The 288,358-nt window shown below is 42.6% G+C and overlaps 5 protein-coding genes, 3 long non-coding RNA genes and 1 pseudogene across 41 annotated transcripts in view; 6 read left to right on the forward strand and 3 right to left on the reverse strand.

Annotated features, from left to right (window-relative positions):
* Positions 1-7,249: 7,249 nt before the first annotated feature.
* On the reverse strand, positions 7,250-38,571 carry SLC6A12 (solute carrier family 6 member 12). Of its 11 annotated transcripts, none has more exons than XM_072799365.1 (17): positions 38,141-38,571; positions 34,379-34,803; positions 31,887-31,971; positions 29,593-29,868; positions 23,675-23,809; positions 20,540-20,680; positions 19,668-19,755; positions 18,456-18,588; positions 17,134-17,268; positions 15,622-15,725; positions 15,183-15,307; positions 14,647-14,759; positions 14,012-14,149; positions 12,971-13,073; positions 10,408-10,508; positions 9,760-9,930; positions 7,250-8,344 (listed from the first exon to the last, which is right to left on the reverse strand). In XM_072799365.1, exons 4-17 carry the CDS (start codon positions 29,804-29,806, stop codon positions 8,201-8,203), a joined length of 1,845 nt encoding a protein of 614 aa, XP_072655466.1. In that variant the 5' UTR covers positions 29,807-29,868; positions 31,887-31,971; positions 34,379-34,803; positions 38,141-38,571; the 3' UTR covers positions 7,250-8,200. The 11 variants fall into 11 exon arrangements, with proteins under 11 accessions (XP_072655466.1, XP_072655464.1, XP_072655463.1 ...); XM_072799363.1 differs by lacking the exons at positions 34,379-34,803; positions 38,141-38,571 and adding exons at positions 32,872-32,943; positions 33,828-34,195 and having other exon boundaries at positions 29,593-29,865; XM_072799362.1 differs by lacking the exons at positions 34,379-34,803; positions 38,141-38,571 and adding exons at positions 32,872-32,943; positions 33,828-34,195.
* Positions 15,027-18,783, forward strand: LOC140617650 (uncharacterized). Its single transcript, XR_012017837.1, has 3 exons — positions 15,027-15,314; positions 17,717-17,844; positions 18,484-18,783. It is a non-coding gene; the product is annotated as an uncharacterized lncRNA (long non-coding RNA).
* A 951-nt stretch (positions 38,572-39,522) lies between the features above and the next one.
* Positions 39,523-75,617, reverse strand: SLC6A13 (solute carrier family 6 member 13). Of its 11 annotated transcripts, XM_072799382.1 has the most exons (16): positions 71,489-71,639; positions 70,847-70,981; positions 60,890-61,024; positions 59,109-59,178; positions 57,914-58,054; positions 54,344-54,428; positions 53,552-53,684; positions 52,526-52,660; positions 46,314-46,417; positions 45,290-45,414; positions 42,967-43,079; positions 42,497-42,634; positions 41,616-41,718; positions 41,043-41,143; positions 39,973-40,143; positions 39,523-39,668 (listed from the first exon to the last, which is right to left on the reverse strand). In XM_072799382.1, exons 5-16 carry the CDS (start codon positions 58,032-58,034, stop codon positions 39,546-39,548), a joined length of 1,452 nt encoding a protein of 483 aa, XP_072655483.1. In that variant the 5' UTR covers positions 58,035-58,054; positions 59,109-59,178; positions 60,890-61,024; positions 70,847-70,981; positions 71,489-71,639; the 3' UTR covers positions 39,523-39,545. The 11 variants fall into 11 exon arrangements, 10 of the variants coding, with proteins under 10 accessions (XP_072655483.1, XP_072655476.1, XP_072655477.1 ...); XM_072799375.1 differs by lacking the exons at positions 59,109-59,178; positions 70,847-70,981; positions 71,489-71,639 and adding exons at positions 72,948-73,154; positions 75,485-75,617; XM_072799376.1 differs by lacking the exon at positions 59,109-59,178 and having other exon boundaries at positions 71,489-71,640.
* An 18,688-nt stretch (positions 75,618-94,305) lies between these two features.
* LOC140617654 (uncharacterized) lies at positions 94,306-119,427 on the forward strand. Of its 9 annotated transcripts, none has more exons than XR_012017842.1 (8): positions 94,306-94,483; positions 94,649-94,762; positions 96,832-96,917; positions 97,259-97,337; positions 97,961-98,124; positions 98,556-98,645; positions 98,880-103,520; positions 114,122-114,387. It is a non-coding gene; the product is annotated as an uncharacterized lncRNA (long non-coding RNA). The 9 variants fall into 9 exon arrangements; XR_012017843.1 differs by having other exon boundaries at positions 100,733-103,520; positions 114,122-114,369; XR_012017847.1 differs by lacking the exon at positions 97,259-97,337 and having other exon boundaries at positions 114,122-114,390.
* KDM5A (lysine demethylase 5A) lies at positions 96,994-184,611 on the reverse strand. 3 transcript variants are annotated; one of them, XM_072799372.1, is made up of 28 exons: positions 183,950-184,611; positions 181,204-181,281; positions 178,978-179,100; positions 171,522-171,692; positions 169,422-169,556; positions 163,476-163,581; positions 161,860-161,951; positions 161,105-161,263; positions 159,704-159,823; positions 158,869-159,027; positions 150,733-150,914; positions 148,868-149,030; positions 146,704-146,823; positions 142,268-142,462; positions 134,993-135,174; positions 134,497-134,621; positions 133,867-134,017; positions 132,068-132,182; positions 130,243-130,598; positions 126,414-126,552; positions 123,228-123,407; positions 122,472-122,633; positions 119,970-120,521; positions 119,480-119,623; positions 114,157-114,316; positions 112,858-113,078; positions 108,445-108,855; positions 96,994-101,699 (listed from the first exon to the last, which is right to left on the reverse strand). In XM_072799372.1, exons 1-28 carry the CDS (start codon positions 184,112-184,114, stop codon positions 101,493-101,495), a joined length of 5,073 nt encoding a protein of 1,690 aa, XP_072655473.1. In that variant the 5' UTR covers positions 184,115-184,611; the 3' UTR covers positions 96,994-101,492. The 3 variants fall into 3 exon arrangements, with proteins under 3 accessions (XP_072655473.1, XP_072655474.1, XP_072655475.1); XM_072799373.1 differs by lacking the exon at positions 96,994-101,699 and adding an exon at positions 103,252-105,303; XM_072799374.1 differs by lacking the exon at positions 96,994-101,699 and adding an exon at positions 107,366-107,567.
* On the forward strand, positions 109,156-109,749 carry LOC140617653 (ran guanine nucleotide release factor pseudogene; annotated as a pseudogene).
* On the forward strand, positions 183,931-188,925 carry LOC140617655 (uncharacterized). The gene is made up of 2 exons (XR_012017848.1): positions 183,931-185,098; positions 187,210-188,925. It is a non-coding gene; the product is annotated as an uncharacterized lncRNA (long non-coding RNA).
* A 9,366-nt stretch (positions 188,926-198,291) lies between these two features.
* CCDC77 (coiled-coil domain containing 77) lies at positions 198,292-231,124 on the forward strand. 2 transcript variants are annotated; one of them, XM_072799464.1, is made up of 13 exons: positions 198,292-198,369; positions 201,454-201,508; positions 205,201-205,254; positions 208,975-209,218; positions 212,843-212,985; positions 217,471-217,570; positions 218,666-218,741; positions 220,253-220,344; positions 221,314-221,462; positions 226,597-226,816; positions 228,719-228,844; positions 228,946-229,098; positions 229,911-231,124. In XM_072799464.1, exons 3-13 carry the CDS (start codon positions 205,217-205,219, stop codon positions 230,055-230,057), a joined length of 1,488 nt encoding a protein of 495 aa, XP_072655565.1. In that variant the 5' UTR covers positions 198,292-198,369; positions 201,454-201,508; positions 205,201-205,216; the 3' UTR covers positions 230,058-231,124. The 2 variants fall into 2 exon arrangements, with proteins under 2 accessions (XP_072655565.1, XP_072655564.1); XM_072799463.1 differs by lacking the exon at positions 198,292-198,369 and adding an exon at positions 199,239-199,257.
* A 12,964-nt stretch (positions 231,125-244,088) lies between these two features.
* B4GALNT3 (beta-1,4-N-acetyl-galactosaminyltransferase 3) overlaps positions 244,089-288,358 on the forward strand; it is a 132,824-nt gene continuing 88,554 nt past the window's right edge. For 2 of the 3 annotated variants that reach the window (XM_072799467.1, XM_072799465.1), the window contains exon 1: positions 244,089-244,302. In XM_072799467.1, the coding sequence (XP_072655568.1) occupies positions 244,134-244,302 (169 nt within the window). In that variant the 5' untranslated portion in view covers positions 244,089-244,133. The remainder of the gene's footprint in view (positions 244,303-288,358) is intronic. The other variant, XM_072799466.1, reaches the window with a different exon arrangement.

The raw sequence follows: 288,358 nt of genomic DNA on the forward strand, positions 1-288,358 counted from the left end.
CCTGTCCTTTCCCAGGAAGGAGCCAGGCCCAGGGATAGGCCCCATGTTGTCCCAGACTGGAGTCAGAACTGTCAGAACTGGTCCCCCTGGGAAAGTTCCATTCTGGAAGAGGCTGGAGGATTAAGGAACAGGGCTCAGGAGATGAGGAGGCCTCCGTGCTCCCACCCTCCTGCAGGTCTGGGTGGCTCCTTTCCCTAGAGAACCCGGCGCCCTAGCCCCACTAGCTAGCCCTGGGTACCTCTGTGCTTCCTGCTTCCATGACCCTAAAGAACCTTGAGGCAGGCTGTGGAAAAGTTGTGGGAACTAGCTGCAGGAAGGCAGGAAGTCACCAGGAGAGCTGGCTCTTATTCCCACATTCCCAACTTCCCTCCCCCAAGAACCCCCAATCGTTCTTCCTCCTAAGAGATCTGGGCTGGGAAGAGGCCCAGCCCCTGTAACCCCCCACCCTCCCCAGGCTTGAGGGAGCCTTGTCCACCATAGCAAGGAGGCACAGAGTCCCTGAACATCACACCTGGAAGCAGGCAGGGCAGCCCAACAGCTTCTTCTTATGGATAAGGGGACTGTTTCCCTTAAGAAGTTAAATTAAAGCCTCCAAAAGAACAACCAGATAATCCCACAGGCAGTAGGAGAGAGGAAATAATGAAAACAAAAGCAGAAACAGTGAAATAGAAAAGACATACATGATGGAAAAGATTAACAAAACCAGAAGTCAGTTCCAAGAAACGACTAATAAAATGGACAAACATCCGATCAGACTGATCACAAGAACAAGAGTGGGCACAGGTAAAGAAGTTGAGGTAATGAGAAGCACATAGCTACCAAGACTGCAGGAATGTTTTCCTCCGTAGAGAGAAGGCTACAAATCCACTATAAATGAACTGCCCACTTAGGACAACACGGTGGCAAATCATCACGGGACGAAAACGGTCTTAGAAAATTACCTTCCCCAAACTCCCTCGAGTACATGTAGAGAATGTGAGATGAACGATCATTAAAGAAATTCTAACGTGTGTTAAAAATCTCTTTGCCACCTCCCTCCACGAGGACAACGACACAGAACCAGGCCAAGGGATTTTACACAATTCCCATACATGGGAGGAATAGATAGTTCCAATCTTCTATTAACTCTTTCAGAGAGGGGGAAAAAGAAAGAAAATTCTCAAACTGTTTTTTAGGAAGCTAGAGTCATCTTAAAAACAAAAGCTGAACCAGACCAGGCAATACAAGAAAGGGAAACTAGAGAGCACTCTTGCTCCTGGGCATAAACATATCAATTCCAAGCAAAATATCAACACTCTGGAGCTGGCAGTGAATAACAAAGAATATGATAAACCACCACTGAGTTAGATTGGTCCCAGGAATTAAAGATGGTTAACTATGAGAAATATCCATTAATAGAGGTGCCTGGGTGGCTCAGTCAGTTGAGCATCTGATTCTTTTTTTTTTTTTTTAAGATTTTATTTATTTATTCACGAGAGACACAGAGAAACAGACACAGGTGGAGGGAGAGGCAGGCTCCATGCAGGGAGCCTGAGGTGGGACTCGACCCCGGGACCCCAGGATCATGCCCTGGGCCAAAGGCGGTGCTAAACCACCGCAGCTGCCCAAGCATCTGATTCTTGGTTTTAGCTCAGGTTGTGATCTCGGGGTCCTGGGACCAAATCCTGCATTGGGATCCCCGCAGGGAGCCTGCTTCTCCCTCTGCCTGTGTCCCTGCCTCTCTCTCTCTCTGTGTGCTCTCATGAATAAATAAATAAAATCTTTAAAAAACAGAAAAATCTATTATTATAATTCACTACATTAACAGATAAAAAGAGAAAACCATATCATTTCGATTGATGCAGAAAAAGCAATCGATAGAATTCAGCGTGTTCTTTTTTTTTTTTTTTCCTTGAAAACTATAAAGGATTAGGTGACTGTGCATCGTGGAAAGAGAAAGTTAGATCCTCTTGCTCCAAAGAAATAATTTAGCAATCTAATTTGCACAAAACCTCATGCTTCGGGATCCCTGGGTGGCGCAGTGGTTTGGCACCTGCCTTTGGCCCAGGGCACGATCCTGGAGACCCAGGATCGAATCCCACGTCGGGCTCCCGGTGCATGGAGCCTGCTTCCCCTTCTGCCTATATCTCTGCCTCTCTCTCTCTCTCTCTCTGCGTGACTATCATAAATAAATAAAAAGTAAAAAAACAAACAAACAAACAAACTTCATGCTTCAATCACCCCTACAGAAAACAAAGGTCCTGTCTCCAAGTCAAAGGTCTTGATTTAAAGAAACCAGCAACCTTGGGATAGATGAAAAGTCATAGCCACGAGGCTATGTCCCTCTCATGGGGACCCTCCTTTCATCAAAAGACCCCATTCCAACTGCGCTTGCTGAAGACGGGCTGGATAGGTGCAGGTTACCCTCATGTACTCCCATGGGTTGGGAGTTGAGTGGGGATGAGGTCACTGAGGCTTCCTGGGAGTGGGCCGTTGAGTGGAGGGGACTTGCCACTGCCCCCAACCTCACTGCTGATGTGGATGGACCCTGGGAGCTCTAGCCTCGAGCCCAGGCCCTTCGCTCCCACTGTGGCTGTCCTCAGCAGGTCGGTGAGGTGGTGTGGACAGAGAGAGCCTGGGAACGTGATCCTATGGAGAGTTCCAGCCTTCCAAGCTGGAACTTGGCCTTGGCAGACAGCGAGCCCTCCTCAGTCTCTGTGGCATGACCTGAGCTCACCTCCCCAGACCACACACACACACACACACACACACACACGCAAGCAAGCTGCCCACGTTGGTGGTTATGCTGGAAGCAGAGAGTGTTGCAGTGCAGGATGCCAGGGCCCAAGGGCACCAACCCACCTCAGCCCCAAGTGACGGCCGGGCCTGGTCCGCATCAGCCCTCTGCTGCTGGATGGGTGGTTAACAAGCTTTTCCTCCCTCAGATCCAATCAGCCCATGCTACCTTCCTGAGCAGCCAAACCCACAGGGAAGCTATGCTCCCTGGGTCAACCAGGAGGGGACATTTGAGGGCCAGGGTAGCAGGTGGGCCTCACCTGCTTCAGAATAAGGGGAAGAGGGCAAGGAGGGCTTTGGAGGGCCAGAGGGCGTGAGGATGTGGGCGAAAGGCATAGGGCTCAGACAGGAGGAACTCCAACGCGACCTCCTCTCCCCCTAGTGCTGAAGGACGCCTCCGATGGGGAGCCACACCTGACCCTCAGAGGGGGATTTCTGTATGTGGGGAAGCCAAGGGCCTATACCCGCTGGTGCAGGCCACCTGGCTGGACATTCCCAGCTCAGGGCCCCTTGCAGGGTTACAGTCAGCGCCAGCCAGGCCTGCAGTCATCAGAAGGCTTGTGTGGAGCTGCGGGAGCCACTTCCCCGGTGGCTCATTCAACTGGCTGACGCGTCAGTGACGGCTCATGGCCCTTGGCTGGAGGCCTTAGCTCTTCCAGTGGGCCTCTCTACTGGGGTCCTCAAGGGTCCACATGGCATGGCAACTGGCTCCCCTGAGTGAATGACCCAAGAGGTCAAGGCAGAAGAAGTCACTTGCCACCATTCCGTCATATACACTGTTATCCAACGGTTTGGATGCTAGAAGATGGGGATCACTAAAGGCCATCTTGGAGGCTGGCTACCAGGGCCCTTAGGGGAAAAGAAGGTAAGAGGTGGACCAAAAGGTTTATCCAGAGAGCTCTTTCTGTGTCTCTGGCTATTTAAAGACAGGTGCTGGCCATTCCAGTGAGCTGAGCTCAAGCCCTGTGATGATGATATCTCCTCAGGAACCCTAGTCCTGGCTCCTTCCTCCAAAATCTCACTGCTGTCCTCCAGAGCTTGCTGTCTATGTCCCTCTGCCCCACTCCCTTCCCCTACCATCTGCTTCTACTTCTCTGTCATGCCCCAGACCCCACTCCCATTACCCAGTCCCCTCATGCCCACAGCTAAAAGCTTATCAGGCTGACAGGTTGGGGGAGCTTACATTCTCTCTCTCTCTCTCTCTCTGTCTGACAGGGCTGGGGAAGGTCTGACCTGAGACTCATGAGCCCACTTCCCTAGAATGGGACAGAAGAGCACAGCCATGTTTCCTGCCTACAGGGACACAGAGACGAGAGATCCAACCAGGAGTCAAGGATCTGTCACAAGGTGACCTGTAGCTGAAGGGTGGCTTTGGGAGGTGAGCTGGAGGTATGGCCCAGATAATTCCTGGAGGCCCCAAACCAGAGCCCACTACCGTCTTATGGGGCTCTGCATGGAGCAGGGTGGGAGAGGGTATAAGAGTAGGATGCCAGGCCAGGCAGGGGAGCAGTTTCCCCAGGAAAGTCACCCTTCTGCCCTAACACATGCAGACTACAGCCTGCCAGTGGGAAGTCTGCTCACCAGGGCTCAGAGGCTCCAGGGTCAGCCGGCTCAGGGGGATGGAGTGGAGGGGACAGCACACACCTGAGCCCACTCCTCAACTCCTGCACAGGGCAGCATCCTGGACTCTCAGGTGAGAGGGGAAGGGAGAGTCCAAGCCCCGGCCAGCACCAAGGCCCGGCCAAACCAGGGGGACAGACAGAGAAGCTAAAGCGAGTGGCTGGAGACAGCCATCCCTGAGACAGAGAGACAGCAGCCGCTTTGGAGGGTTGGCTCCATGGGAAGTCAGCCTGGGGGTGGGGAGGGGACTCCCAGGCAGAGCTCAGGGTCCAAGAAAGCAGAGACAGGGACTCCTGGGTGGCTTAGCGGTTGAGCATCTGCCTTCAGCTCAGGTTCCTGATCCTGGGGTCCTGTGATCGAGTCCCGCATCAGGCTCCCTGCATGGAGTCTACTTCTCCCTCTGCCTGTGTCTCGGCCTCTGTGTGTGTGTGTGTGTCTCATGAATAAATGAATAAAGTCTTTAAAAAAAGAAAGCAGAGACACTCTTAGCCTCACAATATAGTGAAGTGCCAGTCAGATAAAAATGCTTTTGCCTAACCTAAAGGAAAGGGGAGGATGATTTCCCAGCACATCTGGATGCCCTGGCGGGGTCAGGAAGCAGAAGAGATCCCAAACTTTAGAAAGTGCAGCCACGTTGTCTTTGGTTTGGGGGCCCACTCTGCCATGGGGGCTGCTGCACCCGGACCCTTTAGATCTAGGTTTGCAATTAACCCAGCCACTACCCTTCTCTGGGAAAGGGAAGAGCCGGGGGCGGGGGGCAGGGAGAGCTGACCCAGGATTAATAAGTTGTGTCAGAGGCTCTAGGGAGTGGAAAGTCTGCACACGAACAATCCATGCCCCCTCCCCCCGACCCCCCCCCCCCCCGCCGCCTTTCCAGGCGCTGGGACTCCTGAGACCACTTGCCTTTGGGCACCCATTCCGGTGCCCACCCTCCCACAGAGGTCTCAGTTCTTTCCCTAGGGCACCGGTTGTGAACGCAAATGCATTTAAGCACGAATGTGTGAAAAGGTCAGGTCTGAGTAATAGGACTGGGAGAGCCTGTGGCAAACCAGAGAGGGCCTAGAGCCATTCCCCTCGAAAAAAAAGTTGTTCTTTAAATATCATACTGGCCAAATGAATCATGGTGGCCAGATCAGGCCACCAGTTTAAAACTCAAACAGCCTAGATGAGATGAAACAGACCCCAAGTTTATAACCCTACAACCCATATAGGCATAGCTATGCTCTTTACACATTCATGTACGTGAACACACACACACGCTCACATACCCCTGAAGTAGTGCTCTGGACACTTTAAAGAGTCAAATTGGTGCTCATAGCCCGGGTGATTTCCCATGAGCTGTGGAGTTAGCCTGAAGTCCATTTCTCTTAATGTTCCCTCTGGCCCCACCCCACCCCACCCAGGTCCCTCTCTGGTCCTCTCATGGACCACAGAGGCTCTGTACTGGGTGCTAGAATGGAAGAGGCAGTCAGAGAAGAACAGTTGTAGACATGCTGCCTCCAGGGGACCCTGTGCCAGAGCAGAGACTTTCCTGGGCAGACTGTGAGCTAATAGCCGGGGGATCTGGAGCAGCCAAGAGTCCTGCTGAGTTTATGTGGAGGGAGGAATCGATGGGAGAGGGCTATGGGGGTCTGCAGCCTGCAGAGATGAAGCCTGACACTAAGGGCTCAGGGAGCTGGGGAAAGCTGGTGCCCAGCGAGTGTGCACAACAGGGCACTTGCCTACAACAGAACGTGCCACTTTTCAGGCTGAAAGGTCACACTACAAAGTACTCTGGATGGACGGGGGGGTGGTAGCAGGGGGCTGAGAAGTCTGGCTGGCCTCAGCCCCCCATGCCCTTGCAGCTGGGCTCCCCCAAAGCAAGCCCACCATCCTGGGGAGCCCCACTGAGGCCACAGGAGGAGGATGTGAGAAGTATTTAGTTTCTAGGGGAGAAGAGCATACACAGGAGTGAATGCTCAGCCAGCCAGCCAGCAAGAGCAAGCGTGAGAGCACCTTCATCCTGCTCCTAATGGGAGCGCCAGCGCCAGGGAAGGCGGCACTGCTCCCATCTGCCACCAGGCGGCAGCAGAAAGCGCCACACCTGCCCGACAGGTCCCCCAGGGTCACACAGGAGAGCAATCTGGCTGAAGCAGTTTCTCCCTATCCCTGTCTCGCCCGCCCCCTTCTCCACCCACCAGCTAGTGTAACCAAAGTGAGCACAAGAGTGCAGAACAGTCTGAGTGAGGCAGAATCCAGGGGTCTGGACGTCTGCTTGTGCCCAGTGTGCCATCGTACTTGTTCTCACAAGCCCTGACCGAGCTGGGTGAAGGACGCTGGGTGCTCTAAGACTGGAACTCACCCTCGCTGGGCTATAGATGTTTGCTTTGGCCACTGGGCAGTGGCTCTGCGTGACATCTATCTATGCATCACTGCAGGTGGTTATCTACAGATACACAGGCGTATACAGGTGGCTTCCCTTCTTCCAGCTCCCAGGTCCTGCCCCTGCAACTGTCCTGAAGTGGCCTATCCCACCCCTACTCCTTCTCCTCCCTTGCCTTTGGGAGGGCCTGGCATCAATTGGTAGGGACACGAAAAGAGGAGCATCCCACACGCAACCCCTCTCTCTCCATGGGAGACCAACAGGCTTTCACACACTCTGAGCCATCTCTAGAGGGAGTGGAGATGGAAAGTGGCAAGAACAAAAGGACCCAGAGAGGAAATCTGGTCAGATGAATATGGGCTGGCAGAGAAGATGCCAATCTAGGGAAAGCTGCTCACCCCTCTATAGAGGGGATACTCTCCCTCCCACCCCAAGACAGTGGAACTAAACAGAAACAGGGTGAGGCAGAGAAGACTAGCACACGGTAGCAGGTAATCTGTACTTGCTTGTTAACCAAGGCAGGAGGGCATAATGGAAAGAACCATGGCCTGAGAACAAGGAGGCCAGGTTTTAGGCATAGCTATGTGAACTTGAAAAAGTCACTCTCTCTTTAGTCCTCAGTCTCCTCACCCACAAAGTCCAGAGGTTGGACCAAAGTGGGGTGGCCAATGGAGCTGCCTAGAGCACTATATTTGGAAGGCCTGTGAGGTGGGAGAGACTCTGTCATCGATTAGTGATGTCTGCCTGGGCATAGTACAGACACCCTAAGCTGTTCAAAGCTGTTCAAAGAACAGCCTAGGGATCACCTCTGAGTCCCTTCCATCCAGTGCTCCGTGAGTGGAGGACAACATTGCAAGAGGCGTGTGGGACTAGGGACACCTCAAGAAGCCTCCAGGAAAACTCAAGACAATGATGGCTCATGAAGGCTTTTTGTTTCTCTAGTTCCTTCCCCACGGACTCCAGAACACTAAGCCTCATGAAGGAACCCCTCTAAGGGAATGTCAGAATCCAATATGGTGCGTTCAGTTGTCACTTCCAACATGTTGTGTTCCATCGGGATCTCCGAGTCAATGTGTGATATGTACTCCCGTCAGGGCTACCCTCCCAACACATAAGTATAGGAAGCTGGAATGTCCCTGCAGTGGGAGCTCCCACACAGTGTAATGTGTTAGATCAGATGGTGGACTCAAAAAAGACCACCCTTCTTTATAAATAAGAAGGTGTGTTCCAACAGGATGGCGTATTGCAGCAGGACCACATCTCGCCCACCAGAAGAGCTGCCCTGCTGAGGAGAGAGCAGCCTGGCCTCTGGCTGAGGACACACACAGACATTGCAGAGGTTCATAGCTGGACTGGGTAAGGGGCAGAGGTAAAGGCTGTCACTGCAGTGGCCCTGACAGAGGAGGTTCTTGGCTCAATAGCCACCTGGCTGCTGGCCACATCCTACAAGTGGGTCTCCTTCTCCCCAACTATTAGTCCCTCCTTTGTTGGGGAAGGCCCGCAGTCCTGGCTGGTACCACCATCCAGATACAGGTGTTGCTTGGGCTGTGGCAGGCTGGGGTCAGGGGTGGTAAGCTGTCGTAGGCGCTGTGGAGAAAAGAGAGAATGAATGGATGCTACTGATGAGAAAGGCACAGATGTTTCGTCTCGTTTATATCCCCAGGGCCCAGCACAGAGCCAGGCACATGGGGGCAGTCAATAGAATCTGGGTGAATACATGAACAAAAAGTTTGAGAAGAGAGGAGAGACAATAACATGGTGACCAAGAGCATGGACTGGCTGAGTTCCAGGCCTGGCTCTCTTACTAACTACTTGTGCAATTTTACGCAACCCATTTAACCCCTCTGTGCCTTATCTATAATGAAGATAACCATAGTACACAGCTCATAGAATAGTGCCTGGCACAGGGTAAGTTGGTCAAAAAGTACCCATTTTTTGTTCCTCTCGCTATTGCTTTTATAATGTGATCAATAAGTCCCTATTACTTCTTATGAGTATTAGTACTACTATTTTTACTGGTATTGGTGTCATCTCTTCCCTCTCCTTATTGCCTTGAAAGCAGATGTGATGACTGGAAACAAGGCAACCATATTGTGACCATGAGGTGGTGAGCATCATGATGAAGACCTGCTCAGGATGGAAGTGCAGAAATACAGGAGGACTTTGGTCCCTAATGACCTCTTTAGGTGGTTGAACCAATGCCAACAGCACCCATCTCTGGTCTTCTTGATGTAAAAAGAAAGTAAGCCTATTTGCTTACTGTAGGTTGGGTTTTCCGTTACTTGCAAGCCGGATAGATTTCTTTTTTTTTTTAAAGATTTATTTATTTATTTATGATAGACATAGAGAGAAAGAGAGGCAGAGATACAGGAGGAGGGAGAAGCAGGCTCCATGCACCGGGAGCCTGAAGCAGGACTCGATTCCGGGACTCCAGGATCGCGCCCTGGGCCAAAGGCAGGCGCCAAACCGCTGAGCCACCCAGGGATCCCCCACCAGATAGATTTCTACACGTGTAAGGTCTTTGTGGGACATGCTCTATTCCCTGCCAGGTAGGCATGCCTTAAACTCTAAACAGGGAGCCTTTTGCATGTGGTTCCCAGGCAGAATTAAGATAAGAAAGAAGCCAGGAGCTTGGGTATGAAATGAACTGTGAGGGCTGGTTATTAGTTTCCTGGCAGCAAGGACTTTGTGCTCTTTAAATCTCTGGGCATCTTTAAGTTCTTGTTGTGACTCTATTTCCTTCTTAAGCCTTTGACAGTTTACCTTTGGTAACCTGCCCACATGATCTGCTGGAGATAGGATTCTGAAGGTCTAGGACTCAAGGACTTTTGAATGTTTCTGCAAATGAAGCCATTGGACTGGTCTTCAAAGACAATTCTCTTTAAGATTCCATCAGACTGAAGGGTGCCCCACACTCAGAGCTGGGCCCCAGCCATGGTGTCCTGCCTACAACCTCTCTCAGCAAACCCCTCCTGCAGTGTATCACTTCCCCCAGCCCCTACCTTCTTGAAGGAACCCCGGGTCTTCAGAAGAGTGATGATGACAAAGAGTGGGACGCAGATCATGGAGGAGAGAGCCAAGAACCAGCCGATGGAGTAGCCCCAGGGAGGGTACACGTAGATGTTGTTGTATTTGAGAGGTGTGTACTGGCTCAAGGAGAAGAGGAAGGTGGCCTGGAAGGAGAGGGAGGGATGGATGCAGATAAGACAGAGAGCCTTTGAAGTCCTCTCCTCACCTGCTTCAATATCCAGGGACAGAGGACGAATTCACGCACTGTGGTGTATCGCTGAGGTAAAATAGTAAAAGGCATCATGAGCTGTGGGCCAAGGTGCTAAGGACTGAGACAGGAGGAGCTCTGAGGAAGGGGGTAGGGGTGGAGGAGCCCTAAGCAGGAAGAGAGAAGGAGACCACCAACTGGGAAGTTGGGCAGTGGATGGAAACGCTGTGAGAAAGGAATGAAACAGGAACTGGAATGAGAGTAATGATGGTAAAGCCGCTGAGACAACCCCAGAAAGGAAGGGCAGGAGAACCAACCCAGAAGGGGAAAGGGACTGGCCTCCCCAGGTCACTGGACAGGCAGGTAACCCAGGCATGCTGTTCCTTGTCCCCAAGTCTTCTGGAGGCAGGAGGGTAGCTGGGTGGGCACATACCAGGCAGAGTCCAGGGGTCAGAAAGAGCCAGGAAATCTTCACCAAGGGCCATGGCCGGTAGCCAATCATGTCTTCAATGTTGTCATAGAAACGATCAGCCCCTGCTCAGGCAAAGAGGGAGAAAAGTGTGAGAACAAGAGGAAGGAGACAGTTTGTTCGTATCTGGGGAGGACTCGCCTGGCTTTGCCCTCTTCCCGCCACCCTGTGAGGGGAAACTGGATCAGGGCACAAGAATGAGATGGGTCTCTGGCACCCCAGCCACAAGGCGGGGAACAAAGAGGGAGAAGGGGCTGCCACCCTAAAGCTGGGTGCCCTCGAGGGCGCAATCCTCTGTCCCCTTGTCTAGGAGCAAAGACCCTAAACTCCTAACCACAGAGGGGGATGTGAGCCTAAAATGGCATAATGGTGATGCAAATGCTCATTTATCCATGCTGCAGAGATGAATCCAGTTTCAATTCAAAACACCAAAACAGCAAAGGTCCCACTGTGCAAGCACAACATGCTAAACTCACAGAGGGCCAGAAGCCAACAGAAAAGGAACGACAGTCTAGATTCTGGAGGCTGGAGGAACCACTCTGCTTTCTCAAGAAAGATGGCAAGAGGCTGGATTTGTGTTTGTGAAAGCACTGACTTTTTTTTTTTTTTAACTAATTTATTTATTTTTTTTTTAATGATTTATTTATTTATTTATGATAGAGATAGACACAGAGAGAGAGAGGGAGGCAGAGACACAGGAGGAGGGAGAAGCAGGCTCCATGCTGGGAGCCTGATGTGGGAATCGATCCAGGGACTCCAGGATCACGCCCTGGGCCAAAGGCAAGCGCTAAACCGCTGAGCCACCCAGGGATCCCTTTTTTTTTTTTTTTTTTTTTTGACTGTCCTTTCCTTTCCATGTTTGCTCCAGATCCAGGCCCAGCCCATCCTCTAAAAAGAGAGCCACTGATTGGGAAAGACCTTTGGATGGCCTATCTTCCTTCCTCAGCCAAAAAAAAAATCACTTCCCACTGATTACTAGTGTGCATGAAATGCCCCCATTAGGGAGTCATTCCTTTGGCTTCCAAATTTCTCCCCCAGTTAACAACCAGATATTGCTGGGAAGGTGTAAAATATTAAGGTTCCTCAGCTCTTTAGGCCTCACTGTGTTGGAATTTATCAGATCCTCTGAGAACAAGTTCTGAGAAGCAATAGAGGAAAATCAGAAAGACATCAGATGCTTGAAGTGAGAAGATAAGAAACAGGTCCAAGAAGAGGAAGGCCACCAGATAGGAAGGCTTAGGTAGCAAAATAAAAACCTTCCTACTCCTGGCTTTCCTACTCATGCCCACTACATGGCACCCACCCACCCTCTCTGCCCCGCGCCTTGTTACATTAGCAGTGCATCCCCCTAACCTGGCGCAGTGGAGCCAGATGGTCCTGGAGTATGATGATGCCTCCTCCACTTACCAGCTGTGGGAGCTTAGGCAAGAGACCTACCTCTCTGAGCCTCACCTCCCCTGCCAAGGGCTGTTGTGTGGCTTGCGAGACAATGTATGCCACAATCAGCACATTGCTTGGCATTCAGCCGTGCATCGACTGAATGCACAAAAGTTTCTCTGCTACTGTCATCAGGCATAGTAATGGCATGGATGTGGGATGCCTGGGTGGCTCAGTGGTTGAGCGTCTGCCTTTGGCTCAGGTCATGATCCCAAGGTCCCGGGATCGAGTCCCACATCGGGCTCCCTGCATGGAGCCTGCTTCACCCTCTGCCTGTGTCTCTGCCTCTCTCTCGCTCTGTGTCTCTCATCAATAAATAAATAAAATCTTTAAAAAACAATAATGGCATGGATGTTATAGCATTCAGCACCACTGGCTAGTTACCTCCCACATGGAGGAGGGGTAGGGCCAGTGGTGGAAGTCAATGGAAGGCAGAATTCACTTCAGTATAAGAAAAAAAAATGTGTAACAGCCACAACAAGAAAAGCTACCTTGCAAACACGGGAATGAGTTTTCTGTTCGTGGAAGTATTCAAGCAAAGTCTGGGTGCTAACCTGGAAAGGGAACGTGGGGATGTGTGGAGGCTCAGACTAAGTGGCTCTAAAAAGTCTCTTCTGGCTAGGACTCCTACTGGCAAGGGCCTCCAGCAGCTTCTGTATCAAGAAAAGTGTTCCCTGCTGTTTCTGATTCCTCTCACAACTGCGGGAAATGGGTTTGTCTTTGCCCCAGCTCTATCTGCCATAATGAGAAATGGGGTGCCCGTGGTGGATGGACTTGCCAGTGAGAAGAACCAGGGCAGCAATCCAAGACTCGTAGAAAGCAGAGGGCCAGCGCACCCATCTCTCATCCTGGGCAGATCGTGCCCTTCCGGGGATCACGCCCTGGGCCAAAGGCAAGCGCTAAACCGCTGAGCCACCCAGGGATCCTTTTTTTTTTTTGACTGTCCTTTCCTTTCCATGTTTGCTCCAGATCCAGGCCCAGCCCATCCTCTAAAAAGAGAGCCACTGATTGGGAAAGACCTTTGGATGGCCTATCTTCCTTCCTCAGTGTCCACCCCAGAGGCTCCCGCTCCCGCTCCCCCTGCACTTACCGTACACCCAGCTGATGCAGATCACTTCGAACATCGCCAGGAAGAGCAGGCATATGCCACTGGAGGCATAATAATCAAACAGCTGGAAGATATACATCCCGCCCTGCGGCAAAGTGAGGGAGCTAGGGCCTTGGCCAGGGCAGGCGGGGACCCGCTCCAGCATCCGGGCACCCATCCTGCCCAGTCCCTGGGAAGCCATTCCTTGCAACTCAAAGGAGTTTGCCTTGACTGCCCCTGCCCCCAGAGCCCTGATTTAACATCAGGACAACAAGCCGTGACAGCTGCAAAGACCTTGGGAACATGGGACACACACGGTTTCATCCCCAGCATCATGTCTCGTAGGAGTTGCCACCACCTCACTCTGCGCGCACTCCTCTCCCTGCTCCAGGCCTGAAGAGGAGTCAGGGCTGGGCACTTAGCGTGTTCTTAGGAAAAGGTCCCTCTCCTTCCTCTGGGCTTGGGTGGGTGGTGGAAGGTAAACCTGAAGCTGTGCCAGCATTCTTTTTTTTTTTTTTTTTTTTTATTTATTTATGATAGTCACAGAGAGAGAGACAGAGAGAGAGAGAGAGAGAGAGAGAGAGGCAGAGACACAGGCAGAGGGAGAAGCAGGCTCCATGCACCGGGAGCCTGATGTGGGATTCGATCCCGGGTCTCCAGGATCGCACCCTGGGCCAAAGGCAGGCACCAAACCGCTACGCCACCCAGGGATCCCCCTGTGCCAGCATTCTTTAATATCAGGAGGGAAATCTGGCTAAGAATGGCATTCCTGATAATGTCCTTAGAGCAGCTGGATCCAACCACGCCTGAAACCAAGATCTCTCTTGACTTTTCAGTTCCCTGCCCTCCCCCCAAAACTCCCTTTTCTGCGTAAGCCAGCTGGCATTTGGTTTCTGTCACCTGACACCAAAAGAGCTAACTTGAACGTGGCGCGCTGTGATGAAGCAGAGCAAGTGTCAACACCCCCTTTCAGCAGATGAAGAAGGTGTGCCCCCTGGCTCCCTCACCCGGAGTCCAGCCTGCAGGCCGCACACTGCTGCTCACCTCCGTGACCAGAAAAAGCCCCGCCAGGTAGCAGAAGACAGCAATGGCAAGGATGAGGAGCTCCCGCCGCCCACTCTTCCGGAGCTGACTGGGGAACATGTCCATGGAGGCTGTCACCAGGCACTCCACACAGACAAACTGCGGGTGGGAGGGGAGCTGGGGTGAGAGGCACCGCCTGCCCTTGGGCCTTCCCCAGCATGGCTTTGCCCTAGCCACCTCTCACCCCACTCACCCCACTCACCCAGGCTGACACACAGGAGCACGGGAGGGACTCAGGGCAGAAATGGGGTGACTGGCCCTGCCTTTGGCTGTGTCTCTACAACAGACGGTCCCAGCCTTGGGTTTGGAGGGGGAGACATGTTTTCTGTCCCCAAGGCTGGGGGGGGGCAGGGCTGGGCAGCTTGAACTGATTGGCTGGAAGGAGGCTAGAGGGACTTTCGGGGGGTACCTGTGCTTGGGGAAGGGTCAGTCCTGGGGGGAAAAGGCAGGTGGCCCCCTCAAGGTCAGGGGTCACCCAACCAACTGCAAGGACAAGCCCTGAAAAGAGGAGGGGGACTTGGAATATATGGTCAGGGAAAAGGGAGATGGGGAGAAGGCAAAAAGGTCACTAGGGCAGGGTGGGTGGGGTGACAAACCTGGCTGTCCAGCCCAAGGAAGATGAGCATGATGAAGAAAAGGCAGGACCACAGCTGAGATAAGGGCATCATTGTCACAGCCTTGGGGAACGCGATGAAGGCTAGACCAGGACCTGTTGGGCACACAGCACTGTCAGGGTCCAGAGAGCTCTGCCCTCGGGGAAGAGCCTTCTCCCAAGGCACTGTGTGAGTGTGTGTGAGTGTGAGAGAGAGTGTGTGTGCTCACATGTGAGAGAGAGAGAGTGTGTGTGTGCAGAGGAGAGGCTCAAGAGGGCAAGGGAGTTTCATCCTGGTTCTGGGGCGCTGGCTGTGCACCAGTTCCTCCACTTACCCACCCACACACACAGCTGCAGGCCTGCCCCCCCCACCCTTGTCCCCTCTCCCGCCTCCCTCCCACAAGTAAGAAGGCAAAGCAGTGTCCCCAGATGCTGAGAAGGTTCACATCAGCCAGCTCCTGAAGCCCTGCCTGGGACCCTGTAGGGGAAGTCTGTGTTCTCCTCCTTCCCCTCAGGGTCCGACAGCAAAGCAGTACCTACCGGACTCGGCCACCTCAGAGATGGGCAGCCCCTGCTCTTGGGCCATGAAGCCCAGGATGGAGAAGACCACGAAGCCAGCCGCGAAGCTGGTGGCACTGTTCAGGAAGCAGAGGGCGATGCTGTCCCTGTGAGGTAGGAAGGGGAGGGGAGGGAGGCAGAGGAGCCAGGAGGGGGAGAGAGAGCAAGGAACCCCTCAGGAGGGGGTGTGGGGGAGGAGATATCCACAGACAGTAAGGGGGAGCAGGGAGTGGCCAAGATGCAAGAGGAGAGGGATGGAGGAGAGAATGGGGGAAGGACAAAGATCAGGTATGGGCAGGTGAGAGGGAAACGGGAGGGAGAAAGAAATTCAGTCTGGAACAGAAGCTGTGGTTCCCTGGCTACACTCCAGGAAGCCTCTTCCCTCCACCGCCCCCACCCCCACCCCCACCCTCAACCCTACCTGTAGCAGTTGTTGTGATACTTGTTGTAGCTGCCCAGGGCAGTCAGGCACCCCTGGCAGATGGCGAAGGAGAAGAAGATCTGGGTGCCCGCGTCCATCCATACCTGCGGGAGACCACAAGAGAGTGGCAGGGGAGCGGAGGGTGCCACCCTGTCACCCCTCAGACCCAGCTGGGCCCCTGGGTGTTTAGATTTGGCTCTGGGGGCATTCAGTAGGCGCCACTACTTGGGTTTCCTAGGAGGAGTGGCAGTGCCCTTCAGGGTTGAACTGAGAGCATCTGGCTCACTCCACAAGCACTAAGGGCCTCAGGCAGCCACAAGAGGGGCAAAGGGCCACTTCAAAATATAAAGAAAAACCCAGGACTCCTTAGGGGAGAGGGGGAGGGGCAAAGAATGTGCTCAGACAAGTCCTAGAGGTAGAAATAGAAATGCACAGTAAATCTGTCCTGGAAATGTCCAGCCCCGCAATAGTAAAAAAAATTAAATAAAAAAAGAGGGGTGCCTGGGTGGCTCAGTCAGTGAAACATTTGACTTCAGCTCAGGTCATGATCTCCAGGGTTCTGGGCCCTGTGTCCAGCTGGTATTGAGCCCTGCATCAGGGTCCATGCTCAGCCTCAAGTCTGTTTCTCCTTCTCCCTCTGCCCCTCCCCCCACTCATTTTCTCTCTCTCTCTCTCTCTAATAAATAAGATCTCTTTAAAAATTTAAAAAATAAGTCAACAATATGACACTATTTCAATCTCTCAAATTACCAAAGATGAAAGGTTAAAATGAATTATTATCAAATCTCTCATGGGCCCTGCAGAAAAAAAGGGTGCCCTCTCATACCGGTAGAGAAAATCTACATTTCTCTAAAGCCAGTATTAATGCTCATACTCTTTGAGGGAGTGATTCTAAGTCTGACTACTGTCAGGAAACAATCAGAGATGTGGTCAAAGATTTAAATACAAGGTGTCCACTGCAGCTGTATGTACTATCATAAAAAACTACGTGACCTAAATGTCCAAGAGTAGGAGAAGGTTGATGACGCTTGCCCTGGGTGTGAGTGCTCAGAAGACACAGAGCCTTGTCTGTTGTGCCCACTGCCCTACTCCATCGTTAGAGCACTAGCTGGCACTCAACAGGTCCTCAGCACATTTTGAGTGAATGAGTGACTGAATGGATGACAGATGGAGGATGTATTATGCAAGCGTTTAAAATGACATTAACAAATGAATTTAATAACATGGAAAATATAATTTAAATGTAAAAAGATCCATCTCTATATAATTATCTCAACTATGTTAAAACACAGACACACATACCAACTAGAAAAAGGGTTGGAAGGAAATATACTGAAATGTTCATAGAGATGATAGCTGAGTGGTGGGTTTACAAGAGATCTTTATCTAATTGTTCTATATAAAGAACAATTAGATAGCTATATTAGAGAAAAGCAACCAGAGATTTTCCAAAGTACCGCTCTGGTTTGGGGTGGGAAACAACAGAGATATGGTCCCCAGCACAGCTCCTACTTGGGGGTCCTTGAGGCGAAGCAAATCAGGCTTCAGGTAATAGATGACACCCTGGTAGGCTCCGGGAAGGGTGATGCCTCGGATCAGCAGGATGACCAGCATCAGGTAGGGAAACGTGGCTGTGAAATACACCACCTGGAGGGAAACAGGCCCAGGTCACTCCTGCTGGGACTCAGCTGCCCGGAGGTGCCAGGGAGCCTGTGGCAGTCCTCCTGCCACCCCTCCTCAGGAAGCACGACTAGCACTCAGCTCAGTGTCCAACACTTCCCTAGAGATGCCAAGAGGGTGTAAGCACCTGCAACTCCCCACACCTTCCTTTACACATTCCAGTGGGTCTCAGGCTCCACAGGCAGGTGGAGTGTGAGATACACATCAGCAGGGCAAGGAGGGAGAAAGGACAGGGAGGGGCACAAGCTTCCAGCCATAACATTTCAAAGACTATTTTAAAATCCAGAATGTGATCTCCTGGAATCCCTCATCCTGGCTGTTCTCCTCATGCCCCCTGGTGCGGTGGGTCCTGGGAGGGGGGTGGGGAGCAGACTGGCACAGTGACCTGTGGCCAAACGTAACTGTACTTTTCCAGGCATAAGCTTGGGGGAGCAGCGGTGGCCTGAGCTCTGGTCTATGGAGACACTCTGAGGGATCCAGTCTGCCCCTGACCAAGCTCAGCTCCTTACCCGAGGCTGCCCTTGGAACAGGCTCATCAGAAAGGTCAGTATCCTGTCTGTTCCTGGCTTTAAAAAGCATGAAGCACCAGCCTCAGAGTCCCTGGGTTGGAAATAATTGCTCAAATCTGAACTCTCTCCACACACAATAAGCCACTGTTATCCATTCTTAGCTTGAACCCCTTTGATGATTGGAAACTCACCACCTCAGAGACAGTTCTGTTTGCTGGCTCATACCACATATGACAAAAAGCAAGTCATAAAAGGGTATGGTCCTAATTGGATAATATGCACACATAATAGATACAGATACACACAAACATACATATATGGAAATCTGGAAGGCAACACAGCAACACATTAACGGGGGTTAGTAGATCCAAATGGCTACCATGCTGGCTCGTACAGTGATTAGGGGGACGTTTATATTCCTTATTTTGTTCTGTATGCTACTTCTGTAAACAGGTCTTTTATATTCATACTGAGAGAGAAAGTCTTTCCTCGTACAGAGCTAAACTCTTCCTACCTATCATATCCCCTGTTCTTACCATGCCTCTCCCTTAAACTACTCTTTCTTTCAGTCCTCTAGAGGGACTGTGAGTGTCCCCCTGGATTCTGGGGGCCACAGAGTGCTTATCCGGGGCCAGAACATCTCACCTTGCCTGTGGTCTTGACTCCCTTCCAGATGCAGAAGTAGCAGATAAGCCAGGCCAGCAGAAGGCACAGAGCTAGCTCCCAGCGCAGAGCCCCCAAATCATGGATGCCTGAGGTGATGCCCAAAACACGTCTCCTGAGGATGGAAAAAACAAAAAGCCAGGTGAAAGGCTAAAGGGGCAACTTGCCTTTGACTTCAAGTTTCTTGATTCTTAGAGCTGACCCCACAGATCTCATGTTCCAGGCTTCCCCTCCCCATCCCACTGCACCTCCCCCATGGCCATGCCATGTTCCCACCTGTGGTCTGTATGCCCCTGCTGTTAGAAGACCAAATCACGTAATCTCATAGGTATCTTTGTCTTTCTAAACATCCAGCTTTCTCTGTTGTACAGAGAGATAGAGAAAGAGAGAGAGAGTGAGGGTGGTAAGTAATGTGTGGATGAGTAGATGGAGAGTAGACACATACGCATGATGCACATGTAGATGGGGATCAAACAGAGGGGCTGGTATATTTTAGTATCTAAAGAACATAGGGACTGGTGGAAATGTGAGTGCATGAATGTTGGTGGACGTGTAAGGTTTGGGTGACATGAGGGCCTCCATGTGTGAGGGTGTAGGTAGACACATGTGAGTGTTGGTAAATACATGTGGTCTTTAGGTAAGTGTGAAGGTAGAGACAGACCTGTGTAAGAACAAAGGTGAGCACATGTGAACAGGGGCAGATATAAGTGCATAGTCATGTGGGAGGGTGGAGGCATGAGCAGGGTTTGCCAATTTCTGCAGTACAAATACTCTCACTTGGCCAATTCAAGCTAACAACATGACATCACTGAACACGAAGCTGGGCAGTCATGTGCACAATCTGCTCTCCTAAACTGGGGCAGACTATCGTTGTGCACCAGTGGACACGTGTGTGTAGGTGTGAAGCTGTAGGTAGATGTGTGGGGGTGTGTATGGGTGCAAGGATACAAGTCGACATGGATAAATGTGGAAGTCTAGGTGGACACAGGTGGACTCAGGAGTCATTGGGAGTATGTAGGTGGACAAGTATGGGTAGATGTGTTTCCCCAGATCTCTGATGCGTGAAGTGGTAGGTAGGTAAGTGCTGGAGAGCATGAGCAGAAAGGTTTAAACTTGCATTCCAAGCCCAGGCCTTAGACATCCAAATTTCCCACTTGGGGCCCCTGATATGTGGCATCCACGCCCAGCACCTACTCCCAGAATTCCATGACAGGTGAGGTGAAGTTCTCAGAGGAGGTCGCTGTGCGGGCTCCCGAGTGGTTAAGAAAGTCCATGCAATGCTCTGTTGGGAACAAAGGTGGCTGTGTGTTAGCTAGGGACCAGATGGGGAGAGATGCCCTGACACCCTGGTCCCTCCAGCCCTCTGACCCTACAGCCCGGCAGTCCCCATCATTCCCAGTCCCAAAAGCTTCCTTTGGATGCCATTTACCGGGAGTGGCTCATGGGACCAGCCTCCTTTGCCACGTGCCTCATACAGCTCTTGTTGTGAATCTGACTGTTTCTCTGGCCACCCTGCCAACCTACCTCTGACAGACTTCAGGTCCCCTCTGCCCCCATAACTTGCCCACTCTCTCTCCATTCAACACATGAATGGGCTGAGTCCCTGTGCCTGTGCTTCCCCCATACCGCATGCTGTTCACACGGTGAGTTCTTTCTCATCCTTCAGCCCTCAGCCAGCTCTTCCCTCCACTGTAACATACTTTCTGCAATTTCTTTCCCATCGCAATTTGTAATTATTTTATTAATTTGTCTGTTTCTATCACTAGACTGTAAGCTCAGGGAGGGCTGGGGCCGGTTGCTCATGCTCACCCCTGGATGTCTAGCACCTGGCACAGAGTGAGTGACGATCCCTTTGCAGTGGCAGAGAATGTTCACAGTCCTGCGGGGTTTTCCATCCTCTTAGGGGCTAGCATAGATTCCCACAGGCAGGCCAGCCAGCAGGACTGCACCAAAACCCTCATAGCTCGGCTTTGAGGCAAGTTCTGCCCTGGGTTCTGTCACTGTAGGCCATGGGCAGCCCAGCCCCCTAGGGGGAGGCGCCATCTCAGGGGCCCTAACCACGATACCTGTGTTCCAGGTGTTGGTACAGGTCGTCCAGGGCAGCTCAGAGGTAAAGGAGCTGAACAGGTAGAAGAGAGCCCAGGCGAGGATGATGATGTAGTAGATGTTCAGATAGGACTCAATGACCACAGACGCCAGACCGATGCCTTGGGGAGCAGGGGAGGCAATGGGGGAACAAAAACAAGAATCCAAGAGATTGATGTTAGCCCAACAGTCCAAGAGAGTCACACGGAAGCCCCCAGCCATGGCTAGAAGGATATCGGGTGCTACAGGATGAGAACCGCTGCTTTTGTTTATTGGCCTGAGAAGCCATGGACAGCATATTTTCCTAAATAAGAAGAACAGGTCGCAGAATGCTCTGGTTTGCATCCTTCCAGTCTTGCAATATATATTTGAATATATCTCTTCTTCTTCTTTTTTAATGAGATAAACTCCAAAAGTTAACTGTGGTTCTCTAGGGGATAGGATTTCAGTTCACTTTTTAAAGTTTTTTCCCCCTTTTTTCCATCTGCATTTTCTAGTTTTTCTATGACAATCACACGCGACTTGTAAGGTGGAAAGGGGTAGAAAGAGCAAAGGAGTAAGTAGGGAAATTTTGGTAAGAATCAGTCTCAAGAACAAAAGCAAAAGAAACCAGCAAGGAAAAAAGGGGGGGGGGGGCTGTAGAGAAACCTGGAGCCTGAGGGGGTCTCATGCCATCTCAGCGGGGAGTGAGGGGCGGAGTGTGGGCGGAGGAGACCTGCGCTTGATTCTGACACGCGGGAGGGAGCGGTTCGGAGGCTGGGAGGGAGCCCGGGCAGGGCAGTCACCAGCAGCCCGCCTCCCCACCCCCCTGCAAACCTCCCCTGCGCTTCCCTCCCCCCCACCCCTGCTCCTGCAAATGTGGGATCTTTTCCACGGTCATTTCAAAAGTAGCACGTTGCCAGGGCGGCTGCTAGGCCGGGGCGTGAAGGCGGGCGGAGGAGAGCGGGTCTGCGGGTGCGCGTCCGGTGCTCCAGGGCGACTCACGGACCGGCCGCGCCAGGGCGGACTGTGGACAAAAGCACCCCTTGGCCTTGGCCGGGCCCGCCGGGATCGTGCGCCCCGCGGGCCGGGCCGCCGGGGCCAGAGCCCCTCCCACCCCGTGTTTTCCTGCCGGGGTCTCCGCAAAGCCTTGCGCGGTGGGGGCGGGCGCCCAGAGCGACTGTGGCGGGGCGGCCCGGCCTGGGGAGGGGCGTGGAGGCGGGGCTGCTGGTGGCCAGGAGGGACCCCGGGGAGACCGGCCGGAATATTCAGGGCGCGCATACAGACACCCACACACCCAAACAAGGGGCCAGCGTGTGGCCCGCGCTGCCGCCGCCGGAAGGCGCTGTGCTCCCATCCATCGCCCCGTAAACACCCGCGGTGGGGGGGCACCTCTGCCAGGAGGGGTGATCTGGGGGAGGAAGCCTGTGCCTGGGTGTGAACTGAGCAAGGAGTGGGGGTGAGCACAGGGGGTGTTCTCTGTGTGCCCACGCATAGGCTCGCTGGGAGGGCCAACTGCCGGGTAGGTGCAGGTAGGCAGGGGGAAGGCAAGTGGTAAGCAGCCTGGACCCTCCCACCAACATAGGTGCCGGTGCCTTGATGAGCCTCTGTCCCTGAGACCCCAGGCCTTGGCTTCTCTGTCTCTTCAGCTTGGAAAAGAGGAAAGGAGCAGCAATCCCTTCCCCCAACCCCTAGGAGATGCTTAGTTTGCTCACCCTGTCAGTGAAGACCCTCCTGGAGTGTTAGTACAGAGACGCCAGCCCCTGTGTGTGCCATCCAAGAGCTCGCTTGGCCCCAGGGATAGAGCCTAACTGGGCAGGACATCAGGCTCCTGCTAGGGTCTAGAGCAGAGCACTGAGAAACTGTGCTCTGGCTGAGGCCATAGCTCTCCCTGAGGACCTAGACCTCCTAAGTAGACGTGTATGTGGGCCAAGCATCACCCTGCCTCAGTCCCTCACTGCTGCTCCTATAGGGGTCCATGAGGAATCATGGACATAATTCCAAGAGGAATCAGTACCAGACTGGCCTGGTCCCTGCAATCAGACCCTCAATCAGTGGTCAGATTCGCAGCCTGCCCAGGAGCCGGTGTTTCCCACCATGCCCACCTCTGTCCAGCCTATCAGGCTGGACACTAACCCCAAGTAGCCTAGCCCCTGAGGCTTCCTTAGAGACTGACATGAGGGAAACAGTCTTCCCCTCATTTCAAGTATGCAAAGAACCTCACAAAAACAAGGGTTGGTTTTCCCACTGGCCCCCAGGGGACTGGCACAGTCAACTAAAGATAGGGCGGGGATGGGACGCCTGGGTGGCTCAGTGGTTTAGCTCCTGCCTTCAGCCCAGGACATCATCCTGGAGACCTGGGATCGAGTCCCGCATCGGGCTCTCTCCATGGAGCCTGCTTATCCCTCTGCCTGTGTCTCTGCCTCTCTCTCTCTCTCTGTTTCTCATGAATAAGCAGATAAATAAATCTTAAAAAAAAAAAAAAAGATGGGATTGGGGGGGAAGGACACCCCAAGCTGCTCACATTAGTGCCAGCAAATCCATAGAGAGAACAGGAACTGCCCCTAACCTAATCCCTAACATAGGAAATAGCATGAATTTTCAGCTCAGGGAGACCTGGGTTCAAATCCTTAGTAAATGATCTCATTTTCTCATCTACCAATAACTAAGAGAATTCTTACTGGAGGATCCAATGAGGAAATTCAGGTAAAGGGCTTCCCTGAGCCCTAACACACAGCAGGGATAGTAGATGTTAGCCATAATCATCATCATCATCACTATGGTTATGTACCCCAGTGGCCCATCTGGGGCATTGCTGTAAACACGGGGATAGCTTTCCAGGAAGCTGGTGAAGATGAAACTCCAGTGTTCCTCACTCGCAAGCATCCCTTCCAAGTCTCTGCATCCAATTTTGCCCAGGTAATCTTGTATTGTCTTTCTTGAGGAGTGCCTTCCTCCCCAGGACCTATTACCTTTGGGTCCCACAAAGCCTGATGACACTTCCTACTTCCCCCACAGCACTGAGCACAGGACCCAGAGTAGATGAATAAGAAGGTGGTAGCCGGGAGAATGAGGAGGAGGGATGAAGGGGTGGGGAACTTGGTGGCCCTGGCAGGGGAGCAAAGGGTAGCACTCACCCTGAAGAAGGGGGCAGATCTTCCTCCAGGCTGTCACGCTGCCCTGGCTGGTGTACTGGCCCAACGCCACCTCCAGGAAGAACACCGGGATGCCGCAGGTGAAGAAGAAGATGAAGTAGGGGATGAAGAAGGCCCCTGTGGAAGGAGAAGATCGGCAGGGGCTGAGCCCTCCATCCTGTCCTCGGCCCATCCAGGAGACCTGCGTCCCACTGCTCGGCCTCCTCAGTCTTCCTCTCCACCCTCCCGGGGCCCCACATTGGCTTCTGATCTGCAAACAGAGGCAGGCAGAAATTTTCTAGTCTGAACCCCACTGGGGATAGGGAAGACCTTTGAAGAAGGAGTGAACGTTTAGGTGGAAATCCTAACAGATGCACTGCCTATTTTCTCGGTGTGCTTAACAAACTTAGTCCAATGATTATTTTTGGAACTGAAACTTGTGTTCTGTATAATTTGATATGCTTATTAAATTATCAAGTTTGCTACATTTTAGAGAAAAACAAACAAAAACACCTTGGAAAATTATTTTTCCTCTAATAGTTTTCAGATGGATTTTTTCCCCCTCTGCCAGGCTCTGATCCGAACTGGGGTCACAGCAGAGAAGTCCATTCCTCCACTCAGGCAGATTCTCGGGCACTGGGGTTTTGGCAGCCATGTGATTAGGCCTGACCTACGGGCCCACACAGGAGGCCAGGCTGAAAAGGCATCCAGCAAAGTAGGCAATTAGAAGACACCCTAAACTGCCAGTGCCTGCTTCAGTCACTAAGACATACATACATACCTCACCCCAGAAGTGTAACCAAGGGGGAATGGATTATTGTTTACTGCACCATAATAACACTTAGCACTTATGTGGTGTGTACCGTGTGCAAGGCATTCTTCTAAATGCTCCACCGACATCAGAATTCTCAAAGAACCACCTCCCATGGGGCAGGTTACCATCATTATCTCCATTTTACAGATGAAAAAACAGAGGCACAAAGCCAGGTGGTTGGATTCTGACTCTGTGCTCTTACCCACCCCATTATAATGCCTTGCAAATAATCCATGTTACTTTGTAGGAAAAAGTAGAAAGTACAAAGGGGGAAAAAAGGAAAGACACTTTGTATAGCCTTCCAATTTTCTTATAAACACACACACACATATATATAGTATTTTTTTGGCAAATATGAGAACCTAATATATGTTACTTGATAACCATTTAAAAGCATGTCACGAACCTATTATATCAATAAATATAGATGTCATCATTTTAATAGCCATATAGTATTCCACTATCCTAATTCATTTCATTGGTACCTCTACTGGCCTTTTTGGTTGTAATCCATTGTCAACATCCTTGTGCACTTGGCTGATTGCCTCCTTAGTATAAATTTCCAGTTGACGAATTGGTACATCAGAGGGTATGCATAATTTCTTTTTGCTTTTTTTGTGATAAAATATATATAACATAAATTTTCCTGTTTAACCGTTTTTAAGTGTATGGTTCAGTGGCATTAAGTATACTTACATCGTTATCCAACCACCACCACCATCAACTTCTAGAAACTTCTCATCCATCCCAATCTGAAACTCTGTAGCCATTAAACACTAACTCCCTATTCCCCACCTCTTCCCAGCCCCTAGTAACCACCATTCTGCTTTTTCTCTATGAATTGTTTTTCTAGACACCCCATGTAGGAGGAATTATACAGTACTTATGTTTCTGGTGCCTGGTTTATTTCACTCAGCATAATATCTCAAGGTTTATCCAAGCCATTTTGAGGCTGAATAATACTCCCTCATGTGTGTATACCACATTTTGTTTACTCATTTGTTCATTGATGGACATTTGGGTTGCTTCCACCTTTGGGGTTTGAACATTTTTTTAAGGTTCTCTGATGTGCATTTCCAAATCGCCCTCCCAGACTCTCATACAGATCTGAACTGCCAGTAGCAATTTGTGAAAGTGAGGGAGAAGGCTTTGTGTGTGAGTCTTCTGGGCCCTCCAGAGCCACAACAGCCAGTAATTCTCCAAGTCCTGAAGTCCTACTTACCCCCAGGTTTGCCGATACGTTCTGAGTACCACCAGAGCATTCCTAAACCCAGTGCCAGTAACACCATTGACTCCAGTTTACGTGGCTTCGGTGGCTACAGGGGTGAGGCTGAGAGGCAGTGTTTGGGAGAAGTGTTTGGGCTCAGGGGCTCTCCCAGAAGACACTTTACTGGAAGTCTACAGCGGCATGTGATCCATGGGCCCCTTCCTGCTGTGTGGAGATCCTTCCCTCTCCTGAAGGAGACAGCTTCAGCTCTACCCTTGGTGTGTAGACTTCTGCCCCGCAGAAGCCAGAGAGAGCTCAGGAGGCCTGGAGCCAGGCCACCCTCAGGCTGAGTCTGCCCTAGAAGGTCAGCGCTAGGCCTGGGCCTCAGCAGGCAGTGGGAGGAGGTTGGTTCTGGAGCGCCTACAGGAGCATCCTCCATCCTCGGCTTTCTTCCGGGGTTTTCAACACACTATCTCTGCAAATGTCTTCCCCCCACAATGAACTTGTGAGAATCCTCACTAGGAGAGACTGACCTGGCCCACAATCCTCTTGGCATCTGCCCAGGCTCTAGGCACAGACAGCCTGATGAGGCCCCTCAGGGATCTCAGGACTTGAGATGTGTTTATCATTTCCCTCCCTTTGTTCTCAGGTATGCCTTACTATCTCTGCCAAGTTCTCGCTCCTGAACCACTGACAATCTGGAAACTCTGGAGGATGATCTAGTTTAGTGATTCCTGCTTTTTTGAAACCAAAGACATTATTGCACCAATAACACCATTTTTTTCATTCCTCTTGAAAGATTTTTCCCTACTGAACTGTTTATTAACTAATAATTAATTATTAATTGATGAATGTATCAGTAAAAACATATTTAACTCCTTTTTAACTACTTTTTTTCTTTTTCTTTTCTTTTCTTTTTTTTTTTTTTTTTTTTAAGAAAGGCAGACTGCCACATGCAGTGCCTCATTTGGTTGTGTCTGAAGTCTTGGAAGCTTGACTACCCTTCATTCTCCTACCAATGGAACTGAAGAGTTCATTTGGACGTTCTAGCAGGGAGCACAGCTACTCCTATACTGTCCTCCCCTATCAAAGAAGGTCATCCTCTTAGCTGATTGCACAGCTTCAGGAGGAACACACATGGAGCAGTGCAGGAGGAAGGGGACACCCACCTAGCTGGCTGGATCAGCCGAATCAAACCTGGCAATCAGTGGGGTGACAGATGTTGCAGCCAGATTGCCTTCACATCCTAACTGACTAAAGATTTATGGTCAGCTTGAGATAAACCCTGTTATCACAGTGAGTTAGTACAATTCCAGCCTAGAGCAAAAAGTTGACATTTGAGTTAGTCAGTGAAGTCATAGATCCATTATTAAATTGTCTGATATAAGGAAACCTGCATCCCTACTTTCCTAGAGCCCCAAAGACCAGTGGCCTCAGATTGGGGCCCATGACCTTGGTTAGCTCCCTCACATAGGGGGAGATGAGGGAGACCCAGTAGAGGGGTGTCAGCATGTCTTCCCCAGGTATTTCGGTTGGGACAGAGCTAATGAGATGAACACAGACCCTGCCCAGTAACTGCCATCTGGCACTGCCTCTTCACAGATGACCCAGGCTCAGCCCAGTGTCACTGCACACTGTCACAGGGGCTTCTCTCCCCATGCCGCCCCATGACCAGCCACAGTGCAGCCACCAGGTGGGACGAGGTGGTATGGGCACTCAAACCCAAAAACCTATCTCCGGGACCCTCATTCTTTCTCCTTTTCAGATGGCAGGGTGAGAGATGTGGGAGCCAGTGAACCAGGCTTCCAGGGCTTGCAGCTACCAATTACTTCTGTGGTCTTGGGCAAGTCGCTAAACACTCCAAGGAGCTTCCGTGTGCTCTATGAAAGGAGGACTCAGCCTGGGTCATCTTCTGCTCCAGCACTAATGCCCTGTCCTGGCATAGGACAAAGAAACAAGTCACTGCCCCTATCACTTCTCCCTGTCGTCCCTAATCTCTGGCCAGCATTCACTCCCATTCCCCATCCTGCCTCCGTAGCCCTGACCTGCCAGGAAATCCCATTTCTATTTCTTTGGGGCTATAGGTTCAAGCAGTTGGGTGTAATAACTCTAAGTTTTGAAATAGAGCAAAATACACAGTAGATGCTCAGTAAATACCTGCCAAAGTAAATATGGGGGGCACCTGGGGGGCTCAGTCAATTAAGCATCCGACTCTTGATTTCAGCTCAGGTCATGATCTCAGGGTCGTGGGATTGAGCCCCGAGTCATGTTCCACACTCATCGGGGAGTCTGCTTGAAATTCCCTCCTCCCCCTCAGTTCCTCCCCCTCTGCCCTCTCTAAAATAAATAAAGAAATATTTTTTTAATTAAATATGAATAGTGTTTAGAAGGATTTTCTAAACAATGATTATTTTTAAATAGGAATATTTCTTCTTTTTTACCCTTCTGGAATGTTTCAGATTTCACAATAAATGTGTAAAATTTCCACAAAAAGAATAAAGGTATTTTCGAAAGGCAAAGATGAATCTGTCCAGTCACAAATAAATTCATATAAACAAATACTTCCATTTGTATGAAAATTCCAAATAGGTAAATCCATAGCCACAGAAAGTAGATTAATGGTTGCCAAGGGCTGTCAGGGAGAGGGAATAGAGTGACTACTAATGGCTTTGGGCCTTCCTTCCAGAATGATGAAAATGTTCTAAAATTGGGACACCTGCGTGGCTTAGTGGTTGAGTGTCTGCCTTCGGCCCAAGGCATGATCCTGGAGTCCCGGGATCGAGTCCCACATCGGGCTCCCTGTGTGAAGCCTGCTTCTCCCTTTGCCTGTGTCTCAGCCTCTCTCTGTGTCTCTCATGAATAAATAAATAAAACCTTAAAAAAAAAAAAGAAAATTTTCTAAAATCAAATGTGGTGATGGTTGCACAATTCTATAAATATACTAAAAGCATTTAATTGTACACATAAAAGGATTAATCTGGCCCCTTCCCAACATGCCCCTACTTATTCTATGGGTGCTGAAAAATAATAAAGTTATGTTTATTTAATTTTAAAAAAATCATAGACAACATAATATTTCTCTGCTCAAATTCAACAGTTCCCATCTCACTCAGATCAGAGCCTACAAGATGTGAGCCCTGTTACCTCTCTGATCTCTTCTGCAACTCTTCTCCCCATCTGTCACTGCCCTCTAGGCTGTTCTTCAAACATGCTGGGTGCACTTTCACCCCAGGACCTTTGCACTTGCTTTTCCCTCTGTTTGGAATGCCCATCTATAAAATTCACTCCTTTAGCTCCTTCAAGTCTTTTTCTGAAATGTCACCACCTCCACACAAGCTTTCCTGGTCACCTTATTCCACATTTCAAACCCTCCTCCCCTGCCCAACAATCCAGCATTCCCTACCCCTTTTATCTGCTTGGTTTCTCACCATTCCACTCCTCATCATTCAACATACCATGCATTTTACCTCTTGGTAATCTGTCACCCTGCACTGGAATATAACACACAGAATGTGTTCTGTGTTGCATCTAGAACAATGCCTGGCACATGACAGGCCCACAACAATACTGATTGAATGTATGAATCCTATCGGCACCCGACATTGTACAGAATCACAAAGGACTGTTGTTATTCATTATGATGATCATATCTTACTGGACCCTCAGATTCCTTGGTCCTGCCCATTACCTCAGTTATCCTTCTTGGTGGCCCTGGGAGGCATCATCCCATTTCATGGAGGAGGACTGGGAGGTGGAGCTAGAGCTCAGACCCAGGCCCTCCAACTCCATTGCACGCTCTTTCCATGTTACCACATCAGCAGGCAGGAGGTGCCCAGGTAGGCCCTGCCTGGCTGTCAAGGCACAGCTCGCCCCACCACGCCTACCTCAAAATGAACTCACCACCTCCATTTTTGTAGCAGAGATAGGGAAACCTCCAGACATTGCCCAGCCCAATGATCTCCCCGGCCACTGACAGCACAAACTCCATCTTGTTGGTCCATTGGCCCCGATCCTTCACCTGGTCCTCCCCTTCCTGGTCCAACTTCTCTCCCTCCTCAGGGAGCCAGGAGACAACGGGAGGCCCGTCCTCGGGGACTGCCACTTTTCTGTCCATAGCCACGTGACGGACTGGGAGGCCGCAGAGCGAGAGTGGGCAGGATGGTGAGACAGGACCTGCTGGGTGGGAGAAGTGATAAGCTGTATAACCCGATGGCATGCCCTCCACCCCTTCGTCCTCCAGCCTCGTCTTTTATTGTTGTTGGAATATTGCTGTCATATTTCATATTGTTGGAATCTTGGTTGATACTGTTGGGCTGTTGATTTTGTTCCCAAATTCCCAATGACTTTTACACCTCAAGTTAGGCTTTCCTCTCATGACTCAGAGAACAACTAGGGGGCCAGTCTTAGCTTGTCCATTTTGCAGAGGGGGAAATCCAGGCTTTGATGGATGAAGTGATTTGCCCACGACCACACAGGGGTAGATTGGGATGAAAAGGCTGGGGTCTTTCATTCCGAGTCCCTTTTCATATTTATAGCCAGCCAGCATCCCCGCTGGCCTGGCTGCCCAGCTCCACAGGGGCCAGTGAGTGGCGCCAGCGCAGCCTCTGGCTTCCAGGCCAGAAGGGATCAAAGCCTGCCAGGGGTGACAGAAGGTCAAAGGGCAGGTGTGGCCCAGGTGACTGCATGGTCTTCCCCCAGCCAGTTGTGTGCTCTTCCCCAATCCAGGCAATCGATCAACCCAGGGTAAACATGGGAGCCAGCTAGCTCTGGGCATCTGATTGGGAGGGAAGGAGAAGGTGGGGCCTCTGAGCAAGGCCAGATGAGACCCAGATTGGGGCCAGGACCAAGTATAGGCCTTCGAGGGAAACCTGGCTCTTTTTCTCTCACTTGTGTCTCTGTCCTGAGAACGAGCAAGGGGTTCTGGGGGTGGATCCCAGAACTGTAATCACTCGGGTGGTGGTCAACTCCAGGTCAAGGTGGTCCCACCAAGGGAGACCCAGATGAGGCTGTGCATGATAGCAGGTCACTGTCCTTCCTGGCTCCCTACTCTCCTAAAGAGTCCAAAGCGCCCTGGACTGCCAGAAATATGGCGTGGCCTCTCTGGGTTTTACTGTGTCCCTACCATTGTCCACTTGTTGACTTCCAGGAGATAAACGGTAGCACTGCGGCGTTGTACCTGGAGTTCTGGTTTGCCTTCCCCGCCCTCCCCACCCTCCCCCACATAGCCACCCTGAGGCTCCTGGTGAGCTGCCAGGAGGAGGTGTCGTGGCTACAGAGGCTACAGAGGGAAGCACCTACCCACCGCCCCTCACCTCCACCGGGTGCTGGGGGACTCAGGGTGACCAGAAGCTACCAAGTGCTCCACGCTCCCCCAGGCTCTAGAGAAACACAAGGGATTCTTTTTACTAAAAGAAGTGTCTGTGTTTATTTGTTGGTCCTTTTAACCCAGGCAACAGCCCAAGCCCTAGTCAGTTAGAAAGGCGTGGCAGGAGCCATTTGAGGTTATGGAAATTTTTGAAGGTGACTTGGAGGGTATAGGTTATCCCAGGAAGGGGAAAGCCTGTCAGGGTGAGATGGGTGTTGGGATCTATGCACAGTCTCCATGGCAAGTTCAGCCCAGGAAGAAGGATGAAGAGAGAAATACCTGATGGAAATCAGAGGTGTTCAGCCTCTGATGTCAGGGAGGAAGAGGAAAGGCTTCCAGGTTCAGAGGAGACTGTCAGACCCCAGGGGGAGGTTTTGAGAACCAGAGTATCAGGTTGAAAGAATGGCAGCCTGCCCCCAGGGGAAGAGTTTGTGCTACCTGAACCAACTGGAAATGTTGCTACAGAATTGGGGCTCAAGCACCCTGAGGAATGGCCCTGGAATCGTTATCAGACAAATGAATCGATGAATGAATGAATTAAAAAAAAACATTAATGGAAGAAGCACAGGACAGGAAACCTAAGATCTAGTCCAGATCTAGCCAATAATAATATTAATAAAAATTAACATTTGAGTAATCGTTGTGCCAAAAACCTACACTTCTTCACAGAGGTTATTAAATTTCATCTTCTTTAAAATCCTTGAAGTGGGTATTGCTATTAACTCCATTTTATCAATGAGGAAGTGAAGCTCAGAGAGACTAAGGAACAGAACTTGACACCCTACAGGTGTTCAGTAAAACTATTTTTGAATGATTTAAATGAACTTACCGATATAGTAAGTGATGGAACTGAGTCTCTAACTTGCTGTGTGACTTTAGGCAACTCACGCGTCCTCTTTGGGCTTTAAGTCTCCCTGGAAGAGAGAATGAGCCCTGTTCAACAGGGATGTTGGGAAGGTGGAGGATAAAAATAAGATCCATATAAGACAAGGAGAGATGTGTGCCTTTGCTAGCCAAACCATAGTGTAGCTCAGCTCAAGGTGAGCCCAAGCACAGAGGTCACCAGCAGGGTGGTCAGAGGACAAGCATTACTGTTCTCAGACCAGAAGCAGCTATGTGAGGACCACGCTAGCCTCAACAGTGGAAGGAGGGGAGACCTGCCGGGGCAAAGGAATAAGCCATGGGAAGAGCCGAGGGGAATGCAGGGTGGGGAAGCAAAGCTCAGAGCCCAGTTTGGGCACAGGGTTTGGCTTGTGTCAGGATAGGGAAGACAGAGAAGAGAACACACACTGATGAGCTGGTATGGATGTGACATATTTGGTTGATTTTTGTTTTGTTTTGTTTTGTTTTTAAGAAAAGGTTACTGGAAAGATCATAATTTGTAGATTAGAATGAAAAACTGGAATGGCAGAAAGAAAGCCAAGAGCATGTAGAAAAGAAAGCTGGCCCCGTGCCATGGTAAGTCAAGGGGAAACAGGCCTCCAGTGCAGCAAGAGGGATTCAAGTTAGACTCAGAGAAGAAATGTCCAGGAGGATGTCAGACATGAAAACAAGCTGTACAGAATTCTCCCGTGGGGCTGACTTTTAAAAGCCAAAAGGACGGCGTGCCTCCCTACCCTCTTGCCCTCCTCGCCCTGCTCCCCACTGTGCCCTTCTATCTCTGGCCTGTTTGCTGGGAATAAACAACAGTGTTATCCACAGTCAAGATGACTTCCAGAGAGCTCTTCCTCCCCAAGATCCTCCCCAGCCCCTAGCATCACCTTCCCACCCCAGCCACGCAGGAGCAGGGTACAGGGGCATGGATTGGAGCTCACCATATGACAGCGCCCTCCAGAAGCAAAGACACCTACACCCACACGGAGCTCAGGGCTGCCCATCAAGGAAACCTTCAAGAAGTTAGCAAGTCCAAAATTAACCGCTCTCAGGAGCTGGGCATGGGTCAGGGTCCAGCGGAGAAGCAGACAGGTGGAGAAGTGCCTGCAGTTCCCTGAGGGCTGCTAGGATCCCAGCTCGGCCCCATCACCCTGCCCGGCCAGCACAGGACCAGCCCAGCCCCGGCCCTGGGGGCACGGGATGCCCCAGCCCCTGCTTCAGCCCACACCCACATACCAGTTCCCGTTTCTGTACACACACTGGTGCCATTCCCGTCACGTCCCCTTGCACACACATACCTATGTGCACGGCACCAAAACCTCCCTCCGTCCAGTCCTTCACACTCTGTGGGCCGCTTGGCTCGGCTAGTGGCCACCCGCACCTCCTGGCGGCTCCCTTGTCACCCTTCCCTGGCACAAGCATGCCATGCCTCCCCACACCCTGAGCTGGGGCAGCTTCCTCCTTCTGGGAGACACCTGGCTCCCTGCTTGCCCTGCTCCACCCGGAGAGGGGGCGGGAACCCCTCGATTGCATGGCTAGTTGCAGGTCATGGGGCCTCAAGGGTTGTCCCGTCCTCTCTTCCTTCCCACCCCACCGGGCACTGTCTGCTTCCCCTCCTTCTCTCAGTCAGGTGATCACCCCTCTGTCACCCACTCCCTTGGGCCAGCGCCCCACCTCTGGACTTTCCCAGCCTTGTCCCTGAGCAACTGAGAAGCTGTGGGAGGCTTGGTGGGGTGGGGTGATGCCCCTCGTCCTCAGACTTTCTTCCCACCCTGGTCTTCTGTACCCAGACACACACAATTCTGTGAAGTCACCTCCCTGGACTCACCCCTGCAGCCCCTCAGAGGCCCCTCTAAAGGACCACAAAGACACAGCCCACCCTCTGCTTCCTGCTCACCTCAGTCCCCAGCTGGGCTCCTGTGCTCAGCTCAGCTCCATGCCTCAGGTGCCCCCCACCGTCCCGGGGAAGCCGCTTACAGGAAGCCCACACAGACCGGACCAGAGAGAGGAACTGGTCTCCACCTTTGCTCCTTCTCCTGTTCCTCCTCCCAGTTCAGAATCCCATCCAAGTCGTTGTCCTGGGACTCCCAGAGAGCAGCCGTGTGTGTGTGTGTGTGTGTGTGTGTGTGTGTGTGTGTGTGCTCACGCACACTAGTGTATTGGGAAGTGAAGGGACAGAGAAATACCAAAAGCAACAGGAGGGACTGAAGCCAAAAGTTTGTGCACTAGGATTACAACATCCAACCCCAGGAAGCCAAGTCCTCTGTCCCTAGTCCCCCACCCCCATCGCCCTCCTGCTGTGCCCACCCCCTGCTGCCGCCCCCGCTGCTGCCAGCCCTCCCGGTGAGTGCTGTCCCCAGACGACCCCTCCAGACCCTCCAAACCAGCTCAGACTCACATGTGACTTCATCCCTCTCCGTTTGTCCCTCCCGCCTTCCCCCTTCTCACCGTGCCCCTCTGGTCTGCCCCTCCAGTCTGGCTCCTTTGGAGGGAAGAGGAGGATGTATGGGGCAGGGTGCAGCCTCTCTCCCCAGAGCAGTAGGATGGGAGCCACCAACCCCCCAGGCTGGGAACTGAGAAACTCAGGAGGGGAGTTGGCCTCACCAACGAGGGCTCGGGAGGAGGGTGAATCACCAGCTGGACTTTTCCACCAAGTACCTGCCCTCTGTGGTTTCAAGGCAAGGCTCTGGACCTTCACAACTACCAACCACCCTGTGCCTTGGGATTTTCCTAGAGAAAGTGCCCAGAGCAAACCTCAAGGAGCCTATCTAGAAAGGATACAAGTTTACCGTCAGACAGACCTACATTTGAACCCCTCCTCTGTTTGACCGTCCACATCCACTGGGCAAGGCTCTGAGCCTCAGTTTTCCTATCTGTAAAAGGAACAAAACAATACCTATACCTACTTTTCACTGTTAAAGACAATATAGTAAATTGCTTAGGATATTGTAGGTGCTTAAGCGGGGCGGGCTGTGGGGGGGTGGTCACTGGTGTTTGCTGTGTGTCCTCTGACAGCAGAGGCTGGGATGGTGTGGTGTCTGGTCCCAGGCAGCGATAATTATGCTCCAGTGACCTCTCAGGACTCGAGGCACATAACTGGGACTTGTCTGATGGCTGGGCAGCCATCAGTGGTGAATGGATATTAATTGAGTAAATGTGTGTGCCCCCTGCTATGTGTCCAGTGAGCATGTCCAAGACAGGGTCTCATCATTGGTCCCACACGTGCTCCTGTGGTGCTGGGGACAGGACAGTCCCTGCTCACTCTTTCAGGACAGTCAGTGCCTCTGTGGAGGCAATGAAGGTGCTTTCTTCAGCCCCAGGTGGTGTGGAGAGGGGGGAAGTCGTGGGGTGAGAGGGAAATTCCCCTTCGCAGGAGCTTCCCCTCTGTACTTGAGAACTTCCCAGCAGGGCTGGGGTGTGAGGGGAGAGCCTCTGTCTGTACTTTTCCATCAAGCAGGCCCAGGCAGTGGCTCACAGGCCCCTCTCAGCATCTCTTGTGGGCTTCCTCAGCCAGAGGAAGCCAGGGCTGGTTTCGGCTCTCAGACTCCATGCTCCGTGGCGCCCGAAGGCGGGCAGCAGGTCGGCTCTGGCAGACCCACGTGCTGCGGTTACCCCTGTGCTCATCTGTCCCTGCGTGCTGGGTCCTCCAGGTGGCAGCCACAGGGCTTAGTGTGCAGGGGACACCACAGTCCACAAGGGACAGAACAGCAGCGGCAGCTATTCCAGAACAAGATGCCCAGCCTCTCCATGAAGGGGAGCGAGAAGAAAGAGAATCAGACTAGGCAGAGGGTACATTTCCGGACCCATTCATTCATTCAAAAATTTTATTTCATGCCTACAATGTGTCAGGCTTTCCATCAGGACCTGGGCTTGCACATGGGTCCCCACCTGCAGTCCTGCCGCCTCTCCTTCGCCTTGTAGGGGAACAGCTGCCTTGTTTGCCCTGGATTCCTTCTAACTTGGAGCCCCACCTTTGTTCAAGCCCACCCAGGCCCCCACAGCTTCCTACCCCCAGCAGGCATTCAGACCAATTGCTAAACTCCAGAAGGCCAGAGATCCCCATCCTTCCAAAAGGTAGGAATCCCTAAATTACCTGGAAAGCCTACCTAAGACTGTTTCTACACTGCGAAGGGCCTGACGACAAGATGGGATATGGTTAAGTGACTCAGTTATCTTACTGCAGTGAGACCCCAGAGCCCCATAAAATATTCTCCTCACCACATTCATTTAAGTCCATGCATGCTTTTAGAGAGCTTGGCATGGAACCTACTTCCTGAGCATCCAACTCTTGTTCTACTGTATTGTTTCCCAGACTAGAAATATCTACAGGGTGGGGAACACACGTTTCCTAATTCTTTGTCTCTACCTCCAGCATTTTGTACAGTGCTGGCACTTGATGTTTGTTGCATGGATGGAAGGATGGATGGAACTTGAGGGAAAAAGTTGATCCCAGCTTTCCATTTTCTGAAAAGGCACTGTTCTCCCAGAACCAGGGGATAGATTAGGACTTGGGGGAGGCAGATCCTCAGATTCTTGGACAATACTGCTGGCGCTAAGCAGGACCCTGGGGCCACAGGATGCAGAGTTATTCTGGGGCAACCTCTCCCTTGGCTCCTCCAGAAATGCCTCACTCAATGAACATAGCCTTTTTTCTGGGCCCAATGCAGCTTGCTGCCGGGGGCTAAGGAGGCCAGCAGACTGCAAAGATGTCTCTAACCTCTTCCCGGGCTTTTGTGTTTAATTGACAGCCCAATGTGGTGGGGCTGGAGCCGTGGGAAAGAAGCTGGATTTGCTTGAACATGTCCCCATGGCAGCTCTTCCTACACCCTCCGCTGGACTCCAACAACACACTGATCTAGGTCTTACTATTTCAGCTTTATAGAGGAGAAAATGAAGGTTCAGAAAGGTGAACTTGCCCAAGGTCACATAACTAGGAAATAAGAGGGCTCAGACCCCAGCCAGGACTGCAAGCCTCTGTAAAGGATCCTACTCGGCTGACAGTGGTATGTCTTGAGTTTGTGCACATTTATTTAAGGATAAAGAGGGACTGTGTGCCTGTGTGCACATGGATGGATGTGAGGCAGGTACAAGGTGTGAGGTATGTGATCCAAGGCTCCAAGGAAGCCTGATGGACTCAGTGCCTCATCGGTCACTTCCCTGTCTGCAAGGCCTCTGCTTGCAGCTCCGGTGAGCTGTGCCACTTCTCTCCATCCAGCCATCACTTGCCCAGGTGCCCTTGTGCCTGCCTTTTGTTTTTGTTTTTGTTTTTAAAGGTTTATTTATTTGAGAGAAGGGGGAGGGGCAGAGGGAGAGGGACAGAAAGCCTCAAGCAGACCCCACACTGAGCACCAAGCCAGACACAGTGGAACTCGATCCCAGGACCCGAGCTGAAACCAAGAGTCGGAAGCTGAACCAACCAAGCCACCAAGCCAACCTAATGCCTGCCTTTCTTCTCTAACAGTTGGGGCTTCTAGACAAGAAGGGTCCCCTTCCTTTTGTGTCTTCTTCCTCAAAGAACTGTGAGATCCAGGATCTGCCCTTCCAGGCAAAGAAAGCAAATGGGACAGACAGTAAGCCCTCCCCCACTATCCCCACTAAAGCCAAGTCCAGGTATTCCTGCCCCTGTTCCCAGACCCCGACGCTGACAAGCAGCTTTGCTCTCGTATCTTTGCCTGTCAGCCCCCTGGGTTATTAGAGCAGATACCCCTCATCCATCCCCCCAACTGGTTTAATGACCTCACACTGCTTGGCACTGAGGAACCAAAAGGGATCTCACATCCATGACCTCATTTGAGCCCTACAACAAGATTGTGTGTACGTGGGCGCACAGTAGTCCCTCCAAAAATGCAAAGACCTGAATTGCGTGTGACTTCCACAAAGACAGAGTTAGAAACAGGCCAGGGCGGGATGCCTCATCTCCTGAGGCTCAGGCCAGCGGATCCTTTTCACTCTATATTACTGGATCTCCTAACTAGGATTCAAATCACTATTACTGAACTGCAGGCAGGCATCCCTTCCCAGGCCTTACAAGTATTTGCAACTGTGCTCAGATGGATGGCTGGAGAGACAGCAGGCACACCCTCCGAAGGGCCTTCCCAGCCCACCCCACCTAAACCAGCAGCTTCCTACCCAGACCCAGTTACTCCTTCTCAGAGCACTTTGCTTTTCCTCCCTTTCGTTGGCCACAATTTGCTATTGAAGAAGTCGTACCTATTTTTGTACTGTCGTGTCTATTTCGTATCCATTTTGCATGCTTCGGGAGCACAGCACAGCACCACATAGTAGGTGTTCTGGAAATACGGTCAGTTGGATGAAGATGCCAGGTTTCCCTAGCGGATCTGTTTTTCCCGCCTTACGACTGTACTTGAGCCTGGCACACTTCGGGAATGCCCCGCCAGGCAGTCCAGGAAGAAGCAGCCAATGCCAATGAGCAGGAGGGTCTCCACCACTAACCTTACTAAATTCCCCAAACAGCAACAAAAAATCAAAAGCTGAAGACTGGCGAGGATCCCAGTGCGCTCTCCCCTCACGGGCGCCTCGGCGGTCCCGGCCGCTCCCCAGGCAGCCCCGGGAAGCCCCTCCCGTCTGAACACAGGCGGGTCACAGGCAGCCGCAGCCGCCACGCGTCCAGGGAGAAACGCGGCCGCGTGTGTTCAGGCGCAAACACACCGCACCCGCACGCGCACCCGCACCCGCACCCGCACGCACGCGAGGTAAGGGTGCCGCTCCTCCACGCGGGCTGCGGACACACCTGTGGGGCCCGGCCCGGCCCGGCCTCCCGGGGTACGACAGGCTCGGCCCTCCCACCGCACCCTCTGCGCGGCCGGGCCCGAGCCGCCCCGCACCGCTTGGGCCTGTTCGCCCCCTGGCGGCCACGCCTGGCGGTGCCGCCTCCGGCGTCCGTCCCGGGCGGGAGAGCGGCGGTCCTGGGCCGGGGTCCCCCTGCTGGCGCAGCGGGGTAGTGCTCGTCCCGCCGCCCCCCGGCCGCCGTGCCCCGGGCCTGTCCCGTCGCCCTGGCGCGGGCTCCGCGTCCGCAGGCGGGGTCGGGAGGGAGGCGGGAGGCGGGAGGCGGGAGGCGGGAGGGGGATGTGGGCGGAAAGAAGCCCAAGCACACCTTCCCTTCCTTCCTCGGGCGGGCGCCGGGTCCGGCCCGTCCCTCCCGCCGTCGCCGGCTCGCGGCTCGCTCCCGGGCCAAGGGGCGGCAGGGACAGGGTGCGCCGGTCCTCTCCGGAGCGAGTGCGTGGGGGCGGAGGGTCTCCGCGGGGCCCCCTGCTCGGCACCACGGTCCCCTCGGCTCACTGCCCAGGGGAGCTCAGCCAGGGAAGGGGAGACGCGGGGCGGGCGGGTGGAGGGCGCGGAGGCACGGCCCCGAGGCGAGGGCGCAGACACCAGGCGGGGCCCCCGTCGTGGCAGGAACGTGCGTTTAATGGGGTGAAGGGCGAGAAGCACAGGGCCGAGCCCACCCGCCAGCCCCGCGCGGCCCCCAGGCCGGCCTCAGAGCGGCGGAGGCGCCCCCCCACCCACCCCGCGGAGGCCCAGCCGCGCCGCCCGCCCCCCGCCCCGCCCCGCCGCCGGCCTCCCTCCCTCCCCCCCTCCCCCCAGCGGGCGTCCGGCCCTAGCAGCGCGACTCTAGCTCTGCGGGAATGAGAAGCGATGTCCTGGGCGTGGCAGGGGCAGAGGGCTCTGCTCCGCTCCATCCGGGCAGGTCCTCCGCCGGGCACCGGAGCTGGCGAATTCTCTGCAAGGGAAGGGGAGGCGGCTGTCATGAGCTGGGGTCGCACGGCTGCCGGCTTCCCCCATTCCCCCATCGCCCGGGTCTGCCTGCAGCGCCCGCCACACCCCCACCCGCCCACGCGGAGCCCACCCGCTCCTCACCACCCGGGCTCACGTCGTGGGCAGCAGCGTCTGTCCCTCCCCAGGGCCTCGCCAAGCTCAGTGGCACTCTCTCCTACCCCAGTGAGGCAGGTGTCCGTCTGTCCTCCTGGGGCCCCACACCAGCCAGTGGCTTGGGCTCCCGCCCTCCCTCCCCACCAGCCCCCTACCTCTTTGAGGGAGCCCTTGAGGGTGCCGAGTTTATAGAAGCTCCAGGCGGGAATGCAGACCATGGAGGACAGAGCCAGGAACCAGCCCAGGGCATCGCCCCACCACGGGTACGTGTACTTCTTGTTGTAGGTCAGCGGGGTGTACTTGATCAGGGAGAAGAGGAAGGTGGCCTGAGGAGGAGAGTAGAAGAGGAAGGGGCTGGGAGAGCAGGGCCCTTGTGCCCCCTGGGGGAGTTGGCAGAGACCTGTCACCCTGCGAGCCCCACCTGGCCTCCAGGCCCATTTGGATCAGTCAACCCCTAACCCCTAACCCCCATCCACATCCTGCTCCAAATCCACACTCCCAGTAGAACTTCCCTGGGCACCTCTGCACATGGCTGCTGGTGTTTCCCAGTGCTTAAGGCTCCAGGCCCATGGGGGGGAGGGGGTGCTGCGAGGACCTCAAGGGCAGAGGTTGTGCCTCCTTCCCCCTGGGCCTCACTTATGCCCTGCGTACAGTGGGTGCTTGGAGGAATTGCTGACACCTGAGATAAAGCCCCAGGAGGCAGCACTTAGTGGTATGTGGCTCAGACTCGAGCCAGGCCACTGGGCTTGAATCCCAGCTCACTGGCACTTTCTCACTCAGGTAAATTGCTTCCCGTCTCTGGCTTCAACTTCATCTGTAAAATGAATACAATGGTAATTCTTACTTCATGGGGCTTTTGCGCAGATTAAATGGGTTAAAATGTGCAAAGCACCTTATGCCTGGCACAAAGTGAGCCCTCTTAGTGGCGTTATTACTATCACTGTGATTAGTAGTATTATGAGCAGCCCAATGCACTTAGGTTGTGGCCCTGCCTGTGACATTTGACTCACATTGTGGTGTTAGTCAAACCATCCGGCAGCTCTGGACCTCAATTTAACCTTCTGTGGATTGGAAAGGAAGAATCTACCTTGCCAATCATTTTCTAGAATCCACCAGATTTTCAATCCCCGTGGGAGGCATCCCTTCTATGGCTAATAGCCTGGCTGGCCTCCTACCACCACCATCTCTCTTTGCCTTTGTGTAGCTTTATTGAAGGTTATCTTACTGTGCAGACAGCTGGGGTGAGGAACAGCCAGCAATATTTGATAAGAGGCCATGGCCTGTACCCAATCATGTCTTCAATGTTGTTGTAGAAGCGCCCGGCTCCTACCATGAAGAAGAGAAGGAAGGAACAGGGAGAAAGGACATTCTTTAGCATCCAAGGCATGGGCAGGATGGGCTAGGATCAATAAACAGAAGACACCATGGTAGTCTTTCAAATCATTGCTGGGAGAATCTCTTCCCTGGGATTCACAGGCATATGCAGCAGTGGGCAGAACTCGGCTTAGGCAAAGATAAGGACTTTCCGATCATAAAGTCATTAAGGGCTGAAGAGGTTTGGATAGGACAGGATATGGGCCCCCTTGGGGTGGTAGGGTGCGGCCATCACCAGGAGGGTGACAAAGCAATCTCTGGAGGGCATTTCCAGTGGTAGCAGTTTCGGATTCTTGAGATTTTTGAGGTTGAGTAGGGAAGGAGTCTCAGGAAAAGGTGGGAAAGAGCAGCGGATGACTCTTTTCTCAGGGCCCTGAGATGGTGGAGAGCACTGGGGTTAGGACCTGGGGGAAGAGTCACTCACCATAAACCCAAGCCACACAGAGGGACTCAAAGATGGCCACAAACAGGAGGCACATGCCACTGGCTGCATAGTAGTCAAAGAGCTGAAATACGTACATACCGCCCTGCCCGGGGAAGAGGGCAAAAACAGAACTGTACCCAGAGGAAACAGACATACTGTCCCCCATAACCCCCGGCCTCACACCCTCAAACACAGAGCAGACCTGGTGAGGATCAGAGGAGACGGATATTAAAACAGAATATAGTTTGTAAGGTGCAAGGCACTAAGCAGATATGAGACAGTAATTTTTTTTTTATTTTCAGCAGGAAGATAGATGAAACAGACAGCTATTGTTAGCTTATCCCTGAGAACATTTAGAGATTGACCCAGAAGCCTAAGACAAAGTATGTACTTCTTGGCAGAGGATCAGGATAAGGGCCGTCATCAGGACTGTGAAGCTGACAAACTCCAGCTCCTTCCTTCTCCCTCGGGACAAAACACAGAAGAGCACCCATCCCCAGGGCTCCCGCTCTCCCTTTGAAGTTCGTCCCCAGAACTTGGCTCAGTTGCCTGGTACATCATAGGAACTTGCCGGAGAGGCCATTTTTCCTAATCCAGGGCTTCCAGACCATCTTTTTCATACCTCTTAGCTGACCGTGGAGCCAAATCACCCCTCAGCCACACCCAAAGGTAGGTGGTTAATGTCCAAGGGCCAGAGGAAGGCCTCACCTACTCTATGCTTCCTATGGCCTGGAAAGGAAGGAGTCCCAGAGCCCTGAAGCCTAGAAGGCCAGCCCCAAGGCCTGAATCCATTGCACCTGCTCCACCTGCTCCATAGGACCCTGCCACCTTGGCCTCTCCTCCTCACCCAATCCCCACCTTCAAGCTTCCCGGGCCCTCACCTCTGTAAGCATGACCAGCCCGACAAAGAAGGAGGTGACAGACACGCCAAGAATGAGGAGCTCCCTCCGGTTCTTCTTGCGGAATATGTGGGGGTACATGTCCACCAGCGCTGTCACCAGGCTTTCTACGCACACAAACTGGATGAGAGGGCAAAAGAATTGGAGAGAAAGAGAGATCCCAAAATATGCTGCTGCATCAGCCAGCTCTGACTTCTTGCTCCGAGGCTTAGCCCGGCCCTGTCCCTGTCTCAAGTCCCCAGGGTCGTCCTTGCGTGCTTAGGTCTGGACCTACCCCTCAGAGCTCTTCTTAGCCCCTAGAAGGGCATCCACTTGTGAGATCTGCGCAGTCCCCATGTGCCTTAAGGGCCCTTGGGGCATCAGGCTCAGCCTCCTGTCCACTGCTCCGCCCCCACCCCCAGCCCGCACACAGCCACTTATCTCCCAGGCTCTGCATGACAGCTTCTTGATACCTGGCTGTCCAGTCCCAGGAGGACGACCATGAAGAAGAAGCAGCAGGCCCAGAGAGGAGAGAAGGGCAGCATCACCACGGCCCGGGGGTAGGCAATGAAAGCAAGGCCGGGGCCTACAGCAAGGAGCAGAAGAACATGGCCCAGTACCTGGGCTGGCTCCAGGCCCTGTGTGATCCCAAGGCTTCCCAGTATGGGTCATGGAAACACAGGAGCCAGAGGAAACCTCACCCCAAAGTTACCATCATCACCCCCAACCTCCCCCAGGAGAAGCCACTCGAACCTCCACCTGGTCCCCAAATCTCCAAGGCACGCCCACTGTGTTTTCACTGGCAGGAACAGAACCTAGAGGCTGCGGGTATAAGGGGCTTTGGAAGATGGAAAGGATGCATATCATCTGCATTTCTGCAAGCTCTATCCTCAGATCCTCAGGGCTCACTCTCAGGACCTATTGCCCCAAACCAGAGGTTTCAAACTGGTACATTTGTGCAGCTGACTCAGCATCAAATGAGCGCACGTAGGGCTTGATGAGACCCACCGCCATCATGACCCCACCAAGGCAATCACTGTGTTCCTTCTATAAGGAAAATACTTCCAAAGAAAATACCTCCAAGATTAGATTGAACCACTCTGCCACCTCTGTGCCCAGAGCCTTTTTTGTCACCCTACAATTTCAGAATACCGTTGGCACACGTCCTCTCAAACAAATTAATGTTCCTCTCAGCTGGCTCAAGTGACAGGAACAGATTCACATGCCAGCACCTGGGTCCATCCACTGGAAACTTCCTTTGAGAAACAGAGTATGACCGTGCAACCTTGGATGATCCTTTACCTCTTCCAACCGCACTTGGCACACTGGTGGAATGGGTACCCCCCACCATACCAGTCCCTGCCTCAGAGCTTCCCACCGCATGATGCAGGCAAAACGCTTCACACAGTGCCTGGCGTATACCAAACGTTTAATAAAAGTGAAATGCTATCATTTTTAATAAGGATCAGTGATGTCAGTTCCCACTGCTTGGCACTCTGTGAAACAGGGTGTGCTTGGGAAGGCGAGGATAAAACACTGTCTTGATGCAGAGTGCAAGAGGGTGGTCCTCAAGAGTAGGGGAAGGGCAAGCGGCATTTACGGCTTACCCAGGTAGGGGACTGATTCTTGGTTTTATTTAAAAGCAACACAGAGGATGCCTGGGTGGCTCAGTGGGTTGAGCCTCAGGCTCTTGATGTTGGCTCAATGCATGATCTCCGGGTCCTGCTGTGCGGGGGAGTCTGCTTCTCCCTCTCCCTCTACTTCTTTCTCCCTCTGCCCCTCTCCCTGCCCTTGCTCTGTCTCTCTCTCTCTCTCAAATAAATAGATAAAATCTTTTTTAAAAATAGAAATAAAGGGACTCCTGGGTGGCTCAGCAGCTGAGTTTCGCTCAGGATGTGATCCCAAGTCTGGGGATCACATCCCACATCAGGCTTCCTGCATGGAGCCTGCTTCTCCCTCTGCCTATGTCTCTGCCTCTCTCTCTGTGTCTCTCATGAATAAGTAAATAAAATCTTTTTAAAAATAGAAATAAAAATAAAAGCAACAACAGGGGCACCTGGGTGGCTCAGTCAGTTAAGCAACCAACCCTTGATTTCAGCTCAGGTCGTAATCTCAGGGTCCTGGGATCCAGCCCCGCATCAGCATGGAGTCTGCTTGAGATGCTCTCTCCCTTTCCCTCTGTCTTCTGTTCCTCCCCCTGCTCATGCTCTCTCTCCCTCTTTCTCTCCCCCTAAAATAAATAAATAAATCTCTAAAAAAGTAATAAAAAAATAAAAGCGACAACACTGAATGGTGTAAAGGAGGAAACTATGTGCCAACATAGACTTATCCTTTACGTTTTAAAGTGAGCAAAACAAGGCAAAGCACAGAACAGTGCATATAGTATATTATCAATTGGGTTTTTTAAAAGGGGAGTAAGAAATAGAAATAGTAATATGTGCTCTGTAGTATGAATGTTCATGTAAGTGTGTATATGTGTGTATCTGCACTATTTTTTTCATGGATGCCTAAAGTGTTTCTGGAAGGAGAAACATGAACCTGGTCACATGGCTTGCCTCTAGGGCAAGGGAGTGGAGGCCAGGTGTGGGAAATGCTCACTCTATACACCTCCACCCTTTGAAGCTGGAGTTAGTGTCGATGGACTCCCCCAGACCTTCCCAGGACATGTCCTCTCAAAGGTGACCGTGGTTCACCCCTAGTGTAGGTGACAATAGAAACGCATCTGGATCCCATTTGGCGAAGCTTCAAGCACAAGTCACAGAACCCACTCCTCACACCCGGCCCCACAACACTCACCAGACTCAGCCACCTCAGAGATGGGCACCCCCTGCTCCTGAGACATGAAGCCCAGGACAGAGAAGATGGCAAATCCGGCCACGAAGCTGGTACCGCTGTTGAGGAAGCAGAGGGCGATGCAGTCCCTATGGGACGGGCGGGGAGGCAGAGACAGGCCCGGTCAGCAAGAGGATGCTGACAGGAAGGCCCAGAGTGCTGCCCCTCAGACAGACAGACACTGGCCCCAGCCCTTCACACAGGCCAGAGGGGGGCTGCCCGGAAGGATTAAGATGAACATGCAAGGGGCTGGTTCTGTACCCACCCCCACTCCGTTAGCTCAGACTTGGAGTCAGTCAAAGTAGTCATAAAAGAATAAGGGCTCTAAGGAGCTAAAATATTCATGTAAAAATTATAAACTGCCACACAGCCTCCCCTCCCCACCATGTTGCCAGCATACCTCTTGGGCCACTACCACTTAGACACAATTCATTAGGCATGCTAATATAGAGGGTATGACAATCCCAAGCCACAAATAATTCTCATCCCCCAAATTTGATTTTGAAAGGCAATATGTGATATTTTTTAGCTAAAATTGAATTTGGCTGAGATGCTCTGATATGAACCGAGTAGGCTGGAGGGAACCCTGGAATGGGGAACATGAGATGGGGAGCAGTGAGGTAAAAATAGGTAAGGGTTAAGTGTTGGCTGGGGCAAAGGTACAAAGCAGGCCAGGCGGAGGTTCCTCTGCATGGCATGATGAATTACTTCTCAGGCCTGAGCCCACTAGCCTCTTGTTAGTCAGAGGGCTGGGCCCACGCTGTGGCTTCCCAGCCAACCACAACCATTCCAGCCTTTGGAAGCACTCCCTCTGCCCATGCTGCACTCAGCTCCTTTCAGCAACTGGTGGCCCTGGGGCATAGGAAAGTAGGGTGAAGATGGGGCAGAGGGGGCAAATCTGTGACCCTCCAAAGCAGCCCTGATCTAGCATGGAGGGGGGCAGGGGAGAGAAGTGGGTTGGCAGCCCAGGCCCTACTCAGCCAATCACCTGTAGCAGTTGTTGTGGTATTTGTTGTAGCTGCCCAGGGCAGTCAGGCACCCTAGGCAGATGGCGAAGGAAAAGAAGATCTGGGTGCCTGCGTCCATCCACACCTACACAGGGAAAAGGCAAGAATGCTGCACCCCAGGAAAGCCTGGCTGTCCATGCTCCATGGGAGCACACAGCCCCGTGGCCGAGCCAGGCACTGACTAGCAATGACGAGAACCCTCCTCCCAGCCTGCCACCCTGCTATCCCAGTGGGTCCTTGGATGGCATATCTCGGGCATTGTGGGATGGCGTGGGCATCAGGCACCGGGAGAGGCCTGAAGGACCTGTGGTAGAGGAGCCTGGGAGGGAGCTCTAGGTCTAAGCCAGGTCAGACACCAACTTTCTGCAACAGAAATAAGGCCCTGGTTCTGCCTCCACTTTTTCCCTTCCTGGGCCCTCCTCACAGTGTGACCAGTGTGACCAGTTTAGAAGGAATGCCAGGAGAGGATCTCTAGAGCTAGGTGTCCTACATATTGGTGCTGTAGCAAGAAAGATCGTTTTGCCCCCTCGCACCTCAAAATCTGCTGTCTGGAAAACAGGAAGAGTAATCCTCAGCTCACAAGGCCAAGAGGCTGAACGGAATGCATCTGTGAAGGCCTTTGTACTCCTTGGGGGGAAGAGCTCTGCAGCTAAACCTGGGCCACAGCTAGGACCATTATTGTCTCAGCTGGCCGAGCCGGCCCAGGCGTGTTATGATTTAGATTTCACAGCTACAATAACATCCCAGAGAGAGAGCACATCAAGGAGAACAGGACGAGGCAACCCTGCAGATCTGTGGGAGGTGTGGTCCCCAGGCCACAGACCCTCCCCAGGCACCTCCTGTCTTCAGGGGACGTGAACCCCACAAGGGCTCTGAGCTAAGCTACGGGCGCAGAAAACACCAGGCAGGTGGCCTAACCTCTCTGGGTTCCCCATTTCTTGTCTTTGCTGAGCCCTGCTCAGCTTTCCTTCCATTAGCATCAAGCTCCCAATGCCCACATCCACCAAAGCCTCAGCTTCTGCTCATCCAAAGCTCCTCAGTCCCTGGCCTGCCTCTCTCTGCTTCCCCGACCATCTTCCTGGCTCCCTAACCATCGCCCCCACCCTCCGACCTCCCTTGCTGTCTTGTCACACAGGCCTCTGCCAAAGTGCCCATTGGCCCCAGCGTTGGTGGTGGGTCTCAGGGACTCATTGCAAGCCCCAGTTGAGATACTGGATCTCTAGGACTTAAGAAAAACTCAGCAATCTGCATTCTTTTCAGAGCTTCCCGAATGATCCTAATATCAGCCAGATGTAGGAATCAACTGCCCCCCCAGGCCCTGAGAACTGGTGCCAGGGACCCACTCAGGGCACTCACTCCTCTCATTAAGTCCATTTCTTTGGGAAGTGGGGCAGAGTGGGAAAGACAATGAAGAGAAGGGGAGACCATCTCTAGCCTTCTGTTCTTCTGCTCACTGTGAACCCCATCCCCAAGCTATGCTGCAAGGCAGGAATGGCCACCAGAGAAAAGACATCAGCAGCAAGAAGCACAATGGAAGATCCAGAAGGGGCCAGGGCTAACAGGAACAGTGCGCAAAGATGGAAATACCAGGAAACCCTTTTTAAACCTGTGGGAAAATTATCATGGGGAAAGGAGAGGTGGTTTCAGGGTTTATATCAGAAGCTGAAGAAGGAAAGGGCAGGAATACAAGGAAAGAACCTGAGGCCCAGAAAGCTGCAGGGGGGTGCTTATGAAATCCCGTGTGAGGCCATGGACATTTGAGCGGGTGCCTGGGGTAATCTGTTGGCTCCTTCAAGATGTCCCAAAGATTTTCGTCTAAAACTGTCCCATGGAGACTGTGAGGAGTCACCTAGGGTAAAGTCAGTGACCGCAGGTCCCCCTGTTCTGTTTCATTCCTGCTCACTCCACAGCTTCCTGGCAGGGCCCTTCAGCCAGGAGCTCTGAGTTTGTGAAGAAAGAGGCCTGACCCAGGCCCAGAGACGGACAGCTGGGAGACACCCCTATCCGCCTGGGGGGCTCGTAGCCACCAGCCCAGGGATCTCTCCCCAACAGGCCATCCAGGAGATGGCCCAGGAGCCTGCCCAGCCTCACATCTTGGAGGTTTGCTTCCCGGGTCTGGCAGTGCCTAGGCTGTGGACTGACCCACGAGTTGCCAGGGAAACTATCCGATGCTCTCAGACATCCTGCGGCTGCCCACACGCAGGCAGGGGCCACAGATCCCATGGTGATGAAGTTTCACAAACTTGGACTTGGGAAGCAAAAATAAGAAAAACTGTGACTTGGCAGTTCACCCTAACTGCCCCCCGCCCCCTGCCCTGAGGGGGACAGACTAAGACTGAGTTGGGGGCAGAGGTTAATGAGAACAGAGGAGAATGCAGCAGGAGGGCCAAGGGTTCAGAGGGTGAGGGTCAGGGCCAGAGCCTCTGATAAAACCACCTCCTGGGGAGCTTGGCAAGGGACCCCCAGGCCCCTGCCCCCACCCCACTCTTGGCACAGCTGTGGCCTGACAAGCCTGCTGGGATGGAGAGAGGAATGGGGTCAGAGGAAGGGCTTCAAGAACAAGCAGAGCAAGCTGTTCTGTTCCCCACCACAGGCAACCTACTCCCTGACCATGCCAGCAGCCCTGGTCTCTAAAACAAAATCCCAATGTGTCTTTGGCTGTGACAAACGACTGTTCAAGAATAAAACAAGCATGAAAAACACCTGGTGGAGTGTGGGCAAAAAAAGAGGTCTTTGGGGGAGTAGAGGAAGGCAGAGACCTCTAGAAGATCCAGGAAAGGTGTTTTCAACTTTGAGTTTGATCTCAAGGATGATTATATTTACTGTTTTTAGGAAGGCAAGGGTGAGTAATGGAAAAAGCCTTGGCTTTGGAGTCACACTGAATTGGATTCAACTCTTAACTCTATTATAATCACTAGCTGTGTGATCTTGGGCAAATCACTTCACCTCTCTGAACCTCACTTTTCTCATCAGAAAAATGGGTATAATAACAAATAAAAATAATATATATGTGAAACACCTAACACATACTAAATATTAGTTCCCTGTCCCACCTCTTGGAATAATAAAAAGCAGCCCTTATATATCTCTCAAATTCATACTCTGTAGAAAATGTGTATCATGGTCATCAAGACAGCAGACTCCTAAAGACTACGTGGGATAAAACCCAAGCTCCTCCACATGCTAGTTTTGTGGATCGGGGGCAAATCTCGTAAGTGTCCTAAGCTCGAGTCTCTTCGTCTGCAAGATGAAGCTATAGGGAGCTCCTGCGGCTGTGCGGAGACTGCCCGGTGTTGTGCACTCAGTCAAGTGCCCAGCACACAGTGAGCGCATAATAGGTACGTTAACTCTTGTTGCTGTTTGTTGTTATTGTTACTTTTGAAAGGCAACTCACCTTTCAGTGATGTTCAGTGATAATGGGTCCCACAGATGCCAAAATAAAAAGACCCGTTCTAATCAATGTTCCAACTGCCACCCGAAACAAACCCTTCATGAGAAGCGCTTAACATAGAGCTTTCAAAGGTACTGCAAGGGCTTTTTGGACACCCTACCCCCAGCCAGCTGCTCTATCCCTCTACTGAACAAAGGCAAGCAGAACAAAGGACCAGGAAAGGGAAAGAAACAAGCTCCCAGGAGAGTCCTGAGTCTCCAGGGACCCCTCTCAAGTGGGAAAGAGACAAGCCCCAGGGGACAGTCAGTGGCCTGCCTGAGCACAGCAAGACTGACAGAAAGGGAGGAGGGAGCCAGATAAATCCAGCATTGTCTCTGCCTGCCTTCCAGCTTCCAGACTGAGAGCTTGGCAGAGAGAGATGTCTTTGGTCTTTGTGCTGGCTAGCAGGAATTTTGCACCTTTCTCAAAGTACCAGGCAAATGCCAGCTGGAATTCTCACACTTCCTAGGGAGTGCCAACTACATTCAATTAGGGCTCTGGTAGGAGCGTCACACCTGCAGGCTGCTGCTCTGTTCACCGACAACAAAGGCCTAGCTGCAGCCTGAGACCAAGACCCAGTGGCCAAGAAGGCTTCTGGGAAGCCCAGACCAAGCTCTGCTCATGAAACCTCTCCCTCGTCACTTCAGAGGACTTGGAAGACACATGCTCCCTGCATAACCTACAGCTGGCTGGAGTTGGAAGGTGGTATCCTGGAGAGCAGATGAAAAGAGGTTTTATTCCCTGCAGTAACCTGGACATGGAATCGTGGCCTTGGTAACGCTTGGAGTTGAAGGCTATCTGGTCTATCTTCTTCATGTTTGCTGGATGCTTCATCTAACCACCACTACACCTAGAACAGACCTGTCCCATAATAGATATTCAGTAAGATTTTTGCTGAATGAATGAGCTTTGAGAAAAACAAAGATGAGCAGATGGGGACTTTTCCTTCAAGAAATCATAAAGTCTCATAAATGGGACTTGTCCTCATTCAGACCCAGCTTCCAGTTGCAGATGTGAGGATGAAAAATTTGTGAAGCTCTCCAGGCCTCCATTTCCTATAGAATGAGGATACCTCACTGATCTGCTATGAGGATTAGCTGTAATGCTTCGTGTAACAATGACAAGGCCATCGTTAGCACTCTCAATAGTTGTTGACTATAAATAGCTGATCAGGACAAACAAGGCATTGATCACAGAAGCCCTAAATCCCTTCCAGAAATACCAGATTTCTCTTTCAGGCTGCCTGCCTGTCTCCCTGCCCAAACAGGGCTCCTCCTTCCCAGCCTGACCTCTAAACAAAGGCAGACTGTAGCTGGCCTCTGGTTCACACCTCTGTGGCTCTAGGACAACAGTGAAGCCCTCCTGCACAGGAGATCCAAGCCAGCCTCTACCCGCTGGCCTCCAAAGCTGTCCACCACAACCTCCTGCTTGCTACAGACTCTCTACCACAATACTCTGGTTCCAGAGAAGTCAAAGGGCTTATGAGCCACACAAAATAAAAGTACACTTTGTTTGGCCAGCTCCTTACTTGCTCTGTGACCTTGGGCCTTGTTTGCTAGATGACCTCGGGGCTCCTCCTAGCTTCAACAAGTACAGTTCTACGGTTTGCTCCAAAGCCTGACTACAGTCCCTGTGCCCTAGGTGGAGAAGAGGCAGCCGCAATCTGCACCTCCACTGTATCTAAGAAACGGGGGAGGGAACCGTAAGCCCGCATCCCACCAGGTCCTCACTCAGGGCAGCAGAACATAACTCTGCCAGGGGGACTGGGAGACGTGAGAAAAATTCAGCTGCTGGACCACCCCCAAGTTCTGAGCTACAGGGACCCTGCGCCTGTGCGTGGGCTGAGCTTCCAGCGGTGGAGGGAGGTGTGGGACTGTGTGCCAGTCCCCTTGCTCCCATTCCCGCTCAGCAACGTCAGGGAGCGCGCCGGTGCCCCGACGGTGCCCTGGTGCCCTGTCCGCAGAGCCCTCCAACCGCGGCGCCGCGTCTCCTCAGGGCCCCTCTCCAGACACACAGAGCTCCCCCAGCACCCGAAAGGAGGGCGGCCCCTGTGCCGGCTGGGGCGCCGAGCTGGGGCACGAGACCTGGGGGGCTCTGGGGTGCAGCTTACCCATGCTCCCCCCAGTCGACACCTCCTGGCTTTGCCAGCTTTCAAAACTACTGCCAAACCGGAGAAGATATGAGTGGGTCAGAGGCGGTGGCTTATTTGGGGCCCTGCTTTGCAAGGCCCTCGTGTGAGCAAGCACCCCCCCCCCCCCCCAGGCCAGAGGAAGCTGGCTGAGCAGAGGGGCAGAGGGGCGGAGCAAGGGCTGGAGCCGGAGGGGCCTCCTGACAACTGATGGGAAACTCGACACCACCGGCTGCCGCTGAGTGTGGGCCAGGGACCTGGGGCCTCGGGCCTCGGAATGGGCCACGCGGGCAGAGCCAGGGAACCAGAGGGCTGGTGGATGGCTAAGGAATAGAGAGGAAGTCGCCGTGACATACGATCAACTGGAGGAAGGATGGGAAAGGGGGACTAGGGTGGGTGGTGGGGAACAGGCCGCAGCCTGTGACTGAGGGATCTGCAGCCTCTCACAAACACTTCTGGGCCTCCGGGTAGCTGTGAACCAAGCGGGGGACCACAGACAGCTGCTGACACATGGCCGGAGACCCCCTACGCCACCATGGACACCTCAAGGTTGGGGCCAGGAGCGGGGTTTCCCGACAGCAGCACAGAGGGAAAGCCTCCAGAGCCACAGGACAGCCCCATCTGTGGCTTCTTACCTGGGGATCCCACAGACGTGTGAGGTTTGGGTACAGGTAAAACTGAATTCCTTGGGCTGCCCCAGGCAGTGTCACCCCTCGAATTAACAGGACCACCAGCATGAGGTAAGGGAATGTGGCTGTGAAGTACACCACCTGGCCAAAGGGCGGATGAAAGACAAGGAGGCTGTGAGTTTGGAAGGAAGGGCCCGGAGACCCAGTTGCAGAGGCAGGAGGCAGGAGCTCCCCCCACTCCACACACCCTCAGAACAGGCCAAGAGAGTTTCCCTCTGCCCCTCCCTCTCACCCTTGCAGCTGTTCCACTTAGTCTTCCCACTGCCTTAAGCCACAAGCTCCCATGTCCCTCTCCCATCCTCCTCCTGACACTTCCCTGTAATATTTGTGAAGTGACTGAATGAACGCAGGCATGCTCCCAACCAGTGTGTTTAGAATGATGGCAAGGGTTGTCAGGTATGAAAAGCTCTCTAACACATGATCCCTGTCCTCACAGAGCTTACAAGCTTAGCACACCCAGGCAGCCAGATTAGGAAGGAAGCCTTCTCAGAGGCCTCCAGGGCAAGAGTCCAGAAGAACTCAGAATGCCCTCTAACACTTCAGACACTCTATGGCCAAAGAGTCCCCCACCCACAAGTTCTCAGGGTGGTTACGAATCATTTTGAGATGAAACAGCCTCCATGGGATTCCTTTTCCAAAGAACCATTGAATACACCAGGGAGCCACAACCTGTATTCAATTTGCAATGTGCCCACACATGTGGTATATTGCAAGACCATTTTCCTTGGAAGTGTCCTTCCTGCCCGTCTCCCTCCCTTCTCCTTTCCATTCCACATCCCCACCTACCAGAGTGCACAGGACCGAATCAGGGAGAGCACAGAATCAAGGAAGGGAGCCATATGAAATCTTGACAGGCTCATTCCCTCCCATCCTGGACCAGGTTACAGCTCAGGGAGCTCCTGGGTGACCAGGCCCCCCGGGGAGGGCAGGGAGTCCTGGGCTGAGAGGGGCCAGGAGCTCTCCAACACAGACCTTGCCTGTGGACTTGACCCCCTTCCAGATGCAGAAATAGCAGATGACCCAGGCAACCAGGAGGCACAGGGCCAGCTCCCAGCGCAGGGCCCCCAGGTCGTGGATGCCATCAGAGATCTTCAGGACCCGCCTCCTGGGGAGAGAAGGTTGAGCGGGGCTCCACTTTTGCTGCCAGCCTCAGTTCTGTAGCCTGTGTGTCTCAGGCAGCAAAGACATGCCTCCAGGCTCTTGTCCAAAGGCTTGTCACCTGTTTTTGCTCAGATCCGTGAGGCTCTCCTTTGCCCAGAGGTGGGGGTAGATAGAAAGTGAGGCAAATATAAACTGTTCCCTGGTAAGTGTGCTCTGGGAGGCTGAGTATCAATTTAACCTAGAGAGGGAGGTGCAAACACACATCTTCTCAACCAGGGCTTCAGGATGTTTTGATACTAGGAATCATGTCCTAGGTGAACATCTATACGAGGGAGGGGGCGGCTAGGAGGCAGCACACAGGCAGCTGAAGGAAGGAGCGGACACAGGGGTATAGACACACATGCATGTGCGCTATCTAACGTGGGGGAGGGAAGGCAGGACCGGCTTGAGGGCAAAATTCTCATCTCTGAAACTAGTTCTGCATTAACCACAAATACAAGCCCAACAGAAAAAAAAAAAAAAAAAGCCACTTTAGGTGACAGGGCCACCAAAGAAGGAAACTACTACTCGCTGTCCACTGAGGGTCCGCACTGCACGAGCCTATCCCTGTGCCCTTCTTTCAAACACACAGCCACACTGGGATGGGGAGAGGGCCTCACTTACTCCCAGAACTCGATGACAGGAGAGGTGGCATTCTCAGAGGTCACATTCAGGGAGCCATTGGTCCTCTGGAACTCCACACAGTATTCTACCCGTGGGTCCCAAGGAAGGAAGCAAGAGAAAAATCTTTCAGCATTTGACACGGCCAGAGAGGGGGGCTGTGAAACTGTAGGAACGGTGGGAAGTAAGGTACCTGAAAGGAACCGGGCTGAAGTTGTCCATACAAAACATCCTCAAACACAAAATAACCTCCAAATGCTTACTTCACCTTCTCCACATGATTCTACATGTGGGTTTCTAAATGGGTACATGTTCTTGCTAAAGCATGATCAGATGGCATCAGGAAGAATGGTCTGCATGCCATCTACTTCAAAGTAGGCAAATATTTCTAGGTCACTGCCTTGTATAAAGTCATAATCTTTGAGGGATAGTAAATATGCTTTCTAGGGATGACATGTTGCAGAGTGGCTGAGAGCACAGAGACAAGGTCAGAAAGTTCTGGCTCAAATCCTGACTCTCTGGTTACTTGCTGCATGGTTCTCTGACTTCACTTACCTTGATTCTAGAATGTACACAGCGATCTCCAGTGGTGAGATGGACAGGGGACTAACTAAAAAGTGCCCAGTAAATAGTGGCTCTTAATTATCTGTATATGACCTTGGAGTTTCACAACAGGGGCTCAACATTCTTTTTTACATTGTGTTAGCATAATAATCCTAGAAAATATTAACACAGATGTGTTTTCCCCACTGTACACACGAAGAAAGGAATTTTCTTAGAAATGGCCTGTCACAGCTCATAAATGACTAAGTGAGAGCTAGAATCCAGCTCAGCAAATTGTATGTCTTACCTTCAAAATACCTGTAATCGGACCTTTCTTATTATGGCCACTACCAGCATCCTGGTCAAGATCCCCATCATTTTGTGGCTCCTTAACTAGTCTTCAGTTTCTTTCTTTTTTTTTAGTCTTCAGTTTCTACTCCTGTCTTCCTAGTCCAATTCCACACAGCAGCCAGAATGATTTTGTTAAAAATTTAAGTCACTCTATGTCATGTCTCAGTTTAAAAACTCTCCAGTTTGCTTCCCTGCCCATGCAGAGAAGAAGCCATAACCCCTATAATTGCCTCCAAGGCCCTTTTCAGTCTACTCCTGTCACCTTTGACCTCATCCCTCAGTGCTCCCTCACTCACCTGCTTCCTGGATACTATAAGCACAGGGCTGCCTCAGCACTTTTGCACTGGTTGCTCCTTGTACCTAGAGTCTGCCCCTGAAATCTCAGCCACTGACTCCCCCCACTCCTTCAGAGCATGACTCCTGTGTCATCTCAGGAAGGCCTTCTCTGAGGACTCTATTGAAAAATCACACCTCCATCCCTAAAATTCCCAATCCATCCTCCCTGCTTTATGTCTCTCCCTAGCACTTTTTCTGACATAATACATATTACACATTTATTTTATTTATGGTCTATGTATCACCACTAGAACAAAAACCTCATGAGGGTAAGGATCTTTGTTTGCATGCCTTATCATTACCCCAGCGCTTAGAACAGAGTCTGGCACAGGGTAGGAGCTTAATAAGTATCTGCTGAATGAATGCCAATCGAGCATTCTTTCCAGTATTCATTCTCTCTCTCTCTCTCTCCCCTTAAAGCTTCAGCTCACCCAGAAAAGCTTGTTTTCATCTTGACAGGACAGGATGTCTTATACTACGAAAGATGTTAGGCTCCGAGTAAAACCAGACTCACTAGGAGAAATGTCAAAAAATTCCAAGAAACAAAAGACACCGGTACAGAATTTGATCTTGGAATTGTCTCAGAGATCCCTCAGTCAACCCCAGTGCCCTGAAGCAAAAGTTCTAGGCCACAAAAAATTTGCAACATTTTTACAAAAGGAAGTTCCCTGAGATCTGGATCAAATCACCATCAGACAGGCTGGTTGTTGAGGGTGATTTCAGTGAACATAAAATGAAGGAGGGAAGGAGGAGAGAAGGGAGGAGGGAAGAAAAAAAAAAACCACGTAATTAAAAAAATATTAGAAGAAAACCAATTTTAAAACCAGACTCATCCAACAAAATATTTTTTTGAGCATTCATGATGTAGCCAGCCCTGTGCTAGGGGACAAAGGACACTCAGATAAAGATGACTTTGCTGACCTGTGGGAAAACCAGATCAACAGCCAGAGAGTAAGGTAAGAGCCAAGGCGGAGTGGGAATTCATTCAGTACAGGCACGCCCAGATACATTTAAGAAGAACCTAAGGAATCCTGGGCTGTCAGGGGAAGAACCTCCAAGATTTGATTTTTCACTTGCAGACATGTGGAAGGAAGGGGACAGAGATCAGAAACAGAACACCCAGAAAGGGATTGAGACTCGGAAGGCCAGAGGGGCCTTGCTAAATATTGCAAAATGTGCCTCCTTGTCAAATAAAGGACTCCAACTTCAGTTGAGAACTGGCTACCTCACCCGAACAACAAAGAAATGAATCATGGCACAGGTGGGGCCTCACTGACAAGCACTGAGGGATATTCGGGCAATGAGCACAAGAGGTTGTCCTGGATCCACATGGGACAGCTCTCTGCCTGTGCTGTCTGTAGGGTAGCCTCCATCCATGTGTGGCTAGTTACATTTAAATGACTTAAAATTAAACAAAAATTGAAAAATTCAGTTCTTCACACATCCTGGGAACATTTCAGGCACTCAATAGCTACATGTACCTAACAGCTACCATGTTGGAGAGTCCAAAGAACATTTTCCTCATCACAGAAAGTCCTCTTGGATGGAACTATCCTAGGGACTTTCAATTTTTGTTACTTTCAATCAAACCGACCCAGTAATAGTCCTATGGCCGTCTTCTAAGAGAGCTACATGCAGTATTATTAGCACAGGAGAAATCAAGTGTTATTATAAATTATAATGAAGACTCACAAAACAGTTTATTCCCTGGTTAAATTCAAATGGACTATGAGGTAGAAAGATCTAAAACTGGGGCACCTGGGTGGTTCAGTGGTTGAGCGTCTGCCTTCAGCTCAGGTTGTGATCCTGGGGTCCTGGGATCTAGTCCCACATCGGGCTCCACACAAAGACCCTGCTTCTGTGTGGACCTCTGCCTGTGTCTCTGTCTCTCTGTGTCTCTCATGAATAAATAAATAAATTCCTTAAAAAAAAGATCTAAAACAGTATCAGAAAGACGTGAGAAACAAAGGTAATGGACAAGTGATACATACATACACCAAAGTAATATTTCAAATTGAAATAAATAAATGGCTAAACTACATTAAAAAATCAGTTCTATTTGTATAATACATGAATTCATAATGTATGAATTGAATACATTAATTTTTTTTTAATTTGAGTACAGTTGACAATTTCTTTTTCTAAGTCTGTAGCATTTTGCCTGTGATGCTGGTGAATTCTCACACTGATCTTTGACACAAGATTTCAGTGACTTACTTGGTGGGTTTCTAGTATGTCCCAAGTTAAGTTTGGGATGGGGTGTCCAGGATGTAATGATAATCCCAGCCCTGGTCAATGTGGCAGAGTAGCGGGAGGAAATGGGGTCTCTAGGGATGACCTTACCTGTATTCCACTCATGGTGGCAGCTTCCCCAGGGAAGGTCAATGGTGAAGCTGCTAAAGAGGTAGAAGAGGGCCCAGGCCAGGACAATGATGTAGTAGATGTTGAGGAGGATGACAATCATCTGGGAGGCGTAGCCAATGCCTGGAGGGGAAAACTGCAGAATTGGGCTAGGGATGGTGGACAAACTTCTCACACGCCACCCATCCCAGTTTAAGAGGGGGTTTGTACTCATTCCACTGTCAAAGCCCTAAAACAGTTCTCCTATCATCCTCCCTGACAGGTAAGGAGAGGCTTTTCTCCCTGCCTTCCATTTCTCTACCCTGGCTTACTGTGCACTTTTACCTTTATCAGTTCTGAAAATTCACTGATTTAAAGTTATTTTTTAAATGTGTAAGACTAACTCAAAGACTCCATTAGTTAATGCTTCCTAGAATTAAGCTGATGTATTTCTGCAATATAAAAATACATGTTAAGAGCAGGAACAGGGGTGACTAGCTAGCTCAGTCTGTAGAGCAAGTGACTCTCAATCTCAGGGCTGTGAGTTCAAGCCTCACACTGGGTGTAGAGCCTACTTGGGAAAGAAAAGATCAGGAACAGACAACTCACATAGGAGAAAATACGACTAGCTCCTCCTTAATAACTGCAGGTGTGCAAAAGGAAACCGTGGTGAGGTACCATTCTGCACTGGCAGGCATAGTGAAAATTTTTTTTTTTTTTTTTTGCATAGTGAAATTTTTTACAAATGATACAACTCAGTGATTTCCAGATTTGTCCACGTATTAGAATTACCTGGGAATATTTTTAAAATTTCAAAACACAGACCAGACCCAAAGCTAATTAAATCACAATCTCTGGGTGTGGGACACAGGCTTCAGGATGTTTTGAAGGTCCCCAGGTGACTCCAATGTGCAGACAAGTTTGGGAACTGCAGGGGATCCCTGGGTCGCTCAGCAGTTTGGCGCCTGCCTTCAGCCTGGGGTGTGATCCTGGATTCCCGGGATCCAGTCCCATATCAGGCTCCCTGCATGGGGCCTGCTTCTCCCTCTGCCTGTGTCTCTGCCTCTCTCTGTGTGTCTCTCATAAATAAATAAATAAAATCTTTTTTAAAAAAAAAGGTTTGGGAACTGCAAATACCTCAGAGCTGTGAAAGATATGGAAGAAAGATAAGGACATGGCAAGTCAGTATAACACTTACATTGGACAATTTAATAAGGCAGATCAAGAGACATCACCATGATTGTCCATTTCATCCAGTGATCCTAATCCTGGAAAGTTATCCCAAAGAAATAATTCCCAAAAAAGAGGGTCAAAGTTATCTCAACAAATACACATGAGAGCAGAATATAACAATTTTATAAGTAATTGAAAAGAAGCAAAAAGCCCCAAACAGAGAACTGTGAATTAAATTATGATATATATACTCAATTGAAATTTATGCAATCATTAAATTATTGTTGCATAGAAAATGGAAAATAACACTAACTGGAAAGTGGAGACATAAACTGTGTATATCCCAGATCACTAGAAATGTAAGCTCTATACAAAGATAAATAAAGAATGAAATGAATCCCCAAAACTGGAAACAACACAAATGTTCTTCAGTATGTGATGGCTCAATGAACTGTGGTATATCTATACCATGGAATACTACTCAGCAATAAAGAAGATGAACTCTTTATACAAAAACCTGGATGGATCTCAAGGGCATCATGCTAACTAAAAAAGCTAATCTCAAAAGGTTATAGACTGTACAATTCCATTTATATAACATCCTCAAAATGACAAAATTGTAGAGATAGAGGACAAATTAATGGTTGGGAAGGGCTAGGGATGAGGAAAAAAGGAACAAGTGTAACTACAAAGGAGTAGTATAACAGAGGTCTTTGTGATAATGGGACAGTCTATATACTGATTGTGGTTATGGTTACATAAGTCTATACGTGTAATAAAATCACATAGAATTATACACATACACATATACACAAATGAGTGCATGGAAAACTAGGGAAATCTGAATAAGGTTGGTAGATAGTAACAATATCAATTTCCTGGTTCTGATATTTTGTTATAGTTAAGTAAAATGTTACCATCGAGGAAAACTGGGTGAAGGGTACATGTGACCTCTCTGTATGATTTTTGCAACTTTCTGTTAATATAACATAACGAAAATCCTATATATAGAGAAATATCGAAATGAAACATCCTAAAGTTTCAATCGCTATTATGTTAAGACAGTAGAATTATTAATTATATTTTTCATCATTTAAAATTCTCTTTTTGGGGCACCTGGGTGGCTCAGTGGTTAAGCATTTGCCTTTGGCTCAGGTCATGGTCCTGGTGTCCTGGGATCAAGTCCTACATCGGGCTCCCTGTGGGGAGCCTGGTTCTCACTCTGCCTCTCTCTGTGTGTCTCTCATGCATAAATGAATAAAATATTTAAAATAAAATAAAATTCTCTTTTAATTTTTTTATTTTTTAAAGATTTTATTTATTTATTCATGAGAGACCCAGAGAGACAGGCAGAGACACCGGTAGAGGAAGAAGCAGGCTCCATGAAGGGAGTCCGATGTGGGACTCGATCCTAGGACCCCAGGATCACACCCTGAACCAAAGGCAGATGCTCAACCACTGAGCCACCCAGGCATCCCTAAAATTCTCTTTGTAAAGGTGTCATAATCAGTTAATTGTTCTGAAAAATACGAAACCATTGTTATACATTTGTACAATATAAAATAGCTAAAATAGCTTTGCACTCTACTTACTTAATCTAAAGCCTTTTTCCCATCCTCATCCCTGTCTTCTCCATTCTCTGATAGATTGGGTGATCAGCTCAGCATTGGTCCCACAAGTAGAGGGTTTAACATAAAGACACAGAGTCTTATGTCAATCAGCACTGCTACGAAACCACCCAATCACCCCAAATAAGGTTTGTAACCATGTATGCAGATATCTGGAATCAGGCACCTGGCTACTCACCCTCAAAGATGGGGCAAATCTTCCTCCAGGCTGTGACGCCTCCCTGGCTAGTGTACTGGCCCAGTGCTGTCTCCAAGAGGAAGACAGGAATGCCACAGGTAAAGAGGAAGATGAGGTAGGGGATGAAAAAGGCACCTGTGGGTGGGAAAAATGCTTTACATTAGCTGGCACGAGCCTCCTCATGGTCCACATTTATCTTCTCCCATTACCACCCTGTACTGTCCATCAGAACCCCCAGGCATGTGGGACATGCAAAACTGTGAGGGACATCTCTACAGATATCTGGAACCATAGCAGAGATCAAGAGTGGCCACCAACCCCCTTTTTTTTTTTTTTCACTCTGAAAGTTTCAATCTATACCTACCAGGATTTGCTCCCCATCAAACCTCGATTACTAGCTCAATTACACATAACTGTAGCAATGACAGCTCCTTGAATAATGGACATCCAAGAGCATTAACATAGCCCACAGATTCTAATTCTTTTCAGGGAATGACTATTTTTAATGCTAGATAGAGACTTCTAGCAGACTGAAACCAGATTTCTCTTTAGTAGTAATCCTTTCTGCTCAGCTTTCTGCTGAGACAAGTGTACTGATGCTGGAAATGCTGGCATTTTCTCCACTGTGGACTTCTATCTGTTGCCAAGGTAGACAGAGAAGAGAGAATTGCACAGAGAGGGATATCCAAATATCTGCAGGGAGTCCCCTTCTAGCTTTCAACTGAATGCTGGTCAGCACATATATATGAGGAAACTTCCCAAAGTAAGGGAAAGAACCATTCAAAAAGATTGGGAGCAATGGTGCTCACACATGGCTGGGAAGAGTGCTGGCTCCCACCAGTGGTTGAGCATCTGCTTTGGCTCAGGTCATGGTCCTGAGGTCCTGGGATCAAGTCCTATATTGGGCTCCCTGCGGGGAGCCTGGTTCTCACTCTGCCTATGTCTCTGCCTTTCTCGGTGTGTCTCTCATGAATAAATGAATAAAATATTTAAAATAAAATAAAATTCTCTTTTTTTATCCAGTCAGACTGGATAGTCCCAGAATTCACAGGACATTGGGAAGAGAAGGCATTTCCTCAGAAGTGGGGAATAATTAGCCCTAGATTGAGCACAACTCTGGTTCTAAGAAATCTTAGAAGTAAAACCCAAAAGTATCAAATAACTTCACTGGTCCCAAACAAATCTCAAGAGTATTTATAGACATATAAAAATACTCAGCAACCAATAAAGCAAAAATCACTAGGCCTGGTGTCCAATCAAAAATTACCAGGAAAGGGGCGCCTGGGTGGCTCAGTTGGCTGAGCTTCCAACTCTTGATTTTGGCTCAGGTCATGATTACAGGGTCATGGGATTGATCACTATATTGGATTCCATACTCAGCACAGAGTCTGCTTGTCTCTCTCTCTCTCTCTCTCTCTCTCTCTCTCTCATACATACATACATACATACATACAATCTTTAAAAAAAAATTACCAGGAAAACAAAGAAGCAGAAAAACATTACTCATAATGAGTAGATAAATCAATCAATTGAAAAAAATCAATCAACTGAAATCAACGCTAGCTTACACTAATGTTAGAAAAAGTAGATATGGACACTAAAATGATTATTATAGGGGATCCCTGGGTGGCTCAGTGGTTTAGCGCCTGCCTTTGGCCCAGGGCACGATCCTGGAGTCCCAGGATCGAGTCCCATGTCGGGCTCCCGGCTTGGAGTCTGCTTCTCCCTCCTCCTGTGTCTCTACCTCTCTCTCTCTCTATGTCTATCATAAATAAATAAATAAATAAATAAATAAATAAATAAATAAATAACTTAAATAAATAAAAATAACTTAAAAAAATAAAATGATTATTATAACTGTGTCCTACATATTCAAAATGTTAGAGATGTGAAAGGTATTGAAAACACCCAAGTCAAATCTCTAGAGATGAAAACCACAGAGGCACCTGGCTGGCTCAGCCAATAGAGCATGTGACTCTCAATCTCAGGGTTATGAGTTGAAGCCTAATGTTGGGCATGGAGTCTACTTAAAAAAATTGAGATGAAAACCACAATGTGGGATCCCTGGGTGGCGCAGCGGTTTGGCGCCTGCCTTTGGCCCAGGGCGCGATCCTGGAGACCCGGGATCGAATCCCACATCGGGCTCCCGGTGCATGGAGCCTGCTTCTCCCTCTGCCTGTGTCTCTGCGCCTCTCTCTCTCTCTCTCTGTGACTATCATAAATAAATAAAAATTAAAAAAAAAAGAAAAAGAAAACCACAATGTCTGAGATGAAAAAATACATTGGATGGGATTAATGGCAGATTAACAGCAAAATAAAAGATTAGTGAACTTGAACCACAGAGCAGAAACTATCCAAAATAAAATAAAGAAAAGAAGTTTAAAAAAAAACGTCAGTGAGCTATGGGACAATTTCAAATAGTTTAATATACTAGTAAGTGGAGTTTCTAAAAGAGACAAAAGACTAGGGTGAGGGAGGGGGAGGGGTGCAGGCTCAGGAAAAAAAAATTGAAGAAATAATGGATGAAATTTTTCCAAGTTTGATGAAACTATAAATCTTCATATCCAAGAAGCTCTATGAGCCCCAATATAAGAAACATAAAAAACACTAGACCAAGGTTCATCATAATCAAATTATTTAAATCAGTGATGAAAAGTTTTTAAGAGGAAATCTTAAAAGCAACTAGAGGGGAAAAAAAGACATATATGTACAGAGAAACAAAGATCAGATGACATCAAATTTCTCATTGGAATCAATGCAAATGAGAAGACAGCAATAAGAAAGCACATTAGTTAGTACTGAAGGAAAAAAGAAACTGTTAGCTAGAATATTGGGATTCTGTTCAAAAATAAAAATGAAGTATGCTTCCTAAAACCTGAAAGAATCCATCACCAGAAGATCTGCACTATAATAAATGTTAATGAAAGACCTTTAGGCAGAGGGAAATAATGATGCCAGAGAGAAGTATGAATCTACACAAAGGAATAAAGAATGTTAGAAATGGTAACTACATACCTAGGTAAACATATAGGATTTTTCTTATCACCCAAATCTCTTTGAAAAATAATCAACTGGTTACACAGTATAAGGTGGAGTTTATAGCATGTGAATAAAGTAAAATGGGTAACAACAAGAGCACAAAAGTCAAGAGAAGAGAGATGGAAATGTATTATTGTAAGGTTCTTATAGGTAAAGTGGCATAATATCACGTGAAAATGAACTGTGATAAATTAAAGATGTATGCTACAAAACCTAAAACAATCATTCAACTAACATAACAAAGACTTGTGGCTAGTAACCCATCAAAAGAAGAAAGTCAACAATGAAATAATAAAAAATATGCAATTCATTAAAAAGAAAGGGAAGGATTGGAAAAGGAGAACAAAGAACTGATAGGATAAGTAGAACACAAATAGTAAGATAATTGATTTAAACTTCACTGTATAATTAATTGGATAATTGCTTTATTTTATTTATTTTTTCAAAGGTCCAAAGTTTTAATGTTTTGAATACATTCTCCAGCAGCCCCCCAACTTCCCTCCCCCCCATAATTGCTTTAAATGTAAATAGTCTAAATATCCCAAATAAAAGGCAGAGATTGTCATATTGGCTTCAAAATAAAAACTAGAAAGACTCAGCTCTATGTTGCTTAAAAGAAATGCACTTTAAATTTCAAGACACAAAAAGAAGGTAATCCTGCCTTTAGAGATAACATGGACAGATCTTGAGGACATTATGCTTTCAGAGAGAAAGAATAAAAAACAGTATGTTCAAGCACTGCAGCATTCCCCACCTGCTGGGCTGGATGGCAGGAAACCCTGGGTTCTCCTCCAGCTTTGGCCTCTAACTTCTTGGGGATCCTAAGCAAGTGTCCTTTCTCGTTCATGTTTCTCATTAGCAAAGTGAGGAGTAGAGTAGGAGTCCAGAAGGGACCTGACAGCCCAGCTTTACTGCCATCCAGGGTCCCTTTCCTAAGGTCCCAAACCCAGACCAGTAACCGCAGCTCAGAGCACCAGAGGTCTCATTTACTCAGTACTCTAGCAAATCCTGTATGTTGTCACTTATACGTGGGCTTTCAAAAAGCCAGATTTGGAGGGCACCTGGCTGGCTCAATCAGAAGAGCACGTGATTCAGAATACACAAACTTGCAGCTATAAAATGAATACGTTCTGGCAATCTAATGTTTACAGCATGGTGATGATAGTGAGTAAAACCATATTATATACTTGAAAATTGTTAACAGAATAGATCTTAAGTGTTATCAGGAAGAAAAGATAATTATGTGAAGGAACAGAAGCATCAAATAACCTTACTGTGGTAATCACTTCACAGTAGATATGTGTATCAAGTCATCACATTGCACACCTTAAACTTACCTATGTTATGTCAATATCTCAATAAAACTGGAAAGACATTTTTTAAAAAACAGGTCTGTGGTTACTCTCTGACAGGGTAGAAAAGGTAAGAGGTGGGAGAAAGGGACAGGAAGAAATTTGAGGGAGTAATGAATATGTTCATTATCTTTTTTTTTTTAAGATTTTATTTATTTATTCATGATAGTCATCACAGAGAGAGACAGAGAGGCAGAGACACAGGCAGAGGGAGAAGCAGGCTCCATGCACCGGGAGCCCGACGTGGGACTCGATCCCGGGTCTCCAGGATCGCGCCCTGGGCCAAAGGCAGGCGCCAAACCGCTACGCCACCCAGGGATCCCTGTTCATTATCTTAATTGAGGTTTCATGGGTGTGTATGTGTCAAAACTTACCAAATTGTACACTTTAAGTATGTACATGTCATTGTATGTCAGTCATATCTCAGTATAACTGCTTGAAATGAAAGTTAACAGGGAATAGCTTTTCTGGAGTTCTTCACCTTCCAAATCTCTGGCTCATAGTCTACACACCCGTAAGTCAGGGACTGAGGAAAGCATCTGATTACCACAAGGACAAAACAATAAAGATCATAAGCACCTCAGCCTAATAAGACCATAAATTAATCCAAGACTTGTTGAGCAGGAAGGGAAGATTAGGGAAGAGAGAACTCAGCTGATATGAACAGTTACTGCTTGGAGTTGGAAACATGGTAGACAGAGAGAACAGAGAGAGATGGAAAGACAGAATTTTCAGCCCAGCTCAAGCCCCTCCTCCCCATCTTTATGCTACCAGCTCTTTCCCAATCCACCAAGCCAATGTTTAACCATGGTGGGTTCCATGGTCAGCTCTGCTCCCCTCACCCTCTGCATCTTTGAGCACGTGGGTAGCTGGCCAAAAGGGGCAAGGTCCACACTCAACAAGTAGAGCCACTGGCCCTACAGGAGGGAGGGGTCAGGGGAGCAATGGCCCCCAGAGGCACCCAGGTGTAAATGGGGGAGTCCTCTGGGGCACTGCCTCTTTCCCCACCCAAGCCCCAGTCACCATGGAGCTAGTCCTAGAGCAGAAGATGGAGTTCAGTTACCTGCTCCCCTATTCCCACAGGTTAGTCTCCTTGCCCAAATTCTAAAATGTCCTGGCATATTTCTCCATAAGATGGGAGAGGCCACATCTCAACCTAGAAAGGAATCATTCTGCAGGCCACCCTTCTCAAAAGGAGCACATTCTGTGGTGTCATCTGTAATGTTCCAGCTAATCTAAAACATAAACTGGTGAGACGCCACAGGAGTAACACAGCAGAGAGCATACACGTACCGTTAGGTGCTGGAGTCAACAATTAATCTAACCACTACTGGGAGTTGAGTAATTAAGTAACAATGGTAAAAAGTCATCACATACTACTAAAATAACTATCATTCTTTTTTTTAAAAGATTTTATTTATTTATTTATTCATGACACACAGAGAGACAGAGACACAGGCAGAGGGAGAAGCAGGCTCCATGCAGGGAGCCCGAGACGTGGGACTCGATTCTGGGACCCCGGGGTCACGCCCTGGGCCAAAGGCAGCGCTAAACCACTGAGCCACTCGGGCTGCCCTCATTCTTTTTTTTTTTTCATTCTTTTTTTTAAGATTTTTTATTTATTTATTCATGAGAGACACAGAGAGAGAGAGAGGCAGAGACACAGGCAGAGGGAGAAGCAGGCTCCATGCAGGGAGCCTGACATGGGACTCGATCCTGGGTCTCCAGGATCACACCCTGGGCCAAAGGCGGTGCTAAACCATTGAGCCACCTACTGTCATTCTTATATAGAGAAAAAAGTGCTCTTTATTTCTCTTTGTTCTTTATACTAACAATCAACATCAAGGTGATCGGTTCTCCCTGAGGCCAGGTACCGTTTAATCCTCTCTGCACTGGTGTCCTGCTGGTCTCTCTCCCTATGGTCTGCAGCTGCCCTGCTCCCACAGCCTGCTCCTTTAAGATCCCTATTCCTAGAGATTTGGCTGGGGGACATTCTATTGTAGCCTCCTAGCCTCATGAGGGGTCTCCAGGCATTCTAGGTATTGAGGAACTCAGTTGGCCAGCAGCCAGGGTCCCGGGAGCTGGAGAGACCCCAGCTGAAGGCCCATGTTCTGATGCATTCAGGATCTAGGTGTGTGGGGACTGAAGATCAGTACAGGGAGGGCTTGGAGGAGGACAAGGAAAAAGGAAGCACCTGTCTTCACACAAGGTGTTCTATGACTAGCAAAAACCAATGATTCTTTCTTAGCACAGGTGACCTCTGCCCCTGGTTTTCAGCAACTTGGACTTAGAAATGAAGTAAGGGGGAAAAAAAAAAAAAGAAAAGAAATGAAGTACGGGGGCACCCGGCTGGCTCAGTTGGAGCAGCATGTGACTCTTGATCTCGGGGTCATGAGTTCAAGCCCCACGTCAGGTGTAGAGGTTACTTAAAAATAAAATCTTAAAAACAATACATAAATAAAATCTTAAAAAAAAAAAAAGAAATGAGGTATAGAGGGGATGACAGATGATGTGTTCTGATCTGGGCTGAGATTGGTGGGCAAGTAATTTAAATTCCCTCCTGGCAGATTTGAATCCTATTACCAAAGCCCTTTCCTACCACCTTCCCCCAACATCAGGCCTTTGGGGTTATCAAGAGCCTTTTCAAAGCTAGAGCTTTAGGGGTCAAGCCCCCGGGGAAGGTCATGTTTGCTATGCTTGCTTTTCCCTCCAGGGAGCTGAGGGTGGAGAGCTTGAGAAAGAGTTCACAGGTGCAGAGTCTTCGGCAGGAGCCCCATCCCCACCACCACCGGATGCACCACGGAGCACACTGTCACTACCATGCAGCACTCATTCTGGCTTCTTCCTAGCCCAGAGGGAGAACACAGAGCAGATGCGTACTTCACCCACTCCCGAGTTTTGCCCAAATAACCCATATTTCCTATTTCTGAGTCTTTTCCTCCCCATCATCTTGAACCAGCTACAAGCAGTCTTTGCCCTGGCATCCCGCTGCGACTGCTCCTGCAAGGTCACCAATGGCCTCCACACCACCCACACCAACACCCCACTCTCCCCTGTATCTTTCTACCCTACCTGCAGCATGTGTTGCCATTGTCTGTCCGGCCTCCCTGACATCATCTCTTTCCTTGCCTCCCAAAACACTTCACTGTCCTGGTTGTCACCCTTCTGTACTGGTTTCTTCTTCTATGTCTCCTGCTGGTCCCTCCTCTTCCCTCCACTCCTATGCTCTCTTCTCACCATGAAAATGCTAATCACTCTCAAATTTGTATCTCCTGTCCACATCTCTCTCATGGACTCTGGACTCACATGTTTTACTGCCTAGTCGACATCTCCACTTGGATACCTAATAGATATCTCAAGTCATTGCTCCCCAAACTCAACTCCTTCTTTTCTTCCTAAAACCTGCTCCTCTCATGACCATCCACATTGCAGTAAAGGGCAAGTCTTTCCTTCACAGCGATCAGGCTACAACCCTCAGACCACTAAGACCAGGCAGTAGCAGTGGAGGTGACAAGAAGTGTCAGATGCTGCAAACATCATGGGAGGTCTTTAGTCCCCACGTTAAGGAACTCAGTCCATTGGCAGCCAGGGTGCAGTGACCCTAGCTGAAGACTGATGTTCGGAAGCACTCAGAATCTGAGTATTTAGGTAGATCCAACAGTTTGGTGGGGCACAGGGTGTGAGGGTGGGAAGGAATCAAGGATGACTAAAATTTTCAGCCTTGTCACTGGTCTGCTTCTGCCCTGACTCTTGTACAATCAGTTCTCAACAGCAGCCAAAAAGATTATTTTAAAAGGTAAGATCATGCTGCTCCTGCTCAAAACCCTGCCCTGTCTCCCCATGTCACTAGAGCAAAAGCCAAAGTCTCACAATAACTGACAAGGACCTACATGATGTGCCACCCTCGTCCTATTTACTTCTCTGACCTCAGCTTCTATTTACTCCCCTCCTTGCAACTCCCCAAACAAGCCAGTCAGCCTCTTGCTCTATGACTCCTAAATCTTTTGTGTCCTCTGCTTGGAGCACTTTTACCTTCAATATCCACACAGCCAACTCTCTCACTCCTGGCAAACCTCTGCTCAAATGTTATTGGTGTCCACACCCTACACACCCCCTCCTGGTCCCTTTTACCCAGCTCCACTTGGTCTTTTTCCATAGTACTCATTAACTTCTGATACACTGTATAATTTTCTTATGCAGTTTGTTTATTGTACTGTCTCCCTCCTCTAGAATGTAAGCCCCACAAGGACAGGGAATCGTTCTGTTTTGTTTCTAGATATATCCCTACAACTTAAAAGAATTCTGGGCAAATGGTATGTACCCAGTAATTGCTGTTGAATGACACAGTCAGGGCAGGGGCTTGGTGGGCTGTGTGCTAGGGCAACTGGCAGAGATTGGAGACTCCAGAAAGCTTTTTCAGGGGTTGGATTGGCCACTAAGGTCCTGGACAGCAGGGAGAGCGCTCAACCAGGTGATGACTAAAGCAAGCATGGCTCACATTCATCTCCCTGAGAAGCCTGCTAGTTGCTTTTGATTTTAGATGGGCTTTCTTATATCCACTTTCTTAGCTTCTCTGGTTTTCAACCATAGTGTTTAACTGTTTACCTGCTTTTCTATCCTATTCTTGCATCAGCCCTTTCTCTGGTCTAGAACTCACTTCAAATTGGATCTAACAAATGTTAAAGCTGGAAGGAACCAAAGAAGACATCATTTGTATTTTAAGATGAGAAATAAAAGTATGTCTTGGGGACTTTTTCATCTCTGATTTCACCATTGAACAAATATTGATAATAAGGTGCCTGCTTTATCCTCTCGCCTTGCCCCAAGCACAGAAGTGGCTGTTAAGGCTAAGAGGTTGAAGAGAGGGCCCAGAAGCAGACCAATAGTGTCCATTACCTGAGCATGGTACACCCCAGAGTACCCAACATCCTTCTCCAGAACTTGCTCAAAACATTCCTCTCATCACCTGGGAGTCCAAGTTCCAGTTGGAGAACCATGGGTTTAAATAAGATCACTAAACCAGGAGGAAACAGGGTCAAATCAATGTAAGTGGTCTCCATTCTCCCTGCCTTCCTGCCCCCCATTGTAGTAAAGTGTCCTGTCAGAAAGAGGCACTGTTCCTTGATAGACAAGAAGGTGAGAAGAAGAAGCGTTGGGGGGCAGCCCCGGTGGCTCAGCGGTTTAGTGCCACCTTCAGCCCAGGGCGGGATCCTGGAGACCTGAGATCAAGTCCCACGTTGGGCTCCCTGCATGGAGCCTGCTTCTCCCTCTGCCTGTGTCTCTGCCTCTCTCTGTGTGTCTCTCATAAATAAATAAATAAATAAAATCTTGAAGAAGAAGAAGAAGAAGAAGAAGAAGAAGGAGGAGGAGGAGGAGGAGGAGGAGGAGGAGGAGGAGGAGGAGGAGAAGTAACAACGTTGGAGCCCATTCTCTGTAGGAGCTTACTTTTCTGGGAGGCAAGGAGAACTGGGTGAGGCCAGAAAGGTAAAATTGCTGGGAACACCAAAAACTGGGCATGTCTAGGTTCCTCTCATGACTACACATTTCCTCGGTTAGTCCCCCTTACCTTGGCAGAGGAGGCTTTCCATTAATTCACTCAGTGGCCCTGGGTGACTCATGGCCTTCAGAGCAAACCTGGGCATCAGCCTCTAGCTCCAAAGCTGTCATCCATCAAGGAAAAGAGGAGTCCTAAAGCCCTGCACTTGATCAAGGGAAGAGACTATGGGTGGTAGTGTTAGGGATTAAACAGAAAGTTTGACTGGGTCCAGGACCCCTAAAAACATTTCCATTCTCAGTCAGAATCAGCATGCTGAAAGGCAGGCTCCATCCAGGGAGGAAGCAGCCACAGGCCGCCACACCCATCTCTTCCCTCACAAAACCATGGCAAGAGCCAGGGGCCTGATACTCTTCCTGGGTCTGCATTTCCACCCAAGACGGTGTCACACACTTCTGGACCTGCACAAATTTACTACAGAGCCCTGAGGCAGAGCTCAGATCGATACAGACACTGCCTGACAAGCTCCCCTCAAAAGGGTGAGCCCACACCCCCCACCGCTCCTGATCACAGTTCCCTTTGCTTCCCCTTCCTCAGCCCACTGGTTTTGCGCCAAACCCACAAATCACTCCCTCCCACCTCTTCGTGCCCCTCGGGCTAATACCCAGGCCAACCTTTACCCAATTCCAGAGAGGCTTGGGGAAAGCTGCTCACCTCCTAATCTTCCTGCCATGTGAGGGGCTAAGCTGGTTACTAGGCTCCAGGTACAGAGTCCCAGTGTCGAGCATAGCCCCAGACTCCTCCTCTGCCCTGGACCAGCCTTGTCCCTCCAGCCAGTTCACTGAAGGGAAGCATGTGCAGTGTCTAATGCTAGGGTGGAAGTGGGAAGGCCTCCTTCCTTCCCTCATAGTGCACACGGGACAAAGTCCTGTGATTTCAGGCTGCTGGCCAGAAATCCTTGGGGAGAAAGGACATACCAGCCCATACCCACCCCTCTGGAAATATTCACATTAACTTCCAACTCCAAGGCCAGTCCTCCAATTGCCACAATCCTGAGAATAGGGCTCCAGGGCTTTAGAGCACCCCTGTCCCCACCCCCACCCAGCCTTCCCACCTCCACCACCCAAACCCACTGGGAGACAGAGCTCCATGTGTTTAGAGGCTCCTACTCCCCTGAAAAAGGGTAGGTGTTACATTAGGGTATCCTCCAATCCTTGCAGCCCACAAAATAACTACTGCCCTCAGCATTTTCCCATGTGATCTACCTCCGCATTTCCCCTTCCTTCACCCTAACTGCAGCCTCACTTCCAAACCAGATTTGGGATCCCCAACACCCATAAGCTTTACCCATGGACAAGCAAACCCATCCTAACCCACTCCTCAGCCAGAATGCCTCAGTATCTGAGAAATCCCTCCAAGCTCTCCCACAGAGGTCTGGGTTGCCCTGAAAGTGAGTTACTGGTGGGAAATTAACTCCATTACTGTGGGAGAGCAGAGTTACCCTGGGGGGCTGGAATGGGGTGGGGGGATTGAGAAGCCAGTAAAGACCTAGGAAAGAGTTAGAGGTAATACCACATAGACACACACGTTCAGTGGGAAATTTTTAAGGAAGAGCCACTAGTATCAAAGGTTATGACACCGGAGGGGTTGGGTAATGATTGGCTTACGGAACATCATGGTGCCTGGGGGAGAGCACAGGAAGACACAGATTAAGGAGTCTCATGACCACAGGACAGTTCAGTAGCAACGTCATCTTCCACATAGCTGCCATTTATTAAGCACTTTACATACATACCTCTAATCCTTATAACAACTTGAAAGGCAGGTACTACTATCTTAATTTACAGGAAGAGCAGTTGAGGCTCTAGGGGCTTAAAGAATTTGCCCAAGATTACACAGAGATTAGGCAGCAGAGCCAGAGTCCAAACTCTGATCCATCTGGTTCCAAACCTATGTTCATATTCTTATGATGCCATACCAGTCTAGAGAAACCCCTGGGAAAGTCAGGCAATCTGTCTAGATCTCAGCCTCCTGCAGTGTCCTGACTGACTTGGACTGGTCTTTCTGACTCCAGCATTCTATGTACCCCCAGCACTCCCCAGAGGGGCAGTAAGCGCAGGAGATGGAGACATCCTCCTTCCAGGGATGGGTGGGGTGGCGCAGTGGCTCTCACCTCCCCCATTTTTGTAGCAGAGATAGGGAAACCTCCAGACGTTGCCCAGGCCAATGATCTCCCCAGCCACTGACAGCACAAACTCCATCTTGTTGTTCCAGTGTCCCCGCTCCAGAGTGCCCTCTCCCTTTGCCTTTTCCATGACTGGGTACGCGGCCTTTGTCTCTCCATTACTGGTGGTGCTCGAGACCCTGCTATCCATCCCACCTGGAAAACAAGCAGCGGGCTCGGTTACTGCTTGGAACCCTGGGAAAAAAGCCTTCCCCTTCCGTCACCAGCAAATTCCCCAAGGGAATAAGTGCGCTGGAAGAAAAAAGATTCCAACCCCCTTGCCTGCAGACCCGTGTCCTCCTTAGTTAGCACCCCTTATTAGTAAAGGCTGAGTGAGAGCTGCCGAGAATGTATATTCCTTTCCTGTTCAGGAAGAAAGCATCGATACCAAGGTACAGACCCTGCTTCCCCTAGGCAGGTCGTCTCGGGTTGGGGCTTGTGGCTGTGGAAGAATTCACGTGGCCCCAGGTTGTCTAAGTTCTCCCTGCTGGCCAATGACTCGCTTTGCGTACATTAGTGTGTGCTTCAGTTTCAGTGTCCTGTATGCTGGGGACACTGAGGCCAGGAAAGGATCCTTGAGGCCAGCAATTTCCCTCATAGGAATTTACTCTAGGGAAATCACTGTGCCTGATTTGGCATTGAGGATGTTCATTGTGTACAACAGCAAAAAATGAGAATGTATATAAATGTTCCAAAATGGTAGATAGGTGAGTAAATTATGGCACGTGCATAGAGTGGACTATTCTACAATCATTAAAAATTGTGTTGCAGAAGAATGTGTAATGAAATGAAAGTGTTCACAAATATGTGAAGTGAGAAGTTATAAAATAGTATATATGATATGATTATGCTTGGGAAATATTTTGCAAAGTGTACACACTGAAAGATTGGGATATCCACCAAAATGTTTCTCTCTCCGTGGTTGGATTATAGAAATATTTTCCTTATTTCTATTTTCTACATTTTCATCAAAGAACATGATATATTTCGAAATATTAAAATAGAAGCAACTTTAAAAAAAAATCCTTCCAAAGGAATGAGAGAGGCTGAATGGGGCCCTGGAATTCTGAATAAGATAGGCTTATCTTTCCACTATCCTTCCATGTCTCTCTAAAGTCAACGTAAGAGAAAGATCTTTTTCTTTTTTGGTGATGATACATGTAGGAATCTATTATGGTAGAGAAGACAACATGAAATGAATAAAGAGCCATAGTTCCAAATGCTTCACTGCCCTATTCTAGACTCTTATTGGGATTGAAGAGAAGATTGGGTATTGTTCACACTTAGTGAGCAACTACTATTAAGTGCTTTACATATATTTGTTTCATTTATTCCACACAACCACCCTGAAAGGTAAGCAGTATTAATTCTGCTTTGTAAATAAGGAAGCTTCAGCTCAGAGAGGCTAAGTGACATGTCTGCTGCCATACAGCAAGTCAAAGGCATAGGCAGGACTTGAACCCACTCTGTCCCTGCTCTTTCAATTAAATCTCTCCATTACATTGGCTACCCAGGTTTATCAGCATGTCTCAATAAGCATCTTCTGATGACTCTCTCCTGATTTTATACAGTGGTCCCTTTTCTGGAGAAGGAGACACATGGACTTTTTCATATGCCTCAAGAAAAATTCATGCTAACAAACTTTCTCACTGCAAGCCCCATCTGGCCAGACTCTCCAATGGCTCTGCCTCTCCCAAGGGGCTACCTTAGGGATTTAAAAAGTCACAGAGAAAGTCAAGGAACAGTAGGAACCTTTGCTTATTTGGTACATTGGGGAATAGGCTCCAAAGATTGTGAGCTGAAAAGGAGAAAACCCAACCAGCTGGTCCCAAGAAGGTTCCTCAGCCCTTTCAAGAAGCTTGTCTACGTCTTATGCTGGTTCAGAGCTTCCCTTTACCATCTGATGGGTGTCTTCCTATGGTGGAAGGCCATTTTCCTCCACTCCTTCATCCTCAGGGTACTGCTTCTCAGAAACTGCAGTTAAAAGGTCATGAGCCATGCAGTCAGACAAACCGGGCACAGATCTTAGTTCTGTGCTGTACCACTCGCTGTCTGACTCCAGGGAAGTGAATTAACTACTCTGAGCCTCAGTTCACTCGTCTGTAAAAGTGAGAAGGACTAAGTGAGGCGATGTATATATAATAAAGCACTTAGTAGAACAACAGGCATTCAATTTTTTATTTTCTTTCAGTCTTGCCAAGAGTTGTTCATTGTCTCATCTCACAGAGAAGCAAGCCTTCCTTTCTTTCCTTTCAATCTGGGGTTTTCTTCCTCTAAATCACATGGTCCCTCAAGCCAACAGCCACTGAAGCTTCAGAAACCCCAAGAATATAGCATCTAGTCTTTGCATATGCACACATAAGTGGCAGAAAAATATTTTCTAGGAGGGTCAAAAAATCCTTTCGTTGTAAGTCCTATGATCTTGCCAACCTGTAGTCTGAGACCTAGAAACAGAAGAGAGAGAGAGAGAAGAAAATGTTACAAACCTTAGTGCAGTTGCTGCCAGAGGTCCAGTCAGGGGGAGAAGAATTATCTAAGGGGGAAGGGGAAGGTGCTGGCTATTTAAAGTGCGGTTCCAACTCCTCTGCCGCACTTGTAATTCTAAACTTGGCCCAGCCCACATTCCGCCTCCTGCCACCCCACCCCACTGTTCCCTCCCCTGAGCACCAGACAACTCACACGCGAGTGATTTCACAGCCTGGGGAGTGTGAGCACACCCTGGCAGGTCAGGCCAGTTGCTTGTGAGGCTGGGCAGCAAGCTGTCTTCCCCAGGGTTCACGAGCTCTTCCCTCTGGCAGCCTCAGGGTCTCCCTAGAAGGATCCCATCTTTCACCCTTTTTCCAGTTCCAGGTCTCCTATACTCCCATCAGGAATAGGTGCTCCTTTAGTTGGGTGCCATTTAGATTGAACACACATTTCTCTTATCCTTTTGCAGTTTACGATTTAGTGTGGACTGTGATTAAGAATAAAGATACGTGGGGGCACCTGAAACTAATGTCATGTTGTGAGTCAACTATACCTCAATAAAAAGATACATTAATGGAATGAAAGAATATCAATCATTTTTGCAGGTTGTACGTATTATCTTTTTTTTATTTTTTACTTTTTGTTTCACTGGCAAGATTATTATGCACAGAATTCAATAAAAGAAAACTTATGTCAGAAAAAAAAAGATACATAAATTACAGAAATCTGAGAAGTCAGAAAAACTTCCTAGGGCACACACATACACACACAAAATTTTTTTTTTCAGATTTTATTCATTTATTTGAGAGAGAGAGCACAAGTAGGGAGAGGAGAGAGGGAGAACCAGACTCCCCACTGAGCAGGGAGACTCGCCCTGGTGCAGGTGCAAAGCTAGGGCTTGATTTCATGACCCTGAGATCATGACCCACAACTGACCACGGCCCACAACCTTGAGATTATGACCTAAGCCCAAGTCAGAGGCTTAACTGACTGAGCCACCCAGATGCCCCACGCACACACATTTATATATATGCTGAAAACTTTGAAAAAATATTCACTAAACAATTAATACGCGTTCTATTTGGACCGTAGTGTTGGGGCCAGGAAGTAAAACGTGAAGTCAGGGACATTTTTCACTTCTGCTTTTGAAGCTTTGGGATTGTTTGGATTGTTAAATAATGTGCTAGAATTGATTTTTAAAAATAATTTTTTTAACCAATAGGGAAAAGAAAGTGTTAAGCTTTAAAACAAAGCAAAGCCCCAGACTCATCCTAAGTGAAAGAGCTGGCAGGATAGAGGCAGCAGCCCCGGTGGCTTTTCACTTTGTGACCTTTTTGCTCAAAAACATTGTTTTCAAGAAACCTATAAAAAAGGGGCACATACTCCTTTCCTCGCAGGGTTGAGTAAGATTTCAGGAGACGATAGGTATATGTGAAGGGCCTAACACATAGCAAGCCTTTGAATAATAGCTGGTATTTATCCTTAAAAAATCATTCACAGAGAGCAAAGATGAGATTGGGAGACCCCTGAGCAAAGCTGGGCGGAAACGGAGTCAGGGGATGGGGGCGAGGGTAGGGGTGGATGCATGTGCCTGAAAGGACGCAAAGGAGTGGAAAAGAAGGCAAATTCACTGATTCTAACAGTTTCTATCTCTCTCAGCCCTCATCCGCCTCCAGGGCAGGGAAGCACATCATGATAATACCCAGAGAGGGGCTCCTGGGGGGCTCAGTAGGTTAAGCCGCAGCTTGGATTCAACTCAGGTAAAGATCTGAGTCCTGGAGTACAGCCCTGCCTCTGGCTCCCAGCTCAGCTTGCCCTCTCTCTCCCTCTCTCTCTCTCTGAAATAAATAAATAAATCTTAACAACAAATAAACAAATTAAAAAGGCCACCCAGGGAGCCTCGCAGAGATTATTATTACTGTGTTTCAGCTTCCCCTTCTAGTCCCTCCATTTTATTTAATGATTAAACAAGAGACCAACAGCGTTCTCTGAGAAAGGTTACAAACTCAGTCAAAAAGTTTATTTTCAAAGGCAATGCTATTAATTTCTGTTTTTACTTACCATCAGGTGGCACTAATGACCTAGTAATTGACCTGTAAGCATTAGAAACTCTAGTGATTTTGCTCTGGAATGACCAGATAACTGGATTTACCAAGGCCTCAGATATCTGTATAGTATTCGAAGTTAGGACACCATCAAGCCTTTAGCTATGCTGCACAGCCCCTCCTCTGCCCTCTATGTGCAAAAATTGGGGTTCTCAGCTTCCATGGAAGACTCTCAGTGATCAGGGCATCGTCAGGAGCAGGCTGAGTTGGTTTAGACTTGTATTAGGGTTATTTAGAATTGCTGCCCTTGTATTAAGGAATGTTTGGTCTTGCTAGTTGATCTTATTGTTTTTACATAACCACCTACACATTACCTTTTTTTTTTTTTTTAAGATTTTATTTTCAAGTGATCTCTATACTCACCATGCGGTGGCTCAAACTTAACACCCCGAGATCAAGAGCCACACACTCCACTGACCAAGCCTGCCAGGGACCCCTACATATTACCATTTTGATTGCTATTTTATTCCTCTCCAAATCTTTGTTACCCCCAATCTCTTTCTCCGTAAAGTAGGATTTCATGCTGTAGGTCTTTTGCCATGTTTAGGTTGACCAAAGTTTTAAAAAGTTTGAGAACCACTGGTAAACGAGTGTTTATGACAATTCCTCACAACTCCCTGTCTGGGGTTTAGCACAACTCAGGCAGGACTAGCCTTGTTTCTACTTCACATCACCATCATCCTTCGGCCTCCTGGGTCAGGAAACCTGGGAATAGGTAACACTAGAATTAGAATTAATTCAAGAGTTTTCACTCAAAAGGCTGCATAAGTTTTAAGACTCACCTTAGACTGGTAGGATAACTGAAGGAGGCACTCCCCAAAAAGGATGTACGAAATAAAGTGAACCATGGAGAAAGCAGTCTGGTAGATCTTGGCTTCTATCCAATTGACCCCAGGCATATTTAGATGCCGATATGCCATGATATAATCCCCCCAGCAATTTTGTCTTTACTAGGGGTGGCACAGGGCAAATAAATATTAGGAGTGTGATTCATTTCGAAAAGAGTATTTCTGAGGAATACCAGTTTCAACACTGGAATGAGGTGATAAAGGAACTGGTGGAGATCTTCAAATTAATAGGCATAGGGGCACCTGGGTGGCTCAGTCAGTTAAGCATTTGCCTTCAGCTCAGGTCATGATCCCAGGGTCCCAGGATCAAGCCCCACATCAGGCTCCCTGCTCAGTGGGGAGCCTGCTTCTCTTCTGCCACTTCATCGCCTGCCCCCACCCTCACTCATGCTCTTGCTCACTCCCTCTTTCTCAAATAAATAAATAAAATCTTTTTAAAAACTAATAGGCATAGTTTTATTTAACCACAGGGGTGAGGAACCTATTGACTTTTTCTTTTTTTTTTCCTATTGACTTTTTCAGTTCTTTTCAAATATCACACTGAAAAGGAGGAAAGGAACAAGTAGAATAAACTAAAATTATGATTTGTAAAACTGGAACGATCTGAGCAACAAAATGAATAAGAATGATACCAGATTTCAACCCAAAGAATGAAATATATTCATAGGTCCGTGCTAATATAAATAAATAACCAATTAAGTAAATAAATGGGGGAGAAAGGACATTCACAATTAATAAAAGTAGAAGGAAAGCAAGAAATAGAAACTAACCATTAGACAAATACCACTGTAATGATTGTTGGAGACAAGATCCACCAATGAATGGTAAAATTAGTGTGTAGGAAGTTTACATAGTCTCAAAGTATCTCCCCCAAGATATTTATTAATTATAAAGAGATAGTAACTTCATGATGTAGACATCAGATAGAAACCACCATAGCCAAATGACCAAGGCTACCATCTCTAGTAATAAAATGTGTCACTGGGGTGCCTGGGTGGCTCAGTGGTTGAACGTCTGCCTTTGGCTCAGGGCATGATCCCAGGGTCCTGGGATAGAGTTCCGCATTGGACTCCCTGCAGGGAGCCTGCTTCTCCCTCTGCCTGTGTCTGTGTCTCTCTCTGTGTCTCTCATGAATAAATAAATAAAATATTTTTTAAAAATGACATATTACTATCCATATCATGAACCACAGGAGATGATATACTAAGAAAAACACAACCACATTTCTGCCAAAAAAGCAGTTCAGTCATGAAGAAATTTAAGACAAACCCGGACAAAATAACTGACTGCTATTCCTCAGAAACATCAAGGCCATGAAGGACAAGGAGGCAGGAACTGTTTTAGGCCACAGAAGACAGAGGGGAAATAATGCTCTCATGTACCCTGGGATCCTACCTAGGGTCCTAGACAGGATGCTAGAACAGAAAAGGGCCATTAGTGTAAAAGCTGGCACATGAAGAAAGCCTTTAGGTTGACGGCGCTATGTTATGTTCCTATTCTGACAACCATTCTATGACTAAGATGTTAACATTAGGAGTATAATGGAAACTGCGCTATTTTTGCAACATTTCCTCAAGTCTAAAATTAATTAAAATAAAAAGGGTTTTTTCAAAGATCATGATTTGCTCCCTGACTATTGTTGTCCATGTCCTTGACCCTGTTGGAAAAAGCACTGGGAACACAGGTGTCCTGAAAACACTGATGACTCTTCTCTTGTGCTGTGTTTGATAGCACAAGACCCACACTTGTGCTGGGTAGGATAGCCTAAATTCTACAATCCCAAGGTCTTAAAAGAAATACAACTTATGACAGAGAATATTAATCTCAGTCATCACCATTACTAATTTTATTGGGCACTTCCAACGTGCCATTCGCAATGTGCTAAGTATTATACATGCACCATCTCATTCTACCCTCAGAATAATCCTACGAAGTGGATGTAGAGGCCGCTTTGGGTCAACAGGCTTGAAAAATGGAAGCCTGAGTAAGGTAGAAGGGCCTAGAGTGACCCCAATCCCCTGGCTGAAGACAGGCCCATCAGGGGACCCACTCCAAAATCTCCATAAGTTCCCGCTGACCAATGGGTTACTGACACACGGACACAGGTACCAAAAAAGGAGAATGCCATACATTCCCATACCTCCTCACCCTTCCCTCTCAAATACAGCCCCCACCCACGACCTCTTCCCACACATCGTCTCCTCTGCTGGCCTGCCCCCAGCTCCCTTGCCCCATCTTTGGTCCTCATGAATCATCTATCTCCTTTGTTCTGCCTCGGATGAACTCTTTCACCTCATGCGATGCTGGCTTCCAACCAAGCAGGTTGCCCCACATTTGGGGGCCCCCATCCAATCGGGAGAGATACCACAACAGAGACTGCTGGTGTGACTACTCAAAAATGAGAAACTATAGACTTAGGGAGAAGCAAATGACTTTCTCAAGGTCACGTAAGTAGAAAATGGTAGAGGCAGAATTTGAACTCAGGCTTGTAAGAGTTCAAAGTCCACTACTTCCCAACTACCAGGCTACACTTTAACTCCAGGAAAAAAAAAAAAAGACAAGAAAAAGGCTACCAATCACAGCTTGTGTTTATTTGGGTGATTGCCAGCCCATGGGGTTAAACACAGCTTTCTTAGAAAAATGGTGAGTAATGAAATGACAAGAAAAAATTCTTCACCCAAAATTTCATCAGACCTGAAGAATATTTTTAACAATCTAATTAGAGGCAGTCTTCTATACAGATGTGTTTACAATCCTCCCCCACTACTCTGCCTTCCCTACCAAGGAAGGAAAAAATCCTAACCTTTCTCTTTCACCCCAGGAAATTGTTCTTTTCCAATTGTATCCAGTTTCTTCTGATCCCTGTTTCCCTGGTTTCTCATTTGATCCTCAGACTACACAGAGAGGGGAGTTTGCAACATTTATGTAACTAGTCTCAGCAGGAAACTCTAGGCTGATTAACAGGGAGGAATAAGGGGCTCTGAGTGAAAGGAGAAATTTTCCACATGGCTTCCACACCCTAATGCTACATACAGCCCAGAGCTATGGTGAGAGATTAGGGCAGAGTGACCATGTGTAAAATAAACTATTTCAACCTTTGGGCAGTCCTTTATGCTAAACATTATTGAATAGCACCACAGGAGTTTATTTTGACAGGCAAGAACATATATGGATGCACTGATCACTTAGCTGATGGATATGGAACTGGAGGCTGCACCCAGAATCTGGTCTCTCACTGCTGATGACTCTTTTCCTCGTCCAGAGGGAGAGGGGACCCCAAAGGGAGCATGATGGTACGGCTCTCCTCTGCCCTTGTCCCCCCAAACTAGGAAAGAGCGGGGCCCATTCAAACGGTATTGGTTCAAAGTCCACCAGCCAAAGACATCAGGACACACCTGTAGTTAAATAGGTCAACTACTCACCGCAGAAGGGGGAACACACTGTAGGAACTGTGGGAGGTCTCAGCAACAGGGTTAGGAAGGATTCGTTACAAAATGAATTCGTGTTGGGACACCTGGGTGGCTCAGTGGTTGAGCATCTGCCTTTGGCTCAGGCCATGACCCCGGGATCCTGGGATGGAGTCCCACATTAGGCTCTCCACAGGGAGCCTGCTTCTCCCTCTGCCTGTCTCTCTGCATCCCTCTCTGTGTCTCTCGTGAATAAATAAATTTTTAAAAAATGATTTTGTGTTAGGTGATTTTGAGGAGGGTCCAGGAAGCAGAGCTTTGCTCTGGATTGGGTGCTCTTAGGAAGCAGAGATAATTCTACAATCGGATCTCTTAATACATTTTATCTAGAAAGCAGGAAGAACGTGAAGCTGGAACTGGCCAGGAGGCGGCCGTGTGTTAGCCAGCACACAGGGGGGTGTGGTCGTTTCTTGTGATCTGGACACTGTTTGTGTCTTTGCCTCTTTTCCAACACGATCACAGAGCGTTTTTCCCTCAAAGTCCCCAGAGATGTCCTATCGTGCCCGCCTCGTGTGGTCTACTCTCCCTCATCCACACTTTCCCAATTCTACCTGTTCAAGGCCAGCTCAAATCCCACGCTTTCCATAAAGTGCTCATCAGAACTGGACTTCTGGGGCAGAACCATTTAAAGATTTATTTATTTGAGAGAGAGGGTGTGTGTGGGCAAGAGAGCACGAGTGGGAGGGGCAGGGGCAGAGGGAGAGAGAGAACCTCAAGCAGAGTCCCCACTGAGCACAGAGTCTAACACGGGGCTCCATCTCATGACCCTGAGATCATAACCTCAGCCGAAACAAGAATCGGATGCTTAACCGACTGCACCACACAAGCGCCTCAGCAGTCTATACCATTTCATTCAAGTTAGTCTCTTGTGTGTGTTTCCTAATCACTTCCAATGCAAGGGTTTGTGAACTCCTTAAAAGGAAAAAAAATCTCAGTTTTCTCTATTCTCAAAGAATACATAGTGTTAAAGAGAGAGAGAGAGAGAGAGAATACATAGTGTTAGACACATAGGATGTTCTTGGTGCATGTCTACTGATTGATTGCTTGCCAGGCTTCCACTTCAGGTTAACATGTGTGTTAACTGGGAAAGGAGGCAACCAGAAGTGAACATACATTTCTTCCCACGCACACAGCCCTGGGTGTTTTTCAAGGCAAAGTTAATGCCATCAAAATCTGCAATGTCTTACTCAGAGCAGATGTTAATGAGAGGTGCTGCTAAACTAGGAAATCAGGAGGTGTGATCCTTCCCTAGAAAGTGATTCCCAACATGGACTGTACATCAGAATTACCCATAGAGCTGTATAAATTTATAGATAGCTATATTTAACTATATATATATGTGTATATATAAAATACATAAATTTATAGTCTGGGTCCCACCTAAGAGATTTTGATTCAATCTTCTGGGGTGGGACCCAGAGATCTCTGTATTTTTAAAGCTCTACAATGTGATCTTGATTCTCACAAAGATAAACTTGATGCACAACCAGGGTTGAGAACTACTACATCTGAAGAAGGCTACCACATCAAACCCTATCTCTAAGGGATTTAGAGACAGACAGATGTAGATATAGACAGCTACCTGTACAGATGTAGCTGTCTATCTATCTACACCCCAAGAAGCTAAGGGCCTATTATATATTTAAAGCATTTCCAAGTAGGAAGACCACACCCTCCACTTAGGGTCCCCTCCCAAATCACATCACCCTTAGCAGGAAAGGAGCTTTTATCTTCACTCTTAGCCCACGTTCTTAACCTTGTTTTCCCATTGGGCTCACCTGGAAAACATCTTAAAAACTCCTGGGGCAGCCTGTGTGGCTCAGTGGTTTAGCGTTGCCTTCAGCCTGGGGCCTGATCCTGGAGACCCGGGGTTGAGTCCCGTGTGGGGCTCCCTACATGGAGCCTGCTTCTCCCTCTGCCTGTGTCTGTGCCTCTTTCTCTCTCTGTCTCCCATGAATAAATAGATAAAATCTTAAAAATAAAAAAAATTCCTAACGTTTGGCTCCCAACCCTAAAGATTCTGATTTCATTATTCTGAAGTGCCATTGGCTTCTCTTTTTTTTTTTTTTTTCCAGATTTTATTTATTTGAGAGAAGGAATGTACACACAAGCAGGTGGAGGGGCAGAGGGAGAGGGAGAAAGAGAAGCAGACTCCCCACTGAGCAGGGAGCCCCACATGGGCTCGTCTCAGGACCCCAGGATCATGACCTGAGCCAAAGGCAGACACTTCACTGAGCCACCCAGGTATCCCTTGGCCATAGACTTTTTTAAAAAGCTCCCCAGATGATTCTAATGGGCAGCGCACATTGAAGACCTCTGTAGCCAAAATCCTCTTCCTGCCATCATCTTCTCATTCTATTCTCAGGGAGGACGTACTACAACTGGCCTTATATTTGAAACTCTTTTTCATTTTTTACAAATTTTATTAATGAGAGACACAAGAGAGGCAGAGACACAGGCAGAGGGAGAAGCAGGCTCCATGCAGGGAGTCCGACATGGGACTCGATCCCAGGTCTCCAGGACCAGGCCCCGGGCTGAAGGCAGCACTAAACTGCTGAGCCTCGCCCGCCACCACCACCCACTCCCCCGCCACCCCCGCCACCCCCCACCCCTGCCGCCCTGAAACTCTTTTTCAAAGCCACGCTTAGCCTTTTCTTCTCCAAGATAAATAATCACAATTCCTTTTATCTTTTCTAAGAGTTCTCCTTTCTAACTCCACCCACTGTTTTTACTGCTGTCCTCTGGATGCTCTCCAGGCTCTTAACATCTCTGCAAGCCAGAGTGCCCAAAACTTCCTCCTGATTCCACCATGCCATATTGCCATTGACTGGTTCCAGTTGTTTGCTTCCATAGTGGCTCTGCATTGCTGACTCAATTCTTGGTTTCCACCAATCAAGGAATCCAGCAATTGAAGTGACTGTTAGGATTGGGTGGTTAAGTTTTTCCAGGTGACCAATGGTGGGTGTGCAGAGGAGGCAAAAGGAAAGGGCATAAATGCAGAATGAGGGAAGAACAAATTTCAGTGTGACGGAAAAAACGGATAACCTAGAACCAGAAGTCCAAGATCCTAGTCCTAGAAATGACTCTAATTAGCCACACAGCCTTGAAGGCTCTACTTCACCTTTCTAGGACTTAGTTGCTCATATGTGAACTCAGATGGTTAAGACTGGATCATCTCAAGGTTTCAATTCAGCTCTGAATCTTCCAGAGCTGACCTCAGGCTATAATAGAAAATAGAGAGCCAGGGATCCCTGGGTGGCGCAGCGGTTTGGCGCCTGCCTTTGGCCCAGGGCGCGATCCCGGAGATCCGGGATCGAATCCCACATCGGGTTCCCGGTGCATGGAGCCTGCTTCTCCCTCTGCCTGTGTCTCTGCCTCTCTCTCTCTCTCTGTGTGTGACTATCATAAATAAATAAAAATTAAAAAAAAAAAAAGAAAATAGAGAGCCAGTCTGATGATTCTTTTCTTTTCTTTCTTTTTTCTTTTCTTTTCTTTTCTTTTCTTTTTTTTCTTTTTTGTGATTCTCTATCCCATCTGCCCACAGTTCTTTCTCCTGGAAGCTCCAGTCATTCCAAGAGATATTATTTTCCCAATTCGGATGTCAATGATTACAGATTACAGTCTAGACCTAGCACCACTAGAAAGACAGCTTTTCTAAGACAATGCAGTGCCATCTCTTAAATATAGAAACAGTCTCAGTCAGCTCAGCAGATCCTTGAAACATTTAAATGAGTCAAAGACACACATACCTCTATCTTTAAGAATTAGAGCTCTAGGGACGCCTGGGTGGCTCAGCGGTTGAGCATCCACCTTCGGCTCAGGGAGTGATCCCAGAGTACCAGGATCGAGTCCCACATTGGGCTCCATGCGAGGAGCCTGCTTCTCCCTCTGCCTGTGTCTCTGCCTCTCTCTCTCTGTGTCTGTCATGAATAAAGTCTTTAAAAAAAATAGAGCTCTAAAACAAGAATGACCAGAATAATCAGTGTTCACCTCTTTATCAACAACTGTACCTGTCAAAACTTAGCACCACAACGTCATCAATATTAGCAATATTCGTCATCAACACTGTCATCAATAAGATACCTAGGAATAAACCTAACCAAGGAGGTAAAGGATCTATACCCTAAAAACTATAGAACACTTCTGAAAGAAATTGAAGAAGACACAAAGAGATGGAAAAATATTACATGCTCATGGATTGGAAGAATTAATATTGTGAAAATGTCAATGCTACCCAGGGCAATTTACATGTTCAGTGCAATCCCTATCAAAATACCATGGACTTTCTTCAGAGAGTTGGAACAAATCATCTTAAGATTTGTGTGGAATCAGAAAAGACCCCGAATAGCCAGGTGAATGTTGAAAAAGAAAACCAGAGCTGGGGACATCACAATGCCAGATTTCAGGTTGTACTACAAAGCTGTGGTCATCAAGACAGTGTGGTACTGGCACAAAAACAGACACATAGATCAGTGGAACAGAATAGAGAATCCAGAAGTGGACCCTCAACTTTTTTTTAAAATTTATTTATTTGTGAGAGATACAGAGAGAGAGAGAGAGAGAGAGAGAGAGAGAGAGAGGCAGAGACACGGGCGGAGGGGGAGGCAGGCTCCATGCAAGGAGCCCGACGTGGGACTTGATCCCAGGACTCCAGGATCAGGCTCTGGGCCCAAGGCGGTGCTGAACCGCTGAGCCACCCAGGGATCCCAACCCTCAACTAATGGTCAACTAATATTCGACAAAGCAGGAAAGACTATCCACTGGAAAAAGGACAGTCTCTTCAATAAATGGTGCTGGGAACATTGGACAGCCATGTGCAGAAGAAGGAAACTAGACCATTCTCTTACACCAGACACAAAGAGAAAGTCAAAATGGATGAAAGATCTAAATGTGAAACAAGATTACATCAAAATCCTAGAGAAGAACACAGGCAACACCCTTTTTGAACTTGGCCACAGCAACTTCTTACAAGATACATTCATGAAGGCAAGGGAAACAAAAGCAAAAATGAATTATTGGGACTTCATCAAGATAAGAAGCTTCTGCGCAGCAAAAGAAACAGTTAACAAAACTAAAATACAACCTACATAATGGGAGAAGATATTTGCAAATGATGTATCAGATGAAGGACTAGTATCCAAGATCTATAAAGAACTTATTAAACTCAACACCCAAGAAACAAACAATCCAATCATGAAATGGGCAAAAAACATGAACAGAAATCTCACAGAGGAAGACATAGACATGGCCAACAAGCACATGAGAAAATGCCCCGCATCACTGGCCATCAGGGAAATACAAGTCAAAACCACAATGAGATCCCACCTCACACCAGTGAGAATGGGGAACATTAACAAGACAGGAAACAACAAATGTTGGAGAGGATGTGGAGAAAGGGGAACCCTCTTGCACTGTTGGTGGGAATGTGAACTGGTGCAGCCACTCTGGAAAACTGTGGGGAGGTTCCTCAGAGTTAAAAAGATCTGCCCTACGACCCAGCAATTGCACTGCTGGGGATTTACCCCAAAGATACAGATGCAGTGAAACGGCAGGACACCTGCACCCCAGGGTTTCTAGCAGCAATGTCCACAGTAGCCAAACTGTGGAAGGAGCCTCGGTGCCCACTGACAGATGAATGGATAAAGAAGCTGTGGTCTATGTATACAATGGGATATTCCTCAGCCATTAGAAACGGTGAATACCCACCATTTGCTTCGAAGTGGATGGACCTGGAGGGTATTATGCTGAGTGAAGTCAGTCCATCAGAGAAGGACAATCATCACATGGTTTCACTCATACAGAATATAAGAAATAGTGAAAGGGATTAAAGGGGAAAGGAGGGAAAATGAGTGGGGAAAAATTAGAGAGGGAGACAAATCATGAGAGACTCCTAACTCTGGGAAACGAACAAGGGGTCGTGGAAGGGGAGGTGGGCGGGGGCGTGGGGTGACTAGGTGACGGGTACTGATGGGGGCACTTGACGGGATGAGCACTGGGTGTTATACCATATGTTGGCAAATTGAATTTAAAGAAAATATTTTAAAAATTAAAAGAGTCATAAAAAAGAATAAACTACAAGTGCTAGGGAAAAAAAACAAAACAAAAAAACCACTGTCATCAATATCAGCAGTTATAGCACTGAGCTAGGCACTTTAACATCTAGTCTCTTATATAGGCTGTACTGACAAACCAGAGATATTGGTATTATCCTCATTTTATAGGTAAGCCTCAGAGAGCTTCAGAGAGAAGTAAATGCCCAAGATTCCAAAGCTACTAAGTGACAGAGTTGGATTCGAGTTCGAGGCTCCCCCGGATCCTTCTGCCTCACCCAGCAGAGATAGATATACCATTAAATTAATGTTTCAGGGCCCCTCACTTGCATAGGTGCCTTTCAATCCTCTGTGCCCAGTTTTAAATCCTTAATCTTTCACTACTTTTCATAAAGAGGGCCTGCCACAATTGCCAAAACGTCAGGTCCTGCAAAACTTGCATCAACCCCTGAACACAGCTTCCCAAGTTAGCATAAACACTATCTTGTTTAGTAATTTCAATCTGAGAACATTTTTTAGACATGAATTCAAGAAGAATCTTTGCTGGCTTTCTGCTCTAGGAGGCTCTGATGCTACTTTAAAGATATAGCATATGGTTTCACCTTGTGCCCTGTGAACATGGATCACTCACTATTCTTCCACTTCTATTTTGTACTCACAGTGTCCTTCTCTTGTGACAGGCTGTGGATTTCCTCTCTCCCTGTGGTAGGCCTATTAGATTGAGTTTCAACCTGTAGTATGCACCCCTATACTGAGTTTCATAGATCTCTATTTGCACCTGAACCGTGATAATGACTCTGCTCTGCCCCTCCTGCCGCCTCTTTCAGTCTGCTCTCTGGACCAGAACCTACAGTTGCTTTGGCAATGGGCTTCAGTTCTTTTTGTAGCCAGAAAAGCAATGCTTCTTGTTTAGAAGGAGTACCTTAAAAAGAGGGGTGAGGGGGGAAGAGGGAGCATCTTATACCTTAGTTTCTGTTAGGTCCTAATGCCAGAGTTTTTCACATGTCATTCCAGCTTCTTCTATAAACACACCAAAATATTCTAACACTATTTTTATTTTAAAGATTTTATTTATTTATTTGAGACAGAGAAAAAGAGGGATACCTGGGTGGCTCAGTGGTTGAGCATCTGCCTTCAGCTCAGGGGGTGATACTGGAGTCCTGGGATTGAGTCCTATATTGGGCTCTTTGCATGGAGCCTGCTTCTCTTGTCTCTGCCTTTCTGTGTCTGTCATGAATAAATAAATAAAATCTTGGGAAAAAAAGAGATAGAGGAAAAGAGAGAGAGAGAGAGCATGAGTGGGGTGAAGGGAGAGAGGGAGAGGCAGGCTCTTCACTGAGCATCAGGGAGCCCCCATGCAGGACTCAAACCTAGGACCCTGAGATCATCCACATCAGGCTCCCTGCATGCTTCTCTCTCTGCCTATGTCTCTGCTTCTCTCTCATGAATAAATAAATAAAATCTTAAAAAAAAATCTGTTCTTTATCATGACCTTAGTTATCAAATCCCTGTTCTTTAATGAAAGCAATTGTTTTTCTCTTTCCTCTCCCCTTCCCTGCAAAGCAGAGAGGGTGCAGATACAACTATGGACAAACATAGCTTAACAGAGAACACCTTCAAACCCGGCAATATCATGTGAACTCACCATAGTATCTCCTCCCCTCACCTGTCCATTCATCATCTCCCACAGTCTCAACACATCCCACAAACCAGACAAAGCTTTGCTTGGTAAACAAATATTGACTGTACAATGATAGCTTAATTAGAAATATTAGAAAAAACAAGAGTGGAACTAGGCTATTTATACATAATATTTCCAGACACATTTTTCATGCAAGCATTAGCCATGTTTTAGAAATGATTTAGATGCTACTGTATTGGCAGGAGAAGCATAAAAAAGTTGACATTCGGATGCCTGGAAATGTTAGGGCTATGTTATTCTAAGACATGATTTAGGATATATGTATATATGTGCATACATATCTAGAACTTAAGGCAGAATATTAAATATTCCCCAGAAAAGAACTGCAAAACAACACACAGAGCCAGCACTGACTATGCCCTTGCTGAGGTATAAAAAGGTCTATAGGCAAGTAAATATATAGGAATCACCTATCAGTAGCAGATATGGAAATCTGACTACCTGGGGAAGGAATTACTATTAATTTACAAACTTGGGTGGGAAATTTTAAAATTCTGAATTCTGCTTCCAGTCCCTTGTCTCCTATCTTTTATTAACACATATCAAGAAATCAGTTTATAAAACTCCCAACTAAAGCATCCCTAAAAACAAAATAGAAACTCTCAGGATACACAGAAAAGACAAAAGTGCAAATTCAATGATGAGGGAAACCTCACATTCCCATATTTGTGAATGAAAATTAGAAATGGAAAGTACAGCAGTTTTTGCTGGCTAGCCTCCAAAAACATGAGGCTACAGAAGACAAGAAAATGTATGGAGAGGAAACAAATTTGCCAAGCCTCTTGGCTATGCATACTGTGAATCTTTTGAATTAGAAAATTCAAGGAAATTTGATTCCTCCCTCCAGAATTATAGTTTAAAGATTAAAAAGAATGTTTTGCATAGACATTAAAAAGGATATGAACAATTTGGAATGTGTTCAGAAAAGAATTACCAGTAGGGTCAAGGAACTTAGAACACATAGAAATAGATGTGATAAGATTTGGAAATTTCTATTTCTTTAAGAAGCAGAAAAGATTTGTTCCACTGAATGGAGGAGGGATATGAAGTTGGACTTGGTGCAGATAAATCCAATGAGTTTGAGTTTGAAGAGACTCAAAGTCATAGCACATGAGAATTAATATATTAAGCCAGAAGACTGACAATGAGGGTTGGGGAGGTAGAAATAATGGTCATTGTCAAATATTGAAAGGTTTGCCAAACAGAGGCAGTTAAAACTAGTTTTTCATATCCTCAAAAGAATCAGGATTGATGTATGAGGCTACAGGAAGATGGATTTTAGTTCTAAGAAGATCTTTACAATAAACTTGTTCTAGGCATTGAGCTAGAAGCTGGAGATATAAATGTATTGATTATGATACAGTCTAGCAGTTCTCAAATTTCTGCAAGCATCACAACCTGGAGGGGCTGTTAAGATGCAGGGTGTGAGCCCCACCCCCAGTAAGATGTCTGGGGTAGGGCCCAAGAATTTGCATTTCTAACACACTCCCAGGTGTTGCTGATACTGCTGATCCAGAGACCACACTTTGTAACCACTGTATAATCTAAATGCTATCAGCTCCATGAAAGGACATCTAAATCAGATGAGGAGGAAAGGATTAATCTGAAAGACTTCTCAGAAGAGTTTTGGGGATGAGCTGAATTTTGAAGAACGAGGAGTGTTCAAAAGACAATCACAGACCCAACATGGAGTCACTTATGTCAGGCCTAATCACTATACTAGGGCTTAATACCTAACCTAATTGCAGTTTCAACTTCCCCAGAGATGTGGTCTTAGTCAGTTATTTTCTGGTGAGCACCAATGAAGTAATCTGTCACACGGGCCCTCTCTATCCTCCTCCCCAAAAGAACTGGTAGTCAGCCTGAGACCTCCTGCTCTTCCCCCTAAGAGAAAGTGACCTAGTTTGAAATAATCTTTCTTTTGCTAATTTCCCACTCTCCTTCCTATAAAAATTTCCATTTTGTACAGGTTCTCAGAGCTCCCCTCGCTCGATAGGATACTGCCCCCTCATGAATCTTTTAATAAAGCCAATTAGACCTTCAAATTTACTCAGTTGAATTTTTTTCTTTAACAGGAGGAAGTAAGGAAAAGTACGGATGAGGACATGGCAGCCCAGACTTAGAGTACGATAAATTGAGAGAGAACAACATATAGGGAGGAACAAAGGCAGGAAACAACATTCATTCATTTATTGAATGTTTACCATATGTGGGGGATTCTTCTAGTTGCTGGGTATAAAGAGATGAAGGAAAAAAGGTCCTGCCCTCATAGAACTTATCAACAATTATGTCACACGTTGCCAAGTCCCACAAGGGAGTAAACAAGCTGTTGAGAGAGCAAGGGGCCTCTGAAGAGGTAGCATTTAAACTGGCATCTTGAGAATGAGCTAAAAGACCATTCCAGAAAAAACCTAGGAAAGGAACATCTGTGTCTGAAGCAGTGACTGAGGGTGTGTATGGAAATGGATCTTAGAATGGTAAATGGGGCAGATTCTACAGGATAATGTCGGTTGTTTTTTGGAGGTTTTGTTTTTTCTTAGGACAATGTGTTGAACAGACTGGCTCTTTAGACAGTTCATTCTAGTAATTTCCAAGATAAACTAGATTGACAAGACTAAAAGACTAGTGCAGAAACCCAGGTGAAAACTGAGGAGGGCTGGAGTTAATGCATCACAATGGGAACAGAAGAGATAATTGCATACAGGAAGGGAGGGGTCAAAAAGAATATAGGATGCTTCACAGAATTTGGGTTTGGGCACTTATTCTTTTTGGAAGTAATGAAGAGAAAGTGGTTTGAGGGTGGAAGGAAAAGTTTGGTTTTTGACATGAATTTAGAGTGATTAAAATAATACAAATAGAAATGCTTACCAGACAATTGATTAAGGAGCAAAGCCAGCAAGCACAGGCAGGTGATATTGATTTGGGAAACATCTGACTAAAAGTGGTAAGTGGTAATTGAAAGTGAATTAGGGCATCCAAAGGGCATAGAGAAGTGCCTCTGATGAAACCACTTTAAGATGCTGATGGTATAGGTGACTAGAGAAACTTTAGAGCTCTCCTGTTAGCTTCAATTTGCTCAAGTCAGGCTTAGGGAGGGTAGGCCTCTGCTGAGGGAAGAGATGGCAGGTGGGGACTTGACAATGGAGTAAGTAGGAAACAGTCTTCAAAAATGCAAGAGATTGCTGGACTACTGGGTCTTTGAGAACTCACCTACTTGAGTCAATCTGTGGTGCTACCAGTCAGTAGCAGATACTCAGTAGTATTCAGCAGCCTACAAGAACAAACAAGTCAGATGGCTAAAATGACCCAGAAATAGTTTCTGCAGGGCCAGAGTGATGGGGAAACACCATGAGTGATAGGCCATGCAGTCTATGTTAAATGGTGAAGATAGTGAAATATTCAACAGTCCATATTCCCTCATCAGAGTGAAGACTGAAAGAAAAATGTGATTGGATGTTTCCCAGAGGTCATAGAGTAAATATACTGAGAGGAAGAGATCAAAGGACAAGACATTAAAAATCAGACTAGTATAAATAGGGTCCTAGACTTTAATGTTTCAGAAATAAGTTGGGTTTTTTAAATGGCTTTATTGTGTTTTTTTGGGGGGGGGGGTTGGGGGAGGAAAGGAAGAAAAAGGGGTGGAGGAGGAGGAGACAGAGAATTTTTAGCAGGCTCCATACTCAATGCAGAGCCTGATGTGGGGCTAGAGCTCACAACCCTGAGACCATGACCTGAACGGAAATCAAGAGTTGGATACTTAACTAAGTAAGCCACCCAGGTTCCCCCAGAAATACATTTTTGACAGAGTCCAAGCTATGGCCTTGGAACTGGTTTGCTAAGTGGAGTGAAAATGATTATTGGAAGTAGAGGTACAGAAATGGTAGTCATCCATGATCGTGATAATGGTAGGGCTGGAGGCAAAGATGCTCTTAAACCATCAAAGTCCTCAATGAATATAAGAGTAAACAGATGACAGTAATGAGGACAGATGGCAGTACAGATGAATATCAGAGGCCTCAACATGTGGCAGTGGAAATCAGTGGTAACATAAGAGAAACAGCCCTTATAATCTACTGGTTCACACCTTCTAGTAGTAAAGTGAGAAAATGAGCAACTTGAAGTAGCCCTACGCATTGCTAAGAGCCAGGTTCCATTTAATGAAAAAGTAGGGAAGTTCACAAAGGAATAGGGAAGCCAGAGTCTCTATAATTCGTATGTATATATGTATTTATTTAGGTAATCTTTCCACCCAACATGGAGCTGGAACTCACAACCCCAATGGAGCCACATGCTCTACCAACTGAGCCAGCCAGGTGTATTTTTTTTTTCAAGTGTCTGTATTTAATGCAAAAATATCAATAGAAAGGGCAATGGGAATATTAATTGGGTAATAGCAGGTAGCAGTAATGGAATACAACGAGAGGATTTATGATTGGCTGGCCTTCTTTTATTTTAAGTAGGCTCCACACCCAACACTGGGCTTGAACTCACAACCCTGAGATGAATACTTGAGCTGAGATCAAGAGTTGGAGGCTTAACTGAACCACCCAGGTACCCTCCTGGACTTCTTTTTTAGATAGCAGCAATGAATTACAGGGATGAGAAGCCAAGTGTATTAAACTGACCTTAATGTTCCAACTGGAACTCTGAAGTAATGTGTCTATGACAAAATAAATAGAAGCACTGAGCACTGACCAAGACTTGATGTGCCTGAACTGTTGTTCTGGGTTCCAAAGATTATTAGTGATAATCCATCTTGTGTCTCAACAAAGCTTAGCCTCCAACTGGAGAGGATGACAAAGTTAAGCCAGAAAAAGACTAAAGTAGCCTACTAAGACTAAAGATCAGTGAGTGTCCCACTGGTTTCAGCACAGTGCAGCCTAGTATGGAGAGGAAAGGGGCCTTTGCTTTGAGCAGTGGGATAATATTATTAAGGCCAAATATCAATTCAGGAGGAGTGGCATAGTTAGGTTTGTCAAAATGTGTCTGATATTATCACCTTATCTCCACAGGGTTGGGCACTGGATAGAATTGTGAGATCAGTCCTGGGGCAGACATAAAAGTGCTGGACGACCTCTGCAAAATTTAGATTCAAGTTAGTGAAGACTATGGGTCAGCTCTACTATGTAAGTGACTAAAATTTATATTTTCCAAAAATAGAATATTCACTATAGTCTATATATTCCCTCATCAGAAGTACTGAATAGATTTTTCTATCATTAAACAGGAATTTGAACTAACGTCCTAAATACCTCTACTATCTTCCTTTCGAAATTCTACATAAGTTTTAGTAGGAAACATCCTTAAAAATCATCATTTGTCTCACCCTCTCGCAAAGAAAGGGGCTATAACTTAAATGTCTATCCACACAAACTAACCCATACATGGTAGGAAACAGTCTCAAAAAAAAAAAAATATATATATATATATATAAGGTCATATACAGAGCTAAAACCAATTATTTATTTGATTTCTATATTCTTTACCTTATGTAATCCTAAAATCCTCATCTGGGTTTTTAAAATTTTTGTCCATTTGTTTGTTTTTGTAAACTACAATTTTTTTAAACATTGAGCTTTTTTTTTTTTTTTTAAAGATTTTATTTATTCATGAGAGACGCAAAGAGAGGCAGAGACACAGGCAGAGGGAGAAGCAGGCTCCATGCAGGGAGCCCGATGTGGGACTTGATCCTGGGACTCCAGGATCACGCCCTGGGCCGAAGGCAGGCGCCAAACCGCTGAGCCCCCCGGCTGCCCAACCGCAGACAATTCTGACTTCATCCCAATATTCCTAGCAATTCATCAGGATTCTGATATAAGGTTTAGCTGGTTATAAGCTGGATCCACCAAGTCATTTTTGAGACTTTATGTGGTGCTTTTTTTCCCATTAGCAAGAGATACAACCTAGCTCCAAAGACGAACTTAGGGAAAATCTTTGGTAAAGAAATTTCACAGACTTTACCATATGGAAATGTCAATTAAATCTTTCTTTGAGGGCACCTGGGTGGCTCAGAGGTTGAGTGTCTGCCTTTGGCTCAGGTTATGATCTAGGGGTCCTGGGACAGAGTTCCCGCAGGGAGCCTACTTTTCCCTCTATGTCTCTCATGAATAAATAAAATCTTAAAAAAAGAAAATCTTTCTTCCCACTAAAGTAGTGTAGAAACAGACTTTTAAAGAAAAAGAAAAAAAAACCCAAAAACAAACAAACAAAAAGAACAAGTAGGTGAAAAGAATCAAGAAATTCCAAAATCAGGGATCCCTGGGTGGCGCAGCGGTTTGGCGCCTGCCTTTGGCCCAGGGCGCGATCCTGGGGACCCGGGATCGAATCCCACTTCGGGCTCCCGGTGCATGGAGCCTGCCTCTCCCTCTGCCTGTGTCTCTGCCTCTCTCTCTCTCTCTCTCTATGTGACTATCATAAATAAATAAAATTTAAAAAAAATATTTAAAAAAATTCCTGGGATCCCTGGGTGGCGCAGCGGTTTAGCGCCTGCCTTTGGCCCAAGGCATGATCCTGGAGACCCGGGATCGAATCCCACGTCGGGCTCCCAGTGCATGGAGCCTGCTTCTCCCTCTGCCTCTCTCTCTCTCTCTCTCTCTGTGACTATCATAAATAAATAAAAATTAAAAAAAAAAAGAAAGAAATTCCAAAATCATTCTAAGTATATTCCTATAATACAGTATTTTTCTGTCTTCTATTTTCTCTCCTTGCATCATGTGTGACTTCCCAATTAATGGCAATGTCTAAGATTCTGGATCTTCAATTTATTCCTATCAATCACAATGCCAAAGCCTCATGAAATACTTGGTAAACTGGGAGGATTCCATACAATTTTTAAACAGACCTTGTCACTGTATGGAATTTCAGGAGTCTTTTTTGGTTGGCAAGAAAAACATTTTCCAAGTTAAGAGATTTTTTCCCCTCCTTCTTCCCACCAATTTTCCTCTCCAACACACACACACACACACACACACACACACACACACACACACACACGCAATCACATACTTCATATTTGAGGCCAATTTCACTAAAAGCAGAACCTTAACATTTTCAGCAACACTGTATGAATGACCTGGTAACGTTGACAATGAAGAAAAAAACCCGCTATTTATTTCTCTGAAGTTGCAGTTTGAACTAGATTTAAGCATCAGGAGACCAAAATAAAGTATTTCCTCATTTTCCCTGCTATTGCTAGTTTGCTGCAAGGAACAAATTGCTCAAGAATCAAAGGTGGGGCAATGTCTGTTGGTCATCGCTGGATTCTTGCTGAAAATAGGACAGGTAAGATCTTCGAGAATCTTCCACTTCACATTTTCTGAAAACATTCTTCCCAGTAACAGGCTAAACACACCACTGATCAAATTATTTGAGGCCAGTTATTTTATTTTATAGAGAGAAATTGCAATACTAGAAACTGCTTTGGCACAAGTTAAAAGTGGCTCTTGTATACTTGCCAGTTTTCCTCAGGATCATCAATACTCATTACCAAAATTTACCTTTACTTGGTTACCATGTAGAGTTGCCACCAATGTAAATGACGGAGTAGGGGGGAACCTGAGCACACATACACAACTTTATTTTTTTAGATGTAATGCAAATAACCATATCTAATATTCTTTCAGAAAACAAAAGAAATGGAAAACATGCTCAAAAAACACGAAATCAAGTTATACTTTTCGTAAGGCACCACCAAAAACCCTGGTAAATTAGAGTCCATATTATATTTAAGTGTTTCACTGACAAGTAAATAAATATGTAAGAGAATAATCAATAGAGGGTCTTGAGGTTTACAAAAGGCATTCCTGTTCAGACATCTTGGAGTATTGCAAAAGTAAGAATTAGCAGACTACATCTGAACCCGGCATCTCCTTTCCCAGTGCACATCATTCATTGCATAGTGGTGACTGGATATGATCCAGGCCAAGAGAAGACTGCAATTCCAAAATATAGTCACATCCCATTCTTTCTTTCTTGTGTTGGGACTATCACTTGGCACATCCATATCCAAAGAAGTAATGATATGCTTTAATTGTAAAAGGGGGGAGGGTTCAAAAGGTAAAAGACAAATCAGTTGTTTACTTTTAAAAACTTATACTTAACAGACCTACTGCAAAAGCAACTTTTTTACACACATATGAAGCTAGTTCCATATGTAAACCTTTATTGAACCTAATTATATGTGGGACTTTAACAGCTTAATTCTTCCACAATTTACAGTTTTTAAATCCCACTCAAAATGGTCACTTTCTCCTTTAAAAAGTTGATAGTTCCATCCTTTGAAAGAAGGGCTTTCTCAATTTCTCCTTTCATCCTCCTATTTTAAGTACTGGCTGATAGTCACACAAATGTACTACAGAATTAAAATATTGACAAGCAAGGAGTTTCTTTTACGTGCATTGAACTGCATCCAGAATCTTAAAATTAAGAACAAACTGACATTTCTCGGACACCAAAGACAAAAGCAGAGAAGAACAGAAGTGAAGCACAGGTAAAATTAATCTAATCTTACAGGTGTGTTAGACTTTGCTAGGACTTGGGATTCTTAAATAAGTACATGGTAGGCGATCACAGATTTAATGCTTATCTTTTCAATTATTCAAAGCATGACATACAGTAATTTGTAATTTTATTGAGGCACAAATTTTAATCATGCAGTGCAAAGGTTGTTTGCAGTAACTCAGGAAGGGAGCTTTAGCATCTAAATCTCAACATGGCTTTGTTGCAATAACTATCAGGAAGTAAAATAAACATTTGTGGGAAGAAAATGTCCCCTCTTCTGCCAACAAGAAAGTGAACTCTAATGCTATAGTTGTAAACTTGGGAATTTGCATAGTTCCATTGACCTACCCTTTGAGAATATTAAAGACCTACATAGATAGCATTTTTTCATTTTTCTTTCTATAACTTTCCCCAACACAGTTATGATGAAGGTAGTAAGAAATACTTTTGACAGAGTGAACACAGAAGTTAAAATACCAATGGTGGAAATGTACAACTGTGGAGAGAAGGGTAAAGGAACATTTTAAATCAAGTTTTAATATGAAATATTATAACATTGAAAAATGGAGTACGTTGGAAGTAATTTCCTCTAACTGAAAACAATGTTTTATATTATATCAGAACACCAGCATATCTTTAAATAGATGAATCTTAGTTCATTAATTCCAAAATTATAACCTTGTTTATGTTCATTTTTCTTTCTTTCTTTTTTTAAAACTAATTTCTCTTATCTGTTCTTCTCAGCCTTGGTCTAAATCTATGGTCAAGTCAGACCAAATCCTCTGTGACTTTCAAATAAATACAGAAAAGCCCATAGTATCAACTAAACAATATAAGTTTCAAAATACCAGAAGGTAAACAGGGAGCTACTCATGGCTGGAGAGTGCCTTGCATCTCTTTCTCTCACATCTCCAGCAGGTAAAATACCATATTAAGGACATGAGTGATTCCCTAAACAGTCACCTATATTCATCCACCATACTCTAGGAAGCAGAGTACCTTAGCCATCTGTCTCAGCATATTCATGCCCTTCCACTGATGGCTGAATAAAGTTAATGGGTGACTAGGAAGAAAAAATAAAATATTTAAAAAATGTATTCCACCCAGGCAGCCATCACTTAAAACTGCATTCAATTTTTAACCCACATGTATCTGAAGATCTTTACAGAGAAGATGAAAAGACAAAAAATATTGTGCCTCCTTTTATAACATCAACCAGATGAAATTCTTAACTGAATAAGAGTTTCTTTATATAGATTGGCAAAATGAAAACTTATGAAATTGGTTGATAGTTACCTTGCAATATCCACTGAAATCTTAAATCATATACACACTTAAGATGAGATCATGCACAGCAACGCTTATGAACCTCTTAACAGGTCAAAACACTAAAAATGTTTTATAATATTAAGGGAAGAAGGACTAAAAATTAGGTAGTCTGAACCATACAGAAAGCATTTATGGAAACTGGGTTTTATAGAAAAGCTTTTGCTTTTTTTTTTTTTTTTTTTTTTTTAAGTAAGATGCCTTTTGAGTTAAATCTCATACCCACTCAAACTGTAACTGGACAGTACATTTCACTTCTAGTTACTAGAAGACATTTCTTCAAAAGAGATTGGGGCATAAAGGAAAAAGGAGATTATAAACTGTTCTCTAGGCCCACCTTGCTCCTCCCTTTGAAAAAGAAAACTGATGAATTAAGTCAAACCACAGATTTTTAACCAAAATAAGGGACACAGAATAGTGAAGACCAAACACTACTTTTAGGTTTTTTTTTTCTTTTAAAAATAATTAGTCCCCTTCTAATAAACATTTCCATACAGCTTACCTAACACCTTAACAAGAATAAAGAACACAATAGGAGGAAAGTGGACACAGCACCATAGTTTCAAACATTCACATACAAAAACAAAACAAAACAGCCACCACAGAAATAGTAAGACCAAGTTTCCCAAAAGACAGGGACAAGTTCCAACACACAAAGGACATATAATTATCTATTTGAACAAAACAACATGGAAAATCTGGTCAGGCTAGGATGGAGAATGAAGGCTAACTCCTTGTATACTACAAGGAAGGAATGGGGTTTCTTTATTAAAAAGCAAAAAAGAGAAAGCAAGCCCCCAAATAGATTTTTGATGCTGAAACTCTGTCATATGCTGCTGGTAACAGTAAATATATATATTTATATATCCATATGTGTATATTAAAAAAGGAAAAATAATCTATTTATAGAACAGTCAGTAGTCAGAGACATTTAGAAAAAAGTAAAAACAAGTCCTTTTTTCTTTTTTTAAAAATGGATTTACTAAAACAACTTTATCACCCAGAGGTGCTACAACCCCACATTCTCTGATGAAGCCATGGTGTTATTCAACAGCATCAGCTGTGGGCCACAATCAGAAATTGCCAGAGTTGGAAACAGCAGACATTGAGATCAGGGCTGCAAGGCAAAAAGCTGTTATTTGCTGGTCTTGCTCATGGCCATGCCTGAAGCCTGGTGGTATCTGGTATACTTGTGAATGAAGGTTCCCCCGAAAAGCATGCATCACTGTGTCTCAGTAAAACATTCTGACTTGTCTTCTCTTCTTTTGCAGGAGCCTGGATCCATGTACCTGCTTGCCTCTAAAATGCTGACCCAAGACAGCAAGACTTCTCAAAGCCAAAAAAAAAAAAAAAAAAAAAAAAAGGCTCCTTGCCTTGAAATAAGAAAAGCTCTTCTTTCCAGAATCCAATCTAGTCAGATTTCTGAACTAGATGACATACTCCTCCTTAGGAAGATAAGGTGATCTGCCTCTCACTTGGGGTTTTCTTCTTGGTACAAACACAAGTAGCTGGGATCTAGACTTTGCTCCTCTCCCATGACTAACAGGAGTATCTGTAGGGCATTATATGCCAGGTACCAGTGGAAGGAGAGTATACTCTCACTCCTCTCCAACTGTCCTAAGGAGAGCCAAGTAGTCAGCACCTCCAGATGGTACCACCCCTAGGCTGTAAACCTCTAACTAATATCAGCTGGCCACAAGCCACATCCTACATGCCCTGCTAGCATACCAATGTATTAATGCCAACAGCCACTCTAGAGCTCAATCAAATGTCTGGCCGTAAAGTAACAAACCATACTCAGAGGAGACATAAATTGAAATATTGGCTGCTGTACCAAAGACACCCTCTGCATAGATGTGTTGAAGAGAATGTAGGTTACACAGTCCATGCAAAGAGGAAGTCAGCAAAAAGGACTTTCTCTGAAGGCCATTCGTCTTTGGAAGCAACATTCTGAGTGGATCTAAACCACTCGATGACTAAGATCTCAATGTGGTCCATTTCCCCCCATGTCCCAAACTAACCCAGCAACTGCTAACTGGTCTCCTTAAGATCCTCCATTGGTAGTTTGTAGCTCATTATGAAGGAAGGAGGTGGTGCTTGACCTGGGCTATCTGGCCCTTGCTTCTTTGCACAGTTTATACAGATGTAATCTTCATTTTCAGCCATTTCTGGAGATACACCCACACAAACTTGATGAAACCACTCATCACAGCCACCATCACATTGTACCCAGTCTACCTGTAGGAGACAAGATTGGGGAATGTTTAGGTTACATAAACATTAAGCCTAGAAAAAAAGCAAACCAAAAAGCTTTCTTGGCTTAAATGATAGCAGATAATTGGGATGTCCAGAGACAGACAATGACTTCTTATGGGACTACTTTTTAAAGACAGAAACTGGGAAGTTAAAATCCCCAAATTCTATTTTACCATAATATGTCCACAAAATTGGGCCTCTTAGGTACTCCATTACCTCATAATTACCCGGGGCTCCTTTTGAGGCAGAAACATGTTTGAGAAAAACTTGACAAAAAGGAACTTCTAATAGAGCAGCCAAGTAGTTTTAGCTAATATTAACAATTTCTAGGCTCTAAGACAATGCAATTATCAATCAAGAAAGGAAGAATACAACAATGTGAAGGCAATCCTGTGTATTAGCTTTATTTCAAAGAGATAAGCCAAAGTACTAAGAGCATTAAATACCTTTTTAGAAAAGCAGTCACATAGGCCACTTTTAAAACTAATATTTTTTATTCTTCTCTTCTTCCGTTACAAATACAACTCCCTATAAAAAGTTAGCAAATATCAGAGGTCAAATCTTACAAATTAACCAATTAAAAACAGTCAAAGTCACAGGTCAATAGATCACTCTGGGGTTTCAAATTAAAGTCTGTATCACTTGATAGGTCAGTGGCAGATGCCAGGCAAACTTTGACCCTCCAGAGAATATTGTGATTATAGGAGGCTAGAAAATGACTGTAATTTGGTGACTTTAAGCCTTGGGCCTAAAGTTAACAAGTTAACAATAAGGCGATTTGGGCCTTTTGTATTTGGAGGGTGACAGTGGTAGTTTTTATAGCTGATGTCATGGCAGATGAGAACCTTTAGGATTAAAAGCTATTCTTCCTCTCCCCAGTACAAAGTGGATCATCTCACTGGCAACTTACTGAAAATGCCAGTTTTTAGAGCCAAGAAAGAGGTATGAAAGGATCAAATAGGTACCTCAGTACAGCTTATGAGAAAGAACAGAGGAAGGAGGTTTTGGCTAGGTAAATGAGTTTCAGGGAAAGTGAGTACTTTCCAAAATTAGTTTCCAAGTACTATAAGAATTATCAAAACAATGATACTCATGTTAGTGGTTTTAGGGTTGTGATACAGTGTGGGAAAAATCATTTGTCAAAATAATCTTTCTGCTTCCATTGTTCCTAATTTGAGGCCAATAATTTAATCTCATTAAGGCTTAATTTCCTCATCTGTAAAATGGAGGTAACATCTTGTTTACAGGATTATTTAGAGGAACAAATGAAAGGCAGCTAATTCTCTGCCTAGGATATTGGAGGCATTTTTTTAAGATCACAGTTTCATGGCTCTACTCATTATTCTACCTTACACAAAAACCATTATGTACCTTGAAATAACTGTCTGCAGCACTGCTTCTCAAAATGTGTAGACCCTAAGATAGAATTACCTGTTGCATTTGTTAAAAGTGTAGCTGAGATCCATCCCAAATCTACAGATTCAGAGTATCTTGGGTGTACAAACCAGAAGCCTACTTTTTCAGTCAGATATTCTGAATTTAATCATCCCTGGCACTCTGCGATGCTACTTGCTAGGAAATTCAGAGCAATTTAACAATTCCTTCCTAAAACAAATTGTGGTTTTGTTTCTGTAATTGTTTCTATTTAGCTTCTGAAGCTGTGTAATATAGAAAATTGATCAAAATGTCCTATTGCAGCAAACTAGTACATGAAAAAACAAAGGGGAGATAAATGACTTCTGAGCAACAGACTAAAAATACACATACTGCAGCCATGAAGATTTACAAAGTGCTAATCTGACAGTAAGTGCTTTAGCTATTTGGAGCTAGTAGGGACAATGTGGAAGATGATCTGTTTCTTCTAGCTGCCCGAATTTGAGATATTACGCTGTTTATGATGCCACTCTAAACCAACAGAAAACTCTATTCCTACCTCCAACCCTCTTAATCTCATCTCATCTTCAGTCATACTAATCCCCAGGATAAGAAAGTTCCCAATTCACTAGTATTTGCTCCAAGAAAAGTGATACCATGTTTCTTAAAATCGAACTCTGCACTATACTCTCTGGCTTCCAGGTTTCCCCAAATTAAATCTACCAGTATCTCCCAAGTAAGGAAGATATGTTCTCTTTTGTGATTTTGGCTAGAGATCCATTCCTAAACCTAACTCTCCCACCATTCCAAAAAAACTTTTCTTGAGGTATTCAGCAGTACACAGATTCTATCCCAGTCTACAGATTATTTAACAATTTATCCCAACAATCTAGCAGAGAAAAAACAGTCTTTCCCTTACTAGTATCTTTTTATCACATTCACATGATAAACCCAGTGCTACTTGTTTGAAAAGACCCAATGGATCATTAAGTAAACTACAGTTTGGAATGTCAACTGAATCCACTGATGATTTTGACACAGGGGCAATAGACTATGTAGTACTCTGAAGACTCAGGAACATACCATTTGGTTAATTGCATATTAAATTCTAATAGACCCTTCCCCTTTCATTATTTTCAAGAGATCTACTTATCACAAAAATAATTACTGAAAAACTTCACAGCTATGAGCTGTTCAAATGTTAGCAGATAAGAGATTCAAAAGTATAGTACAAATAGGTTAATAGTTGGATTTGGGGAAATTTTAAAAGAGAAATATATTAAATACAAGAAATAGTGTTGGTTTGATATTTATGTTTTGCAATATGGTTTCATATTTACCCTAAAAAATATTTTGCATATTTCATCTTGTTCACTTCCCAGAGCATATTACTGCACTGGGGAAAAAACAAAGCCTGGAGATTTAGTGATATTCTTAGCTTAGTCCCCCCACTGAGCTTTTGTGATTTTGGCATTCAATCTCTACCAAGGTTCCTTGCAAAAACCAGATTTGAAAAATTAAAACAATTTACTCAATGGAGTACAATATAACAATGTTCAAAATCCTTGTATTTTTTTGGTGCTTTCGACATTTAAGTGACCAACCCTCCTAGCCAGCCCAATATTGAAGTTTCCCCAAGACACAGGAATTTCAGTGCTAAAATTAGCAAAGTCGAGGCAAATTAGAACAGTTGGTTACCCTATCTCCACATCACAATAATTTATACACACATTCAGGGTAATACAACTTCTGATTATCTATGCTTTTAGAAAGAGATATGAACCAATAATGCAAATACTGTGACTAAGACAACACCCCATGAAAATCTTTTAAAATCAGAATGACTAACAAATAGTAAGAGACAAAGGTTTATAAACTTAATCTCTATTTACCATCCCAAACTTCTTATGGAAACAGTAATAGGTAAGGAAAAGGCCCAAAGGAAGAGTTAGATAAAAGAGTAAAGGAAAAAGTCTTATTTTCATAAATAAAATGATTATATTCTACCACAGAAAACAAATGTTACTTAAATGTTAGATTGAAAGAATTTGCTGGGGCAGCCCGGGTGGCTTGGCAGTTTAGCGCCGCCTTCGGCCCAGGGCGTGATCCTGGAGGTCCAGGATCGAGTCCCACGTCGGGCTCCCGGCATGGAGCCTGCTTCTCCCTCCTCCTGTGTCTCTGCCTCTCTCTCTCAAGAATAAATAAACAAAATCTTAAAAAAAAAAAAAAAAAAGGTTTTAAAGAAAGAATTTGCTCCTTTGGGAAGCCTGAGTGGCTCAGCGACTGAACATCTCCCTTTGGCTCAGGGTGTGATCCTGGGTCTGGCGATCGAGTCCTGCATCAGACTCCCTATGAGGAGGAGCCTGCTTCTCCCTCTGCCTATGTCTCTGCCTTTCTCTGTGTGTCTCTCATGAATAAATAAATAAAATCTTTAAAAAAAAAAAAAAAGAATTTGCTCCTTCAGGTTAACTTGTTTTACTCTTGGTACCAGTAAGATTTAATGAAAGGGGCAGATCTCAGGGAGAAAAAGATTCTGAACCTTAAAAGTAATTTTCTGAAAACAATTATTTTATTTTTTCTTCATTATTGTTTTTTAAATTAATTTCACCTTGAAGTTAATTTGATAACGATGGAAGAGACAGTTTTATTGGAAACCCTCTACAACATTATTCTGGATAATATTTTTCTCTTTCTAAAACATCCTGAAATTGAGTCTAGGTATGTTTAAGTAGCTTCTTCAAAGTTTTCTCAATTTGGGCAGCCCCAGTGGCGCAGCGGTTTAGCGCCCCCTGCAGCCCGGGGTGTGATCCTGGAGACCTGGGATCAAGTCCCAAGTCAGGCTCCCTGCATGGAGCCTGCTTCTCCCTCTGCCTGTGTCTCTGCCTCTCTCTGTCTCTCATGAATAAATAAATAAAATCCTAAAAAAAAAAAGTTTTCTCAATCTGTACATTTTGGGAAAAAAGTAGTAAATTACTTTTAGAAAACAACACTTAGAAAAACAACACTTACTTAAATATGAATGAACCCTAGAAGGTATTTTTTGCTGCATAAAGAACATACAGACTTCTCTAAAAAATTCTTTTCTTATCATTTTGTTCTGAAGATGTGTCATAAATACTACACTTCAAATTGAGAAAGTTGTAAGATTCTTTACAAAGCAGCTAAAGATATATACCTTTTTTTAGTGCTTGAGAACAAACTTGGAGAACCAGAAATATTGCAGAACAGTAACGATGGGCAAAGTGTTTACAATATAAAGTAATTTCTGTTTAAAATTAAACACATTATCAAAATACATCATTTACTGTTTCTTTTATAAGTTGATGACAGGTTAAGGCACACCTTCCTCACTTTTTGTGTGTGTTTTAACAGTTTGAAACAGACATTCTTTCTGAATGTTCAGTTAAATTTCCCTTTGTTCTATTAAGGTAACTTTCCAGATTAAAAAAAAAAAAACCAAACTTTAATGTTAGGAGCAAATCTTAGGGCTGACTTAAAAATTACCATCATATATTAACATTTACTCTGCATTTTATTTAGCAAGTGCTTTCATACAAATTATCTTCTCCTATTCTCATAACCCTAGGAGTAAGTAGGGCATGTGTTAATTTAACAATTTTACAGCAGACGAGAAAAAACCTGCTGTAGTATTTATATGCTACAGGAAGATAATAGATGAGCTCAGACATATTTAAAATGCTGAGCAGAGAAGGGAAAGATTATTAAGTGAAAAGGTTAAAAAAGAGAAAGCAAAAGGTTCATGATGGATATAAACACTGTAGAAAAGATGATAGGAAAGCTTGAAAAAGAAACACCACTTCTTACTGCCAGTCCTGAAACTGCCATAAAATCAGTTAAAAGAGAAACAAAGGGAGAAGTTTCTGCCAATACTTCAGTACCCAAAGAAATAGTTAACCTTTCATCAACCTCTTTAATGAACAAATTCAGATGAGAATAAATTCCAAATGAAAGAAAAACAATACACATATATAATGTAGCTACTAAAATGCTTTAAAATAGAAACATATTTATGTAATCAGTAAAGATACAAAAGTTAAGTAGAGATGGTACGACATGATATAAAATAAACTATCTGGAAAAAGGACCAGAAGGAGACACACTAAAATATGTAGGTATTGTCCTTGGAAGGTTAGGCTACGGGATATTGTGTCTTACCAAAATATATTCATTTTCCAAAAATGAGTGGGAAATATTTAATAAGTATTATTTTAATATAAGTGTCATGTAGTTTTGGAATGTATTTTTGTACTTACATCTTAATTATCGGTGGGGTGGGGTTATTAGTGGAGAAAACCTGGTCTGGGAGCCAGGAAACCACAGTTCTACTTTTGGCTTTGCACTACTTAGCTCTGTGACTTTGGTCACATCATTTATCTTCACTGAGTCCTGGTTTCATCATTTGTAAAATGAAGAGCCTGGACAAGGTGACCTATTCAAGCTCTAACAAGTATTTGACTGAGGAGGGAAGTAAGGGAATAATGATGCAGTTATATTTATTCTGTTCATAAAATCAAATTGAGGAGGTATTAAAGTTTTAAATATCAAGTGGTACAATGAGCATAATAAAATTAAACCTATGAATTTACTAATAATCTTGATGGGAACCATAACAAATGTCCCCAGTCACTGAATGAACTGGGATTTTTCATAAAGCCCATCCATCTTTCTCAGAAGTTCATTAATGTCAGTGTTACCTAAAGAATGGCATCATGTAATTATTACACTTAAAATTTAGGGCTGAAATTTTTTTTAAAAATGTATCTTTAAAGGTCTTATTTTTTGCAAGGTATTTGAAAAAATCTTATTCCACACAGAAGAGTGAACATAGGCCTGAGCATAGGTAAGACACAGACCAAAGAGGAAGATAGAGCCCTTTGGTTTTAGGTCTTTATGACAAAAATCTTAACATGATTTGCCAGAGCTCTTAAAATACTGGCCCAGAACGTTTTTAGGCCACTGTGACTAACGGACAAGGTACTTAGTTCCCTGAGTCACCCTACAGGGAAGGCAAAAGGACTAAGAGACTACACTGAAACCTGCTACACCAGCCATACATGAAATGCACCGCTACCCAGGGTTTCACATAGCTTCTCTCTGCTCTGCTCTCATTATGTTCACAAAGTACATGATTTTTAAAGCACATTTATTCCATTAGGCACACTGACCTAAGAGCCTTATAATTCAAAACAGTTTATAGAAACTGTAGAAAACATATTCTGCTGAAAGCCCAAATCCTGGAATCAAAACCAAATTCTCATTATATCAAGCTTCTGTCTCGTGACTGCTGCTCCTTGTCCTCTCTCACATGGGGGTGTATACAGTTAGAGCTCACCTTGTCCTTGCAGGGCCGCTGGCAGTTCTGTGCTGCACACACAGCATTTTCGTCATCGGACTCCTCTGCTCCAGACCAGTCGTACTTTGAGGGGATGTCCAGCACCTTCTTCTCTCTCTTCTTCTCAGTAGTCTCTTTCACAAGGTCAACTTTGGCTGCAGCAGCCTTCTCCTTCTTTTTCTTTCTCTCTTCTTCTTTTGCCAGTTTCTTGGCCAGTTTATTCAGCTCCTTTGATTTTTCTGCACTTAGTTTTAATTTCTTCTTTTTAGGTTTATCCATTTTCTTTAACTCCTTGGACTTCTGTTTTCCTTCTCCAAAAAGCTGTTCTACTTTTTCTAGCTTCCGTTTCCGTTTCTTCTCTGAAGAGTCTTTTCCTTTTATTTTTAATGGTTTCTCTTCCATGCTGTCATCCTTCAATAAGATAAAAATAGAAATAAATTTAAAGCAAGACATTTAAAAACAGCTTTATTCTCTTATAGGAAGTATACTGAATAGACAAACCTCATACGGACAGAAAGTAGAGTAGAAGTTACTGGGGGCTGACAGGAGGAGGACAGGAGGAGGAAATAGGGCTTATTGTTTATTGGGTACAGAGGTTCTGTTTGGGATGATTTAAAAGTTCTGGAAATGGAGAGCAGCAATAGCTGTGTAACACTGTAAATGCAATTAACACAACTGAATTGTATACTTAAAATGGTAAATTTTGGGCGGCGGTGATGGTGATGCCGCGTGGCCACACGTGAGTTTCTTCTATATCTCTCTGATGCCCGCACCCAGTCCCAGGCCCATGGAGCCCACGCGAGACTACCCGCTGTTCGGGGGCGCCTTCTCCGCCACTCTGCCTCCGGGGGCCCTTGACGTAAGGTACCACTTTGAGGACGTGGGCGGGATGCAGGAGGCTAGGGCCCTGCAAGTGGACAGTGTGCAGCCCCTCCTTTCGGAGAACCTGGCTCTCCGGAGCTACTGTCAAGAAGCCTGGGTCCTCTCTGGCAAGCAGCAGGTAGCTAAAGAAAACCACCAGCCCTGACAATAGGTTATCTCTTGGTCCTGAAAATCTGTCACTTCTGCCCTGGAGCCTGGGTGACTTTGAACAGCTGGTGACCAGTCTGACCCTTCACGATCCCAACATCTTTGGTCCCCAGTAAAGATGCTGAAACACTGCGTAAAGCTGCTGAAGCACACAGGGACCCCGTTCTGCAAGGGGACCAAGGAGTTGGATATATGCCCTTAATTCCTTCCCTGTGCATAAACATAAGACACCTCCTGTCTGCAGAAATAAACTTGCTTTATAACGAAGATAAAAAAAAAAAAAAAAAAAAGGTAAATTTTATATTGGGTACATTATACCACAATAAATGTTCTAAAGATATTTTAAAAACATGTAAGAAAGCAAATATAATATTAAATGAAATCAACTCAATGGTAGAAAATAAAGCCTGTATAAAACATGTGACTTTCACTTACTAGAGAAAAAAGACCACTGTCAGCATATATTAGTATAGTGGGTAGCACCTTTGTTTAACTAAGATAAAACATACACATAAAGCTAAAAGTAATAAATGTACGCTGAATTATCTAATAACTTTATTGGTCTTCATTTACCTCTATTACAATTCTTTATTAACTCACAATAAATTCCTGATGGCTAAGAAGTTATTAAAATTGTTGGCAAAACAAAACTGTATCCATGATCTGATTACAAAAGACATTCAATGATTTTGGCAAGGGCTAGAAAACAGTTGATATGACAAAGCAAACAAAACAAAACAAAAATCTCTTATTTTTCTTTTCAATTTTCTAATATTGTTCTAACTTCTTTTATATGCCAATGTAATAAACATTTTAAAAATTTATTTTTGGGGCGGATGTCAGGGTGGCTCAATGGTTGAGCATCTGCCTTTGGCTTAGGGCATGATCCCGGGGTCCTGGGATCAATGTGGGCATCGGGCTTCATGCATGGAGCCTGGTTCTCCTCTGCCTGTGTCTCTGTGTCTCTCTCTCTGCATCTCTCATGAATAAATAAAAAATAAAATCTTTAAAAAAGATTTATTTTTTAAAATTTATTTGAAATTCTATTTTTTTTTTTAAGATTTTGTTTATTTATTCATAGAGACAGACAGAGAGACAGAGACACAGACAGAGGGAGAAACAGGCTCCATGCAGGAAGCCTGACGTGGGACTCAATCCCGGGTCTCCAGGATCACACCCCAGGCTGCTGGAGGCGCTAAACCACTATGCCACCAGGGTTGCCCTTATTTGAAATTTTAAATTGAAATTGACAGAGAGACAGCATGCGTGTGGACACGAGTGGGGGGAGTGGCAGAGGGAAAAGAGACTCTCAAGCAGATTCCCATTGAGTATGGAGCCCAACACAAGGCTCAATCCCACAACCCTGAGGATCACGAGCTGAGCCAAAACCGAAAATCAGACACTTAACCAACTGAGTCACCCATGACCCAGCATTTAAAAATTTTAATAGTTTGTCTAACAACAGGAAGAATGAGGAATAGAGAAAGAAATACTGAAAAACATAAATATTTAAGAAATACCACTTGAGAATTTTGTGTCATATTTGAGACTGGAAAATCTTTGACAGGAACCTACGAAAGTGCAGAATGCAGCAGAACACTGTATTATAAATGTTTTAAGTCTATCACATTCTGAACTCTATATTTACCCTTTCAATACTTTGTGTTTGCTTCCATGTAAAATAAAGAGGATCAGATGAGACAATGGATGTAAAGAAAACACTTTATATTTTGAAAAACATAAATCAGGCTACCTTTGATCTGAATTCCAAACCAAAAACTATCAATTGCCAAGTGTATCTGTGTCAAGTGCTGGTGACATTGTACCATTCTATTGTATGGAAGTAAATAATGGAAGAGTAAGAGAGAAACGAATGCTAGGACTCGAATGCCAGAGTTGGAATCCAGGTCTGTTTTTACCAAATATGTGACCTAGGCAAGTTTCCAGCTCTCTGCCCCTTAATTCTCTTCATATGTAGAAATATGTCTATCCTTTCCTGTCTCCTTTTCATGATTATGGTGAGGACTGAGTGAGATCATGGATATGAAAACATTGTACAAACTGCAAAATGCTAGGGGCACCTGGGTGGCTCAGTCCGTTAAGTGTCTGCCTTCCACTCAGGTCTTGATCCTGGGGTCCTGAGATGGAGCCCAGCATTGCATAGTGCTCCCTGCTAAGCGGGGAGCCTGCTTCTCCTCTCCCTCTGCCTCCTCCCCCTGCTCATGTCTCTCTCTCACACACAAATAAAATCTTAAAAAAAAAAACCAAAACAAACCACAAACAAAAGCCAAACTACAAACAACTATGTAAGTATTAATATATGGATGTAGACTCTCTCTCCCCACAACCTTCTTCTGTTTAATCCTTCCCTTGCTTCTTCTTCTTCTTTTTTTTTAAACCACTGTATTTTCTTCTGCCTTCTCTTTCTGGGTTTTCAACAGTGGGGAGTCTGGGCTAAGAAGCTTGTCCTTCCTTAGGAGAAGAACTGGTAGTTTTCGGTATCCTCCTTTCTTTTTATTTTTATTTTATTAAAATAGACACATAGATTTATTTAAGAAAGAGAGAGAGGGGGGATCCCTGGGTGGCGCAGCGGTTTGGCACCTGCCTTTGGCCCAGGGCGCGATCCTGGAGACAAGCTCTTCAAGGTTAGTAACCCCTACCCCCTTACCCTAACCCCCACAAACAATTCTTCAAACCTGTAGAACAGCTTTGATCTAAATTGACTTGAAATGTCAGGAAAAAGGAGATTAATGTACACAGATCCTTCATCTGAGAGATGGTGTGATAAGGCAAGATTTCGGGATCCCTGGGTGGCGCAGTGGTTTAGCGCCTGCCTTTGGCCCAGGGCGCGATCCTGGAGACCTGGGATCGAATCCCACGTCGGGCTCCCTGCATCATGGAGCCTACTTCTCCCTCTGCCTATGTCTCTGCCTCTCTCTCTCTCTCTGTGTGACTATCATGAATAAATAAAATCTTAAAAAAAAAAAAAAAAGAGAGAGAGAGAACGAGCATGAGCAGGGGGGAGTAGCAGAGGGAAAGGGAGAAGCAGACTCCTAGCTGAGCAGGAAGTCTGACACAAGGGCTCCATCCCAGGACCCTGAGAGATCATGACCTGAACCAAAGGCAGATACTTAACTGAGTCACCCAGGCACCTCCCCGTCTTTCTTTTTAGTGGAAATGGCATCTGGGTTTTTTCCCCCCTATTACATAAAATCGCAATAAAGAAGACCATAAAGCAGAACTACATTTGGCTTAATGGAAAAGGAAGACAGCCACAGTACCACCCACTCAACCTTCCCCATCCTGGGATTTGTGGTACCCCAAAGAACCATGGCCTTCTAAAAAATGTTAAAAGCACTGTTTTAGTAAGCTTTAAATCCTTGCCTCCATGATATGCAGGAATCTGTCTTCAGAGGGTGGGTGTGTGGCCTGCAAAATCCGCCATATGTGTTGAGTCTCATCCAGAGATACTTCTAGGAGATCTCCAACCATCATAAGTTCTTCCAGCTGGGTTTTAGCTCCAGGTGACAACTCCAACACTGGAGGTTCCAAACTTCGGGGCACCAAAGGGCTCTTTCGGGGTTGTTTCCTGGGGGTGCTAGAACCTTTCCAATAAAATATAAGACAAAACAAAAAATGAAAACTATGGAAAAAATGTAATGTTTCCAGAGTAAGTATTTAGGGAAACGGTCCCTCCTCTTCCAATACTTAATTCCCGCCCCCAATACTTACTTTAGATATTTGAACTCACTGCATCCATGTGAAAGTGAGAATGAAACCTTCAAAAAGTACAAAACAAAAAGATCTAGAACTCTAATGCCCACTCTAAAAAATCGGTTAGAGTAAAAAACTGGTTCCTTACTAGTTCTTTATGCTATAGGAGAAAGAAAAATAATCTCTTAATCCCTCTTCTCTCCATTTTAGAGGGCACCAGAGATTAAGCACATGTGCTGTCACTACCCTCCTAATAAACCAATGGTAATATGCTATTCCCTAAGATGTTGAACTTTCCTATGAAAAGAGAAATACTCTTTAATTCCCAGAGGTGTGACCTAAAGCAGTGTGATGTATTTTCACTAGGGAAAAGGAAAGTGGACATACAGGAGCAATTTCCTACCAAGGAAAGGAAGAAGTCTCTAACACTCAAAGCTTTCCTGAACAGAATGAATATTCTTAAAAAGCAGTAGTTTCTCAACAACTGGTAATGAACACGTAGAGATTTTATAAAAATGAAGAGATGGGACTAGAGGGCCTCTGAAGTTCTTCTTATTAGGATGCAATAATTCCACGTAAGTTTTTTCAGGTTACCACCTAGTAACATGAAATGCACATAGGGACTTAGCTATTCCTAATCAAAATTGCATTTTCAGGTTTTACTAGCATTTCATAGCCAGGATGTTCATTTAAGAGGGACTCATAGTCTGGGGTGCCTGGATGGCTGAGTCGGTTAAGCAACCAACTCTGGATTTTGTCTCAGGTCATGATATCAAGCCCCATGTCAGGCTCTGCCCTCGGCATGAGGTCTGCTTGAGATTCTCTCCCTCTGCCCCTCCCTCTCTTTAAAATAAATAATCTTTTAAAGAATAAAAATAAATTTTAAAGGATTCATAGTCTTAATAAATACCATTTTTTTCCTCACTGGTTTCAGGTCTATCTTCTCCACACTGTTTTAAAGGGTAATACCTTGAGAACAACTCTTAGAAGCAGAAGAATAAGCATGTTCTGCACAGAATGAAGGCGCTGTCCACATGTGAGTGACCACCTCTTCAGACTTGATGGGAATTTCTTCATCACAAAAAAGATTGGGTTCCAAACTACTGGAAGACTTCACACTGGCTGTGTCCTGAAGAAAAAACAAAGAAGGGTATTAAGAATTAGAACCACTTCATTTATCCTGTGACAAGGATCTAAATGCAGGCTTTCAGATTAAAGCTTGTAATATATTAAAAGTATGACCTTAAAATTAAATGCATAGTATTAAGTAAGACATAAAATGCCCACTGGGGGGAAGAGAGAGAGAGAGAGAGAGTAATGACTACAGTTTTAAGCCAAAAGGGAAAGAGTAAACCTCAAAAATAATCCACAGAGATAATAAACCTACAAGAAAATTACTATTAAATAATCTACCTTCTACAGTCTACAACTCATAAAAAACTCCTATACCTACAAGTTAGAGAACCTTGACACTTAAAATGGACTTAGGAGGGACTAAATGGCTCAGTGGTTGAGCGTCTGCCTTTGGCTCAGGGCGTGATCCCGGGGTCCTAGGATTGAGTCTTGTATCAGGCTCCCCACAGGAAGCCTGCTTCTCCCTCTGCCTATGTTTCTGCGTCTCTGTGTCTCTCATGAATAAATAAAATCTTTTTAAAAAAAATGGACTTAGGAAGGGTAAACTTTAGATGTGACATTTTAAGGACACAAATCATTTAATCCTCTCCAAAAGTTTTCAAACCTAGAAGTTTACTAACTGCTCTTACAATGAAGAGCCTGACAATATTCAAACTATATATTTCTGACAACTCTAATTAGTTCTCAGATGATTCTCCCCTGTCATTAGTTTCCAGAAGCTCACATGTACAACTTTAATGGTAGAGTGCAATCAGGAAAACAAATCACAGGTATTTCAATAAGGCTAATTTAATAAAGTGAACTGGTGAGATGTATATTAAAGGTTTGAAAGGGCAAAATGGAAACACTGAGCCAAAACCAAGAAAGAACTGGGAAGAAGTGAGGCTTTAGAATGTACAAGCCCAGAAAAGGGCTCTGCAGAGATGCGAGCCAGACCTCTGAGAAGGAAGTGCTAGCCAGTTAGTTCTGCTCTCTCTCATGGATTGTGATATGGTTGGTTTCAGGGATGTGAAAAAACAACTAAAAATTGGACCCAGTTCCCAATGCCAGAGTAAAAAAAAAGAAAAAGGAAAAAAAAAAGCATGCAGTTCAGATGATGAGATGAATAGAGAATAAAATGGGAAAGCTCATGTCCTTTCTCACTACTCAGGCCTTTTAATATTCTCTAATGTCCTCTATTAGCAGAAGGAAGGCAGTAGGCAAAAAACAACTGTGTAGACCAGGAGTTGGTTGGCATACTGCAACCCAGCTGGCAGCTCATTATTTGTATGGAGTATGAGCTAAGAATAGTCTATATTTTTAAAGAGTTGTGGGGGAGAAAAAGAATATGCAATAGAGACCATATGTCACTTACAAAGCCTAAAATATTTACTAAGCTTTATATGTGTGTATATACACATGTATATACATCATTAATATATATTATTACATATTAATGTATATTGACATATATGCATTACTTTGCAGAAATGGTTTACTAACCCTGGTGTAGAGCCCAAGTCCCAGCATCACTAAGCAGAGTACAGAAGCGTGAGTTAGGAGAGGAGCCAAGAGTTTCGTGACTAACACAACCTCGTGATGGAAGATCTATTACCATGAGACAACCTTAATTAAATAGGGAATACTATGGAAGACAGTACCACTTACTAAGAATTTAGAAATAGCAGTTCATAGTCTTCTTCCCTATTCAAGAATTTAAGTCCTAAAAAAGCAAGAGATGGGAGTGTACTTGAGTTCTCTCCCACTTTAGATCACACATACTTTTTCTCAGGGACTAGAATTGTCTTTTCTGACTTTGATTCTATTCATTTCATTGTTACATATACAGGGAACTTCCTGTTAAGCTTCCAAAACGGAAAGAACAGTGATCAGAAAATAATGATGGAAAGTAGTGGTAGCTAAAAAGATTTGTTTGTTTGCTTGTTTTAAGATTTTATTTATTTATTCACAGACACAGAGAGAGAGAGGCAGAGACACAGGCAGAGGGAGAAACAGGCTCCATGCAGGGAGCCCAATGTGGGACTGGATCCTGGGTCTCCAGGATCACACCACCCCAGGCTGCAGGCGGCGCCAAACCGCTGCGCCACCAGGGTTGCCCCAGCTAAAAAGATTTGTAAAAAAATTACTTCCCCGAGGTGAAGCATGCAAAGTGAACATGTACAATACTGACTTTGTGTATGTTAAAGACATACTGTTAACCCTAGAGCAATTCCTGAAAACACACACACAAACAAAAAAGAGGTATAAGGCAAGAAATCAATAAAGGAAAGGAAAGATTAAAAATTTTTTTCAATTAACACAAAGGCAGCAGGAAAAAGAACAACAAAGGAACAGAAAGCAGGAGATTAATAAAAGATAAATAGTAAGATGATCAACTTAAAGAGAACCATATATTAAGTGAAAATGGACTAAACACCCCCAACTAAAAGACAGAGATTGTAATATTACTTAAAAACCAAACAAAAAAACAAGATTCAACAGCATTCTACAAATAGATATATATGAAGAATTACAGTCCAGAGGGACACTATTATATATGCTGTCCTCAAGAGACACATTTTAAATATAAAGAAATAAGCTGAATGTAAAAGAACTGATCAACAAAAAGCTTAAACAAATTACTCTCCCTAAGGAGGAAAATTATAATTCAGTCCCATTAACAGCAAATACATAGGAAAGGTAGAATGTCCTCTCAGTGAGAAATGTATTTTATATGCAGATCTGTCACTCTATCTTATCTGGTATTAGGCTGGACTAAACTCTCAAGACAAAATTGACTCTATTTCCACCAAAGTTCAAGCCACACATGCATTAAAAAGGGTGGAGAAGAAAACCTAAAAGAATCTAAGTGTTTTACTTGCCTTTCTCATTTTTTAAATTAGCAATTACTGGGCTACAAAAAAAGAACTTCCCAGGAGACAACAGCTACTTCTGTTATATATCCTCCTTTCTGATGTGCAATTCTGCACATACGTGCATATGCAAAATATAAACTGTGATACGGATGGACAGTTTCAGTAAAGGGAAGACAATCTTCCTTTTAAGGAAATGATCATATGAGTATATGAAAGGTTATGCCAGGCACACACAGAAAAGATCCATGATAGACTTTGCTTCATTAAACATATACTTTTCTAAGTAATGATTTTCCTGAATTGCTGCTCAGTGATTCAGCGGTGATTATAAGATATTACATGCAAATGAAGTAATCCAACAATGCAGAGCACAAATTAAATGCTATGATAATTAAGATCAAATGACTGATTTTATTTTTCTATGTAATTACCTACTCTTCTCCCTAAGCCAGTAAGGGGTCTTTCCCTCAGGCCAAGATACTAAATTCAAAGATGAATTTAATTTTTAAAAATTTTTTTTTTTTAAGATTTTATTTATTTATTCATGAGAGACACAGAGAGAGAGAGGCAGACAGGCAGAGAGAGAAGCAGGCTCCATGCAGGGAGCCCGACGCGGGACTTGATCCCAGGTCTCCAGGATCATGCCCTGGGCTGCAGGCAGCACTAAACCGCTATGCCACCGGGGCTGCCCTCAAAGATGAATTTTAAAGATGAATTCATGGTCACAATCAGGGGACATTATACAAAGGAAAAAATCGCCAAATTGTAACTAAACTAGCAAATAAAATTTTAATTATGGAGTAAGTGATTGCTCTATGGAAAAATATGCAGGAATTTAATTTTTTTTAACCTACAATCAAGGTGAATGTGACCTTGAATCACTCTAAGTCTTGCCACCTACCACTCTTCCAAGCTGTCAAATACATTGCTAAAAGTATGAATTCCTAATTCATACTATAAAGTGCCCCCCTACCAAAGGAAAGCCCATTATTAGCTAATACTGTTATATAAATTTTATTAAAAAAATACTACTCTCTACAACCACATCAAACCACAGTTTTGATCCCTAGCCCTGAAGTCCCATAATACTTGTGATGTTTTGTTTTCATTGGTTTCCAAAACACTCCCAAACCAAGTCCATCCCGTTTAACAATTCTAGGGTACTGGTTGATAATTAGTATGCTAGAAAGAGAACCCAGTTATCAAAGATCTCTAAGCTATAGTAAACCAGTAATTCTAGTATTAGTTAACTTATATGTAGCATGGGCTGCATTCCCATTCAGCTGCTCCTTTAGAACTTTACCTTAACTGGCTAATTCAAGTTTCAACTTTGCTCAAGTCTTTAATTCATAAAACTAAAAATTCCCTCATTAAAACTTTCCCAAGATCCATTTTTATCTTGAGAAAAAATATTTTCCAGTAGATAATTTATAAGCATCTATGATAGATGGTTTAATCTATCCTGCAAGTTTTAATGCTGATGTCGTTCATGCTCTAAGAATGAGCTTACCTATCTGATTTGCACACTAAAACGACAAAGAAAGGATAGTTAACCACCAGTAGGAGAAAGAAATGCACTCTCGTTTTTCCACACATCAGAGTATGAACTCCCTGGTTACAGACACAAATTCTAAACAGTTCAAAGACTAATATAAAACAGATGAATGGATTAACTGTAACCTGGCAGAGTTCCTGCCTAGATCGTGATGTTATACTAGCTAAAAAGACAAAGGGCTTGGGCCTGACACAAAATAATAAAAGGCGAATAGGATCCAATACAAAACAAACTTGCCAAAACCAGGGTACTGTTATTATCAAAGGAATCACATTGAGGACAAATAATTTTTTCTAGCTGCAAATGTAACTGCAAATTTGAACCATGGGCCCAAATATAACTCATCTCTGAATAGGACATTATATCCAGCATCATCCAGAGAGATCAGAGCAAAAGACTCAAAGCACAGCTAGAATGGGATTCTTAAAATACAACTATACAGACCTGAAGAGCCCAAAGGAAACAAAATACTGAAATAAGCCATGAAAGCTTTCAATAATCTAAACGCATAATTTTTTTAGGCCCTCTAGGACATAAGGAGTTACAAGGTGAAGAAAATATGGATTTTTAAAAAAATTCCATCCTTTAAAAAAAAGTTTCATCTATATTTTGGGGGGCTTTGGAAAAATGCTATTACGATAAACCCAAGATAAACGGACTAGTATTCTCTTCTACTTTCAGGCTTCCAATACCAGTGTTCACTATTTTTAACAAGCCCAGTGATCAGGTATGCCTGTCCATTAATTACCTTCATGTCATAGCCATATGTCTCCCGGATATCTTCATCAGAATCTGTTTCTTCATCATCATAGTCCATTGTTTGTCGAGGAGAAGAAGATACACTGCTCACCACCCGGTTAAAAGCAGACTGCTGGAAACTAGGTAAGTGTCCCTAAATAACAAACAATTCCAACATGGGTAATTAATATGCATTTAAGACCACCAAAATGTAATGAACTTTCAAAGTGGCCAACAGAATTCCATGGTTAACACAAATCAAATTTGTGGTTTTAATGCCAAGGTCCCTCCCTCAATACTATTTCCAGTTAATAGTTCACTAAAATGATGTAGGTATATACCTGAAGGAAATCCTACAGGTGTATATAAAAAGATGTTATGGATAACATAGCTGCTAGCAACTTACTGCTGTTTTCCTCATCAGCTGTTAAGATATATTTAATTTACTATTTATACACATAATCCCATGAAATAAAAAAAGAAAGAAACCCTAAACTTACCTGTAAGTCAGGATTAGCAGCTGCTTTCTGGAGTTCTGCACTGATTATCTTTTCAGTTTTCTCTCGAGCTGCCTGCTCCACCATACGCTGGCTCAATACAGATAGTTTGGCTAAGGCAGAGGACAGTTCATCTGTGGCTAGGGCCTGCCGTGCTCTATCCTGCCAACTCATAGCACGTTCTGTCAAACACTGTAGGGCCTCTCCTTCAGGCAAACGTACTGGCAACTTCTGAAGGGATACCAAGAGCGACAGAATAGTCTCTAACCTTGGCCTTCGAGACCGCATACACAGAGGGCAAAGGAATTTCACTTCTTTAGCCTGCCAGCTAGACCCTTTTTTTTGGGAACCTGATTTAGGAAGGGGAACACAGCTGTTATGGAACCAGTCTTTGCAGAGCTCACACTGTAGCATAAACCCACTGGCTGTCTTGCGGCAAATGCAAAATTTTACTTCTTCTATGCGGTCCACCATTGTCATCTTGGCTAGGTTGGCTGCTCTCAGGGAATGCATGGCTTCAATCTCTTTTTGTTCCCGTTCTTTGAAAACCGCCACCTGTGTAAAACAAATGATTAAAAGGAGTCACTGCAAAATATTTCAAAATGTCAAATCCTCAGACCTGAGGGATCATCTCCCCATTGTGCCCTCATTGTGACAAAGTATTATCCTAAAAAAAAAAGGCAACCACCCAACATTTGTCAATAATTTCCTATAATTTGGGAGCAAACATTCCTCATCTGTGAAATGGGCAAAGTGCTACCATGTTTGACAATGTAGATCAGTAGAGTATGTTGGAACTCTTCTGTAGATTGAACAGAAAGATAATATGCCTTGGGAGTCAAGCAACCTGAGTATGAAGCCTGGCTTTTGTACTTATAGACAGCTGATCTGGGGCACAAGTTTTCTGAATATCAGTTTTCTGAAAAACAGTATACTAACCAACCTCATTTTGTTGTTTTGAGAATTAAGATAATACATGTAAATGTCTAACTTGGTGCCACGTGCAAAGTAAATATCCACTATATATTACTTCCCTCTCCCCTTGTAATTCCTTCCCTGAGGGTGACTTCTATACAAATCAATTTTTATTTCTTTCTAAATGGCCTCTCCAACTCATGTATAAGTAGAATGATGAAGTCTGATGATCAGTTATAACAAGGTTTAGGTTACTCATTTCAAAAAAAGAAATAAAAGTAAACAAAATTTCATTATCATGAACATGAACACTGTCCGTGCCATTTTCTTTTTTAAACTGTGGTAGTGGGACGCCTGGGTGGATCAGCAGTTAAGCATCTGCCTTAGGCTCAGGGCGTGATCCTAAAGTCCCGGGATCAAGTCCCACATCAGGCTCCCTGCATGGAGTCTGCTTCTCCCTCTGCCTATGTCTCTGACTCTCTTTCTGTGTCTCTCATGAATAAATAAATAAAATCTTTAGGTAAACAAACTGTGGTAGCTTTGCAACAATTTTAAAATACTTTCCAGTTGTATTCATCTGGCAGGACTGACTTGTTAGGCAGGCTCACTAATAAATCATTTCCACTAGCATCAAAACAGGATCATTTAGGGGTGCCTGGGTGGCTAAGTCAGTTTAGCATTTGGCTCTTAGTTTTAGCCTGGGTTGAGGTCTTTGGATCATGGGAATGAACCCTGTATCAGGCTCCCCACTCAGTGAGGAGTCAGCTTACCCCCTCTCTCTCTGTCCTTCCCCCGGCTCATGTATGTGTGCACGTGCACACGCTCTCTCTCTCAAATAAATAAATCTTAAAAAAAAAAAAAAAAAAAACAAAACCCAGGATCATTTGTAGGCAGAAACATTCATATCAAGTGACTTAATGTATGTATTTCCTTACTGTTACATATTGCCCAAACACATTTTTTATTTTTCTTTACATCCCCAGGCTCCTAGTTATCATCACATATTCCTCCTCCTCTCCAAAAACACCCAACATTCTAATTAGCTACAAATATTTTATGGAGTACTCATCATACTGTGAATGAGATTAAGAGAAGGGAGATATTTTAAATAGCAGCTGATATCATTAAATGGATATAATTCCTTTTAAAAACACAGTATTAAGTGTTATGTATTAAGAATACTATTAAATTCTAACAGTAATCACATTCCTAAGAGTCAAATATAAGAAAATAATTTGAAAAAAGGAAAAGGCTTTATAAAGAAGTTCACTTTATAATAATAGCAAACACTTAGTAACAATCAAAATATTTGATGTATCAGAAAAGCACTCAACAAGTTATGGACAATTTGATGGAATATTAGATAAGTACTAAAACAATAATAAAGAAGAGGGATATGGAAAAGACAATTTCAGGGGAGAGAGCAGACTAATAAATTTTGATTATAAATTTTTAAAAATATTTGTTTTACTATACAGCCAAAAATATAGAAAAATAAAAATAGTTAAGAACATAAAACCAGTGTATCTGCTAATATATGGAATTTTGTAACCACAAAGCAGACTCAAGATGTATTACATAATTTCTTACCACCATAGCTGTATCTCTGGTTTCCTCTAATCCTTCCTCCAGATCACTCAGAGGCTCAAGGTCCAAATCCTTTTCTTTTTCTTTTTCTATTAGTTCTTTTACTTTTTTCCTTCTGTTTTTACCACTCCCATATATACCAATGTCAGTCCGGGGACTCAGCACCTACAAAAATAAAACCAAACACTGATCTCTAGTTTTAAGTCCTAAAACTGAAAATAATACAAAGGAACCATTTACCGACCACTCATCCTGACCTAGGCACTTTCTTAATGTACTTTCTACACATTATCTAACTCAATCGTCACAATGACCCTCTGTAGTAGGTAGTATCATCTGTATTTTACAAACCAGGCAAACTAATGCTTGGAAAGGAAACAACTTGCCCAAGGACAAAGAGTTAGCAATTAGGGAGCCAGTCCTCAAACAGGAAAGTATCTCACTCCAAAGTCTATGCTTTTTAACTACTGGGATGTTCAACTACTCAAGGGTAATGGGTATTTAAATTTGTACTTCTGAGAAATAAGTTATTTCAAGGACAGAATCCATTAGTAACAGAGATAAGATCTGGGCTGATTATTTTTTCTGGACATAGCACAAGATGAACTGGAGATAAGTCTGCCTAAGGCTGAGATTTCTAGTCAACATTTGAGATCACTTAATAGGAATCACTTCTATAACCCTAACCAGATAAACTGAAAACAACCCTCATCAATGAAACTCCTACCTACAGGTATTAAATTACCAACTGTTCTTTACCTGCAATAAGGTATGGCTAGAATTCTTCTTAAGAAAGGTCCGCCCAGTCCGTTCTCTCCAAGCCCTTGCAGCTGCTACTTGTGATTCTACCTGAGGCAAAGCATCCAGACGCACAGGGATAGGGCGCCCTTTAGCAGATAAGCTCTCCAGCTGCTCCAAGTAAGCATAGTTGCTGCCACTCTGAAAAACAAAAGTGCATTCTCACACAACTTGCACTTTCTTATAGAGTCTAGTAATACTGGCCAGAAGATCTTACAGAGTTTAGTATTAAGTATTATTCTTTATACCTAATTGTATCTCTTGAACGGATAAATAGAACCTCAAGTGCCCTTTTTAAAAAGTCTGTAATTCATGCTGTCAAAGATTTTTGTTTATTAGTGAGGGAACCAGTTAAGATGTAAAAATTAGTTCAAAACACAAGTTAAAGAACAGACATATGGGGCACCTGGGTGGCTCAACTGGTTGAGCATCTGACTCTTGGTTTCAGCTCAGGTCATGATCTCCTAGTCAGGAGATCAAGCCCCAGAGCCAGCTCCCTGCTCAGAGGGGAGTCTGCTTCCCTTCTTCCTCTGCCTCTCCCCCAACTCTCTCACACACCCTCTCTCTAAAATAAATAAATAAATCTTTAAAATACATACATAAATATATATATATATATATATATATATATACACACACACAATCAGGAATGAGGTAAGAAATTTGCTAATAGATGGAAACAGATGTTTAATATCATGCGGGACAATGCAATCACTTTTCTATCATGGGGAAATCAACTGTTTCATCATAGATAAATTTAATTGCTTTTCTATGAACATAATTCATTTGTATTACTATCACTCTCTAACATTTGACAGAGTTGTAAAATAGCCTGGTCAAAGAAAATCTAGGGCACGTACTCCTAGAATAAGACCATCCTGGAGGATTCACCAGACAACATCCGGGACTCCACTTAAGAGAACACCCGGTAATTTCTTTTGCCTATTTCAAAGTCTTTCAACTTTTCCAACAACTACAAAATAGTATTTTAGTTCTGATAACCACCTCCATTTATGTTGTATAAATACAAATGAGAACAGATATCTGCCTTATCACAAGGGTTCAGTATTTCCATGTAATGATGTCATTATTCTTTGTAGAACTATTACTGCTGTAACTAAATGAATCATAAGATGTGAGAGGGTTAGTAATCTATTCCAGGGATTTGGCAAAAACAACTGAAGTGGGTTGGCAGGCAACAGATAGTAATTCAGAGTGATAACTTAGACTGGACAAATCTCCAGGCAGACAACACATAACCAGTCCTATAAGAAACTGTATATATGCCCTTAATGTTCATTGTTATCCAGAAGCTCTGAATCAAGGAAAGGCATAGTTACATGCTATAAATAGACATTCCAATAAAAGGTTATTTCCTATATTAGCTGACTTATCTGCCTATGAATTCATTTTGAAAGTTACACTGAAACATGTGGAAAAATTAATAGGCAAAAAACTTAACTGAATTTTTTTAAAGTAGTCTCCACACCCCAATGTGGGGCTTGATCTCACAACCCGGAGATTAAGAGTCACACGCTCCACTGACTAGGCCAACTAGAGGCCCCAATGTAAGTGAATTTTTAAAAATAATGGGAAGGTTCTAGCCCTAAGAGATATTCTAATGGTATAATTAAATCACTGTGGTACTAGGATTAAAGAATAGACAGCAAAATGGAAGAGAAAAGAAAGCTCAAATACAGATACAGTTGAGAAGTATTGTGTTTACTGCTACTCCTTCTTGTATCCAACTATAGTTGTTTGACTACAAAAGACCTTCTGGCTAAGGCTTGACTTAGCCTGCTCCCAAGCTATGTATCTTAAAGAAGAGTCTGCCTATCAACAGAAGTTGTCAGTCTCCCCTGAAGGGACGGCTTGGTGGAAGACATGTCCTTCGAAATTACAGAGGAAACACAAGACAGCCACCTATACTTGTAGACTTGGTCCTGTGGTCGTAAATAAACATTCAACTGAGGGTTATCAAACATTTCAATCAACCTCCTGAAATAGGTTAAAGAAAGAGAGGATGATGAAAACAGAGGTAATTTTTTTTTCTTCCAAGATTTTATTTAAATTACTTAACAAATTGGTTTCAGAAATAGAATTTAGTGATTCATCATTTACATAGAACACCCAGTGCTCATCACAACATGTGTCCTCCTAAATGCCCATCATCCATTTAGCCTATTGCCCCAATGACACCCCCCCTCCAAGAAATACCTGGTTTGGAAAATAGAGATACTTTTAAAAATAGCATTGAAAAAGCAAAGCTAAGAAGCTCTAAAAAGTCAACTGAATACAAAACAAAAGTCATTAGAACTTCACACCAAAAATACGTTCTTTCTTGGGACAGCAGTTTAGTACAAGAGAGTTGGTTTCCTTTTCTTTGGATATAGCTCTACAATAAAGAGCATGTATAGCCTTAATACTGAAAATGCTACAAGGATTTTTATAATTCAGAGGGAATATTATATATTGTTTTAAATTAATATTTAATACATGTCTTTCTAACTAGAAAATATGCTATTTTGAGGGCCAGGGTACGTACTATCTACAACCTTCCCTCACATTTCTACTCCCAAACAACTAGAATAGTAACTATCATGAGTGTTATGGTGTTCAGCAAATATTAATTTCATTTTCTTTTTTCTGCCTCTTATTTTAAAAGTAATTTGTGCACATGGCAAAGATTCAAAGAATACAGCAGGAAATAAACTCCCTATTGCTAGTTAAACAAATAACTAATTCCATCATCTTTCCTAGCAGGGAGTCAACAGAAACAAGTAACATTTAAATAGGTAATATTTATTTATTTTTTTAAAGATTTTATTTATTTATAGAGACACAGAGTGAGAATGAGAGGCAGAGACACAGGCAGAGGGAGAAGCAGGCTCCATGCAGAGAGCCTGATGTGGGACTCGATCCAGGGTCCCCAGGATCATGCCCTGGGCTGCAGGTGGCGTTAAACCGCTGCGCCACCGGGGCTGCCCAGGTAATATTTATTTTGAATGAGAGAATCAGATGGAAGAACTACTGAATTTTAAGTGTTATTATTTTATTGTTATTCTATTCTAAACAATTAAAGGCTTAAAGAATTCATTTGTGAGACAGCATTACCCAAATGGTAGGATAATTCAAGAGGCTCCTTACCTGAATAGCTTCCACTTTAGCTGTCCATTCTCGAGCCTTTTGTAATGCTTCTTTCAGGGACAATATATTGGGTAAAAAAGCTGGAATGTTCTTGGCTTCATTCACTATGCTTTCTAAACTTGCCACGCTGTGCCGTGGTCTAAAAAAAACCACAAAAATAGGGTAGATGCATGAGGAAAAGTCAAACTGCTACCAACATTTAAGTAACATTTTAGAATGTGCAGAGTACTTTCATATGCATGATTTTTAGTTTTTATCATAATCCTAAAGAGAAGCAAAGCAGCTATTGCCATTATTTCCAATTTACAAATAAGATAACCTGAACTAAAAAATCTCAATTATTTTCTCCAAAGCATTTAATATAGTGAATGGCACAGCTGAAATTCTGATTCAGAATGAGTCTCAGATCCCATGCTCTTTTCACTACACCAAACTGCATCCGTCTTAGTTCTTCACAATATCTGAAATTGTCAGAGATGCATATCATACAGCAGCATGGAAAGCAATAGTCCAGAAGTCCAGTCATGTACATTTAATCCAATTACATTCAATACTACGTAGTAGTTAAAAGATGAATAAAATAGACCCTTTCCTCAACGAATTAAAATATAAGACAAGAATTAAACTTGTACTGGGGACAAAGAACAAATTACTATAGGCTCACTACTAGGAGAAGTTGTGACTAATTCTGCTTAGGGGAGCTGAGACCAGCTCTGAGTTGAGGCTTAAAAAAAGAAGTATGATTTTTTTCAAGTGAAACGTTAAAGAAAAAAACCCTAGGAATATAATGAACAAAGACATGAAGAAATATTAAAAAGTAAGTTAGACGTCCAGGGGTGCCTGGCTGGCTCAGTGGGTAGAGCATGCAACTCTTGATCTCAGGGTCATAAGTTCAAGCCCCACGTTGGGGGTAGAGTTTTTTTTTTTTAATTGAAAAAATAAGATCTTAAAATTAAAAAGTAGGTAGTTTAAGATAGGGTGGGATAGCTATGAGTAAGAGCAAGAAGTAGAGGAATCTGACAGGAAAGAGAGATGTAAACAGATATGAGGTCCTGAAAAACATGAATTTTGCCATGGAAGCAATAGGAAGTTACTGTGGATGGGAACAGTTTCATCATTCTACTATATGCTAGGCACTATGCTAGACCCCTTGCCTCATGAGATATTTTAATCTTGTCGTAGTGGAAGGTGATTATTAATAGCACTGTAAGATGCTATCAGAATATAGAGGAGGACCTAAACTGACTTGGCAGATGAAAGAAAGAAGGGTTTCCAGAAATGACTTCTAAGCTTTCTTATCATTTCTAAATAGGACTGAGTCAGGAAAGCTGGGACCAGAGGCAGAGGAGGAGTACAACATAGAGGATGGGCAGAAGGGAAGAGGAGAATAAAATGAGCATGTTCAAAGGTCCAGACATAAGAAAACATGGCATGTCTGAGGAAAGCAGAGGGATCACTACACTTGGAACACAGAATGCAAAGAAGAATGGCAAGGGATGAGGCTAGATCCTTAAGCAAGGGGCTAGATTACAGATGGCCTTATGAATCAGATGACTGATTCCATTCCCGGGGAATGGGAAATGGTAAAGGGCTTTAACCAGGGGAGTGAAAAAGCCACATATGTATTTTAGGAAAATACCAGTGCAGTGCAGAGAATGGGTGAGAGCAGGGTGAGGTCTCAGAGCCTGTGGCTATGATTTAGGCCAGCTATCCCAAAGAAGAATGAAAGTGAGAAACATTGAGGAAACTTTAATCAACATGGCTTGGTAGTTAACTGTAGGGGAAAAGTTGAGGGTATGGAAATGGAAAGGTCAAAGTTAATTTCCAAAGCCTGTTTAAAGGAGGAAAAAAATGCTATATAATTCAAAGAAAAAAGAAGCAAAGGAAGAGATGATGGGAAGGAGTTAATGAATCCAATTTTGGATATGAGGAATTTGAGGTATCAGCAGGACAGTCAATGGAATTACCTAATAGGCAGAAGATATCTATGAAAAATATCTATGCTATAGATGAGAATTTGGAGTTGATAGAAAGATGGCCAAAGTAGTCATGAAATTAGATGAAATTTCCAGGGAGATGTACAGAATGAAAAAAAGAAGTGGTCTGGGCCAGAATCTTGAGGAAAGACATTATTTAGAGGCAGGGAAAAAAGGCCAAAAGGAAAGGAGGAGGATATTGAGAAAATAGTGGGCAGGAGTTAACCGATACTAAGAGGCTAAGAATACTGTAGATATGTTTCAGAAAGCTAACTTCAACAGGAGTTAGAAAACAAAAGATTCCATTTTCCACTATCCTCATCAAACCCCATCTCCATTTCCTTATTAATTTTATTTTCTTCAGAACACTAATTATCTGAAATTAATTCATCCATTCATTCACTCACTTATTCATCTATTTCTCCCCACTAGAATGTTGACTCTATTACAGAGGAGGGACTTTGTGTCTTTTAACCTGTCTCTACAGCACTTAGAAATAGTGTCTGGTATGTAGTAGGTATTCCATAAATATTACTGAGTTGCAAAGATTAAGGGAAAATACAAAAGTACCATAACTAAGTCAGTGACAATGGAGTTGAAGAATACAGAGATGAAAGACATTTCAGAGGCAAACTCATTAAAACTTGGCGACTGACTAAATGTGGAAAAATGAGAGAAAGTTTTAAAATAACACAACCAATAAAATTTCATTCTGTAGATTACAGTAAGTTACATCAGGTATATCAAATCATAGTTTTGCATTCCAGAGTTATTTAGCTTCTTCCTAGAATAGTTGTGAATCTAAAGACACAGAGTAATTTAAAGGTTTCAAAGAGAAAAAGCTATGGATACATTTTAATATGTATCCTCCATGGCAACTAGAGAGCAAATTATCCAGCAAAAATATATGCAGCCTTTTCTTGGCTAAACAGAACTATGTTCACTGAATCATCTAAGGCTTTTTCCATCAATTGCAACCAAAACAAATGGCTGACAGAGTATTTAAGTACATGAAGACTTTGGAATAAAGTGGAAAAGGCTTTAAATTTGAGCTGCATTATTTAGTAATTATGTGATCTAAGTATGCCAAGTTCCTCATCCTCACAAGAGAAATCATATATCTTAATTTTAGCTGAAGAAATACTTTCATACAGAACATTACAGTCTAATTCATTGATATACACTCAAGAATGAATGCTTTACTAAAATCTCACAAATCCAATGGGATGCCAAAGCTAATGCAACTGTATAATATTCTCCTGTCTTTCTTGCTTCTTCTTTCCCACTACTTTCCTACGTAAATCCTCCACTCCAGTAAAGCCCATTTAACTTTTGTCACCTAAACACACCCTATATATTCCTAAAACTCAGCTTATAATATTTCTCTTACTCCTCTTCCACTTTAGTCCCACTCACGCTTCAAGGTTCTACCTAAACTTTCTTTTCTCTCAAGTTTGTCTTCTGACCACCAAAGCTAACAATGACCTCTCCTCCTCTGAACTCCTGAGGAGGAGAAAAAAAAAAAAAGCATTTTTTTTTGTACCTCTCAGTTAACAATAAAATATTGCAGTGAACTTTACATTTCTTAGCTCTGAACTATAGCATAGATAATGAAAGGTTCTAAACAAAAAACTACTTTATATTACTTAAAGTACCTAGCAAAGTACTCTCCCAATAAGTATGCCCACAATATTTGAAACTGTTTATATGCAGGCCTATTTGATAGTTTTGTGATTGGTGAGGGAAGGCGTAAAATATCTAATTAAATATTTAATGAAACAGATCCCTGTGTTCCTCCTTCGGTTCTACCCTTAGTTATTAAAGAGGCAACAGTCACCAATGTATGTGTTCACCTTGCCTGTAGGCAGACCTTAGCCTTTTCTTCCCATCTCTCAGAGACTGTAAGGAGCTCCTGTAGTTCAGCCATTGCCTTCTCCACAGCATGGTGCGGTGCCAACCCCACCCCAGAGTCAATCAGTTTCTTCATGACATCCAAAGTGACCTGTTGTGGATCTGACAGGGTCAGTCTTACTTCATCCAACCATCGAGCCTGCTGTAGCTCTTGCTTTAGTCGGGCTAATTCAGGTAGCTCCACATACAGACTAGAGCCCATGTCTATCAACATCTGGAGTTTGGAAGAATCTGGGGTTTCGTCCATCATGGCCTCTTGAGCACGTTCATGAAACTCTTCCACATCATCCAGGAGATTCTGAAAAAGTCCAAAGAATAAAAATAAAAAACAAATTTAAAAGATACAAAATGAGTATGGAATAGACATAGTTCAGGTAAGCTATCAAATTCTAAACCGTCTGATAATCTCACCATTATAGCACCAGATAGTTAAAAACATAAATATGCTTCCCTGCGAGTACTTACACAGAATTACTTTTAAAATATGATTAATTCATTCAAACAATATTTAATGACAGCAGACTCAGACGCAGCTAACTGCTCTAAGCACACAGCACTAAAACATTCAAAGTCCTTGTCTTCATGGAACATATTTTAATATGAACAGTCAGTCAGACACTGACTACCTGAATAAAATGGGTCAGTTTTAAATACTATGAAAATAAAACAGGGCAACACAACAGAGAAGGACCAGAGGGGGCAGGCATATTACTTTGCGATGGTGGTCACAGAAAAGAGATGAACTAAAATTAAAATGAGGAGCCAGAGATGGGAACTATATGAAGATCCGGAGGAAGAGCAGTTCAGGCAGGACAGATAACTGCAAAAGCTTTTACAGGGAAATGTCTTGCTCTAAAGTAGATGATGGGAGATAAAGTGGAGAAATACAGTTTAAAAATAAGCAGAAGGGGGCAGCCCAGGTGCCTCAGCGGTTTAGCGCTGCCTTCAGCCCAGGGCGTGATCCTGGAGACCTGGGATCGAGTCCCACATCGGGCTCCCTGCATGGAGCCTGCTTCTCCCTCTGCCTGTATCTCTACCTCTCTCTCTCTCTCCGTGTCTCTCATGAATAAATTTTAAAAATCTTAAAAAACAAAAGAGAGAGAAGGAAATGCGAATGAGCAAAGAAAACCAGAGTGTGTGGTGTCACAGACACTCAGAGAGGAAAGCCTCTCAGGAAGGAAAGCACGGTAAACTACCAAAATGCTCCTACAACATGGAATAACAGCAGAAACAGAACTGATACTAGAATTCACAAGATAACCTTGATAAAAATCATTTTAGGTAACCTGTCCATGGCCAAATCACAAAACACACCACAAACTATCAGAGAATTACTACCTATGGTCATTAATATATTTGATATATGCTTTCTGAGAATAGAAATATTCAAGAAACCACCAGGTCCTAAGAAGTTCAGAGCTCACATTTTTAAAAGCTCATGAACTAATAACTTACTGATACATTCCAATTCTTTTAACTATTTTCTTGCATTTCAGTTACATCTATGCTAAATGGGAATTCTGATCAAAAATTAATGTAGAAAAAAATCCTAAACTACCTACTCTTGTTTCCAGAATTTTAAAAGGAGAATTAAAGGCTAAGACCAAAGCCAGGGGATTCTTACTGCCTACTGAAAAACTTCAAACAGCAGCACTTATGTAACAAACAAACAAACAACAAACTAGTCTAGACACAATATTTTGTTTGCCCAAAACAGAAACCCATACTACAAAGGATATTATCCAAGAAAAAAATGTAATACTCCACCTTTACTTGTCGAGCTTGACTGATGACACATGGAAGACTAAAAAGTTGTTGGACAAAGGCCTTTAATTCTTCCACTGTCAGTTTGGTCCGAGTCCTCCCACTATCTGGGCTCTGCCTAATGTGAAATAATGAGACATAAGTAAGAAAAATTCATAGCCATCTGATATCAAAGGGGCTGCTAGTCTCTCTAGAATTATAACCCAAGCAATCCCAGAATATGAGTGTTTGAGAGGTTGTACTATAATGGTGATCACTTCCAAATTAGTTATTCAATTCACTGATTTAATTGAATCATTAGTTAATCATTCAAAGATTCAACTCCAAGTTATAGTTCCTCCAATTGTACAAGTACTGAGCATTTGAAATAGTCAGTGAATTCCTCAGAGTAAAATACTATGTTCATTAATAAAACTAAATCTTCGGGGCGCCTGGGTGGCTCGTGGTTGAGTGTCTGCCTTCGGCCCAGGGCGTGATCCTGGAGTCCCAGGATCAAGTCCCACATTGGGGGCAGCCCGGGTGGCTCAGCAGTTTAGCGCCACCATTAGCCCAGGGCCTGATCCTGGAGACCCAGGATCGAGTCCCACGTTGGGCTCCCTGCATGGGGCCTGCTTCTCCCTCTGCCCTGTGTCTCTGCCAATCTCTCTCTCTCTCTGTGTCTCATGAATAAATAAACAAAATCTTAAAAAAAAAAAAAAGTCCCACATTGGGCTCCCTGCATGGAGTCTGCTTCTCTCTCTGCCTATATCTCTGCCTCTCTGTGTCTCATGAATAAATAAATAAAATCTTAAAAAAAAAAAAAAAAAAAAAAACCTAAATCTTCTACCTCAAAAAGCTTAAAATGTGAAACAAGGACCTTTATCTTGGCTAGGGGACAATCAATCTCCTTGAAATGGATTCATAATTATATGTATATGTGCATTTTTCCAAGAAAATGGTCCCTAAGCTTTTGCCAGATTCTCCAAAGGGGTTAATGACCCAATGACCGGTAAAGATTTGCTGACCGATGTCTCAAAGAAAGGTTCTCTAATCAAATGGTAAGTTAAAAAATGTACAAAGTAATTTGTATACGAAACAATACCACAGAAAATTTAACACATATAACTACATTAAATCAAGGGTGCATACTTCTACACCCCTTTCTAACACAGCCTCTCCTGCATCCATCCATCAAGGTTATTACTCTTTACTGCCACCTGCCTTCAGCATGTAGTATCATTTACTTACACATATTGATTGCACATCCAGTATAAGCCAGACATTGTTCTAAGCACAAGAAACAATAATGAAAAGAGGATAAAAAATCTCCAACATTCTAGTCTAGTATGTGTTCTAGTGGGATTGGGAAAGAAAGGAGGAGACAATAAATAGTGTATCAGGAAGTGACAGGGCTAGGAGAAAAAGAGAGCAGGAAAGAATAAAAAGGTTGCAATGAAATTTTATACAGGGTTATCAGGGAAGACCTCTTCAAGAATGTGTCAGATATCTGAAAAAGGCCTGAAAGAAGTGAGGGAACAAGCCACCTAGGTATCAGGGAAGAGCACTCAGAGCGTGAAGAAAAAGTGCAAAGGCCCTAAACAGAAATGTACGTGGTGGGTATGAAAAGCACAAAAGGTAAGAAGAATGCAAAGTAGAGCAAGAAAGGAAGAGAAGTAGGAGATGAGATTGGGACATGACTGGAGGAGGGACGGAAATGGCCACCACAAGAGGCCAGTTAAGTTTTTGGCTTTTACCCTGAAAGAAAGACAGACAAAACCAAGAAAACCCACAGGAAACTACTGGAGAGCTCTTCTTCATCTTACCTGTGCTTCTGCTTTTTGCTCAGAAGCAGCTGAGCCACAGAAGCGCAAGTCTCAGCTTCTTTTACAGCATCCCTGAGTTTTCTAAAGAGATCATTCTCTGGATATTTCCTATCCTCGGCATCTTCCAGCATTACCCGCAATTCAATCAAATCTGTAAAAATAAAGCTATATACTATGACCACAGACATCAAAAACCATTTAAAAATACTCACCAACCTCTCTCAAGTTAGTCATCGCTCTATTAGTGGAAACATCGCAGCTGTGAAAATCTCATCAGTGCAATAGAAGCTTAAGAGCAGCAGCTCATTCCTAAACCTTAAAAACAATTTCTCTTCAGGAAGGAAATTCCTCATTCTTAATTAACCTTTAGTGTTAGTCCATTGTTATCAGTGGCTCCCCAAGACACGTATCTACTGCAAGTTAGCTATCTATCCCATTTTATATTAACTTTTTAAGTAAAAGAAGATTCTCAAACAGAAAAGTAAATCTGTAGTCAGTCAACCAACCCATTAGTCACCAATCTCACCTGAGGCCCAGGTTGTTCCTTAATGGGGAAAAAGCACACAAAACAAGGCCTCTTTCAATGTGACAGTAATTTCAGTGTATGTATACAAAAGGAGGAAACTTAACCTTTTTTGTGGTTGAAGTTGGCAGATAAAGCTTCTGTAACACGGCTGACCCAAGTGTCATAGGACTGTGCCCTGACCTTCACACCATATAGAAGAGAAGGGAGGTCCTCTAATGGGTAGCGGTATCTAAAACCAAAGAAAAACAAGACAAAATAAACAAAAAGCCAGAAAAATCAAGAACTTTGCAAAAACCAACAATTTGAAAATAAATTTTAAGTACAATCAGCTTAATACAATTACCAAGGTAACAGGGTCTTAAATCCAAGCCATCCACAGAGTTTTAGCACAGGAAGAGACAGGGAACATGTGAAATCAACTGATAAAAAAAACTAACATTAGATGCCAAATTTAAGGCCAACTTTAAAGGACTAGTCCTCAGCAGGGACACAGAAAGACAAGGAAAAGTTGCCAGTGCATACATGGGAAAGAGGAATTACAAAGAACAGCGCACTTGGTTTTAAAAGAAGTAACAAGTTTTTCAAGAAACTTACGGCTACCTAAGACATTTCTTCTGCATGGGGCAGGGACACAGATCATTTGGATGGTAGAGACACACAAGCCGCTCGGGATTACAGGAGCACGTGAGAGCAGAGAGAAAACATGTGGTTCTGCATGCCGAACACTGTCGCTCATCATCAGGAACAAGTTCAAACACTTCTTCTTCAGACATTAGGACACCCTGAAATATAGTTCATGTCACTACACCAGGTCCTTCTAGACTCTCAAGCATCAAAGAACTTCAAATTACTAAATTTTTTTCTACAGGTAAATCTGACTTAAGCTATAAACATGGGAGGTACGATGCCACATCATCAAAATATTTTCTAAAATTAATCATTCTTAATTCTTTAAAAATGGGAAAGACTAAACCTTGGTGTGTAAGAATACATTTGACTGATAACAATTATTCTTTAAAATGCAGGGAATTTACTACTACAAAGGACAAAATAACCATTTTTGAGGGGAAGGAAGGAAATTATAATTGGGGGGTACTTTGGGGTGGCTAACAAAGTTCTATTTCTTGACCAGAATTGTAATGACAACAAAGTTTACTATGTTACAATTCATGAAGCTATATATTTGTTTTCACAGGATTTTGTCTTCTCCTTAAAACAAGAAAAAAATTTTTAAAAACTTCTTTTGTCCCAGGGACAATATACCCTTAAATCCTAAATACAGATATATATTAGTATCAATGATCTGAAAATAACACTGATAAATACAAACATATGCAAAGATAAAGTAATAAAAATTACTTAAACTATGCAAATCAAAATATAATCTACTTCAGCAAGACATCAAAAACAAAGTTAAATTCAGTCTGCCAGCTTAAGAAATAAGAGCATTTAAAGTGCATTTTATAAAGACTCCCATTTAATACATAAAGGTTCTCTTTAAAGTTACTACTTATTTGAGAAAGGTACTTATATAAAACCTAATTCCACTATGAGAGCAAACTTTTTTCACTTACACAAGGGAAAAACCCAGTAATTTATTCACTGGCAGACACAATTCAGTTCTTGCAACACAGATTTTGTTTTTGATTATTGGTTTAATCTACATGTCACTTAACTATCCTCTCATATCTTTCCATCTCATATTAGCATTTAATATTTGCTTTTAAAATTATTTCATGTAAAAATGGTTCCAAAATAAACTGCAGGTATTTCTTAGCTTACAAGAATTTACACAGCTTCAGAACAGCTGGCAAACAGGATATTCATTAATACATCAAGACATTTGGGGCACCTGGATGGTTCAGTTAGTTATGCGAGCAACTCTTGATTTCAGCTCAGGTCATGATCTTAGGGTTGTGGGATCGAGCCTACATCAGGCTCCACACTCAGTAGAGTCTGCTTGGGATTCTCCCTCTCCCTCCGACCCTTTTCCCCTCTACTCATCTGCTCACTTGCTCTTTCTCTCTCTCTGCAGATTTTATTTATTTGAGACACAAAGAGAGAACACAAGCTGGAGGGGTGGGGGTAGAGGGAGAAGGAGAAGCCGACTCCTCACTGAGCAGGAAACCCAATATGGGGCTTGATCCCAGGACCCTGAAATCAGGACCTGAGCCAGAGGCAGACGCTTAACCGACTAAGCCATCCAGGCACCCCTAAATAAATAAATCTTAAAAAAAAAAAATACATCAAGAAATTTTACACCAAATTCTAAAGTATGCTCCAGGAACTACTAGTCCTGGAAGATATTCTACAAAAAAAATAAATAAGTTGTCTTTGGGGAAATGCTATGTATTACTATATCCCTCCCAACTTAAGAGATTAACAATGAATACCAGCGTATCATGGAAGTTTTACAGTAAAGAATCCCATTTATTATTTTTCCCCCATTTATTTTTTTCTTAATCTACCATTTCCTAAGTTTTTCTATCACAGAGCAATTTTTCCTTGTAGTGCTGGAAATTATATAGCTTAGAAAATCATAAATTATTAGGAGGAAATGGAGAAAAAATTAAAAGGCTATCTGAAATAATGAAAGTGAGAACTTTTTTTTATTTAAAAAAAATTTTTTTTAGATTTTATTTATTTATTAATGAGAGACACACACGGAGAGGGAGGGGGAGAGAGAGAGAGAGAGACAGAGACACAGGCAGAGGGAGAAGCAGGCTCTATGCAGGGAACCTGATGTGGGACCCGATCCCGGGTCTCCAGGACCACGACCCAGGCTGCAGGTGGCACTAAACCACTGGGCCACAGGGGCTGCCCTGAAGGTGAGAAAATTAAGGAATAGAACCAAATGGTACCAATAAAGAAAAAAAGGGGGGAGGGGACTGGAAGTGAAAGAGACATTGCCAAAATAAACAAAAACTTCAAACCAGATAGCAGATGACTATGAAAGAGACAGATGAGTTAAGGATCACATTTAAGTTTTTACATAATGATCCTAACACTTACTGGCAATTAGTAATTCCTGAAAAGGTAGATGGAGAGGAGATGATGATATTCTATCTCAGGTGCTGAAAGTGAGATGACAAAAAGCTAAAGAAAAATAAATGTACAGTAATCCCGGAGAGGCTTGGATTACAAATGGGTGACTGGAAATGACACTCCTCTCAAAGTGACAATAATTCCTGTGTTTGCACATAGTAGGAGGAAACATTAAGATCTGAAAAATAAAGCCACAAGGTAAAATCCTAAGAAAGGCTAAGAACTCCTTGAAAAGGAACACAAAAGGAAAACAATAAAAGGTCAAAGGCTGCACCCTGCAAACACTGGTAGTTGAGGAGGATAAGGAAAATAATTAAAAGTGACTGGCAAGGGGCACCAGGGTGACTCAGTTGGCTGAGAGGCCGACTCTTGGTTTCAACTCAGCCCATGATCTCAGGGTCCTCGCTCAGCAGGGAGCCTGCTTGTGGATTCTCTCTCTCTCCTTCTCTTTGTCCCTCCCCCAGTTTGCTCTAATAAATAAATCTTTTTTTTAAAAGGTGACTGGCAAGTGTCATCAGAGGCTGAAGAAGCAGTAAAGCAAGTGTGAGGGAAAGGAACAAAGCAGCAATATATAGTGCAAAAAGAGGTCACAGGGATAGATGACAAAGAATAATGAGACTTGGTGATAAAATCACTAGCAAACTCTGAAAATCAGAATGACAGTGATGATAAAGGGACAAAAAGGATATAAGGGTACTGATCACAGAAAACCACTCCAGAAGTTTTTTGGGAAGAAATAAAATGACTTTTTTCAAGATAGGAAAGCCAAGTACACAATATGCAAAGAAAGAATGGAGATCAGTGTCTCAAGGGCGCAGGAAGAAGCTAAGTTTATAGAAAAAAGAGTCCTTAGAAAGAAATTTGATCAGGGTCACCTGGGTGGCTCAGTGGTTGCGTTGCGTCTGCCTTTGGCTCAGGGCGTGATCCGAGGGCCCTGCCTGTGTCTCTGCCTCTCTCTCTGTCTCTCTCACTGTGCCTCTCATGAATAAATAAATAAAATCTTAAAAAAAAAAAAAGACAACAATGGAGTCTGCTATATCATCGCTTTCTTTCCCATGTGACTTCTCTGTAGCATGCAATGCTGTTTGATAGCACTTTACCCACAATTGGAACTTCTTTCAAAATTGCAGTCAATCCTCAAACTCTGCCACTGCTTTATCCACTAATTTTATGTAATATTCTAAATCCCTTGTCATCGTTTCAATAATCTTTATAGCATCTTCACCAGCAGTAGATTCCATCTCAAGAAACCACTTTCTTTGCTCATCCATAAGAAGCAGCACCTCATTTCCTAAAGTTTTATCATGAGATTGTAGCAATTCAGTCATATCTTCAGGCTCTACTTCTAATTCTAGTTCTCTTGCTATTTCCACCCCATCTGCAGTTACTTCCACCAATGAAGTCTTGAACACCTCAAGTCATCCATGCCAAGACTGGAAACTTCTTCCAAACTCCTGTTCATGTTATTTGGACCTTGTTTCATCTATCACAGATGTTCTTTTTTTTTTTTTAAGATTTTCTCATTTATTTATGATAGACATAGAGAGAGAGAGAGGCAGAGACACAGGAGGAGGGAGAAGCAGGCTCCACGCCAGGAGCCCAACACGGGACTCGATCCCGGACCTCCAGGATCGGGCCCTGGGCCAAAGGCAGGCGCTAAACCGCTGAGCCACCCGGGGATCCCCTATCACAGATGTTCTTAATGGCATCTAGAACAGTGAATCTTTTCCAGAAGATTTTCAATGTACTCTGCCTAGATCCATCAGAAGAATCACTATCCACGGCAGCTAAAGCCTTACAAAATGTATTTCTTAAATAATAAGACCTGAAAGTCGAATTACACCTTAATCCACAGGCTTAATAACAGATGTTCTGTTAGCAGGCATGAAAACATTAATCTTGTTGAACACCATCACAGCTCTTAGGTGACCAGGTGCATTGTCAATGAGCAGGATCTTTTTCTCTGAACACTAGGTCCAAACCATCTGTAAACAGATATACTGTCATCCAGGGTTTGTTGTTCCAGTTATAGAACACAGAGTTAGATTTACCACAATCCTTAGGACTCTGAGATTTTCAGAATTGTAAATGAGCACTGGCTTCAACTTAAAGTTATCAGCTATATTAGTCTCTAACAAGAGTCATCCTCTCCTTTGAAACTTCAAAGCCAGGCATTAACTTCTCTCTAGCTATGGAAGTCCTAGATGGCATTTTCTTCCAATAGAAGGTGGTTTCATCTACATTGAAAATCTGCACTTAAAAAAAAAAAAAAAAAAAAGAAAATCTGCACTTAGTGTAGCCACCTTCATTGATGAACATAGTTAGATCTCCTGGATAACTTGCGGTTTCACCTTGCATTTTGTGGTACAGAGATGATTTCTTTCTTAATCCTCATGAACCAACTTCTGCTAGCTTCAAATTTAACATAGTACTTTGAAATTGCTTATTTTATTTATTTTTTAAGATTCTGAGATGCCTGGATGGCTCGGCAGTTGAAGTGTCTGCCTTTGCCTCAGGGCATGATCGCAGAGTCCTAGGATCGAGTCCCTCATTGGGCTCCCTCCATGGAGCCTGCTTCTCCTTCTGCCTGTGTCTCTGCCTCTCTCTTTCTGTGTCTCTCATGAATAAATAAATAAAATAAAAATAAAAATAAAACCAATTAAGCCAGAACAGGAGATCTCAAATTAGTATTCTCAGAAAAGGGCTTAAAATCATAAGTGACATATGCAGGAAAACAAATTTTGATCTATACCTCACTCCATATACAAAAATTAACTTGAAGTGACCCTACATGTAAATGTATAAGCTAAAACTGTAAAATTTCTGGAAAACATACGAGAAAATTTTTGTGATCTTGAGTTAAGCAAAGATTTCTTAGATATAACCAAAAGCACAAGTCACAAAAGAAAAAATCGATAAACCAAAGAAACTTCTGTTCTAGGGGATCCCTGGGTGGCGCAGCGGTTTGGCGCCTGCCTTTGGCCCAGGGCGCGATCCTGGAGACCCGGGATCGAATCCCACATCGGGCTCCCGGTGCATGGAGCCTGCTTCTCCCTCTGCCTATGTCTCTGCCTCTCTCTCTCTCTCTCTCTCTCTCTCTCTCTCTGTGACTATCATAAATAAATAAAAAATTAAAAAAAAAAAAAAAAAGAAACTTCTGTTCTTCAAAAAAAAGATAAGCCATACTGGAAGAAAATATTGTCATATCACCTATCTAATAAAGAATTTATATCTAAAATATACAAAGAACTCTCAAAATTCAATAACAACCCAAGTTTTAAAAGTTGGGCAAAAGATTTGAACAGAATCTTCCCTCAAAGATACATAGACAATAACTAAGCACATAAAAGGTATTCAAAATCATTAGTCACTAAAATTAAAACCATGATGAACGACCATGACAAACCTATTAGAATATCTAAAGTTAAAATTCCAAGTGTCAGTGAGACTGCAGGACAAGTGGAACTCTCCTATTCCTGGCAGAACTGTAAAAACTGCTTTGGAATACAATTTGGCAGTTTTTAGAAAAAATTAAACATACACATGTCATATGACCCAGCCGTTTCATTCTAGTATTTATCCAAGAGAAATGAAAGCATATGTCAACATAGAAATTTGTTCAGAAATGTTCACAGCAGCTTAATCATAAAAAGCAAGTTAAAAACAATTAAAATGTCCATAAGTGAAGATATAATACTTGGCAATTAAAAGGAATAAACAACTAACACATGGAAAAACATAAATGAATCTCAAAGTAATTCTGTTAAGTGAAAGAAAGTAAACAAAAGTTATAAAGTTTATACTTTTAAATTAAAATTTAAATAAGACACTTTTTAAAAAGGCACACTAAAGAAAGTAGACTGGTATTTTCCTGATAGGGGTGCAATTGGGATTAGCGAAGACGGGGAATGGGATAAGGAGGAAGGATCACAAAGGGGCATAAGAAAACTTTTGAAGGTGATATGTTCATTATCTTGATTGTGACAAAGATCTAGTTTATTCTAAACATTCAAAATCCCAGCACTTGTGGGAAGGGTATGGCCATCCCCTGCCCAGCTACCACCACTATAAGGAACTCCATCAGAAATTCAACTGGCTTACAAACAGGGAGTTAAAAAAGAAAAAGAAGAAATCCCGACACTTGGTTATTCAGTACTTCCTACTCACTACATCGTTATATTATTTAGAAAGAGGAAAAAAAAAAAAAAACCCAGATCAATACAATGGAACAACTGAAATCACCAGAAACACAACTTTTATTCTATTTCAAAGCTCAGAGAAAAGGAAAGGATTTGAATTTTCTCAAAGAAATAATACTGTATGTAAAGATTTTTAAAAATAAATATATACCTAAGAAATTCAATGTGACAGGATTCCATTTTTTTAAATCTAGAGATGACATGAAGATTCCTAAAACTTTTCGATTTGTAGAACCCAAAATAACAAGTATAAAAATATACCTCCTCCAAGACGCCTAGGTCAGGCAACTGGTTAAGCACCCAACTCTTGGTTTCAACTCAGGTCTTGACCTTGTGAGATCAAGCCTGAACGTGAGGCTCCATGCTCAGCAGCAGAGTCTGCTTGAGATTCTCTCTCCCTCTGCCCCTACCTATTATGCTCTTTCTCTTTAGAGAGATAAATAAATCTTTAAAAACGTATGTGTGTAAACATATGTATACACACATATACCTTCTCCAAACCTGTGATTTTTGTGTTCAACTTCTAAAGGAATCAAAGATGAAAGATGAAAATGGATTCTTTTTACAAGTTTAATTTTTAGTATATTCTCTGAGCAGTATCAAATACAGAATATATGACCTGCAAACTCACCATTTGAACAACAGACTCCCTTAATCTTGTCTCTTCTTCAGTCATGAGAGTCAATTCTTTGCACACCATGGCAGCCAGGCCCACATCTAAGCATTCTGGATCTGCTGCCATCTTGAAAATGAGTTCTTCATGTGAAAAGACACAATGACGCCTTAGCCGCCGGTAATGATTGACACACTGACGTCCAATGGGCAACTATAAACAAGAATTTCAAATTAAATCGCTTGCTTATAAAATATTCCAGAACAAAACCACTATCCTTTTATCATAAAAAAGAGGCAGAATAACAGATCTTCTCTTTTATCAGAGAAAAACAAATTCTATTTAAATATAAGAGGTAACTGTAAGTATTAAATTTTTATGGCCTAGCAGGAATTTCAAAGGCCTTCCCACAGAAAATTTTCACAATTTGAGATGCTAAGCTTCTAGCCTATGCTACTATATAGGTTTTCTATTCATAATGGAGAACAAGAAATACAAGTTCCTTGATATTTAAATGAGGAAGCAAACTCCTTTAGAACAATCTAACATAAGCTGCCTTAAGAGTAAAAAGAAAGGGCAGCTCCGGTGGCGCAGCGGTTTAGTGCTGCCTGCAGCCTGGGGTGTGATCTGGAGACCCGGGATCAAGTCCCACATCTGGCTGATCAAGTCCCACATCGGGCTCCCTGCATGGAGCCTGCTTCTCCCTCTGCCTGTGTCTCTGCCTCTCTCTCTCTCTCTGAATAAATAAAATCTTAAAAAAAAAAAAAAAAAAGAGTAAAAAGAAAAACATTCAGGTAATAAAGGGTTAAGTGGACATATTCAGCACAAAAGTCTCCACAGACCAGAAAGCAGAGATGTTATTAAAAGTTAAAAAAAGAAAAAAGAAAAGGGGAGAAAAAAAGCACTATTTCAGCAATTCACATTAACTCACTCTTAATTTATTCTAAGAACCAAAAGCAAAAGACAGTTTACATTTTAGCATCCTGAAATTCTTTTTAAAACATCTGTCTGGGGACACCTGGGTAGCTCAGTGGTTGGGTTGCTGCCTTCAGCTCAGGTTGTGATCCAGGGATCCAGGATCAAGTCCCACATCAGGCTTTTGTGAAGAGCCCACTTCTCCCTCTGCCTATGTCTCTGCCTCTCTCTCTCTGAATAAATAAATAAATCTTTAAAAAAAAAACTGTCTGGCCTAAAGAGAATTCAAAGTGAAATCACGAGATTATGTACTTTATTCTCCCTTAAGTGAAATAAATCACTAATCACTTTTCATAAATCATCAGACACGCTCATTAAGATAAATTCTAAAAATTTCTTTAACCAAATCATGACACTCATTATACTATATAGGCATACCTTGAAGATCCTATGGGTTCAGATCCAGACCACCATAAATTATTACAATAAAGTGAGTCAAATGAATGTTCTGGTTTCCCAGTGCTTATAAAACAACACTATATTGTAGTCTATTTTGTATGCAATAGCATTGTCTAAAAAAAAAATGTACACACCTTAATTCAAAAATACTTTCTTGCTAAAAAATGCTAACCATCACCAGAGCTTTCAGCAAATTATAATTACTAATCACAGATCACCACAACAAATAATAACAAAAAGGTTTGAAATATTGCCAGAATTGCCAAAATGTGACACAGAAACATGAAGTGAATAAATGCTATGGTGGTGCCATTTTATAAATAAAATGGTGCTAACAGATCTGCTGTCTTGACACACGGTTGCCACAAGCCCTCAATTGTAAAAAAAACAAAAAAACAAAAAAAAACAAAAAACAATATATGTACAGCACAATAAAGTGCAATAAAACAAGGTGTGCCTGTATACACACACACACACACACACACACACACACACACTCCCTCCATTGCTCCTCCTCCCCCCCAACCTCAATGTTTCTCTCCACTTTTCCCCAACTTATATCCTCATGTCCAGTGAAAGAACTGGGTGGTTTATTTTTTTTTTTTAATATTTTTTATTTATTTATGATAGTCACACAGAGAGAGAGAGAGAGAAGCAGAGACATAGGCAGAGGGTGAAGCAGGCTCCATGCACCGGGAGCCCGACGTGGGATTCGATCCCGGGTCTCCAGGATCACGCCCCGGGCCAAAGGCAGGCGCCAAACCGCTGCGCCACCCAGGGATCCTGAACTGGGTGGTTTAAATCAGAGTTTTAGTTTATATTTGAAAACTACGATATGAAAAAAAAAAAAGAAAACTACGATATGAAAGAAAAAATAAGAAAACGGATCTTTAAGAAATTTTTAGAATTCACCTCCATTTTGAGAAAGGCAGAAGATAATCACAGGAAACACATTTTGAGAATATAAGACTATCTCTGAATCAAGCAGTGTTTCCATGCTCTTTTTTTTTTTTTAGTAGGTTCCAAACCCAGTGGGGAGCCCAATGCCGGGCTTGACCTCATGACCATGAGATCAAGACCTGAGCTGAGATTGAGAGTCAGATGCTTAACTGACTGAGCCACCCAGGTGCCCCTACATATTCTTTTAAAGGAACAATCTTTCCCAAACAAATAATTATACTTATGATTAGCAATTATCTTGTCTATTAACAATATACAACTCTTTCATTTCCTAATTCATAAATATCTACTTGTTAAACATTTCTCATATGGCTTATTAATAATGGCAAGAAGATATGCAGATCTTAACTATTATAATCTAAAGAAGCCACATAAAATAGAACTGATTGCCCACTATGACCTATAAAACCTAGTAATATCATTTTATTCCAATCTAAGGCTGCAATAACTCATTTCTACCACGCCGTTCTTCTAAAGAGTTTCAAAGATTCCTACATATATCATCTAACTTGTCTGAGTTTATTAAGCGAATCTCTAAAGTATCTTTACTTATTTACCAGGTAAAAAACTTAGTTAGGCCCAGTGAAATTAAAAGAGCTGCCCACAGCCACATATCAATAACAGTAAACACATTAAAGGCAGAAACCATCTCTAATCCATTTCTGAATTATCTCTATTTCCTACCTACATCAAGCCAAGAAGCAAGTAAATCATAAACATTTTAACAAATGTTAGTTGAATTTTAAAAAACAGAGCTCAAACCCAAGGGAAAGTCCGAAGCTCAGTACTGCTTCTGTTACTTCCTAAGCCTAATAATAAGTGTTAAATTAGTAGATCAGATTACTCATCATATCATTCGTTAACCAAGGAAAGAAAAATCATGAAATTTAATAAATTTATGTACCTACAGAAAACATAAGACCCATTTACTAAAAAATATTTCTCCTTGGGGCACCTGGGAGGCTCAGTCAGTTGTGTGTCTGATTCTTGATTTTGCTCAGGTTGCGATCTCAAGGTCCTAACATCAGGATCATGAGATGGAGCCCCGAATCAGGCTCTGCACTCAGGGCAGAGCCTGCTAAGATTCTCTCTCTCCCTCTGCATACTCTCTTAAAAACAAAACAAAACAAAACAAAACATAACAACTCCCCAAATGTTGAGAGGAGATCAAAAAAAAAAAATACTAAAGGAAAAATAAAGTCAAAGAGTGAATCATAAATTTGCAGTCTTTTCCCAACCAATATGACATAATCACAACTAATTAATTTTTGATAACCACCTCATACAAAAAAGCAAAATAGCATTCATTGGCATTATCATTTAAACAAAAATATAGAGATCTCAGTATTATAGTTATCTTTAAAATAAGATTTTAAAAAGAAATTGAAAAGCCACAAAATCGTAGGAAGAGAAAAATAACCTGTTTATAGGAAGGAAAGTAATAAAGGTATAAAAACTTTAAAATAAACTTTTTAAAATAAAAATCTTTAAAAAAAACTTTTAACTTTTTAAAATAATAATCTGAGATATTTGAAAATATGGGTAAAATGAATTCTTAAAAAGATCTGGTCATAAAAAAAAATCTAGTTTCATTATAAAATTCTCAAGTTGTGGGCAGCTCAGGTGGCTCAGCAGTTTAGCGCCACCTTCAGCCCGGGGCATGATCCTGTAGACCTGGGATTGAGTCCCACATCGGGCTCCCTGCATGGAGCCTGCTTCTCCCTCTGCTTGTGTCTCTGCCTCTCTCTCTCTCTCTCTCCTGTGTTTCTCATGATAAAATCTTAAAAAAAAAAAAAATTCTCAAGTTGCTAAGAGGAAGCAAAGACTAGAGGAACCATTGTCTCTGAGAAAAGAAAGATTCAAAACCTATCAACTGCTCACTTAAAATTCAAACAGAATGGGGAAAATAATGAATGGATGGGAAGTAAAGAACTATAAAATCTTCCAAATAAAAACTGTAATGGAAACTCAAACTGAACTTTCTAAATTACAACAGTCACTTCACTCTCTACTGAAATATTCATGAATCCTCCCCTCCCCAGCTAAACAAATAAGGCAACTAAGATGCATTTTCCAGGGGTGTTAGTAGACGTACAACAGCTACTTGCTATAGAACAGACCCAGTCAGCAGTACAGAAGTTCACAGCTTCAGCAAAGTTGTAGCCCTGGTTAAATCCAGAATGATAGGCACGAGGAAACGTCACAACAAACTCGCCAGCACACTGATTGGTCCTGTACACCTAAACGCAAAGTGGGAACAGGGATACAAAACAAAATAAAACAACAAAAAAGAGGAAGAGATTTTTATCAGTCACTTTCAGACGCATTCTCTAAAATTAAAACAGTAAAGCATTCACCTACACATTTCAGAAAACAGTACCAGGGTTCAAGCAGCAGCCCAAACTCTACCTTCTTAAAATAGTCACTGATAACAAATTACAATAATCCATAACAAGAAGTAGCAGACAAATTCTCAAAGACAAAACATTACTCTCACTGGGCTACTGGTTTCTGAAACTTAATACAATTTTTACAATTAAGAGAATTTTTCTTTTATTCCTTTTATCCTTCTGTTGTCAATAACAAAAAGATGGAATTTCCTCCTATTCTTGGATAATTATTTTTTTGGAAATTAACTAATTAATTAGATCACATTTTATGGAGATATCCCCAAAATCAGTTTTCCTGAATCCCACTTATTTTTATGGTAATATTTTGTGTCTTTATTTATTTATAGAGTGTTTATGCATGCCACCCAGCCACTCCAAAACTATATGTCTTTAGAAAAGTCCCAGATGCTAGTATAAATTCACCCCACTTTTGGCTCAGGTCATGATCCCATCAAGTCCCGCATCGAGGTCTCTGCTCAGTGGGGAGTCTGCTTCTCACTTTGTTCTCACCACCCCCCACCCCACTTGCACACCCACCCACTCTCTAATAAATAATATCTTTAAAGACAATCTAACACTAGGCATCTGGGTAGCTCAACTGGTTAAGTGTCCGACTCCTGATTTTGGCTCAGGTCATGATCTCAGGGTCATGTGATCCAGCCCTACGTCAGGCTCCACGTTGGGCATGTAGCCTAAGATTCTCTCTCTCTGCCCTTCCCCTCCCCTCTAAAAAATAAATAAGTGAATAAATAATCTGAAAATCTTCTAAAAACATAAAGACAAATTAACAGTACTATTACTCAAACTACTTTCTCATTAAGGTTGTGATGAATATTTGACCGTATACACCAAATGTACTAAATTTATAAACTTTGTAGTAGTGGCTTAAATTTAATGATCATTGTCATAACTAATTTGAAAAGTAAAAAAGGTAGGGCTCCAGCACGGCTCAGTCAGTTAAGCATTCAACTCTTGGTTTCGGCTCTGGTCATGATCTCAGTGGGATCAAGCCCCTTGTCAAGCTCCATGTTCAGTGGGAAGTCTGCTTGAGATTCTCTCTCTCCTTCTGCCCCCCTTCACCTTCTCTCTCTCTCTCTAAAATAAATTAAATCTTTAAAAAAAAAAACAAAAAAGGGGACACCTGGGTGGCTCAGTGGTTCAGCCCAGGGTGTGATCCTGGAATCCTGCAATCAAGTCCCACATCGGGCTCCCTGCATAGAGCTTGCTTCTCTCTCTGACTGTGTCTCTGCTTCTCTCTCTCTGTGTCTTTCATCAATAAATAAAATATTTTTTGAAAAAAGTAAAGGTTTTTATAGTATATTTCATTATTGCATATTTAAAAAGCTATAAAATATGATCTTCAAAGATAAGTATTACTTAAAATATAGTTTAGCTAAACACAGACAGTAAAGAATACAAGATTTCTGTCAAAACCAGGATATAATGGTTTACTGAAAACAGAAGGCTATTTTATTAGATAGCTACATATAAAGTATGATTAATACTTTAAAACACCTCTTTCTTAACTAAAGAAATATAAATTCTAATTTGGCTATACGACATGTTCTTTTGCTTCCAGTTACAAAACAAGGTATGTTGTGCTTCTGTCTAATGAAAAGCTAACATAACTTTTTTTTTTTTTTTTTTTTTTTTATGATAGTCACAGAGAGAGAGAGAGGCAGAGACATAGGCAGAGGGAGAAGCAGGCTCCATGCACCGGGAGCGCGATGTGGGACTTGATCCCGGGTCTCCAGGATCGCGCCCTGGGCCAAAGGCAGGCGCCAAACCGCTGTGCCACCCAGGGATCCCCGCTAACATAACTTTCAAGTTAAAATATTAGAAGTAGAGACACACACACACACAAAAAAAGAAGTAGAGACACAAAAAGACTCACCGGCACACCATGCTCCATCAGTATATTAGGGTTCATGATGGTGACTAACTGATGCAGGAGATCAGGCTGGGATTCAAATAACTCAGGAGCCAGCTCCCTCATCACCTCCTCCAGTTGTTCTGCAGCATGAGATGGCACACCATACCATGTCTTTGGCTCCCCCCTAGCAAAAGAAATAACTGTTTAGCTAGGTGAGCATGGTATTAACGAGGCCAGGATCTCTCATTCAAAACCACTAAACTATAATTAATATTGCCTTGTTCCATGGTCACAGATTATACACCCCGAATTCTGGCAAACTAACTCTTAAATCTGTTCATAATAGGAGGTAAGGCAAAGGTATATAAATAGGTAAATATATACTTATCACTACTATTAGAAAAGCAATCCAAAGCACATAAACTCTTTAAGGTGAATCAATAAATAGTATCTTCAAATAGGAAAGACACTATACAAAAAATAAACATTGTTCCAAAAAATACTGACATACTACCTTGATTCCCAAGTCCACTAGACATTCCAATTATCCCCACAATGATCAAAGTTGAAGTCAACACTCTGTAGAAGACCTTCACATAACTTCATTAAGTTGAATTTTACTATCCAACAAACTAAAGCAAGGCTAGAAATTGTTGAAATATTGAAAAGAGTTCTATTTACAAATCTTTTTTTTTTTTTTTAAGATTTTATGTATTTATTCATGAGAGACACAGGGAGAGAGGCAGAGACACAGAGGGAGAACCAGACTCCATAGAGCACCCGACGTGGAACTTGATCCCAGGACTCCAGGATCACAGCCTGAGATGAAGGCAGATGTTCAACCACTGAACCACCCAGGCACCCCTGTCTCATTTACAAATTTTAAAGACCAAAAACTTGCCATCATTAATGCACTAGACTTTAGTGGACTAGAGTTCATTTATAATACTAAGTTGTACTCCTAGGAAATGGATTTAGTGAGTGATGCTATTTATAAAAAACTGAATCTCCTAATCCTAATACAATTCAGTGCTATCTCCAACAGAACTTATACTGCAATAATGAGAATGTTCTAGGTCTGTGCTGGACAATATACAGGGGCCCTAGTCAACTGTGACCATACAGCACTTGAATGTTTCCTATAACCGACAAAGTACATTTTTAATTTTATTTAATCTTGGGACACCTGGGTGGCTCAGTGGTTAGCATCTGCCTAAGGCAGTGGCTTGGCATGATCCCAGGGTCCGGGGATCGAGTCCCACATCGGGCTTTCTGCAGGGAGCCTGCTTCTCCCTCTACCTATGTCTCTGCGTCTCTCTATGTGTCTCTCATGAATAAATAAAATCTTAAAAAAAAACAACACACACACACTTTACTTTATCTTAACTAATTTAAATAGCCATATGTAGCTAAGAGTTATATTACATAGCACGGTGACAAAGCAGAGAAACAAAATCACTTTAGTTTTCCAGTACTATGCAGTGTGATTTGAGTAGTATCTTCCAAATGGAGAAAAATATCATTTAATTGACATTATAATAATGGACAAGGAACTGGGCAAGTGTGTGGGGAGACACGAATTCACCCAAACCGTTTAATGAACACACATATAACAGGCATTTTTAGGGAAAATGTTATTTTAAAAAAAATCATTTAATGATTTCCAAATAAGTATCATTTGGTTTAAAACTCTAGGCTCTGCTGCATGCACATACTTTAAAGGGAAGGGTATCTGAGATGTATATATACTTAGGACCTCTACATTTCTCAATATATTATCCTACTTTGGGTAGGAAATACTTTTAAATTCAGTACTTACTAATACATACCTAGCATTATTACACCTTTAAAAAGGTTACTTAGCATATAACAAAGATCATACGTACCAGTGTAAGTAGTTGATAGAATAACTCCAGTGATCTTCAATGTGCCAGCAGAAAGAAGAGAAACACATTCCTACATAGAGCCATGGCACCTTCATACCAGAGATGTCTACATTAATATGTGCAAGAACAGACTGCTCTAGGACAGGCATATTATTCAAATTCCAACCAGAAAGTGCATATTCCTATAAAGAAAAAAAAAAGATGTAAATAAATACAAGATCAGAAATGACAAGTGTCCAATACAAATGTCAAGGGAATCTTAAAAAAAAAAAAAAGTAAAAATTATATATAATATTTACAATAATCTAGTCCATAGAATCTGTGCTCTTTGCTCCCTGCAACATGTAACTTTTATATCTATTTAATCCTATCTCCTGTCTAGGTGGTATTTAGATTTCCCTTTCCCTGAAATAACTATTTCAGATACCTCTGGTTTATTCTGAAGCATATGAGCAATTTTTTAAACCACTCCTCCCTGGCTCATTAGTAAAATAATGTGAGACTCATTTCAAGATTATATTTCATTTTACCCTCAGTAGCCTAACTTCTCAAAATGTTTGCCACATATTTATAGAATGGTGTCAGATACTATGAAACCAAAAAATAAGACACATAATCCTCCATTTACACCAACACCAAAGACTTAGATGATGCAGAAAGTCAACCATTATCACCCCCACTACAAACACATCCAGAAATATTAAATTCTAACAATAACAAAAACATTTGTTTCCAAGATGAATTCAAAAGAAAAAAGAATTTCAAGTTTCCAGAAACAAAGAAAGGAAGGGAAGCCAAAATCAAAAAGGAAAGCTCTTGGGATCCCTGGGTGGCGCAGCGGTTTAGCGCCTGCCTTTGGCCCAGGGCGCAATCCTGGAGACCCGGGATCGAATCCCACGTCGGGCTCCTGGTGCATGGAGCCTGCTTCTCCCTCTGCCTGTGTCTCTGCCTCTCTCTCTCTCTGTGTGACTACCATAAATTTAAAAAAAAAAAAAAAAAATTCTAGCTATCATACACAAAACAAAAAAACAAAAGAAAACAACTTCTTTAAAAAAAAAAAAAAAAGGAAAGCTCTTGTCTGAGGTTTCTTTTTTTTTTTTTTTGTCTGAGTTTTCATTGAGGTTTCTGACCAGTTATAAAGACTGGACACCAAGTTTCAAAAACCTATCCCTGAAACCATGTAAGTAAAGCCCTCAAGTGCTTATCATCCTTGTGGAGAGCAGTTCTCAATGTGGGATCTAGGGAACCTAAGACTATTTCAGGGAATCTGCAAAGTCAAACTATTTTCATAATAATTGAAAGATATTATTTGCTTTTTTCGCTCTTGTTCTCACAGGAACATAGTGTGAGTTTTCCAGAGGATACATGATAATGTGACATCACAACAGATTGACAACAGAGTGAATGCAGAAATAGATAAGAGAATCCAACTGCCTTCTTTAGGAAGTTGTTAAATACTGAACCTGGATGCCAGGTACTAAGGGAAGGAGGGAAGTTCATCATTATGTGTACTTTTATACATTTTAAACCTTGCTTAGGGAATCTCTGGGTGGCTCAGTGCTTTAACACCTGCCTTCAGCCCAGGGCATGATCCTGGAGATCCGGGATCAAGTCCCACATCAGGCTTCCTGCATAGAGCCTGCTTCTTCCTCTGCCTATGTCTCTGCCTCGGTCTCTCTCCTCTGTGTCCTTCATGAATAAATAAATAAAATTATTTAAAAAAATAAAATAAAACTTTGCATAATACAGAGTTGAAAAAATAAAACCTGCAAAGTAAGAGGTTTAACAGCCAATGACCAAGCTGAAGAGAGAATGTGTCAACGAGAACTCAGATTTGAGGGTATCTAGTATCCATAACGTAGCACAAAAGAATGAAAACTCTATGAATAGTTAAGAGTCACAAAGGATAGAATAAGAAAGTCTAGCACAAGCTTAAGTAGGAATTCCATTAAGAATTAAAAAAGACATGGGCAGCCCCTGTGGCGCAGCAGTTTAACGCCACCTGCAGCCTGGGGTGTGATCCTGGAGATCCAGGATCAAGTCCCACGTCGGGCTCCCTGCATGGAGCCTGCTTCTCCCTCTGCCTGTGTCTCTGCCTCTCTCTCTCTCTCTATGAATAAATTTTTAAAAATTAAAAATAAAATCTTTGAAAAAAAAAAGAATTAGTAAAGACATATGATCCATACCTCAAAAGGCTTTTTTAAAAAGATTTTCAGTTGTTTTATTTTTTTTAAAGATTTTATCTATTTATTTGAGAGAAAGCGAGTGAGCACACAAGCAGAAGGGGCAAAGGGAAAAGCAGACACCCCACTGAATGCACAGAACCTGATCCAGGGCTCAATCCTAGGACCCTAAAATCGTGACCTGATCTGAAGTCAGACACAACCAAAAGGCTTTCAAGAAATACTACTCAACATATTTTTTAGTTGGTTGGTCAGTTGTCTGAAAACATAATGAATCTAGTTGAAGAAACAAGGCCTACATACAAAAGTTTCAAGACAAGACTGTATATATTAAGCTCCACATACAGATAAAAGAGTAATTTCTTGGGATCCCTGGGTGGCGCAGCAGTTTGGCGCCTGCCTTTGGCCCAGGGCACGATCCTGGAGACCCGGGATCGAATCCCACATTGGGCTCCCGGTGCATGGAGCCTGCTTCTCCCTCTGCCTGTGTCTCTGCCTCTCTCTCTGTGTGACTATCATAAATAAATAAAAATTTAAAAAAAAAGAGTAATTTGTTTAGTTCTTCAGAGAACAACAGTAATCAGCATAGGTTTGCATCATTAAGAAAACTTCATAGAAAAAGAAGAACCTGAGTACAGTTTGGAAAAACAGATAAGCTTTGGTAGTAAATGACAGAGAGAAAATATACTGTTCTGGATGGTGAAGAAGAAGAATGGAATAGTCACACTCAGAAATATAGGAAATAAGATTAGAAAAGAAGAACCTTGGACCTTTAATCTTAAGATTCAAACTAAGAAGCTTGGATTTTATCCCGTATTCGCAAGGGAAATAAAACAGAATTTGAAAAATGAAACAATATAAACATAGTATCTTTAGGATTTTTAAACCTTTGATTAAAAAAAAATTTCAAACATAAACAAAAATAGAATTGCATAATAAATTCCCAAAGACCTTCCAACCCTAAAATTTAAAATTTTAAATTTTAAAATTCCCAAAGACCTTCCAACCCTAAAATTTTAAATAAAAGCAAAGCAGTAAGCAGAAAATGGTTAACATTAACAGGTTTAAGACTGCTATTCTTCAAAAAGCCTTCAAACATTCTATCAGCTGGTATCTGCAAATGTATATGATAAACAGTTCCCTACACTAATACAGAGTGATTCATGATGCCTAGACTGTATAACATGGTTAATGTACACTTGCATTCCTACCGGGAGTCTGGGATTTTAGTATGTGTTAAGCAGAGAGTGCCTATGTCATCAGCCTCCAATAAAAACCTTGAGCACTAAGCCTCTCATGAGCTTCCCTAGTAGGCAACACTTCATACATGTTGTCAATTTGATATTAGGATATCCTGTGTAACTCCACTGGGAGAGGAGGACCCTTGGAAGGTTCTACCTGGTTATCTCTGGACTTGGACCATACATCTTTCCCTTTGTTGATTTTTCTTTGCATTATTTCACTATAATAAATCACAGCCATGAGTCCTTCCCAAAAAATCATGGAACCTGGAGATCGTCTTAGGGACTCCCAACACAAGTAGTCATTAAGTAAGACTATGACAAGCATCCCAACATGATGTGATAGGACCTAGACAAGGATGGTAGCAGTGAGTATGAAAAAGAGGGCAAAAAAAAAAAAAAAAAGAAAAAGAGGGCAATCCCTACAAAAAATGAAAAATGAATTAAAGAATTTAGTCAAGGATTTATTATGGGAGCAACAACAAGAAGAAAAAAATGTTTCCAAGGTTTCAGGTTCTATGCCTATTTTTATTCCTCAGAAGCCTTGTTGGTAGAGCACACTATATTTATAAGACAGATTTTTTTTAAAAGATTTCTTTTTATTTATGATAGACAGAGAGAGAGAGAGAGAGAGAGAGAGAGAGGCAGAGACACAGGCAGAGGGAGAAGCAGGCTCCATGCCAGGAGCCCAACTTAGGACTCGATCCCGGGACTCCAGGATCACGCCCTGGGCCAAACGCAGGCGCGAAACCGCCGAGCCACCCAGGGATCCCCAAGACAGATTTTTTTTTATAAGACTGATATATTAGCTTCAGAAGTACTTTCCTAGTAAACCATGATACCAGAGAAATATGCTAGCAGATATCTATCAAGAGCAACTCATACAGAAGTTCAACGTAAATATATAACTCCTGGTGAAAAACTAGTAGTTATATGCTATTCTAATATAGTAACTTTCAGAGAGGAGTAATGAACTGATAATAAATCTAAGAACTCCAATTGTTTTTTTTTGTTTTTTGTTTTTTTTAAGATTTGAGAGAGAGAGAGAGAGAAAACGCGCTTGGGGGGACGGGCAGAGAGAGAAAATTCTGAAGCACATGCCTCGCTGAGCAGAGAGCCCAACTTAGGACTCAGTCTCACTACCTGGAGATCATGACCTGAGCTGAAACCAAGAGTCAGCTGCTCAACTGAATGAGCCACCCATATGCCCCTAAAAAGTCCAAAGGTTTTATACACACAGTCTAATTAGTCCTTAAAATCCTTTTATTAAAAAAAAATCCTTTTATAATAAATTGGTTCTCTCATTCCATCTTTCAACACAAAATCAGGATCCTGAGAAAAACAGTACTGCTTAGAAAATAAATGGTAAATCAATGACCCAGTCTAGAAAAAAAAGTTGTACTACCTGTCTCTGCTTACTACCGTTGGTTAAAGCCCAGCATTTCTCCACATTCTTTCATAAGGTGAATACAGCAAAAGTAGAAATAGAGGGCAGCCCCGGTGGCTCAGCGGTTTAGTGCCGCCTTCAGCCCAGGGCGTGATCCTTGAGACCCAGGATCAAGTCCCACATCAGGCTCCCTGCATGGAGCCTGCTTCTCCCTCTGCCTGTGTCTCTAATAAATAAATAAAATCTTAAAAAAAAAAAAAGTAGAAATAGATAAATGAATATCCATTCAAAACTCAAACATGGAAAAGGATTAATATGTATATTACTAATCATTAGGTTTAACAGTCAGAATAATCAAAAATTCTATGATCGTCTCTAAGATTAGAAGATATAAATATACATTCAAAAACAACTTAAAAATTCAAAACAAACAAAATTCAGAAAAAGGCAAGAGCTATATATAATGAAGTAATTTATTATATTATTCAATATATATTATTATATATTATAATTTATTATATTACTCTTTCCAGTAATTTAAATTGCTTACCATTTGGCAACAGGAGGGTATAAAGAAACTCAGATTGAAAAAAAAAGAAAAAAAAAAAAAAAAAGAAACTCAGATTGATGCATCTCTTTGTATTTATACAAACCACCCATATATAATTTATTGTTCTCCATCTATTGTAATCATTCTTTTTATCCCTTGGTAAAACCCAACGTGTATTCTCTAATCTATATTATCCTAACCTGATTATTGTAACCTGTACTCTACCTTCACGGAGGAAAAAAATCAATTAACAAGGCTAGAAGAATAGAAAAAAGTCAAAAGATACACCTTTTGATCATAAAAACAAAACAAAATGAAAACTTCACTCAACACATATTAACTGCTCAGATATAGGTTGGCATAATACACAATAAGATGGTACCATGAATAAACTGGGTAGGTAATTCTATAAGGAATTAGGATGGACTGGATAGGGCCTGAAGGGACTCAAAAACAGAAAACAAAAGGCAAATCAGGTACAAACCATGTAAGTGGTATATTCCATTTCTGTTCAAAAAGGAGTATGTAAGGGACGCCAGGATGGCTCAACAGTTAAGCTCTGCTTTCAGCTTAGGACATGACTCTGGAGATCAGGGATCGAGTCCCACATCGGGGTCCCTAAAGGGCGCCTGCTTCTCCCTCTGCCTGTGTCTCTGCCTCTCTCTCTCCCTCTGTCTCTCATGAATAAATAAATAAATTTTTTTTTTTTAAAAAAAGGAGTATGTAAAAGGGACAGAGCTTGGGTGGTTCAGTTAAGTGACACTTGATTTCAGCTCAGTCACGATGTCAAGGTTGTGAGGTTGAGCCCCCTTTAGGCTCCATGCTTGGTGGGGTGTCTGAGATTCTCTCCCTCTCCCTCTGTTCCTCCTCCCAACACCATGCACTCTCTAAAATAAATAAGTCTTAAACAAAAAACAAGTCAATAAAAGGAAATATGTAATTTTGGATGTGTAATATATAAATGCTTATATAGACATATCTAGAAGGATGCACAAGAAGATAAAATAGGGTCTTCCTCTGTCACACTGAAGATTTGGGTAAGAGGGAGACTTTTAATTGCAAAGAATTTCCAGCAGTGGTAATATGAAGATGATGGGCAATTCCCCTCCACAGGAAACAAAGATAAATCTGGACAAAATTACCAAAACCACCATTTCAAGGCAGTAGAAATCAACTAAAGGAAAACAAAAATTGAGAAGCATTTACTGCTGAAAGACTAAAAGAAGCCTGAATAAAAACCTTTCCCTCTTTCTCTGTGTGTGACTATCATAAATAAATAAAAATTAAAAAAAAAAAAAAAAACCTTTCCCAGATAGGCAAGGACTGAAAGAATTCATTGCTTAGCAGACCCACACTACAAATAAAAGCAGTCCTCCAGGCTGAAAGAAAATGAACTCAAAAGGTAACATGGATCCCCAAGAATTAAAGAAGAACATCAGAAATGATAAATTTGTAAGTAAATGTGTAAGTATATATGAATTTTTTCTTTTAATTTTTTTAAAAGGTGGCTTAAAGTAATAATTACTTTGCTTTGTTGCTGTATGTATACAACATGTAGATATAATGTATAAAAATACACAAAAAGACAGTAGAAAATGAAGAGACACTTTCAAAATTGCTATATTCACCAGAATCAACATGAAGTAGGCTGTACATTGTCAATAAAACCATTTTTAAAAAGATGCATACTATAATTCTTAGAACCATTAAATACTAAAAAGTATACAGCCAAACAAAAAAATCTGGAGAAAGTAAGATGGTATTATGAAAAATATCTGTTTAACACCCAAAAAAAGGCTACAAAAAAGAGAGGAACAGAACACACAAGACATGTAAGATCACAAAATGACAGACATAGATCAATCATAACAATAATTATATTACATAAATGGACTAAATACTCTAATCAAAAGGCATCCCTCAGACTAGATTTTAATAAAGCAAGATCCGATTATATATTGCCTATAAAAGACACACTTTAGATTCTAAGATACAAAGAGCTTCATAGGGGATCCCTGGGTGGCTCCGCAGTTCAGTGCCGTCTTTGACCCAGGGTGTGATCCTGGAGTCCCGGGGATTGAGTCCCACATCGGGCTCCCTGCATGGAGCCTGCTTCTCCCTCTGCCTGTGTCTCTGCCTCTCTCTCTCTCGGCTATATTTTTAGCTGTACATCCTATTACACTATGTAGCCGCCTTTTTTTTCTTTTTGTTTAACCATGTGTAACTCTTTTAATAGGAAATAAAACTCTGAATCACTGCCAATTATAGAGGGAAAGAAAAAGTGAAAAGGGTCAAAATAATGAGAAAAAGAAATGAATGATTATCTTTTTTTTTTATGAATGATTATCTTAATTCAGCTCTGTACACAGGGGTCATCCCCAAAGTTACAGGATTTCATGTTACAGTTTAAACATACCTGAAAACCTATCTGCTCAGATATTGAAGGAAACTTAATTTGAGACCTATCAATGAAATGTAATTTTTTTAAATTCTTAAATCATCTTCTAGATTCTCAAACAGAAAGAGCTAGGTAAAATTCTTTTATCTGGAATCAAAGTTTTAAACTAATTAAATTGGTTTTATAATGCAAAGTTAAATTCTTAAAGGTACCTTGTATTGTTTTTAAAACAGCAGATCATTTATAACATCCAAATCCTACATATTTAATATTTTAAATGAATATAAACCCTCAAGATTATAGAGAAAGGTAGCTTCTACTGTGCAAAACGTAAATCAACTTGGGGTAAGTTTGAATTACTACTATCTGCTCTGCACCTCTTCTTCTGGCAGCATCTTTCTCCGACCATCCTTTACGGGAAATCCACTTCCAAAGTCTTTTGAGGAGATATCAGCTCCATACTCTACAATAACATCTTCTTCAATGCTGCTCACCAGCCGCCAGAATTCCTTTTCTACCAGTTCTGTAGGAACCATCTACACAGGGAAAACAAAGATTACAGATTACTAACTCACTATAACCATAACCTTCTAAAACATAATATGCAGGTAAAGTGAACATAAACTCATGATAAAGTGAAAAAAATCTTATTTTCCAGAACTGAAAAGACCAGGGTCCTAGGTTTTTTCACCGAGGATGGGAAAAGCTAAAGACAAATTAGATGGTCAGAAAAACATAATAAACTTTCACTGCCTTTTTCTGCAAGCTATTTCCCAGTTAAGAACTATAAAGATGACCCAGGACATCAAGGAGAAAAAAGAAAATGCAAAAATTAAGGCTGAATTTTAATAGCTTTGGCAAACTTTTTGGATAAGGATTTTAAAAAGCCCAAGATCCTCAAGGAAAAGAAGCAAACTTCATATCACAAATAACTAAACAGAAAGCAACTGTCACATACTTCATGCTTTTCTATAAAAGATTACTCACAGAAGCCTAATAAAAAATTCAAAGATCAAAGAAGATTTTTCAAAAACGAGTACACTGCCACATTAGCGAGTGAAAGAAACAGATGCCAGGCCCCTTACCTTTAGATTTAATATTCTATCATCTTTTTCATGCTGTTTCCCAAAAAATGATGAAAGCGAACCAAAAACTTTAGACTCAAATAAATCTTCATACCTCCCCAAATGGACCTAAAACATAGATACTCACATGAACTGGCATATTGAAATAATCAGACTTAAAATTATCTGCCATCTCTCCAAAGCTCTGAAGTGTATACTCTCGTACAGCTTGTTCAAATCCAAAGGCCTCTCGAGGTTTATTACATTCCTAAGAACAAGAAATACCCAAGGTTAACTCACTGAAAATGAACTGAACAAAATATTAAGGCTCACAGGCATTACCTTCTTTGATCATTTCTCTAAGTGAAGCAAATCCAATCAACCTTACACAGCAAAACAAGTGTTAATCACTTGCAATGTACAATCAGGAAATAATGTGCTAGAACCTCAGCTGCATTTTCAGAGCCTTCCAGTAGGAAGATGGTAACAAGACAGCTTCAGAACCTAAGACTGGCTTTTAAGCTCTGACACCAAGACAAACACCTGCAGAGCTACCAACATGCAATCAAGCCCAGGGATGCCTACGATTCTGAGTTTCTCAGTGGATGTAGCTAAGGACAAAATAAATGTTCATGGATGAAGGAAAGATAATGGATAGAGAGACACCAATGTATTCCAAGAATATTTAATTATAGGAATGGATGTTTCACACCATCAATCACCCTGACCAGTATCTTAACACAAACTAGCAGAGTAGAACTGCTTCTGAATCATCTAACCTTGAGAATAATAACTGAAACCTTTGAATACACCTAGATACAGTCCAGCCAACTCCTTCCCTTCCACGTTCTATCACAATATTTTGTTAAAAAAAGTAAACAGATTAGATATTTCGGGACACTAATCTTTCAGTAAGAATAATTCAGTATAATTGGGATACCTGGGTGGCTCAGTGCTTGAGCATCTGCCTTTGGCTCAGGGTGTGATCCAAGTCCCTTATCGGGCTCCCTGAGAGGAGCCTGCTTCTCCCTCTGCCTGTGTGTCTGCCTCTCTCTCTCAGTGTCTCTCATGAATAAATAAATAAAATCTTTAAAAATAAATAAATTTTTTAATTCAGTATAATTAACTAAAAACTTAAATAAGCAAACAGATATCATTAGTTTACCTGGTAATGTGAAAACTGGATGCATAAATCCTAAGTTCCAGACTTTCATGTCTGATTTTTACATTTTTATAATTTAAAAAAAAGAAACCTACAGTCCTCTTCATTTTTATTATTTTGCAGGAATAAGAATGTTCTGAACAAAATTATCATTCATCTACAACAATTAACAGAATTATCTAACCAACAGTCAGAAAACAAACTTTTGAAAGGTAAGCTGCCACAATACAATTATATTTTCATTCAATATTGCTCTTAAAGAAATCCTAGAGATTTTAAACACTGAAGAACAAAGTGAGGGCTTTTGAGAATGAGTTTACTCTGTGTGTGTATGTGTGCATCACTGCTGCTAATTAAAGACAAGATTTGTAAAAGTTAGGCTTGTACCTCAGCAACACACTTAGGACATCTCCAATCTCCTTTGGGCACATCAGGTAGTGGGGGAATTAAACAAAATGTATGATAGCTGTCATCACATCCATCGCACAAAAGCAATTTATCTTCATTATTTCCCCGACCACAAAACATACAAACATAGAGATCAACCTGTTAGAAAACAAACAAAATAAAATAAAAGTCTATTTTCTATAATAAGTAACTTAAATTTTTACCAGGAACTCCTTAATTGAAGCAAACAAAATAATGTATGCTGAAGAGTACACATAACTTAAATCCTGAATATTTTTTAAATAAATTTAAACTGCTTTTCATAAAACTTCCTCAATTTCCTCAATGCTTCTACAGGCAAGTTAATAAAAGTGTATCAAGTTATCAGAATAAAGACCACAAATCCAGGTTACTTGAAAGTCAACTTATATAAATAAAATATACCATGTCATCCTTCCTATACACAACACTCTTTGGAAGAGCATGAATACTGAACATGGTCTACAATACAGCTCAAGAATTTACAGATTCATATTCATTCTCTCACAAGGTATTATGTGAGTATGACTTAGGGGAAGAATCAATGTAAACAGACAGAGCAAGGTTCACATTACATAAACAAGAGCTGCAATTTTAGATTTACCCTCTAGTCTTCTAACCAAATGAACTAAACGGCATACCAATATATAGCAAGATAAAAAGTGCAAAACTAAAAAAAAAATCCTTTCCCTCCTGACACATCTCAGAACACTTACAAAGTTAACAGAGAGAGTTCCTTTCCGTTGTCTCATTTGCATGTTAAATGCGTCTGACCTGTTGGTAACTTTTCGTCTTCGGGAGACCTCATCTTGAAATAAAAATAGTTATATAATAATAGTAAAAACTAATGTTGAGAGCCTACTATGGACCAGACACTATTTAAAATAATTTAAATTAAATCTCAAAACACTATGAGGTAGATATGCTATTATCCCCATTGAAGATAAAGAATCTAATTTATAGAGAAGTTAGGTAACTTGCCCAAAATCACACAGCCAGTCAGTGGCAGATTTGGGTATCTAATCCAGGCAATCACGCTCGAGAGCTTCACTACTAATTCTATACTGCTTGGATATAGTACTTATAAGTGACAAATTTGAGACTAGTTTTAAGATCACTGCCAGTCAATGCAGTAAGTACAAGTATGAAAAAGATAATTAAAGCACTTAATTCTTAAAAGGGTGATAAGAAATATAATGTATTTAGTAAGTCCTATCACACTGAATGTTTTTAGAGTGATGGGACACTATCATCTGACCCTCCAGAGTTCTCATCCACAATCTGAACTGTGACTTAAATTTCTCTTATCACAAAATGGGTAATAATTAATACAACTTGTGATTATAGCATTTCATTAAATTCATATACATTAAAAACAATTCCAACACAATCATTGTTAAACTGAGTTTTAAAATTGACACATATGGGATCCCTGGGTGGCGCAGCGGTTTGGCACCTGCCTTTGGCCCAGGGCGCGATCCTGGAGACCCGGGATTGAATCCCACATCGGGCTCCTGGTGCATGGAGCCTGCTTCTCCCTCTGCCTGTGTCTCTGTGCCTCTCTCTCTGTGACTATCAAAAATAAATAAAAAATTAAAAAAAATAAAAATAAAAAAAAAATAATAAAATTGACACATATGTAGAGAGAATAGTGGAACTTCATCTTTGCATTTGCAATTTTACTCATGAAAAGTTTCAAACATATTAAACTGAAAGTACAAGGCTTTCTTCAAGCAGTTTATTTAGAAGTGGCATAATATACCTAAGCAATTATGGAAAAATAACAAAACCAGAATTAGAATTTAAGTCATAAGCTCTCCACAGTACATTTTGGTATTAAATGTTGGAGAATCCTGTCTGTGAATTTAAAAGTTTAAGCTAAAAAAAAAAAAAAAAAAAAAAAAAAAAGTTTAAGCTTTGAAAATAAATAAATAAATAAATAAATAAATAAATGTATGTATGTATGTATGTATGTATGTATGTATGTTTAAGCTTTGGATCGCCAAGTGAGGATGGTTCATTTCACCATCCTCTCATAAACTAGCCTTTAGAAAACTATAAATTTCTGTGTCACATGTTAGACATGGAAAAGGAAAATTTCTCTCTTCCAAATATTATAAAAATTCAATAATTCAAAAATTCAATAATATGCTTCCTCTAACCTTAAATTTAAGATTATCTACCATAAAAGGTAATCTGCCTAGGAACCACATTGCAAGTTTACACTCATAAGAAAATCCCAAGGCCGACTGCAATTCAAATATTATTTGAATCTTATCAGAACCATATGGCTGTACCTTATTTCTTTTCATGACTGAATAACAGATTTTACCTTCTTTATCTTTTGCTCCCATTGCTAGGCCCACGACCTTAGGCCCAGCCCCAAAAATTCGAAGTTTCTTCAGTTCCGTGTTCCTGTTCACTTCTCCAGATTCTGACTAAAAATAAATAAATAAATAAACAAGACTCACATTATCTAATCATTCTGATGCATGTATTTATTTTCTTACCCGAGAAAAGTTTCAAGATCCTCTTCAAAATGAAGAAAAAATTATTTGATTTCTTCTCTCTAAATCCACTCACTGTCTCATTACAATAGTTGAACAGTCATCCAAGCACTATGCAACACCCAGCTTCCTTTCCACAGAAGAATATCTTTATTAAAAGCACAGTTGTCAATTAGGTTCTGTCCAGAGACAAATACCACTGGTAATAATCAATATAATATTGGTAATAGAAATCCTCACTTCTAACTTGCTAATGAACACCCAATTTGATCAGAAGGCAATATGCCCATCTCATGAGACAAATAATGATTATCCTAAGCCAAGCATGCCACTTCTTTTTGCTGGGGATAACCTAGCTAGGTGTAGAAATGTTATCCTGGTTTAGCCAATGAGACATGGAGAACATCTACTAAAAGCCTCTGGGAAGGATTTTCAACCTTCTAATAAAAGAGAAAGCTTCTCAAAAAGTAATAAGCCTTTTGCTCCAACTTTCTTTCCTACTGTTAGGAGATTCAGCCTGGTAAAAACCTGGTGCTAGACTGTGTAGCAGCCACACTGCAATTAGGAAGAGATACATTACCCACACACTGAAGAAAGCAAGGCAGAAAGATGGAAAGCGCCTGGGCCCTTCATGGCACTGTGCAGTTGCTGAATCAATCCTAGAATTACCTATTTCTGGAAATCTTACATGGAAAATGTGTCCTTACATGAAAATTGTGTTGTTAATGTTAAAGCTGATATCATTTGGCACTCTAGTACTTAAAGATGGGACCATCCTGATAGATGCAAGTGTTACATCGTGAATTCAGATGGACCATACACTCTGAATGTATACTAAGTAAATAACCAAAACTTATTAAAAATATACTCAATAAGAATAAAAAGAAACCAAGTAAAATATAAGCTTTATAAACCTATGGCTATATAAGAACCAAACAACCTAAAAAAAATCAAAAAATAAATAAAAAATTTAAAAAAAAAGAACCAAACAACCAAAATGGCATTTTTATGTATATACTTTTTTTTTTTTAATTTTTATTTATTTATGATAGTCACACAGAGAGAGAGAGAGAGAGAGGCAGAGACATAGGCAGAGGGAGAAGGAGGCTCCATGCACCGGGAACCCGACGTAGGATTCGATCCCGGGTCTCCAGGATCGCGCCCTGGGCCAAAGGCAGGCGCTAAACCGCTGCGCCACCCAGGGATCCCGAAATAATAAAACAACATTATCTGATCTTAATGGAATAAAAACTAGAAATAACAAAATAAAAAAAATCAGGGCGTCTGGGTGGCTCAGGTGGCTAACCAGTTGCCTTCAGCTCAGGTCATGATTCCAGAGTTCTGAGATCAAGCCCCTGGCAGGCTCCCCACTCAGTGCGGAGCTTGCTTCTCCCTCTCCCTCTGCCACTGCCCCCTGCTTGTGCTTGCACATGCATACTCTGTCTCTCTGTCAAATAAATAAAATCTTTAAAAAAATAAGTAAAAAATAAAGACTTGTTAGAAATCTTTAACTTCCTATTAAAAATGATAACAAAAAAATATTGTAAGTCAGAATCTCAGGAATAAGATAAAGCAGTGATCACAGGAAATTTTATAGTCTTAAACGTATCAGGACAGAAAGAACAGAAATAAATGAATTAAGTTTCTAACTCAAAAAGCTAGGAAAAGACTACAACATAAACCACAAGAACTGTGAGATGCTAGATTAGAACTGGAATTATCAGTCGAGTTCTGAAAATATAAACTCATAATGTTTTAAATTTTATTTCCCAGACCTAACCACTAAAAGGCCTACAAAAGCAATGGTATCCCATCAGAAACAAGCACACCTTGTGCTCAGATCTTGGTTTCTAAATATTACTTCACACTAAAATGAACCAGAAATGGCTGATGCCAGGTCTAAAGCAAGACATGAAGACAGTGAGCCTTTTTGTGCTAAAAAGTAAGTAAGAGATTACTTAGATTACCAAGATTATCAAAAAGAAGTAAGAGATGGTAGGGGATCCCTGGGTGGCTCAGCGGTTTAGCGCCTGCCTTTGGCCCAGGGCATGATCCTGGAGACCTGGGATCAAGTCCCCCGTCAGGCTTCCCGCATGGAGCCTGCTTCTCCCTCTGCCTGGGTCTCTCTGCCTCTCTCTCTCTCTCATGAATAAATAAATAATAAAAATCTTAAAAAAAAAATAAAAAAAGAAAAAAGAAAGCATGGGAGAAGAGTTCTCCTTTTAAGAAAAATGCTGGGACGCCTGGGTGGCTCAGAAGTTAAGCCTCTGCCTTCGGCTCAGGGTGTGATCCCAGGATTGAGTCTCACTCTGGGCTCCCTGAATGGAGCCTGCTTCTCCCTCTGCCTGTGTCTCTCATGAATAAATAAATAAAATCTTAAAAAAAAGAAAGAAAGAAAGAAAGAAAGAAAGAAAGAAAGAAAGAAAGAAAGAAAGAAAGAAAGAAAGAAAGAAAGAAAGAAAGAAAGAAAGAAAAGAAAGATAGATGCTAACAAATGTAGAAAATGACAGAGCTAGAAAATCACCTGGTTTGTAACCACCAACATAACAACTAATTCAGGTAAGGATCATCAATGAATGTGAAAACCACTGGGTAAAACATAACTGAAAGACAGTTTATTCACACTGTCTTATAGTTTACTCTGATTACTTTTATTAAAAACAGAATAAGTATATTGGAAAAATCTGGCTCAAACTTAGTGTTACCAATAATGAAACATATTGGCATTAAGGGCTTCATTCCAATGTATAACCCTTCTGATAACCCTTCATACAGACAAACTGATCCCAGCTGTCAAAAAGCTCATTGGTAAGGTCAGAGATGAAAAAATAATCATAGCAGGGTGCCTGGGTGGCTCAATAGGTTAAGTGTCCAACTCTTGACTTCAGTTAGGTCATAATCTCAGGGTTGTGAGATCGAGACCTGCATCAGACTCTGCTGCTTGAGATTCCCTCTCCCTCTTCCCTTCCCCATGCCACTTGCATGCACTCTCTCTCTCTCCCTCTAAAATAAAATCTTAAAAAAAAGAAGAAAACAATCACAGCAGAGTAAAGCAAGTGATGTGATATGATAGAGGTAAGAAAAGGGAGCAGGATAACTTTCATAACTTATGTTTCTTGTTTAAGAGACTATTGGATAGCTGTGCTTGTCATGGACACCAAGCTAGAAAATAACAAAAGAAAAACAGATTTAGAGAAGATGATAATGTTTGAGATGTACTGAATTCAGCATACCTGCTGTGGCCACCAATGGCCACCAATATGCATACACATGTATACATATACTACATGCACACACACATGCCTGGTAAACAGAAAAGAAACATGGGCATCTATGAGACATATTTAGGAATCTTGAGTGTACACGTAGTAACTGAAATCACAGGGTAGACGAAATAGCTAGAGAGAGTAAAGAGAGGAAACGACTAAAAATACCATGTAAAAGACAATTAGAAAAGAGAACAAAGATGACTGAGGAGAGGTCAAAGAGTGAAGAGGATAACCAGGAAAGAGGCAATACAGAAGCCAAAGAAAAATCAAGCTTGGGGGATCCCTGGGTGGCTCAGCGGTTTGGCGCCTGCCTTTATCCCGGGGCACGATCCTGGGGTCTCAGGATCGAGTCCTACGTCCGGCTCCCGGCGTGGAGCCTGCTTCTCCTGTGTCTCTGCCTCTCTCTCTCTAGTTCTATCATAAATAAATAAATAAAATCTTTAAAAAAAAGAAAAATCAAGCTTACTGAATTTCAAGGAGAGTAATCAACAACCATATTAAATGTATACATGACCAGAAATGATGAAGGCTAAGAAATAAAAAAATTTTGACAATTAACTCAGTGGTAACTTGGGTGGTGTTTCAATAAAATGATCTAGTTCAACGTCAGATTACAGAGTAAGAAAGCTAGATACTGAAGAAATTGAGACAACATAAACTGTTTTTCCAGGAACTTCATGAAAAGAGGCAAGCAGTAAGGCATCATCTAGGAAGAGAGTTTTTGTTTTAAGATGAGACTTTCAACATGATTAAATTGGGGGTAGGAGGAGATCCAGCAGACAGAGGAGGTAGGAGAGAAAGATTTCACATCTGATAGATTAAAATCCCCAAAGAACCCAGAAAGGACAGATGTAGGACGTTTATTCTTAGAGACAAAGGTACCCTTTGCCCACAGAGATTAGGAGAAATTAAGAATGAATATCAATAATTCTGGATATGGGGCAAAAAGTTAAAGGATTTCTACCAGAAAGTCTCTTTTCTTTCTGAAATTGAAGACAAGGAATGAGGCCAACTTGGCAATATAGTAATTAAGGATAAATTGTGCACTAAACAAATTCTTCACTGAAAATCCTACAGATGGCTCTAGTTTCTACCTGATATCAACCAATCTGACTACGGTGGCAATTATTACAATGGGTAAAAACATTCTATGTTGTCCTTTTCTTATAATACATACAGGCAATGAGTAGCAGAAGGTTTCAGAAGGAACATCAAAAGAAATTTCATCACAAGCTGTCAACTAATTAGAGGAGCAGGGCCACCTGGGGCAACTCTTCAAAACTGAGTCCCCAGGTCAGAGACTAGTTTTCAACTGTTTTAGGTCTTGAAATAGAATCATCACTGTATACCCAAAGATGATCAAAATTTTTTAGATCGACCACAGTAACACAAATTACTTAATGACTAAACTAGAGTTACTAATTTATAATAGTTTGTAATTAAAAAATTCTTATGATAAATGTAAAATAGAATTAATATAATTATAATGCAGTAAAACACTAATCTAATTATAAACCACTAAATGATTTTTATTATATACCAGTAATTTACTAACAAATGAACGTAAGTTTATAATTCACTTTCCAATGAATTCCCATTAAATTCACATTTGCCATCCAAGACACCTACCTTTGTTATCAAAGTTCCTAAGAAGCTAAATTATCATTCAGGAGATTATTTAAGGAGCATAAATTCAGAGCAAGGAGAATAGCATCTTAACTGTCCCAACCTACCGACCTGTCTTTACAACAACTTTAAATACACATTTTGAGAACCACAAATGAGAATGGGGAAAGGAGAACAAGCGCAGACAAGAAGAAATTAGGGCGTTTTTCTTCTGATGAAATTATTTTAAGCTACAAGAACACTATAGAAGTTAACAGTGGAGCAGTTCAGACACTAAAACTTATACTCTAGCTTTTAAAGGAATAAGTAAAAAATAAAACCACACTTTCCTATAAGTAAAAAATAAAACCACACTTTCCTACTACTCTCATTTCTACTAACCACAAAAATAAAATATAATATAGTTCAGCAGCATGTCTGTAACACGGGCCCTACAAGTTCCCAGAGTCACCCGCTGGTTTGTCTTCCCCATCAAAAACTGGTCAAAATTAACAAAAAGCTTTCCAAATCAAATCAGACTGAATTTGCAATTTCTTCCTGGTTCACCTTGAAGGTAAATGAAAGAGAGGTCTCTTCAAGTTCTAAAGAACAATAGTATGTGAATGTCTCTAATAATCACATAACTGTTCTGCACAATGAACTGAAAACTCCTGTTAAAGAGGATCCCTGGGTGGCTCAGCGGTGTAGTGCCTGCCTTTGGCCCAGGGCGCGATCCTGGAGTGCCGGGATCGAGTCCCGCGTCGGGCTCCCGGCATGGAGCCTGCTTCTCCCTCCTCCTGTGTCTCTGCCTCTCTCTCTCTCTCTCACGAATAAATAAATAAATAAATCTTTAAAAAAAAAAAACTCCTGTTAAAAACGATCCACAGAAGTTGATACCTGAGACTTGACACGTCTTGTTCTCTTCGGCAGAATGTTCATTCTTGTGCCAGGCTCTGGGGAAGTTTGAACATCAGTGCCAAGAACTTCAGGCTCTACTTTTTCCTTAAGATCTAAATTAGGCATCTGTACACCCTAAAGAATCAGAGCACAGAAAGAGAGCAGGTTCACTGGTAAGAAATCAGATTTGAGAATCAGGGGAAAAATAGCAAATTTCCAATAAATCCCCAAAACTACATGAAACCAGATGACAACCCTATATACCAAATTGATCTATAGATGTAAAACAATCCCTATCAAAATTCTAGCAGGCTTTTGTTGTAGAAATTGAGAAGTCAATCCTAAAATTTACATGGAAATGCAAATTCTTTGGAAATTCTGAAAAGAGAAGAACCAAGTTGGAAGACTAACAGTACTGGATATCAAAACTTACTATCAAGCTATAATACTCAAGATTAGTATTGGTGTTAAGGTATATACTGATCAAAGAACAACAACAACAACAAAGAGATCAGAAATAAACCCACATTTATACTCAACTGATTTTCAACAATGATGCCAAGGTAAATCAACAGGAAAAGGGTAGTAGTCTTTTAAACATATGATACTGGTACAACTGAATATTCATATGCATTTCCCCTCCCCCACCAAAAATGAACTTAGACTTTATACCCATACAAAAAAACTCTCAAAATGGATCTCAGAGCTAAATATAAAAGCAAAAACTAAAATACTTCTAGATGAAAACAAAAAAAAAGGATCTTTGGGGCCTTGGATTAAGAAAAGATTTCTTAAATATGACCACAAAAGCACAATCCATAGAAGCAGGGGAAGGAAATCAATAAACTACTCTTCAAATACACACCATTATAAAAATGAAAAGATAAACCACAGACTAGCAGAAGGTATTTGTAAAATCATATACTTAGATAAAATCCTGATTATATAGCAAACTCTTAAGATGACAAGCAATCCAATAAAAAAAAGATCAGAACAGACACTTCATCAAGGAAGATATACAAATGACTAATACGCACATGAAAAGATGCACAACACCACCGGTCATCAGGGAAATGAAAATTAAGACCACAATGAGATACCACTACACACCCACTAGCATGGCTATAAGCAAAAAAAAAAACTGACAATATCAAGTGTTGGCAAAGACGTGAAGAAACTGGAAACCTACATTACTGGTGGGAATGTAAAATGGTTCAGCCACTTTGCAAAACAGTTTTGCAGTTTCTTAAAAAGTTAAACATAAACTTACCATATAACCCAGCAATTCCACTCCTAGGTATCTACCCAAGAGAAATGAAAACATATGTCCACACAAAGACTTAGACATGAATATTCATAGCATTTATTCATAACAGCCATAAACTGGAGACAATCCAACTGTCCACCAACTGGTAAATGGATTAACAAATATGGTATAACCATACAATGGATTATTATTCAGCCGTAAAAAGGAACAAAATAGTAATAGAGTCTAAACACAGATGAACCTTGAAAACATTAGGCTAAGTGAAAGAAGACAGACACAAAATCATATTGTATGATTCCATCTACATGAAATTTCTACAAAGGCATAAAAACTACAGAGCCAGAAGGCAGATCAGGTATTTATCTGAGTTTAGTGGTAAGAAAACAAACCAACCACAACCCAACACAAAGGACCTTTCTGGGCTGATGGAAATATTCTAAAATTGTACTGTGGTGATTACTGCATAAATGTATAATTTATTTAAAGCCTACTGTGTAGCTACAATGACTGAATTCTATCACATGCAAAGTATAACCTCAATAAAGGTGTTAAAAAATACATGAAACCAACAGGAGGAATTTTTCAAAAAGCTTAAGTCATGAGAATCTACCTTAAATAAAGAAAATATCCTTCATTACCATTAGCCTTTACTTTTAACCACCAAAAATTACTCAATTAAAACTCATACCTTGATACCCCAAATTTTGGTACCTGGAAAAGCATAACTTGCTATACTTATTAGTGAACTGCTAACTTGTTATGTGAACACAGTCTAACAATCATATGTGGCAGACTGGATTTACCCACTCCTAAAAAAAAATGATGCATCTCACCATAAGGCTGACACCAGATTGGAAAAGTTCATATGGGTAGAGAATTCTTTCATAATGTGACTTCAAAAGAGAGCCAGTTCCTTTTCCTGGCAGATATCCCAAGCGACTACCCACTTTAGACCATTTCTTCTCTTTCGTGACCATTTCAAAACCACCTTTGCTGGCAACAATCTGAAAAGAAAGTAAAAGTTGTTTAAAGAAAGAAAGGAGATTCATATATTGATTCTATATCTTGCCTGCTAAGTACAAAAATTATTCTGATCTAGATTTCTGATTTCCGTCCCATAAATACCTGACAAAATTGAAACCTGTGTCAACATTTAAAGTATGAAAGACAATGATCGGGGATCCCTGGGTGGCGCAGTGGTTTGGCGCCTGCCTTTGGCCCAGGGCGCGATCCTGGAGACCCGGGATCGAATCCCACGTCGGGCTCCCGGTGCATGGAGTCTGCTTCTCCCTCTGCCTGTGTCTCTGCCTCTCTCTCTCTCTGTGACTATCATAAATAAATAAATAAATAAATAAATAAATAAATAAGATTAAAAAAAAAAACTGTTTAAAAAAAAAAAAAAAAAGAAAGACAATGATCTTTAGAAGTTTTAAACTCTATTATTTAACTAATGTTATTGTGCCTATTTTTTAATGAAGCATTCAAAAACATTTAATAAATACACTCTGTGCATTATATACCTTGAGAAAACTAAACAGATTTATGTACTTGATATCCACAAGGAACTCTAAATATAAATAATTAAAAACAGAACAAAAATAAACAAAACCATAAATGTAAATTATATAGTATGAAACAAACATAAATCCTAAAAGTAGGAAAAGTAGATTATAGAATCTAAAAAAAAAAAAAAAAAATGGATTCAGAGAATATTTTGGAAAAGGCCGTAATTTTTCAGTTTTTTGAAGGAATGATGGCAAAGATCAGATCATAGTGGTAGACTTACTAGAAAATATAGTACAGAATGTATTGACATAGGAAGAAGCAAGATAAATTGGACAATTTGGATGAATGCTCACATCAAACCAGGCACTATACAGAATATACATATATCAAAAAGTTCCCTATCTTCCAGAAATTGATATTGTACATCTCTCACACTCTAAAATATAGGCAGTCTTCAGTTGATTAATGATAGAATAAAAAGGACTGTGATCGTTATTTAAACTCAAAAAAAAATTTCCTCTTAGAGTATACACTACTGTTATTCTTCTGTATCAAAAAAGTTGAGAGGGGGGTGCCTGGCTGGCACAGTCGTTGTGAAGACAGATGAAAAAACACAAAAAGCACCAGGACAAAATAAACATGATTTCAATGTTAGCAGTATTATGATGTCTCTGTGTGGGCAAATGGGAGGTGTGCATGCTATAAATAAAAACATTTTCAGCTCTTGTACTCTACAATGTTATTACAGACAAAGACAGATCTATAGCAAAGCAAAATTTCCCTCTTCTGAAATATGTGAAAGCTTGGTGGAAACATGTAAGTTCACGTGCACAAGAGTTGAACACGTCTCGGATCCCTGGGTGGCGCAGCGGTTTGGCGCCTGCCTTTGGCCGAGGGCGCGATCCTGGAGACACAGGATCGAATCCCACATCGGGCTCCCGGTGCATGGAGCCTGCTTCTCCGTCTGCCTATGTCTCTGACTCTCTCTCTCTCTCTGTGACTATCATAAATAAATAAAAATTTAAAAAAAAAAAAAAAAAGAGTTGAACACGTCTCTAATTCATGGGATCCCCTGGGTGACTCAGCGGTTAAGCCTCTGCCTTTGGCCCAGGGAGTGATCCTGGAGTCCCGGGATCGAGTCCCACATCAGGCTCCCTGCATGGAGCCTGCTTCTCTCTCTGCCTATGTCTCTGCCCCTCTCTCTCTCTGTCTCTCATGAATAAATAAATAAATAAAATCTTTAAAGAAAAAAAAAAAAAGAACACATCTCTAATTCTTTAGCTTCTTTTATCACATCCTCAGAGAAGCCCCTCTCTGTTAAAAAAGGTTATCCAGGAGAAAATTATAAAAAGAAAAAAAGGCTCATTTTTCCAATTTTGTAGTGTAAAAGAAGACACAATGAGGGCGTCTGAGAGGGTTTTCTGGAAGCAAGTGGATGAATCAGGATGCCTCTCATTCACATCTTTCCAGTGCTTCTATACTGTCAGGTACTGTTCTAGGTGCTTGAGATACATCTGTGAATAAAACAAAGATCTTTGCCCTCATGGTGCTTACATTCTAGAAGGAAAAACAGGCTATAAACATAGTATGTAAATTTTAAAGTGAAGAAGAAACTTTGAAAAGCAGTTAAAAGACCTCACAAGAAGCAGAGTAAGGGTATAGCTGAAGTATTAAACAAGCACAAAAAACTTCATTATAAAGGTAAAATTCAAGGTGAAGCAGATATCCAAGCAGATATACAGGGAATAGTCAGGGCAAGGGCCCCACATTAGAAAGATTATCTCAAATGTTTGAGCAACAATAAGGAAGCCAATGCGGCTGAAGCAAGTGAGGAGGAGTCTGAAATGAAACAGAAGCTCTCTTAGTAATCTTCATTATACAATATAATTATCACCATTACATACTACTCTACTTCATATGCAAATCATCTTAAGCTAAATTTCCATTAGTAATGATATATCTGCATGGATTGAGTCATGCTGTCCCACCCAGCTAAGATGCTTACTGGCACACAGCTGTGAAAATGACAGCCAGCAGAGTATGGCAAAGAAATAAGATAAAACTATCTCACAAAGAAACTAACACTATGACTTTGGCTTTGTGCATACAACACTCTAACAGGGCCTAATACTATAAAACACACAAAACTTGTCACTTGTTTTTCTTCAACCGACAGATTCAAAAATTATCATGTATAATTCCAAAATAGAAAACGATTTACTACATTTTGCCATGAAATATATCACACCATTGTCACGAGAAAAATATCACTTATACCAAGCCTTCTAAAAGATACATGACATGCAACAATATACTGAACAAAATAGAGACAAGCCCTTAATCAAAACTTGACCAAAGAATAATGTCAATCAAGGTCAGAATTTCCATCCAATGTAAAACTAAGTGTGGCTAGTAGGAGACAATCTTAATAGACATTAAGTAGCAGTAATCTTCTACTTAAAAGCTCCCTCTCAAGCCTTCACTGAAATGACAGTAAAGGAACAAAAAGACATAGGACACAGATGAGAAAGCAGATACACAAGTAATAATCTAGCAGGCAAAAAACAAAAACCAACTGAATACCTTCAAAAGAAGAAAGCCAAGGAGAAGCCTTTCCAAAATAGGGCCTGGAAAGGCTTAAGAAATGGAAGCAACAGTCCCTTTAAAATCAGATATAACGGGATGTCTAGGTGGCTCAGTGGATGAGCATCTGCCTTTGGCTCAGGTCGTGATCCTAGGCTCCTGGATGGAGTCCCACATCAGGTTCCTACGGGGAGCCTGCTTCTCTCTCTGCCTATGTCTCTGCCTCTCTCTCTCTCTCATGAATAAATAACATCTTTAAAAAAAAAATCAGAGATGACAATAAACAAAGAATAGGACTGGCTGAAAACTTTTATAAAAATAATTAGAGGGCAGTCCAGGTGGCTCAGCAGTTTAGCGCCGCCTTCAGCCCAGTGCCTGATCCTGGAGACCCGGGATCGAGTCCCACGTCGGGTTCCCTGCATGGAGCCTGCTTCTCCCTCTATGTCTGCCTCTCTCTCTGTGTCTCTCATAAACAAATAAAATCTTAAAAAAAAAAAAAAAAAGGCAATTAGACCTCCTCCAGTCAGTACAGCCAGGCAACTACCCCAAGCTGTCTACCCCAAGCAGATTAGAGATTTACTCTCAGGGGAGTTTGAAAAGAAGGGAACCTAACCTAAGAGAAATAGGTAAGCTAACTAAAGATCAGTCTAACATCCAACTAGTAAAAGTTCAGAGAAAAAAAAGGTAAGTGGAAGAAATTATCAAAGAATGGAAAAACTACAAGAAAAGTTATAGGACCTCAAAAACATGAGCTCAGATAAGAAAATTTATCAAGTGCAATAAAAATATTCAATGATGAAGTGGACATTCTCTCCGCAGAAGCAGTTGCATGGAGAAGGGTATCAGGAAGTTTGGAAGAAGACAATACGGCACATTACAAGGAGCTAAAATTGAATCTGAGATGGAAGGTTACCAAAATTTTGCTTTTGCTTAGAGACATCTCCTGCACAGTTGTGCCACTGAGAAAGACAGCAAAAAGATGAAAAGTCTTAGAATCATTGACTGGAATGATTCACAAATTCCCTTATGATGACCCTACTTAAAACAAACTTCATGAAGACTTACATAAAAATAAAAGGTAAAAAAATAAATAAATAAAATAAATAAAAGGTAAATTTAAACAGCTTTGTTCACTATGGAATGTTCTGCTGGACTTTAAAATTAGTGCTGAAGGTTCTACATCTTCAAGAAAAATAAAGCCACATAGGAAGGAACAAGGATTACTATTGCATCTTTCTTCTCAACAGCAACACTGGAAACTAAAAGATAATGGAGTAAAGTTTTCAAAATACTAAAGGAAAACAATTTACAATTGAGACTTCTAAACACTACCAAACTACCACTAAAGTATAAGAATAGGACATTTTTAGATAAGCAAAAAATTTACATTCCATTTATCTTCTTGTTCATAAAACTAACAGAAGAAATGCCTCACCAAAATAGGAGTAAGGTAAGTAAATAGGAAGATGTGAAATAAGAAGAGAGGCAAAGGGAATTCCCAGAATAATAAAGTAAAAGGAGGTTCCAAGCTGACAGTTGATCTTAAAAAACAAGGAGTCTGGATTGGAGTAGAAAAAAAGAATTCCAGGGGATCTCTGGGTGGCGCAGTGGTTTGGCGCCTGCCTTTGGCCCAGGGCACAGATCCTGGAGACCTGGGATCGAATCCCACGTCGGGCTCCCGGTGCATGGAGCCTGCTTCTCCCTCTGCCTGTGTCTCTGCCTCTCTCTCTCTCTCCCCCTCTCTCTCTCTGTGACTATCATAAATAAATAAATTAATTAATTAATTTTAAAAAATTAAAAAAAGAAAAAAGAATTCCAGAGGAATGGCTCCAAGAGGAAAATGGAACTGATAGACTACCTGATAGGTAAAGCATATGGATTTATACTGCTGGTAGAAAATCTGAAAAATCAGTTTTTGATGGGTAACAAAGAAAGCTTACAAAATGAAAACAGGAAGGGGGATTAATTCCAAGAAAAATAAAAATTGGTATAAGGAAAACAATCATATCACACTATAAGGCTCAGGTACAAATAATATTTGTATTTACAGTCACAGTAATAATTTTTTTATTAAAGAGTTTATTTGATTGAGAGAGAATGAGCACAAGCAGGGAGAGTGGGAGAGGGAGACGCAGGCCCCTCACTGAGCAGGGAGCCCAACATGGGGCTTGATCCCAGGACCCTGGGATCATGACCAGAAGCCAAGGCAGACGCTCAACCAACTGAGCCACTAAGGTGCCCCACAGTAATAAGTTTTCATTAATAAAAAAGTTGATCTGGGATACCTGGCTGCCTCAGTCAGTGGAACATGTGACTCTTGATTTTGGAATTGTAAACTCAAGTCCCACGTTGGGTATAGAGATTACTTAAAATCTTTTGGGGGCAGCCCGGGTGGCTCAGTGGTTTAGCGCTGCCTTTGGCCCAGGGCGTGATCCTGGAGACCCGGGATCGAGTCCCACCCACGTCAGGCTCCCCACAGGAAGCCTGCTTCTCCCTCTGCCTATGTCTCTGCCTCTCTCTGTGTGTCTCTCATGAATGAATAAATAAAATATTTAAAGAAAAAAATCTTTTTTAAAAAAATTTGATCTAAGTATACTAGAACAGAACAGGGGAACTATGTAAGGATTTAGGTTTCTTATACCCATTCTCCATCACTAATAGTAGAAAATCAGGCTATAGTATTTAAAACTGAAAAGTGAAGAACTAACATGAGCATAGTATTTGGAAATAAAAGTATCTAAATCAGAAACGACCAAAAGAATTGAAAATGATTAGTTCTGAAGACTGGGGATGGGAGTGGAGAGGTGGAAAGGAAGAATTTAAGCCTTATATTTTAAAATATTACACAGACCAAAAAAAAAAAAAAGGTTTAAGGTTTAAGGGCTAGAACGAATGTTCTTTGCTGCACTAATTATAAACAGTAATTATTAACATAAAACTCCATTAAGGGGAAGCCCCGGGTGGCTCAGCGGTTTAGCTCCGCCTTCAGCCCAAGGCATGATCCTGGAGACCCGGGATAGAGTCCCATGTCAGGCTCCCTGCACGGAGCCTGCTTCTCCCTCTGCCTGTGTCTCTGCCTCTCTCTCTCTCTCTCTCTCTGTGTGTGTGTCTCTCATGAATAAATAAAATCTTTTACAAAAAAAAAAACTCCATTAAGTTATAGATATTCCACGTAACACTTTTTATTACTAAAAATAATAAGACAAAATGGTTTAGTCAACATAGGAAACCATCAAATTAACAATTTAAACACTCAGACTGATAACTAAAAATTGCTTCCCATTATAAAGTAGTGGAAAGCAAACTGTTTCAAAGTCATGTCATTGATGACACTAATTCCTGAGACACTCACCAGCTGTCAGCCATATAAATCTTCTGCTTTAAGATTTAGTATAAAATTTTTAAAACATTCTGACCTGAAACTAAATTTAAAATATTTTACATGTTTGTCTCATTTTTCCTTGAAAGTGATATCTCTAAAACTAACTCTTCAATTTAAATAATTTTATTTCAAAACAGTGTCAGAGGATATGAAAGACCACACAGAAAGATATTTTGTAAAATTCCTCAGATAATCAAGCTGTCTTCACTCAAGTCAAAAGGATTGTAAATTTTTATTATTGTATTAACAAAACATGTTTTCAAGGTAATTTAAACGCTGCCGCAGGTCAGTTAGTTCTTTCACATTAAGAAATATAATTTTACAAAGTTAATGGAAGTGTAGGCAAAAATTAGTCTAAACTCTTCACCCTTGAGTTATCAAGCTCTGGATAATGCTGGCTTCAGTTAGCATGCTTACAAATATTAACATAAGTGATACGCAGCATATGAGAATGGTGAGCACCATGAATCTCTTTTAATAAAACAAATTTTCAATTAAATTAAAAAAGTATAAAAAAGATGACAAGATCAACATAAAACATTTAAACTCAACACAAGATAATATTAACAGATTGGTGTCATTTTTTTGTGTATTATTTATCACAGAGCCTACTAATCTATGTCATTAAATGTTAAATCTTAAATTATAAAATAATTTTTTAAAAAATTTCAAAATCTGTCATTTACACTTATTCATGCTTACATTACATTGTCAATTCCTCCATAGCAAACAATGTTTTCCATCAAGTTTATTGGAAATTCCTAATTTCATAGATTCACTAGTCTCTGCTCCAATTTCTAAACCAAGTACAGCCTCACCTTGCTCAAAGCATACAGATCCAGGATTTTTCGCTCCACCACTGGAATTTTTAAAGTAGATCCTTGGAGTTCCCAAAATTTTGCTAATTGATCCAAGAAGTCTAGTCTCACTCTGGTCATTGCCTAAGATTATTAAAAAACAGAAATCAGAAATAGGAATTAAGTTATGATTGAAAATAAATGAGTTTTACTTAACAAAGATACTCATTTCTCTTTTTTTTTTTTTTTTTTTTTTAATATTTATTTATTTATGTATGATAGTCACAGAGAGAGAGAGAGAGAGGCAGAGACACAGGCAGAGGGAGAAGCAGGCTCCATGCACCGGGAGCCCGATATGGGATTCGATCCCGGGTCTCCAGGATCACGCCCTGGGCCAAAGGCAGGCGCCAAACCGCTGCGCCACCCAGGGATCCCGATACTCATTTCTCTAAAGAAATTCAAAGTCTACATTATTGCTTAGTCCAACCCTGTAAAATAAGGCAATAATAAAGAGAGAAAATCCTTTTTTAAAAATATTCTATTTATTTATTCACAAGAGACACAGGGAAAGAGGCAGAGATATAGGCAGAAGGAGAAGCAGGCTCCCTGCAGGACTCAATGCAGGACTTGATCCCAGGACCACAACCTGAGACAAAGGCAGACACTCCACCACTGTGCCACCCAGGTGCCCCAAGACAAAATACTTCTAATAAGCTTTATTCACTACGGCAAAAAAAATCACTTTCATATATGAGAAATGTTCTTACATTTTATCAACCAAAGCAATTTTTTGATAAAAGTTGGCTTGTCTTTCAGCTAACCAGAAAATTTAGTAAATTGGATTATTCTGTTTCTAAGCATTTTATCATTTCGTCTGTAGAAAATATGCCTACCTCAGTACACCAATTCTCTACCCCACCGATATTAAGATCCTTCATGTATCTAATGACAAGACACTAAAGGGAAAAAGATTAAAATCTTGGAAAGTAAATATTTCAGGAGCATCAAGGGAAAAAAATATTTCATTGCGACACATTAAGCCTCAGCTAGCTAAGATTTCTCTTTTGTACTCTGAAACAGTTTTCTACCATACTGAAGTACCTTTCTGATAAACCAGCAGACAGAAAAAAACAGATATTTAAACAGACTTCAGGGGATCCCTGGGTGGCTCAGTGGTTTGGCGCCTGCCTTCGGCCCGGGGCATGATCCTAGAGTCACAGGATCAAGTCCTACATCGGGCTCCCTGCATGGAGCCTGTTTCTCCCTCTGTCTGTATCTCTGCCTCTTTCTGTGTGTCTCTCATGAATAAATAAATAAAATCTTAAAAAAAAAAAAAAAAGACTTCAATTTAGAAAACTTAAAAGAAACTACTAATATTTAAAGAGTTATTAATAAATCAGATTACAGTCCTGGAAAAGTTCTGTTAGAACTAAAAATAATCTTTGAAAACCTCTGATAAAATATTAAAATCTACTTTCCAAAGACCCCAAGAGACAGAATCTTCCAACATCAGCAAAAATTTTAGTAGAATGGTAAGGAAGCAGAACTTAGAATTTCAGGTCTCAAAATAAAAAAATAAAAAATAAAAAATAAATAAAAAAGAATTCCAGGTTTCTGCAGGTGAGCACTGAATATTTCCACTAAGAAAAAAAAACATAGCTGGAGATACTTTCCCATAGTCCCAGTTAAGTTGAAAAACTGTTAAGAACTTTTTACTTTTTTTTTTTCTTTTTAACCAGAAACTTCCTTCCATTCAGGCGTGCCTGAGTGGCTCAGTCAGTTAAGCAGCCTACTCTTGATTCAGTCTAGGTCTTGGTCTCCTGGTTGAGGATTCAAGCCCCACATAGGGGTCCACGCTGAGTGGAGCCTACTTGAAAAAAAAAGAAGAAAGAAAAAAGAAAAGGAAAGGAAAGGAAACATCCTTCCATTCAATCCCAACAAACATTCTTTTTTTTAAAACTTTTTTTTTTTTAATGTTGTTTATTTATTTCAAAGAGAGAGACCCTGACCCCGCATGTGTGCATGTGAGCATAAGAGGGGGAGGGTCAGAGGGAGAAGCGACTCCCTGATGAGCAGGGAGTCTGAGGTGGGGCCTGAGCTGAAGGCAGCTGCTTAACTGACAGAGGCACTCAGGCGCCCCTCAGCTAACATTAATTCTAAGCCCTGGTACGTGAGTTGCTCAAAGTTCTCTACAGGAGCCCTGACAAAGAATGAATCAGGAAGCAGAAATCACAATATAACACTCACCTCAAGTTCATTCAGGCGCTGGACTCTGGGAGTGAAACGAAAGCTTTTTACTTCACATGCAAATGGTGGTTGCCAATCCTAAATAAAAATACATATATATTTTTAAACATATTGATGTGTAAGAATGCATTATTCGTTCCCTCAAATTTAAGGGATGAATAGCCATAAATGATGACAAGTCAACTTTAAGTCTTTTTCATTGTAGAAACAGGAAAAGTAATACTTTTTAGATGAGATGTTTTTAATATTACTTCTCTCCAATCACTTCTCTCTCATACTGTCTTATTAAAAGTATTTTATCTATAAATCCTCTTCAAATTTCAGGAGTCCCATCCTTTATAACCCACAATTATGCTTTCCCCAATTAATCAAGTGGAATGCAGTGAACTTGTGTATCACAACAGGGTCTAATAAACCTCCCAAGTTTACTAAATGAAAAATAAAACAGAATTTGAAAGAAACTAAAAAGGGTAAAACTGAAGATTAAAAGGTGATTTTTAAAGTACTTATATAATTGGTTAATATCTTTTTGTTTTCATGGGTAATGTGACACAGCACTTTACAGTCTGTGTTACATAAATGTTTTGTTCAAAGCCTGGTTTCTCAACACCCAAATATTTTTTTAAAAAGTAAGCAAATTCACAGAATAAGGGCAATTTCCAGATTGGAGTTATGGTATAACTGAAATGGGCTGGCACAATTCAAGTAGGATTCTAGAAAACATATTTTGATTTGGCCTAAATAATAGTAAATCTACTTAAAAATGTGAGAAGTAGTCAAAAAAATTTTCCTTACCTTAGAAACCAAAGAACATCAATTTTGAAATTAAATTCTGCTTGTAAACAAGATTTATTTTTAATGATAATAAGACATACAAAGAGAAGGTATATTATTTCCATCTTTTTTTAGTAATGAACTATTTTTTTTGTACTAAAGGAATCCTGAACACAATTTCTAATTCATAAAGGCAACAGAGTAGATGAAAATATGGTTTAGGAAAAACTTCAGAGCTTAAAGTTTTGCCAGTATTAGGTAATTTTGATAGTTCAACAGTTAAATGAAGCTTTTAATTAAATGTCAGAAGTTAAATGATGCTTTTGGCAATGCATATGCCATCATTCGTCATAGAAATCAGCTTTTAATCTTTCATCTGTAATTAACGTTTATAAATCTTAATCAAATTCATTAAGCATAAACAGGTGTAGTAGCATGCCTGGGTTTTAGAATAAAACAGATTGATCTAGGTTCAAAATCTACTTTGCCACACACCCAAGATCATTCATTTGATAAGTTATATAACTTATTCAGAGTTGTCTTATCTGTAAAATGAGATGTTATTTACCCACTAGGGCTTTAAAGAATATTAAGTGAAATAATCTGTAGGTGCTAAATTAGCTTCTCCTCCTCCCTCCTAGCTTCAGCTCTTTTTATTCTCTATGGTGCACACCACTGTGGTAGTTTGTGGTGAGAGCAGACGCTTTCTAAAATGCAACACGAAAACAGTACTTCATCCTTTATTCTTATAACTAATAGACAAAACATAAAGCAAGGTGTCCCTTTAAGAAGCACCGAAGGCAATAGTTCACACACTTTAATGTGCATTAAGCATCATCTGAGAGTACTTACTAAAAAAGCACATTCTAGAACTTCCACATCCAGAAATCTATTCTAGTCTGAAAAAGGGGCCTGGAGATCTGCATTTTAACAAGCAGCTGGTTGAGCCTTGTGCAGGTGGACCAGGAACAGCATTTGAAAAACGTTGGTCTCATGGGTAAAGAAAAAAAATCTTTTGACCTTGAGCAAATCACTCAACCTCTTGGGGCACTAACGCCCCCAAAGGAGTAGTATCTGCTTTCCTTAAAGATTGAGGATTATAAAAAACCTACAGGCAAACAGTTACTTGCAATAATTGCAATTCATAAATCTTTGAACCTTGGTTCCTTATGTCAAAAGAGTTCCTCTTAAACCACCAAATTCTAAAATAAATGCTGCACCTTCTCGTCCCCTGGGAAGACTTTTTCATTGCGGCAACACAGTCTAGGGTTCTTGTTTGGTAATCCCATTCTAGGGGACGACTAGATCTCAGATTACCGTTTAAGAAATCTTTCCTTTGAAATGAGGCTTGCAAATATTTACTAAATCAACCATTAGTAGGACTCGGATTAGAAAAACAAAAAGTCAGTGTAAAGGCAGTTTTTACTCTAGCATCCTAAGGAGAAAGCACAGTACACGAGGGTACAACACGTCCTAACACTTCGAGCACCTCCTCGGCCAGCGCAAGGCCCGAAGTCTTTTGTTACCCTTGCCTACAATCAAAGGGGAATAGAAGTACCAGCTCCCAAGTTCTGGGCAGGAAGGCCCGTGGGACACCGCTCTGGCGCTCAGACAGGCCTACCACAGAAGCCTGCAAAAGAAACCAAGAACACCCAGAAACTTAGCTTCTAATTGTTGAGAAACGAGAGAGTAAATATGAAAAGGAAGAAGGACCGGGAAAGTAAAGCTAGGGACGCCTGGGTGGCTCAGCGGTTGAGCATCTGCCTCTGGCCCAGGGCGTGATCCCGGAGTCCCAGGATCCAGCCCCGCATCGGGCTCCCTGCGTGGAGCCTGCTTCTGCTTCTCCCTCTGCCTCTCTCTCTCTCTCTTTCTGTGTGTGTGTGTATCTCTCATAAACAAATAAAATCTTTTTAAAAAAGAAAAGAAAGTAAACCTAAAGCACTCCCCCTTCCGTCTCCCCGGACTCCGGTACCTTGGGCGGTCGGATTTTGCAGATGCCGGTTTTCTCTGCCAGAGGCCGGATGCGGCCGATGAAGCTGAGCGGGTCCGTGAACTCCTCCCAGCTGGGCTCAAAGACTGGGCACTCCGGCGGCGGCACAAACTCGGCCGCGTAGCCCCCCGGCCCCACGCCGGCCATGGCAACACCCGGGGGGCCCTCCGACGGGCGGGGGGGAGAACAGGTGGAGAAAGGCTGGTCGAAGGCCACCGAACCCTCTCACGTCTCCTGACAGGGGCCGAAGCTCATCGTCTCGGACCAGAACCGCTCCACACAGGAACCCAACCCCACAGTCGCTTCCTCTTCTCGTTTGTTATTGTTTCCTTCGGGGTTTTTCGTCTCTGGGTCAGGACTTTTCCGGAAGTTCAGGTACCGTCAAATCCCTCCGCCGCCGCCACCACAGAAACAGAATCCCTCCGCCGCGACGCGCTGCCTCGGCGCAGGGCCTTCCCCTTCCTGGCTTTGCCCGCAACCGGGGAGGGTTCCTGGTCCGCGGGCGTGCGCGGGTCGGCGCCGTTCCACAGCTTCGGGCGGCCCGGCCCCAAGGGCCCGCGGGCTCTCTTTCAGGGAAGACAACGCTGAGGGCGAAGCCTCCGAGGCTCGGGGCCGCGCTCTTCCGGCGCGGAGGAATGTGTAAAGCCCCAGAGGGCAGAGGTTCTGCTTCCGGGAGGAGGGCTCTGTTCCCTTTTGTGTATGAACCACACGAAAACAAGCTCAGCCAGCCCTGGGCGGTGCTGTCCCCCGGTCCCGGTATCGCGGCTGGTTTTAACCTTCGCATCTGCCTTTTTCTACGTAACTAGCTTTTTCGGCATCTCTTTCTTCAGTCTTGTGTATCCCTTCCGAACACTCTCCCTCGGCCGCTTTCTAGCTGCCTCGTCTCCATGACGACAGGTTCGGGTCCTATCTGTCCCCCAAATCCTGCCGGCCGGCCTCAGCCGCGGCCCAGGAATTGTTTTTTGTGCACGTGGAAGCCACCGCTCCTGACCTTGCTGTTCCAGCATTGACCCCGAGTCATCTCAACAGCAAGCACTGTACTCTGCTGACTCGCTCCCTAAACCCTTCTCGGTACGCTGTAAAAGCTGTGGCAACCGTCTGATCCTGCTTGTCAAAAATTTTTAAGCCAAGGTACTTCTCCCCTTACTTCAAATTGTGGGCAATAACGTAGAAAGAACTAAAGAAGAAACCGTGAAAAGGTAGTTCCAGCATTAGATATTTGGAAGGAAGGCTTCTTTCCAGGGCTTTTTCTCGGGCTCCCTGTGCAACAGCTACCCCAGGACCTATTGCCAACTGTGGTTGATGACTCCCAAAACTGTATTTCCAGCCAAGATTTTTCTTTTGCATTACAAACCAGTGCATCTAGGGCCGCCTGGATGGCTCAATCAGTTGAACAAGTGCCTTTGGCTGAGGTCATGACCCTAGCCAGGCTCCCGATCAGATCAGCGGGTAACCTGCCACTCCCTCTATAACTCGCCCTTGTGCACTCCCCTCTCTCTGTCAAATAAATACATAAAATCTTAAAAAACAAACAGTACATCTAGCTACCTACTAGATAAGCCCACTTAGTTAATTAAAGTACCCACAGTTGGGGGATCCCTGGGTGGTGCAGCGGTTTGGCGCCTGCCTTTGGCCCAGGGCGCGATCCTGGAGACCCGGGATCGAGTCCCACGTCGGGTTCCCTGCGTGGAGCCTGCTTCTCCCTCTGCCTATGTCTCTGCCTCTCTCTCTCTCTCTCTCTCTCTCTGTGACTATCATAAATAAATAAAATTTTTTTAAAAAGTACGCACAGTTATTACAGTGTTCCCAGTTTTCATGAATGATTTCATCCACCTACTCAGTTGCCTGAGCCAGAGATCTAGATATTAATCCTTGACTCCTCCCTTACTATGTACAATCGGATGTCAAGTCTAGAGATTATGTCACCTAAAGATTTTAAATTATCCATTGCTTCTTCATCTTCATTATCATGATCCTAATTTCTCCCCTGAATTGTGATAGCTCAGTTCTTACCCCCTTCAAGCCCCATTCAGCATCATTGTCAGATTGCTTTGTCTAAAACCCATCCTACTCCCAAGCACCATCTGTTAGGTTTCTCCATGTACTACACAAAGAGTTTCTTGATGGCTTTAATGCGCCATGCTTTCTCTCATCTCTGAGCCTCCACAGATGTTTCCTCTGTCTGGAATATGTATGTTTACTCTCTTTACCCCACCCCCACAGTTTCATTTATCCCCTTTCAGATCTACTATTCTTTCATCTATCAGATTAAATATCTCTTCCTCTGGGACGCCTGGGTGGCTTAGCAGTTTATCGTCTCCCTTTGGCTCAGGACAAGATCCTGGAATCCCAGGATCAAGTCCCACATAGGACTCCCTGTATGAAGCCTGCTTCTCCCTCTGCCTGTGTCTCTGCCTCTCTCTCTGTGTGTGTGTCTCTCAAGAATAAGTAAATAAAATATTTTAAAAATAATAATTATCACTTCCTCTGGAAAGCATTCCCTAACTCTCGAAAATCATTTACTCAGTAGCAACCTGTACTTCCTTATCAAACTTTTTTGGCTTAATTGCCTTTCTTCCTCCAACTGTAAACTATACAAAGACAGGTGCAGAGTTTGTTTTAGTGACCATGGTAGCCCCAATTCCTAAAATAGTACTTGGTGTATAGAAGGTCTGTTGAATGAGTCTGTTGAATGAAGGAATGGCTTCATCCAAAAATTCACCTTGGGGTCCCTGGGTGGCGCAGCAGTTTGGCACCTGCCTTTGGCCCAGGGTGCCATCCTGGAGACCCGGGATCGAATCCCACGTCGGGCTCCCGGTGCATGGAGCCTGCTTCTCCCTCTGCCTATGTCTCTGCCTCTCTCTCTCTCTCTCTCTCTCTCTCTGTGACTATCATAAATAAATAAAAATTTAAAAAAAGAACTCATATATTCTTTAAAAAAAAAAAGTTCACCTCGTGTGTTCATTGCCTCAGCCTACATTTACATATAACAGATTTTGAAATTCTACCATGGTGTGGCATATATAATATCCCTTCATTTGATTATAGCATTCATAAAAGTTAACACACAGTTACTCACACGTACCAGTCTAAACCCCATATACAAACACTTGTTTCAGTTAGCCTTTGTTATGAAACAAACCACCTCAAAACTTAGTGGCTAAAAAGCTTAGTGGCTAAAAATGAAAATATTACTGCAATTCTGTGGGTTGGTAATCTGGTGTTCTCATGGTTTCCCCTAGATCACTCATGCAGCTACAGACAACTGACAGCTGAACTGGAGTTGGAGGATCCAATATGGCCCCATCACATGTCTGGCAGGTGGTTGCTGGCTGTTGCCTGGGAAGCCTCAGTTCTCTACATGACTTCTTATCCTCAGTTGTGCTTTTTCATGGGATGGTCTTAACATTTCAAGAGCATGAGAGTGGAAGCCTAAGCCGATGTTCTAGGCTCCAAAATGTACAAGATCACTTCTGTCACATTGTGTTGGTCAAAGCAAGTCATAAGGCCAGCCCAGATTCAAGAGAGTGATGGAACAGACTACATATCTTGATGGGAAAAACAATATCACATTGCAAATGGGTAGAGAGAAAGAAAAGTGTGATTCATTCCATACAATTATAATGATTCACAATAAAATCAGATTTTGTAGTATTTAAAGCTGAAAAATCCATATTCACAAAAAAGAAAAATAATGAAATTCTAAGTAAAGCAAGTAATATTGATGTAATCACTAAATATGTAATTAAAGTATAATGGTTTTGCTTTTGTAATAATGATAGAGCAGAGGAGCCCTGAGTGACATTCAAAATAAGCACAAAAGAAAAAAAAGCACAAACTCCTAAAAGCTTTGTTTCTGTTTATTTGCTTTTTTGTCTTTTGAGTTATACTTACCAAGTACTTTATTATAAACTGTCTCCCTAGTAGAATGTAAAAGCACAGGGTAATTATCCTCAATCATTTTTTGCTTCGATATGCCAGAGAAATTTGTAGCAATCATTTAAACAATGAGTCTGTAATAGAAGAGCAGTGAATAGCTCCGCTGGGATGGAAAAAAACTTCTCCAGTTTCACCCACATGAGATTCTGATGCTCCCCTCAAAGAGGGTAGGTGAACCCACCCTCACTCCTCATGCCCATCCCTTTGAGAATCACTACTGTACAGGTCTAACTTGCATTTAATCAGCTCCTATGAGGGCTTTCTCTAAACAGCATGTAAAATTGTCAATAGTACTTGGGTCTCTGGGTAGAACAGGTATAGGTGTAGTTTAAAAGTGCTGTTTGCCTTATTTAAGCAGTTCCTAAAAACTTTTGCGAAAAAAATTTAATGTTAAAGTATTGTGTTTTATCCAAAATTTATTTTCCTTAGTGCTAGAATAGGATAAAATGAATACCCAACTCTGATAATCAATTAACTAGGCTGTGATCTCTGATAATTTTTAAACACATGACAAAAATTCATAAATTCAGACTGAGGAAAGGCTTGTTTCAGAGAGCCAAAAGTCAAAATTACTTAATTTCTTTAAGGAAGAGCTATTTTGTTTCAAATATAGTTTTTACCAGTGGTTCTCAAACTTTTTGGTCTCAGGACCACTCTATACTCTCAAAAACTCTGTACTCTTAAAAAAATATTCTGTACTTTGAGAACCCCAAAACTTCTTGTTTATATGGATTACATATAGATATTTACTATACTAGAAATTAAAACTAAGGAATGTTTAAAATATTTACTCATTTAAAAATAAAAATAAGGGATGCCTGAGTGACTCAGTCAGTTAAGCATCTGCCCTCAGCTCAGGTCATGATCCCAGAGTCCCTGGATTCAGCCCTGCATTGGGCTCCCTGCTCAGTGGGGAGTCTGCTTCTCCATCTGCCCCTCATCCTGCTTGTGCTCTTTTCTCTCACTCACTCTCTGTGTGTCTCTGTGTGTAAAAAATAATAAACTCATTATATGTTGTATTAGCTTTCTCCAGAGAAACAGGGCCAATAGGATGTACATATATGAAGAGAGAAAGTTAAGAATGAGAAATTAGCTCACACACTCATGGAGGCTAGCAAGTCCAAAATCTGCAATGTGGGCTAGCAGGCTGGAGTTCTAGGAAAGCTGATGGTCCAGTTCAAAGACCAGCAGGCTGGAAACCCAAGAGAACTGATGGTACAGATGAATTCTGAAGGCAGTCTGCAAGAGAATCACATCTTGCTTGGGGAGGCTAGATTTTTGTTCAAGCTTTCAGCTGATTAGATAAGGCCCACCCACATTATGAAGAGCAATCTGCTTTACTCAAAGTTCATTGATTAAACATTCCAAAATTCATCATACATGCTAATATAAATATATTTTATAATAATATTTTGCAAGAGGAGTTTAGTGATAGTGGCTTTGGTTTATATTTTTTGAAAAACTTTTTAATGTCTGGCTTGTGGGATCAAGCTGGATTCTTATATTTGTTTCTGCATGCAATCTTCTGTGACATTTTATTTGAGTTGAAATATATGAAAAAAATCCAGCATCACACAGATATGTAATTGGAAAGGGAATAGTATTTTTTCAGTATTCAGCCTTTTCAGCTAATTGTAATTTCTTAAAGGCTGCAATATGGAACCTAAAACTTTATCAATGAACTTTTGGAACTCTGTTACATTAAAATGCACATCAACATTGTCCTTGAATGGATTTTTTACTCAATCATGAGTTTGTGACATCATGCATTTATCATTTCAAAAATATTAGTGAAATATTTTAATTGAGTTATAAAGGTCTTCCCAATGTTGATGCACATAATTATATAATATTAAAAGTCATAATAATGTCACCATTGATGTTCTCAGAAAATTGGGAGGCTGTCAAACGCAGAATAACAGAAACAAGTTTTCCAAAAAATAATTTTCACTTAAAGCTCAAATTTTCATCATCAACAAATACCATCAGTTCTTTCACTTAAATAGAAGGGCTTACATTTTTCATTTTCAAGAAAATGTCTGAGAATATCTAGATCTAAATAGCCACTGTTTATCTGTCAGATCTTCTGGCATGCCATAAAAAAGTGGCTAGTTTAGCTCATAAGTTCTTCTCCCTGAGAAAACCCTCCTGTTTTCCACACGGTAGAACTGCTTTATGTGTACTTCCTACATCAGCACACAGACTATTAAAAATACATGTTCAAGAGTTACAATTTATTAAGACCAATATTTTTACTGCTTCCTAATGGGCATTCTTAAATTAAACTGGCTTTTATTTAAACCTCTAGTGTGTGTAATGAAGACAATGGTTGCAAGTGCAGTTTGGTGTCACTGCCATGATTCATAATAAAAAACCAGTAGTTTTACCCACCATTGCTTTTGCACCATCAGTGCAAATGTCAATGGTAAAAAAGGCAAATATCATCTTAGTATTATGAAAATAATTTTGACTTCAAGACCTTCAGAAAGTATCTCAAGGACCAACATGGGCCTGCAACAAACAAGAATCTGTTGACAACACTTTGGGGACTACTGGTTTATTTCTATCGTTAATCATTGAATTAATATAAACAATGAAAGAGCTGAAAGAGACTTTTTTTTAAGATTTTATTCATTTATTCATGAGAAACACACACACACAGAGAGAAGGAGAGAGAGAAAGATAGGCAGAGACACAGGCAGAGGGAGAAGCAGGCTCCATGCAGGAAGCCTGATGTGGGACTTGATCCCGGGTCTCCAGGATCAGGCCCTGAACTGAAGGTGGCGCTAAAACGCTGAGCTACCCGGGTTGCCCGAGAGCTTCTTTAAAAAACAGAAAAAAGTTAAAAAAGTAAATAACCTGGGGCACTGGGTTGGCTCAGTCATTTAAGCTTCAAGACTCTCGATCTCAGCTCAGGTCTTGATCTCAGGATTGTGAGTTTGAGCCCCATGTAGAGCCCCATATTGAGCTCTACTCTGGTTATGGAGCCTGCTTAAAAATAAAGGCGATGGGGATGCCTGGGTGGCATCTTAAATCTTAAATTTTTAAATCTTAAAAATAATAATAATAATAATAATAATGGAGATAACCTGTTAGAACTAAAGTCTAAACAACAGGTCTTTGCTTATTAAATACTTAACCATTAAAATTTTTATGCTGTGTATGTTACTAGATTCTTCTAAAGTGCCATAAAATAGGTTCTCTTACACATTTTATTTTTTCTCTTACACATTTTAACATTACAAGAAATGAAGTGTAGTTAACAAATCCTTACATTCATTTAGCTCAAAATAATGATAGTTTATTCTGTGTCTAGTGATCTGTGATCAAATTCAATCAAGTTCAACAATTCAACTCTTCCAAATGAGCCAGCCAGGCACCCCTTAAGACACATTTTTAAGTGGGGTTTGGGAAGACAGACTCTTTTTTAAAGATTTTATTTATTTATTCATTCATGAGAGACACAGAGAGAGGCAGAGACACAGGCAGAGGGAGAAGCAGGTTCCCCTCAGGGAACCTGATGTGTGACTCATTCCTGGACCCTGACCCAGGATCATGCCCTGAGTCCCGATTGGAAGGAAGACGCTCAACCAGACGTCCCTGGAAAGATGGATTCTTAAGTAGTTCATAAGGACAAGTCAGAGTAGAAGGAAGGGATTCAGTCTTTATGAACTCTAAATAAAGGTTGAAAAGCTATGATTTAAAACATTTCATTTCTTCTTCCTTTATCATAACATTAATAAGGAGATAATCATTTGAAATATTGCATTTATTTTTTTTTAATTTTTATTTATTTATGATAGACACAGAGAGAGAGAGAGAGAGAGGCAGAGACATAGGCAGAGGGAGAAGCAGGCTCCATGCACCGGGAGCCTGATGTGGGATTCGATCCCGGGTCTCCAGGATCGCACCCTGGGCCAAAGGCAGGCGCCAAACCGCTGCGTCACCCAGGGATCCCGAAATATTGCATTTAAAAATCTTTTTGATCACTTTACCTACCAGAGTCATCAGAACTGATATAGGCTAGATGCTGGTGTGTTATCTCTAAATTCTTATGAAAATAAAAACCAAAACAAAAAATAGGGCACTTGGCTGGCTCAGTCAGTAGTGTGAGCAACTCTTGATCTCAAGGTCATGAGTGCAAGCCCCATGGGAAGTGTGGAGCCTACTTAGAAAACAAAAACAAATTCTTATGAAGTGCTGCCATTCATTGTTGAATTAATCCTTTCTTTTATAACTTTCTCCTACATATCTTAATGTTTAAATGAAAGATCTGTTGGTCTCTATGTTCAAAATTCTGGTATAAATGTAGCCTCTTAACCAAAGCTCTTCTATATATGCTTTCTTTTTCTTCTCCTAAAATACAATTTCTTCTCCTACAATGCATACTAATTAAATTTTATTATGGGTTTCACCATTACCTTAAAATTCCACAATTTTTGCAAAGAACTTAAACTTGACATACTCTTCACATGTAAGTGATAGTTTTTATTTTATCTTTTCTCTAAGATAATTAATGAAAATATTTGCACCTAAAATTAAGGTCTATAAAAACTATTTCTATTGTCCTCCCTTAATTAATGTATCAACAACTACTTTCGAATCAAATTATTTGAACACTCTTATTTAGTCTGTCTACCTTTCCGCAGAATACCCACAGCTTGTTTTGCCCAAGACATTGTATTATTTATTTGAATGTGACTTATGTGACTTTTAGTGGATTCTTAATCATCTATTCTTTTGTACTCAGCAGATAAAGGATGGTTATAAGGCAAGGCACAAGGTTACCAATAAATATGGGCACATTCTATTCTGTTCTATTCAGGGGCAAAACCATGAATATTCTTCTAAGAACATTGCCTCAAAGATAATATAATGTGGGCCACCTGGCTAGCTCAGTTGGAAGAGCGTGCAACTCTTGATATCAGGGTTGTGAGTTTGGGCTCCACGTTTGGGGGTAGAAGTTGCTTAAAACACTTTTTAAATAATATAATGTATTTTTCAGTTTGTAAGTTCCTTTGCTGTCTTTCCTGGATTGTGATTTAGTTCTGGAATTTAATTTGATATCCTCTTTTCCAAATGGGAGTAAGTGTAGAATTACACTTATTCCCTAGGCAAAACATGTCTTTTGAATCTAAATTTAGATTTAGATTTGCCAAAATATTTGCATAATTTGTGAAATAATGTACCAAGAATTTCTACCCTAAAAAACTGGGTGAACTCAAGAGTAAAGCCAAATGCCATAATAAAACAACAATAACAATTAAAACAACAACAAAGGGCAGCCCCCGTGCGCAGCAGTTTGGCGCCGCCTGCAGCCTGGGGTGTGATCCTGGAGACCCGGAATCGAGTCCCACATCGAGTCCCACATCGGGTTCCTTGCATGGAGCCTGCTTCTCCCTCTGCCTGTGTCTCTGCCTCTCTCTCTCTGTGTCTATGGATAAATAAATAAAATCTTTATAAATAAATAAATAAATAAATAAATAAATAAAACAAAAACCTGGGTAAAGCATTCTCATACTTGGTTTGGATCAGCTCAAATTGATTTCAAATATTTTATCAATAATTTTCTATATCGCAGATGCCTTCATAAAGAACTGATAACACAGACCTTATTTACTATTATGTACCAACCTACACATGATAATACAAATATAAGTGGTAATAAAGGAAAGGAAATGATAAACATCAGTCTTCTATGTTCTCTCTGCCCTGTGATTTTTCTTTTTTCTTTTTTAAAGATTTTATTTATTTATTTATTTATTTATTTATTTATTTATTCATTCATTCATTCATTCATTCATGAGAGACACACACAGAGAGAGAGGCAGAGACACAGGCAGAGGGAAAAGCAGGCTCCATGCAGGGAGCCTGATGTGGGATTCGATCCTGGGACTCCAGGATCACACCCTGGGCCAAAGGCAGGCACTAAACTGCTGAGCCACCCAGGGATCCCTAATTTTTCTTTTTTAATAAAAGATTTTATTTATTTATTTGAGAGAGAGAGAGATCCAGAGTGATCATAGAGGGAGAGGAAGAGGGAGAAGCAGACTCTCCACTGAGCAGGGAGCCCAACAAGGGGCTTGATTCCAGGACCATGATGAGATCATGACCTGAGCTGAAGGTAGATGCTTAACAACTGAGCCACCCAGACGCCCCTGCCCTGTGATTTTTCACAATTAAAACATCGGTACTAGTTATTTCTTCTTTTTCCTGGTGTAGGCTCCCTGGACAGGCACATACTTTTTGAGTACTCATATTTCCTTTAATATGTTTGTATGTGCATTGTCGTTTTTCTGTGATCTCTCAGAGGGCAAGAACCATTATGTTTTTAAAGATTTTATTTATTTATTCATAGAGACACAGGTAGAGAGAGAGGCAGAGACACAGGCAGAGGGAGAAGCAGGCACCATGCAGCGAGCCCGACGTGGGACTTGATCCCAGGTCTCCAGGATCATGCCCTGGGCTACAGGCGGCGCTAAACCGCTGCGCCACCGGGGCTGCCCCCATTATTATTATTATTTTTTTTAAGATTTATTTATTTACTTACTTATTTGAGAGGGAGAACACGAGCAGGGGAGTGGCAGAGAAGCAGACTCCCTGCTGAGCAGGGAGCCAGATGCAGGATCCCAGGACCCTAAGATCATGATCTGAGCCAAAGGCAGATGTTTAATCAACTGAGCCACCCAGGTGCCACAAGAGCTATTATTTCTTAAATTCAGCATTAAGTGAGGTTGGGAAACATACCAAATACATGTTTCTTAGTTATATTTATTCTTACTTTCATATGTATTATTGTTATGAAGCCTATGGTTCCTCCTGCACAAGCAAGAGAAACCAGAAGTTTAAGTTATGTTTTTCCAGGAAGGCAATAGCTCTTTCACCTTAAAAAGAAAAACCAGCATGTGACATTAAGAATGAATGGAGAGAGTGATTTGAGAGTGCTTTAACAGTTGTCAAATGAAGAGAACTTGGAGAAAAAGATGAAAGTTAGCAACAGTATAAAATGCCAGAAAGGATGGGATAAGACAACTTAAGAAGTGATCCATCGGGATGCCTGGGTGGCTCAGCAGTTGAGCGTCTTCCTTCAGCCCAGGGCGTGATCCTAGGATCCTGGCTTCCTGCATGGAGCCTGCTTCTCTCTCTGCCTGTGTTACTGTCTCTCATGAAAAAATAAAATCTTTAAAAAAAAAAAAAAAGAAGTGATCAATCTAGCAATTAGGGGATCCCTGGGTGGCACAGCGGTTTGGTGCCTGCCTGGCCCAGGGCACGATCCTGGAGACCCGGGATCGAATCCCACGTCGGGCTCCCGGTGCATGGAGCCTGCTTCTCCCTCTGCCTGTGTCTCTGCGCCTCTCTCTCTCTCTCTCTCTCTCTCTGTGACTATCATAAAAAAAAAATCTAGCAATTAGTAGATCATAAAACAATTTCAATAAATTTGGAGTCAAAATCCCTTTCTAGTAGTTGGGAAGTGAATGGGAGGTGAAGAAAAGAAGCAAGCATGGACTCAAGGTTCTTGGCTGTGGAGGAAAGGCTGGGCACAGGAAGATGGAAGTTACTGAAGGGGAACCAGAGAAAGTCTTCACAAGCTAGTGAAGTGTAGTGAGTGGGCCTCAGCGCTGAGAAGGAAGAACTTTTTAAAATTATTCTCCATTAGGAGAACGGGAAGTTGAAAAATAATAAGAGATAACAAGAAAATCTCAAGCAGACTCCCCACTGAGCATAGAACCTAATATGGGGCTTGATCTCACCATTCCAAGATCACAAACTAAGCTGAAACCAAGAGCCAGAGCTTAACCAACTGAGCCACCTACGTGCCCTGAGAGACTGTAAATTTACGGTGATATCTCCCATAAATGTGAAACGTTCTCCAGCAGCACACATCGAAGGAAGGCAAATGGTAAAAATAATCTGAAGTGTAGGGATTATCAGCACTGTCAGAGCAGGAGGACAAAGAAAACAAGGTCTGATTACTGGAAAGAACAATGTTATGTGCCACAGAACTAAGCTGACTAGAGAAGTAAAGGCCCCAAGCAGGAGAATATACCAACTAGGAGTTTCCCAGGCTGTTCTTCTCATAGCCTCCATACATACTCTTCATCTTATATTTTTCATTTTTTAAAAAGTAACCTCCACATCCAACATGGGGCTCGAACTCACAACCCCAAGATCATGAGTCACAGTCACATGCTTCACTGACTGAGCCAGCCCTGTGCTGCTTGTATTTCCCATTCTGATAAATGTCAGCTAGTCTCCCTGTCCTGGATCCGGTCAACTGGAACTTTTAAATATCTTCCATTTTCCTCTTTATAGTTCCATTATTGCCTCCCTTGTTTAGTTAGGCCTTTTCCTTCATATGAATTATCATTGCAGCCTCCCAGATCTTCAAGTGTTGTTCTTAATTGGTCCTCTACCGCCAGAGTGTTTAAAAAAGAAGAAAATCAATCTGATGTTAGGTAGTCGTGAATGAGGGAGGGGTTGAGAATAACCCTTTGATGTTTGAATGAAGGATGATACATTAATCTTGACATAGAATGGAAGAAGAGCAATCTAACAAGACAGGCAACAGATGTAGGGAGGAATGTTATATGCGCATTTATTCCTTTGGCAACAACTTTTGAGCATCTGCTATGTGCCAGGCACTCTTCCAGATGCTGGATGTATGACATGAACAACAACAACAAAGCATACAGCTTACTTTCTAGTGGTGAGGGGATTCAAAACAATAAGAATGGGATCCCTGGGTGGCGCAGCGGTTTAGCGCCTGCCTTTGGCCCAGGGCGTGATCCTGGAGACCCAGGATTGAATCCCACATCGGGCTCCTGGTGCATGGAGCCTGCTTCTCCCTCTGCCTATGTCTCTGCCTCTCTCTCTCTCTGTGTGTGTGTGACTATCATAAAAAAAAAAGCTGATAAATATAAATTATTTTAGGTGCCAATAAGACCTTGTAAAAGTAGAGAAGGCAGGGAGTGAAGGGTGGTAAGGGGGGATAGTGTGGCTAGAGAAGGGCTTAAGATTGATGACACTTAAACAGAAGCTATGTTGTAAAAATATAATGACAAATTGCTTAATGAACATCAAACCAGAAGGGATTACTTCCAATAAAGGAAATAGTATTTGTGTTGACCTTGGTAGGAATTTCACGGGTAAAGATTCATGGCAAGGGCCAATCCAGATAAAAGGAAGGATGTGATTCAAAAAGAAAGTCCATGCTACATTCATAAAATAACCAGTTAATTATTATATAATAGAGATAAGTAGAGTTAGCTTGTGTCAGTATTTGAATGCCATATTACTATCTGAACTTACTCTCTACTCTTCAGGAAATCACCAAAAATTTATGAGCAGGAGTGCAACATGTCCAAAAGTGTGCTTTTAAAAAAAGAATCACCTTTTATAGAATGGATTAGAAAAAGAAAAAAACACCAGTTAGAAACCTATTGTAGTAGCCCAAGTGAAAGGTAATGAGACACAGAGTAGAAATAAAAAGGAAGAATATCTTATAGAATATATACTATTTGAGAGCCAGTACGAAGATAAGATCACCATGATTTTGTTTAAAAAAAAAAAAAAAGGATCAAAAGAAAAAAAAATACCGAGTTCATATGTCTGGGAAGATCTCTCTCTCTCTTTAAAGTGTCTGGGAAGATCTTGACATAATTAACAGAGAAAAATCACAAGGTAGAAAAAAGTAAACTTAGTAGATGTCAAGTTACACCAGTGAGAAGTCCCAGCTTTTCTTTTTTTTTTTTTTTTTCCCAGCTTTTCCATAGCAGTAGCTGCAGCTCTGAGACTGAAGTGCCTTTCCCCCTACTGGTCTTCTGGAAAATGAGACTGCAATTGAGTTTTGCACTAGTTTAATATGATTAAAGCCAGTTTTTCACATCTTTCAGGAAAAGGAAGTAGTATCTACTAACAAAAATAGTAGCATTTATATACATAATCCTCTGATTGTAGAAATTGAACCACAGGTCCTATCTTGACTGTAGGCCACCAGGTCATTGAAGGAGAAACTCTCTTATAATCTTCACCTTGATACAAGGAACACATAGTAATCTTGCGACCCATTCCATAAGTATGCATCGCGTTTCTGCATAATTTTTCGTGAAAACAAAGCAGTTGAGCAAGCTTAAACTGGGGGTGCCCAAAACTAGTGCGTTCTGACCCCGAACACCATACCGCCGGTACTGGGACCGGCTGGATTGCAATCGGTTTACAGTCTCCTCCCGGAAGCAGTGTGTGGAAGTAAAACTACATTTCCCGGCGATCTCTGCGCAGTTAGACGCAAAGCAAGGAAAGGCGGGGAATGTGTGAATAGCCTTCTTATTGGTGCGCCGTCCAAAGGGCCATGTAAACTTGTGGGCGATTGGACGGATTCGTGCACGCTCAGTGGCGCCGCGACGCTACCGGATTTAAGTTTTGTTTTTCGGTTGGGGGTTTCTGACTCGGAGGCTTAGTGTGGCGTGAGTATAGAGTTTTGGGTTTAGGGTGCAGGGGTTAGGGAATGGGGCCTTGGACTAAAAACAAAAAACAAACAAAACCCTAATGAGGGAGAAGTCAGTGCGGGTACCGGAAGAAAGAATAGACAAAGTGGAAGGTTTTGGGGTATTGGAGGACCTGGGAGCCGTGGCGATGAGGGAGGCAGCAAACGGGATGAAATGTAAAAAGGAATATAGAATTTGATGGTCCTGGAAATGCGTTCCAGTATTCCCTCATCCCAAGATAGTCCAAGCCCTCAGTTCCCTTATTTGTAGAATTAAGGAATAATAAAAATACTTAGCAAAGTTGTTGTGGGGGTAAATAAAGTGAATGTCAAAGTGCTAATCAAGGTATGCTGTAAGGAGATGTAAGGCTGTATTAAAACAGCAACAACCCTAAACGAAGATATCACAGAGGTAGAAGAATAGAAGAAGCTACCTGAAACCCATTAACTTATCTATAAACAAAGGCATTGTTCTTTTGGGGGATACAGTGATGAATAAAGCCCGTTTATCTGCAGGGAACATACCTATCGTGAGAGAAATGACAGCAACAAAGAACTCTGTTCTTTGTTAACGCCTGTTAATTTTTATTTTTTTTAAGATTTTATTTATTCAGGAGAGACAGAGAGAGAGAGAGGCAGAGACATAGGCAGAGGGAGAAGCAGGCTCCATGCAGGGAGCCCGACGTGGGACTTGATCCCGGGTCTCCAGGATCACGCCCTGGGCCGAAGGCAGGCGCCAAACCTCTGAGCCACCCGGGATGCCCCTGTTATGTTAACTTTTAGAGAATTACATTTGCGGTTCTTTTGCAGTTAGATCATTTTGGTAGATCAATTTGGATGGAAAGAACTCAGCAAAGAGATGAAGGAGGTAATATTGAGTTTTCAGGTACTGACTGGGTTCCACTAAGTAAAATTATGACAGTGGAGAGAGTTATGTTCTAGCTGAGGGGAAGCTCACCAACAAGGGCATGGAGGCAAGAAATTATCTGCATCTGGGGTTGATTTAAGAGAGTAGAGGGAAATTAGGAGAGGTAGGTTTGGACCTTAGAACTTCATGATGTCTAGGTTTAATTAGATTTAATGCATTAGGCTATCAGGAGCCACTGATGAATTTTATGACTTCTAAGAATATGGTCCATGGGAGATAAGGGGTAGATAGAATAGTTAAGCCCTTGTAGTAGGGTGGGTAAGAAGATATGGAAATCTTGAATTAACATGGTTATTCCCAAATAGAGTATACAGGATTTTCATATGATTGGATGAGGGTCAAGAGAAGGAGTATGGAATGATGAATTTAAATTTTTAAAGTCCGCGTTGCTTGGAAGATGCTGAAGTAGCTTTGAAGGGCTAAAAATTAGGTGACTTGAGTGGTGTTTTAAGTTAGACTTTTTTTGAGTTAGATATTTTAAGCTCCAATGGAACATGTAGGTTCTGTAATTGGAAATTCAAGCTAGGATATTGAAAGATGTCATTTATTTGTTCAGTAAGTAGTTATTACTCTGTGCCAGATAGTGTTTTAGATAATAGAGGTACTCGTAAAAGCAGTGGAAATAATAATGTTCCAATGGGTAGAGGAAGTAGGAAAAGTTGAAGACAACTTTTTGAACCAAGAGAGGAAAATTATCAGTAAAAATAATGGTAATCTTCATTTGAACACTTATGTGTCAGAAACTGTGCTCAGGTCTTTTATTCATTATTTCCTTTAACCCTTACACCTACTTATGATATATGCTATTCTCTCCATCTTTTAATAACTGCAGTATAGAGAGGTGAAATATCTTGCCTTTTCACACAGCTAATAAGGGACAGAGGTTTGACTCAAACCCAAGTCTGTTTTGATTTCAGAGCCCAAGCTCTGAACTACAATATTTTTTAAAGTGATCAACACTGTCAAATTAAGCATACAAATCAAGGAGTGACTTGTTGGATGGAGGATGGGAAACCAAGAAAGTAGTTGAATTTATTCATTTGGTTGTCTGCTGACCAACTTCAGTTCAGATGTTGTAGACATTGGGATAGTGGTGAGAATAGCTGCCTTCCAGATGTAGGAGAAGTCAGATTGTGAGACATTAAAAAACTAAATGAGATGTGAATGTAGACTACTTTTTGTAGATGTGCAGTAGTCATAGGAGAGAGGAGTGAGGACAGTCACTACGAGGAAGAAGAGAGGTTACAGGTTGTTTGAAAGGCTCTTTTAAAGTTCCAGAGATATTGTTATTCTGTGGCACCTGGCTGGCTCAATTGATAGAGCATGCAACTTTTTTTTTTTAAGATTTATTCATTTATTTATTAGAGATAGCATGTACGCCAATGGTGGAAGGGGCGGAGGGAGAGAGAATTTTTAAGCAGGCTGCCTACTAAGCATGGAGTCCAACACAGGGCTCAATCCCAGGACCCCGAGATCATGACCTGAGCTGAAACTGAGAGTCGGCCGCCCAACTGACTGAGCTAGCTAGTGTCCTGAGCATGCAGTTCTTGATCTTGGGGTCTTGAGTTTGAGCCCCACATTGGGCATAGAGGTTACTTAAGAAAACAAACAAAACGACTCAAAAAATTATTTTGAAACAAGTCCCAAGTTACTCTTAAATAGTTTTAGAGCAGTTTAGAACATTCATCTTTAAAATGTCATACTGTACTCATAAAATGAAATGTTACTTGGCCATATAAAGGAATGAAGAACTAATACATAGTATAACATGGATGAACCTTGAAAACATGCTAAGTGAAGGAAACCTGTCATAGCCAGCCATAAAAGACCACATACTGTGAAATCTCATTTATATGGAAGTCCAAAATAGGAAGATCTATAGAAATAGAAAAGAGATTGCTTAGGGCTTGGGGGGAGGTGGAGCACAGGGGTGATGGCTAAAGGATATAGGATTTTTTGAAATGATGGAAATGTTCTATAGTTGTAATGGTTGCACATATCTGAATATACTAAAATCTTTGAATTGTACACTTTGAATGAGTTATATGGAATGTGGATTATATCTCAATAAAGCTGTTAAAAAATATTGCCTGTAATCTTACTATACCAACCCAATTTACTATTTTTATTTTCTAGGTTATTTTTTACAAGGGACAAATTTGCCCAATTTGAAGAAGTTTTGTGGAAGGAGGTGAGTTTGAAGGAGAATAATCTTTTTAAAGGAGTGTGAGAAAGAGATGGTATATTTGAAGGGTTGGTCAGCAGAAGAAAGCTAATGGAATGATAGAAGCAGAAACTGATTTTCTAGCTAAATTGGATAGACTGATCAGTCAAAGAAAAAGATATTGAGCAGACTTTCAGATTCATATTGAGGATTTTTTAAAATTTTTTTATTTATTCATGATAGAGAGAGAGAGGCAGAGACACAGGCAGAGGGGGAGAAGCAGGCTCCATGCAGGGAGCCCGACGCGGGACTTGATCCCGGGACTCCAGGATCATGCCCCCGGCCAAAGGCAGGCACTAAACCTCTGAGCCACCCAGGGATCCCCCATATTGAGGATTTTTTTTTTTTTGAGGATTTTTTAAAAAATTGATTGAACATCTACTGAACCAGGCACTATTGTAGTCACCGGGGATATATCAGTGAAAGCAATAGGTTAAAAAAATGCCTGCACTTAGTGAGTTTCCATGTTCCAGCGTGGGGAGTTAATAAATAAATACATCAGAGGGTGATAAAAGCAGAGAAGGTGGGTAAGGGAATGCCAGATGGTCAGGGAAGACTTCATTAAGAAGGTAACACTAGAACCCTCAAGGAGAAGGAGCAAGCCATACAAAGATAAATGGGAAAAGAACATCATAAAGTAGAAGTTTGAAATCTGAAGTAAAAGTTTGTCTGGTATGTTTAAGGAACAGCAGAGGCCAATGCTGAAGTGGGAGAGTCTTAGGTGGAGTCACAGAGGTCCTGGGGTAGCTGGATCATGTAGGACCTTGGAAGCCATTTTAAAGACATTGGCTCTCTGACTAAAAAAAAGTCTCAGAGGCTTTTGAGCAGAGGAGTTTTGTGTTTTGACTTAACATTTTATTTTATTTATTTTTTAAAGATTTTACTTATTTATGAGAGACACAGGGAGAGAGAGAAAGGGGGGCAGAAACACAGGCAGAGGGAGAAGCAGGCTCCATGCAGGGGGCTGGACATGGGACTCGATCCCAGGTCTCCAGAATCATGCCCTGGGCTGAAGGCAGTACTAAACCGCTGAGCCACCTGGGCTACCCTTAACTTAACATTTTAAATAATCCCTCTAGGGGTGCCTGGGTGGCTCATTCGGTTAAGCATCTGCCTTCAACCCCACAGTGGGCTTTCTGCTCAGTGGGGAGCCTTCTTTTCCCTCTCCCCCCTGCTCATGTTCTCTCTTGCTAGCTCTCTCTCAAATAAATAAATACAATCCTTAAATAAATAATCACTGTAACTGCTGGGTGAAGGTAGACTGCAGGGCTTGGACTTGAGATTAGAAGCAAAGAGACCAGTTAAAGAGGCTATCCTAGTCTTCCAAGCAAGATATTATAGTGGGTTGACTAGGGAAGTATTGGCATGAATAATTGTCAGATTCTAGGTATTTTGATGGTAGAGCCAATAGGCTTTGCTCACAGATTGAGTATAGCATGTAAGAAGAGTAAAGTTTCTCCAGTTAAGTTTTTTTGGTCATAAACAACTGGCAAGATTGAGGTAGTAATTACTGGAATGTAGAATTCTGAGACAAGAACAGGTTTTTGTGGTAGGTATGTATCAGGAACTTGGTTTTGGACTTGTTAAGCTTGAGGGACCTATAAAATATCCAAGTGGAGATATGGAAAGGCAATGAGAGAGGTATGAGTGGAGTGGAGGGCAGGATTAGCACTGGAAATAGGACTTTGAAAACCATTAGAGTGTACGAGATGTTTAATTAAGACTGATACTTTCTTTTTCTTTTTTTTTTTTTTAATTTTTATTTATTTATGATAGTTGCACAGAGAGAGAGAGAGAGGCAGAGACACAGGCAGAGGGAGAAGCAGGCTCCATGCACCGGGAGCCCGACGCGGGATTTGATCCCGGGTCTCCAGGATCGCGCCCTGGGCCAAAGGCAGGCGCCAAACCGCTGCGCCACCCAGGGATCCCCTTTATTTTTCTTTTTAAGATTTTTATTAGGGAGAGGGATCCCTGGGTGGCGCAGCGGTTGGGCGCCTGCCTTTGGCCTAGGGCGTGATCCTGGAGACCCAGGATCGATTCCCACGTCGGGCTCCCGGAGCATGGAGCCTGCTTCTCTCTGCCTGTGTCTCTGCCTCTCTTTCTCTCTCTGTGACTATCATAAATAAATAAAAATTAAAAAAAAAATTAAAAAAAAAAAGATTTTTATTAGGGAGAGAGGGAACAAGACTAAGGGGGTGGGGCAGAAGGAGAGGAAGAAGCAGACTCCCTGCTGATCAGGGAGCCTGATGTGAGACTGGATCCCAGGATCGTGACCTGAGCTGAAGGCAGACAGTCAACCACTGAGCCACCTAAGCGTCCCTAACTAAAACAGACACTTTATGCAGTCACCAAGGCAATAAGTATAGATAAAGAGGAGGAAGAACTAGCAGTGACCGAAAATTAATGATCAGTGAGGAAAAAAGAAGAGCAGGAACACGTGGTATCCTAGAAGCCAAATGATGAAAGGTTTCAAGGAGGAGCAGAGGCACTCTCGGTTTCTGAGTAGGGGAAATGGTATATAGAATTAACAAGAATGATTTTCTCTTTTCACTCTTGTTCACAAAATTCTTCTCCAAAGGACTGAAGATTACAAACAAACTAAAACCAATTAAAAGAGCATGCTTTTTTTTTTTTTTAAGAGCATGCTTTTATTTATTTTTTTTAATTCTTTTTTTTTTTTTAAATTTTTATTTATTTATGATAGTCACAGAGAGAGAGAGAGAGGCAGAGACACAGGCAGAGGGAGAAGCAGGCTCCATGCACCGGGAGCCCGACGTGGGATTCGATCCCGGGTCTCCAGGATCGCGCCCTGGGCCAAAGGCAGGCGCCAAACCGCTGCGCCACCCAGGGATCCCAAGAGCATGCTTTTAATAGTACCTCATCATGCTTAATCTCAGAATGGCTTGACAGCATGCTTGATAAGCCAGCTTTCCCTAAAGCTAATAAACGTTCCCTTCCGTCCCTCCCCCTCTCCTTCCTTGTTTCTCCCCTTCTTCTTTTCTTTCCCCCTTTCCACTTCTCCCCTTCTCACCTATTCCCTCCCTGACTGTGGGGTTATCTTCATGAAAATTTTTGTGATAAGATTATTCAAGTAGAGGCACCCAAGCTCTATGTTAGCAATTGGAATAGAGATTGTAAGTGGACCTTATAAATTATAAAGTTTGTAAGTAATTTTTCCTTTCTCTAAGATGAAACAATAGGTAAAGCACACTAAATAAAGGTAAAATGTCCGTGGCTTTGTATTTAATTTAAATTTAGCATAATTGGCCCTCTACCTTAATTTTCATTTGCTGTCATTTACTTGTTAGAAACTTTTCTTCATCTTCCTCCAGTTTCAGCCAAAGGATTGTAAAATAGTTTTGCCTTGTTGCAGACAACCTTCATGTTAAGGAGGCTTTTCTTTTGTGTGTGCATATCCATCCAAACATCAGATGCCATTAGGGTTTTATATAAAAATAGTAATGATGAATGCCTTATAAAAATTGAAAAGTCATAGATTTTTATGATTTGGAAGTACTGTAAAGAATCCTGCGTTTTAGAGCATCACTTTCTCACCAAAATGTACATCTGGTGATGGTGGAAAGAAAACTAGTCTGTGTATCCTGTACTGTTTTTGTCTGTTCCTGACCCCTCATTCTGAATTTTTGTGTATTTGACAGGTGTGAAAAGGACAGCATGAATTTTACCCCAGTGCGTACCCCTGTCTGCAGAAGGTAAGACATTTGCTTATATTCAAGTTGTTGAAGAATAAAGACGTCTGTTGCCGTTAAGTATGAGTTAGCTTAAGAACTAGAAAGGTTTTATTTTATTTTATTATTTTTAAAGATTTTATTTATTCATGAGAGACACAGAAAGACAGGCAGAGACATCGGCAGAGGGAGAAGCCGGCTCCCTGCGGGGATCCCGATGTGGGACTCAATCCCAGGACCCTGGGATCATGACTTGAGCCAAAGGCAGCTGCTTAACCATTGAGCCACCCAGGCGTCCCACTAGAAAGTTTTTATTTATTTACTTTTTTTAGAAAGGTTTTAGAAGTAGGTTTCCAAACCCTGGACTTGAACTATATTAGACCTCATTTTTCTATTTTTATTATGTGGAATTTAGATTTAAAACTAGGACATAAATCAAGGCAGTGTGGTACTGGCACAAAAACAGACACATAGATCAGTGGAACAGAATAGAGAATCTAGAAGTGGACCCTCAACTTTATGGTCAACTAATATTCGATAAAGGAGGAAAGACTATCCACTGGAAGAAAGACAGTCGCTGCAATAAATGGTGCTGGGAAAATTGGACATCCACATGCAGAAGAATGAAACTAGACCACTCTCTTGCACCATACACAAAGATAAACTCAAAATGGATGAAAGATCTAAATGTGAGACAAGATTCCATCAAAATCCTAGAGGAGAACACAGGCAACACCCTTTTTGAACTCGGCCACAGTAACTTCTTGCAAGATACATCCACGAAGGCAAAAGAAACAAAAGCAAAAATGAACTATTGGGACTTCATCAAGATAAGAAGCTTTTTTTTTTTTTAAAGATTTTATTTATTCATTCATGAGTACACAGAGAGAGAGAGGCAGAGACACAGACAGAGAAGCAGGCCCCACGCAGGGAGCCCGATGTGGGACTTGATCCCGAGTCTCCAGGATCACGCCCTGGGCCAAAGGCAGGCACCAAACTGCTGAGCCACCCAGGGATCCCAAGATAAGAAGCTTTTGCACAGCAAAGGATACAGTCAACAAAACTAAAAGACAACCTACAGAATGGGAGAAGATATTTGCAAATGACGTATCAGATAAAGGGCTAGTTTCCAAGATCTATAAAGAACTTATTAAACTCAACACCAAAGAAACAAACAATCCACTCATGAAATGGGCAAAAGACATGAACAGAAATCTCACAGAGGAAGACATAGACATGGCCAACATGCACATGAGAAAATGCTCTGCATCCCTTGCCATCAGGGAAATACAAATCAAAACCACAATGAGATACCACCTCACACCAGTAAGAATGGGGAAAATTAACAAGGCAGGAAACAACAAATGTTGGAGAGGATGTGGAGAAAGGGGAACTCTCTTGCACTGTTGGTGGGAATGTGAAGTGGTGCAGCCACTCTGGAAAGCTGTGTGGAGGTTCCTTAAAGAGTTAAAAATAGACCTGCCCTACGACCCAGCAATTGCACTGTTGGGGATTTACCCCAAAGATACAGATGCAATGAAACGCCAGGACACCTGCACCCCGATGTTTATAGCAGCAATGTCCACAATAGCCAAACTGTGGAAGGAGCCTCGGTGTCCATCGAAAGATGAATGGATAAGGAAGATGTGGTTTATGTATACAATGGAATATTACTCAGCCACTAGAAATGACAAATACAGAAAAAAAATGAAAAAAAAATGACAAATACAAAAAAAAAAAAAAAAAGAAATGACAAATACCCACCATTTGCTTCAACGTGGATGGAACTGGAGGGTATGATGCTGAGTGAAGTAAGTCAATCGGAGAAGGACAAACATAGGTTCTCATTCATTTGGGGAATATAAATAATAGTGAAAGGGAATAGAAGGGAAGGGAGAAGAAATGGGTAGGAAATATCAGAAAGGGAGACAGAACATAAAGACTCCTAACTCTGGGAAACGAACTAGGGGTGGTGGAAGGGGAGGAGGGTGGGGGTGAATGGGTGATGGGCACTGAGGGGGGCACTTGACGGGATGAGCACTGGGTGTTATTCTGTATGTTGGCAAATTGAACACCAATAAAAAATAAATTTATTATTAAAAAATAATAATAAAACTAGGACATATTAAATGTTAACACCTGAATCCAGGCAGTTTGAGTGGGCCTGGTATAGTGCCTGTGGATCCTGGATTAGAGGAAACAGCCAGCGTGCAAAGAGGGAACTTCTAATTCTACAACCAACTTCCACCACGATGGACACATCCTCATCACCACAACTCTCCCCTGCAAAATATCAGGAGTACTTCTTAGTTCATCTACTGATATATTTTCCACAGTTGTTACAAGGCAACTCCTTCTGAAGATATGAAACATTAGGTAAAAAAGAGCATTTCTGTCAAGAGCTTTTAGTGATGGAGAAAATACTAGGGTTTTTTCCTTCATGCTAGCTGAAAGTAAATTATACTATCTCTGCTATACACACTCATTTATTAAAGGTGCTGAGTGACCATCACCTTTGTTAACTACAGCTCTGGGCTTACAGTAGAAAGTTTCTCCACACTGCTGTCTATTTTGTTGTGTTGTAAATTGAAGGGAGTTTTGTTTACTGACTTGCATTGTTTTAGCTGAAGGCTCTTGTTTGCCAAAAGCGAAACAAACAGAACTTCTTACCTAGCCTTTGATTAGCCTTTGATCTTGTCTAATCTTGGTCTGTGTAATTCAAATGCCTCTCTGATGCTAATGTGATTGCGTGGTAACTAGGCTATATTTTCTAATCCTGAATCTTATATTTGTCGTTTCTTTTCTCAATTATTTTGCCACTTATAATACCTGTTCCTAAAAACAGTTTCATTTGGCAAGTTCAAATCTTAAATAAATGGGAATATCTTCAATATATGTATCTACATACATTTTTCCGTTTGATATTGTTAGGATGACTCATTCATATTTGGGTATCTCTAATCCATAGTTTCTAATGACTTTGAATAAGGTTCCATTTATATGAATATACCACAATTTATCCATTATCCTATTGAGTAGATGGCTGGAAGGTTTACCATTTTTGTTACTACAAGTAATGTTGCTATAAGCATTTTCACATGTCACCTTGTATGTATGTGAATGAGTTTCTCTAGGACAAGAGGAATGCAATCTTACTAGATTCTGCCAATGTACTCTCTGTTGTGTCAAGTTAGACTCCACCAGCAGTTTATAGTGTTCTGCTGTGCGTCTTAATAGTATTAAATTTTGTTATTAAAAAAAATAAAAATAAAAAATAAATTTTGTTATTACCTGGTCTCACTTGGGTAGTAGTTCATTTTTTAAATCTTTTTACTCTCTAACCTCTATTGAATCTAGCTTTAAGCCTTTAATATTTGGAAACCAGTTCATAAAATTATTCACTAACCTGGAACATTAAACTTTGAAGGTTTATGAGCACCTTAATTATATAGCGCTTCAAGAACATAAACTCCTTTTTTATTTGAGAAATTACGATGTTTCATCAGGGCACCTGGGTGGCTCAGCCGGTTAGGCGTCTGCCTTTTTTCAGGGTCCCAGGGTCCTGGGATCAAGTTCCATATTGGACTCCCTGCTCAGCGGGGAATCTACTTTTCCCTCTCCCTCTCCTCCTGTTGTGCTCTCCCTCTCTCTGTCTGTCAAATTAGTAAAATCCTTTAAAAAAATTATAATGCCTCATAAATGTTCGTGTAGTTAAATGAATATATCCTTTCTGATTTCACATAGGCCGACACCTGTTTCCAAACAGGATGTTACCTGTGGCTTTAGTGGTCCTACCAAGTGGAAGAGAATGTCATTCTTGGATTCAGTGGAGTCAACTCCTTTGCCTTCCACGGAAGATCGTCTGGCTGTCCTCTGCCCTTCTCAGGAGCTTCTGGAATATTACCAAAAGAAGATGGCTGAGTGTGAGGCAGAAAATGAAGACCTGTTGAAGAAACTGGAGCTCTATAAAGAAGCTTGTGAAGCACAGGTGAAAGGGATGATGCATTGTACCCTTTTAGGATTCTGATTGAGTCTGTTCATTCCTGAGAGAAGTGCCAGCTCGTATCATAAGCAGATTTTTTTTTTTAAAGATTTTATTTATTTATTCATGAGAGACACACACAGAGAGGCAAAGACACAGGCAGAGGGAGAAGCAGGCTCCATGCAGGAAGCCCGATGCGGGACCCGATCCCGGGACTCCAGGATCATGCCCTGGGACGAAGGCAGGTGCCAAACCGCCGAGCCACCCAGGGATCCCCCATAAGCAAATATTTTATTTTAAAAATTCTTTTTTAATTCTATTTTATTAATTTTTTATTTTATTATTAATATTATTTTATTCCTTTCTCCTGCAGCCTAGCTCCCTATCCACCCTTTGGGCCCTCACTGGATCAAAATCTCCCCTCAACTACTGTACCTCTTAAATCTTAAACTCTTATGACTTGGTCTCTTTTATACTTCTGGTTCTTTCACCCCTTATACCTGACTTCTTTTAACTTCATTCTTACCTCTGTAGCTCAGATACACAGTTGTTATAAGATACTGATAGTTCAGTTTTTTAAGTGTTGCCTGCCAGCTTCTGATTTCATGTCCTTCCTTTCTAACCCAAACTGCATTGTGCTTCACTTCAGTAACTATACTGCCTCCATGACCCCTTGCTTACTCTTCTGCCCTACTTGTATAGCACACACCCTAACTATAACTTCATCCAGTCCTCCACAGGATTTCTTAACCTTGGCATTACTGACATTTGGGGCTTGGTACTCCTTTATTGTGGAGACTGTCTGTGCACTGTACAATATTTATTTATTTATTTATTTATTTATTTATTATTTATTTATTTATTTATGATAGTCACAGAGAGAGAGAGAGGCAGAGACATAGGCAGAGGGAGAAGCAGGCTCCATGCACAGAGAGCCTGACGTGGGATTCGATCCCGGGTCTCCAGGATCACGCCCTGGGCCAAAGGCAGGCACCAAACCACTGCGCCACCCAGGGATCCCCACTGTACAATATTTAGTAGCATCCTTGGCCTCCACTCACTAGACACCAGTATCACACCTCTTCCCCATTCGTGATCATCAGAAATGCCTGCAGACGCTGCTTCAATTTCTTCTGGGAGCATAGGCAAAATCACCCCTAGTTAAGAACCATTGTTCTGAAACAGTCACATATCATTACTGAATAAATTCATGTTAAACATGTCCATCTATATCCTTAGTCACCATACAGCAATTTTTCTTACTTGTGCACATCTGTGCCATACCTTCACCCTCCTCCAGCCTGAAAACCCTTCTTAGTCCTCTTCTCTCAGGCATCTTCTTCCTACTTCATAGAAGAAATGCCAGCTATCACTCATGCTCCCTTCCTGCCCATCCATACAAGTCACCAACATCTGTATCCATCGATCCATCATCATTCTTTCTTCCTACTTCAGGGACAATCTCTATTTGTTCAAGCTGCATTGATTTAGCCCTCCCCCATCCCTTTCTCCTCCTCAGAAACCCTGTTTCATCATCTCTTCTGTGTTCTGTTTTTAACTTCTTGCCTCACACTTACCTCTTTGTCCTCAGTATATAAACATACTCAAGTCTTTCCCGACTTAAAAGAAGAAAACACCCTTCTGTGGTTGTGCTTTCCCCTCTTAACTACTGTCTTACGTAGATGGCTTTTTTTTCTCAACCACACTTGTAGAATAGTTTGACTTTACCACCCACTCTGTGGCCTCTTTTTTTTTTAATTTTTTTTTATTTTTATTTATTTATGATAGTCACACAGAGAGGGAGAGAGAGGCAGAGACATAGGCAGAGGGAGAAGCAGGCTCCATGCACCGGGAGCCCGACGTGGGACTCGATCCTGGGTCTCCAGGATCGCGCCCTGGGCCAAAGGCAGGCGCCAAACCGCTGCGCCACCCAGGGTTCCCCTCTGTGGCCTCTTGACTGTAGTTTGGTCTCTGTCCTCATTGCTCTACTGAAGCTGCATCTCCTGTGGTCTCTGGAACCTGCTTGTCAAAATGAACTCTTCTCTTTGTGGCCTTTGGACTGTTTGTCACTGTTGATCTTTCTGCAGACTTGTCCTTTGTGGATTTCCATGTCCTTTTCCTTTCTCAGTCAGTGTCTATCTTACCTTTCTGACCATTCTTCTCAGTCTCCATCAACAGCACCCCTTCGAAGCTTAGTCTTAAATAGCAAAGTTCTAGACTCCACCTTATATGGTCTCATTGTGCCTTCTACTACTACATAGGAGATGATGACATTCAAATAACTAACATGGACTCACTTTTCTCTTGATCTCCGTGTTAACCCATCCGTGTCTGAACAACTCTTCCCTTTCCTACCCTACCCACACATAATATGTCTCACTAAAGTATCCCCTCCCTCCTCTTCATCTCTTCAATTTTTCTTTATTCTGTGTCCAATAGTAAATGGTATTGTTGCCTGCAATTCTCCCCAGCCCCTACTTCTAGCACTTGGTGAGTCCTCTTCATTCTGCTTCCTAAATGCCACTTAATCTGTTCCAACAACTTAATCACTGTTCCCTCCACACTGGTTCAAACCTTATTATGTCTCCCCGAACTATTACAGTGTCCTCCTTACCAGTATCCAGCCTTGGCCTCATACGTCCCCATTCTGCCTCTTAACTGTCAATGCCAGTGACACTGTAATACTTGGGGTTACCCAGATACTCAAGGCTCTGATGATTCTGTATTTCTCTCTCTTTCCCGAGAGTACCCACCCTCTACTTGTCTCTAGCAGTTTTCATCTTTCACGTTCCAATTTTTGGGTTGTGTTCTCTGACTTCCCAAAACCTGCAGAGGTTTTACTCCTGCCATACCTTCCCCTCTACCATTTTTCTATGCACACTCTTTCATGAAATAACTATTTCATTTTAATTGTTTGCAGGTCTCTCTCCCCGCACAAAATTCTTCAACTCTATGGGCAGGAATCATTCCTTTTTATCTTTGTTTTTCCAAAATTTTGTAATCCTTCTTACATAGAAAGCATTTAAAAAAGAAGTGTGAAAAAAATAAAATAAATAAAATAAAATAAAATAAAATAAAATAAAATAAAATAAAGTGTGGGGCAGCCCCCATGGCGCAGCAGTTTAGCGCCGCCTACAGCCTGGGGTGTGATCTTGGAGACCAGGGATCGAGTCCCACGTCGGGCTCCCTGCATGGAGCCTGTTTCTCCCTCTGCCTCTCTCTCTCTCTCTCTCTCTCTCTCTCTCTGTTCTCTCTGTGTCTCTATGAATAAATAAATACAATCTTCAAAAAGAAAATAAATAAAATTTAAAAAATAAAAAAGAAGTGTGACTAGAAGAGGTAAATCATATGGCGTTACAGGGTTCTGTAATTTATAAAAAGAAAATACAAGAACTTTTATGTTATATGCAAACATCACACTCACTCTGTAGCTTTATTTTTTTTTTCACCCTGTAGCTTTAAACTCAAGTCTGTACACAACCTGTTGTTGTCATTTGAATTCTGTGTTGGTGAAACCATTCGCTTTGTAATATTTCTGCATGAACTGATTCACCGTATCCAATATGAGATCCTACTGTGAAGCGCAATATCTTTTCAACTACTTTTTCTTCCTGTCCCCACCTCCTCCAGCATAAACTAGAATGGGATTTGCAGCAGAGGGAAGAAGAGATTGCTGAATTGCAGAAAGCTCTAAGTGATATACAGGTCTGCCTCTTCCAGGAACGGGAACATGTTTTACGCCTCTACTCAGAAAATGACCGACTGAGAATCAGGTACCAAGTGGGAGAAGGGAAATATTGGTTATATTTCTAAATTAAACTAAACAAGATACATTTCTCTGTGGCCCTTCTTTTAGGTTGTGTTCCCCAGGAAGCAGACTCTGAGATGGTTGCAAGGATGGTTATTAGTAGGAAGACTCTTCAGAAATAACATCTATGAGCAGATTTGAACTGTGATTCCATGATAGCAGAGGTTTCAGCCAACCCCACAGGGAGCTCTGAGGCCAGGATAGCCATTCAGAAGCAAAACGGTTGACCATTTGTGCCCTACAATGATCACTCAGTGGATGTAGGCTGTCACCAGAGAGGGGATGTAATCTTGAGAGAGACAAGCCCCCTTCAGCCTAGGGCAATTCCTGGAGGACTCAGCTCTTGGGTGGTGGGTGTCTTGGTCCTGAAGGTGGCATCTGAGCAGTATTCTACAACATCCACTACTACATTTTTTTTGATTGTGGTAAAATATACTTAACATAGGGATCCCTGGGTGGCGCAGCGGTTTAGCGCCTGCCTTTGGCCCAGGGCGCGATCCTGGAGACCTGGGATCGAATCCCACGTCGGGCTCTCGGTGCATGGAGCCTGCTTCTCCCTCTGCCTGTGTCTTTGCCTCTCTCTTTCTCTGTGTCTCTCATGAATAAATAAATAAAATCTTTAAAAAAAAAATCTGCTTATGATACGAGCTGGCACTTCTCTCAGGAATGAACAAGTCCCTGCATTCAATTCTTTTGTTTATATACCCAGAAGTGGAATGCTGAATCAAATACTAAATCTGTGTTTAATATTTTTGAGGAATTACCTTGCTGTTTTTGATAGTGACTGCACCATTTTACATTCCCACCAGAAGTACACAAGAGTTTCAGTTTATTATCCATACCAACATTTGTTTTGTCTTTTGATTTTATTTATTATTATTATTTTTTAAAGACTCTATTTATTTATTCATGAGAAAACAGAGAGAGAGAGGCAGAGACACAGGCAGAGGGAGAAGTAGGCTCCATGCAGGGAGCCCGATGTGGGACTGGATCCTGGGACCCTGATATCATGCCCTGTGCCGAAGGCAGATGCTCAACTGCTGAGCCACCCAGGCACCCTGTTTTCTTTTTAATAACAACTATCCTAATGGGTGTGAAATAGTATCTCATTGTTTTGATTTGTCTTCCCTACTGATAAGTGATATTGAGCATTTTCTCATATGCTTATTAGCTTTTGTGTGTCTTCTCTAGAGAAATGTCTAAGCCCTTTGCTCATGTTTGAATTGGGTTCTTTGATTTTTACTGTTGTGTAGCTTTAAGAGGTCTTCTGGATTTAATCCCATATTAGGTAAGTGGTTTGTAATGTTTTCTTCCATTCAGAGTGTTGCTGTTTTACACTGTTGATAATCCTTTTGATGCACAAGTTTTTTATTTTCTTAAGGTTCAATTAATATATTTTTCTTTTTGTTGTTTCTGCTTTTGGTGTCATATTCAAAAAATCCTTACCAAATCCAATATCACTATAGTTTTTTTTTTTTTAAGAGAGCGCTGGTGAGTGGATGGGGAGGTGGTGCAGAGAGAGATGGAGAGAGGGAATTTTTAGCAGTCTCCACACCCAATATAGAGCCCAACACAGGGCTCCATCCTACAACCCAGAGATCATGACCTGAGCTGAAATTAAGAGTCAGATGCTCAAACGATGAACCATCCAGGTGTTTTCTTCTAAAAGTTTTATAGTTTTAGCTTTTATAGGTAGGTCTTTGATCCGTTTTAAGATAACTTTTGTATATTGTGTTAGTTGTTTTGTATATTGTCCATCTTCATTCTTTTGCATGTTGGATATCCAGTTTTCCCAGCATGATTTGTTGAAAAGACTTTTTTTTCTCCATTGAAAGTTGAAAGTCATTTGACCATACATGTGGGACTTATTTCTGGGCTGTGTATTCAATTCTACCAGTCTATAGGTCTGTCATTATGTCAGTACCACACTGTTTAGATTATAGTTAACTTTGTAGTAAGTTTCGAAATTAAGATGTGTGGGTCTTCTGGGGCACCTGGCTAGCTCAGTTGATTAAGTGTCTGCCTTCAGCTCAGGTCATGATCCCAGGATCCTGGGATCGAGCCCTGTATCAGGCTCCTTGCTCAGCAGGGACCCTGCTTCTCACTCAGCCTCTGCCTGCCACTCCTCCTGCTTGTGCTTTGTGTCAAACAAATAAAATCTTTAAAAAAAAAAAAAAAAGTGAGAGATGTGTGGATCTTCCAATTGTGTTCTTTTTCAAGATCATCTTAACTATTTTGAGTTCCCTGAGATTCCATATGAATTTTAGGATGGATTTTTCTATTTCTGCAAAAAATGTCATTGAGATTTAATGGGAGTTGCCCTGAATCTATAGATTGCTTTGAGTAATACTGACATCTTAATATCAAGTCTTCCAATCCATGTACACAGCATTTCTCCCCATTTATTTTTGTGTTAAATACTTTCAGCGGTGTTTTTAGTATACAAGTATTTCACTTCTTTGGTTAATTCCTAAGTATTTTATTCTTTTTGTTGCTATTGTAAAGCAAATTATTGTCTTAATTTCCTTTTCAGATTGTTCATCAGTAATGTATACGAATGCAACTGATTTTTGCTTGAAGAATTTTGTATTTTGCTACTTTGCTGAATTCTCTTATATCAGTGGGTTTTTTTTAAAGATTTTATTTATTTATTTATTTATTTATTTATTTATTTATTTATTTATTTGAGACACACAGAGAGAGGCAGAGATATAGGCAGAGGGAGAAGCAGGCTCCCTGTGGGGAGTCTGATGTGGGACTTGATCCCAGGAGTCTGGAATCATGACCTGAGCCGAAAGCAGAACTCAACCACTGAGCCACCTAGCATCCCTCTTATATCAGTTCTAATAGAATTTCTTTGGTTTGTTTGGTTTGGCTTTTGTTCTTTTTGTGGAACCCTTAGGTTTTCTACATACAAGGTCACATCATCTGTAAACAAAGATAATTTTACTTCTCTTTCCCTTTGGATGTCTTTTCCTTTTTTCTTGCCTGCTGGCTCTGGTTATTTCCTTTTCTCCAGTGTATAATTACTTAAATAAATGGCCATACATCTTTTGGGGAAAGACTAGGGGACTCATTATCATGTATACTTGTTGTGGTGTCACCTAGTCTTACCTCCTGGGGATCCAGCTTCTCTGTCAGGTAATGGTCTTAAAACTGGCTGAGATGCAGAAAATGGGTCAGAGATTGTAGTTTTGTATAGGGAGCTGCCCTCAGCCTCCCTTCATTTTTTATTTATTTTATTTTAATTAATTAATTAATTAACTCATTCATTCATTCATTCATTTTAAGTAGGCTCCACATCTGGCGTGGAGTCCAGTGTAGGGCTTGAACTCACAACTCTGAGATCACGACCTGGGCTGAGATCAACAGTTGGATGCTTAACCAACTGAGCCACTCAGGCACCTCATTTTTTATTTATTTTAATTGTTTAAACTATACCCTGTTAACCACTCATCTGTCTTGTTCCTAAGAACAAACACTATGTTCTTTTTTTTCTTTTTGAGATTTTATTTATTTATTTAGAGAGCACAAGCAAGGGGTGGGGCATAGGGAGAAAGAGGAGGGACTCTCCAGCTGACTCTGTGCTGAGCACAGAGCCCAGTGTGGGGCTGGATCCAATGACCGTGAGATAATGACCTGAACCTAAATCAAGAGTTGGATGCTCAACTGGCTAAGCCACCCAGGTGCTCCAAAAACATTATGTTCTATAAACTGTCTCCATATCACAGCCTCTGAAATCTCATTTTAGAGTTTGCTTCCTTGGTCCTTTTCTGATACCAACTATCTTAGGTTGGTTTCCCTGGAAAACAGACTCTGCAATGGAGATTTGCTTGCAGGAAATTTATTGGAGAGTGCTCTTAGGAATAACCACCCATGAAGGAATAAGGGAAGTCTGATTGGGCAGAAGTTGAATTATAGTATAATTAATAACAAAAGACCTCAGCCATTGCCACAGGGAGCCCTGAAACTGGGATGTCCTTTCAGAGATATCCTGAATTGAAGCAAGGGAATTGGACTTTTCTACTCTCTCATTAGCCAGGCACTGGGTGCAGCCTGTCCATTGGGTATATAGTCAGTTAAGGCAGTCCCTCTTGACTGAGGACAATTCTGGAGAGAGATTCAGCTGTGAGCCATCAGCTTGCAACATTACTGGCAATTGAAGGAATGAACCCATCAGTGCTAAAAAGGAGAATCTGAGCAGTGTACCCCAGCATCCACTATAATTCTCTTTTAGAACCAACTAAGAAATTATTTTCTGGTCCCTTCTCTCTGAATTCCTGAATATAAATACATGATGTTTCAGAAATTAGAGCTAAGGTCTAAGTAAATCTTACTCAATTTTAATTTGGTGTTGCTATTGTCTTAAAAATAAATCAGAAAGGAGGTCCTTTAAACAGAAAATTTTACTTCCTCTAAATACAATGTGTGCTTTCTATGAGAATTGCAGGGAGCTAGAAGACAAGAAAAAGATACAGAATCTCTTGGCTCTTGTGGGCACAACAGACACTGGAGAAGTGACCTATTTTTATAAGGAACCTCCAAACAAAGTAAGTAATCTTTGGTATAGCATGGTAAGCCTGACTTTATTTATAAGACACAGGCTGGGGTCCATAATAAGAGCAATTTTAGTACTTGCTAAAGAAGATAGAAGGAGAATTAGCTGTCATAATCTCTAAGTCTTCAAAGCATTTTTGCATTTTCTATAATTATGAAGAGCTTTGTGCTTCTCCCCTCCCCCCCCAAATAAACCTTGGAAAGTGGCATCATTTACCCCATTTCACTGTTTGGAAACCTTACAGCATAAAGGAGTAGATGTTTTGGGTGAGATTAGAGAAGAAAGCAGGATCATACTTAGTGTGGGAGCAAGTTGCAATACTCAGGTTTCTTATTTAATCTTAGTTTATGCTGATGACAAAAGTAATATATGGCATTTATTAAGAACAGCTCTCAGAAATCTGTCATGTAAAAGTGGAAGTATCTTTTATTCCAGAGATAAAACTTTTTCCATTCATATAGAGATATTTATGTATATATAGTTTTTCCACTTTTACACTTCAATAAACTGCCTCAGTGACCTCTTTTATACATATCTACATATGCATGCTTTTGTGTTTCTGTTATTTTCCTAAGGGCCCTTGTCCAAGATTCCCCCCCTTTGTTTTAGCAGATATTACTAAATAACTCTGAAATTTAATTTATTTTTATTTTTATTTATTTATGATAGTCACACAGAGAGAGAGAGGGAGGCAGAGACATAGGCAGAGGGAGAAGCAGGCTCCATGCACCGGGAGCCCGACGTGGGACTCGATCCCGGGTCTCCAGGATCGCGCCCTGGGCCAAAGGCAGGCGCCAAACCGCTGTGCCACCCAGGAATTCCCTGAAATTTAGTTTTTTAGTTTATATTACCAGCACTGAGTTTTATCCAGTTTGTTACTTAATCCACTTTGGTATCTAACATGCATAACATCCATATAGGATTATGGCAATTTTGACCAATTTGTTTTTTTGGTTTTTTTTTCCAATTTGATTTATAAATAGTATTTTGATCTACAGAAGTAAAGCTAAAAAAGTAAAATATGACATTTATAGGAAAACTAATTCTATACTTTCTGTTTTTTTTTTTTTTTTTTTTGCTTCTTTAGGTCAGCATTCTCTCAAAGACTAACCAGGCTGTGGGTATATGTGAACAGAATGAATTTTCCTCAGCTTTCAGAACAGGTATCAGTCATACTGTTATAAATTCTCATTGACATAGAATTCAAAAACACAGTATATATTATTAGATTTTTTTCCTACTATGTAGTGATAATGAATGTTCATAATGATGCCTCTGGTGATTTAAGATCTCACTGAGCTTTTTTCCTTTAACCTTCCTATATTTTACTAAAGGAGAAAAAATATGTAATGAACATGTTTACAGGTGATAAGTCATAAAACAGATTTGGACAACTTCTGGGAATCACAGAATGTTAATTAGCTTCTAATCCTCCATCTCTCCCCTTTTCTCTTTTTTTAACAGAAATCCCAATTTTATTTCTGTCATTTTTTAGAAAATTGACATTTGATTGTAATTGACATATAGCATTATATTTAAGTATACAATATAAGGATTTAATATTTGTATATGTTATGAAATGATCACAATAAACCTAGATGACATTCATCACCACACATGGTAACAGATTTGCTCTTCTTGTGATGAGAACTTTCAAGATCTATTCTCTTAATATGAGCTTCTTGAAACATCCTAGGAATTTTGTTCAGTGTAATTTTAGTGTTGCTTATTTTTAAAATAATCTTATCTTTTGAAAACTGGGTGATCTGTCATAACCAAATGTTTAGACTTACTTTTCCTTATTCCTTACCTTTTCTGGTTAAATAAGATTTTACAAAGAAAATAGACACAGCTCCAAAGGAAAATTTAATGTAGTCTCTAGAAAAATGAGTATTATTATCCAGGAGACATCCTAGCAGAGTTCCTTTAGAGAAATTCCCATTCTTTTTTTTTTTTAAAAGATTTATTTATTTATGCATGAGAGATACAGAGAGAGAGAGGCAGAGACACAGGCAGAGGGAGAAGCAGGCTCCATGGAGGGAGCCCCATGTGGAACTCGATCCCATGACTATGGGATCACGCCCTGAACCAAAGGCATGCTCAACCGCTGAGCCACCCAGGCATCCCTAGAGAAATTCCCATCTGAAAAAGTATTACTATAGGAGTGCCTGGGTGGCTCAGTCAATTAGGTGGCTGCTTTCATTCAAGTCATGATGTCAGCTTTCATCAGGCTCCCTGCTGACCAGGGACCCTGCTTCTCCCTTTCCCCCTGTAACTCCCTTTGCTTGTGTTCCCTCTCTCTCTCTCTCTCTCAAATACATAAAATCTTAAAAAAAAAAAAAAAAAGTATTACAATAATCATCATATGCTTTCCTTTATCTTCTTTTCCTTCTCTTCTGGGTGGATGAAACCAGACTCCTCTGCAAAGGTATGCTGAAGCTTGAATAGCCGAAAGAAAAACTAAGTAAAGGTGTTGATTAATTTTTGTTTTCTGGGGACACCTGAGTGGCTCAGCGGCTGAGCGTCTGCCTTTGGCTCAGGGTGTGATCCCCAAGTCCTGCATCGGGCTCCCTGCCTGGAGCCTGCTTTTCCCTCTGTCTAAGTCTCTCTGTGTCTCTCTTGAATAAATAAATAATATCTTTTAAATAATAATAATTTTTGTTTTCTATTTTAGATTCTAAAGTAAGCAAAAGAAAACCAGTAATGAGAGAGAAGGTAGAAAGTTCTGAGCAATACCAGAGAGACGTACAAACACTTATCCTACAGGTAAAACAGACCAGAAGAGTTTCTGTCCACAAGTTTAGCTTTGTGTAACATACCATTGTTATCATAAAAGTATCTCCTTGCACACATATCATACCTAGGCATCAAGTGATTAAGAAAATTTAGGTTCCTAATTTCTAAGAGTTTATATTTTAAAACCATTATTCTCCATTCAGCCATTCTAGAAGTCCTCTTCTGAACTTTCTGTTCGTTTGGTTTGTATGCTAAACGGTTTGCAACAAAACTATCATACAGTAAGAATTCCTTTTGTGTTTGGCCTAGGGAAGACACAGAGAGTTTAATTGTCTCTGCTGATAGATTGACCTGTGGGGATAGATCCATTTATTTAGCACATGTATTCTAAAGTCATGAATCATCCTTTTACCACTTGGTAATTGTGTATCACATGCAACCATGATTTTTCATCTAGTTGCACTCAAGTTACTGTCTTTGCTGGGGCGCAAGAGGAGTCCGTCGCTCCAAATGATAATTTCTACCTTTGGCCAGTATCTCCGTTTAGAGTCATGACAGCCAGAATCAAAGAAGGAAATTACATGATACTGATTTTGCTCCACTTTTTAAGTTAAAGAATGAAGACAAAAGTCATACTATTTTTTTGCAACTAGGGTCTGTTAGAAGGGAGATGGTCCTAAAAATCTCAAGAGGAAGATGGTGGAAAGTGAGAATCTTAGGGCAGAGGAAACTGGATTTTCTAGCTTTTTGTTAGTGCTACAGGTACTTTGTTTAGTGTGGACAGAGCTTGCTCCTGTGTAGCCTAACCCCATTTATAAGACATTACATAAAAAGAAATATATTTAAGATTTTTCTTCTATTTGTTTTGCTGCTGTTCTTTTGTTTGTGGATTTTTTTGTTTTGCTTTTCTTAAAGTTTTCTAGAAACAGGCTCACTTTTTGAGGTTAAGAAGTAAGTGGAAGCAGGACAAAAGTGGATACCTTTTTTTGACCTGTCTAGGTGGAAGCACTGCAGGCTCAGCTGGAAGAGCAGACCAAGCTTTCTAGAGAACAAGTGGAAGGGCTCATGGAGGATAGACGGATTCGCATTGAGGAAATACAAGTTCATCACCAGAGGAATCAGGACAAAATCAAAGAGCTTACCAAAAAGTGAGTGTTCAAGAAAGCTGTACCTGACAGATTTGTAAATTCTTCCAAGGGGCTTAAAAGTTAACAGTCCTGTACTTTAGCAGCATAGGGAACTGAAAGGGAATTGAGAAAATTGTCTTCATCAAACACCCATGCCTCTACATAGGTGGGTGTCCAGGCTTCTCTAGGAGTGCTGTTGATTGTTTTCTTGAAGAATTGGCAAGTATCCCACATGCATTTAACCCACTTTAGAGTTTCAGCTTGATCTTAGACATTAAGAAACGTTCTCTTAAAAAAAAAGAAAAAGAAAAAAAGAAACGTTCTCTTATCTGCTGACATGTTATCTGACTCAATATTGCAGGGACCTTTTCTTTTGTGTGGTCCTTCACAAATGTGGGGAAAACAGCTACATACCTATACCAAAACCACAAGCTCTCTGTCCTTGCTATGTTTATTCCTCACCTGCCCGCCTTTCCCCACTTTACCACAGTCTCATTTCATCCCCACTGTTTACTAGGTCTGCCCTTTCTCAGGTCATCACTGACTTCTTAATTTCCATGACCAGTTATCTCTTTATAGTCCTCAGTGTAACTAGTATCATTCTGCATATTTGGTACCTCTGATCACCCTTTCTTTGAAATTAATTTCCTCCAATTTTTTTTAAAGATTTTATTTATTTATTCATAGAAACACAGAGAGAGAATGAGAGGCAGAGACACAGGCAAAGAGAGAAGCAGGCTCCATGCAGAGAGCCCGATGTGGGACTTGATCCAGGGTCTCAGGATCACGCCCCGGGCTGCAGGCGGCACTAAACTGCTGCACCACCGGGGCTGCCCAATTTCCTCTGATTTTTGTAACACCTGTCTTGATTCTTCTACCCTTCTGACCCTCCTCAGCTTTTTGTGTGGTTCCAGTGGCCAGACTGCTGTACAGAGCTCTTTATTTTTTTTTTATTTTTTATTTTTTTTTATTTATTTTATCTATTTATGATAGTCACACACAGAGAGAGAGAGAGTCAGAGATACAGGCAGAGGGAGAAGCAGGCTCCATGCACCGGAAGCCCGACGTGGGATTCGATCCCGGGTCTCCAGGATCGCGCCCTGGGCCAAAGGCAGGCGCTTAACCACTGCGCCACCCAGGGATCCCTGGAGCTCTTTAATTGAATATGTTCAAACACCTCCCATTTACCATGTCTGAAACCAAGCTGCTTTTCTTTCCCAAGAAACACTGCCTTGTTCCTACTACTTCATTCTTTTTTTTTTTCATTTAGTTTAATGATATTACATCCATCCCACTTCCCAGTCTTGAAACCTAATGATTATCTTCAATTCCCCACTCTTATTCCTGAATTCCAAGCCCTATCGAGTATGAGCCTGAGAAGCCTCTCCAATCTGTTCTCTCCCTCTCATTCTTTTCACATGGATTCAAGCTATTCTATTCTTTTTTTTTTAAGATTATAAGATTTTATTTTATTTTTTTAATTTTTATTTATTTATGATAGAGAGAGAGAGAGAGAGAGGCAGAGACACAGGCTGAGGGAGAAGCAGGCTCCATGCACTGGGAGCCCGATGTGGGATTCGATCCCAGGTCTCCAGGATCACGCCCTGGGCCAAAGGCAGGCGCCAAACCGCTGCGCCATCCAGGGATCCCTTTTTAAGATTATAAATATTTATTTGACAGAGAGAGCACAAGCAGGGGGAGCCTCAGGCAGAAGGAGAAGTAGGTTCCCTGCTGAGCAAGGAACCTGATGTGAGGCTTGATTCCAGGACCCTGGGATCATGGCCTGAGCTGAAGGCAGACACCTAACTGACTGAGCCACCCAGGCACCCCAGATTTTCTCTATTTTTAAGTAATTTCTACCCCCAACATAAGGCTCAAACTGGTGACCCTGAGACCCAAGAGTCACGTGCTCCCACTACTGAGCCAGCCAGGCTCTATTCTTGTTTATGGCGCTACAGTAAGCTAACTGTTCATCCTATCCCTGATCCTTCTGTCTTCTACAGTCTGCCTCACTGTTACGGGTTAGTGTCTCTGTTAGGAATTGCCCAACTGCTCAGAAACCTGTGAAAGCTCCCCATTTATCTTATGATAAAAGTCCTAGGGCCTCAGCATGAAATACTAGGGTCTTCATCTTCTGGCAGCAAATTAACCTTTTCAGCCTCAGCTCTTCTGCTGTATTTCACTGTATCCTTCATTCTGACTACTAATATCTCTCGCTTGTGGGATCCTTGTAGTGTGGCAGGCACTTTGTTGTACATGGTCACCTCTTCTCTGAAGACTTCCCCAGGCAGAATTCAGTTTTTCCTCCCCTACATTTCTATGATGACTAGCTTGCCTCTGATGGCACTTACTATCACTTCTTTGGAGTTCTCTCTCTTCCCCAGAGGCTCACTGTGGCCTCCATCCTGCCCTGTGTGCATAACAGGCACATAATAAATATCTTTCCAGTACTTGGTAATCCTTACCAAGATGCATATGAGTTCCTCTTTTTGCACTAAACATTCTACATTTAAAATTTTCTTTCAGGGTGTCTGAATGGCTCAATTGGTTGGGCATCTGCCTTTGGCTCAGGTCATGATCCCAGGGTCCTGGGCTTGAGCCCCGAGTTGAGCTCCCTGCTCAGTGGGGGACCTGCTTCTCCCTCTCTCTCTGTCTCTTCCTCTGCTGGTATGTGTACATGTGTGCACTCTCTCTCTGTTTCTCTCTCAAATAAATAAATAAAATCTTTTTAAAAAATTTTATGTTACATTTTTAACGTCTTTTTAACTTCTTTTATTTGTCATATTAAACTTCTCTAGTGCCTCTTCCTCCACTTAAAAGTATGGTGATTGGGGTACCTGGGTGGCTCAATCAGTCATCCAGCTCGTGATCTCAGCTCAAGTCTTGATCTCAGGGTCATAAATTCAAGCCCTGCTTTGGGCTCCACAACCAGAGTGGAGCCTACTTTAAATGGTTATTAATATTCTAGAAGACAGTTTAAAAAAAGTGATTAAAATTGGATGTGATCTTAAATTAAGAACTCTGGTCAATACAGGATAGAATATGCCTTCTGGCTCTTGCAGGTTCTGTTTCTTTCTTTCTTTTTTTTTTTTTTTTAAAGATTTTATTTATTTATTCATGAGAGACAGAGAGAGAGAGAGGCAGAGACATAGGCAGAGGGAGAAGCAGGCTCCATGCAGGGAGCCCGATATGGGACTCGATCCTGGCTCTCCAGGATCACACCTCGGGCTGAAGGCGGCGCCAAACCACTAAGCCACCCGGGCTGCTCAGGTTCTGTTTCTTTTAACACAGAATAAATATGTTTGCATATGGCCAGCACTTCTCCATTTTCATTTTTATTTTTGGTATTCTGTGCTTATGCATAACATGTTTATTTTCATTGGATGTTAATTGTTTTTTAAGGGAACAGTGCTTTTAAATCATCACAGTAATTTGTAATTTTGTATCTGTCTTCTAGAATATTAATAACCATCTTAGTTTAACATCATCTGCATATCTGAGCATATAATCAGTCCCTTATATTAGATAGATCATCCTAAGGATATTGAATGACATGAAATCCAAGGCCTTTAATGACTGTCCTTTGGGTCTCACTTTCAAACCATTTATACATTAACAAGACTATTACTTGCCCAGTTTGTAATTGAGAACATAATGTAAAATAGAATAAAATACCTCATTGAAAGCAAGAGAGATCTTGTGGTAACTGAATCAGTCTCTCTTTCTTCATACACATACATATATACCTGAGTATGTATATATTCGTCTGGTGACAGTTATCCTGCTTTGTGCCTGCATTATGCTATCATGTTCTCCTTATCTGTTATCCTATTACTCGTGAAAAGAACTAAGTTTATCTGACATTATTTGGTCAGGGGGAAATTACAATGATTGCCTCATGGTATGTAATATTCTTTGCAAGCAATTTGATCATATGATACAGCATTTTTCTAGAAAGTGTTGATGTTAAACTGATGAGTTGCTAACTTCTAAGGATATCCTTTCTTAAAGATAGAAGCTTCATTTGCCTATTCCTAAATCTCAATAGTCAGCAGGAATTTATTTTGTACTCTGTATATGTTTAATAGTTCTTGACTATTAAGTGTTCTTGACAGTCTGGTGGTAGCAGGGCAAAAGTAAATGATAAATAAGGGATATGCTTTTGCTCAGGTTAGAATATATGCATGTTGGGGCGCCTGGCTGGCTCAGTCAGTAGAGCATGTGACTCTTGATCCCAGGGTTGTAAGTTTGAGCCCCATATTAGGTGTAGGGATTACTTAAAAATAAAATCTTAAAAGAGAAACAAAAATAAACCTATTGACAGTTAAAACAAGACATAGTGTATGAGCCAATGTCAAATTATAACACAGGAGTAGAGAGTTACCAAATTTCAGAGAATGGAGAAACTAAATGGGCCGAGCTTGTCACAATCCCTCCATAGAGGGAGGTTAATCTTGAGAAAAGGACAAGATTTGATATCAGGCAGTTTACATGTAGAGCACAACATAAACAAAAGCAAAACTATTTTTGATATTTAAGTACTTGTGTTCACCCTCAGTCAGGGAATAGCCCATACTTGTGCAGGCTATGTGTAAATATTTTTGTAAATCTTTTAATTATATAACCTGGAATTAGCACTTGGGAAATCATCTATAAAGACCATCTATGTAGGGCACTGGGGTGGCACAGTCAGTTAAGCGTCTGACTCTTGATTTCAGCTCAGGTCATGATCTCAGGGTCATGAAATCAAGCACTACGTCAGTCTCCACACTCAGTGGAGAGTCTGCTGGAGAGTCTTTCTTCCTTTCCCTCTGCACCTCCCCTTGCTCCCACCCTCCCCCCCGCCCCGCCCCCCCGCCACTCACAAATGTGCACATTCTCTCTCTCTCTCTCAAATAAATAAATAAATACATCTTTTTTTTTTTTTTTTTTTTTAAGAACTAGTGCACATGGATAGGTAGGTATATTATACTTTGGTAAAACATGTACGTTTGCCAGTGATCAGATTAAGTGTGTTTTAAATACTGCTAATGATATTTTATAGAATTTATATACTGTACAATTTTTAACCTGTATCTTCCCTTTATTTGAATAACTGTGTGTCATATATACCATGTAAGCATCTTGGTGTCCACATTTGTACTTTCTTTCATAGTCTCCATCACACCCAAGAACTTCTTTATGAGAGTACCAAAGACTTTTTGCAACTCAGATTTGAAAACCAAAGTAAAGAGAAGTCATGGATGCTTGAAAAGGATCATTTGATGTCAAAGATTAAGCAATACAGTACACAGTGTAAAAAGAAAGAAGATAAAATTGGAAAAGTTTGGCCAGTCGTTCATGAGATTCATCGTAACCAAAATGAATATGTTAAGGTAGTTTTCTTATGTCTTACAGAAATTACTAATTTTTTTCTGGAAAAGTTGAAAGAACTCAGAGAATTCCAAAGAATGTAAAAATTGTCATACAAGATCCAGGAAGTGGATGGGCAGCCAGGGTGGCTCAGCGGTTTAGCACCCCCTTCAGCCTAGGGCCTGATCCTGGAGACCTGGGATCGAGTCCCATGTTGGGCTCCGTGCGTGGAACCTGTTTCTCCCTCTGCCTGTGTCTCTGCCTCTCTCTCTCTCTCTCTCTCTCTCTCTCTCTGTATGTCTCTCATGAATAAATAAATAAAATCTTAAAAAAAAAAAAAGATCCAGGAAGCAGGACACTGGGTGGCTCAGCAGTTGGGCACCTGCCTTCAGCTCAGATTGTGATCCTGGGATCCAAGATCGAGTTCTGCATCGGGCTTCCTGTGAGGAATCTGCTTCTCCCTCTGCCTATGTCTCTGCCTCTCTCTCTTAGCCTGTGTCTCTCATTAATAAATAAATAAGTCTTTTTAAAACAACAACAACAACAACAAAAAAACAAGATCCAGGAAGCTGTTGTAGCAGCAGCCTCACGAAATAGGTTTTAGAGAGTAGCTTATCATTATAGCATTTGGGGATTTAGAAAAGTAAACAATTGATTCATTTATTCAGTCAACAAATATTTATTGCACTCCTACTATGGCCTAGGTTCTGGGGCCACAGCAGTAGATAAATTAGACTAGGTCTGCTTTCATGGCATTTACATTTTAATGGATGAAAAGGCAAGAGAAGGGAGGAGCACCTGGCTGGCTCAGTCACTCTTGGTCTCTGGTAATGAGTTCAAGCCCCACATGGGGTGTAAAGATTATGTAAATAAATAAAAACTTAAATGGGTGAGAAGGTACAGAAACAAAACAGGGAAAATTATAGTTTATTAAAAAGTGGTATTAAGGAGTTTAAAAGATTATGTGAAAATTATATGTAGTTGCTGAAAGTCTACTCTTGTAGGGAAGCACAGGGACCCTCTGTTAAATCTGGTGTTGTTTTATAGTTGAGACCTATAAAATGGTCTTCTTCTTGCCATACAGATCTAGGGGAAGAGTATTCCAGGCAAAGGGAGGAGCAAGTTTAAAGGGAAGAGAAGAAATATTGTGGTCATAGAGGAATAAGCAAGAAGGAAGTGGTAAGCAAAGAGGTTAGATGGTGGGCAGCAGCCAGTCATGAAGGGCCTTGTAGGGTCTTTACAATCCTGGTAAGAATATTTAACTCTAAACATTGCATGTCTTTGAGCAGCCCAGGTGGCTCAGCAGTTTAGCGCCGCCTTCGGCCCGGGGCCTGATCCTGGAGACCCAGGATCGAGTCCCATGTCGGGCTCCCTGCATGGAGCCTGCTTCTCCCTCTGCCTTGTGTCTCTGCCTCTCACTCTCTCTCTCTCTCTCTCTGTGTCTCTCATGAATAAATAAATAAAATCTTAAAAAAAAAACCAAAAAACAAAGAACATTGCATGTCTTTGAAGGATTATGTGTAAGGAAGGATCACGATCTGATTAAGGTTTTTACCGATCATTCCTCTGCTCTATGGAACATGTATGTTATGTGTTCTTGTTGATTCTATTTAAATAACTTCAAAAATGTATCCCAAAATTTATATTTTAACATCCTATGTGGGACAGTTCTGAACTCCATTATCTGACCCTTCTCAGAGCCAAAACTTTTGTTTTACTTTAAAGATTTTCTAGTATGTATGCTTTAGAAAAAAGCAAGAGAATCATCTAGAAATAGGAGGCTTTCAGATGTTCTCCAAAGTTCCTTTCCGTCTTGTTCCTTAACTCATTTTAGACTTAATTGAAATCCGTTCGTTTCTTTCTTTCATTGCCCAAGTGCTATTTGAATTACCAAAATTGTAATTTTATTTTCCTTTGACCCGCAGTCCCTAAAGGATAAGTTAGTACAAGAGAAGAAATTGTCCAACATGTATCAAGAGCAGTGCATGTCCCTAGAAGAGGAGCTTGCCCGAATTCGTGAGGAAGAGGGAGTGAGGAGAGAAATCTTCAAGGTACAAAATTCTCTGCCACTTCTGATGGAGTGGGAAGTGCAGATGGCTCAGGGAATGCTTCCCTCATCTTCAGAAATGCCTTGCCATGTCTCTATATTTAGGATCGCACTAACAAGATGGGGAAGCGGTTACAGGTGATGACAAGACGCTATGAGGCCTTGGAGAATAGGCGTATCTTGGAAGTAGAAGGCTTTAAGACGGATATTAAGATTCTCCGGCAGAAGCTAAAAGACTTGGAGCAAATCCTCTATAAGGTAATTGTGAACCCTGAATTACTGAGAGGAAGAAAAGGGGTGCAGGTAAGGAAACATGGTGGTGGTGAGGGCTCCTCAGAAGAAAGATGTTTCTGAGGTTCCCCTCGTGGTAGAGCTTAGTGGATCACCATCTTTCAAGCCTCACTAAGATCAACTGAAGTACACGCCAGAGGGAGGATGCAGAAGATTGAAATCATTGCTTGCCTGTGCCATCGTACTTCCATCTGCTAAACTTAGCAGAAAGCTCCATCCTTCCCAGTTCAAGAAGTAGATGAAAAGAACTGTGTCTATTTTACCAATGGGGAGAGTGAGTGAGTGAGTGAGTGAGTGAGTAAGGAAGAATTTTCTCCTGTCAAACATGGCTTTATTTAGAATTCAGGGTACCTCAGAATCCTTCTTAAAGAGATTTTACCAGTCAGCCACATATCCTAAATGATTGCTATGTGCCAAACAAGGTTAATTATTAAAGGGATTCTTTTCTCTCATTCTTTGGCAAATTTACCAGTAATGTTTATATTGGTCTCTTTATGCATTATTGCTTTTTTATTGTCTTACAGCTTCTTTACTACTGTATGGGAAAGCAGAGTCTCATGCCTTTTCTGCTTTAATTCTTCTCTACACTTTCCTTCTTTATATAGTCATTAAGCAAGCTAAGGGTTGAATTTCTCTTACGTGCTAAGTCTCCCAAAAAGGAGCCAGCGTAGCCTAGTCTTTGTGACTGATTTTTTTTTCCCCTGGCATGTGCCATAATCATTTCTTCTTCTTCTTCTTTTTTTTTTTTTTTTTTTTTTTTTTTTTTTTCAAATCTCTAGGCAACACTTAATGCCCGGGCAAACCAGGATCTTGCCATCCTATGTGAGGTGCGTGACAGCAATAGACGGGCACATAAGATACAAGGAGAACTGAAGAACCTAAAGTCCAAAGTCTTTGGTCTGGAAAATGAACTTAGGCTCTGTTGAGGTTTACATTTCAACGTGGCACTCATATGAAATAGATCGGTTTCCTGAAATCTGCCAAAAAGGTCATCTTCTCCCAGAAACTGTATGCACAGAGTTGGCTAGAATAGTGATACCTGTTATTACGAATACCTATTATTAGGAATTAGGGATCACTAAAAGAGCCCTTCTATCACACTGACCTTTAGCTATCATTTTTGCTGTCCTTTTTTATATTTTTGGTCTGGATTATAACCTGAATTCCATAGAGACTTTCCCACATTATTTCTCCCATTTATAATCTAATGACAGGGTTTTGTGTTTTTTTTAAAAAGGCAGTGATGGGGATCCCTGGGTGGCGCAGCGGTTTGGCGCCTGCCTTTGGCCCAGGGCGCGATCCTGGAGACCCAGGATCGAATCCCACGTCAGGCTCCCGGTGCATGGAGCCTGCTTCTCCCTCTGCCTGTGTCTCTGCCTCTCTCTCTCTCTCTCTCTCTCTCTCTCTCTCTCTGTGACTATCATAAATAAATAAAAATTTAAAAAAAAAAAAGATTAAAAAGGCAGTGATGATGAAAATTCAGGAAGAAAGTATTTTTGGCTATGAGCTCAACTGAGCATCAGTAGTTGAAACTCTGCCTAAAGTCAAGGCATCCTCTGAGGTTGCCCAAGGTAGCAAATCACAATTTATCACATGGGAACAAGTAGATTCTGCTATTTAACTTTCTTCTGTCGTTAACTGAATTACTTATGGACCCAGTCTCAGGAAGTTACACCAGAGGGCACTAGAGACCCTAGTCTTTTTTTTCTTCCTTCCTTCCTTCCTTCCTTCCTTCCTTCCTTCCTTCCTTCCTTCCTTCCTTCCTTCCTTCCTTCCCTCCCTCCCTCCCTCCCTCCCTCCCTCCCTCCCTTCCTTTCCTCTATCTTTAAGCAAAATGTTCATCTAGGAAAATAAAGGTGCCGCTTTGGTAAGAGTAAGTGAAAGTTCAGTGATCCTTGTCTGAAAGATCATTATTTTACCAATAACATGTTTTTAAAAAAATAATGTATATATTTTAATTAACTATTTTTCAATAAAAATGTAATTGAAAAGATTCTAGTTTCCTATAACTTCTTGTTAAAAACCGCATTTATGGGATCCCTGGGTGGCGCAGTGGTTTGGCGCCTGCCTTTGGCCCAGGGCGCGATCCTGGAGACCCGGGATCGAATCCCACATCGGGCTCCCAGTGCATGGAGCCTGCTTCTCCCTCTGCCTGTGTCTCTGCCTCTCTCTCTCTCTCTCTGTGGCTATCATAAATAAAAAAAAAAAAAAAAAAAAAAAACCGCATTTATAACTTTGTTAATGCCTGGTTTAGTTACTTGTTCCATGGTGTCTGTGGGTTTATACAAAAATTTAGGTTTTACTGTGAAATTCTAGGATTTTAATAAGCCTTTTTGTTTTGCCTAGCATCAAAACATCAACTGTAATGAAAAATTCTTTAAGTGTTGAACATAAGGAAGAACCATCCCTTATGTATATCCCTCTAAAGCCCAAGACTGATCCCTCTGGGAATTTCTGGTCAATTTATTAGTGAAAATAATGTGATCTGTTATCATAATATGATCATATCATATCATATATCAGGCTCTTAAAAAAAAAAAAGTAGTATTTCCTACTGGCAGTTCAATCACCATTTTCCTTTAACACAAATGTGAAAACCTGAGTTCTTTCTTTTGTCCTGGCTGAGTCAGAAGAATGATGCTATATACTAAGCTAATATCAACTGACTTTCCAGAGTGTGTCCAGGAACATAAGCAATTATTGTCCCAGATGCATAGCAGTTTGCTTTAAAAAAAGGATATAGGGGATCCCTGGGTGGCGCAGCGGTTTAGCGCCTGCTTTTGGCCCAGGGCTTGATCCTGGAGACCCGGGATCAAATCCCATGTCAGGCTCCCAGTGAATGGAGCCTGCTTCTCCCTCTGCCTGTGTCTCTGCCTCTCTCTCTCTCTCTCTGTGTGACTATCATAAATAAATAAAAATTTAAAAAAAAAGGATATAGGTGGAAAAACAGATAAAGTGTTAGTGCCTTTGGTTCTATCACTTGAAGATAGATGAGTGGGAGGGGATATTTGTGAATAAGATGTTGGAGGAGAATGAGAGCCAGACCCAATGGCAGTAGACAGAGCAGATGAGTAGATAATCCTAAAGGGTTGATTGCCTCCTTTTTCACAGAAGAAAGAAAATAAAGGCCTTCCACTGAGAGTGGGATGGAGCACTGCTGTGATAGAGAGCTTGAGAAGAGGGAATGTTTGGGAAGATGAGAGCACACTGGTGGGATCCCTGGGTGGCGCAGCGGTTTGGCGCCTGCCTTTGGCCCAGGGCGCGATCCTGGAGACCCGGGATCGAATCCCACGTCGGGCTCCCGGTGCATGGAGCCTGCTTCTCCCTCTGCCTATGTCTCTGCCTCTCTCTCTCTCTCTCTCTCTGTGACTATCATAAATAAAAAAAAAAAAAAAAAAAAAAGCACACTGGTGAGGGACAAGTGATAGAACCATTAGGAGAAGGTCTTGATGGATTTAGTGAGTTGAATTGACTGCCAATGAAAAAATGTCTAGGATTCCAGCAAGTCACAGTCTGCATCATGGGCCCTCCTAACTTCCCAAGTAGGTAAGAGCACAGAACCAAATGGATCTAGAACAGGTCGACAAGCAGGAGGAAGGCCTGGGGGGTTTGGCTGCCAAGTGAAGGGAGACACTACAAAGAAAGTATGTCAAAGTGTTTTTTGTTTGTTTTTAAAGTAAGCTCTAGGGCAGCCCAGGTGGCTCCGCGGGCTGGCGCCGCCTCGGCGGGGCCTGATCCTGGGGACCGGGGATCGAGTCCCACGTCGGGCTCCCTGCGTGGAGCCTGCTTCTCCCTCTGCCTGTGTTTCTGCCTCTCTCTCTGTGTCTCTCATGAATAAATAAATATAATATTTTTAAAAATTTAAAAAAATTTAAAAAAATAAAGTAAGCTCTAGGCCCAATGTGGGGCTTGAACTCATGACCCTGAGATCAAGAATCACATGTTTGGGGCGCCTGGGTGGCTCAGCGGTTGAGTGTCTGCCCTTGGCTAAGGGCATGCTCCTGCAGTCCAGGGATGGAGTCCCACATCAGGCTCCCCTGGGGAGCCTGCTTCTCCCTCTGTCTCTCATGAATAAATAAATAAAATCTTAAAAAAAAAAAAAAGAATCACATGTTCTACCAACTGAGCCAACCAAGTGCCTCCAAAAGTTTTTTTGTTTTGTTTTGTTTTGTTTTTTGTTTTTTAAGCTTCTACATTGGTTTATGGGTCTAATCTGTGAAGTATTCCACTCCTGGAATATGCCTGGTAGTTTAGTTTCCAGTTAATCCTACAAAAAAAGCAAGTGTGAATGAACACAACCTGGGCCTGTGAAGCACTTACCTGATTACTTCCTAAGGTGGCATCACAGTATACCCATGTTATTGTGTACGGGGTAGCTCTCAGTTTGGGGATGACATAATGTTTTTCTGAATTACCAGATGATAAAATTCACATCTTAAGTGGTACATAAGCAAATGGAGTAAGATTGTTATTAAGAAACCCACTGCCCTTGCCATAGCAGCTTTCTGGGAGCCTACCCATCAAATGGCAGCAATTACTGCTTTTGTTTGCAGATCTTTTTGGTATCTCTCCTCTTTGCTTCTTGGACTGCGTGGCTTTTTGGAAACCAAGCCACTATGCCTTTTTTTTTTTTTTTTAAACTAAATGTGTTGTATTGACAGACCAACCAATGGCAATGTGAAGTAGAGAAATAGACTCAATTAAATATTGGAATTTAGGTTGTTGTAATAGAGTCATGTGAAGTTGGTGTGCTAAATATGTATTTGTTTTAGTTAAATATTTGTTATAAAATCCTATGCTTGAACAGTTAGCTCATGTACTTCCATTTATTGATATCTATGTCAATCTGTCTCCTTAGATAATTTTAGATTCACACGTGGTTGTAAGAAATCATACAGAACGATCCTTTTTGTCCAGTTTCCTCCCACCACTCCATTTTGACATGGCTAGTCTACAGTTTTTGCATCTCAACAAATTCCCAAATTGGACCACAATATTTCTGATGGGCCTTGTCTTGGTTTCGTGACTTCCCCCCAACTTTGGCTCGCAATCATCCTACCCAGTAAGCATCTTAGTATTTAGCCATATCAGTGCTAATTTTAAATTTGTACAATCTTGGTATTGCTATGTTGACTGTTCTTTGCCTTGACATTTAGAAAGGGATAATGAAATATTAAATAGTGGGAACTAAAATCTGAGTGAGCCTAATGTAGTATTGTCATGCAGATTTCTATAAAATTTCATTTGGCCCCAAGCTCAATAATCAGTCAAGACTGAACAGGTCTGTCTGGGGTTCTTTTATTTAAACTGGAGTGTTTCTCCATTCCAGCCCTAGAGCTCTTGTGTCACTCCCTAAGCCAGGCCAGCACCCGATAAGCTTCTGCAGAAAATAGCTATGTTCTCTTTCTTGCTTCATGGCAAAGCAATGAATTCCTTCCTCCAAAAAAATGACCTTATAAAACTCTTCTTTCTCTGTATGTTCTCTGCTCAAATCCTCTGTAACATCTTTGGGATTCTGTATTTCTCTACTCAGTCTGACCATAACCCTCTTGAATTCATCCTGCCCCTTCTCCTTGTATGTCATACCTGGCCTCCCAGCCTCACCTCCTGAGCACTGGCATCTGAGGATTCCTCCCTGTCCCCACCTGCTTTGTAGATCTCTGTCCTCTCTGACTCCTCTGTCTGCTGGGTCTTGTTCACTCCTTGTCTGACTCTCTTCTCCTTACCCCGACAATTTCAGTGTTTCCAGGACTCTGTCACCCACAAGATCCTCCCTAGGTGATCTCATGCTTTTCCATCATGCCAACAACTAAGGGTGAGATTATTATGGGATTTCTTTTCCTAAAGTTCTCATAAAGTAGGAGTAATCTCCCTTGAGAACAGTATTGAATTTTTTTAAGGAAACTATTATTTTTAAAATTTATTTATTTTATTTTATTTATTTTTTTTTTTTTATAAATTTTTTTTTAAATTTATTTATGATAGTCACACAGAGAGAGAGATCGAGGCAGAGACACAGGCAGAGGGAGAAGCAGGCTCCATGCACCGGGAGCCCGACGTGGGATTCGATCCCGGGTCTCCAGGATCACGCCCTGGGCCAAAGGCAGGCGCCAAACCGCTGCGCCACCCAGGGATCCCAAAATTTATTTATTTTAAAAAGTAATCTCTACACCCAACCTCGCAACCCCAAGATCGAGAATTGTATGCTCTTCTGACCGAGCCAGCCAGGCACCCCAAGAACAGTATAGAATTTAAGGGAAAACTTAACTGAAAGCAAAATTTTCCATGTAGTAAGCCAAGGTACCACTAGGATGGGAAAATATATATAGCAAAGGGTGACTGAACCCAGATGAGAAAAATATATCAGATTGATTTAAAGTCCCCAGGTTCACTTTGTAATAATCTGAAGGAAAACTGAGAGCATGAAATGTCCCCTAAAAAGATCTGGGATGATGGAATGCAAGGTTTCTCCCTGCATATCTCTTACTGACCTGTACTGAACAGCCCTCTCTTGAGGGTCAGATGTCAGGTTGAAGTGCAGAATCTGTCAAGGCAGAATATTTTTAGAAGCTCTAGGGAATATAAAAGTTACGAAGAACTCAGTGCTTAGGGGATCCCTGGGTGGCTCAGTGGTTTGGCGCCTGCCTTTGGCCCAGGGCGCAGTCCTGGAGTCCCAGGATCGAGGCCCGCGTCTGGTTCCCGGCTTGGAGCCTGCTTCTCCCTCTGCCTGTGTCTCTCCCTCTCTCTCTCTCTCTCTGTCTATCATGAATAAATAAATAAAATCTTAAAAAAAAAAAAAAAACTCAGTGCTTAACTTTCTCCAAAAGTGCTTCCTTATACATAACACCCACCTTGACCATCCTCCACTACCACCGCACACATCCCGTGTATGTGGTGAATATATGAAGGGCCAGGAAAACAAAGTAACCTCATCACATAACTAGTTGTGCTGTCCTTGTCCCAAGTCACTAGACTGGGTTTACCTCTTCATAGCTTAGCCTGATGAGAATGTTCTGTTCCAATTGGTTCTTGGAAACAGACTTTATTATTTCTTTTATGGTGAAAAAAAAATCTATATTTAGATTTGGCCAGCTGGACTCAGCATAGATGATCCCAATTTTGTTGGCAACATCCATAGCATCATAGTCAGTAGCCTTTTCTCTCCAATAGGCCTGATCAGGGTGTTGACCTTGGCCATGACAATGTCACAGAGCTTCTTCACAGCCTGTTTAATCTGGTGCTTGTTTGCCTTGACATCCACAATGAACACAAGTGTGTTGTTGTCTCCTATTTTCTTCATGGCTGACTCAGTGGTCAGTGGGAACTTGATGATGGCATAACAGGCAAGCTTGCTTTCTTGGGGGCACTCTTCCGAGGATATTTGGGCTGCCTTCAGAGACGCAGTGTCTTGGCCCATTAGAGGTAAGTGATATGCAGATCTTTTTTCTGTGGCTGTGGATGCCTTTCAGCACCCATTTTCTTGGCCTGGCTTTGGCTTTGGGTTTGGGAGGTGCAGGGGCTTCTTTCTTTGCCTTCAATGCCATCTTCATGAAAGGGTTGGTTCTTGTAAACTGACTCTAAATCAGACTCCCCTACTCAACACCTTAGTGTTGACCTAGGTAGGAGGTGGAAGCCTCCTCCACCATCAAGAGGGTCAGAAATCCTTGTCCTCACCCTACCTAAACCCTTCCCAGTCCTGACAAGCCTCAGCGTTAACGGGGTTAGCTGCCTGCAGAGGGCGTTGAGAGTGGATGAGCAGTGTTGCTTTTTAATTTTCCCTCTCCAGGGCCAAGTTAAATTCCGGAGAACCACATACAGTGAGGATTTTTGTTTTCTTTCTTCCATCCCCAGTCCGGGTGGCGGCAGAACTCAAAGGGTAGTCTGTTCTGGGGAAAAGACGGCGTCTGCCTCTCTCCTAAACCAGCCCTGATCAAATCCCAAGCAGCCAGTCCTTAGATAACACAGATGAGAAACCTGAAACCCAACAGCTCTGACTCTCATCAGTGCCCAGCATCACCGTCTGGAAACTGAGACATGCTGCTGAGATGCCACAGTGATTGAGTGTTAAGTGGCATGGCTGGGGTTCTCTCACCAGAGTTTATAGCCTGGACCTATGAACTTAGACAAAGAAGGTTTTCAGAAAGTCTGTCTGGGGCTTGAGCACTGGAGCTGTTTTGTGGCACTCTGCACATGTCCTGGCCGTTAGGATCATTGTTCTTCCCTCACAAAGCCATAAGGTAGGTTAATCCAGCCATGTTGTCCACTTGCCTGCGTTGTCTGCAGCATTCCCAGCAGGTGAGTGGATTCGACTGTGTTTAAGGAAAAGGAAGGAACATCCATATCCCCACTTTTGCTCTAATAGAGGAAGACATCCTTAAATGAGTGGCTTTAAGAGAAGGCAGAGCCTCAGAGGATGGGAAGTAACATTTTCCATTATTACAGTTTGTTTATTGAATGACTTCTGGGCTGGATGCTATAGAAGGAGTACAGGTTGTAGAGTGTAGAACAGATATGGTCATTGACAAGCCCTGTTAGGGATTTGAGAAGCCTGAATTCTGGAATGGTAGATGTATATTGAAGAGTTTCTTCAGGATGAAAGAACAGAGGTAGGACATTTAGCTTCCCTCAGAGGGTCAGAGACCCACAGCTTATTCTGAAAATGCTGAGAACACCCTCAGTGCCGCAGAAGGTGGTGCCAGAGAGCTAAGTCGTGCAAGAAAGCTGCCTCTGAGTCTACCATCTGTACAGCCCTCCAAAGGGCAGTGTGTGTACACCTGTATATATTTGTATTTGTGGGGACCAAGCCTATGGGATGTGTCTTGGGAGAAGAGAAGAAAGGACGAAGGGTTTACTCAGAGGTACATGGGTCATGGAGTTTTAAGCCATGGCAAGCCATATAGCACTTAAACATCAAACATTACCAGGACTTGGGGGTGGAAAGAAGCCACTCAGAGCTGGGGGTCGCTATGCCTTAGCTTCAACTACAAAGCCCCACACCATTATCTATAGTAGCAGATTGCAGGATGCAGATAAGAGAGAATCTCTTTCCACTAAAGGGTGAGAGAATGCCTTTCTAGTAGGGTTTAGTGGTCAGAGAGACAGGAGATGGAGCTCCAGGGAAGGCTCACTTAGCCTCTGTTTCAGCACCAACTAATGAGCAACAAAGAGGACTGTTCACCCTTTCTCCTTGTGGGTTTCCCAGCAACAAAGCAAATCTGAGTGGAAGGGAATAATTGCTCTTACTCAGTTGAAAAGCCTGAACAAGTCAAAGTTAATTTTTTCACTTGGATAATTGTGTTGACTTGCTGGAGAATCCTTTCCTTGGGGGAGGAAGGCAGGAAGAGAGGTTGTAATAATTTGGAGGTAATCACACTGCAGACTGGAAAGGGAAGCAAGTCCCAGCAATAGATGCCAAATTTAAGCTTTGAAGCATATAGTTCTGGTCTGGGTTATGCCTTGCATTTGCTGAAGATCAAATCAACAACTCATTTGCTTGGGAGGGAGATGAAGTCATAAGCCCTCAGTATGTGAATTGTCTGGCATCCTTTTCTGAAAGCTAACTAGCTTTGTTTTGACACTTCAGCATAACATCTGTGTCCTCTGTTCATCTTCCCTCTGACTCTTTTCACCTGGGTCCTTTGACTCTCTACGATGCAATCTTGCACATATTCTTCTATAAAGATGGTAAACACTCATCTGTTTCCCAATCCGGTATGCAAAATTATTTAAGACCACAAATGGAGAAAAACTAAGGTTTGGGGTTTGGCCAGAGTTCACCCAATTCTTTCCACCATCCAGAGAGAAGGGCCCAACTGCACTGGCAATCAAGAGAAGTAGCCAATAAGAAGCATTCAGGGAAGGTTTCCACCTTCTCCTGGGATTCACCTCCATAGTAGCAAACTGCAGAATGACTTGTAAAAGATGCACTTGTGGAAGGTAGAGAGGAAAATGCAACCTCTTCTGTAAAGAGCAGAGCAGGCATCATTGAAGAGGGTGGAGAGGAGGAGGAGGAAAAGAAGAATTATCATGTGGCTCAGTGAGTTATGGATGTGCTGAGAGTGAGCTCAGAGTTTCCAGGGTGAATACATTGCTCCAGGGGAACTTCCAGGGAAATATCTGTAAAGGGAAAAAAAAAAAAAAATGGCATTGGATAGCCTGAGTTTGAGTCCCATCTAAGATACAAGTCATCTACATCAACTCTAACTAGTTAGTTAATATCTCTGAGCCCATTTCCTTATCTGTAAAATGGAACTGGTGAAACCTATAGGCATGGATGTTTTCCATGAGTTGAAGGAAATAAAACAAATAAATGCTTGCCAAGATGGCCATGGCACTGGAAGATAGCTTCAGTGCTATTCTTTTCTCTTTTAGGAATGCTCTCAAAGTAAAGGAACTTGGCGCTCCCCATGTCACAGTCTAAGACATTGACTTCACAATAGCCCAGAAACCCTCACTGAATTATCATCAGAATTTCCACAAGCCAAGAGAGCTCCGTGAAATACTTACGAATAGCAGAGAAGCTCCTGAAGTAAAAGACAAGAGTGAGGGTGTCTATGGGCAAAAGGGGATATGGAAAGTCAGGCCAGAGAAGGGTCCAGTGGAAAGAGCTTTAGGCTCTGGTTCTGGTTCTGATTCCATCACTTATTGGTTACATGAACTTGGTGCAGATCACCTTGAAGAAACAGTTTTGTGCAGTTCATCTGTCAATAGAGGAGAATACTTTTCCTACTATTCTCATGTGGTTGTGAGAAATAAAACATATATGATAAGTATGTAAAATTCTCTGTAAGGAGCACCTGGATGGCTCAGTCAGTTAAGCATCTGCCTTCGGCTCAGGTCATGATCCTGGGATCCTGGGACCAAGTCCACATCAGGCTGCTTGCTCAGTGGGGAGCCTGCTTCTCCCTCTGCCTGCTGCTTCCCCTGCTTGTGCTCTGATAAATAAATAAATAAATAAATAAATAAATAAATAAATAAATAAATAAATAAAATCTTTTTAAAAAATGCTCTGTAAGTTCAAGGTGCCACATTATAACGTAGGAGGAGATGGGAAGGAGGGCCCTGGGATCACGGGAGTTACTTAGCATATGCTGACATCCCTATGACTAGAATAAGTATTACTCTGGACACAGAGTTCTGCTATCACACCTATGGTCACTGTACATGTTTCCCTTTTGAATTCTCTACAAACCAGAATTTTGTGGTCCCTGTGCTAGCCTCGGCCCATTTTAGAAAGCTTAGACTGACATCTCTCACAAAGCCTCTGTAATTTGGGATATGAGACTTTGTGGTTTGACCTGAAGCTGACATCCTAGTCAAGCCAAAGACCAAAGCCCAGCCCATCCATCTTACAGGTGACATGATGGAAATGATTTTTCCTTCCAGGTGTGATTTCTGCAATGTGACCCTGGGCCATTCTGGACAGATGCCAGCAACAGTGGGAGCGTGAAAGGACAGTGAGAATCATCAGAAGAACCAGTGAGTATCCAGATAAATTGACATGACAATGAACAGACACTGGTGACAATATTGTGCCACTAAAATTATACCTCAACCTGTATACTTAGCTCTGGACCTGAGGGAGAATGACAGCTAGCTCAACTTATTGAAAAAAGAATTTGAGTCTCAAAGTCTGGATGCTGCCTTGCTGTAATATATATATATATATATTTTTTGTTTTTTGCCTTGCTGTAATATTAGGAATTGAAAGGCACAAGCTGTGTGAAAGCATCTGGGTATGCCAGGTGTGAGGGAAATCTCAGGGCTGAGGAGACAGAAGATGGAGAGCCATGGGGTTTTCTGGCTTTCTTATCCTTGCCCACTCCTGTACCCTCTCACCATAGGTAGAGAAAGAAAGATCTTTAAAAAAGTTATTTACCTATTTAAAGTAATCTCTACACCCGCTGTGGGGCTTGAACTCATGTCCCCGAGATCAAGAGTCACATGCTCTTCCAACTGAGCCAGCCAGGTGCCCCAGAAATGATCTGTTTAAGGTATAAGAGCATAGAGTGAGAAGAGGAGGGCAAAGAAATGAGATGTGCAGAGTGATTTCTTTCCTTTTCAGAATTTCTTTGGAATTCATTATTTGCACCAGAAACTTAGTCTTTCTATTGTCAGATCTCTTTTTCTGTGGAATATCTTTTCTCCTCAACTAAATGGCACGCTCTCTGTTTTATGTCTCTCCCAGCTCCCACATACTAGATATTTCAAGAGTTTGGTCAATGGAAGTGATTACATGTGTTCTCTCAGGAGGACCAGTCTTTTTTTTTTTTTTTTTTTAGGAGGACCAGTCTTGAGGAGAGGATTGTAGTAGGGCTGCCACCTGTTGCCGTAACAAAGTACCTGAAAGTGACTCAGCCTAACAGCCAGTCTGGTTGCTCCCAATAGGAGAGAGACAGACAGACAGACTCTATTTACAGAGACCCTGATCACTTTGCACCTGCCTCAGCCAAGCTTGTCCATGCTGGCTGCTCTTGTATCTCAGCCTTTTAGAGAGAGAGAGGAGCATGAAAAGTGCACACGTGTATGGTTTGGAACTTTGCAGAGACATTTCCCTGGGGTTGTTAGAGAATTGTTCTTTAGATCTATCATTTATCTATCTATCTATCTATCTATCTATCTATCTATCTATCTATTTATTTATTTTTAGATCTATCTTTTATTAAAGAACTACATCAAAAGTTCTGGGGGATGCTTGCCCTGAGCACTATGCTAAAATGGACATTGTGCCACGTATCAAGGAGGCAAAGCTTCATTTTCGGAGCCTTGCAGTGAGGTTGGGGAGTCTGTACATATCAGTGGGTGGGGCAGGCTGTCAGTTCTACTAAAGCTCCAAGCAGGATGGGGTTGCTCAAGACTGGGTTCGACCAAGAAAACTTCATAGAGCCTGAAATGGACCTTGAAGCAACGATCAAATCCGACTAACTAAAAAGAAAACGTACTGGGGGGGGCAGTAAATTAGTTCATTTTACCTCCAGCAGGTTTCATATGGTCACATAAAGTTGGAAAAGTTTTTGGAAAGCCCTGAATTCCAGATTTACAGTTTGCGTTTTAATCAGTAAACACTAGGAAGCCATTAAATATTTTTGAGCAAGTGTCTGAATTTGTTAAAGAATTGTATGGACTACCTGGTAGTACAGAAGAGGATGATGGGGGTTGGGGGTGGGGAATTACAACAGTCCCTAGAGATTATTGGACAATTCAGTAGCCAACTAAGGTAGTAGCAGAGAGAATGGGAAACATAGCACTCAGTTCTGGGAAACTTCTGTCTTGGAACACTATTTGCATGTTGTTTGAGTTAAAAATATCCGGGATTGCTTTTCTGTTTCTTCGCTTTCTTCATAGTCTCCTGACCACTTTCCCCAGGAGAGTGGAAAGAAAATTCCACTATTACCTGTTGATTGTCCTTAGGCAACTCTGCTCCACTGAACCTTAATTATTTCATTTAAATCAGATGATAAATATTTTACCTGCTAGAAGGCAGAGCACTGGAATACAGAATATCTTGATGTCATCTTTTCAATTCTTTGAGTGCCTTGTTTATTAAAAAAATATTTATTTATTTATTTATTTATTTATTTATTTATTTATTTATTTATTTATTTATTTATGATAGACAGAGAGAGAGGCAGAGACACAGGCAGAGGGAGAAGCAGGCTCCATGCTGGGAGCCCGACGTGGGACTCGATCCCGGGACTCCAGGATCGCCAGGCTCCAAACCGCTGAGCCACCCAGGGATCCCCCCCCCAAAAAAAATTATTTATATAAGTAATCTCAGCATCTAAGGTGGGGCTGCAACTCATGATCAAGAGCTTGCTCTTTGGACTGAGCCAGGCAGGTGCCCCTCTTTTTTATGTTTAAAAAAAATATATTTTATTTATTTGACAGAGAGAAAGCTCAAGTAGGCAGAGCAGGAGGCAATGGGAGAGGGAATAGCAGGCTCTCAGCTGAGCAGGGAGCCCTACCCAGGACTCAATCCCAGGATCCTGAGATCATGACTTGAGCCAAAGGCAGATGCTTAACCGACTGAGTGCCACCGCCCCCCCCCCCACCTCGCCCCTTTCTTTCTGATTTTTTTCTTTTCTCTCTCTCTCTTTTTGATTTCTAATTCTTCAGAGCTTTCCAACATCTGCTCTCCTCCAACAGCTATTTCATCCCAGACTGGGAAAAAACACCTGGGAGTCCATGTGAGGTGTGCATAACTTGCCCAGAGTCTCCTGTTGAGGTGGTGGAGGCTGGGATACAAGGGGCTTCACACCCAACCTGGACGAGGAACCCGTGGCTGAGCGGACGGCCCTGCCTGCCAGCTAACAGCACGTCTGCTCTTACACCTAACGCGGGAAGTAGAGTCGTCGGTGGGCCCGTCTCCCCTCCCCTCTTCCCCAGCAGGAACGCGCTTCCCCAGTGCCCCAGCCGCGCCCCGCTTCTGCTCAGCCTCTAGGTCACTTCTGCCGCGGGTGCAACACCACCAAGTGCCTGCATGGTGCCTCCGTCTCCCCAGGCCACACAGATTTCGGACTAGAGCTCGCCCCCTCCTACAACCCCAACCGTCCCGAGTCGGAGGAGGCGCCAGCCAATCCCTGGCGGCTCCCGCGCTGCCCGGGGAGGCCGAGCGTCGCCCCTCCCGGTCCCCGGGGCTTCTCAGGGGCGGGTCCACCTGTGCCCGGGGGCGGGACAGGTGGGTGTGCGGCCGCTCCCTGGGCGGGGAGGAGGCGCGGGAGCTGGAGGCGGCGGGGGCCGGAGGTGCGGGCGCGCCCCTAGGGGAGGGAGCCTCGCCGCGGGCAGTGGGAGCCGGCGAGCCGGCGGGGAAGGGGGCGGCGGGCGCGAGGCGGCGCGCAGAGGCGCGGAGGGCAGAGAGCTGAGGGGCCCCGCGAGCGCGGAGCATGAGCCGGCGGCCGGCCGGAGAGCGCCCGGGGAGCGCGGTCGCGGCGCAGCCCTGAGACGCGCGGGGTGCGGGGCCCGCGGGGGCCGGGGCCGGGGCCGGGTGCGGAGCGGCCCGCGCCATGGGGAGCCCCCGGGCCGCGCTGCTCCTCCTGCTCCTGCGCCCGGTCAAGCTGCTGCGGAGACGCTTCCGGCTGCTGCTGGCGCTGGCGCTCGTGTCCGTGGGGCTCTGGACCCTCTATCTGGAACTGGCGGCGTCGGCTCAGGTCGGCGGGAACCCCCTGAACCGGAGTAAGTAGCGCCGGGGGGGCGAGGGGGGCGCGGAGGTGGGCGGAGGCAGGGCCGTGGCTCCCGGCGCGGGGAGAGCAGACTCCAGTCCCCAGACCCGACTTGCAGCTCCTCTTGGTGTCCTGGTGCCCGCCCGGGCAGCGGAGGGCGGCGCGGGGGCTGGTCGCCGAGTTCCAGACCCGGCCTGGCCGCGGGGCTGTGGGGCGCGGGGGCATCCCCGGGGGGCGGGGGCACCTCCCGCGCGCCAGGCTTGCAGCCCCCAGCGAGGCAGCGCGGTGGAGGTGTGGGCTGGGGCTTCGAGTCGGGGCGCCCTCGGCCGTGTGTCCCCCCAGGCGGCCGCTCCAGGGAGCGCGGCCCAAACTTTGCCCGCAGCCTCCTCGGGGCTCGCTGCGTTTCCTCTCCCGCTGCACGTTCTGGGGTTCTTCACTTTAGCCAGACGGCGGAGAGCCCCCGTCCTCCCCCTGCCCCTGCCGCTCCTCTTCCTCACTGGGAGAGCCTCACTCTCTCCTAGTCCTGGCCACCCCTCCAGCGAGTCCTCTGAAGCTCTCTTTGGAACATACTGAACTCACCAGACCCACCCTGGTCGTGGAGACAGTGGACCAGGCAGTGGTTAGATTCCTACTCCTCTTTTTAACTTAGCTAAAGCCACTTAATTTTTCTGTGCCTCAGTTTCCTCCTAGGAAAATGGGAGCGAAAGGTCTCGTTTTACTTCAATAGCCATGGCTGTCCGACGTCATTTTCAGTTTACTCTAGATGGACCTAACAAAGTAAAACTCTGGAAGTGTCAGGAACTGGAAAAGGTCAGTGTAATAGCAGGAAAAAGTGGAGAAACTCCAGATGAGGAGGTTCCCTGCCCAAGCCTGAGGAGTGGAGCTTCATAGTTCAAGCACATTGTTTCCCATGCCTTCACTTTCTCCTTTGAGGAAATTCTGAAGGTATATGCAGTGATGAAGTGGCTGGTGAGAAGATGCTTCGACATGTCCTTGTGTCAACTGCTCTGCCCAGAGTTGGGTGTGGTGCTTTGCCTCCTCCTGTGGCCAAAGAGAGGGAATTACTAGGGTCAGTAATTGAGCTGGTTCAAGGTAGAGACATATATTTATGGCAGAACCTCTCTGTTGGAGTAATTCTGGCTCTGAGCAGGGAGACTGGGGTTCCAATTCCTGGTTCTGCCATGAACGAGTCGGGGGATCCAAGGGGAAATGATGGCTTCTCAGGTAGAAGGAGAAAGTTGGACTAAATTGATCTCCAAGGTCCCTTTGAGTCTGGATGCTTAAATGGTGTGATCATCCCTGCTTGAGCATTTCCAGGGTCAGAGAGCTCACCACATCATGAGGAGGGCTCTGCTTAGCCTCAGCTCCACAGCTCTAAATAGGAGAGCTCTTCCTTCTGATGACCGAAATTTGCCTTCCTCTAGTTAGTTCTTCCTTCCCCTGAGCCTTGCTCTTCCCTCTGAAAGACAGTGAATCTACTCTTCCATACTGTAGCCACTCAGTCCCAAGTGGGTGAGCCCAGGTAGAATGTGTACAGGTACAGGTGGGAGGCCCCAGGAAGGGATCGCTCTTCTCTCCTCCTTGGGACATCCCTTCTCAGCGTGGCCACCATTTTGTTAGTGTGGTAGCCAGTGGGATCCTCAGCACAGATTAAAAACAGAGGAAAGCAGTTGCTTTGTGATCCTGATGTTAGTAACGTCTCTTCTTCCCATCCCCAACACACTTTTCCTTTACTTCAAGTGTGCTTTCTCCTTGGAGGCCAGAACCAGGTTGCCATCATCATAATTTCATACTCTGGCTCCTAACCTCTGACTCCTGTTGGCTGGCTCAGCCTTAGCTATCAGTTCGTGGGGCTGTTTGGTTTCCCTTCTTAGATGAATCATAACTCTCTGACTGGGTTTCCTTATTCTTTGCTTCCATTTCCAAATGGACTCTTCTCCAAAAAGGTGTTCCCAGCTTCCAATTCCAGCAATGTTTTTTTTTTTTTTTTGTAGGTTTGAGAGTGTTTTTTTTTTTTTTTAATTTTTATTTATTTATGATAGTCACACAGAGAGAGAGAGAGAGAGAGGCAGAGACACAGGCAGAGGGAGAAGCAGGCTCCATGCACCGGGAGCCCGATGTGGGATTCGATCCCGGGTCTCCAGGATCGCGCCCTAGGCCGAAGGCAGGCGCCAAACCGCTGCGCCACCTAGGGATCCCGGTTCGAGAGTGTTTTAATGGGGAGTGCTCCCGGGCGAGGTTCCATGACTCGGAGAGGTGGCCCAAGTCAGGGAAGTCGCCAATGTTTTTGTTTTAATGAGAGCCCAAGCCTGGGCACTGATGGGTCATTTGTGTCCTGTCTCAGCCTCCTAGAACCCTGAAACCCATTTGCTCTGCAGGGGGACTTTTCATTCTGGGCTGTCCCATTGTCTTCTACTCTTGCCTGGATTTCCTTTTGGAATGTGATTTAGACAGTGGCTGTGGTTTCTGGCTCCTTGTCTCCCATCCTCCTTTGTTTTTAAGAAGCCCAGATATCTTTCATCAAAGTCCTCTCGTGTCCTATAGGTTTTACTCCCAGCTCTGAGCTATTCCTCTGGAGGGAGAGCAAGGGAGGAGGAATTAAAGAGTAGAGGTAAGGAAAGGCTTGCTAGCATTCCCTTCTTTACTCCCTGGCACACCAACAGCAACCAGGCAATAGAACTTCCCTCCCAGGACTGCATCCATGGCCTTGACCACAGCAACCAGAGTCCCAGCTTGGCTCTGCTTCCCAACAAGCCACCCTACCTCCTCTCTCTAGCAATTCCTGCCAACTCACTCTACCATCAGACTTCCTGTCATCTGTAAGGCTGGCCTCCTTTACCAAGAACCTTTCATTTGCTTGTCCTTGTGTGACCGATACATTGATCTGATGCTGGAAGAAGTGTATGGAGAAAAGGCAGTCACAAACTCCAGGGTGGTAAAGTAATGACAGGGGAGCATGCTTCCTGCTTCATCTTCATGGAATAACCCAGTAGTTTAAGATATGGATGACGTGCAATTTGGGTTCCATATGTAGAAAGAGATACAACCACAATTGGAGTAACTTCAGAGAAAAACAACCCAAATCTTTAACAGATAGAAAATGGGTCCCTTGGACAAAAGAATTAGAACTGTTCAGTCATTCATTTAAACAAATATTTATTTAGCACATACTTTGAGCAAGGCGTTGTGCCAGGTCATTTAGATAGAATGATGACTACATTATGGTTTCTGCCCTCTCAATGGCTTTCTCTCTAGGAGGGGAGTTTAGGTGCATATATGAAAATAATCACAATATGAAACAATTATTGCATTTTACAGATGTGGAGCCTAGATGTTGCTGTGACACTTCTGGAAATGGGATACAGCTCTTTCAACTAATATTTCATGCAAGTGTTGACATTTCAGGAGATCTTGAGGAGTTGGGAGACTTTAATGGATATGGAAAGAGGAGGCTATTCAATGCAGAAAGCAGTATAAATAAAGACCAGGGAAAAGTTAGTGTTTGGGAATGTTGAGCATCTGGGTTTGATGAAACAGAGAGTAGGAGGGAGAATATAGGATGGTGTTATATTATGAAAGACTTTGAAAGCAACCTTGAAGACTGGCATTTCTTTGGTAGATAAGAGAAAGCAGTTTTAGAATAGGGTAGGTAACATTGTAGAATGGAACTGACAAGGGTAAAGCAGTTTTACGGTACTTTAGCAAGGATGATGCCTGAACAGGGTATTGAAAGTCCTTTGCTGTGGCTGGCATTAGCCCATTGACTGCTGAATCATGAAGCTCTCCTGGGGATAGGTCAAGGTGGTAGTGGGGCATTCAGAGGGCTTGGGGCAGGCACTATATACTAACACGGTCATAAATATTTCAGTATTTTAATAACTGGTACAGCTGTACTGGAGCGTACTGGCTGAAAAGCAGCCCTGGGAACAGACTATTATTGGAAATTTAAAGACTCTCCATCCTGGCAGGTTTTAACAAGTTATACCCATTTGTTCAGATTGGATTAGCTAAATCCTGCCTAGGGCAGAGGTCTGGACTAAAATGGTTTCTAGGTTCTTTGCTCTATAATTGACCTACTGCTGGGACCAACTTGGTGCTGGCCAAGAGACTGCATTTGGGCACAGAGCCAGGGCAGAATGATAGCATGCTAGCCTCTTTCTAGATCTCACGGGGCTGGTTCTGGTATGTCCCTGTTGAAGTGTCACGTTTACCCACTGAACCCTAAAGTGTTTCCAGGCTCAGTAATTAATCAGCTTTTGCTCCCTTAAATCTAAAACACACCTCTCTGGTTGGCCCTTGTGACTTCTGATTGACTTTGAATGGGCCTAGGGAGGCACACCCACAGATGTCAGGCAGGCAGGCAGCTCAGCTTCTGAGGTCACCACAGCCATTCTGATTTGAAAAGGATACAACCCCTCCAGGGCAGAGGTAACTCAGGGCAGAATGGTAATCTGAGCCGCAGGCAGGCAAAGAGGTAGAACAAATGAGACAGATGTGTGGGCAGAGCTGGGATGGTGTGGCTTAGAGTTGACACTCAGAGCAGAGGTGAGTAGTGAGGGGAAGCCAAGCCTGACTCCTGTGCTCCTTGTGGCCCAGGACCTCATCTCCCAATGCCCTGGCTGGACTGCCCTTCAAACCTGTGGGACCTCTGACTCCTGTTCCTTTGTCCTACTTATGTCTCTTTATGCTGCCATCCTGGCCACCTGGCTGCTGTGTGTATCTTCAAATCAGTATTCAATTCTGGGCACACACTAGGTGCTTGAATAAATACCTCCTGGTTATGGATGGTAAGCTCTGAATTTCCAAGCACCTGATATTTTCCACTGGCAAATACTTTGTTTTTCAGTGATGGATCCAAGAATAGAACCTAGGAATTCTTGTTCCTTGTACCATAATACATATAAATAACAATAACCTTTCAACACATATGCAAAGTAAGAATTAAGCTATCAATGCTTTTTTTATATAAGCATGTTTTCTTTGGACTCAACACCGTGTGTACCAGGAATGCTGTGTGGGACAGATAGGAGGAGACCTTACCCAGACTTGGCATCTCCTTTCCCTGGTCTCTTCCCTTCTTCTGACATGGCCAGGAGAACTGCAGTAGCACACCTCACCATCTCTCCTGCCCATGCCAACCACGGACCCTCATTCCAAACTGAGGCTCCATTCGCCTGCTCAGGGTTGCTGAGGCTCCTTACCACTCCTCGTCCCGGGAGTTGTTCAGATGCCCTGCCTGATTATAACTGCTTGCAGCACCAGGTCTTCTGAAGTAACCACCTCTGTGCTGGTTTTAGGAGCTGCTGGTACTTGCACTGCAGTGATTTTCCAGACCACAGAGCCTGGTCTTGCCCTCCAGTGCTAAGCTTTATGGAGCAGAGCGGAGCAGCTGCCATAGCACAGTTTGCTTTGGAAGGGGGCCTAGAGGCTGTTCTTGGAGCCTAGTTCTGTACCAAGTTCCACCAGTCTCAAAAATCTGCCCTTTGATTTTCCACAAAGACTTTTCGTTATATCCAAGGATGGTGAAGTCTAAACCAGGCCAATGATATAGTTTGAGCTTTCAGACCCCTTTAGCCTGTGATCCACAATTAATAGATTTATATGTTACCTGATATAAAAAAAAATACTACTGGAAGAGGGAAGAACAGTTTGGATGGTGTATATAAAGGGCGTTGGGCGGAATATGTTATATATTCTGAGCAAAGCATGATGGATAGCTCTTTAAATTTTGCAGACTTTTGGGTTCTAACAAGTGCTGCTTTCAATGTTAGAAGTATCCATGAGACAAGCAAAAATGAATATTATTTTTATCCTTGTGATATTTTTGTATGTAATTTATTTTTTAGCTAAATTTAAAAAAATCGTTTTAAACTACTAACCAACATTTTTAGAAAATAAGGATACAGATTGTCCTTATGGTCCCTGGCTGTGTGTGTGCGTGCGTGTGTGTGTGTGTGTGTTTTGTTTTTCATAACTTTTCATTGAAGTATCTTATATGTTCAGAAAAGTGCACATACACCTTGAATCTCCCTGTGCAATGAGCACCCTGATGAAGAAGCAGAACATGACCAACACCCCAGCAGCCCCACTTAAGAATTCCCTTTCAGAGACGCCTGGGTGGCTCAGTGGTTGAGCATCTGCCTTTAGCTCAGGGCGTGATCCTGGAGTCCCGGGATCGAGTCCCACATCGGGCTCCTGCAGGGAGTCTGCTTCACCCTCTGCCTATGTCTCTGCCTCTCTGTGTCTCTCATGAATGAATAAATAAATAAATCTTAAAAATAAAAAAAGAGAATTCCCTTTCAGTGGCTACCACAAGGACAGATTCACTTAGCCTATTTTTATGTTTTTTTTTTTTAATTTTTATTTATTTATGACAGTCACAGAGAGAGAGAGAGAGAGAAATTATGAAATTCTCCATAAGAACTGCTACCAGTGGGGCACGTGGGTGGCTCATTGGTTGAGCGTCTGCTTTTGGCTCAGATGGTGATCCCAGGGGCCTGGGATCAAGTTCTGGGTTGGCTCCCCACAGGGAGCCTGCTTCTCCCTCTGCCTATGTTTCTGCCTCTCTCTCTATGTCTTTCATGAATAAATAAATAAAACCTTTGAAAAAAAAAAAAAACCTGCTATCAGGGTGGAGTTGAAAAACATTGCTTATCCTGTGTGTGAGAACCCTCCAAAAAGGTTTCTCTGGTCTTGATATTAGAAATAGTGGGCAGCCCCGGTGGTCCAGTGGTTTGGCGCTGCCTCTGGCCCAGGGTGTGATCCTGGAGACCCAGGATCGAGTCCCACAACGGGCTCCCTGCATGGAGCCTGCTTCTCCCTCTGCCTGTGTCTGCCTGTGTGTGTGTGTCTCTCTCTATGTCTCCTTCTGCCTCTCTGTCTCTCTGTCTCTCTCTATGTCTGTCATTAAAAAAAAAAAAAAACAAAAAAAACAAAAAAAAAACACTTTAGAAATAGTTGTGCTTCTTTTGAGCAGTCAATTTGTTTAAAATTTTATTGGCTATGTAAATGGTGCAACTACCTGGTTTTTCCCTTTGTATTGGTTACTAGAAAGGTTTAGAATTCAATTATTGGTTCATCTGGAAAAAAGTATAAAAGATTTTATGATCCATCTTTTGGTATGAATTTTATACCTCTATATCTTTATTTTTTCTTTCGCCCAACAATGACTTCTAGTTTATGTCATCTTACATTCCATGGTCCTTATATACCACTTTAACTTTTTCTGAAGCTAATTAAAGCATGCAAAAAATCAACAGAAGTGCTATGGTATGTAAAAAAAAGCATGAAGAAGGGCAGCCCTGGTGGCACAGCGGTTTAGTGCCGCCTGCAGCCCAGGGTGTGGTCCTGGAGACCCGGGATCGAGTCCCATGTCGGGCTTCCTGCGTGGAGCCTGCTTCTCCCTCTGCCTGTGTCTCTGCCTCTCTCTCGCTCTCTCTGAATGAATAAATAAATAAATCTTAAAAAAAAAAAAAGCATGAAGAAGAAATGAAAAATCACTATAATTCTACTATTTTGACCTAGAGATTGTTGAAAAGAAAAAGAAATAAAGTGGGGATCCCTGGGTGGCGCAGTGGTTTAGCGCCTGCCTTTGGCCCAGGGCGCGATCCTGGAGACCCGGGATCGAATCCCATGTCGGGCTCCTGGTGCATGGAGCCTGCTTGTGTCTCTGCCTCTCTCTCTCTCTCTCTCTCTCTCTCTGTGTGACTATCATAAATAAATAAAAATATTAAAAAAAAAAGAAAAAGAAATAAAGTATAATAAGCTGTGATAACCAGATGCTGGATTCTGGAATACCTTAAACAAGAATTCTAGATAAATAAGCTAGAAAATAATCTTCCCAGTCTTTTTTTATTTTTTATTTTTTGGTCTTTAGTTTACTTATGTGTTGAAAAGTTGAATGGCATTCAAAAATAAATTCTCACCTCTTTATGAGTATTGTTAAAAGCTTAGAATTTACTGAGATGTTGGGGCCTGAGTCAGCATCATTGAGAACAGTGACATAAATACAAGGAAAATTCAATAAAACTTGGGGGACCCCATCACCCCTGATAAAGCAGCTAGGAGACTGGTCAGAGAGGCTGGGGAACTTTTGTCATATGGGCTTCTACCCTACCAGACCAATGGTGAGACCATAAACATGAAGACCTGTGGCCATTGCCCAGCCTGTGGCTTATGGGTGCATAAAGTCACAAACATCAGAGATCCAGCCCCTTTACTAACAGATGAGGAAAACAGGTCCGGGGAAGAGATGTTATCTTTCTCCTCTACCAATTTCATTTAAACTGTTTTCTAGGGATCCCTGGGTGGCGCAGCGGTTTAGCGCCTGCCTTTGGCCCAGGGCGCGATCCTGGAGACCCGGGATCGAATCCCATGTCGGGCTCCCGGTGCATGGAGCCTGCTTCTCCCTCTGCCTATGTCTCTGCCTCTCTCTCTCTCTCTCTCTCTCTCTCTGTGTGACTATCATAAATTAAAAAAAAAAAAAAAAAAAAAAACTGTTTTCTTGTGGTGCCTAGCAGAGGCTATGCATGCATCCTATTCCATACCAGATAGAATTGTGCTTTCCAGTATCAAGACCTGGGAAAACGGCCCAAGGATGGGAAAAAAGAGAAAGAAAGGTGGGGGTGGGAATAGAGAAATAACATTCCAAGCAGACCAAGGATTTTATATATAAATGCCCAGAGATTGAGTGGTGTGTATTTTTCAATTTTTATTTATTTTATAAATCTGGAGTGTCTGCTGAAGTGATTCACTTTAAAACTTAAAATGCTTATGGAGCATTTACCTTCTTGTGGGGGACTGAGTGGGGGTAAAAAGCATTGATAGTTCCTGGAAAAAATGATGAACTCCGAAGACAAGGCAGGGCTTTAATCCAAGCTCTATTACTCACTAGTTGCAGGACTTTGCATAAGGTACTTAGTCCTTTTCAAGACTCAGATGCTTCATCTGGGTAAGGGGATGGGGGCGCACTTTGGGTTATAATGCCCTCCCTGTAGAGCTTTTCTTATGACTCAGTAAGATTTAGTGAGCCTAGCACATATTAGGTGCCCAATTATTTAATATAAGCCTTGCACATATTAAGAGCTCAATGAATATGAGTTCCCATCTCTTCCCCCTGAGAGTTTGCAGTCTAGTAGGAATTAGAAAATGGCTGGACAGGCAGGAGTCGATAGATAGATTCCTCAACCAGCTCTTTGCCATCACCTCAATCCATGATACAGTACTGCCTGGTCCTCAGCAGTTCTCAGGCCATCCATGTCCAGCACCTGCCATCAAATACATGTTCTTTAACCACCCTTTTTTTTTCTTCTGTCATATTCAGCACTGACTCCCATCTTTCCATCCCCATCCCAGGCAAAGATTTGCATTAGGGGGTAGGAGAGGTGGGTCTGAAGTCAAGGATTTTGCTGAGAACGAGGGATCTGTTGGGGAGGTGTCAGGGCACAAGAGCTCTGCAGTTGGGAAATGGGAGCCTGTCAATGTGCTGCACGTCCCCGAGCACACTCTGAGGATTTCTGGGACTGGAAGCCAGGAACACTGGGCAGTTATCTTCGTTTCAATCTTAGCTTTGTAACTGACTTATTGAGGGTCCTAGGGCAGGTGCCTTTTCTTTTGAGGGCTTCAGTTTCATAATCTTTGGAAGGAGATGCCTCTTTCAGGACTAGGCTTGGAACCTCTCCCATGTCACTGAGGTGTCAAGGGGACAGTCAGTATTTGCCACGCTGGCACTGATCTTTCATGACTCAGTTGCCTGACCTGAGAGGTGGCAGCTATCCCAGTGCTTCTGGCTACTCGGTCTCCAAGGTCATTTCTGACAGCATGGTCTCCACCATACAAGCAGTTGCCTCGAAGATTAAAGGCCTCTCTGCTGAGATCTTCTTACAAATCCTCTGATCCACTCCTTTCCACCCTGCCTGCCAGCCCAGGGTTCAAATAGATGCATGCAGGCATGTGCACATACACACCCTCCTCTCACCAAACAGTTGGTCTCCTGACTGCTTACCACCACCTCTGAGTCAAGGATTGGCAGGAGGAGTAAGGACATTGAGGATTTCCTCACGAACCAGGGACTGAGTGTTAATGGAGCATCTCAGTTCTTGGTTGTCTTTTTTGTTACAGCTCAGTTGAGAGAGCCTGAAAAAAGGGAGAGGACGATGAGGAGCAAATCTCAGGCAAACAGCTTCTGGGAGAAGTATACAGGCACAGTGGAGGGGAGAAATTGAGAAAGAGACATGACCCACCCCATTTTCTCAGGGATTCAATAACTATAATTTGCAAAGCTCTAAGTTTTATTTGGTTCTATTTGGTTCCTTTAAAAATACTATTTAGATACTATATTGTTCTTCTGTTTATAATAACCTAAAACATTTATTTTTTCTTTTTTTTTTAATTTTTATTTATTTATGATAGTCACACAGAAAGAGAGAGAGGCAGAGACATAGGCAGAGGGAGAAGCAGGCTCCATGCACCGGGAGTCCGACGTGGGATTCGATCCCGGGTCTCCAGGATCGCGCCCTGGGCCAAAGGCAGGCGCCAAACCGCTGCGCCATCCAGGGATCCCTAAAACATTTATTTTTTCTAATCTATTATCTAGAGTTGTTGGTTTCCCTAAACTAAGAGGCTGCCGAAGTGTTAGTATTTGCTTGCTGCTCTGACATTCAGTATATTTTTTTTTTTTTTAAGTAAACTACACTTGGGTGCCTGGGTGGCTCAGTGGGTTAAGTGTCTGCCTTTGGCTCAGGTCGTGATCCTGAGATCGAGTTCTGCATTGGGCTCCCTGCTCAGCAGGGAGTCGGCTTCTCCCTCTACCCCTCCCACCAGCTTGTGCACACTCTCTCTCTTTCTCACAATCTCGCTCTCAAATTAAAAACAAAAAATCGTTAAACTCTACATCTAACATGTGGCTCGAACTTAAAACCCCAAGATCAAGAGTCAGATGCTCTACTGACTGAGCCAACCAGGCACCCTCAGTTCTTTATATTTTGACCCCTGGGGATTTCCCTTGCTTTATAGACTGTTTAATTATGTAAATAAAAATAAGTTTATAAATAAAAAGTCATATTTTGTCCAGCATATCTTAGTATTTCACTGTATTTCTCAAAAGGAAGTCCTTTGGCTTGAATTTTTTTTTTTTTTTTTTGGCTTGAATTTTTAAGACTATTTCCAACCCCGATAGCCTATAATTATTGGGAATTGTGTGTGTGTAAGCAAAGGTGAAGGTTCCCATTTGAGGGTTATAGTAGAAGCTACGTAAACTTCCAGGGAATGCAAACCCTGTAGCACAGAGGCACACGTGGTATGAAGATGAGGTTGGGACAATGGTTGTGACATGCTTGTAGGGTCTCAAATGCTAGGCTACTGAGGTTGGATTTGGTGGGGGAGTAACATACATTTTTTAAAGCAGGGATTTGATGTGATGAAGGCAGTGTTTTCTTATTTTCATTCACTGATTTTACCTTGATTCTTCAGGCATTTGTCGGATACCTTTTATGTCCTAGGAACTGTGGCTATAGGTAGATGAAAACTATTGGAAGATTACAGGATGGCCTGGAGATAGAGAGGCTACTCAGGTACTTCTCTCCGTGACCTAATGTAGGCAGTGAGTGTCTAGCTGAGAAGGGTGACAGACAATTGCTGAGACCTGTTGAAGAAAGAAGTGTCAGAATTTGGTGGTAGAGTTGATGTCGGTGACAGAATGTCGGATTGTGAGTTTCACACATGGTTCTCTGGCTACACTGCTATGATCGTTTTAATTAAGGGCAGCCCTGGCCAGCCAGCATCTCCAAAGATGTTCTTATGAGAAAAAAAGTGCTTTCATTTCTCCTTACACTTTCTTCTCTAGGATTTAGATATTATGCTGGTCCTGTAGGACAATATAGAGGGACAGGAGACAGTCACTCATCTATTCAGCAAATATTTATTGCACCCTTGTTATGTCCAGGCACTGTGCTAGGTATTAGAATATTAAAGTGAACCAGAAATTCAAAGCTGTCATGGTGCTTACATTTCATGAAAAAATAAATAAATAAACACATAAACAAATATAAGAATTTGAGATGATTAATAGTTCTTGGAAGAAACTGTGAAACACAGCAATGTCACAAAATTTCCAAGCGGAGGGGTGAGAGAGAAGACTAGCTTGGAGAGTGAAGGGGCTGTCTAAGAGTGATTTACCTAAAATAGATAACTAGGGGTAGAGGACATGATTAAGCACAAAATGAGTGAGTACCTCAGGAATTCAGAGAATGGGAACTGGGTAAAAGAGGGGAAAAAATGTAAAACTGAGTCATTGCTCATATTCAGGAGAGCATCTCCTTGCTACCACCTCCTGTTGTCCTGAAAACTATGTCCTCCTTCACCTCTCTGGCTGGAATAGGGTCAGCCTTAGACTCAGTTTTCTACTGGGAGTACCTGAGAAAGAGGGGTAGCCAAATGCTCTGTTTGGGTCTGAGGAGAAGTAAGAGGGATTTTTTTTTTTGTTTTTTGTTTTTTTTTCCTCATTCCAAACTTGGATCCCAAAACCAGCCTGGGAGGAGAGGGTATCTTAACCACCACACAGTTGAAATCCGCCTCTGTACCCCTTCCATCATGGCTTTATGGCTTTTTTTTTTTTTAACCTCTATGAGCACTTATCAAAGTCTGCCTTCCATCAAAGTTATTTATGTCTGTGTTTGCCTTCCCCCACGGGATAGTGAATTTCTAGAGTGCTAGACCTGGGCACTTTCCCCCACTTTGTCTTCCTAGGGCAGACACTTTTAACCTTTTGTGGCTCACATACACTTGTAGAATCTAATGAAACTGTGGAAATTTGTGCAGAAATCTGTCCCCTCATATGTTTTGCATGCTCTGCTGAGCCCCTGACACCTATCCATGGATCCTTAGTCAAGAACTCTGCCTGAGTGCTTTGCCTACTCTCTGGTACACAGTAAGTTCCCAGAGTTTGATTTGGGGACATTCTCCCAATTAACTCCCTTTACTTTAGTTGCAGGAGACAGATGTTATGTGGGAGAAAGAGAGCCAGGAAGCGGTCCCACTGGTAGGAGATGGAGAAGAGCCTTATGAACTGGAAGTAACCATCCAGAGAGCAATAGCTTCATTGTTGCTTCTCATCCCTGCAGAGTCAGCCCTTTTGGACTGGTCTCCTCCCACTCTCTTAAATGCTGCTGTCCAGTCTCATGATATTGCTCATGCTTGCTTTTCAAAGCTCTGCCCATTCTTTCAATCCCATCTCTTCCTTGAAGCCTTCCAGTTATTTCTGTGCCAGCCGACCTTACTCTTTGTGGATTTTCTGTTGCACTGAAGTTGTCTGAAACTCAAAGTTGATCTTTTCTTTTCTTTTCTTTTCTTTTTTTTCTTTTCTTTTCTTTTTTTCTTTTCTTCTTTTCTTTTCTTTTCTTTCTTTTCTTTATTGGGAGAGAGAGAGAGGGAGAGGCAGGCAGGGAGGGGAAGAGGGAGAGAGAGAGAATCTTGAGCAGGCTTCATGCCCAGGGGCTCAATCACACAACCCTGAGATCATGACCTGAGCTGAAATCAAGAGTTGGATGCTTAACCGACTGAGCCACCCAGGCACCCCTCTTTTGTTATTTTAGATATTTTCTTTTATTTCTACTATATCTGGGGTGGTCTTATGTACTCCAAGTAGGGTTGTTAAAGAGCCAGAGATGGCCCCAGGGGATCTGATGATGGCGGTTCGCTTCACCCTCCCCATGAGCATGGATGAAGTGCTTGGAAGAGGCAGGTCGTGAACTTGGAGTTGAGTGGGCACAGCATGTTTCCTCCATATGGACATAGCCATCCTTTCTACCTTAACTCTTGAGGTGGCTGTTATGCCTTCTGTGCCATCTGCCAGTGTCTTTACCCCGCTTTTTCTTCCTTTGTCATAGCATAGGGGTCAGAAGCAAATCTCTGAAATTAGACTACCTGGGTTTGAATCCTAGCTCCAATTCTCAGTAAGCTGTGCTCTAGTGAGCAGAGGACTGAGCTTCACTATGTCCTAGCTACTTATCTGTAAAATGGAGATATTAATAGTTCTACTTCGTTGGGTTTTTGTTGTGGCAACTAAATGAAATAAGACATCTAAGGTACTTAGAACAGTCTGAATACATGTTTATGTATGCTTGTTTTTATTATCATCTTGTTTTTTTAAATTGTTGTTTTTTAATTCATGTAATCAGCCTCTAAGGCCCCTTTGTTTCTCTCTCTCTCTCTTTTTTAAAGATTTTATTTATTTATTCATGAGAGACACAGAGAGAGAGGCAGAGACACAGGCAGAGGGAGAAGCAGGCACCATGCAGGAAGCCTGATGCAGGACTTGATCCCCGTACCCCGGGATCATGCCCCAAGCCAAAGGCAGGCACTCAATGGCTGAGCCACCAGGCATCCCTTGTTTCTCTTTGATTGTTTTTTGGGAGCTGTCCTTCACATATTGCAGAGAATCCTAGAACAGAATGGATCTCAGAGATTTTAAAAATCTGAGATGGAAAATACCTGCATTTCTTATTCCAGGCCAATGGCAGACCTCTTCAGTAGAACATCTAATTCTTCCCCTGAGCCTAGATGCAGTCTCAAAATCTTTCTCAACGCAGTGGTGAGTTGCCTCTTAGAGTATAATCTGCCCAAACTCCTCATCTCACTGATGCAGAATTTAAGGCCTAGAGAGTTTTAAGCAAGAATGTAGCACTAAGCCCAGAATTCCTGATGCCTGAGTAGTGCGCTTTACAGCACACCATGCCCCTCACCATTCTGCCATTACTTGTTCCCTTTTTGTTTGCTGGGAATGCTTTCTTTTGCTGTCTTTCATGAGGTCCTTTTTCCTACCCATACAAGCAATCTGGTGGTGTACAAAGTAAGCATATAACCCATTCTCAAGTCTGTTAATCTATCTTTACTTGCCAGCCAATGAACTGAAGTTATTGTTACCTAGCTGGGGGGGATTGTGTACCCAGTTCAGCTGCTGTTGAGGGTGACTTGTGGATTTTCTGAAATTTCTCTTGTGACACCCTGCATTGATATTGATAGCTGTGGGTAATCAGGCTCTTGTTGACTTCTCATATTGCAAAGGGCAGGCCAAGATGTGACATTTTCTCATTCAGCAGGTCCCTTTGTTTCTCATACCCTCTCTGCCTTAGACCAGCCCTTTCTAGTAAAGTAGAGAGCTTCATAAAAAAAAAAAGAAAAAAAAAAAAAAAAAAGCAAGGGCAGCCCCGGTGGCGCAGCGGTTTAGCGCCGCCCACGGCCCAGGGCGTGATCCTGGAGACCCGGATCTGGATCGAGAGCCCAGGTCGGGCTCTGCCTCTCTCTCTCTCTCTGTATCTCTCATGAGTAAAAAAAAAAAAAAAAAAGCAAATGGAGTTATGATATCCTATTTCACCTCCTTGAGTTGAGAAGGGATAGGGAATAGGCTTAGATGAAGTTGATTTTTCTTTTTTTAAATTTTTTATTTATTTATTCACGAGAGACACAGAGAGAGAGAGGCAGAGACACAGGCAGAGGGAGAAGCAGGCTCCATGCAGGGAGCCCAATGTGGGACTTGATCCTGGGAGTCTAGGATCACACCCTGAGCCACAGGCAGGTGCCCAACTGCTGAGCCACCCAGTTATCCCAATGAAGTTGATTTTAAATCAATAGTTTTGAAACATATGAATCAGGAGAGCCTTTGGTAGAAAAGTACTTATTGTTTTAAAAAAATATTGTCATCTTTATTCTCATCTCTGGAGAAAGAAACAAGCTGATGAGGGCTGATGTTTTCATAATCCTAATCCCAGTTAGCAAATAGAAGTCCACTGCCAGCAATTCTGTGTGGGGGTAAAAAATGAAATGGATGACAAATTGAAGACCAGTTGCAGAGAGGAAGTGATAAGTGGGTTCGGAAGACATTTGGAAGCCTATAGAGAGGAGGTGAAAAAACTAATATTCAAGTTTGATTTAACATGTTGAATAACAATTCAACCTTGTTCTGATGCATGAAAGAAAAATATTTGCATAAGGAACCTTCTACAATAGTGAAGCTTTAATTATGTTTCTCAGGAAATACCACCTGTCTGTCGTGGGAAAACATTTATCTAAGAAGTGATATTAAATTGGAAGTTGGTATTTACCACTTGAGCAAAAGAAATGAGCATAAAGTGCTTAAGGGACTTATTGATACAAAAATTAGGGAATTTTAATTTCTGAGGAATAGCAATATATTGTAATATTTTTAGGGAAACAGTTATGAAATTTTTTAGTGCCCCTTACAAATCTGAAGTCGTTTTCTGTTAGCTTAGCAAGATAAACATATATCATACATAACTTGGTTTGCTCAAATGATTATGCTTGGTATATTTAGGAATTGGAAAGCCAGAGAGGCGAGTTGATGGGGGTGGGGGAGAAACCTCAAAGTTGTTTCTTCTAAAACCAAGAAAAGGCGGCCCCGGTGACGCAGCAGTTTAGTGGCTCCTGCAGCCCAGGCCGTGATCCTGGGGACCCTGGATCGAGTCCCACGTCAGGCTGTCTGCATGATGCCTGCTTCTCCCTCTGCCTGTGTCTCTGCCTCTCTCTCTCTCTCTAAGAATGAATAAATAAAATCTTTTAATAAAAAAAAATAAAACCAAGAAAAAAGTCCTCAAGAAAGGGTTGCTTTTCTTTCTTTCTTTCCTTCTTTTTTTTTTTTTTTAAGATTTTATTTATTTATTCATGAGAGACAGAGAGAGAGAGAGAGGCAGAGACACAGGCAGAGGGAGAAGCAGGCTCCACGCAGGGAGCCCGATGTGGGACTCGATCCCTTGTCTCCAGGATCACACCCTGGGCTGAAAGCGGCGCTAAACCGTTGAGTCACTGGGGCTGCCCGAAAGGGTTGCTTTTCTATATTTTTCTGTCCCTTTCTATCTCTAAGAGGGTTTGGAAAGTTCCAGGGTAGTGAACGCTTTCCCCAGCTGGCAGGGTTTTCGTGATCCAGTCATGTGAGGGAAGGAGTAGAAGGCAAGGCAGAACAATAGTACCTTGTTTTCATGAGGAACTTTGCTTCTGGGAAACTTGGAGCAACTTAGGCTACATCCACATTTTAGGATCAGAGATTGCTATTTCTCCCTGAAGGAAGATTGCACCTTTCCACCCGTCTGAGAAGGGGTCCCCTGCTACAGTCTCGGGATGCATATGGAGCAATGTGGGTGGGAAATGACACTCATCCAGCGTGATGAGCCCTGGAAAATTCACGTGGAAGACAGAAGGTACAGCCTGCCTCTACTTACATAGAGGAAAAACTAAGGCAAAAGGTGGTAAGAGGTATACACAAACCTATTCAGCCTGCTGATGAAGGAAGTTCACTCAAGTGTACTGGCTCTCAGCTCTAGGTCAGAGCTGTGGGGTGGCTCTAAAGCTCAGCAGGCCTCAGTATGCAGTCTAGAATCCCTCTTGAGTAACTTAACACTCACTGTGGGTATTTTATTTCCTGGCTGTGGCCCTGCCCAGGAGCCTTCCCCTAGACCAGCGAGCTGATGTTTGTTGGACTATCAAAACTGGGGTAGAGAGAGCGTGTGCTGGAATCTGCTCATCTGGCTGCCTGGAACTAGCCAATGAGGGAGACAAAATGAGCAATGAGGGAAATGTGGAGGAGGGGGGTCATTCTTCTAGGGGGTCAGAAATACAGAAAAAGGTGAGCAACAGTGTCAGGTACAGATGAAAGGTCCAGAAGGATGAGACCTGAGAGGAAACCTGTGTATTTGGCCAAGGAGCAAGGAGAGTCACTGATGAATTGCATGATCAATTGAGATCTGTCATACCAGAAGGCGGAAATTAGAAGCCAAGTTATAGAATCATGGAGTGTTTGGGCTAGAGGAGAACTTGGAAGTCTTTTTCTTGTAGGCACATGGTTAGGGCTAAGAACCCTGAGCTGGGAGTCAGGGCACCTGGGTTCCAATCTTGGTTCTGATGTGCCTCAATTTTCTTATTCGTAAATGAGAAGGCTGGGCTACTTGGTCCTTGAGGTCCCCTCTGGCTCCAACATTATTTTTAAGAGAGTAGTATTTGCACCAGCACTGAGGTTCTGAGCTGGAAGTGGCTAGAGAAAGATTGGAAAAAAGAGATTTCAGAGAGATACTTGTATTCAAATCCTGGCTCAGTCACTAGCTGCTGGACCTTGCCTTCTCATTCAACAGGACTAAGAGTTGGGTCCTGGGCCTAGCTCTTATCACAGAGACAGAAGCCCGTCTCCACCTTCCTCTAGCATTCTCTCCTCCCCCACTCATTTGGGAAGGACAGGTTCCATAGGCGGGGCAGTGAAGGAGAGGTGGAAGTACAAGGGGAGCAGGGGGAGCCTGGGATAATGATCGTTAGGGGGTAATGATTGTTAGGTCTCTGGGAAGCCTTTGGTTGGAGAGGCTTAGTGACTTTGAGGGGCATTTCCATGGGCCCTAGTGAGCAGGGTCATCTTTCCTATAGCCCTCCTACCTATTCTTTCTGTGTGCTTCTAAGCTGTGGTCCCCCTGCCTCTGCAGCTCAGCCCAGGAGTGGGAGAAACTTGTTTCCAGGGATTGGCCATGGGGTTGGCTGCTTATTTTGGGAGCTCCAACCACAGGCTTCTTGAGCAGACCATCAGAAGCTTAAGGACCTAGAGGTAGAGGTCAGTGAGTCATGGACTCGGGCTCTGCCTCAGGGAAGAAGCCCTCCCTAGAGGTGTCCCTACAGGAAGCAGACTTCCCCTCTAAAAGAAGGGGACTGATACATCTGGATTCTTCCTCACAGGGTTACTGACTTAGGTCAATTAATTTGATGAGCATCCTCATGGTGTTCAGTATAATGGGAATAATGATCCTGACCTCACAAGGTTGTGGTGGCTGATTGAAAACCTGGCACACCTTAAACTCTCAGGAGGTTTGCTTTCCCTTCCTTGGTGTGCTTTGCATTAAGAATAGGACAGGGTGTACCCCATAGGTGTAGACAGGGAGGAAAAGCAGAAGAAAAGCAAAAGTTAAGTCTCCCACGTACACAGACCCTCTTGCTTCCCCTGGTTGCCCAGTTCCAGCCTGAGGCTGACCAGAACAGGAAAGTGGGATTTTGCTCTGTGCTGCCTTCCTCCTAACCCCTTGTTGTCCTGGGGCAGACAGGCTCCCAGTCATTACCTCACCGCAGGGCCTTGTCTGCCAGAGTGAGTGGTGGAACTGCCTGGGTGGAGAGCTGGAGGCTAATTTTAGACCTGGAGATTCCCTGCCAGCAGCTGTGGCTGGGCCCAGGCAGCTGGCTGGGCCGCCTGTGGGGAGTTCTAAGTCTTCTTGCAGGGAGGCGTGGGCACAACCCTCCGGGTCTGCTCTCGGGCATATTCCTGCCTCTGCCTTAGCTGCGGGGAAAGCCGAAGATACAGGTTCCTTTGCGCAGAGGGTGGGGCCTTGAAGCTGCCTGTTTCTCTAAGGCTCTTGCATTAAGATAGTTCTTGCGTTAAGATATTGCTTTTCTTTTTTTTAAGATTTTATTTATTTATTCATGAGAGACACAGAGAAGCAGAGACACAGGCAGAGGGAGAAGCAGGCTCCATGCAGGGAGCCCGACATGAGACTCGATCCTGGGTCTCCAGGATCACGCCTTGGGCCAAAGGCGGCGCTAAACCGCTGAGCCACCCAGGCTGCCTGTGTCAAGATATTTCTTGCATTAAGATATTTCTATCCTTTATTCCTTTCCAGGAACTACTGATGTCACACCTCCATGGCTGATGGTTTCTGAAAAGGGGCAGCTGGGGGTAATGAGAAGAGCATATCCCCAAACTATCCTGAGTTTGTAGACTAAATCCAGCCTCCTGCTCAACACCAAGTGAAGAATTGCATTTAGGGCTTCTCAGCCTTTTTCTTATTGGCAAACATAGAAAGTGACAGGAAAAGATATTTTCCCACATGAGTGTAAAGACGTAAAGGTATTTGTAGTTGAATGCAGCTAACCCTGGAGTTCCACTCACCCCAAAATCCGAGGGGTTGATACTTGGCACATCCTTTACCCATTTGAAGCCCACTAGTAGGCCATGGCACACTGGGTGGGAAGTTGATACTCCTCAGCAGTGGGCCCTAGTCCTTATGAATGCTCAGTCCCAGCCCCAGGACACATCTCCTGGGTTAATTGTAAACTTATACTGAAAAGGAACCCAGAAAGCATGGAACCTATCCTCTTCTTACAGATGAGGAAACTGAAGTTCAGAGAGGTTACTTGCATTGTTCAGGGTTTTGTGGTAAATGATCTTTGCAGTCAAGTTTGAGTGCTAGCATCTTTAGACATTGCACACTATGATGCAACAGAGTTGATTTGCACAATGAGCTGGCCTGTGAGGATAATCTCTTTAAACTTGTATTTCCCATCTATAAAATAGAACTAATTTTACTTTCTGCTCCTTCTTGTGTAAACAGTTTGAATATGAATATAAAAGCACTATAGCACTATAAAAACTGGCATTTATTGAGAACTAATAGTATTCCAGCTACTTTTCAAGTATTCCTTCTCATCTTCCTTCAACCCCCATCAAGACCACATGATTCCTATTTTACAGGGCAGTTTGCCTCCTTGCTCTCAGCATTCCTCTATTAACAAATCTCTTCTCCCTGTCTTCCCCAGGGTGTTGGCTTAACTTTGTCAGTGGCAGTCATTCTAGAGCTGAAATGCTAGAGATATGAAGCATCTGTCCTTACCCCACCCCTAGTGCAAGCAATGCCACTGCTGGCGCATGCCAGATTCCCTGTTTATCTCTGGGGGCCATCACCCTCAGCTGAGGAAGGTGGAGGCTCTGAAAACTTTAATCTGTCAGTGGTTTTCAGTCTGGCTATACATCTGCATCACCCAGGGAGCTTTACGAACTATCCATACCAAGACTCACTTAAAGTCAATCAATTAGGTGTGAAAAGGGGGGAGGAACAAAGCATCAGCTTTCCAGGTCTGCACTTTCTCTCCAGATGAGATGAGCTTAGCTTAGAAATAAAGGATGATGAATAGATAAGAGGGTACAAAGCTAAGCAATGACTGAGAATGTCCTGGGCCCCAGGCTGATCCAGGATTAGGCCAGTGAAGACTGGAAATGGGACCAGTAACAGAGAAGGAAGGAGACAATGAAGTAGAAAGGAAAAAGGAAAAAACCGGGGGGGGGGGTGGTGGTGCGTGGTGTTAGAGGATGCTAAACTGCCCCTATAATGACCCCATACCTTCCCAACGGTACCTGTTTCATGAGTTGTTTCACCCAATAAATATTTGATCATGTGGTATGTATGAACTGCAGGACATGCAAAGAAGTGTGAGCTCCACCTAGTTGGTATTCTAAGAGCTATGGTGTTCTTGCACAGATGGATGGTAAATATCAAAAATAATGCATTCCCTTGACAAGTACTCTCTCCAACATCCAGAAACCCTCTTACCTCGGGTAGAGCTTATTACACTTGTTTAGAGTCTGTAATGTAAGGGTAAGAAACATGTCTGTTTTGTGTCTTAGTCACTACTCTAATGCCCAGAACCTAGCATTATGTCCACTTCAAAGAAGACCCTCCACTGATTCTGTATTTGTTTATTGAATTTGATTATTTGAAATAACTAAAGCAAGGTGAGCTGTATGGGCATTGAGAGCATAATTATGTGCTCAAGTGCCTGGTAGAAGTAAGAGAAATCTAGTTAGGGGAGGAAGCCTCTGTGGTAGAGGTGAGATTTGAATTAGGACTAAATGGTACAGAAGGCTTAGATAGAGAAAAAGGAGCTTAAAGACGGAACAAGCAAGGATGTGCCAGGATCATGATGAAGAACCCTGTTTGATAGAAGAAGCTATTATGTTCCATAGGGAGGGTGGTCATGAAGAGGAAAGAGGTCCTTACTGTCCAAGGGCAACTAACGTTGAGAGAAAGGGAGGAAGGAATCAGCTATAGGAAATGGGTACATGCTCAGTAGATAGATGAATGACTTGATCATTTAAATAAATTTTCTATCTCTATTTTGAGCCTATTCTATAACATGAGCAATCTATAAATTGAGACCCCTGTGTTGGGGTGGTGTTTACAGGTGTTCCATCTAGGAACAAAAGATGTGAAAAGCCATGACCCAGAAATAAGTGAATAACCTCAGGATTAACAGCCCCAGGGCCTCGGCTGGCAATGAAGAATGACAGAGCAGTGGTTCTCAACCCTGGCTGCATACCAGGTCATCCAGGAAGCTTAAAAATAATTGAGGCAAAAGGTTGGAGGTTATACAAGTATATACATTTGTCAACACTCACAGACTGTTCACTAAAATGGGCACATTTTATTGTATACAAATTACACTTAAGCACAGTTAATTTTAAAACAAAATACACTGGAGCAGAAACTTCCATGAGAACCAGTGCCAGCATAGGAAAACCTAAACTGTAATTGACAAATTGCTAGAGGCTCAGTGTGGATAAGTCTGAGAGTTAAAAACTTCAGCAGGGAGATCTAATGCACAACATAGTGATTATAGTCAACAATACTGTGTACAAACTTCAAAGTTACTAAGACTGGATCTTAATTTCACCACACACACACAAAATGATAATTATGTGACACAGTAGAGATGTTAGTGAACTCTGTGGTAGTAATCATATTGCAGTATATAAATGTAGCAAATCAACACTGTTATATGCTTTAAACTTACACAGTGTTGTAGGTCAATTATATCTCTACAGACAAAAAATTTTAGGGGGATTCATTCATAGGGGAGCCCTCCCACTTTTGTGTTTTACTTCTAGGAGCTCTGCCAGGTCCTCACAGTGGATCCTGGAGAAAAATCCCCTTGTGCTTCCAGGAAGGGGAAGAGAAAGGAACCACTATGAAATACTCCAGAGCAGTCTGTTCTTCTTAACATGGCCTGCTGTAAGGAGAAACTATTTTTACCAGGGCCTAAACTACCTGGGGGAAGGGAAATACCCAACTTCAGCCCACTCTAGTCATATTGTCCCACCTAAGGACAAGGAGTGGGAATAGAGAAGCACTAGTGAAGGTCACAGTCCAGATGGACAGGTTCACCAAAAGATTGAGACCTAATCATAGGACTAGACTATTTCCCCTTCCTCCACACCCTACTGTCATGTCCCTAAAGGCCTATTTTCTGCAACCCCTTTACCTAGTATATTGTGTCTACTTTTCAATAAAAAATTACAAGGCATACTAAAAGGCAAAACCACAGTTTGAAGGGACCAAACATCAGAACCAGCATCAGGTATGTGGAAGTGTTGGAAGTATCAGATCAGGACTTTAAAAAAATCTATGATTCATATGCTAAGGACTTCAATGGAAAAGGTAGACAACATGCAAATACAGATGGATAATCTAAGCAGAGAGATGGAAATTCTAAGAAAGAATGAAAAAAATTATAGAGATAAAAAATGCTGTAACAGAAATGAAGAGTGCCTTTTTTTTTTTTTTTTTTTTTTTAAGGAGGGTGGTGGGGGAGAGGGAGAGAATCTTAAGCAGTCTCCAGCATGGAGCCCGACACGGCTTGATTTCACAACACTGAGATCATAACATGAGCTGATATAAAAAGTAGGATGCTTAACCAACTGAGCCACCCAGGCACCCCTGAAGAGTCTCATTAGTTGCTGGATATGTCCAAAGAATCTCTGGTCTTGACAATATGACAGTAGAAACTTATAAAACTGAAAAGCAAACAAACAAAGACTGAAAAAAAAAAATAGAACAAACTATCAAAGAACTGTGGGACAGGGATCCCTGGGTGGCGCAGCGGTTTGGCGCCTGCCTTTGGCCCAGGGCGCGATCCTGGAGACCCGGGATCAAATCCCACGTCGGGCTCCCGGTGCATGGAGCCTGCTTCTCCCTCTGCCTGTGTCTCTGCCTCTCTCTCTCTCTCTGTGAGACTATCATAAATAAATAAAAATTAAAAAAAAAAAAAAGAACTGTGGGACAACTATAGAAGGTATAATAAAAGCATAATATTCACCAGAGAACAAGGAGAGAAAGGAACAAAAGAGATATTTGAAGGAATCGTGACTGATAATTTCCCCAAATTAATGTCAGACATCAAACTATAGATCCAGGAAGCTTAGAGGACACCAAACAGGCTAAATGCCTCCCTCCCCCAATCATATTCAAATTTCAGAAAATCAAAGATAAAGAAAAAAACCCTGAAAGAAGCCAGAGGAGGAAAAACAAAAACAAAAACAAAACAAAAAAAACAAAAAACAAAAAAAAAACACCTCACCTATAGAGGAGCAAAGAATTCTATTTGTCATCTCAGAAACCATGCAAGCAAGAAGAGAGTGGTGTGAAGTATTTAAAATGTTAAGAGAAAAACCCACCAACATAAAATTTTGTTATCTTCTAGGAGTTTTATAATTTTGCCTTTCAGATTTAGGTCTGTAATCCAGATTGAGTTGATTTTTGTGAGAGTGGTTAAGGTCTGTGTCTAGATTATTTATTTTCTTCTTTTTTCGCATGTGGCTGCCCAGTTATTCTGGTACCATTTGTTGGGAAGGACTATCTTTGCTTCCTTGTATCACCTTTGCTCCTTTGCCAAAGATCAGTTGATTATATGTGGGTCTGTTTCTAGAATCTTTTTTTTTTTAATATTTTATTTATTTGTTCATAAGAGACACAGAGAGAGGCAGAGACACAGGCAGAGGGAGAAGCAGGCTCCTCGCAGGGAGCCTGATGTGGGACTTGATCCCTGGACTCCAGGATCACGCCCTGGGCCGAAGGCAGATGCTCAACTGCTGAGCCACCCAGGCGTCCCTGTTTCTAGAATCTTTATTTTGTTCCACTTATTTGTCCATTTCTTTTCATCAATATTACATTGATTACTACTGTAGCTTTTTTTTTTTTTTCTACTGTAGTTTTATATTAAGTCTTGAAGTCAAGTAATGTCAGTCCTCCAACTTTGTTCTTCTTCAATATTGACTTGGCTATTATGGATCTTTTGCCTCTCCATATAGACTTTAGAATCACTTTGCCAATATTCATAAAATAACTTACTAGGATTTTGATTGGGATACCATTGAATCTATAGATCAAGTTGAGGAGAACTGACATCTTAACAATATTGAGTCTTCATATACATGCACATGGACTATCTTTCCATTTATTTAGTTCTTCTATGTTCTCTTTCATCAGAATTTTGTACATTTCCTCATATAGATCTTGTACATATTTTGCTAGATACCTAAATATTTCATTTGGGGGCATTAATGTAAATAGCAATGTATTTTTAATTTCAAATTCCATTTGTTCATCGCTAGTGTATAGGAAAGAGATTGACTTTTGTATATTAATTTTGTGTCCTGCAACCTCACTATAATTGCTTATTAGTTCCAAGGGTCTTTTGTCAATTCTCTCATATTTTCTATGTAAATTATCTTGTTTTCATGAACAAAGATGATTTTGTTTCTTCCTTTCCAATCTGTATACCTTTTGTTTCCCTTCCTTGTTTTATTGCACAACTAGGACTTCTGTTGAAAAGCAGTGGTGGTAGAGGACATCCTTTTCTGTTTCTGAACTTGGCAAAAAACTTCAAGCTCTTCACCATTAAGTACGATGTTAGCTGTAGGTATTTTGTAGATGTTCTTTATCAAGTTGAGGCAGTTCACCTCTATTGCTAGTTTGCTGAAAGTTTTTAGCATGAATAAATGAATAACCCAAATCCAGAATATGGAGAACACCAAATGCTGGCAAGGTGTTATGGAGCATTCATAGCTGATGGAAATGCAAAATGGTACAGTCACTTTGGAAGGCAGTTTGGCTGTTTCTTTCAAAACTAGACATACTCTTACCATATAATCCAGCAATCATGCTCCTTGGTATTTACCCAAAGGAGTTGAAGAATTATGTCCACACAAAAACCTGCACACAGATGTTTATAACAGCTTTATTCATAATTACCACTACTTGGAAGCAATCAAGATGTCCTTCTGTAGGTGAATGGTTCGATAAACTGGAACATTCAGACAATGTACTAAAAAGAAATGAGCCATCAAGCTCTATAAAGACATGGAAGGACCTTAAATGCACATTGCTAAATGAAAGAAGCTGTCCGAAAAGGCCAGATGCTCTATGATTATAACTAGTTGACATTCTGGAAAAGGCAAAACTATGGAGACCTAAAGAAAAAAGTCAGTGATTGCCAGAGGTTAGGGGGAGGGGCGACATGAATAGGCAGAGCAAAGAGGATTTTTAGGGCACTAAAACTATTCTGTATGATAATACAGTGGTGGCTGCATGTCATTATACATTTGTCAAAACCCGTAAAGTGTGCAACACCAAGAGACACAATAGTAACTGTATTATAAACTCTATTATAAACTTTAAGGGACAATAATGTGTCAATATGGGTTCATCAATTTTAACAAATGTACCATTCTGATGAGAATGTTGATAGTTGGGGAGTTTGTGGGTATTTTGGACAGAGGGTATAAACTCTGTACTTTTTGCTTTGACCTAAAATTGCTCTTAAAAAAATAAGTTTATTAGTTTAAAACATTGTGGGAGTGGTCTGTGGGGTATGTGTCCCTGAGTCTAGAGTTATAAAGAACAAACAAAAAATTGCTATTTACCACCACCCCATCCCCCCAAATACTTTGATTTATTTGGTCTGGGCAGGACTCAGGCATTGACATTTTCCAAAAGTTTCCTGGATGATTGTTACCTGCAGCTAGGGTTAAAAATTATGGAGCAGAAAGAATCTCAAAGATAATCTGGCCAAATCCACTCCTTTTACAAATATGTACACAGACTGGAAATGAAACCTCCTATTGACCAGACCTAATGAACATTTTTTCCAGTCATTATCCTCAGCCTCCTTAACCTATTGTCTTATAAGCCTCCTAGACTGCACCATACCAATGTTCTCAGACTCTTAGACTAACCTCATCTAAATTCCATTCTCTCTATATAGTACCTCTTTCTGGGAAAAAACAAAACAAAACAAAACAAAACAAAACAAGAAAAGTTTAAGTAGCAGGGAATTCAGTCCCATAGTGATTTGAGGATTCATGGTGCCCTGATCTGATTTATTTAAATCTTACATCCTCATTTTCTTCACACAGCCTCCACAAAAGCTGTGTATCTTGTTTTCCCAATAAATTCCTACCCATCAAAAGACTCATTTGTATTTGGTCTCTGAGATTCCTATATATGTTTTGCATGTTTTCTTTATTGAGGAATAATTTACATGCAGGAATATCCATGTAAATTGCATCTTAATTACACACATAGTTCAGGGTATATACCCCATGCTACCATTATCCAAATCATAGAATATTTTTAACCACCTTGGAATATTCCCTAAAACCCCTTTTAAATCATTTCCTCCCTGAGATAACCACTGTTCTGATTTCTGTAATAGATTTGCTTTGCCTGTTCTTGAACTTCATATATCAATAGTCATACAATACGTACTCTTTTATCTGAAATGCACTAGAAGTGGTTTTGAGATTTGTCCATGTTGTTGCTTTTATCAGTAGTTCTTTTGTGTTTTTAATTGATGAATAGTACTCCATATTTTGGCTAAACCACAATTTGTCTATCCATTGTTCTCTTGTTAGAAATTCAGGTTTATTTATTTATTTTTATTTTTTTATTTTTTGAAATTCAGGTTTTTACCAATATGGCGATTACGAATAAAACTGCTATAAACTTTCTTATACAAGCCTTTGTGTAGACATGCTTTTTAAAAAACAGCCTGTTTTAGGGGCATCTGATTGGCTCAGTTGGTAGAGCATGCAACTTTTGGTCTTGGGATTGTGAGTTTGAGCCCCACATTGAATGTGGAGATTACCTAAAATTTTTTTTTAATTACTTGTAAAAAACTGCTTATTTTAATTTATAAAAATTTATCATATATGCAAAAAAATTATAAAACATTCATATATACCTGTAAAGAACAATAATAAGATAATTACCAAAATACCAATTAGGTTAAAAACTACATCAATATTACACTTTAAAAGGCTGTCTATGGGCCACTTTTTTTATTATATCTCTTCCCTTTACCCCACAGATAATCAGCATCAGTAATTGTGTTAATGATGCTCTTGTCTTTCTGTATTGTTATACTATTAATATGTGCATTCCTAAAAAATACATACAGCTTGGTTGTGCCTCATTTTAATGTAATGGAATATTGTGTGCTTTCTTTTGTGACTTGCTTCATTCCTTAATACTATGCTTTTGAGATTCATTTATGTTGATACCTTTAGTTATGGTTTATTTTCAGTGCTCTGTGGTATTATATACTTGTTTGAATATACCAGTTTATCCATTCTATTGTTGTTTCCAGTTTTTAAAATTTTTTTTTGATTTTAATTTTTTAAATTTATTTATGATAGTCACACACAGAGAGAGAGAGGCAGAGACATAGGCAGAGGGAGAAGCAGGCTCCATGCACCGAGAGCCCGACGTGGGATTCGATCCCGGGTCTCCAGGATCGCACCCTGGGCCAAAGGCAGGTGCTAAACCGCTGCGCCACCCAGGGATCCCCAGTTTTTAAAAATTACCTAAAATGCTGCTATGAACATATTTTTAACATGTCTCCTGGCGCATATGTGGAAGAATTTCTCTATTAAACATGGGGAGGTGGAATTGCTGGATCATGGGTAGGTGCATGGTAAACTTTATAGATAATACAAACTTTCTTTTTTTTCATTTTTTATTTTATTTTTTAATTTTTCTTATTTATTCATAGAGACAGAGAGAGGCAGAGACACAGGCAGAGGGAGAAGCAGGCTCCATACAAGGATCCTGACGTGGGACTTGATCCCTGGACTTTGGGATCACGCCCTGAGCCAAAGGCAGATGCTCAATTACTGAGCCACCCAGGCGCCCCATTATCAGTCTTTATAATTTCAGTTATTCAAGTAGGTGTGAAGTGGGATCTCATGGTTTTCCTTTGCATTTCCTAAATGGCCAATGAGGTAGAGGATCTTGGTATTTGTTAGCCATTACTATATCTTTCATGAAGTATTAAGTCTTTAGCTCATGTTTTTGTGTTTTTTTAAATCCTTTTTTTTTTTTTTAATTTATTTATTTACGATAGACAGAGAGAGAGAGTGAGAGAGAGAGAGAGGCAGAGACACAGGCAGAGGAGAAGCAGGCTCCATGCCGGGAGCCCGATGTGGGACTCGATCCCAGGTTAGCTCCCTGGGCCAAAGGCAGGTGCCAAACCGCTGAGCCACCCAGGGATCCCCGTTTTTTTTTTTAAAGATTTTATTTATTTATGCATGAGAGACACACAGAGAGAGAGGCAGAGACACAGGCAGAGGGAGAAGCAGGCTCCCTGCAGGGAGCCTGATGCAGGACTCGATCCCAGGACCCTGGGATCACGCCCTGAGCCAAAGGCAGATGCTCAACTGCTGAGCACTCAGGTGTCCCCTAGCTCGTGTTTTTATTGGATTGTTTTCTTACTGGCTTATAGGAATTATTTTTTTATATCTGATATGAGTCTTCCACCAGATAAGTTTTACACATTTTCCCGGTTTCAAGCCTTTCATTTTCTTTGTCTTTTAAAGAACAGTTTTTAGTTTTGATGTGGTCGAATTACTTTTTAATTTTTTATCATTAGTTCCTTTTGTGTCCTGCCTATCCCAAGATTACTAAGAAATTATTTTCTAGAAATATTTTCTATGAGAAAAATAGTTTTAGCTTTTGAATTTAGGTTTGTGATCCATTTTGGATTGATTTTGGGGGTGTGAGGTATGGATTAAGGTTAATTTTTTCCATACAAATATTGATACGTACCAACTCTATTGGAAAGATTTCCGTTTTCCTTTCTCCATTGAATTGCATTGGAATCCTTATTGAAAATTTTGTGTGTAGGGATCCCTGGGTGGCGCAGCGGTTTGGCGCCTGCCTTTGGCCCAGGGCGCGATCCTGGAGACCCGGGATCGAATCCCACGTCGGGCTCTCGGTGCATGGAGCCTGCTTCTCCCTCTGCCTATGTCTCTGCCTCTCTCTCTCTGTGTGACTATCATAAGTAAATAAAAATTAAAAAAATAAAAAAGAAAATTTTGGGTGTGCGTGTGTGTGTGTGAGAGAGAGAGAGAGAGTATGTGTGTATTTGGACTATTGGACTATTGAAACAGTCCAGATTTGACATCAGTATCACACTTAGTTGTTATTGTTTTGTAGTAAGTTTTGAAATCTTACAATGTAAGTCTTCTGCTTTTTTCTTTTTCTTTATGATTGTCAGGGTTATTTATGGTCCTTCAGCCTTCCATTACATATAAAATTAGCTCATTAAGTTCTAGAAAAAAGTCTGCAGGCATTTTGAATGGAATAAAATTGGGGGAGAATGGACATCTTAATAGTACTGAATCTTTCAATCCATAAAAATGGAATATTTCTCTACCTATGTAGATTTTTTCTTTAATTTCTCTCAGCAGTGGTTTATAGTTTTCAATATCACAGTCTTATACATCTTTCACTAAATATATTGTGGTGTATTTAATGTTTTATGATACTACTATAAATAGTATTATTTTAAATTTCATTTTCTTTTTTATTTATTTGTTTGTTTATTTATTCATGAGAGACACAGAGAGAAGCAGAGGCATAGGCAAAGGGAGAAGCAGGTTCTCTGTGGGAAGCCCAATGCAGGACTTAATCCCAGGACTCTGGGATCACCACCTGAGCCAAAGGCAAACGCTCAACCACTGAGCCACCAAGGTGCCCCTGAATTTCATGTTCAATTGTATATTGATAGTATATAAAAAATATAATTGATTTTTGTGTATTGACCCTGTATCTTGCAACCCTCCTAAGTAATTCATTAGTTCAAATACTTTCTTAATTTCTTTACTCTTTTTCAGTCATTTTGCCTTTTATATTTTATATTTCTTGTCTTATTGTGATGGCTAAGACCTTTATTATTTTTTTATTTTTATTTTTTTTAGTGTGTCATTCTGAACTTTATTTGGTTTGGAATTTCTTCTTTTTTTTAATTTTTTTTTTTATGACTAAGATCTTTAGTACAATGTTGAAATACAATGTCATTTTGATCTTAGAGGGAAAGCATTCATTAATTATTATTATTAATAATAATTATTATTTATTATTATTATTTCTAGCATTATTTCTAGCATTATTATTTATTATTTTACTATTATTATTTCCATTATTTCTAGCAAGACTTTCTTTTTTAAATTTTAAGTAGGCTTCATGCCCAACATGAGGCTTGAACTCATGATCTGACGATTAAGAGCCACATGCTCTACTGACTGAGCCAGCCACTTGACCCTCTAGGAAGACTTTAAAAGCTATGTCTGCATCTCAGCCACTTTCCTTAGCAGTTCCTGCCTTTACCCACTAACTTTTTATATAACCTTGAGTACATTTTCCATCTCATTTAAACATGAATCATCAAGATTTGGAAGTAGTTTAAAAAAATAATAAAGAGTAACAGTAGCCCTAGATATGGGTGGTAAGTTTTATGTATCTCTTGGAACTGATGGCCCAGCATCAGCTGAGTCCTCATAGGTCATAAGTCACTCATTGGAGGCCTAAATGAAGTTCTCATCTTCATGGGCATAGGTCATCTTTAGAAAAGGACCTTATTGTCTGTTCTTTAAAATGTAAGGGATCTTAGCACCATCAGTCAGAGGGCTCCATTACAGGCTCTGATATTTCAAACAACCGATCCCTTACATTAAACTGCATTCTTTCTCTCTCTCTCTCTTTTTTTTTAAAGCTTTTATTTATTTATTCATGAGAGACACAGAGAGAGGCAGAGACATAGGCAGAGGGAGAAGCAGGCTGTCTGTGGGGAACCTGATGTGGGACTTGATCCTAGGACCCCGGGGTCACGACCTGAGCTGAAGGCAGCTGCTCAACCACATAGCCACTCAGGAGTCCCTAAACTGCATTTTCTTTAACCAGTCCTCAACCTGAATTTAGGAGGCAAGAGTTCAGGAGAGTGAGTCTTTGGACTCTGGAGTTTCTTCTCTCTTTTTTCTCTCCCATTTTCCACCATTCCATAGCAGCCATACAGGATTGGAAGGGACTATAGTTTAAGGCATTGGAAAAACACCTGGGTATAAATTGTATGGCTTGGGAGAACTTCCTGAAAGATATTGTTTTCTTGTATGAGATCCATGAGTATTATTAGAAGCTGAGGCTGTAGTACAGGGATGTAGGAAGACCCACAAATTGGCCCCTTGTCACCAGCCATATTGATGAGCAAGTGGCATTAACATCAAAAAAGTGGAGCATGCAGAGCTTCTGAGGGCAGTGATGGGAAAGTAAATTGGAAAGACAAGCTATGACCTAACGTTGGTGGGATGTCTTATTCTTTTTTTTTTTAGATTTTTACATTTATTTTATTTTTAGAGAGAAAGAGCACATGGGCAGGAGAGACAGAGGGAGAGAGAGAATTTCCAGCAGACTCTCTGCTAAGTGGGGAGCCCAATGTTGGGCTTGATCCCACAACCCTGAGATCATGACCTTGGGGGGACCCAGGCATCCCAGTCTTTCTTCTTTGTTAACAGTCACTAATCAGAGCGTTTTCAGGATTGAGACTCAGATTTTACTTTTACTATGTTGAGAGTATGGTAAAAGCCCCTACCTACCCTCTTTGGTTAGGAGTTAAAAAATCTGGGCGTATAAAAGGAGACATAGAGTTTTAATTAGCTTCAGGCTCTGGCACAAATGTGGTGCTGGAATTTTAGTAATAATTAGTATTTGTAGAGGTGCGTGGGTAGCTCAGTTGGTTAAGCCTCCAACTCTTGATTTTGGCTCAGGTCTTGATCTCAGGGTTGTGAGATCAAGAGCCACATTGGGCTTAAGATTCTCTGTCTTCGGGATGCCTGCGTGGCTCAGCAGTTGAGCATCTGCCTTTGGCTCAGGGAGTGATCCCAGAGTCCCGGGATCGAATCCCACATTGGGCTCCCTGCAGGGAGCCTGCTTCTCCCTCTGCCTCTCTCTCTGTGTGTCTCTCATGAATGAATAAATAAAATCTTAAAAAAAAAAAAAGATTCTCTGTCTTCCTCTTCTTCTGTCCCTCCCCCTGCTCAATGCCCTCTCACTTTTCTCTCTCTCTCTCTCTCTCTCTCTCAAAAAATTGTGTATGTGGAGTACTTTCTGTGTGCAGGCACAATGTGAAGTACTTTGCATGCAGTACTTCTTTAAAATCTTCAAAGCCTCCTTGCAAAGTAGGTATTATTTTTCTTTTACAGGTATGTGAACTGAGGATCAGAAAGGTTAAATAATTTGCCCTAAGTTACATAGTCACATTGTAACAGAGTCTCGTTTTGAAACCTGGTCTGTCTGACTCCAGAACTCATGCTCCCAATTACTTCAGTATACTTGCTCTTCTAAAGTGATTTTGGTTTACCTTTGGTTTGGGGGTTCACCTTACTGGGGAGGCTTTCCAGTTGCCTTCTTTGAGGTTCCTCATGCTCTCCTGAATTCTTGGGACTTTCTCTGTCTCCCCTTAGTCACATTGACTTTCATTGTAAACCTTAATTCAGTTGATCAATGCACCCTTCCCCAAATATACTATCTGAAATAAGAAACTGAAGAGTCATATGGACCTCAAAAATGCCATAGATGACATATGATTACCTCTAAGGTTGCTTCCTATTTTCAGCACGTGGGAGTACCTACTGTATTTCCAGGGCTGTGCTCAGGGTTATTGTGTACAGTTGTGCAGGTTATATACTGCATAGATGCTCCCCTACCAGGAACCAAAATCTAGCATGAGCCCCACTACCAAGCTGCATGCCTGGAGGAAGAGCACAAAGGCACTAAATAGACTAATGGTGACTGTGACTGTGCTAGAGTGGTTCAAGGTTAAGTCTTGCCCTTGGGAGTTATCTTATCTTAGAATTGTATCCCCATGAAATAATGGAAGCAGGGGCCTCTTGGTTTTAAGAATTAGAAGAAAATCAATGTTCATGAATGATTTAAATTTTATTTTATTTTATTTATAAATTTTTATTTATTTATGATAGTCACACAGAGAGAGAGAGAGAGAGGCAGAGACACAGGCAGAGGAAGAAGCAGGCTCCATGCACCGGGAACCCGACGTGGGATTCGATCCCGGGTCTCCAGGATCGTGCCCTGGGCCAAAGGCAGGCGCCAAATCGCTGCGCCACCCAGGGATCCCAGTCACTGTGATTCTTAAGGCCCCTCCTGGGTACAGTGCACATTGCCTTACTTAATCTCTTCCCACCCTCACCCTTCCTCTTTCACACCTACTCCAAATTTCCTGGGTAGTAGCTAAACAATAAACAGACTCTTCGAGGTTTTTCTTTTTTTTTTTAATATTTTATTTATTTGTTCATGAGAGACACAGAAAGGAGGCAGAGACACAGGCATAGGGAGAAGCAGGCTTCTCATAGGGAGCCCAATGTGGGACTCGATCCCCAAACCTGGGGATCACATCCTGAGCCGAAGGCAGATGCTCAACCACTGAGCCACCCAGATGTCCCACTACTCGTCTAGCTTTATGCCCTCCTCCCCACTACTGCCCAGGCCATTTGCCAAGTCTTCTGTTCTTTCTCCTGGTCTTATTAATACCTTAGCAGCGCCCTACAGTTGACCCAAAGAGAGATTGTTTTTCCCTCTTCCTACTTGATGCGGCTTCTGACTGGGTATCATGACACCAACCTTTATGTTTCTTACTGCTGAGAGGTGGTTTTGAATGAGATGCTCAACTCCCCAGCTCCTACACCACAATTTCTTTTTTTTTCTTTTTAAGATTTTATTTATTTATTCATGAGAGACAGAGAGAGAGAGAGAGAGAGGCAGAGACACTGGCAGAGGGAGAAGCAGGCTCCGGGCAGGGAGCCCGACATGGGACTTGATCCTGGGTCTCCAGGATCAGGCCCTGGGCTGAAGGCGGTACTAAACCGCTGAGCTACCCAGGCTGCCCTACACCACAGTTTCTACCCAGGTCCAGTTGCTACCCAAAGAGTAGACACTTCAAATTGCAGGTCACTGGAAGGCTACATTATGCTGCTTTGGATGGTCCAAACCATTGCCCCCCACCATGCTCTAGAATTGATGCTCTCTGATCCATGTTAAATTTATTTATTTTTTTAATTTTTTTTTTAACTTTTATTTATTTATGATAGGCATACAGTAAGAGAGAGAGAGGCAGAGACACAGGCAGAGGGAGAAGCAGGCTCCATGCACCGGGAGCCTGACGTGGGATTCGATCCCGGATATCCAGGACCATGCCCTGGGCCAAAGGCAGGCGCCAAACCGCTGCGCCACCCAGGGATCCCTGATCCATGTTAAATTTAAATAACTATGTCTGTTGCCCCATTTAATGTTGACTTCTGATTTTATTTTGTTCTTGATATGTTCCTTGTGAGTTTTGATTAGTTCTCAGGAAGCAAGGATTTGTACATGCGTAAGATAATAGGCTTGGGGTAGGTGGGAGAGGCAGGTATGGCTGGATGGCAGCTCCAGAAAAAGTAAATGTTCAGATTGTAATAATAAGCTGAGGAAAGCAGACATGTGGGGCTAGGTTTGAAGACACAGAATAGCAAAGTAGAGGAATTTATATTAATAAAGCAGCATTTCTAAGTTCATCCTTAAAAGAGGTTCCTTCCAGCAAGCTGGACAGTCAAGGGAGCATTGCCCTGCCTTGAAAAAAATATCTCAAAGACGATGTTACCTCAATAGTGGAATTGGGAAATCCAATGATAATGGCAAGTTGGTGAATCTAGAGGCAGAACAATGGAGCTTTGGTGTGAGAGAAGATCTGGTAGGAGTTGGGTCAGAACCCAAAGACCCCAACAATGTAAAATCTGAGGACAGGACTCTTTAAGGGAGCTGGAGGAGCGTCAGTCTTTAGGAAGCCTGAGCTGGTGAAGGGAGAGCATCATGAAAGTTGCCTACCTGGCCTTGGCCATTCTGACCTTTGTACATTTAGCTTGGGGTGAGGAGAGGTGTCAGAAACTTAAGGTCTGAGCAGGCGACTTAAGTAAATGAAGCAGGCTGAATGTAAGTACAAACACACAGTTTGTGTGAGTTTTATCGACCATAGTACAATAGAGAGCCCATGCTCTCCATACCTAGTGGCAGGCACTGAAAAATTCATTTGTTAAATCAATGAACAGAAGGGGTGGCCACTACTTGGCTCCAACCCTTTATTTCTATTTGGTTATGAGCCCTGTTTTGCCAGTTCACCCTACTTTTCAAAAGAAACTAGAAATTTGGGGTTTTAGGTGAAATCTCCCAAGTTTTAAGTATTGGCTCAGATTTATTTAAAGCTCTGTGAACCCTAAGGAGTTTGCAACTCCTAACTTAAAGCTTTTGATCTGGCAAACACACAAGGTTATAGAAGTATCTCTTCAAAATGTTATCATGCACCTCGCAAGCTGAATAAAAGTCTTAAAGTATAACAACTCACCTGCCAAATAAAATAATAATAATAATAATAATAATAATAATAATAATAATAATAAAAGTTCTTAGAGCAAGTTTAAATGAGGAGATTCATGGGAGGAGGCAAATCTAAGATTTTGACTATTTAAGTTGTACTTGTGGCTGGTGCCTACCATGTCTTCCTGTGTGAATCAAGTTCTACCTGTAAACAAGTTCCAGTGGTATGTGGAGGGAGCCAGGATAACTGAACTGGGCAGAATGGTATAGTGGAAGAAGTCTAGGATTTGGAGCATGGATAGTCAGCTGATAGGCATGAATATTGAAATATTTCTGTATTGGAAAGTAAATAGATGCTGCCCTGAATCCCCACCTCCCCCCACCCCACCCCCACCCCCAAATCTCTAAACCTCCACACAATCTAGCAACCAAAGAGTCAACGCCTGGCCATTAGTGAGTCTCCAGTATCATGCTCCTTTGCCTGGGCCAGCATCTATTCTCAGTAATCAGGGCTGGTGCTGTAGTGCTGTCAAGTATTTTGAACCCACCACCCCTAAGTAAACCTGAGTTTGAATCCTAGTTCCACTTCTTAGTTGGAGTATTCCTTGACAGATTACTTAACCTCTTTCACCTTAACTTTCTTCATCCATAAAATGGGGATACTATCGATAATACTCTCCTATTGGTAGTGTTGTTGTGAAAATTAACTGACGTCAGGCTATTATTACTACTGTTTTTCAAAATCTAAGCAGGAAACAGCATTCTTTTTTTTTTTTTTTTTTAAGATTTTATTTATTCATTTGACAGAGAGTAAGAGAGAAAAAGAGCACTAGCAAGGGGAGCTGAACAGGGAGCCTGATGTGGGGCTCGATCCCATGATCCTGGGATCCTGACCTGAACTACAGGCAGACACTTAACCGACTGAGCCACCCAGATGCCCCAAAACAACATCCTTTCTAACCTCATCTGTACACAGAGTTTAGAGAAGTAGAGGTCAGAGACTAGAGGCTGGAGTTTGCGCAGTGATGTGACTTGTTGGGTCCCCAAAGTTGGTGGTACTGCTGAACCACTGAGAAGTTGTTAAATATAGATCCCTTGTGAAATTCTAATTCTGTAGGTATGGTGGGGTCCAGGAATCTTTATTTTTATCAAGTTCCCTTAGATGATCCTGATTGAAAGCCAAATCCAGGAACTATTATATTGTCTTGTCAAGGTGAGTGACAGTGTCAGCTCCTGCCTCTGCCTCTTGACACAGAACTCAGTGCCGCAGTCTACCTACATGAGGTGCTCAGGGCACAGGATTGACTGATGGGCTGTGTGAACTGTTGAATGCTCCTTAGCCAGTTGGGGTGGGGGCCTTCTCCCCACCCTTTGTTGGTTCCTCTGTCCCATCCCCCCTCCACCACCACCCAGAGGGATCTAGGCATCCCCTAAGGCAAAGGGCAAGGGGAGAAGAAGCCCAGGGATCTTGTTGGGCTTCAATAAACTAGACACACAGGGTCAGGTTTCCTTCCCAGGAGGGGAGATCCGGTCTAGGCAGATCAGCCTGTTTATGAGTGTTTTCTCCATCACATCCTCTTAGGGCAAGGACCCAGTTGGCTGACCTTGTTGAAGGCACCTGTTGACAGGGCTTCCTGTGTCCTGAGCTGGGTCTTCAGCACCCTCCTGCCCCCTCCTCTTCCGTCAGACGCTCTGACCTATAGCAGCTGTCATTGTTGAGCGCCTCTTCTGCCCGGGCAGCTGCACTGGGTACCTCATAATTAGACCCCTGGGGGGCCTTCCTGGAAGGTGGAATATTATAGCATCGCCTTGAGAGTTCTGCTCCCGGCGTTACATTAGTTCCAAATGATAAGGACATGGAAAGCGACATGGGGATAGAGGGCTGAGAGACAGATGCAGAGAGATCTGAAGAAGAAAGGACAAAAAGACAGAAAAAAGTTTCAGGAAGAGAAGCCAGGAAAGACCTAAGGAAAGAGAGTTTAAAACCTGGGAAGCCAGGAGTCCCTGGGCGACCCAGTGGTTGAACATCTGCCTTTGGCTCAGTTTGTGATCCTGGGGTCCTGGGATCGAATCCTGCATCAGGCTCCTCGTGGGAGCCTGCTCTTGTCTCTGCCTGTGTCTCTGCCTCTCTCTCTGTGTCTCTCATGGATAAATAAATAAAATCTTAAAAATCAAATCAAATCAAATCAAATCAAATCTGGGAAGCCAGTGGAGAGGTGAGTGGTATTCTTAGCACACACCTGGAGAGTGTTGAAGTCCGTGCTCTTATTTGAGGAGTGGCACCCAAGAGCCCAATATCCTTTTTTACAATATCCTGAATAGGAACCCTTAGACAGATGCAGTGATTCGGTAGAGGCAATAGGTAGGCTGTTTGAGGTTTGCAAGCACTGACTGACGTTTCCCAGCAGTGAGATCCTGGGAATTGTAGGGAGTTTGCGCAGTGACTCACATGATAACAAGGTCTTCCTGCTCTACAGCCTTGGCCCTTGCTTACCTGTTCTCACTTACTTACACACCTACCCACCATCCACTCAGGGACCACACCCCACTGTCTCAGATGTCCTCATTCCTGCTTCCTCCACCAGCAGGCAGGGCCCTGACTGCATGCACACACTATCTTATCTTCTTCCCTCCAACTGACACCTCCCTCAAAGAGTTTCCTGGGAGCCATGACTTCTCTTCAGTCAGGTGTCAAATCCTTTGCAGGCTCCTGTGCCAGGCATCCTTCCTGTCTATGTCTCAGATTTCTGACCTGGGAAACGGAACCTGAGGCTCACTGCTAATTCCTCCTTGCTGTGCAGAGCAGAGAATTCACTTAAAGTGTCTTTAAGGAGCTTGGAGCTTGTCAGATGAAAGATGCACAGTCAGCTTCTCCTCTTCTTCCTCCCCTCCCCCACTTCCCCTTCACTCCTGAACCAAATCCTGCTCTTCCCTTTCTTAGTGTTTACCATGCAGGTGGGCCCTTGATTACCAAAACAAGTCACTTGAGGTCTGTGGAACTTGGGAGACCCCAGTTCTCTAACCCATCCTCCCATCCCACTCACCTCTACAGCATTTGACACTGTTGACCACCTACTTCCTTTTTAAGATTGTACAAGTAATGCATGTTCATTGTTTTTTAGAAAGAAAGAAAGAAAGAAAGAAAGAAAGAAAGAAAGAAAGAGAAGGAATCCAACACTACAGAGTTGAATTCAAGTAAAATATAAAAACTACTGGTTCCCCAAACCTCCCCCATATAGTCATGGAATATGCCTTCAATTCGGCTCCCCCTCCTCATCCCCCTTTTTAGGCATTTACCATATTCAAGTGTTAAATGTCTGTTACCTCTTATTTGAGGCCAGTGACTATCCATCTATATGTCTTCATTGCTGGGCACAACACCTACCAAATTGTAGGTATTCATTAAGTATCTGTTGAAAGAATAAATGAGGCCATGAATGAATTAGTAATAAGAAAACTGGACTGGCATTCATATCTCTGCTGCTTCCTTGTTGGGTGGACCTCAGTTTCTTCATCTTTAAAATGGAAATAATAATTCACGACCTCCCTGCTACCCCATGGGGTTCCTTTGAAATTGAATATGATGTCAGAAATAGCACCAGTATGATGCTTGTGAGTCAGATTCTAAAGGGACCCTTCTCCCTGCACAAACCTGGATCCACCCCCTGGCTGTTGAACATTCCCAATGTGTAGAGCCTGTACTGCCAGCTGTTGAGAAGGGGATAGGAAGTTACTAGCTTGCTCTCAGGGAGCTTATGGTTTGACTGGGGAGATGTAGCCAAGCCCTACCCCATGCAGCTGCTGTACAGATGCTGAGTCAAAGGACCAGTGTTTGGGGAGGGAAAAGGAGGAAGACACAGGAAGAGAGCTTCTGAAAGTATGTGTGGGGAAGCGAGCTGAGTCATTAGTTTGAGCAGAATGAAAGAATGAATTTTAGATCAACTTTTAAAGGCTCGGACAGGTTATCCCATGGGCAGGGAGGCAGTTGTGACGTCATCAGCTGCCTCTTCTCCAGATCTCTGCTGATCCTTCCATGTCAGAAACTCAAACTTCTTACCGTGATCCACCAAAAAAGTACACATTACATTGCCAGTACAAACACACACACTTGCATATATGGATATAACTAAAACAAAACAACATAATACTTCTTGTAATTATGGGAATATTGTGATTTTTTCGTTTTTTTAAAGATACTGTTTGCAACCCACTAAATTGTTTCTATGGGCCACTAATGAGTTGTGATCTTCAGTTAAAAAAATACTGGCTGGGGGCAGCCCGGGTGGCTCAGCGGTTTAGCTCTGCCTTCAGCCTAGGGCATAATCCTGGAGACCCGGGATTGAGTCTCCCATCGGGCTCTCTGCATGGAGCCTGTTTCTCCCTCTGCCTGTGTCTCTGCCTCTCTCTCTCTCTCTTCCTCTGTGTCTCTCATGAATAAATAAATAAAATCTTAAAAAAAAAATACTGGCTGTTTCAATGATTCCACTTGAAATTTTCTTTCAGTTCCATTCTGTTATATCTTGTTAACTGCAGTTTTCAGTTGACAAAACCAAAGCTCAGTGAGAGCTAGAATCTGTCCAAGGATGTATACCTGATAAGTGTCAAAGCCAAGAGTCAAATGCAGGTCTGTATGACTCTAAAGCCCATATCCCTTTCTCTGGCACTTTGCCTGGAGGTTCTATCAGCCTGTCACTGGGTCACTAATGAAGGATCATTAAATGTGGCCCATTTCTTTGTACCGCAGGATGTTTGGCCAACGTGACAGCTAAACCTGCCTTGTATTAGCAAGTGCTACTAGCCTAAAGCTGAGTAGGCAGCCCTTGGACAATGAAATTAAAAAAAAAATTTTTGGTTGGGGGGGGGGACAGAAAGAAAGGGAGAGAGAATTGTAAACAGGCTCCATGCTCAATGTGGGGCTACATGGGGCTCGATCTTAGGACTCTGAGATCATGACCTGAGCCAAAATCAAGAGTCAGACACTTTACTGACTGAGCCACCCAGGTGCCCCCGACCATGAGATTCTGATGCTGTCCCCATCTCCCATCCCCTACCAATCTGCAGTTAGTTATGGAGTAAAGGTACCGTAAAATTAACTTGTTGTGCAGCAGCTAAAGATTACAAGACAAAACCATGTCTCTGCTGCCCACAGCACTGGCCTCATACCCCTGTCTCTCTGCCTTGGACCTCCTTAGTTAGAAATTGGGAGAGATGCCACCCCAGGGAAAAAAGGAAGGATGAAGAAAGAAAATTAGAGAAGATGAGTTGGGGAAAGAAGGGAGCTGAGGAAGACCAGAAAGGAGTACAGACAAAAAAGGATTTCCAGAGGAGGCTGTTCCTACAGCCATAGGCCTCTACTGTATTTGAAATCCAAAAGCTGCCAGAAGCAATGGGCTTTATGGAAAGAAGGAGGCAATTAAAGGCTCTGCCCTGCCACAGTTATAAAATCATTGGCAGCGGTTGAGGGGGAGAGGAGTAGGGTTTGGGTGTCCCGCTGAGATAAGGGAGAAGCTAGTTGAGACAGTGGGCAGAACTGGTGTCCTGCCAAGCCAGTCTCTTCCCCTCTTTGTGCCAAGCCAGTCTCTTCCTCTCTTTGTGCCAAGTGGTGGGTCATTGAGAGACTTATTGTATTTGCTGACATGTGCACATGACCTATGCACGGGCTGGAATGAAGCATGGACTGCATAACACAGACCACTGCTCAGTTTGGGTTTGCTTTTGAAATCTCTCTTATTTCATATTGGGAACTAATAAGCAGACCTGATTTGAATTGATCTGTGCACTTTTTTCCTCCATGAACCTCTGAGCACAAATTATATATATATATAACAGTTTTGGGTTTTGTGTGTGCATGTTTTACTGATTCTTATAATATCCCGGAAAGGGCAATAGTTATTATTTTATGACATGCAGCCAAAACAGAAAATGGCCCACCACTCGCCAAATGTGGCAGCATGGGTGAGTGGCAGAAGCAGCATGAAGGTGTGGGTCTGACTTACAGATCCAAAGTTCTGTCTACCTTGAATGCCAGAGTTAGTACATTCACCTCAGGGAGAGCCTAGGCTGGGCTCATAAAAATTTACTACTTCCAAGAGGCCTAAGACTAACTCCATTCAATACTAATCACTCCATTATTCCATGTGTACTGTTTACTTACTAGTTTGTACTATATTAACTTATATTTGCTGGTTGTTGCTTTTGTAAAAAAACCCCGAAACTATTAGTCTAGTGTTCACAGACTTGAGAATATAAAAACTCTTTTAAGATAAATTCCTAAACCTTCTATTTCTTTCTTTACCCTTTGCCCTCAAACCTTACACCTCCCCCACCACATGCACATACACATCCCACTGGTCTTATGAAGACTTCATCATAGGATTTAACAGGTATTCTACACTATGTAACCAAATTAACTAGTTATTTGGTAGCTGTGCTTTTAGACAACCTGGGGGTTGGCTGTCTTCCTAGAATAAATTAACATCAGGTGAAAGAGTAAAGAGAGGGATGGGTGACCACCATGCTGACTTCACGCAGAGAAATGGCAACAGCACAAATGGCTCTCACAATAGCTTTCTTCCCTGTTGATTCCTACTGCAGCCTTCAACCTTGGACTCCCAAGAGCCCTGCCAGGGAAAGGAGGGTACAGTCTACACTGGTCCCTCCATCCTCATCCTTGGATTGGAGAGTTGCTTTGGATAAACCCCAAATCAAGAGTTACCTCTTGCTGAAATTTGCCTGGGGGAGAGATTTGCCTCATCCTTAGGTTTGGCTTTTGTGATTCCTGGCCTTTCTCATGCTTTCTTGTCCCATTTTCAGAACATTTGCAATGGATTAGATGTTGTCTTTCTGGCACACTTCACTGTCATGGGGGATGGTGTCCTGAAGACCCTTGTTTCACATTACCAAGTCCAGGATTGCTATCTTCAGAGAGATAGGGGTCTGAATAGGTCTGCCTCTCAAATTGTCCTGTATCTGGAGTTGATAGGAGTTGGGGGAAGTGAATGGGGAGCTGGAAACAAAGCTCTGTGGAACCCGCCAAGGACTTTCAACCCTCTCCCATGAAGAGCCCTAGATTAGTGACAAGTGGGAGCATTGCCATTTGCAACTCCATCCATCTTTTTTTGTCTTCCTTCATTTGCATAGATTCGAGCCAGTTAAGCATCAGCCAATACTCTTCTTAAAAATCAGTCTGTAACCCAATTTGTCTCCCTCGTTTTTTTTTTTTTTTTTTTTTTTTTAACTTCTAAAACTACAGTGTACCTGTAGATATATATCCCTAAAAGATTCTGTGTGGTTCAGATTTTTTTAGGGGCTGAAATGCTTTGAATGCATTTAGGGGGGCTTTATTATTTAAAGGAAACCATGATGGATCTGCTAGCAACATGAGGCTTTTCCTTGTGTGTGTTTATCATCAAATCACAGAAGGTAACATTTGGAATACTCCTAAATGTCATCATTTAATAGGTGAGAAAACCAAGGGTCTGAGAGGGTCACTGGGATCTCAAAGCCAGTAGAAAAACAGGACCCAAAACCCTGGCCTCCTGACACCTAGCGCCATGCCCTTCCCATCACAGGAACAACAGAATATAGCAGAATGTTCCAGTTTTGATTCTCCTATATCCTCATTCCTATATCTACTACTTAAATACATTAAAAAATATATTTACAAGTATATAATGTAAAGTGTCTTCCCAGAGGTAACAACCATAAAAAAGTCTAATATGCCTTCGTCTCGGTTTTCTCTATGCCTATATGATACTACCCTTATAAACCCCTATATTTGTAGACATAAGG

The sequence above is a fragment of the Canis lupus genome, chromosome 25, assembly GCF_048164855.1.
Source record: "Canis lupus baileyi chromosome 25, mCanLup2.hap1, whole genome shotgun sequence".
Classification (NCBI taxonomy): domain Eukaryota; kingdom Metazoa; phylum Chordata; class Mammalia; order Carnivora; family Canidae; genus Canis; species Canis lupus.

What these genes read in the sequence shown, in the direction of transcription:
- SLC6A12 (XM_072799365.1), bottom strand. Translation starts at nt 29,806, where the DNA reads ATGGACAGAAAAGTGGCAGTCCCCGAGGACGGGCCTCCCGTTGTCTCC. An exon ending in CCTGTCATGGAATTCTGGGA is followed by an intron (nt 18,589 to 19,667) that starts GTAGGTGCTGGG and finishes TTCCATCCTCAG; the next exon opens with GAGACGTGTTTTGGGCATCA. An exon ending in TGACCCCTGGACTCTGCCTG is followed by an intron (nt 9,931 to 10,407) that starts GTATGTGCCCAC and finishes CTCTCCTTCCAG; the next exon opens with GCCACCTTCCTCTTCTCCTT.
- SLC6A13 (XM_072799375.1), bottom strand. Translation starts at nt 73,149, where the DNA reads ATGGATAGCAGGGTCTCGAGCACCACCAGTAATGGAGAGACAAAGGCC. An exon ending in CCTGTCATCGAGTTCTGGGA is followed by an intron (nt 53,685 to 54,343) that starts GTAAGTGAGGCC and finishes TTCTCTCCCCAG; the next exon opens with GAGGCGGGTCCTGAAGATCT. An exon ending in TCAAGGGCTCCCTCAAAGAG is followed by an intron (nt 39,669 to 39,972) that starts GTAGGGGGCTGG and finishes CTTCCCTTGCAG; the next exon opens with AGAATTCGCCAGCTCCGGTG.
- KDM5A (XM_072799372.1), bottom strand. Translation starts at nt 184,114, where the DNA reads ATGGCCGGCGTGGGGCCGGGGGGCTACGCGGCCGAGTTTGTGCCGCCG. An exon ending in TCTATCAACTACTTACACTG is followed by an intron (nt 149,031 to 150,732) that starts GTACGTATGATC and finishes TTCTTTTGCTAG; the next exon opens with GGGGGAGCCAAAGACATGGT. An exon ending in CATATGGCTATGACATGAAG is followed by an intron (nt 114,317 to 119,479) that starts GTAATTAATGGA and finishes TTTTTTCTTCAG; the next exon opens with GACACAGCCAGTGTGAAGTC.
- CCDC77 (XM_072799464.1), top strand. Translation starts at nt 205,217, where the DNA reads ATGAATTTTACCCCAGTGCGTACCCCTGTCTGCAGAAG. An exon ending in CGTACCCCTGTCTGCAGAAG is followed by an intron (nt 205,255 to 208,974) that starts GTAAGACATTTG and finishes GATTTCACATAG; the next exon opens with GCCGACACCTGTTTCCAAAC. An exon ending in TTCCTCAGCTTTCAGAACAG is followed by an intron (nt 218,742 to 220,252) that starts GTATCAGTCATA and finishes TTTCTATTTTAG; the next exon opens with ATTCTAAAGTAAGCAAAAGA.